Here is a 274240-nt window from a genome sequence, read left to right as displayed (position 1 = left end):
ACCTCTTTCTGCCGGTGATGGGATGGGCAGCTTCCAACAGAACCAGAGCATTACTAGTACATCTTCCCAATGCATCTCAAGCCAGAGGGCACTGGGCAATAAGGTACTATTATTTTAATGTCTCTTTTTTTAAATTACTTCAGAGGCTGTAATATTAGTTACACAAACTATTTCAAGGTTATGACTAATTTAAGTCATAACTTTCAATTTGTGCTCTCATTTGTGGTGTCCTCATCCTAATTTACGTTCTATGTGAGCAGTTCCTTAAAATTTTTCGTTTTTGTAAACTTCAGAGCCCACATTATTGGTTAGTTTCAAGGTTGCAGCATATTGGTTTTAATTATCTACAGCTTCCAATTTTGTTGCAATTCATAATATCCTCATCAGAATTCTATGACTCTGTCCCTCTTTTCTTCCTCCTTCTTTCCTTCCTTCCTTCCTTCCTTCCTTCCTTCCTTCCTTCCTTCCTTCCTTCCTCCCTCCCTCCCTCCCTCTTTCTTTCTCTCTCTCTCTCTCTCTTTTTTTTTTTTTTTTGTAAAAATGTCTGGTGCTCAAGCAAAGATTGATTAAACTAGCTATACTGGCATTAAAAGTTAATGCCTTTTTGTTTCATTTTTGCCCACACATCAGGAGTTACCATGGTTACTGAGAAGGGTCCAGGTAGTGCCAACTTGCAAATGTGCTGATACATATTCCCTAGCTCAATGTCTTGCAGGAGGACAGAGGAAGGGGTGAGTCCAGCTGGCACCAGGCGTGAAAGCTTCAGAGCTTTGTCTACTCCTGTTTCCTGTGGTTCTTTTGTTCCTGGGGTCGGGGTAAATGTGCGTGACATCAAATTTACCATTTTAACCATTTTTAAGTACACAGTTGTGTGGCTTTAAGGACATTTGCAGTGCTGTGTAACTATCACCACCATCCACTTCCAGAACTTTTTCAGCTTCCCAAACTGAAATTTTGTGTCCATTAAACAATAGCTCCCTATTTCCTCCTCCCCCAGCCCCTGAGAACCACTCTTCCCCTTTCAGTCTCTATAAATTTGACTACTCTAAGTACCTCATATAAATGGAATCATACAATATTTGAACTTTTGTGACTGGTTTATTTATCTATATATATAAAAGCCAAGCGACGGGAATGACCGGTAGCTATGACACGCACTGCAGTAACCAACCAGCCGGATCAGGGCCCCGATTGGCCCCCCGAAACCACCCATGGCCCCTCCCCCTGGCTGGCCCTGCCCCCGATTGGCCCCCCTTTCCCTGATCCAGAAAGGGACTGGCCAGCCAACTGCCCACGGCCCCTTTCCCCGGCTGGTACCGCCCCCAATCAGCCCCCCTATAGGAGGCGGGGCCGGCCGACCTCCTGCAGCCCTTTCCCCCCCATCAGCCCAGCCCCTATCGGGCCCCTCCCACAGCCCCCACAGCCGGCCCATCCCTGATCAGCCCCCCCCACCCTGATTGGGGTAGGTGCTGGCTGGCCAACCTTCATCATCCCCTCCCCACACCAGCCTGGCCCGATCGGCCCCCATCGGGACCGGATGGCCAGACCCCACCCATGCACGAATTTGTGCACCAGGCCTCTAGTCTTAACATAATGTCCTCAAGGGTCATCCATGTTGTTAGCATGCCAGAATTTCCTTCATTTTTAAGGCTGAATAATATTCCACCGGATGGATTATATCATGTTTCATTGATTCACTTCTCCCAATAATGGACACCTGGGTACTTCCATCTTTTGGCTATTGTGCATAATTCTGCTGTGCACCTGGGTATACAACTGTCTGTTTGAGTCTCTGCTTTCAGTTATTTTGGGTAGATACCCAGGAGTGCAATTGCTGGGTCATAGGGTAATTCTGTTTAATTTTCTGAGAAAACACCATGCTATTTCCCACAGCACCTGCACCATTTTACATTCTCCCAGTAGTGCACAAGAGTTCTGTTTTTCCCCACATTATTGCTAAACTTTGTTATTCTTTGTTTTGTTTTATAATAGCTATCCTAATGGGTGTGTAAAGTGGTATCATGGTTTTGATTTGCATTCTTCTAATGACTAGTGATTTGAGCATCTTTTCTTGTGCTTATTGGCTATTTGTATATCTTTGGAGATGTCTAGTCAAATCTTTTGCCCATTTTTCAATTGAGTTGTTAGGGTTTTTTTTGTTGAATTGTGGGAATTCTCTCTATAGTCTAGATATGAATCCCTTATCAGATATATCATTTGCAAATATGTTCTCCCATTCTATGGGTTGCCTTTTCACTCTGTTAATTGTGTCTTTGGATGAACAAAAGTTTTTAATTTTGATGAAGTTCAATTTGTCTGTTTTTTCCTTTTGTTGCCTGTGTTTTCGGAGTCAAATCCAAGAAACATAGCCAAATCCAATGTCATAAAACTTTTACTCTGCCGAAACCGGTTTGGCTCAGTGGATAAAGCGTCGGCCTGCGGACTCAAGGGTCCCAGGTTCGATTCCGGTCAGGGGCATGTGCCTTGGTTGCGGGCACATCCCCGGTGGGGGGTGGGCAGGAGGCAGCTGATCGATGTTTCTCTCTCATCAATGTTTCTGACTCTCTGTCCCTCTCTCTTCCTCTCTGTAAAAAATCAATAAAATATATTAAAAAAACCCCAAAAAACTTTTACTCTTTGTTTTCTTCTAAGCGTTTTATAGTTTTAACTTACTTTTTTATCAGAATTTTATTTTATTTTATTTCTTTTTTATTTTATTTCTTTAGACAATAAAAATACATACTAAATATGTATTTTTATTGTCTAAAGTTTTACATAAGTTTCCTTTTCCCCCAATTTACCGCCCCCCTCCCAGCCATTCCCACCCCAGGCAAGACCCCACCTCTCCAGTGTCCATTGGTTATGTAAATATGCATGCTTTGGTTGCTTTCTAATCCCCCCTCCCCTACCATTTGTCTCTGGATCTATTCTTGTTCATCAAATTATGTTGATCATTATATCCCACATATTAGTGAGATCATGTGATATTTATCTTTTCCAATGGGCTTATTTTGCTTAGCATAATGCTCTCCAGTTCCATCTATGCTGTTGCAAATAGTAAAAGTTCCTTCTTTTTTACTGCAGCGTAGTATTCCATTGTGTAGATGTACCACAGTTTTTTAATCCACTCATCTGCTGATGGGCACTTAGGCTGTTTCCAAATCTTAGCTATTGTAAATTGTGCTACTATGAACATACGGGTGCATATATCCTTTCTGATTGGTGTTTCTGGTTTCTTGGGATATAGTCCTAGAAGTGGTATTACTGGATCAAATGAGAGTTCCATTTTTAACTTTTTGAGGAAACGCCATACTGTCTTCCACAGTGGCTGCACCAGTCTGCATTCCCACCAGCAGTGCACGAGGGTTCCCTTTTCTCCACATCCTTGCCAGCACTTGTCGTTTGTTGATTTGTTGATGATGGCCATTCTGACAGGTGTGAGATGGTACCTCACTGTCATTTTGATTTGCGTCTCTCGGATGATTAATGACTTTGGACATGTTTTCATATGTCTCTGGGCCTTCTGTATGTCCTCTTTTGAAAAGTGTCTATTTAGACCCGTTGCCCATTTTTTTTATTGGATCGTTTATCTTCCTTTTGTTAAGTTGTATGAGTTTAACTTACATTTAAGTCTGATCAATCTTGAGTTAATTTTTGTGTGAGGTGTAAGGTGGGGGTCCAACTTCATTTTTTCCCCATGTGAGTAGTCAGTTTTCCCAACAACATTTGTTGAAAAGACTGTCCTTTCCCTGTGATTCTGTCTTCTTTGAATATAAGCTTCCTTGGCATGTTGAGTCCACACACATGCAAGAGAGATCCCTAGGATGCATATCATGGGTCTAGTCAACCGGACAGAGATGAGCATTCTTTCTTGTTCCAGATCCAAATATTAATACCTTAACGGCCTCCTTCTTGACTACTAGGGATTCACTGCTGAAATCATTAACTCATATTTATGAAGCACTTCCCAAGGACCTAATACTGTTCTAGGCAGAGAGGCAGCAGTGATCAAAGTGACATTCCTGGCCTGGGGAGCTTTCATTCCAATAGTCACGAGACTGGAGAAGGAAGGGTAGCTCCCGAAATTGTCATTTGTGAAATAAACATTAGAATCAGTCTCCTAAATTTCCAAGGAGGCGTGTCCCTTAAAAATAACCATCATGTTTTGCTCCCAAATAAGGACTTGGGCAGGACTTGGCCGTCTGGGCCCCATGTGGTGTGAGCTGGCGCAGTGACGGTGCACTCGCGTGGTGGGCGCTGTGCTGGGGCTTCGGTTCCTCCCTGTGGGCTGCATGTGCTGCTGGTTTCCCTACATCATGGTGGCTGATTCCAAGAGCTAGGGAGCCACCAAGGGGAAGCTTGTCTCCCCCCTGACTCCCCCACCCCAGGCCATCCTCCTTCTGTGGTTCCCTCCCACAAACCTGAGCACAGTCACTATGATTGTTTCAGGGTTGCTAGTCACTAGTCTTTATGAACACATTCCTCCCCCTTGAAGGCCTAACCTGGTGTTTTCTTATTCTTAGCTTTTTGCTTTAGTTGTCATCTTTCTTGACTCTGCCCATCCAGATTCTTGGTGTTGATCTTTGATTGGTCCCCAGTGTCAGCTTACGCATGACAGGTATTAGTTTGATCCCCTCACCCATGATTATTTGGAATTGATCTAGTATAATCTCTGGCTTGATTCAATATGATTTTCTCTTCAGTTAACGCTGTTTCTGCTGGGTCTTTGCTTCAGTCTCTCATCATTTAGATAAGTGTAGGATTTGCAACAGAAATAACAGTAACAACAGCAGCGGGAACACCACCACACTCGGGGGTTGTAGGTAACTCAGTGGCAGGATAAATAAAGGTTTGGAATCCCAGTCCTGGCATTTACTCAGCAAGTGTTGGCAGGCCATTTGTCTTCTCTGAGCCTCAGTTTCTCCATTTTAAAATGGGGATGATAACACCGACCTTGCTGTGTGATTGTGAAGATTAAATGAAATGATTTATATTAGAAACATAGTAAGGCAATAAATGTTCGTTTTGTTCCTCATTTGCTTCCTTCCCCTGGCACTCAGATGACCCAAGTACAATTGCTGGTTGTGTTCCTGCGTACTCTAGCAGGAAGCTGCTGGGGCCTGGTGGGGCAAAGGCGTGGCGGTGGGAAGTCTTGGTTGGAACTGAGAGCAGGGATGCAGCTGAGCCACCCAGTAAAGCAGGCAGGGCTTGGGCTTGGGTCCTGTAGTCATCTAGGACGTGGCTAGGTTGAAAGTGGGATGTGGGGAAAGCCCCTTGGTCTGTGGGGGATGAGGAGCTAGGGCTTTTTCTAGGAGAGCTGGGAGTCCTGGAGGATCAAGACTCATGATTCTCCACATTGCTCACTAGGATGAGAAGTGCAGGATTGGGTCTTCCTTCAGATCAATCAAGACATCAAGTTTGTTGGTGCAGACTGTGAGAGAGATGTGGGAAGTTCCAAATTCTCCAGTGTGAGGACCTTGAAATAGTTTGTAGAAATGAACACATAGACATGGTTCTCAGGGTTTGCTACATCCTTACTTTAAACATTAGACCATCTATAGCAGTGGTTCTCAACCTTTCTAATGCCGCGACCCTTTAATACAGTTCCTCATGTTGTGGTGACCCCCAACCATAAGATTATTTTTGTTGCTACTTCATAACTGTAATTTTGCTACTGTTATGAATCATAATGTAAATATCTGTGTTTTCCGATGGTCTTAGGCAAAATTACAGTTATGAAGTAGCAACGAAAATAATCTTATGGTTGGGGGTCACCACAACATGAGGAACTGTATTAAAGGGTCGCGGCATTAGAAAGGTTGAGAACCACTGATCTATAGTAATAAAAGCGTAATATGCTAATTAGACCAGACAACCAAACAACCTTCTGGACGTTATTCCGGAGGAAGCTGCAGCGGTGGGGGCCTAGGCAGAGGCAGTTAAGGGTGATCAGGCAGGCAGGCGAGCAGTTAGGGGTGATTAAGCAGGCAGGCAGAGTGGTTAGGGGCGATCAGGCAGGTATGCGAGTAGTTAGGGGTGATCAGACAGGCAGGCAAGCAGTTAGGGGCATGAGGCAGGCAGGCAGGGTGGTTAGGGGCAATGAGGCAGGCAGGTGAGTGGTTAGGAGCCAGTGGTCCTGGATTGCGAGAGGGATGTCCCGGATTGTGAGAGGGTGCAGGCTGGGCTGAGGGACTCCCCACCCCCCGTGCAAGAATTTTGTGCACTAGGCCTCTAGTTTTATTATAAGACATAGAAAGTAAAAGTAAGCAAAAATAGAAAATAAACATTACCTGTATTTAAGTGTTGGTTTACATTTGTCTAACCACACATATACATATACACACACACATACCACTTATATCAAGCCTACTATTTTGTAATCTGTGTGTTTACACTTAAAAACTTTCAGGAGGTTAAATATTCTTCTGTAGTATCATTTTTAATGGATACAAAGAATTTCAGTAATATGAATGAACCACAATTTATTTAACCAACCCTCCATTTTTCAACATTACTCTTTCTCATTATCATTATCATCATTTGCGGGGGGGAGTCTCTGAATATTCTTAAATTTAATTTTTAAGCACATCCCTGATTCTTTCTTAGAATAAACTACTTTCTGTCTGTGGATTTGCCTATCCTGAACCCTTCACATAAATTAAATCATAAAATATGTGGCCTGCTTCTTTCACTCAGCATATTTTTAAGGTTCATCCATATAGCAGCATGTCAGCACTTCATTCCTTTTTATGGCGGAGGTAATCCTTTGTGGAGATATGCCACTTGTATGTATCCATTCATCAGTTGATTGATATTTGGTTTGTTCCCACTTTCTGGTTATTTTTTTCAATGGTGTTTTGTAGTTTAAGTGTACAAGTCTTATATTCTTTTGTTCAACTTATTTCTAAGTATTTATTCTTTTTACGCTATCATTATATAACAAATTTCTTTTCCTTTTTTTTTTTTTTTAATCCTCACCTGAGGGAATTTTTCCATTGATTTTTAGAGAGAGTGGAAGAGAGAGGGAAAGACAGAAATATTGATGTGAGAGAAACATCAATTGGTTGCCTCCTGCACTTGCCCTGGAGCCTGCAACTGAGGTACATGCCCTTGACTGGAATCGAACCTGGGACCCTTCAGTCCGCAGGCCGACGCTCTATCCATTGAGCCAAACTGGCTAGGGCTGTAACAGGTTTCTTTATTTTATTTTTGGCCTTTTCATTTCTAGTGTATAGAATATAGCCGAGTAGTTATATTGATCTTGTATCCTGCAACCTTGCTGAACTTTAATGCTTTTTGTGTGGATTCCTTAGTATTTTCCATTTAGAAGGTCATGTCATCTGGAAATAGACATAGTTTTGCTTCTTTCTTTCCAGTGGGTTGCCTTCTTTATTTATTGATGCCCTACTGTTCGTGCTCAGACCTGCGGTACTGTTAAATAGAAATAGCAAGAGCTTATGTCCTCATCTTGTTAATCTTATCCCTCCTCCTCCTTAATTTTTATCACTTCCTATTTTGCAATAAACCATGTAGCACAGAGGGAAGGGAAAATTAGGTGTGGGGTCTTGGGAAGGGCTTCCAGAAATATGGCTGAACCCAAATGACCTACCATCTCTGAGGTAAAAGACACCATTTTATAGGCAGAATTTTGAATTCTGTGCGGGACGATGATGTGATTTGTAGGACTGGGTGCAAGAAGTGCACATTGAACTGGCTCAAACTAGAGCCTTCTGTGGAGGCAGTATAGCTTCTGCTGCAGGACTGGGGAGTGTTTTAAATGACGTGTATTTATATATTTTTGACCAGGCCACTCATCTACAAGGATGTGAAAGCAGATGTTCGGCAAGACACCTAGACACACTAGATGACAGACCCCTGTGTTTAGAATTGACAAAGCACATGGATGTGAGAACTACCTCTTGGACCCCTCAGCCAAACCAAAGATATGCAGGTGGAGGAGGAGCAGGACAGGGAAGTTTGTGAAGACAACCCTTTGTTGAGTGCTCATGTGAAGTTGAGTCAGCCCCTCCACTCCCACCATCCAGGGTGGGAAGGACATCTCAGCTTCCTGAGGTTGGGGGACATGGGGACTGGGGCTTACCCCCAGCCTGGACCTCTCAAGAGGCCCTGGGAGCAGGATAGAGAGGCTGGTGGACGGGTCCTCGCTCTCTAGGTTCATCAGAGCCAGAAGGGTCCTGCAGACGACAGCCAGTGTGAGGTTAGCTTGGGCTTTACCCCCTGGAGGGGGAGGGGAGGTTCTACTAGAAGCGGTTTTCTCGGGCCCCGGTAAGAGGTCAAAGGAATTGCAGGATTGGAGGTGTATTGCCCTGGTCATTGGAACTTAGGAGAGAGGACCCCAACGATGGGCTCAGCCAAGAGCCGTCCAAGGTCCATGAGAAAGGTGGTGTGTGGAGGGACTTGGGTGATTCAGTCTTGTGTGCCACACTCCTGCCTGCCACCAGCAGGCTCTCAGTCATTTCCCTCCGTCACTTGGCTCAGGGGATGAGACCTCTTTTTAGTGCCTATTCTTGGAAAAAATAACTAGGACGTTCAGCTGGCTTCTGAGGTTAGGACAGTGAGAGCCCTGTGGCGGACGCTGGCCCCGTGCTGTGTTTCCTGTGGCTGCTGTGACAAGTCACCTAAGCTCTGTGGCTTAACAAATACAAACCTATCTTATCACGCATGTCAGAATTCTGCCTGGGTCCCACGGGCTAAATGGGGTGTGAGCAGGGCTGCAGTCCCTGCTGGAGCTCTCTCGGAGAACCCGTTCCCTCGCCTCCTCGGCTTCCAGAAGCCGCCTGCCTTCTTTGACTCTCACCTTCTTCCTCCCTCTGCAAAGCCAGCGATGCAGGCTCTTCCCAGCCCCCCTCATCCCTTCTTCCGTCCTGGAGTGCCCCTCAGTGGGGAATGCTCTCTTTTAAGGACTCACATGCTAGAATGGCCTCACCTCAGTAATACAGGGTACTCTCCCTCTCAAGGTCCATACCCTGATCACACTTGCCGTGTAAGGTCAGTCACAGGTTCAGGGGACCAGGAATTGGACATCTTCGGGGGGTCGGGGGAACACAGTCCAGCCCCACACAAGGTGGGCCCCAGGCCCAGGCAGTGAAGCCACGCCCTCTCCGCCGTCCTAAGGTGACAGTCAGCATCATGATGCTCTCAGTGACACTAGGAGAATGAAAACCCCGAGTCTGAGGCGGCTCCAGGCCCGTGCATGGCCCGGGCCACGCGCTCCACAGACACGCCTCGGGGTGCCTGGAGTAACACACGCAAGCGCCCTCAGAACCGGGAGCGCCATTCAGGTCTGACCTGATCTGATGAACGGGAACAGGCCCCGCTTGCAGGGAAGAACCTTGACTTAGGATTTTTAAAAGGATATTTGTTTTAAATGCAATTTGGTTTAGCTGAAATTCAGTGGGTCCAAATAGAAAACTCATTAAAACCCTGTAAGGAATCCATTTCAGTTTTGCATCTGGACGTTAGCTCCATGGCGGGGGCGGTGGAGGGGAAGCGGGGGCAGAGCGCCTGCAGGTGGGCCTCTGGGGGCTTGGCGCTGTGCCACCTCCTAACGGGACGTGTTGGTGAACCGCCATTGAGAAGCAGTGCACCCCTGCTGGGTGCCCCCACGGCTCCTCTAGGAAGTGACAGCGTCTGTCTGGCAGAGGGCTGGGTTTCAGGCGATGCCTCACCGTGTGGCCGCCTCTCCCCTCTTCCCGCAGGAGCCGCTGCTCCATCTAGACCGCTGTGGGGGGGGGGGGGGGGGGAGAGGCTGAGGGGGGCGCCTTAAGCACCTGGCGCTGGGGCTGCCAGGGCCTCCCGTCCTCTGTCCCCGTCCTCTGTCCCCGTCGTCCTTCGGGTGACCTCTGATGACAATTTGGTGCCACTGAACACTTCCAGAAATCGCAGAATTTTTTCTTTGAGATTTATAAAAGAACACACACACAAATTAAAAAAAAAGAAAATGAACACACACACACGCAAACATATACACACAACCCACTCACATGCACCAATACCAGGCCTCAGCCCAGTGATTCCGATTTCATATAAAGTGGGGCCCCACTATTATTATTATTTTTTTAATTAAACACATGCACACAACCCTTCCAAACCATGGACACAGATTTGTGGCAGACACCCCATCAAACCCAGATGTCAAACAACATTTTACATAGTTTACAAATGTTTTTCAGAATCAAACTGACAGTGAATTCTCCCGGCTGCGGAACTGTCCATGCCCGATGCTGACCCTACAACATATAAATCTTCGTTTGGGGGGCCGCAGCCTCCCGGTGCCCACTGGCCGTGTGCCTCTGGTCCTTTGGCGAACTGAACTAGAGTGACAGGATCTGTTACAGCTTGGAGCTCACTGTGCCCCTACCTCTCACTGGCTCCCCAGTGGGGACCCACCCTCTATGTGTGGGGCTACACAGCTGCATCAGGGGACCCTGCCCTCTGGTGGGTTCCCCAATGGGGAGCACTGCGGGGTGGGAGGCAGGGGCGGTGGATCAGGCCGCTTGTCTCTGCTGGTGGCCAGGCTCCTGTCAAGGTGGCCCTCCCTCCACAGGACGCCCTCCCCTGGAACCATGGGCCCCGGGGTGGCCACAGCGCCACCGCAGCGTGTGTGGTCCTGCTGCATATTTCCACAGTCTGTTCCCAATGACCTTAGTGGAAAACTTTGTCTGCTTCCTGCTGGGACTCTGATGGATGGCACCGGGAGGAAGGATGTGGTTGGCTTTGTCCCTGAGACCCACTTCAGATGTGTGCCCCGGGACTCCCCTGGGGCTGACAGGGAACTTAATTCCTCAGTCCTCGTTATGATGGGCTGGGGCAGGGAGCAGGCACAGCCAACATGCTGATCTTGGGGAAGATGATCATTAAAATGGGTGGGTGCATGCTCAGAAATACACAGATAGGGCTAAAAACATGGTGGGGAAAAACAGGGAGAAAGTGAGAGCAGGGAAGGGCATGTAATGAGAACAGAGCCACAGTTGCTTAATGATGCCTCACCTCACTAACTATGGAGGTTTCCTTGCAGACCCTGGGACCCTGAGGAGGAACAAGGCTGTAGAAAGATAAGATGCCTCGGTGGGTCCATGACTCAGAAAAGAAATACATTCTGAGAGCAGACCAAGGACAGGACACGCTTTGATTTGGTGGCTGGGCCGGGACCCTGACCTCCGCCTGGAGTTTGCCTCAGGAACGCTGACCATTCTCCGCTCCCGGGAACGGGCTGAGCTGTGTGTGACATCCTAGATTAGCCACCTTGTTATTGGGCTTGAGCTCCTGAAGGCTGGACGGCAGACCCTCCCCTCCCCGTTCCCTGTTACACTTGCAGCTCACAGCTGCACGGAGCTGTCTTCTCCCTCATGTGCTTATATCCAGCCACCTGGCGAGGGGGTCAGAGCAGAGTTTCCAGGGTCACCGACTGCTCTCCCACACTGCCGGGTTACTGGAATAAATGCTCATGTATGATTCAACCCTGCCTCTGCTTAATTTGGCTCAAGTAGTGACAGACAGCCTCAGACCACTGTGTCCGGTTTCAAAAGTACAGAACAACTAATGTGACCTAAAATACACACACCTAGAAACCAGCACCGCGACAGGGCAAGTTCACTGAGGCCCAAGACACGCTCCTCAAAGAGGGCACCAATTTGGGGAAGGCAGTAGGAAATGAAGAGGCAAGGGATTCTGAAGAGGTGAGGAGAATAAGATGAACAATTTCTCGCACAGACTGATGCTAATTACATATCAAATAAAAGTATGATTAACTTAATTCACTTTACTCGAGTTAAAAAACGCGTTTTATAAAGGTAGCTACCTTGTTACTGTTTTTCTGTGGTAATCCACCAATCAGAAAATGTCTGAATGGGGCTCTGAGAAATATCTCTCCCAATAATTACATTGCCTTTGTGTTTTACAGAAGGCTTGATTTTGCCCAACGAATCTGGACTTAATTCCTCCATTCTGTGTTATGGTAAAACCTGTGTTACTATGGTTTCTTAAAACAAAATTTCAATTAGCAGATGGAGCTACTGAGAGGAAAGCATCTTATTGGTGTAGAAATTTGGAGCAGAATTAAGGCTAAAATAAACACATTTCAAAAAGCCTACCATTTAGAATTATCATGAATTACTGCCAACAGTATGATGCTGTATTAAGTATTGTATTAAACATTCTTAATTGATATGTATATATCTTGAAAATTAGTAAATTCAGCAACAGCATTTAGTTTATAATATTATTTATTTTATCAATAATATTTTTAATCTTGGAGAATGTTAGAGATAAATGAAATACAGGAACTTATTTAGAATTCACTGTGGATGATATAAAGTATAGAAACATTTTGAAAATGTTGAAATGAATCAAGAAAGATCATCTAAATCATCACCAGTATTTAAAATCTGTTATCTTTGTATTTTAAACACTGGGAAATTACAAGGTGGAATATAAAGGCTGGGTTTGTTATTACTCACAATCTGTTCTCCCCTGATAGTATAAGTTTAGGTAGACTTATGCAGCTCAAAAGAAAAACTACATTTCCCAGTGTCCTTTGCAGCTACATGTAATCACATGACTGTATCACTACACAGTTAAGACTATTTCACCATCTTCCTCAGATACAGAAAAACATAGGAGCACCTAAAAGTATAAAGAAAATCTTGGTGAACATTAAGGGAGAGATTGACAGCAATAAGGTCATAGTAGGGGATTTTAATATCTTAGAGTCATCAATGGATGGATCTTCCAGACAAAAAATCAATAAGGAAACAGTGACCTTAAATGACACAGTATTTCAGATGGATTTAATTGATATTTATAGAACATTTCATCCCAAAACAGCAGAATGTACATTCATCTCAAATTCTTTATTATGTTTATATATGATTTCTCTAATCCCACTCTGCTGAGAGTTTTTCTCATAAATGGATGCTAGATTTTGTTGAATACTTTTTCTGCATCTATTGATGAGATCTTGTGATTTTTACCCTTCATTTTTTTTATATGATGTATCACATTTATTGATTTGTACCAGCCTTGCATCCCCAGAATAAATCCCACTTGGTCATGGTGTATGGTCTTTTTAATGTATTGCATATGGAAAATTCTCAAAGATAGACCACATGTTAGGACACAAAATAAGTCTTAAAAATTCAAAAAGACTGAAATCATATCAGACATCTTCTCTGAGCACAATGGTATGAAACTAGAAATCAACTACAATAAAAACAAACTAGAAAACATTCAAATACATGGAGGCTAGATAGCATGTTATTAAACAATGAATGGATTAACAATAAGATCAAGGAAGAAATAAAAAATTACCTGGAAACAAATGAAAATGAACACAGAACTACCCACAATCAATGGTACACAGCAAAAGCATTCCTGAGAGGAAGTTTATAGTACTACAGGCCTATCTCAAGAAGCAAGAAAAATCTCAAGTAAATAATCTAGCCCTACATCTAAAGAACTAGAAAAAGAACAATAAGCAAAGCCCAGAGTAAACAGAAGGAAGGAAATAACAAAGATCATAGCAGAAAGAAATGACATAAGAGACTAAAAAAAAAAATAAAACACAAAAGATCAATTAACCCAAGAGCTGGTTCTTTGAAAGGAAAAACAAGATTCATAAACCTTTAGCTAAACAAAGAAAGAAGACTCATAAATAAAATTAGTAATGAAAGAGGCAAAGTAGTAACTAACATCACAGAAATATAAAGGATTGTAAGAAAATACTATGAACTACTATATGCCAACAAATTGAACAACTTGGGTGAAATGGACAAATTCCTAGAAACATATAATCTTCCAGTATTCTACCAGGAAGAATCAGAAAACCTGAATAGTCTAATAACAACTGATGAAACTGAAGCAGTAGTCAAAAAACTCCCTGGACTGGATAGCTTCACTGGCAAGTTTTACCAAACATTCAAAGAAGAACTAGCACCTTTCCTCCTTAAACTATTCCAAAAAATTCAAGAGGAAGGAACACTTCCAAGCTCTTTTTATGGGAGCAGCATTATCCTAATTCCAAAAACCAGGTAAAGACACTACAAAGAAAGAAAATTACAGGACATCATCCCTAATGAACATAGATGCTAAAATCCTCAACAAAACATTAGCAAAACAGATCCAGCAACACATTAAAAAGATTATACACCATAACCAACTAGGATTTATTCTGGGGATGCAAGGCTGGTACAATATTTGCAAATCAGTAACTATGATACATCACATAAACAAAATGAAGGGTAAAAACCACAAGATCATATCAATAGACACAGAAAAAGCATTCAACAAAATCTAGCACCCATTTATGAGAAAAATTCCCAGGAAAGTGGGAATAGAGGGATCATACCTCAACATAATAAAGGCCATCTATGACACACTTACAGCCAACATCATACTCAATAGACAAAAACTAAAACCATTTCCCCTAAGAACAGGAACAAGACAGGGATGTCTGCTTTCACCACTCTTATTCAACATAGTACTTGAAGTCCTAGCCACAGCAATAAGACAAAAAGAAATAAAAGGCATCCAAATCTGAAAGGAGGAAGTAAAACTGTCATTTTTCGCAGATGACATGATACTGTATATAGAAAACCCTAAAGAAGCCACAAAAAACTACTAGATTTAATAAATGAATTTGGCAAAGTACCAGGGTACAAAATTAATATTCAGAAACTCGTGGCATTTTTATATATCAGTAATGAACTATCAAAAAGAGAAATTTACTACTGCAACAAAATTAAGGTACCTAGGAATAAATTTAACAAAGGAGGTAAAATACTTGTGCTCAGAAAATTATAGGACATTGAAGAAAGAAATAGAGGAAGATACAAATAAGTGGAAGCATATATCATGTTCATGGATTGGACTAATTAACATCATTAAAATGTCCACACCACCCAAAGCAATCTATAGATTCAACACTCCCATTAAAATCACAGATCTAGAACAAACATTCCAAAACTTTATATAGAACCAAAAAAGACCCCAAATAGCCTCAGCAAACTTGAGGAAGAAGAACAAAGTTGGAGGGATCACAATACCTGGTACTGCAAGGCCATTGTAATCAAAACAGCCAGGCACTGGTGTAAGAACAGGCATATAGATCAATAGATATTACAGAGCGCCCAAAAATAAACCCACGCCTTTATGGCCAATTAATATTTGACAAAAGAGGCAAGAGCATACAATGGACTAAAGGCAGTCTCTTCAATAAATGATGTTTGGAAAATTAGACTGGTACATGCAAAAATTGAAACTAGACCATCAACTTACACCATACACAAGAATAAACTCAAAATGGATAAAAGACTTAATTGTAAGTTGCAAAACCATAAAAATACTAGAATAAAATATCGGGAGTAAAATCTCAGACATTTCTTGTAGCGATATTTTTTATCTTGTCAGAAAACTTTTTAAGAAATTAAAATTAAGAATACTAAAATTCTAAGTATCAAATAATAAGAAACTAAATACTAAAATTATCTCCACGGATCAATAGTCTTACTATGCTAACCAGTTAAAGGAACAGATAATCTTGTCACTGGAACCTCGAGTGGTTAGGCATGAAACACCCACAAAAATAACTCTCTACCAGAAGAAAGACATTTCCTTAGCTTTAAATGTCAGTCTTAGGTTTTTAAGGTAAAGGATTTTAACTTCTCTTATTTTATACTATTGTCAATATAAGAATGTCCAAATCTGTAGAGAATTTTTATGAGAGTTTGAGTTAATTTGAGCCAAACTGATGACATACCAGAAAACAAGATCTCAAATGCTCCAGAAAATGACAGTTTTGTGGTTTCTTCTTACATATTTGCTGTCAATGAGGGAACATAAGAAAGATTACATGACTTGGCCGGTGTGGGACTGTGGTTGATTGTTGACCCATGAGCCAGTACGTCACAGTTTCATTCCTGGTCAGGGCACATGCCTGGGTTTGGGGCTTGATCCCCAGTAGGGGGCGTGCAGGAGGCAGCCAATCAATGATTCTCTCTCATCATTGATGTTTCTATCTCTCTCTCTTTCTCCTTGCCGCTCTCTAAAATCAATAAACAAACAAAACCCAAAATCAAACAAACAAAAAAAGAAAGAGTACATGAAGGTGGGAGAATGTACAGGATCATTAATTATATTATGTACTCCCTTGAGGGTGGTTAGCCTCTGAGGGGTCTGGAAAAGAGGATTACTTCTGGCATTTCAAAGGTGTGTTAACCTAGATGCACAATAACAAAGGACAGGGCTTGCTTAAGATGGCCTGGGGTGTATATCCATGTGACCTTCCTACTTAAGAATTTATGATCAGATTAGAGGCCCAGTGCATGAAATTTGTGCATGGGGGGTCCCCTCAGCCCAGCCTGTACCCTCTCCAATCCAGGACCCCTTGGGGGATGTCTGACTGCTGGTTTAGGCCCGATCCTGAGGATCGGGCAGGATCGGGCCTAAACCGGCAGTCGGACATCCCTCTCACAATCCAGGACCACTGGCTCCTAACTTCTTGCCTGCCTGCCTGCCTGATCGCCCCTTACTGCCCCCCACTGCCAGCCTGATCAACCCTAACTGCCCCCCCTGCCAGCCTGGTCACCCCTTACTGCACCCCCTGCCAGCCTGGTCACCCCCAACTGCCCCCCTCTGTCGGCCTGGTTGCCCCCAACTGCCACCCCCGCTGGCCTGGTTGCCCCCACCTGCCCCCCTCTGTCAGCCTGGTCACCCCTTACTGCCCCCTGCCAGCCTGATTGCCCACAACTGCCCCCCTGCCGACCTGTTTGCCCTCAACTGCCCCCCTGCCAGCCTGGTCGCCCCAACTGCTCCCCCCCCCGCCCCCACACACACACACACACTGGCCTGTTTGCCCCCAACTGCCTGCCTGCCGGCCTGGTCGCTCCACACAACCTGCTGTTCAGTCGTCTATCTAGTTGTTTCGGTTGTGACGGCCCCTGGCTTTTAATATATTAAGATTACCCTGTGAGGTTACTTTTGTCCCTGAACTTGTCAGATTTATTACAGAGCCCCTTTTTCATTCACACCATTTGGCTCACCATTTACCTTTAATAACACATACACATATTCACAGACTCACATACTTCATCAAGCATTGGTAATTCATAGCTGAAGAAACCATTTCATAATGTAAACATCACTTGCATTAGAGAAGGGACCCACCATCTCCCCCAGCCAGTGACTGGAAGCAAGTAGGAGGCCAGTGTTCTTGCAGAGTAGCCTCCGCTAAGTCAGGGCAGCTTCTCTCTTCTGCCCCCACTGGCTTGGTGTGCCAGGGCTCAGGAGAAGATAGTCAGGTGATTGAATCCACCTAAGTGTACATGTAGCCAAGTGAAATATTTCAGAATCAGGGTGTATCCTATCCCCAGTGTTAATTCCTGACTTGCTTAGTGCTGAGTAAACTGACAACTCACCAGCCTCCTTCCTCTGAAATTAGCATGGCCTCCCCTGGTTGCACCGCATTGGTCTCCACTAGCAGACTGGATCTTAGGATAAGCAGATGAAGGGGAACAGAGTTTACCACCCTAAAATATGCTTCCTTGGAATATTGATTATTTAAGGCTGATTAATTTAAAGAAACAGCACACCTGGGAGAGGCTGTGAAATCTAAGTGAGTGGAGATAGCTTGACATGCAGGCAGACAGGGCAGGGGTCCGGTGGGAAACAAAGGCAGGTGGGACATAGGCAGGGGCGGACATGGCAGTTTGAGCAGACTAATCACAGGAACCAACCATGCAGAAATAATACCATGTTTTTGGATTCAGAGTGGGAGGCACGTGAAACTAGGGAGGGTCTGCAACAATAAGGTGAACTGACACATAGGAACAGGGAAAGTTCAGGTCCCCTTGTTGGGCAAGAACAATTGAGGGAATCAATGAGGTGGCGACACAGGGAGACACAGAGCAGGCATGTAGCACATAAATACCTCTAGACTGATTAGCTTCACTGGCAACCCATTATTGGGCCCCCTCCCCATGCGGGGAGTCTGAACCTGCTTGTAATAAATTTTCCACACTTCTGTTTAAATCTTCTGGTCTGTGATTTTATTCTTTGGCTTCGCAAGACATGACCCAGGAATAAACCTCGGTTCCCTCACTGTTCCTGCTATCACAAGTAGAAGTTCCCTTAGTAAAAGGCATTTACACTTACTTGTAAGGGAAATCTCCATCTGTAAGGGTGTCTCCCTCACTGTACCAGGCCTGCCTTCACTATCAATGGAGAAGTCATGGACTTAAATCTGCACAATGTTCTTACCCTGTTACTGTGCTTTTCCTGGTCACCTCCCATAACTGACACCCCCCCTCCAAAATCTTTTGTATTTAGCTGAAGGTAGTATTAAAGGTGGTGGGTGTCTTCTACCATTTCGATCAATTACTCAGTATTCCTGAATCTTTCCTATATATCCAGGAAGCATATATGTTATTAAATATTAATTTGCTTTTCTCCTGATAATCTGTCTCATGTCACTTTTATTATTAGTCCAACCAGAAGAACCCAGAGGTAGAGAAAAGCTTTTCTTCCCTGATACAGCATGACTGCAAAACACTGCCTCCTGTCCACCCCCAAACCCGACCCCCACAGCGAGCTTCAAATGTTGGCCCACTTTTGAAACTAATTTTCTCCCGGTGTAACCATGATTTTACATTACCCATCAAGTAATCAAAGTTATGTATTCTATAACAAATCAAAGTACATAATCAACCTTGTGTTTTTTACCTCTGGCAAAGTTCTTGTTACAGTTGAACAGCCTGTTCCAGAGGTAAAGAATGTTGATGTTGGCAATAAAACTGCAGATGTCCAGTTGATGCACACTGAAAGATAACAGAGAATGGAAAGAATGAGACTGAGCAAGAACTGTACATCACCAGAAATTAAGGAGTTCCCTTTGTCCCATGATTCCCCTATATAATCTGCCCAAACCATCTGAGATGTTAAGATGGGCTTTGGTACAAGAGTCCCCCATCTTCCCAGGTGGCTGGCACTTGCATAAACCTCTTACCTTCTCACCAGCACCTGTCTCATGAGTTTGGCTTTTGTTTCAGCAGGCAGCCAAACCTGGGTCCCCATGTCTTAACTCCTAGTCTGAGGGCTTCAGTAACTGCATGCCGAGTGTCTGAGGAAAGGCTGCATGAAGGCAATTGCACCCCAGTGTAAGCTCTAAATATACCAAAATGTCTACATTTTAACATACCCCAAACACTCAGAATGTAGTTTAAAATACATCTACTCACATCTTTATGATATAGTGACAAAAAGCTCGAAAAACAATTCAGCTGTGACAGATTTCATCAGAAAAACAAGCTTGCTTTAATTTTCTTTTCTTTTTTTAAAATTTCTTTATTGATTAAGGTATTACATATGTGTCCTTATTCCCCTATTACCCCCCTAATTTTCACTTTCTGTGACTAGTTACCTCTCTTTAAAATGTTGTAAATTTTCCTCATTTGGAAACTACTTTACACCATTCATGCCACTTAATTATGTTCCCTATTCTTCTAGATTAGACCTCTTCTAAATTTGCTTCCTATCTTTAGAAGAAAGAAGAAAGGTATCTGCAAAACAATACAGCAATGTTCCTAATGAGAATCTGAGTCGCATGGCACACTTCATCAGCTGCTGATTTTGAGAGCCTGGCCAGCCCTTTCACACCTCCATACTTCCTACCAGTTTCTATGAGGTCTCCACTTTCCATCCTTGGTTATCAGGATTCTCTCCAGCTAGTCTTCAGTTGATTATCAAAACTACATTTTATTTTAATAATTTTTGTGATTTGTCAAAAATTTTTAGAATTAGCTAATTTCTTCTTCTTCCCTCCCTTTCTTCATTTCTCTCTCCTCTCTTCTTCCCTCCCTCACTTATTGAACACATATCAGGTATTGGACAAAAGGTTTATCAATTGTGGTTAATGTTATGTGTCACTTTAGCTAGGCTAATGTACCCAGAGTTTGGTTAAACACTAGTCCAGATGTCACTGAAGTATTTGGAAGATAAGATTAACATTTATATCAGTAGATTTTGAGTAAAGTGTATTACCTTATATAAGGTGGACAGGCCTTAGCCAATCAGTTGAAGGCTTTAAGAGCAAAGATTGACTTCCCTAGAGGCAGAATTATTCCTCCCAATCATCAGACTTAACACTGCAGCATCAGCTCTTCCCTGGGTCTCTAGCCTGCCCTGTGAACTTCAGACATCACAAGTCCCCACAAGCATGTGCTCCAGTTCCTTAAACTAATTCTATATATGTGTATACATATTCAATTGGTTCTGTTCCTCTGGAAAACCCCAATACAATAAATAAATTCAATTCTATTGAAAAGTAACTGTTGACAACTTACCTTCTGGAATGATCCCTGATCTCTGTGATTCCCTTCAGCCAGAAAGGACAGGTTTTGATAAGGCCATTACAGATCAATGTGATTTATTCATTGCAGACATGTGTGCAAGGCGCTCAATGGTGACAATGTTGGCTTGATAGTAAGAGAAGGTTTTTAGAAAACATGATAATATAAGGGCTGGATCCTCAGATGATGCTCAGGCCATAGAATACCCAGTCATGGCCCATACCCACAGGTGATAAAGTGGATGAAGACTGAGAGAGTCTGAAGGCTAAGAGGTGATCTTGGACGTAACGGGATCCCAGTCCTTAAGGACCGATTGAGGGTAGCATCATAGATATGCTGGTCAGCAAAGGACAAACCCTGGGAATAAGCCTATGCCCCGCGGCGAAGTACAGGATAAAAAGGAAGTGGGAAGAAATAAGATGCTCCAGCAAGTCGGGCAGCTGTGGAAGAAGGAGGTTCTGCAGGGGGTTTGGGAGTGGAGCTGACAGTGGACCCATCCTAAGGCGTGGGTCCCAGAGTGACGGAAATGGGGATCACCCTGGGACCCATGCCTTCGGTTAGGGGTGGGTTACAGGCCCTGTAAAGTGAAGTGTGCTTTCAGGAGCCAAGTTAGGGGTCTCTCATTCCAGTGTAGCTTTTATTTATTATTTATTATTTTTTCAGTAGGCTATTCTCTCTCTCTAGTTCTTGAGAAATCTGGCCATTCTAGCATTTACTATTATTTATAGTGGGCAGAGAATATACTCAAGTGCGCTTTAGCAGAAATAGATTTATTATTAAGCAAAAAGTATTAGTTGGCTTCAAGAAATTCCTGGAAGAACCAAGGGGAAGCATTGGATGTTTAGGACTTTCCTGGTGGAATCCGCATACCAGCATCATCATGGGCCCTCTCTGCTTCCAGAACCTCCTCCACCAGTTGTCCCAGGAGATACATTCTCCCTGCACCACTTGTCGCCACTCCCGTCTCCCACCTGCTTGGCTGGACTCGGCGTCTTGGTGACCTGGATGTCTGGGAAATGTAGGCTTAGCTCTCCAGTCGCTGCAATGCAGGAAACCCGCTGGAAAGAGGCTGGCATTGCGTGAGCCAACCTGCACGGTCACCCGATCTCACCCACACCTTTCCTGGACCTACGCCAACTCCGTGACAACAGCGCTGCTGCTCAGCCTGGAAAATAAGCTCATGAAATAGACAAATAGACAACCCTCTCGCCCAGTGGACACATCCCTGATACCCCATCTTCCTTTTCCAGTCAGGGGATGACTTGGGAACATCAGTAACTGGTATGGCAACAGCACTAACCAATCAGAAAAGCCAGGCCTGGAGCCGCAGCAAAGCTTTTCTTCATTTGCTGGGTTACAGGGGCTCTGAGGCCTGCGTGGGTGACTCTGGTGGCAGGGAGGGAACTGGGGACACTGGAGAGTGGTTTAGAAGTGTTTCCATGTCTCAGCCCACTGGCTAAGAGCCCTGCTCTGTCCTTTAGAATGTCCCGTGCATGCTCAGCCTGCCAAAGCCTGCTAAGGGGACATCACTTTGGGTGGTCAACGATGATAACAACTTTTAAAATTTGTGGTGATCATGGGGCTTTCAAACATACACAAGTGTAGAGACAATAGTATAGTCAGTGCCATAGATCCCTCACAAGCATCCATAATTACCAAAGGGGATCCCAGAAAACATGCCATTCTCCATGTAGTGGCCTCAGTCTCTGTCTATAAGGGATGTAGGCATGTTTTGCCCCTGGAGCTGCCCTGCCGCTGCCATCCTCGACCATGCACGAACGCTGACCCTCACAGACAAGGGAGCCGGCCCACTGGCAATGGGTCAGGGCATCAGGCAGAGTTCTGGAGGGAGAACCACCCCCCGGGACCAGGGAGCAGACCCTGAAGTGCCCAGTCCCACCTTCCTGGACAAGCGCTCTTCCCTGCTCACATCCACACTGTGGGCCGGAAGGCACGATGCACAGGGCTGGGCGGCTGCTGTGGAGCGGCCCCTGGACACGCTGTGTGAGCTCCTTCCAACTGTCCTAGAGTCCGCCAAGACTACAGCCCTTACCCCTGAATCTGTTTATTATTATTATTATTATTATTATTATTACTTATTGTTGACAGTATCAGATATGCCCATTCCCCGCCCTTCGTCCCTTCCTCCAGCCCCCGCCCAACTCCAGGCCTTCGCCACACTATTGTCTGTATCCATAGATTGTGCATATATGTTCTTTGGTTAATCTTTTCCCGTCACCACCACACCCCTCCCCTCTGAGATCTGTCAGTCTGTTCCAGGCACCATGCCTCTGGACATACTTTTGTTCATCAGTTTATTTGGTTCATTAGATTCCACATGTGAATGAGATCATGTGGTACTTGTCTTTCGCTGACTGGCTTATTTTGCTTAGCATAATACTCTCCAGGTCCCTCCATGCTGTCTCAGAGGGTAAGAGTCCTTTCTTTTTTTACAGCTGCATAGTATTCCGTGGTATAGATGTACCACAGCTTTTACCCACTCATCTACTGATGGGCACTTGGGCTGTTTCCAAATCTTAGCTATTGTAAATAACGCTGCTATGAACATAGGGGTGCATACATCCTTTCTGATGGGTGCTTCAGGTTTCTTCGGATATATGGTATTCCTAGAAGTGAGATTACTAGGTCAAATGGCAGTTCGATATTTAATTTTTTGAGGAAACTCCATACTGTTCTCCACAATGGCTGCACCAGTCTGCATTCCCACCAGCAGTGCACTAGGGTTCCCTTTCCTCCACATCCTCGCCAGCACTTGTCGTTTGTTGATTTGTTGATGGTAGCCATTCTGACATTTTAATCTCTGATGATTTAGTGACTTGGAGCATGTTTTCACATGTCTCTTGGCCTTCCTTATGTTCTCTTTGAAGAAATGTCTATTTAAGTCCTTTGCCCATTTTTAAATTGGATTGTTTGACTTCCTTTTATTAAGTTGTGTGAGTTCCTTATATGTTTTGGAGATTAACCTTTTATCGGATGTATCCTTGACAAATATGTTCTCCCGTGCAGTGGGCTTTCTTGTTGTTTTGTTGATGGTTTCTTTTGCTGTGCAGAAGCTTTTTATTTTGATGTAGTCCCACTTGTTTATTTTCTCCTTAGTTTCCACTGTCTGAGGAGCTGCATCGGTAAAGGTATTGCTACGAGAGATGTCTGCGACTTTGCTCTTACGTCGACTGAAGCTGTTTTGTATGCAGTTTCTGGGCTTCATGGGACAGACGTTGGTGCTAGTCACTGAGAAACTGCGCGCTGGGCTCTGCAACTGTTCAAAGCTCCAAGTGCACAGCTGTGGCTGCCTCCACAGGGCGTGGCCACATGCAGGAGGGGCCTTGCTGGACTCCCGGGCCAGCTTGTTAGCAGCACAGTGCCCAGGGGCGAGCCAGCAAACATGCCAAGGCACCTCTGGATCTGTCTCCACCTGCCTCCACCGCTGGCCAGCTGCCAGGGGTCAAGCTGCGGGGGGAGGCAAGCGGGATCCTGGGGGCACACGGTCCCTGAGGGCAGGGTGCTTGCCTTTCCCAGGCTGTGGCAGCCGGGAGGGACATGCCTCCTCTGGAAACGGCTGCTGCCGTATGGGGGTGATGACCAGTGCAGGCTTCCCTGGGCTGCTGTCCCGGGCCCCACCCCGCCTCCCCCTCCACCCTGTCGTCAGGGGACTGCGGTCTGCACTGCCCTCCCTCCACCGAAGCCTCGGGTGAGTGGCTGCAAAGGAAAACCTCTGGGCCCCGGTTTACAGAACAAAACAATGGGCTTTCTCTCTGACTCGTTCCTTCTCTCCCAGGTAGATAGCAGCCCCCGCCTTTCGGGTGGGTAGTAAGTGAGCTGCTCTTCTTGCCGCTGGTGCTCTGGGCTGGGGAGCCCAGCGTTGGGTCTAGGCCTGTTCCTCTGAGGGCAAACCTCCCCCGCAGCCAATTCATCCCTCCTCCCCCTGGGCCTGCCAGTCCTGGGAGCTGGCCCAGCCTCTGGCCCGGCCCCACCTTCCCTGCAGTCTCAAGGTGGTCTCTGCCCTTCCTTGTTAGTCTCCTCTTCAGCTAGTCTTCAGTTGGTAATTCAGGGTGCATGTTCCCCAATAATTTTTATTTCCAGGTTGGTTCTGGAGGAAGTGTAAGAATGATCCACCTACTCGCTGCCATCTTGAAAAGCCTTCTGACTCTGCTTTTTGTGTTGTTTTTTCCCCCTGACTCTGTTTTTAATCTCTAGTGTCAGCTCAGCAGGAGCCCATGTTTTGCAAAAGAGGTCCCTTAAATGGCACTTGTAAAGTAGATTTAAAATGGTGTCACATTGTCCCTGCCCAGGGATCCCTGCAGACTGTTTCAAGGAGATCTTTAAGAAAAACGAAAAGAATCTTAATTGAAACGAAGCTTCCTGCCAAATACGATTAAAGCACAAAAAACTTTTGTTCCTAATTTTAAACCACTTTTTAAATTTCCACTGATTATAAGTTCTCATTTTCTTCATAATATAAAATCTTAATACTATATAATTATAGTGATTTAGTTATCATCAGAGAACAGTTCCTATAAATGTGTACAATTTCACTGGTTTTTGTATATAGATGTTCCAGGATTTATTTTCTCAGGGAAATTCACTGTGACTAAGAGGCGTCATACTGAAGTACAATTTCAAGGTTATGAACTTTGTTCTCACTGTGGTGGACATGTCTGCAGACCTTCCTTCTAGAAAGGGAGCCCAATCTGTTCCCGGTGATACTGGGCAGGGGTGTCAATCATGTGCCCCACCTCCACCTGCCCGGAGTGTGATGCGAGGCGTGGGCTGGCCAAACTTCACACCAGCTCGGCATCGATGGGGCGCTGGGAGAGACAGGGTCCCACTTCACACCAGCTCAGCATTGATGGGGCGCTGGGAGAGACAGGGTCCCACTTCACACCAGCTCAGCATTGATGGGGCGCTGGGAGAGACAGGGTCCCACTTCACACCAGCTCAGCATTGATGGGGCGCTGGGAGAGACAGGGTCCCACTTCACACCAGCTCAGCATTGATGGGCGCTGTGAGAGACAGGGTCCCACTTCACACCAGCTCAGCACTGATGGGGCGCTGTGAGAGACAGGGTCCCACTTCACACCAGCTCAGCACTGATGGGGCGCTGTGAGAGACAGGGTCCCACTTCACACCAGCTCAGCACTGATGGGGCGCTGTGAGAGACAGGGTCCCACTTCACACCAGCTCAGCACTGATGGGGCGCTGTGAGAGACAGGGTCCCGCCCTCCTCTCCAGCTGTCACTAACTGTGAGCCATGTCACCTCATCTCCCACAGGCCCCTTCGCTCTCCCGTGGAGCGCTGCCTGAGCCGGACTGGCAGAGAGGATGGCAGGCCCGGCCACAGAGCTCACAGGCCCTGCGGCTCCCAGGTGCAGCCACTCCTGGACCAGCCTCAGGTCTTGAGTTCTCCGCTGTGTGAGCTAATGAATCACTTCCAGTTTGCCTCTCTTTAAGCGAGTCACCATTTTTTTCTTTTGGTTAAACTTTAACATTTTTTTCTTGTGTTAATGTACACATAACATAAATCTGCCTTCTGAATCATTTTTAAGTGTACATTCTGGGATATTAAATACATTCATATTGTTGTGCAACCATCACTGCCATTGATCTCCAGACTTTTTTTTTTATCATCCCGAACAGAAACTCCATGCCCATTAAACAGCTCCCCACTCTCCCCTCCCCAGCCACTAGAAACCACCATTCTACTTTCTGTCTTTAGGAGTTTGACTGTTCTAGGAGCCTCATATAAGTGAAATAATACAGTATATATCCCTTGTGACTGGCTTATTTTACTTTGTGTAACGTCCTCAAGATTTATCCACATGTAACATGTGTCAGAATGTTCTTCTGTTTAAAGGCTGACTAACAGACCATTGTATGTGGATTCCACATTTTGCTCATCCGTTCATCTGTTGACGGACCCCTGGGCTGCTTCCACTGTCACTACCAACATGGGTGTGTTACTAACTTTTTCACTGTAAGATCATCATAGATTCACAGCAGTTGTGAAATAATACAGAGAGATCACACATACCCTTCGCCCAGTTTTTCCCAGGGGTAACATCTTGCAAAATTATATTATAACTAGTGGCCCGGTACACGAAATTCGTGCATGGGGGGAGGGGGAAGGGTGTCCCTCAGCCCGGCCTGCACCTTCTCCAATCTGGGACCCCTCAGGGGATAACCGGCAGTCGGACATCCCTCTCACAATCCAGAACTGCTGGCTCCTAACCGCTCGCCTGCCTGCCTGATTGCCCTTAACTGCTTCTGCCTGCCAGCCTGATTGTCCCTAACTGCTCCCCTGCTGGCTTGATTGGCCCTAACCACCCCTGCCTCGGCCCGGCATCCAGGACCCAGGATTCCCTCCTCCAGCCGACCACAGGCACCTGGGATCTGGGCTTCCCTCCCTCTGGTCAGCCATACGCGCCCAGGCCGACTGCAGCTGCAGGGGATGGTGGGCAGGTGGCTTCGCCTGGGCTGCAGCCGTAAGTGCTGGTGCCCAGGACTGCCAGTGGGTGGCTTCTCCATCTACCAGGCTGTAGCCAGCCGCAGGTGCTGGCACCTGGACCGCAGGCGGGCGGCTTCTCCGTCTTCCTTGGGATGCAGTGTGGGCGACTTCTCCGGCTGGCTGCAGCCTAGAATCATGGGGCAGACGGCTTCTTCGTCTCCCGAGCTGCAGCCAGCCTCAGGCGCTGGGGCCCGGTTTCTCCATCTCCCCCAGGACGTGGGGCAGGCAGACGTAAGGTGGGCAGCTTCTCCAGCTGGCTGTAGCCTGGGATCACAGGGCAGGTGGTTTCTTCATCTGCAGCCAGCCTTAGGCACTGGGGCCCAGTTTCTCTGTCTCCCCCAGGACGTGGGGCAGGCAGACATGAGGCTTCTGCTGCTGTCTGCAGCCTGGGATCAGGGGGCAGGTGGCTTCTTGGTCTCCCTGGCTGCAGCCAGCCTCAGGTGCTGGCCCCCAACTTCCCCAACTCCCACAGGCCCGGAGTAGCTGGGGGGCAGGGCTGCCACCATCTTTTCAGGTTAATTTGCATACTCACTCTGATTGGCTGTTGGGTGTAGCGGAGTGATGGTAATTTGCATGTTTCTCTTTTATTAGTGTAGATACCACAGCCAAGATATTAACTATTCTAATCCATTGATTTTATTCAAATTTTCTGTTTTATATGCACTCATGTTTGTGTGGGTAGTTCTATGTAATGTTACCTCATGTGTAGGTTTCTGTGTCCCCCACCACAGTCAAATTACAGAACAATTTCATCACCACTGGGATCCCTCATGCTGTCACGTCAGCCCACATCCCTCTCCTTTCCTCTATCCACCCACTGTCCTTAATGACTAGTAACCACTAATCTGTTCTTCATTTCTATAATTTTTAAAAATATATTTTTATTGATTTTAGAGTAGAAAGGAAAGGGAGAGAGAGACAGAAACATCAATGATGAGAGAGAATCATTGATTGGCTGCTTCCTGCATGCCCCTACTGGGGATTGTGCCCTTGATCAGAATCGAACCTGCAGGCCAGCATGCTATCCACTCAGCCAAACCAGTTAGGGCCATTTCTATAATTTTGTCAGTTCCAGAATGTTATAAAAGTGGAACCATGCAATTATACTCTTTAGGAGTTGCTTTTTTTATTTATCATAATTCTCTGAAGATTCATCCAAGTTGTTGCTTGTATCAATAGTTCATTTAAAAAATACCATGATAAACTACAAGTGGCACAGTATAAGAACACTTGGGCTTCTTCCAGATTTTGGCCATTACTAATAAAGCTGTGATAAATGTTTCTATGCATGTTTTCATTTCTCTGGGATAAATACCTGAGAGTGTAAGTTAAGGGTCATGTGGCGATTTAAAATTTAGTTTTATAAGAAACTGCTGAAGGATTTTCTAAGAAAGGCTAAAGGAGTTTATCAACACCAAACCAGCACTGCAAGAAATACTAAAGGGACTGCTGTAATAATAATAATAAATATATATAGAGAAACATAGGCATAAAGAATTAAAATGGCAATAAATAAGTACCTATCAATAAAAACCTTAAATGTAAATGGATTAAGTTATTCAATCAAAAGACATAGGGTAGCTGAATGTGAAACAGGAATTTTAGGGGTACAATAGGACAGGTTTAGGAAATTTTGGAAATTAAGGGGACCATGGAGGAAGCACAGGGCTGCAGAGCAGCAGAAGGTATATTTCCATACAATAGGGGAGCTGGAAAGCTGAAACAGGTACATTTCCATAGAATGAGGGAGCTGGGAACAGCAAAAGGCCTATGTTTACAAAATAAAGGGAAGGAAGCCCTTCATCCAGCAGGAGAAGAAGAAAGTCCAAAGGGAATAGGGAAACAATAAGGAAGGAGGGGGGAGAACCTCACATGTCCCAGGTGAGGTTGACCTTTGAGCCCAGGAGTTACTATAGTAACCAGTCTAGGGGAACAGTGACCAATCAGAGGGGATATCAAGGCACCAGGATCTGCAGCCTTTATAAGCCATAGGGAAAAGGAACTCAGGGGGACCCTTTCCCCCTCCCCACCTGGGAGTCCATTCTGTGGGACTCTTCCCTCTCCGCACATGGGAGTCTGTACTTGTTCAATAAATCTCCGCCTTTGCTATCCCACTTTCTGTCCGTGGATTCCTTCTTTGATTCTGGTGGACAAAGAATCTGGTTCCAGTCCAAAAATTCTGTTTCAAATGGATAAGAATACATGACCCAAATATATGCTGTCTACAAGAGACCCACCTCAGAACAAGAGACTCACACAGGATGAGAATGAAGGGATGGGAAAAAATTTTCCATGCAAATAGAAATGGAAAAAAAAAAGTGGGGTCACTATACTAATATCTGAAAAAAAATGGACTTCAAAATGAAGGCCATCACAAGAGACAATAAAGGTCACTACATAATACTAAAGGGATTGATCCAACAAGAGGATATAACCCTGGTAAACATATATGCACCCAATATAGGAGCACCTAAATGTATAAAAAAACTTCTAGAGGACTTTAACAGAGAGATTGACAACACTACAGTCATAGTAGGGGACTTTAACACCCCTCTGACTTCACTGGACAGATCTTCCAGACAAAAACTCAACAAGGCAACAGTGATTCTAAAAGACACACTGGATCAGATGGATTTAATTGACATTCATAGAACATTTCACCCCAAAGCTGCAGAACATATATTCTTCTCAAAGACAGACCGCATGTTAGGACACAAAACAAGTCTTAAAAATTTAAGATTGAAATCATATCAAGAATCTCTTTGGCCGAAACTGGTTTGGCTCAGTGGATAGAGCGTCGGCCTGCGGACTGAAGGGTCCCAGGTTCGATTCCGGTCAAGGGCATGTACCTTGGTTGCGGGCACATCCCCAGTGGGGGGTGTGCAAGAGGCAGCTGATCGATGTTTCTAACTCTCTATCCCTCTCTCTTCCTCTCTGTAAAAAATCAATAAAATATATTTTTTAAAAAAAGAATCATTTTGAATCACAATGACATGAAATTAGAAATCACATACAATAAAAACACAAAAATATTCAAACATATGGAGGCTTAAGAGCATGTTATTAAACAATGAATGGGTCCCCAAAAGATTGTGGACGAAAGGAGCCACATGCTAACCTGACAAGCTCAGGGGAGGCCTGCGTGGCAGTCTTGCAAACTCAGAGACCTAAAATAACCACAAAAGATGGTCTGAAAATTAAATATTTAACTACAAACAGGTTATAGTGGGTAGTCATGTCCTAGGCCCATATTTTCCCTGACAAAGATCAACTTACTAGATCTTTACTGAGCCCATTTGCCTTTTTGCCTCTAAGATAACATAACATATCTGTGAGATGTCTGGGTAACTTGTAACTTCCTTGTTACCCCAGACCCCTCAGGGCACAACAAATGGCACCTGGACATTCCCTCATTGTTATTGTTTGTTATCAAGTTAATGTCAACTGTTAATTACGTTAAAGTATCCTGTATCCATCTCTGTAAAAGAAGCACATGTCCATCATTTCATTTTTTACCCTATCCCAGAGGTTTCCCCGCTTTGCTTTTCCCACCTCCTTAATCTATCACCAATGAATTCCATGTAACTCCAATATGTTCCTTTCCTTTGATTGCAATGTATAAATACAGATGTAACCCTCCATTCTCCAGAGCATTATCTCAATTCGTTGAGGTTCTGCTTCCTAGCATATGTCGACAGTTTGGCTCAAATAAATTCACAAAAATTCTTTACAGGTCTGAATTATTTTTTTACATTAACAAGTTCAAGAAAGAAATAAGAAACTTCCTGGAAACAAATGGAAATGAAAACACAACAACCCCAAATTCTGGGACATAGTAAAAGCAATCCTGAGAGAGAAGTTCATTGCACTATAGGCCTACCTCAAAAAAGAAGAAAAATTAGTAATAAACCACTTAACCCTAAAACTTAAAGAATTAGAACAAGAAAAGCCCAGAGTAACTAAAAGGAAGGAAATAAATGACATGGAGACTAAAATAAACAGTACAAAAGATCAATTAAACCAAGAGCTGATGCTTTTGAAACAGGAATTTTAGGGGTATAATAGGACAGGTTTAGGAAATTTTGGAAATTAAGGGGACCATGGAGGAAGCACAGGGCTGCAGAGCAGCAGAAGGTATATTTCCATACAATAGGGGAGCTGAAAAGCTGCAACAGGTACATTTCCATAGAATGAGGGAGCTGGGAACAGCAAAAGGTCTGTATTTACAAAATAAAGAGAAGGAAGCCCTTCATCCAGAAGGAGAAGAAGAAAGCCCAGGGGAATAGGAAAACAATAAGGAAGTGGGGGGGAGAGAACCTCACATGTCCCATGTGAGGATCAACCTTTGAGCCCAGGAGTTACTATAGTAACCAGTCTAGGGGAATAGTGACCAATCAGAGGGGATATCAAGGCACCAGGATCTGCAGCCTTTATAAGCCATAGGGAAAAGGAACTCAGGGGACCTTATCCCCCTCCCTACGTGGGAGTCCATTCTGTGGGACTCTTCCCTCTCCGCACGTGGGAGTCTGTACTTGTTCAATAAATCTCCACCTTTGCTATACCACTTTCTGTCCGTGGATTCATTCTTTGATTCTGGTGGACAAAGAATCTGGTTCCAGTCCAAAAATTCTGTTTTACTTTGAAAAGATAAACAAGATTGATGAACCGTTAGCTAGACTCATCAAGAAACAAAGAGGATCCAAATAAATGGAATCAGAAACAAAAGTAGAGAAGTACCACTCACACCACAGAAATACAAAGGATTATAAGAAAACTAGAGGCCCAGTGCATGAAATTCGTGCACAGGGTCGGGGTGGGGGTGTCCCTCAGCCCAGCCTGCACACTCTCCAATCTGGGACCCCTCCAGCCTGCACCCTCTCCAATCTGGGACTCCTCGAGGGATGTCTGACTGCCCATTTAGGCCCGATCCCACCTGGATGGGGCCTAAACAGGCAGTCTGACATCCCTCTCACAATTCAGGACTGCTGGCTCCCAACTGCTCGCCTGCCTGCCTTCCTGATTGCCCCTAACCGCTTCTGCCTGCCAGCCTGATCACCTATGGGACTCTTTCCCTCTCCCCACGTGGGAACCTGTACTTGTTCAATAAATCTCCATCCTGTACTTGTTCAACAAATCTCTAACCACTCCCCTGCCAGCTTGATTGATGCCTAACTGCTCCCCTGCCAGCCTGTTTGCCACTAACTGCCCTCCCCTTCAGGCCTGGTCACCCCTAACTGCCCTCCCCTGCAGGCCTGGTCACCCCCAACTTCCCTCCCCTGCAGGCTTGATTGCCCCCAACTGCCCTCCCTTGCAGGCCTGGTCCCTCCCAACTGCCCTCCCCTGCTGGCCATCTTGTGGTGGCCATCTTGTGTCCACATGGGGGCAGGATCTTTGACCACATGGGGGCAGCCATCTTGTGTGTTGAAGTGATGGTCAATCTGCATATTACTCTTTTATTAGATGGAATAGAGGCCTGGTGCACGGATGGGGGCTGGCTGGTTTTCCCTGAAGGATGTCCTGGATCAGGGTGGGGGTTCCCTTGGGGCGTGGGGCAGCCTGGGCGAGGGGCCTGTGGTGGTTTGCAGGCCGGCCACGCCCCCTGGCAACCCAAGCGGAAGCCCTGGTACCTGGGGTTTATTTATCTTCTACAATTGAAACTTTGTAGCTTGGAGCCGAGCCAAGCCTTCTGCTCCCTCATAGCGGCAGCCATTTCTGTTGGGATTTATGTATCTTCTATAATTGAAACTTTGTAGCCTTAAGCTGAGGCCTGGGCCGGCCAGGGTGTGCAGAAAGCTTGACTTCCTCTATCTCTGGGGGCAATCCAAGCCTCCCTCCTGCTCTCTCCAGCTCCGTGGCTGCCACCATTTCTGTTTGGATTTATGTATCTTCTATCATTGAAACTTTGTAGCCTTGAGTGGAGGCCTAGGCCGGCAAGGGCAGGCGGAAAGCTTGGCTTCCTCCATCACCGGGGAAACCCAAGCCTCCCTCATGCTCTCTGTGGCCGTAGCCATCTTGGTTGGGTTTATTTGCATATTTGCTCCTGATTGGCTTGTGGGTGTGGCTTGTGGGCGTGGCTTGTGGGTGTAGCAGAGTGATGGTTAATTTGCATATTACTCTTTTATTAGATAGGATACTATGAACAACTATATGCCAACAAGCTGGACAAATGTGGATGAAATAGACAAATTCCTAGAAAAATAAAATCTCCCAAAACTGAATCAGGAATAATTAGAAAACCTGAATAGGCCAATAACAACTGATGAAATAGAAGCAGTAATCAAAAAACCCTCAGCAAACAAAAGCCCTGGTCCGGACAGCTTCACAGGGGATTTTTATCAAGCATTCATAGAAGGACACCTATTCTCCTCAACTATTCCAAAATATCCAAGAGGAATACTTCCAAGCTCTTTTTTATGAGGCCAGCATTATCATAATTTCAGAACCAGATAAAGACACTACAAAGAAGAGAATTACAGGCCAATATCCAAAATGCTGGCGAAGATACAGTGAAACTGGATCACTCATACATTTTTGGTGGAAATTTAAGATAGTACAGCAACCCTGAAAAACTTTTTGGCAGTTTCTTTTTTTTTTTTTTAATGCCTAATTCATGGATTTATAAGTTATAAAGTTCTATACAAAATATTTTATCACAAGGAGTATTCATAGCATTACAACAAAGAACAAAAGACTAATCTGGATCTAAGTAAGTAATTTTAGGGTTACAAATATAATTCCAGGCATATGAGTTAGCAGTTATGTTAGGGGCAAAAATAGAATATTGGGGACTAGCTCTGGTTATGGGAACTACTAATCATGCTCTGTTAACCATGATTGCCTTGTGTTGGTTAAAGAAAGGGGATGCCCCCAGGCCCAGGGAGTCAACCTTGGAACCATTCTCATTCAAGAACTGCCTATCATCCTGGAAAGATTAACAGACTTGTTGCCCAAACAATGGAGTCCCACCCCAGCCTCCTACTTCCCAGGCCTGTAATCCCTACTTCCCCATGTAATCCTTGTCCTACCCTATATAAGCAGCTGGCTTATGGGGGGGAGGGGAGGCTGCAGAGCAGATTTTTGTGGAGGACCTGCTGCTCTCTCATACTGTCGGCATCGTTGGAATAAACGCTCTTATAGGATTCAATCCTGTCTCTGCTTAATTGGCTCAAGTAGTGACAGGCAGCACAGGCCCATTGATTGTCTGGTTATACCTTAACTACATAGAAGAACTTGAGTTAGGGGCCTTTCCCACATAGAGGTTATCAAAGATAACCTTTTTTTGGCCTCCTTATATGGAAGGACTAACAACTAACGTATTTTCCGGCGTATAAGACGACTGGGTGTATAAGACGACCCCCAACTTTTCCAGTTAAAATATAGAGTTTGGGATACACCCGCCCTATAAGATGACACCCGGCGTATAAGACGACCCACGACTTTTGAGAAGATTTTCCTGGGTTAAAAAGACATCTTATACGCCGGAAAATATGGTAATTACTGAATATGTGCTCTCCCTGCAAAGGCCTTCTGAAGCCCCCAGGTGCATTACCTCATCCCTAGCTCAGGATGTCTTATGTACCCACTAGAGGCCCAGTGCATGAAATTCATGCACGGGGGTGGGGGTGGGGGGCGTCCCTCAGCCCGGCCTGCACCCTTTCCAATCCAGGACCACTCAGGGAATATCCAACTGCAGGTTTAGTCCCAATCCCTGGGACCTTGGGCGGGCTACTTCTCGCTCTCCTGGGCCCTGGCTGCAGCCGCTAGTACCCAGGACCATGGGCAGGCGGCTTCGCCCAGGTCCAGCTTTGTCAGGAAAGATGTCTGGAAGATCATCCAGAAGACATCCGGTCTAATTAGCATATTACCCTTTCATTATACAGATTTTACCTGAACCTTTCATGCATATGGAGTCTCTGATTCTCTCATGTATGTGGGATTTCCACACATGTATTAAATTTGGTTAATTTCTCTTGCCAATCTGTCTCACGTCAATTTGATTAGGCCAGCTGAAAGAGCCTTGAGAGTAAAGTATTTCCCTCCCCCACAAAGAGTCTTCCAACCCATTAACATGGCATGGTCCCCATTTATTGGGATCTTTGATTTTTAACTAGTTTTGAATTCTTTCCTGTCACTTGCAACAGAAAAATATACTCTCTTTGCTTGTAAGTAGTTGTGTAATCTGAGTAGCTTAAGAATATGTATATGTCTATGACTGTATGCATGTTATATTTTTTCTGTTTTTATGCGTTTATTAATGGAAAACCTATCTTATTTAACAGATAAATTTACATAACTGAAAGATATTCATTTTTACAGTCTTCTTATAACTAAGTCAATCAAAGTTTAGATGATCTGATTTTAAAATCCTAGTAAAAGATCTTTCTCAGAAGGAAAACCTCACCAACAAATAGGAGAGACCCTGCACATCACTAGTGTCTGTGCTACACAAAGGCTCCTGTACCATCAGGTGCTTGTGAAGAAGTGGACAGCGTTGGTCACACATGCTGGTTGTGTGGTAGGCAGTTAGACTTGAGCAGAGCGAGGATGTTGGGCCAGTTACAGAAGGTCACCAGGGTGGGAAGCCCCAGTGCCTAGCAAGGGACAGTTGTAGGGTGGCCTTTCCTCCCCTGGCATATCGCTGGTCATGCGGTTTGGACCCCAGAAAAGCAGCAAAACCCGACCAGTGATCCAATGGCTGACCTCAGGACCAGCTGCATTGCATAATGACCCCTGCCCTGGCATCAACCAATCAACCAGTGGAGACCACAACCCTGAAAGGACACACCTGGGAAGCTGCTGACTATTCCACTGAGATCTTCCCCCGGGACCTCCCCTAAAATCACCCTTCAAACCCTTAGGACTGAGGACCCAGCCTGCACTCCCCCCCAGGAGCATACCCCGGCCTTTCCCTTCCCTCTCCACGTCCTTGCCCCAGGCAAGTTATCATTAACTTCCTCCCACGCTCCAAGGGCCCTGCCTTTACCTCTATAACCTGTTTCCTAAGCCCACTTCCTCTAGGAATTACTTTTTCTACCTCTGTGATTTTTCAAATAAATGTTCCCTTATAGTTTGGATCTTGCTCTGAATTATTTCCTAGCCAGAACCCAAGTACCGAAGTTGCTGATACTTGGGGTCTAACACCTGTTGCGTTCCTTCCACCTACAACAAGGGGCTGCTCTTGTTGTGGGGTCGAACCCTGGAGTCAAAATAATGACCACCGGAGGCTGCTAATTGATTTAAAAAGCAGGCAAGGACTTATTGAGCTGGCCAGCGACGGCCGCGAGAGCACCACACACAGGTGGAGTCCACACTCACGATCGCCCCGTTCCAGGTGTAGGCAGTCCTTTTAAAGGTCTAAACCACAAGGATTTTCCTTTGTTCTCAATTCTAAATGCTGGAATTAACCCGAAGTGGGGTTCCCAGCCACATCCTGCTGGACATTGGAATGTGGCCCTATCTTGCGAAAGCAGGTTTTACAGAAGCAGAATCAAGCAGAGTTAATAATCTCTAAAGGTTATCTACAGTTTCTACTCCTGGAGCTACTGAGTCAATGGGAATCAATCTCCTATGGTTCTGGTCCACAGGCACAGGAACTACCCTATTGTTTAAGCAAGTAAGTGCGTGCAGAAGCCAGACTAGCAAGGTTAAAATTCGAACAGCAGTTTTTACCTAAGTATGGCTGCTACCATACTTCACTCTGAAGTGCTCAGCTCTCTGCGCTGGCCTCGCCTCGCCTTGGGGTGGCTCAGGCAGCCCGGTCCTCTGGTCCTCCGAGGTGTGGTGAAGCAACACAGTGCAGTTCTGCAGGTCTGTCACTCCCATTTTCCTCTCCGGAAGCTATGATTTTTTTTTTCTGACACCAAATATGGAATTTTTGGACACTAACCAGTTCTCCAACTCTAACACCAGCTGGGTGTCCTACAATTTAATTCAATTGTGACACTGACTTGGAGATAACATAGACCCCACAGGTTAAGGGCTCAGTCCCACTAGACCAGCGGTTGCCAACCTTTCGGACCTCACAGACCACCAGTTGGTGACCGCGGCACTAGGCTATCCCTACTTCAGATACTGATAGGGAGTACTTATAACCTAATAGAGAGAGCACCTGAATTAATCAGAAAAGTAATCATATTATTTTAAATCTTAGAACACACATACTTATATGAATAGGGGGTTAAGTTTCATATGTATGAATAGGGGGGTAAGTTTTTCTTAGTTTCCTTTTCAAAGGCCTGTGCGCAGTGATTGGGGAGGTGACTCAGCTGTGAATCCAGCAAGCAAAACCGACAAGCAGGGTCAGGCTGACCCACCAGGAGTCAAAACATCATCTCATTTCCTGATGACTAATTACAATAGCTGACATCTGCAGACCCCAGGCCTGCACGTAGCTGCATTCCTCACCCCAACCCCTTCCCCTTTATAATCCTGTCCCCTGAATCTTGCTGGAAGGCAGGATTTGAATGCTTGTAAGTGCCCTGTCTTCTTGGTTGGCTGGCCTTCTCAATAAACACCCAATATGATTCAACCCCGCCTTCGTTAATGGACAGAGACAGGCAGCCCAAGCCCAACCGGGGGTTTCCCAGTAACAATATCTGTTCCAAGTCCCAGGTTGTCACCTATGATCTTGTTAGGGGCAAAAATAGAATACTGGGGACTAGCTATAGTTATAACAAACTAGTGGCCCGGTGCACGGATTCGTGCACATTGAAAGGAAATTAATTAGAACAAAGATTCATGTTGTAATTACATTACTGCAAAAAATTACATGTTAAAATAGTATATATAATATAGTATTATAAAATTAAAATACAAAATATTTTAATATCACGGTTTGCCCTTTCTCTGTAATAGAAGTGTCAGAGATGAAAGAAAAATAGTAAAATATATATGAAATGATATATAAATTGATTAATAAGTAAATAATATTCTGTTGACGACATTGCTTTCTTTTGGCTTCAGAGGTACGTTGTGCCAATAGTTGGTCTTCAGATACATTCTGGTGTTGCGTGTGATTCATGCCAGTGAGAGCTTTATATGTATCACACATGCGAGCATCAACATTTATTTTTAAACTAGAGGCCCAGCGCACGATTCAATCGTGCGGGTAGGGTCCCTAGGCCTAGCCTCCTGCGATCAGGGCCATCTTCTGCCTGTTCGCCAGTCCCCAGGCCCAATGCTGCCTCCGCCGCCGCCACTGAGCTGCCAGGCTGTTGGGATCCCCAGCTCATCCCCAGCCGCTGCTGCTGGGGCTTGAGGCGCTGACGAAGGGGAGCACGGCAGGGGATCCGGGTGCGGACAACCGGCTCCCCGCCTCCGATGGCAGCGGAGCTGGGTGTCCAGGGTGTCCGAGGCAGCCCCCCTCAGCGGCCGCCAATCCAGCCGTTGAGAGGCAGGGGGGGCGGGGCGGGAGTCCCGCGCCTCTCAATGGCCGGATATGCCACCCCGAGTCCCGCCCCCCAGCCTCCCACCGCCCAATCGTGGGCGTAGCGGAGTGATGGTTATCTGCATATTGCCTTTTTATTATGAAGGATTGCCAGTGTGTGTCATATGTACTGGCCAGTCGGCCGGTTGGCCAGTTGGATGGAGTATGGTTGGTCACTTAGCCTTTTATATATATATATATATATATATATATATATATATATATATATATATATATATAAAATGAAAGATGAAACAGAGGGCCGAAGACCAGGACACAGGCTTTATTAGAGGAGAAGACCCCTGCTGTGCTGCCTCCCAAAGGAAGAGAGCACATGTGCAGGGGTGAACACGCCTTTTGAGGGGAGGAAAGGGAAGGGAGGGGCTTAGGGTACTCGGCACACGCTGATTGGTGGTTTCATATAAGGCACATGATTAGGCACTTAGGTATTTAGGAATCGGGGGCTTAGGGTATTTGGCAGGTGCTGATTGGTGGTTCCATGTACAGTCCATATAAGGTGCCTGGTTAGTTGCTCAGGAATGTCCAGGCCACTGGTGCAGTTTACGTCATACTCACTCCATCAGCTTGGGGAAGGGAGGATCTATCAATAGATAGATAGATAGATATAGATAGATAGATATTAATCATGCTCTACTGTGATTGCCTTGTTCTGATTAAAGAAAGAACATTCTGACTTGGCTGGGAGTTGTACACCCCCGGGACCTGGCGGCCTGTCTTGGAATGTGGTTCATTCTCATTCAAGAACTGCCAAATATGGAAAGATTAACAACCTTGTTGCCCAATCAGTGGAGTCCCTCCCAGCATGCATTGCCTGCTTCCCATGCCAGTGATCCCTATTCCCATGTAATCCTTGTCCTACCTGATTTAAGCAGCTGGCTTATGGGGGCTGCAGAGCAGATTTTTGTGGATGACCTGCTGCTCTCCCAAACTGCCGGCGTTATTGGAATAAACCCTCACACACGAGTATGATTCAACCCTGTCTCTGCTTAATTGGCTCAAGTGGTGCCAGGCAGCACAGACCCCTTGGTTGTCCAGTTACACTCTGACCAACCAGCTATAATCAAAGACTCCCATATCCTCTCCTCAGGTTTGGTAATTCACTAGATGACTCACAGACCTCAGGAAAACACTTTAATTACATATCTTGATTTACTGTAAAGCATACAACTCGGAACAGGCAAATGGAAGAGCCACTCAGGGCCAGGCTGGGGTGGGGTGTGTGGAGCTTCTGTGTCCTCTTCTGCGACACCACCCTCCTGTTACACCGATGTGTTCACTACCCCAGAAGCTCGGCAATCTTCAAGAGTTTTTACAACCCAATCTCCAGCTTCCCCCCACCCCCCACCACACCCCCATCTCAGGAGGTCTGGGAAAGTTCCCACTTTCTAATCATATGGTTAGTTTTTTGGTCACCAGCTCTACTTTGAACCTGGCCTGAGACCCCACCCTGTCACCTTATTAACATAAACTCAGGAATGCTCAAAAGGAGCTCCTTATGAATAACAAAGGGTACTCCTCTGCCTCAGGAAATTCCAAATGTTTTAGGAGTTCTGCCAGGAACCAGAAACAATGGCCAAATACATAGTTTCATTACACCACAAGAACTCTGCTTGGAATAGTCATTTTAAAGTTTCTTTCTAAGCCTTAAGTTTCTCTGATAACTTTTCTGTTCTTATTCCCTCCACTTCCAATTCTGTTCTCTGCTATTGTCTCTCTCTGCTTGTTTTCTCCAGCTAAGACTGTGGAAGAATGGAAGAATGATGCATAAAGAATGTTAGGGTTTTGGCCAGTGACACAGGCTATGAAAGAATTCACAACTAAAAGAAGAGATGCAGAGAGGGAGTTTATTTCATTTTCCCCAAAGGGAAAGGGCTAGTGCATTGCTAATCAATGCTAGGTTAAGAAACAAAAATAGCTCCCCCTTTTAAAGCCTTGGCTGCTGTTGCTAGGTGACAAGGAAGGGAGGAGCATTTGGGGCTAGAAATTGAGCAGACATCAGAGGGGTTGTCTTTGTCAGTTCTTTAGGACAGCGGTCGCCAACCTTTTGGACCTCATGGACCACCAGTGGTCCGAGGACCACCAGTTGGCGACCGCTGCTCCAAAGGTTTCCTTAGGAGACAGTCCAGCAAATGTCCTAGGGAGGAGTCTTGTCAGTGTTTTTCCAAAGCCAGTAAAACATTCTTAGAGCAAAAGTTACGAAGAGTTCAAAAGGGCGGCAGCTTGGGTTTGAAAGGGAGGGAGTAGAGCCCTTCTACTAACTGGAAACTTTCCTGCCCTGATTTCCCCAGTCATTAAATCCTCAGGGAGGAGAGGTATGCAGGAATGTAGCCTTGAAAGTAGCTTATCTTGTCTGGCAGTTTGAACAGGGGCTGTTTGAATCAAAGGGGCTAACAATCTTAGGGTTTAATTACCAGGTGCTTCTCATAAATTGTGGAAGGAAAAATAGGTCTTTCTTGTCCTCACACTCACAAAGAGGAATATAATAAGGAGGAGGAACAGAAGAGTAGCCCCCTGAGAGTTTGAAGGTCAGAGCAAAATGGCAGGACCTAAGAAGGTGGCAAGCTCCTTTCTTTGACAGAAAAGATCACTGGTTCACTCTCACAATAACCAAATAGATCGGTAATCACAATAAATGGGAAAACATTAAATACAACTAATAAAAGACAAATTTTCATTGAGAATAAGAAAAACAATAAAGTTTTAAGATAGGAGAGACACCTACAACATGATAACTAAGACATGTTGACAGAGGTGTGATACACAGCTTTTCTAATAGTAACCAAAATTAAGATGGTATAGCAGTATATATTTCTGATATATTAGATTCTGAAAAAAATTTAAGATTCCAAAAGGTCATCCTATATAATAAAAGGCTAATATGCAAATTGACTGTATGGCAGAACGACCTGTCGCTATGAAGCGCACTGACCACCAGAGGGCAGATGCTCAACACAGGAGCTGCCCCCTGGTAGTCAGTGCGCTCCCACAGGGGGAGCCTGCTCAGCCAGAAGCCAGGCTCATGGCTGGAGAGTGCAGCTGCCACAGCATCAGGAGCCCCTCCCGACTCCGCAGCAGCATTAAGGATGTCCAACTGCCGGCTTAGGCCCGCTCCCCCCAGGCCTAAGCCGTCAGTCAAACATCCCCCGAGGGCTCCCGTACTGCGAGAGGGTGCAGGCCGGGCTGAGGGCTGCCCCCACCAAGTGCACAAATTTAGTGCACTGGGCCTCTAGTTACTTAATAAAGATATAGCAATCTTAAAACTGTGTGACCTAAGAACTCTTCTTCAATGTATGTAAAACAGAAACCTACACATCTCTTCCAGAAATGAATAGATTGGTCAGAAAAATATCTAGTAAAGATGTGAAATATTTGAAGAACAAAATTAAAAGCAGGAAATAAAGTACATTCTTAGGATCCTGTGCCAAACTAATAATAATAACTACTGTTAGAAAAGAAACAACAGGTTCAAAATGGATGGAGTCACTTGGGTTAAGCCCCACATCAAACTAAGACTTCATACCTAACCTAGTTGCAGCTTCAGCCTCTCCCAGGGATGTAACCCTTGACCAGTCGATCTAGAATTACCAGGGCAGCACTAGTGAGGCAATGCACCTGATACACCCACTGCATCCCCCATAAGAAGGGGTTTTGCCTGGGACAATCCACTCTTTGCTAATAACTCGCTAGTTCCACCTTCTTCTGCTTATAAAAGTTTTCCATATTGTGCAGATCTTTGGAGCTCTATTCTATTTGCTAAGTGACATAGTGCCAATTAGATATTTAAATTTATCCAGTTGAGTTTTTGTTTTTTAACACTCCTGACATGTGTGGAATGCTTACTGTGTACTAAGCAGCATTCTAAATGCTTTACATGACAGACTCCTGCTAATTCAGAACATGAAACTGAGGCTGAGAGGAATTGAATACTCGGCCTAGGACTACTCAGCTTGCAGGAGGCAGAGCTGGATCTGAGCTCTTCGCATGTCAGAGCCCATGCTGTTTTCTGCTTAACCAAGGAGTTTGAAAACTTCTATAGAGGGTGTGGGATCTAGAATGAGTCACCCCAAGATGTGCCTGTGTGGTATGCAGATTGTTTTGAGCTAACCACCCCCCTGCCCCACTTAACTATCTAGAAGAATTTGAATGAGAGGCCTTGCATTTAAGAGATTATCAGATAACTTCTTTTGATCAAAATTTCTTTTTATGAAACATTTGCTCTTTTTATCATCCTGCAAGGAACCTTTGAAACCCCCAAGGCCCCTCACCTCATCTGTGGCTCAGGACGTCTTATACACCCATGTCCCCTCCCTATCTCTGAACCTCTCCCGCATGTGGGGTCTGACTCCCTCATGTATGCAGGGTTCCCATACACATGTACCCATTAAATCTGGTATTTTTTCCTTGCTAAACGGTCTCATGCCTGTTTGATTACTAGGCCATCCAGAGGAACCTTGAGGGCAGAGGAAAGTTTGTTCCTCCCCAACAAGGGCCAGACAGTAAGTATTTCGGGTTCTGTGGGCCATACAATCTCAGTACTGACTACACAACTCTGCACTTGTAGCACGAAATAGACAACACAGAAATGAGAGACAGGGCTGTTTTCCAATAGAACTTTACTTACAAAAAACAGGCAGGTGCCTGCCCTGGGCCTACGGCTGTCGTTCACCAACTTCTGTGCTAAGTTCTATTGTAGCTGTGCCATTTTTAGCACATGGAGAAGAGTTATGAAAACTGAGCACATGCCAGGCCCAGGGATGGCCTTACAACACCTGCTCCCTGACCACGGCATGGCAGCGTGCCGTGTGTGGCCGTGCGCACACCCCTGTGCAAGCTGGGACACACATCTGCTCTCGTTCCTCTCACGTGAGTGCCTGCGGTGGAATGTCTGCGTCCTGTGTGCCGAGCTCATGGCAGAGGCGGCTGCCGTCCTCACCCCGGCAACGCGTGTGAGTGCTCCGCTCCACCCCTCACCGCACTGTGTGTCACTCCTCTAAAGTGTGGGACCTCGAATAGGTGTGTACACACACCTCACTGTAGTCTTTTTGTTGTTGTTGTTAATCCTCACCTGAAGACATTTTTTTTCATTGATTTTTAGAGAGTGGAAGGGAGGGAGGAGAGAGAGAGAGAGAGGTGAGAGGGACACATCGATTGGCTGCCTCAACTGGAGCTGGGATGGAGCTGGGACCAGGTGTGTGCCCTAATGGTAAACAATGCTGAACATCTCATTACGTGCTTATTTGCCAGGCTTCTTCTTTTCCCTTTGGGCCTCCATCAGAGGGACGTGGGCCCCTCCACTGTTATATTTTTTGGAGAAGTATCAGTTTTAATATTTTGCTCATTTTATATTGGGATTTTTGTTTCTAACCTACAAAATCATAATAAGAATAAGATGGTTGCCAAAACCGGTTTGGCTCAGTGGATAGAGCGTCGGCCTGTGGACTGAAGGGTCCCAGGTTCGATTCTGGTCAAGGGCATGTGCCTTGGTTGCGGGCACATCCCCGGTAGCGGGTGTTCAGGAAGCAGCTGGTCGATGTTTCTCTCTCATCGATGTTTCTAGCTCTCTATCCCTCTTCCTTCCTCTCTGTAAAAATCAATAAAATATATTTTAAAAAAAGAAGAAGATGGCTGTTACGTTATGCCACTAAGTTTTGTTATGCAGCAGTAGTAACCGGAGCAGCCTGCCCAGGGGAAGGGGCAGCTGAGGCAGGAGGCTGCTGTGGGCGGCGCGGTGGGACCTGCAGCAGAAGGAACGGCGAAGGCGCTGGTGAGAGAAGAGCTGCATCTGTCCGCCCGTCCCAGAAAGGGCAGCGCGTTCTGCTAGTTTTTGTCAGGTGAGGACGCTGGGTATTCCTTTCCTTCCTGCCACTGAGCCCAGGGCAGTGTGGGTAGCGGGTGAGCAAGAAAGAGGAGGCTGGGTGGGGTTTCCCCAGCCAGCTCTGGAGACCATGGAGCTACCACATGAGAATCATCACTTTGAATGATGTAGATTTCTTTCTTTTCTTTTTTTAAAATATTTTTATTGACTTGAGAGAGGAAGGGAGAGGGAGAGAGAGATAGAAACATCAATGATGAGAGAGAATTATTGATCGGCTGCCTCCTGCACACCCCCTATTGGGGATCGAGCCCGCAACCCAGGCATGTGCCCTTGACCCGAATCAAACCTGGGACCCTTTAGTCTGCAGGCCGACGCTCTATCCACTGAGCCAAATCAGCCAGGGCTTTTTTAAAAAAACTGGGCAAGTTTCAGGCCTACATGAGTAACTTCCCCACTGAGCACATTTTAGAAGAGGCAACAGGAAAGCAAAGTAAAGTTGCATTTGTTTTATATCAAACCTGTTGTGGCTGCCAGGTGTCTTTTATAAACATGGGCAGGACGTGCATTTGAAAAGGGTCCTCAGTATTGCACACACAAAGGAACATTGACGGGAGCGGCCGTCTGTCGGGCTGGGCTGGGGGGGTGATGCCCAGCAGTGCGTGGTCAGACATACTTCTCCTGTGACGATTCTCCAGGCCCTTTACACAGAGCGCTCCTATTTTCACAGGACAGCGCGCACCTGTGGCGATGGGAGGCAGGGAGCCATTTCCTGTCATGGGGGGGGGGGGGGGGAGGGTGTGGTCATTAGAGGCCTGGGAAGATGTCCTCAGGGGTGGACAGGCACTCGGAGAGGCCTGAGGAAGACAGGAAGAAGTGACTCAGGGGAGCTCCAGGGGGCTGGACCGCAGGATGGGGGCGGGTGTAATACAGTTAGGCAGGCGGTTCCAGGGGCCGCAGCCAGGCCAGGCGCCCTTCTGGAGCGAAGCTTCCAGAGCTGCTCGCTCCAAACTCACCTGCTGTGCTCCCTGTTTCCTGAGACATTCCTTCTGAGAAAGCCCCAGGTGAACAAGCCAGCACAGGCCACTGGGCCGAGGTGTGGTGGGGACCAGAAGTCCAAGGGGGTATCCAGACCGAGGCCCAGTGTGGCAGGGCGGCCCCCTTCTTTCTCTCTGGGCCGCATTCAGCTTGCTCCTCTCCTCTCCCACCAACTTCCCCACTTTGCAGTTCAAAATCCCAAGGGAAAAGATGACGCTTCTTAGTATATCCGCATGAGATGAGCTCAGCACAAAGGCAGTCTCACCATGTCTTTACGCATTGATTATTCACATGCCAAGGACCCACGCTGTGTACAACGAATGGAATGTATGGTGCCAGCGTTTCCTAGGACAGCAGTCAGAGCAATCCCTGCAGCCACATGCACCCACCCTCTGAGCACCTGGGCACAGATCTGCCCTGGGGACTATTTCACAGGTTGTCTGTCCCCTTCACATGTTAACCTATCTGGGTGGCTCCATTTCCATAACAACCCCAATCAAAGCGCATCTGGAGAGCTGGACATGTGGGCAAGTGGCATAGATTCGTCATTAGAGACCCAGCCGAATCGGATTGAGAAAATGCTCCAGAGAATTGCAGTTTTGCACCTTATTTTATACTAGAGGCCCAGTGCACGAAATTCGTGCACGGGGTGGGGGGTGTCCCTCAGCCCAGCCTGTACCCTCTCCAATCTGGGACCAGTCAAGGGATGTCCGGCTGCCCATTTAGGCAATCGGACATCCCTCTCCCAATCCAGGACTGCTGGTTCCCAACTGCTTGCCTGCCTGCCTGCCTGATTGTCCCTAACTGCTTCTGCCTGCCAGCCTGATCACCCCCTAACCACTCCCCTGCCAGCCTGATCGACGCCTAACTGCCCTCCCCTGCCGGCCTGGTTGCCCCTAACTGCCCTCCCCTGCTCGCCTAGTTCCCCCCAACTGCCCTTCCCTGCAGGCCTGGTCCTTCCAAACTGCCCTCCCCTGCCGGCCTGGTCACCCCTAACTGCCCTCCTCTGCCGGCCTGGACTCCCCTAACTGCTCTCCCCTGCTGGCCTGGTTCCCCCAACTTCCCTCCCCTGCAGACCTGGTTTCCCCCAACTGCCCTCCCCTGCAGGCCTGGTCCCTCCCAACTGCCCTCCCCTGCTGGCCTTATTGCTCGCAACTGCCCTCTGCTGCTGGCTATCTTGTGGCGGCCATCTTGTGTCCACATGGGGGCGGCCATCTTGTGTGTTGGAGTGGTGGTCAATTTGCATATTATTCTTATTAGATAGGATGTTACACTCAGAGGAGGAGGCATAAGGAGGGTTACTAAAATTCATTGGTGGTAGATTAGGGAGGCGGGAGAAAGCAAAGCAAGGAAATTTCTGAGATTGGATAAAGAGTAAAATTAAGAGACAAACAATTCTTTTACATTGGGGTAGTTAACAGTTAACATTTATAGCACTTAGAGATGGTATGCTGGGAACAAGAGAACAATGAGGAGCACTCTGATGGGAGCTTGTGCCCTGAGGGGTCTGGAAAAAGGGTGTTGCTCTGACATTCCAAAGGTATGTTATCTTAGATGCAAAAGACAGGCTCAGTTAAAGGTTAACTTTTTAATACATACATATATATATATATATATATATATATATATATATATATATATATATTAGAGGCCCGGTGCATGAATTCATGCACCAGTGGGGTCCCTCGACTTTGCCTGTGGGATCGGGCCAAAACCCATTCTCCGACATACCCTGAGAGGTCCTGGATTGCCAGAGGGCGCAGGACAGGTCGAGGGACCCCACCGGTGCATGATCGGGGCCGGGGAGGGACACAGGAGGTTGGCCAGCCAGGGAGGGACTGCAGGAGGGCTCCAGGGTGTGTCCGGCCCATCTCACTCAGTCCTGATCTGCTGGACCCCAGAAGCAAGCTAACCTACCATCTGCCCCCTGGTGGTCAGTGAACATCATAGCGAGTGGTTGAGCAACCTTAGCATATCATTAGCATATTATGCTTTGGTTGGTTGAACGAATGACTGGACACTTATCATATTAGGCTTTTATTATATAGGATATATATACACACATATATATTGATTTCAGAGAGGAAGGGAGAGGGAGAGAGATATAGAACATCAATGATGAGAGAGAATCATTAATGGACTGCCTCCTGCACTCCCATTACTGGGGATGGAGCCCTTAACCTGGGCATATGCCCTGACCAGGATTCGAACTGTGACTGCCTGGTCTATAGGTTGATGCTCAATCACTGAGCCACACTGGCAGGCAAGGGTTAACTCTTTAAAGAGACTTTCATCCTCAATCAGAAAGGACAAAGTAGATGATCCCATTATTCATGCCTGAAACAGTTTCTTCCATTAAATGGTCTTTCTTGGGGTAAATAAAAAAAAGGTCTATTTTCTTTGCTGAAAATATGATGAATCAATGAACGTATGTATAGAAGTAAGCTCCCGGAAATAAACCTAGTAAGAGCATCCAGTGAATGTGAGAATAGGGATCTACTCATCAGGAAGACTGTCCTAGAGAGGGTTGGAGCAGTAACATGCTCAGTGGCACATTTGGTGAGTGCCTCTTGGCCAGTGTATAATCACCCCACTGTAGCTATGGGGTTTGTGTGCACTGGTCCAGCCCCAGGTAATCAGACTGTCCGCCCTGTGGCCACAGTGATTGGCTTGGGGTCTGGCTGTCACCCACACCAGACCAATCACCATCTTCTTTCAGTGTGTAGCTGGGAAAGCCCCTCACTATTTCTGGAGGAGTCAGAGCCAAAGTGGGGGGCATCTTGCTTCCATACCACATGGCTTATGTGTGGTATGAGTGTGTTTCTGTGTGGTATATATATGTGTTGTGTGTTGTATGTATGTGTGGTGTGTGTATCTGTATGTATGTGGTGTATTTGGTTGTGGTGTGTGGTATGTGTGGGGTGTATGTGTGGTGTGGTGTGTGCATGTGTGTGGTATGTGGTGTGTGTTGTGGGGTGTATGGTTGGTATGTATATGTGTGTCTATATGTGTATGGTGTGTGCTGGGTGTATGTGTGTGTGGTGCAAGGCCATGTAAGTGGCCTTGTGACATGGTCTCTGGATACAGGAGGTGCTGTGACCCCAGCCATCTGTGGGGCGGCAGCTGAGTTGTTGAACATGGACAGCTGGGAGCGTGCACACTGCTCCGCGTTAGCCGCACAGAACGGAGTGGAGCTGGCACCTGTGTGGTGGGGCCAGACTTGGACCTTCCAGCCCGTTATGAGCTCCTGCCTCTCTGTGAGATGGAGTGCTAGGAGGTGTCCCTGGGGGGTCATCAGTCAGCCGAGAGAGGCCTGAGTTCACAGCGTGACCCCACTCACCAGCTGCCCCTCATTCACCCAGCTCCTTGGCCTCATTAAGCTAAGTTTGCTCGGGGTCTTGGGTCATGGCAGCCTTTGGGTTTGTGAGGATTCTGTGAGGTGGCATAGCACATAGTGGCTAATTCCAGTCTTCTTTTCAAGGTGGGTGACATAGAGGCTGAGAGGGCCCCCTCAACACAGCCATCCTTCCCCTCAGGACTCAGCTCCTCTGTCCTCTGTCCCCCTAAAGTCTGTCCCCTGGTCTTTGACTGCTCTGCTTTCAAACCACCCGACAAGGTTAACTGGGAGACTTCAACTGTCCTCACAAAGGACCACCCAGGACAGGCAGCCAGTCCAGCTCACGGCGCTGCAGGACTCCCACTGCCTCCCTGCAAGTCAGCTGTCGCCCTGGCAACATGCTCCCCCGCAGCCCGTGAGCACTAAGGGACAGACGCGCTCAGTGCAGACAGGAAATCCACACCAGGCCTGCTCCCTCACCCCCGAGGCTGCAGAAATTTGAAAAATACAGCTGGGCCGATGGAAGCCAACGGTCTCCAACAAGAGCCAGCAGCATGACAAACTGGTGGGCAGCCCTCGGGGAGAAGCACCCTCCAGGAGAGGAACCAGTTCTGACCTTGGAGTTAAAGTGGGAGTCAGCATCCAAAGGCCGCAGACAGCAGTCCGGCGCACTGTGTTTAACGCAGCGTTTCCCGCGTCCTGCACGCTCTGCCCGTTGCTCATCAGGGGCCAGTCCTTACTTCTAACTTTCCCCGGCAGTGAGGAGGCATTCAGGCTAAAGAGAGGGACCCGGGTTGTCCGCTGCTACCAGCTCACAAGAGCCAAGTGTCAAATTGCCAGGGAGTTTGTGAGCCTCCTGTGAAACCATAACTAGCTTGAAATCGGCCCTGGCAGAGCATTGACAACACGGAGACCACACACACTGTCGACCAGGGTTGGTTTGTTTTCCTGGAAGCTGATTGTTAAACATTATCTGCCTCCGAGGGCCCACCCGCCACTCCCAGGGGGACTCCGCACAGTCCCCTCCCCATCCCAAACGGTAGTTCTCTCCAGTCATAAAACAGGAATTATAATTCCTATCTTTTTATAAATGAGAGCAATGAATAGGAAAGTGCCTTGTAAACTACAAAGCAATGGCAAACACACAAACCGGCATCTGTCTTCACGCTCACGCCCTCGCCCTTAACATAGGCAGGACGGCCTGCTTCCCTGGGTCTCCTGGAGACCAGGCATTTCATCCCAACCTTTCTTTCTTTTTAAATGTTCCTAGCCCAGGTTTTAAATGTAAACTGAGGATGTAGGACTTCTGCTCTTTTCTTCATGAAGAGTGTGGGGTAAGGAGAGAGAAGCCCTCTTCCATTTCCTGGGTTCTTTGCCAACACGGGAGTCACTGAGCAGAACTAGTGGAGGCTGGCCATCCAGGGCCGCGGCCAGCGCAGCGGGGCACTCTGGGAAGGGGACCCCCAGTCTTCCCCACGTGGCCTCCCTCCTCTTGCTCTGGGGAGGTTTGACCTCCATTTGTTCACAAGTCCCAAGTTACTTCCATGAGATGATTTCTTTTTCTTGAAAAATATATATATTTTTTAATTTAATAAATCTTTATTGTTCAGATTATTACAATTGTTCCTCTTTTTTTCTCCCATAGCTCCCCTCCACCAGGTTCCTACCCCACCCTCTGCCCTTACCCCCCACCCCCCACCGGCTGTCCTCCTCAATAGGTGTACGATTTTTGTTCAGTCTCTTCCTGCACCCCCCACTCCCTTTTTCCCCCGAGAATTGTGATTCCACTCCCTTCCTATGCCCCTGATTCTATTATATTCACCAGTTAATACTGTTCATCAGATTTTTTATTCCCTTGGTTTTTAGATTCACTTGTTGATAGTTACGTATTTGTTGTTCATAATTTTTATCTTTTTCTTCTTCTTCCTCTTCTTAAAGAATACCTTTCAGCATTTCATATAATTCTGGTTTGGCGGTGATGAACTCCTTTAGCTTTTTCTTATCTGTTAAGCTCTTTATCTGGCCTTCAATTCTGAATAATAGCTTTGCTGGGTAGAGTAATCTTGGTTGTAGGTTGTTGCTATTCATCACTTTGAATATTTCTTGCCACTCCCGTCTGGCCTGCATAGTTTCTCTTGAGAAATCAGCTGATAATCGTATGGGTGCTCCCTTGTAGGTAACTAACTGTTTTTCTCTTGCTGCTTTTAATATTTTCTCTTTGTCTTTTGCTCTTGGCATTTTAATTATGATGTGTCTTGGTGTGGTCCTCTTTGGGTTCCCTTTGTTTGGGGTTCTGTGTGCTTCCTGGACTTGTAAGTCTATTTCTTTCACTAGGTGGGGGAAGTTTTCTGTCACCATTTCTTCAAATAGGTTTTCAGTATCTTGCTCTCTCTCTTCTTCTGGGACTCCCATAATTCTTATGTTGGTACGCTTGAAGTTGTCCCAGAGGCTTCTTACACTATCTTCAACTTTTTGGATTCTTTTTTCTTTTTGCTTTTCCGGAGGAGTGTTTTTTGCTTCTTGGTATTCCAAATCTTTGACTTGATTCTTGTGATCCTCTAGTTTGCTTTTAGGTCTCTGTATAATATTTTTTATTTCAGTCAGTGTATGTTTAATTTCTAGTTGATCCCTTTTCATATCCTCGAAGGTCTCATTTAATTTATCGGCCTTTTCTAGGAAATTCTTGAAAAGCCTTATAACTGTGGTTTTGAACTCTATATCCAGTCTTTTGCTTTCCTCCATTTCTTTCAATTGTGGCCTGCCTCTTTGTCTCTGCATTTTAGCTGCTTCCCTGAGTTGATGGGAGTTGCTTTGTGTGTTAGGTGTCCTAGCAGGGCCCAGTAGCTCAGCCTCTCCAGTTACCTGTGGTGGACCCTCTTGGTGTACCCCTTTGTGCAGTCTTGTTGTAGTTAAGCCTTGCTTGTTGTTGGTATCACTGGGGGGAGTTGATCTCCAAGCCAGTTGGCTGTGAGGATCAGCAGTGTCTCCGCTGGGAGGGCTTCTGTGCTCAACTTGGGTGGGGCAGAGTCTCAGGGTGGTGCAGACAAGCTTTGGTTTCCCGTCAGCCCCGCCCTAAGAGGGCCCTGTTCTCTGTGTCCCTCAACAATGGCTGCGCGCATCTCTGAGAGAAGGCTGCCCTCGAGCTTCACCCGCTGCCAGACAGTTTAGCCTCTCCCCAACCGGAGCTGGATATCAGTGCAGTCGGGAGGTTTTGTTTTCCTCCCTAACGAGAAAGCCAGCCACGCGCCTGCTGCCCACCCTCCCCGTGCGCCACGAGCAAGCCAGCCACGTATTCAGCCACTCGCCCTTTCCGCACTCAAGGATCTCCGCACCTCCATAGCTCCTGAGGCTCAGCGTCCTTTTCTCCTTTTTTCTAGTTGTAGAACTTCTGCTCAGCCAGCTTTCCGGTGGTTCTGGACGATGTCCGCTCTGTTTTCCAGTTGTAGTTCCAAAATTGTTGTGGTAGGCAACAATTAGGTGTTCACCTTATGCCACCTTCTTGGTTTCTCCATCTGATTTCTGTTCTTAACATGTTTCGTTGAGTTGATTTAGTAATAATTTTGCATTTGTTGTTTAATAATTTTCTTTTGAAATTTTATCTTCCCTCTTCTGTGGTTTGCTTTCATGACAAGGTGTTAGATGTGTGGCTACAAGAGGAGGCTCACAAAACAGCCAGCTTCTTCTCTCACAGGAAAGGCTCTCTTTCACTTAGAGCACCCTTGCAACTCTTCTAGAAACATTTCTCATTCCCTTTAGTGTTGGTCCTCATGGTCGCCGCCCCTTCTCAGCGGTGCTGCTGTGCGGCTGCCAGTAGGGCTGCTGTGCTTGCTCCTCAACTGCCTTCCTCTTCTCTTAAAATATATTTTTATTGATTTCAGAGAGGAAGGGAGAGAGAGAGAGAGAGAGAGAGAGAGAGAGAGAGAGAGAGAGAGAAACATCAATGATGAGAGAGAATCATTGATCAGCTGCCTCCTGCACGCCCGCTACTAGGGATCAAGCCCACAACCTGGGCATGTGCCTTTGACTAGAATTGAACCTGGGACCCTTCAGTTTACAGGCCGATGCTCTATCCTCTGAGCTACACTGGCTAGGGCTTCCGTGAGATGATTTCCACCCAAGAGAGTAGTCCCTTAAAAACGTTTCACTCTTGCTCTCCTTTCTGAAATGTGGACTACCTGTCACTTTCCAGAACATGGAGGCTGTGTGCCTAGAGGATGTGCTGGGGCCGATGACCCTGACCGTGGCCATCTCTGCAAGTGCTGGCAGCCGTGGCCTCACTCCTCCTTCCCCATGGCAGGCACAGCTGTGCGAACCCCAGTCTCCGCAGGCTTGCCCAGTTCCCCGAGTTCCTCCTGCGTCAGCACAGGGCTGAGACAGACACTAATGGTTGAGATCCCAAGCCACACTGGCTTCCCCATACACACATGATTCAGCCTCTAAAAAGGAGGAGAGCCTACCATTATGACAGCATGGAGGAGCCAGGAGGACATTATGCTAAGTGAAATAAGCCAGGCACAGAAGGACAAATGCTGTGCGATCTCACGTCTACTTGGAATCTGAAATAGAAACAGAAGAACTGATGGTTGCTGGAGGCTGGGGGTGATGTTGGTGAAGGCACAGCGTTTCAGTTTTGCAGAACGAACAACTGTGGAGATCTACTGCATGCCGATGTGATAGTAGCTAACAATTTTGTATTGTATACTTGAAGTTTGCTAAGAGGATCAATTTTAAGTGTTCTTTCCACACAAAAAAAATGGCTAAAAAGTAAATAAATTTAAAAAATAAGAACACACAAGAAAAAGAAAAAAGAAAAAAAATACCGTAAGAACACAGCCCTGGCCAGGTGGCTCAGTTGGTTGGAGTGTCGCATCCCATACACTGAAAGGCTGCGGGATTCTTGGTCAGGATTGAGGGTTTGATCCCTGGTCAGGGTGCTTACAGGAAGCAACCAATCGATGTTTCTCTCTCTCATCGCTGTTTCTTTCTTTTTCCCTTACAACCTCTCTCTGAAAAAAAAAATCAATAAAAACATATCCTCAGGTGAGGATTCAAAAAAAGGAACACATACACACAAAAATATGACTGGAAAGTTCACATAGCAAGAAGGATTGAATCACACAGCAAGAAGTTGGAATCACATAGCAAGAAGGATTCTAGCATCACCTAGCACACACTGTTTCATTTGTCACGGTCCTCGGCTCGGCCGTACAGTGCTGGGGTTCCTGCAGTGAACAAAGCTCCACGCCCAGGCACGGTGGGAAAACAATGCTATAATTTGAGTCACAGTTCTAGATATTTTACTCATTACTGTCTTAACATAATGTATTGATTCTAAAGTCCTGTGCCTGAGAGGATCTGGACATTTTTACATCAAAACAGATGAAAAAGATGACAGTAAACTAGAATGGCGATGTGTGGGGCTCTCCACTCAGAGCCGGCCCAGGGCGAGGTCCCTGGGAAATCGCCTGCAGAACGTGACAGTCAGCGTGGACTTCAACGCGGTGGTTCCTGGTGAGCACCTCAATTTCCTTCCCACGAGCACTATCCTTCACGAGTGAGGAGGGACCTCTCCACATGTCAGAGGGCCTGCTGGTCGGGCTTTGGTTCTTCGCTCAGAACCGCCGCTTTTGCTTTGTATGTTAAATGCATGTCTGCAGATACTGTCCTGACCATGATCACTAAACACAAGACGCGCGGCTTAGAATAAAGACCGAGGAAGGTGCCGAGCCCGCGGATGACGGCTCTCAGAGGGAGAGTTCTGGGAACCTTGTATTTGTCTTTGTGCTTTTATATAATTTCTGAGGAGCACACATTCCAGAATGAAGGCTGCTTCTTATGAGAAGGAGGTCCTCCCCACCAAGAACCTTCAGGAGCACCTGCTCACTCCCCTGTCAGTATTCTCTCAGCTCTGAGTCAGAGCCGCACTGATGCTTCCTAACTGGAAACCGAGTCTCTCCTCGCAGCTCCAGAACTGCCCACATGGCCAGACATTCGGGAGGCTCAGGACTAGCGACAGGACTGATATAGCCCCGAAAGTGATGATTTATCTACCTAATAAAAGAGTAACATGCTAATTGACCATACCTTTGCGACACCCACCAGCCAATCAGGAGTGGGTATGCAAATTAACCCAACAAAGATGGCAGGTTAATTTGCATACACAGGTGCTGAGTGGCCGGGGGCAGGCGTTCAGCACCACTCCAGCTGCTCTGTGCCTCTGGGCAGCATGGGAAGGCAGAAAGGCGGCTCCGGCCAGAGTGAAGGCGGTGCTGGCAGCCAGGGGAAGGAAGGCCCATTCTTGCACGAATCTTCGTGCATCGGGCCTCTAGTAATTAATAATTTTGAACAAAAGTATGAATGGTGCATAGTCATTGAATTAACAAGAAATCATGTCAAATCTTTAATGCGCACACATCCCACCTGCCCCTCCCGCACAGTACCAGGCCCTTAGGAACTTTCCTATCTGGACAAATATTTAAATGCATGTGACACTCTGAGTCCCAGAAGGAATAATGGATCACCAAGTGTTTCCCAAAAATGGCTTTGAAAAACGGCAATAGTGTCTAGATTTAAAATAGTAAGCATTTGAGCTACACTCTTTGGATGCAAGACTGTCACAAACATGCTTTGAAAAGGGAAATTAAGAAAAAACAGTCATGGAGCATTCATTTCTTAAGCATACTGAGAACTACTGTAATTATTTCAATGAGAAATTCCTGCAAACTCCTGCTCTTGCTTGCTTCCTCTCAACCAGTTACAATGTGTTCCCATGACAACCCTGTTGCTAAGGGGGACCCAGGAGCATCGGCATGTTATCTGCACTTTGAGATGCTGTTAGCCTGAGCGGCCGGGCTGGCTGGAATATTGAGATTTAATTTAGGGCCGTTTTTCTCCATATCCTCACAGGGGCTTCAGCAGAAACTGTCAGAGGCCGGTCCGGTAGGAGGGAGAAGTGTGGCTACTTCCTGGGATCGCCTCTGAGATTTTATGCCCTTTGGATTACAGCAGCCTTCCTTTTAGGGCCTCCTCACCACCCTCCTGTGACTTAAATGCTAGAAATACTAGAAAAAAACAATACTAGCAAGTACCAACATTATGAATGGCATGTGGGGCTGGTTCTGTGAATGTTTATAAATGGCAAATACAACCAAACATAAGTTGTTGGAAATAAACATCATTTTGAATCAATAATGTGAAAGGCTTCAAACATTAAATATTTAGAAAACCCCAAATGAAGCAAATCAAAATATTTTTGAGGTTTCCCTTTGAATGTCTCCAAAATCATATTCTGGCAAACAGATTGTAACATTTCATCAGAATCCTGATTGGAATCCAGAATCTTCCATCAACCCAATTGTTATTGAATGTTCCATTTGTTGGAGATAAGTTTTATTATTGTAAGTAGCAATTCCTCGAGGTGGCCCACGTTTCCTGATTCGTTTTTCAGCTCCTGGTCTGTGCTCGATGGAGGACCTCCCCACTGACACCGTGGTGACTGTCCTAGGCCAAATGAGGATCGAATCCCTAGGCACCACCATGGCCTGTCGCTCAGTGGTTAGAACTTTGGTTAGAACTCAGTGGTTAGAGCGCCGGCCCTCAGACCAGAGGCTCCCAGGTTCGATTCTTGGTTGCGGTTTCAAGGCCTGGCCCCAGCCGGGGTGTGTGCGGGAAGCAACCAATCGATGTGTCTCTCTCATGTTGATTTTTTTTCTCTCTTTTCACTCTGAAAATCAATGGAAAAAATATCCTCAGGCGAGGATTAAAAAAACAAGAAAAAAAGAAAACCTATGCTCTGCTGGCCCAGCCCACGGGGGAGCTGGAGCCATTCTGGGGAGTCCCGGCCTCCAAATTGCCCCGCTTGCTTGGGCAGGAGGGACCAGGTGGCAGCCAGCTGCTCTAACCCCCTCCACACGCAACACTCACCGTCCTGGCAAAGCCCGCCCAGGAGGCCGGTGCTGAGGCATATGGTACAAGCCAAGAGGCTGGGCGGGTGAGGACATGGGCAGCCACGCTGCCGGGCCAGCCTGCGTGGCTGAGGGCACCAGCCTCCTGTAGGCCCCGGGGAACTCCAACCCCCCACCTCCTGTGGGTCTGCTCCTTCCCAGGACTGTCTCAGCTCTGACACCAGCCTGTGCATCAGACATTCCTTCCCCATTCCCATTCCGGAGGCCAGCATGGGGGGAGCTGGCCGGGGCTCTCCCAGCTTGCGGAGGCCGAGGCCAGGCCCGGTCCTCACAGGGAGAGAGAGGAATTGCTCCAGGGCACTAACCCTGTGAAGGGAGCAGTCCTGACCTTGTCTAACCCTAACTACCTCCCCACCTGCCAATGCAATCCCGCTGGGGAGGCTTACACTCAGCCCACAGCGGGACCCACACCTGCACCCACAGCACTGGCCAGGATAAGAAAGGCTCGCCTGGGGTGAGCGACCTCCAGGCTGCCTGAGCCGCTCCTGGCGGAGGCGACAGCTCTGTCACACCCACCTCCCTCCCTCCCTCCCTCCGCAATGCATTCCTCTACATGCTCTATGCATTTTAAAACTGGATGTTTCTAGCTCTCTATCCCTCTCCCTTCCTCTCTGTAAAAAATCAATAAAATATATTAAAAAAAAGAAGAAGAAGACAAAGACGCGCTGGGGATGTAGGGTGCAGCTTGCTGACTGTAGTGGACAATACTGGATTGTATATTTAAAAGTTGCCAAGAGAGTAGATCTTAAAAGTTCTCATCACAGGAAACAAATTGTAACTGTGTGGTGATGGATGCTCACCTGACTTATTGTGGGGCTCACTTTGCAATGATATGTATACCAAGTCATGATGTTGTATACGTAATATAACTAAAATAATGTTATATGTCTGTTACATCTCAATAAAAGCTTTTTTAAAAAGGAAGTGATTTAATTTGACTTGAGAATGGAGGATTCCTAGCGTCCCTGGAGACGCTCTGGGCGCTCTGGGCGGTGCAGATATCATCGGCATCAGTGCACCTGGGGAGACGGCTACTTTGGACAAAACATCGACTGGGCACACGGGAGGGAATGAGTCACGCTGGCCAAAGCCGAGCCACGCTGCCTCCTGAGGAATCAGCTCACCGCGGCTCCCGAACACGAGGGGCCTCATGTTGGTCCTGGGCTTCTCTTGGAAGACGGGATGCGAGCAGCGCACACGCAGGGCTGCTGCTTCCGTAGCACACGTGCAGAGCTCGAACCCCAGGCCCAGAGGACCAAGGCGGCTGTCACTTGGGAGTGAGGGTGTTCCTAGCACAACGCTTTCTCTACTCGGCAGTGTTCTGCATGTTTGTCCAACAATCAGAACTTCTAAGAAGTAACAAAAGGTTTCTAGTAAGTCCCCACTCCTGGCCCGGGGCACGGGGAAGGCTCAGGTCCCGGTGCGTGCTGAGTGGGCTGTCGGAGTCCCTGCTGGCCTGGGCGGTGGGAGGCCTGCCTCCGTTCTCTGTGTGTTCATAACGTGGGCCTGCATGGGGACCAGGACAGCGGGCGGCAGCCCTCACGGCACAGACTCAGGGCGGGTCTGAGGAGTCACAGTAGGTTTTGTGAAATCCCACCCCATGCTTTTCATCAACCTGCTCATCTCCCAGCGCTCTCAGCCACACTCTCCTGCCTTCACTATTTGAGGGACCATCGATGGCCACGGGGTATGGGGCAGTCAGTGAATGGGTTCCTTCTGGTCCAGTCAGCTGCCAGGTGTGGGGATGGCATCCTGAGGGGCTCGCTGGCGACACCTTAACTGCTCCTTCGCCGTTGAGATGGGGTCAGGCTCCTTCCCACGGTCTGCAAGGTCTGTCTGGACTCAGTGGCTTCGTCACACACGCTCTTCACCAGGCCTGGCTGCCCACGAGCAGCTGAGCACAGTGACGGTGTGGCCGCGGAGTAGGTGAAAGCTGTTCTCTGTCTCCCGAGCTCTCTCTATTTCTAATAGTGTTCTTCATTTTCTATTCAGTATTCTATGGGAAAATTATAAAATAAATTGTCCTAAGTTCTATGGCTCATCTGTATACTGTGCAATGCCCGTTTAGATGCAAACACCAGAGCGTTTGCCTTGTCTGTGAAGCACTGAAGGAGAGCCTGCACTCCTGCTGTCCTGAGGGTGCCCTGGCCCAGCTGAGAGAGGGACACTGAGGCTCAGGGAGGGCAGGAGGAGGAGAGGACCCCAGGCACATAGCCGGCTCAGGGGAAGCTCCCAGCTGGGGACTGCCCACCGTGACACGGGATGTCCCCACACTGGCTCAGCCACAGGGCTGCTGGGTGTCCCCGCACCCAGCTATGGGACAGATGTACTGTGCTCCGGCCAGGGACAGACTTGGGGGCGTGAGCTTCTCCCATTCTCATGGGAACACAGCCAACTGACGTGGGTGAGTGACCCACCCAGGGGTCTATGGCCAGGAGTAGGTGAGAGACTCACCCAGCTGAGATGTGACCTGTCGACCTGGTCTAACGTGGTGCAGCCAGCCGGAGGTGGGGGTCGCCCACTTTGCCCGACCTGAGATGCTGTAGGCATGCCCACCTGTGCCTGGGCCCCTGCTGGGCTTGGAGGGTGGCAGAGGTCAGGGTGGGAACAGGAGGCTGGGAAGACCTGGCCCAGGGGCAGGGGAAGCAAGCAGCGGAGAACCCGGGGTGGGGCAAGCAGGAGGCGGGATACATGAGCCCCCTCCCGGGCATGCTCCACTTCACTTACAAACTCAAGGTCAAAGGTAACATTGCTAATTGCAGCATCGTGCCAGGCCTGGAGCAGCACAGCCAGGCGCTGCTAGAGCTCTGGTCACTGCGGGCAGGCCTCCCTCTCGATCCTGCGCCAGGGCCATGGCGCAGCCACTTAGAGACCGGCTGTCCTCAAAGCCATCAGCCTCCCCCCACGCCTCGCTCTCACTGAGCGGCCCCTTGCCGACACTCTGCCAGTCTTGTGTCTCGTATCCCCCCAGCTTTTCTCCTGGAGTGTTTTAAGGTAAATCTCATATACGGGGTCAGTTCATTCATAAATACCTCAACGTGAATCTCTACCTTATACGAGAACTTGTGAAAACACGACCACCAGCCTATCACCACACCTAGCAGCTAACCCCAAGTCCTCGGCAGCCTGTCCGAGCAGAGTCCCCGTCGTCTCAGAGGTGCTTCGGGTGCTCCAGTCAGGGTCCCCGCGGCAGCTCGGTGGAGGATGAGCAGACTTCCCCTGCAGAGGCGGGCGGGCGGGCGGCGGGAGCGGGACTGTGGCAACGCAGCCTGGCACTGGGCCTTCCCGGGGCCTGAGCCTCTCTACTTGCCTGAGGGCTCAACTCTACCCCACACCGCGGCCCTCACTTCCCTCTCCCTCTCTGGCTGGGGACTGATTAAACCCCCATTTGCTGAACAGGCTCTGCAAGATGATGCAAAACAGCACCCCAGGCAGGAGGCGGTGCCCCTCAGCTCACACTGCTGGCATTTCTGGATCGTATTCAGGACTAAAGAAACCTCAGGATGTTCCCATTTTTCCATTTCAATGTGAGAAGGAGGCATCAGAATTGCCTGGCCGGTGTGGCTTAGTGGTCGAGCGTCCACCTATGAACCAGGAGGTCACAGTTCGATTCCTGTTCAGGGCACTTGCTGGCAACCTGCGGACTCGATCCCCAGAGTGGGGTGTGCAGGAGGCAGCCGATCAATATCCTCTCTCATCATTGATGTTTCTATCTCTCTCTCCCTCTCCCTTCCTCTCCGAAATCAATTTAAAAAAAAAAGAATTGAGTGTAGAGTCTGAATAAAATTCTTCAATCCCGATTAAATTAGCTCAGTGGTCAGCAAACTCATTAGTCAACAGAGCCAAATATCAACAGTACAACGATTGAAATTTCTTTTGAGAGCCAAATTTTTTAAACTTAAACTTCTTCTAACACCACTTCTTCAAAATAGACTCGCCCAGGCCGTGGTATTTTGTGGAAGAGCCACATTCAAGGGGCCAAAGAGCCGCATGTGGCTCGCGAGCCGCGGTTTGCTGACCACTGAATTAGCCATATAACCTGCTCCGCTGTTTTTCAGGGAGTTGATGGAATTTCCCCGTCTTTTTAAATTATAAAAGTAATACAAAGTACAACTGAGAAACAAACTCAGACGCCAGTTTTGCAGCTGATTCTACTGTCCCTTCTCCCCATCATTCTATGATGAATGAATATCATTACGTTCGGAGATTCCAACATGGGCTCTCAGTAACACCACCCTTGACTAACTTTTAATGTTGAAAAGCACCCTTAGAGAAGTTCTTTTACTGCAAAATTTAATGTCATAGGTAGAAGTCCTTTAGAGAGAACTCAATGCATACACTCCATTTTTAGAGTTGGCAGTAATTCTCTCTTTGCTAAAATGGAAGATCCTTTATTTTACTAGATATTTCCCTCCCATCTTACCCCCTCGCACCCCAAACAGCCTGCTGTAAGTGCGGTGCAGTGCCGCTGACTTCCTAACATCTTGTCTGAGGAACAAATGAGTTTCGGGCCTCACCTGTGGTATCACCAGCAGAATTGGAACGGAAGTGGTTCTACACAAGATGATGCCTTAGTTCTAGTTTTTATAAAAGACTATTTCCAAATATTTTTCTTAAAACACATTTTTCTGGCATAATTTACATAGCATAAAATTCTCCCACTTAATAATTAATAGTTCTAGTATATAATTTTTACAATTTAATAATTTTTAGTAAATGTACAGGATTATATAATCATCACCACAATCTAGTTCTGAAATATTCCCATCACTGCAGAAAGTTCCCTTGTCCCCATCTACAGTCAATCCTGATCCCCCCCACCGCTGCCCAGCCCAGCCCCAGCCCCAGGTATCTGCTGTTATGCTTTCTGTCTCAGTAGATTCACCTAAGGAAATTATATTTTCTCGACTTCATGGAATATTACTCAGCCATGAAACATATTTGTGGAGATTATATTATAAAATTAAATGTCTAAAAATAGGTCCTTTAGAGGAAAATGAAGAAAATAAAATTGTTCCTACATAACACTAGACACATGTATGGTCAAGGAATTGACAGGAATGCAGAATTCACTAACGTTTTCTAAATGAGTTAGTTCTTCAGGAAAAACAGTAATGTATTTTACAAAGGAAATAAGGTTCTTACACACTTTAACTGAGTAACTATTTCAGTGTGCATAGCTTCCCATGTAAGTTCTTAGAATGTAAATCCTTGTGGTTCCCCACCCTTTTCCGAGGTTTGTCCTTGGGAAGTCTCCTTTTGAAAGGGGAACTGTTTTCCTAGTACTCTGCTTTCCAGGGTGTCTGTTGTCAGAGTGGACTGAAGTCCACCCCCGCACCCTTTTCCCACTAAGGCCAACAAGCCAATGGCTGCCCCCGCGGTCACTTTGTCCCCTTTACGTGTGTGCAACAGCTGATGCGCTGCGAGTCTTCCCTGTGCTGAGCCTGCCTCTGGCAGTCATGGCAACGGTGTGAAGCGGTGGCGGTATTTGTGTTCCGAGAGGCAGGGCTGGAATCCGGTTCCCCTTTGTGTGGCTGTTTTTGGTGGGGTTCTGGGGTCAGGTTGGCTGTGGTGTGTCCTTGCTCTGCCACCTGCTAGTTGGGTCACCTTGGAAAGGCACGAAGCCTCTCACAGCCCAGTGTGCTGATCTGTAAAGTGCCATGAATATAGGACCTGCAGGGTAGGGTCCTGAGGATTGGCTTGGCCCACAGGAAGGGCGCAGCACAGGCCTGGCCTGCCAAGGAACTACCAAGAATGAGTGGGCCCCCCCATTGCCCACGTGGGCATGGGAAGCTGAGTTGCCTGGATGGAGTGACAACATTTGAGTCTTAGAAATACAGCCCTGTGGAGAGGCGCTTTTCTTGACGCTGGCCTCTGAGGACTGGAACCTGGGCCAGCCATCAGGAGCTGTCCTTGGTGCTGAAGCAGTGGGCCATGCAGGTTTCAGTCCCCAGGTTTCCCACCACTGGGTGTCCTGTTACAGTCTTCTTATACCACAGACTTTCTACACCCGGGGATGGAGGGTGGGCGATAAACATCTGGGGGTCTCTGCAGAAGAAAATCTGCCACCCTGGTCTTGGGACCCTCCATAGGTCTGGCCCCAACTCCTCCCTCCCCATCAGATGTTCTATGAGCGGCTCATGTTTCTTCCTTCCAAACCTCCTGTGCTCTCATTCTCTCTTCCCCCAGTGCTCAGCCATCCTACCACTTCCCACAATGTCTTGCAAAATGAGCTCCCTTTCATTCACAACCTCCTCCCAGGATGACCCCAAACTTTCCCAGCCTTCTGTGCGTCTGTGGCACCACCAGGGACCAGCTGCTCTCTCCACTTCCCTCAGATGTGCATCCCTGAGGATTCCGGCTGCCACCTCCCTAGGACCTCAAGACCACAGTGTCTCTTTTGATCTTTCTTCAGGGGCCACTTCCATCTCTGTCCTTCCTCTACCCACTCCTGTTAGCCTACCTTCTCTTCTCCCTCTCTCTCCTGTTCGCATCCTTGAATGAGCCTTCCACCTAACAATTTGCTTCCTTCAAGCAAATACATAGGCAGATGGGCACTTTTAGAGGGAATCACAGAGTGCCTTCACAAAACTCTGCAGCTATGCTTTCACTCTTCCTTGTCAGCAGTATTCTCTGTTCCCCTTGGCAGTCATTCTAAAAGTACACCTTCAACTGAGTTCCTTCCTTTCATACACACCTCTCACTTTTTAAGTACAGCCTTTGCTCTTATTTTACAGAGAAAATCAGGCACACTCACTATCGCAGCCTTGGTCTAACATCGTTTCCCCCTCCCCTCCCTCCCCCCGCCCCCACCCCGGGCCTGCCTAGCCTGAGGTGTGCCTGGGAGGCTGCTCCCTTGCTCCTCATCATAGAATCCTGGACCTCTGGCTTCCAGTGGGGTTGGATAATGGGAGGCACCAACAGAGGACTGGGAGTGGGGACAGAGAGAGACTGAGTATTTCTTCCTTGTTCCCTCTTCATCATTGCCTCCACCTCAGTCTAACTTTATTTCTCCAAAACTACAGCTCCCCGGGGTAGGCCCTCTCCCCTAAAATTCCAGCTGGAATTCCACAGCTTCAGAGATTCAACTGCCTGCCTGTTCTTTCAGCCCTAAGTGTGGAACGGTCAATGGTTCTTAGGAATGCATGGTGTGTTCCTGTCCTTCAGACTTCCTTAACTCCATCTCATTAAGGTCTCTTCCTTAGAACTACCTGTTTCCTACTCAACCACAAATGATCTGCTCCTCAATTCTTCTCTCTCCCCAACATCGCTCTAGGGCAGAGCTCCACCAGTACTTGACCCTCACTCCCTCCTTCCTGCGTCCCCATTTCTCCCACGTTGTTCTACTCCCTTGCTCTAAACACACTCCTAACTTCCAACACCTGCTCTATATTCTGCTGCACTTCCAGCTATTGCCCTCTGTCTTCACTTTTGTTTCATTCAGTCTTCTAAAAAGTATGATTTTTTTTATTCATTTACTTGTTTTTTGTTCAGTTGGCACCATCTTGTGACCTCTTTATTATCCGTGCGAAGTGCCCAATGATGGGTCATCACCACATCCAGCAGTGATTCTCAGCATGCACTTCCTCAAGCTCTCTGAATGGGTGAGGGTGTGAGTCACGTGGCCTGGCCAGCACCTGATGTTGGATGGTCCTGGCATGTTTTGTCAACCTTCTGATCCTCAGTTTCCCCCTGTGCAGAGTGGGATGTAAACTGTATCTCATAAGTCATGGGATCTAAAGGAGATGACCTTGCGTGGCACCTGAGAGTGCTCAAACAGAGAGTTACAATGGCCCCTGCTGCTCTTGCTAACCATCCCTGATTTTCTCTTGAAACCCGTGTTTGTGTCCCTGAGAAATTCATATGCTGAAACCCAACCCCATTTGGAGGTGGGCCTTTGGGAGGTGAGTAGTCATGAGGGTGGAATCAGAGCCTTAGCAAAGAGAACCCAGAGATCTTCCTCAGCCTCTGCAATGTGAGAACAAGGTTGAGGACAGCGTCTGAGGACCAGCAAGTGGGTTCACAGCAGCCTAACCTTGATCATGACCTTCTAGCCTCCTGAGCTGTGAGAAATAAATGCTGCTAAAGCTGCCCCAGCCTGTGGTGTTTTTGTGATGGCGGCACGAGCTGATTGAAAACATGCCATCCACCAAACCAGTTTCCATATGTATTCTCCCAATCCTAACCATGTTTCCTGAGCTCCCATCTGGGAAGTTTGGTGTTTCCTCAAATTCCTTCTTGCTGATCTTCCTTCCTAAGTTTACACTAGTCACCGAAGAGCTCAACTTCACCTGCACACCAACGGCCTTCAAATTTCAACCCCTGGCCCTGACTGCTCCTCAGCACACACATCATCATGACAGCGCCCCGCTCTCAGAGGCATTCAGACTCACCCCTCACCTTCCCTCTGGCTGCCTGTGTTTCCCCTCCTCTGCCGGGGAGACCCTAGCAATTCCTCAAAACTCTGCTGCAGTCACCCCGACATCCTTAGGCCAAGCTCAGCACACTCCCAGCTGGGCAGTGTTTGTGTCTCACACACTAAAACGTCCCCATAGCATTGTACTATGTTATGATGCTAATTTGAGACTTTCTGCCTGTCTTGCTAGAATGAAACCCTCTGGGGGCAAAGCACCTTCCCCAGGGCCCAGCTCATGATCATCATCAGGCAAGCATGGGCGGCCTCGGGAAAAGGCAGGCTCGGGATTCTCCCCAGGGCCTCCAGAAGGAAAGCAGCCCCACCTACCCTTGAACTATCCTGGGGGACCCATGTTGGACCTCTGACCTAAAGCACTGAGAGGTAATACAGTTGTGTCATTTTAAACACTAACTGTGTGGTTAAAATAGAAATAAAAAACCAATATACTTTTTCAATGTTTTTGAAAAAAAATTTTATTATTGATTTCAGAGAGGAAAAGGGAGAGAAACATTAATGATGAGAATTATTGATGGGCTGCCTCCTGCACGCCCCACACTGGGGATCAACCCCAAAACCTGGGCATGTGCCCTGACTGGGAATCAAACCGTGACACTCAACCACTGAACAACACCGGGCAGGCATTGATACGCTTTTAAATTAATAGATTTAAAAAGAGAAACTGCAACAGTCTGGAAAGGCTATGTAAATGCCTGGCTTTCTTGAGCCTCAAGGCTGCCTTAGTAATGGTTTCCTTTTCCTGTTTTCTTTGTGTTGCCAGCCTATGACATTTCCACCTATCCTGCATCTCTGCACTGTCTCAGGCTGATAAAGCAGCTAGCCAGGCTTTGGGGATGGTGTCTGAAACTAGCAGGCACACCCCAGGGAGGCCCACAGGGCTGTCCCGGGAGGGAGGGGGCGGGCTCCTGGCTGGGCTTGGCTGGAGGCTACTATTTTGGTGCTGAGCTAGCTGCCTTTGGGGTTTCTTCCTGAGAAGTGAGGTTTCACTGCGCTATTGTGCTGTTGGACTATTAATCACCCTTTTTTGATGATAGACCTTTTTACATTTAGTACATTTATATTGCTATTTATATTTAAAAAATGGCCAACTCCTTCCGTTTGCCTCACCACAATAAAAGCAAGGTCTCCGGTTGGCTGAAGGGTTAATGTCTAGCTTTGGATTTCTTTCTTCTTGGAGTCTTGACGTGCAGGCGTGTTCTATATTCCTTTCACAAAAAGGATCCAGGCGAGGCGCCGAGGTTCTGAATGTGCCCGCACTGTGCATTCATAATAAATGCTGAACTGGATGGCACATTCATGGCTGCTCCGCGATGTAAATGAATGGCTGAATGGAAGTCTGGGGGCACAGCTCACCTCCAAGAGGGCAGTCCTGGTCACAGCGACCGACCCCCGTGGTGTTTTATTTTCCTTGAAAAACCAGTTTTTCCTCTCTGTGTAACGGAGGCGGTGGGCACTTCCTCCCTGCATCTTTGTGACCAGGCTAGCTTTCTTTTTCTTTTTTCCCTCCCCACATTGCCTTTGGATGAAAGATCCCGCCTTTGATTGAAATGGAACCTTCCACTATTGAGCAAGCCTTTGTTGAATGAGTCATCGCGGCGGCTGCTCATTGGCTGAGGCCCCTGGAGCCAGGGATTGCCTGGCACTGGCTGCAAGGCCCGGCTTCATTCACAGAAATGCTGGCTCCTTCGCTAGCCCTTTCATTCACACAAACAGCATTTCATTCACATTTTGCTGTTTTTGTCTAAAGATCAGGGTTTGGGAAGGATAGGGCATTTCCGCTTTAGATTTTGGGGGGACTTTGATAACCTTCCCAGTCATCTATGGGGTGTGCATTTGCTGTTGCTATGCAAGCCAGGGGAAGGGAAAAGATGAGAGCTGCGCCATCCTCCTGGGCCTGCGCCTGGGTTGGTAGCCGCTGCTCCCCTGTGCTCCTGCGCCCAGCGGCGGCCCACCCTGGGTGGCACCAGGTATAGCTGCTCCACAGAGCTCTTCAAGCCTTGGTGCGTCCTGTGTCCCATGTCTAGTCGTGGGTGTGAGAAGACGCAGGGTGACCTGATAGTGTGTGAGAGGTAAATTCCTGTGCTTGCACAGAGGCAGCTGGGAACCTGGGCAGGGGTGGGTCATGGTGCTGGGCAGCATGTGCTGGGCGGGCTTCATGCATGGGGAGGAGGGCGGAGCCGTGGGGACAGCAGTGGAGGGTGTGAGCCCCGCAGCTCTTCCGGGCTGCCCATCCCCTGCTCTCCTGAGAGGAAGGAGGCCTGTGCAGTTTTCCTGCAGCCCGGGTCTGGCTCCCAAAAGGAGGGCATTTTCCGGTGGATTTGATGTGTAGTGGGTGGGAGCAGCTGCATGCATCCCCCCCCCCCCCCCCCCTTACTGTAGGGCTGCGAGCCCAGCTGAGGGACACTGAGATGTATTTGAGCACACGCAGCTGGAATAAAGCCTCGAGAACAGCCCTTTGGAGTGGGTTTCTGGAGCCTGTTGCCTTCACAGGGGGGCACCGTCTTTTCTCGGGCAGTAGGTTTTGGACTTAGCCGGGCAGAAGACTGCCGCACACCAGCAGGGGAGGGTCCTCACCGCTCTGCGCACAAGTTCACACGCAGACTCTCTTTTTGGAGGAATTGCATTGCCACAAAGACACTTGTCATGGCTGCATTGTTGATTTGAAAAGAAAAACCCAGAAAATTGGTATTTTATGTTCACTTGGGAGTGAGTATTTCTCTCTTTTATTTTTTATTTTGCTATTTAACAATTCCTGCTTGCTTTCCAAATCAGAATTCATGAGGATCAGCTGGAGAGCTTATTCTTAAAAAGCCTTCGTCACATTTTAACGCATCCCTGTCAGAATCTTGCAGGCTCACACAGAAGGGTTGAGGGGAGAGAGCCCTGGCCTAGAGGCCTGGGCTTCAGAAAGTTCCTCTGCTCATCTGAGGAGACTGGGTTACCTCTGGTGCGAAAGCTGCGTGGGGAGGATGGGGAGGTGAAAAACCAAAGGTTGGAAAGAAAGATCTGGGAAGGTAGAGAAAGGAGATGTGAGAACTGATTGGCTCTGGCGTGCTGTGGGTGTACGTGGTTTTCTTGTTCTTCTCTCTCTTTCCCCGCAGGAAGTGATTTGCAGCGCTCACCGAGCCTTTGTTGAGCAGGGTCTCCGCTCACAGTGAGTCACGCTTTTGCTGGGAGCAGCCCGAGCAGCAGCTGGGCGCTCAGCAGAGGAAACTATGACTTTTGCAAAGCGAGCGCGCCGCCCTCGGCAGCCGGGTCCCGGGTCCGGGCTGCGCGGCCGCGGCGGCTCGGGGCGTTAGCGGTGGGAGGCCGGCGCCCCCGCCCGCACCCCGGACCCCGCCGCCGTCTGGGCCGCCGAGTCTGCTCTGGGGACCGCGGCACGCCTGCTATGCGCGGCACCCCGCGCCCGCGCCCGCACCTGCAGCGCCCGGGCGAATGCGGCGAGCCCACGGAGGGGCATGCTTCCACGCACCAAATACAACCGCTTCAGGAATGACTCGGTGACATCGGTCGATGACCTTCTGCACAACCTGTCGGTGAGCGGCGGCAGCAAGGTCTCGGCGGCGCGCGCGGCCCCCGCGGCGGCGGCCCCCTACCTGGTGTCCGGAGACGCGCTGCGCAGGGCGCCGGACGATGGCTCCGGCAGCCTGGGTCACCTGCTCCACAAGGTGTCCCACCTGAAACTCGCCAGCTCGGGCCTCCGCGGCCTGTCGGCGGCCAGGGAGCGGGCGGGCGCCCGGCTCTCGGGCAGCTGCAGCGCGCCCAGCCTGGCCGCCCCGGACGGCAGCGCGCCCCCCGGCCCCCGCGCCCCGGCCATGCGCGCCGCCAGGAAGGGTCGGCCCGGGGATGAGCCGCCGCCCCGCGCGCCCCCCGCCAGCGACCAGGTGCTAGGGGCCGGAGTCACATACGTCGTCAAGGTGGGTGCGGGCGCGGGCCGCCGGGTGGGGAAGCTCGGGTGCGGGCGCGTCCGCTCCGGGTGGGTCGCCTTGCAGGCCGGGAGGTGCGCACTCCTTCGCGGCCAGCTCTCCTGGCAGCGGGCGCGGGCACCACAAACGCGCCCGCTGCGAATCGGTTGGGAGAAGGTTTAGAAACGGTGACTTCACTCTGCCCTGGTTTCCCTTGGCCGCACTTCTCTGGCATAGCTTCACCACCTCGCTTTGCCAAGTGTCCGGCCAGTGCCCCTCTGGCATGGGCCCTGTGCCTGGGAACTGTGCGCCAGGCCTACAGGGAAGAACGGGGCAGCCCGCGATGAGCCTGTCGGTGGCACGGCCTCTGCTGTGCTTGCCCAGGCAGCAGGGGGCTGGTTTCGTTCCCGCGGCCAGCATTTCCAGCCCCTCGTGGCGCAGGCGAATGCTGTCTCGCTTTATATAAGACAGGCTGCACTTTCTCACCCAGCAAGGTTTTCTTTGGTGTCGGCCTTCCATTATACCTAAAGGTTTTGGTTTACAGCAGCAGAAGGGAAATTTGGGACTGCCACCCCTCACCCCCATCCTCACCCCCACCCCCCACCAGCCTTCCAGTTAAACAAATGAGGGGGCTGAGCTGCAGCATCTGGAAAGGAGATTTTCCCTCCAACACAAAGAATTATAAAACTGTGTCCTATGTGGTCTATAAAATCCCTCCCTTATGCAAGTATTTTGTGATGTTTAAGTAACAAGTACCCTGCACAGACCACCTGGCCTGCCCCCACTCTTGCAAAGGGCTGGCCCACATCCCGGCAGATCTCCAGGCCTCGGGGTGGGGCAGGGGTGCATTATTTCAGTCTGGTCACCCCAAGGCACGACTTTTTATTTAAAAAGAAACGAGACACAGATCTTTCCCCACGGTGCTGCCCACTGAGAAACGCGCAGGCTGCCTCCTCCTGTGGGTACTGGCAGCAGGTCTAGTTTAAAAATTCAACAAATCACAACTGCAAGTAAAATGTTGTATCTTGGTAATTTTGGAACCAAAATATTAAAAGAAACAGTTACTTTTGTGGATTATCTTTAACTACCTAAAAAGCACTGAAAAGGAATGTGATCATCAGTGTTAAAAATGGGCCTCAAAAGCTGCTTTTTAATTTATCTTCATCTGACTAGTAGCTCTGCAAATTGGTTAATATATTTTACAAAAGGCACGGAGATCAGCATAAAATATGCACATCTGGTTGAATTTGTTATAGGAGAAAAGATTTTTCTTGTAGTTCTTCTTTAAAATATATAACCAAACCAAACAAAAAACAAAACCAAACAAAGTACCCCGACAACTTTGAGTTGAAGCAGTGATACCTGGAATATTTTACTTCCAGTGTATTAGTATAATTGCTATCTCAAAAAAAAAAAAAAAGGCTACAGTTAAAATAGACAAATCAACCAGGCGAAGCTTTCTATACCTGTCATGTTGAATGGAGAGGGTAGTTTTCAAGTGGAGGAAAAATTCTCAAACTTTTGCCTCTAAAAAGAAACCATTAAAAAAAATCATTCATCTTGGCCAAGTGCTTTGCTCTTGCTGTATGAAGAGTGAAGGCAAACAAACAAACAGACGGAGGCAGACATCCGGTTGTAAAGGTCAGTTGTGGCTGAGGAGTGACGAGTGCCTGCCGGTCCATTCTGTGGCTGTAGGGTGTGACACCCCAGCAGCTGGCACTGAAATAGGTGGGGAGCTGGGTCTGCCTTGTCCTGCCTCAGCGAAAGGGTTGAGCGACCTGGCTGCACTGCGTGGCTGGACGGTGCGTGTCGCCTGGTCCGTCCTCAGCGGTGAACAGTGGCGTCATGGGGAGGTAGGCTCAGGTTGCCCTGGAGAGCTTTGAAATCCCACAGCAAAGGCCCAACACGCACATGCCTGATGCATGTGATCCTGTGGCCCTCTGTCGGCGCACATTTCCACATCGCCCATGTTGAGTCTGTTAGGAAAACCAGGAACATATTTTCTTGAAAAAAATTACAAAACTGAAAAAGAAAGCGCCTTCATTTAGTCCTCTTGCTGATTTGTGAATAGTTTTATTGGCATCCTTGCTTGTAAAGATCTCTGGTAGATAGAAAGGGGCCATCTTTCAACATCACTGCACATCAGTTGTAAAATCTAAAGGCTTAGGGTTTGGGAAAGAAATTATTATTATTCTTTTTTAAAAATATATTTTCATTGATTTCAGAGAGGAAGGGAGAGGGAGAGAGATAGAAACATCAATGATGATAGAGAATCATTGATTGGTGCCTCCTGCACTGCATGCCCCTTACTGGGGATCAAGCCCGCAACCCAGGCATGTGCCTTTGACCAGAATGGAACCGGGACCCTTAAGTCAGAAGGACGACGGCTCTATCCACTGAGCCAAACCAGCCAGGGCTATTATTCTTGATTTAACTTTATTTCTCAATTGAGCAAAACCCCCAAATGATTTTCAGTTTCCTGGAAAATTCATGTGCTGTATAAGCATACTTCTCACTCATAGAAATACCTGCCTAAAATTTTAGGATATTTAAACACAGATTTAGTATTCCAAAATATTTCAACTTAATTCAGTTACATGAAAGTAGGAACTGTAAAACACGGAGGGCTGGAAGGCTTGGATCATCTGTTTGAAGAGCAGGGTGTATTTCAGGTAGGGAGGCTGTACAGGTTTAGTGGACGAGGCTCCTGAGCAGCAGTAGGATTCAAAGCTCAGAGCGCGTTGCTGCCCTTCATGCCATCACTTGAGCCTGTGGCTGATTGTCACGCAAACGAGGAAGGTTGGACACACACAACCTCCAGGTTTGTACCTTTGTACCCCCACCCCCAGCCACCCACCGCACCTGCCACTGGCTTTTTCTTTTGGTGACATGAAAGGGAAAGAACAAGAAAATGCGGCCTTGACAGACAGGAAAGGAAAATCCAGCCACAAAGAAGAATGAATGTTTTCATTACAATTCCATTTGGGAACTACTTTAAATTTGTACCAGAAAGCTGATAGAAATACAAAGCATTGATCATGCTGCTGCTCACCTTCAAATTCTATTGCCCAAGAATCCAAGCTGGCTAGGACCCCAAGTGCCCATGGGGCTGCGGCTGGTCTTTAGCAGGTTTCAAGGCAATATTCAGGGGCGCCACACGCACACCACATGCACACCACGCATGCACACCCACAGGCCCAGAGAGCAAGCGGTTCAGGAAGGCGAGAGACGTGAGCAGCTGGGGGTCAGTTCTTAAGGATGGCCACTGGCAGAGGTAAAAGCTGTCTGAAGACGGGCATGGCCTTGAGGTGCAGCCTTGACCCTGCCTGATGGGAGGCAACACTGCCGGCTGCACAGGGTGAGCCCTCAGTTCCGGGGGTCCCCAAAAGAAGGGCTCCTTATATCACATCACACCACAGACGCAAAACAGGGTAAGAAGTGACCAGACTTAGGACCGACGGGAGTGCTCACGGCAGGAATCGGAGGCGGTGGAAAGGTGCCGCTGGTGCTCACCGAGCGCATCAGCGGGTGAGAGTGGGAGTGCGCCGGGCCACGGCCTGCAGCGTGCCGTCCCCTGACAGCCCAGCCACGGCTGTTGCCAGGGAGTTCACCAATCAGAGAGCCACTGCACTCGTTCCTGGTGTGCCGATTGCTCTTCTTTCGGAAAGATGGCCTTGCTCTTACAAGAACTCTTTAAAAATTATTTTGTTTTTTTTCATTTGAGAATCTGATGATATTAGGGTGGTATAAATTACTCACCTATTTATAAATGTTCTATTGCTCTCTGTAGATGGTCTTTATCAGCTGCACTTACTCTAAAATGTATTTATTCTTAGTTTGTATTTTTATAGACACTTGCCTCAGTGTCTAGAAAAGTATCTTAAATCTCCTTTTTCTTAGCACCACATTCCTTCCGTAACCGTGAGCAGAGGCCACACTATTAACAGTCATCAGCAAATTATTCCAAGACAGCCTGGATAGAGTGTTATGGTGGGATTGATTAAAATTTATTTTAATTCTAGATTTAAAAAGTATTCCTTGATGTAAAGTAGAATTTTAAGAGTTGATTTTTTCCTTAAAATTATTGAAAACTCTCATAATATAGATGGCTTACATGTAAATATTGTCCAAATGGTTTGAAAAACAGTTTAAAATATTCCTTTGAGATTAATAGACAGAATTATTAATTTGATCTGGAAATATCACACACACCACACTATATAAACACAGCACATACATACCACACAATACAAACATACACACATCACATGCCCACAACACACACATACACCACACATACCATACATGTCACACACTATAACATACACACACCACCCCTTACACATAGCACACATATCACACAAATATACACACATACATATATCACATACCCATAACACACACATACACCATACACACCCCATATATGCCACAGACCATACACATACACACACACCATGCTCCCTACAACCCTTCACTCCCGCCACATACACTCCTTCCACACCACACACATGAACAACTTGTGATGATTGCACTGTTACTATTTTCTTTCTTTTTAAAAAAATTTTTTTTTATTGATTTCAGAGAGGAAGGGAGAGGGAGAGGGAGATAGAAACATCAATGATGAGAATCATTGATCAGCTGCCTCCTGCATGGCCCACACTAAGGATGGAGCCCTTAACCTGGGCATCTGCCCTGACTGGGAATCGAACCATGATCTCCTGGTTCATAGGTCGACTCTCAACCACTGAGCCACACCGGCTGGGTACTATTTTCTTTCTTGTTAGAAAATCACAAATGCCATATTAAAATACCTGATTATATCATCCATTTCTTTTATATTCAAGCTTAAGAGAAAATAATTCTGAAAGATAAGCTGCTGATGAAACGCTAATCCTCCGAAAGTAACCTCCTGCTCCTCTCCCCCGTCTGTGTCGTCTTTGAGCATGTGCCATGTGTTGGGGAAGGTCTGATAAATATCACGTAAGCAGCGCCTGGGAATGGAAAAGCTGGTAGCAGGACCTGGCAGGCGAGGACCAGTGGCTGCCTTTCTTGTCTGCTCCAACACCCCTGCACCGACCTCCGCGGCCCCAGCAGTGCTGCGAGGAGGCGGGCCAGCTCTGCGATTTCTCCTTCAGAGATGAGGACCCAGGGGACGGGTGGGAGCTTCCCTTCTGGCATTTTCTGTCAGCTCACTTGCCCGGGCGGCTGGAGGTAGCTAGTGCATCTGTGGAGTCTTGGCCCTGGGATCTGGCTCAGCCTGGCCTGCGGCTGCACAGCTAGTCTGCCAGCCCACACCGTGCAGCGGTGTCCTGGGACTCTGGCCGTGATTCCAGGCTCCTGCAGGAAACTAGGGAACCTGGGGGCCGGAAGAAGGGAGAGCTGAGGGGTGGAGCTGGGCCTCACCTTGTCATTGGGTCCCCGGTGCGTTGGCAGGATTGGAATAACTGAAACCCTCCAAGCCAAGGCTTTCTGAGAAAAATGTCAGAGCTTGCTGTTTGCATGCTGCCCACCTCAGATCTGGAGCCTTCCTTTCCTCACTTCCGGCTCCGACAACAGTTTCATTCAAACCCCGCTGCATCAAATCCCATTCACGCTCATTGTTTGGCCGTCTGGACTATGGATGATGTGTTGAATATGATTGCTTTTTGTTTTGCAAATATGAAACAAAACCTGTGAGAATCATGGCCCGGTTCTTGTCTGTTGAAGAACTGGCCCTTAACCTGGTGCCCAGCGGAAATAGCACGAAACCCAGGCCCCGCCCTCCCCTGCAGAGCGATGGCCGTGCTCACCTGCCGGGCTAAAGCAGCGAAAGCAGGGCAGCTCTCCGCGCTTTGTGTGAGGAGCCGGCCCTCAGGGACAGGTCCCCTCCGGCAGGAGGACGGTGTGTGCACCTTGGTCCGCTGGCCGTGCCATGTTGGGTCCTGAAGAGCCTTTACCCTGTAGAGCTCGGCACTTCCCCTCTCATCTCCCTGCCCTGGGGCTCAGCGTGGACCCTCTGAGCTTCCCCAGCAGAAAGCTGCTGCTCAGTCTGTCCCCACAGCCTGTCAGCGGGAGAGGAGCCTGCCCCCGGCTCCTGGGGGAGGTGTGGGGTTGAGCAGGCATCGCCCCCAGCACTGAATCCTCCCTGTGAGGCGGGAATGGCGAGAGGAACAGCCTTGGGAGGCTGGGACCCATGCCAGGATGGACCCAGTCCCCTGACTCTAACCCCAGACACTGCCTGTCCACCTTCTCTTGCTTTGCAGTCCGGCATGCTTGCGATGTCACCCGCTGGTTCTTTAGTAAACCTTCCTTTATAAAATGTAAACATTTGCTGTGGAGATTTTTCAAACATACATGCAACATACAAAACATATCAACATCAAAGAGCCTGCAGGCACCCTGCACCCAGCTTCAACAGGGGTTGGTTTATGGCCATCAGCACCCCTTCTGCACCCCTGCCTCCCCAAATTGTGCAGGGCTCATGGGGCCTCCTGACTCAGTGCCCGGACAGAACTCAAGTTTTTGATGAATACGTTGCAGATTGGGCTTATTAGCCGTTCCAAATACGGCAGCGCACGCTGCTCCCAGGCCCCTGCAGCTCGGAGTGCCGGGCGTGCTGGGAGGAGGCGGAGCCCCTGCCTCAGAGGTGATGACACTGGGCAGCCGGAGGTGACAGGGTGGGAGCCTCACCTGCTCAGTCTCCACTGGGCCCCCCTCCCTCTCGGCCCAGGCGCCCCTCTAGCAACCAGGCCATCCTTTCGGAAGTGGCTGTCCTCCCACATTACTTTACCAGCAGCGTACTATCCGGGTTCTCCAGAGGAAGAGAGCCATAGCGGGTGTGTCTGTGTAGAAGAGGTTTGCTCTGAAGGATTGCTCCCAAGGTTATGGAGGCGGCCAAGCCTCAGGGTCTGCAGGCTCCAGACCCAGGAGGAGCCCCTGTTTCCGGTTGAGTCTGGAGGCCGGGAAAGGCCTTATCTCAGCTGGAAGACCGTTAGGTGGGGAGAACTCTTGTCCTTGGGGGAAGGCCAGCCTCATTGTTCTATTCAGGCCTTCGGCGCAGTGGGCCGGCTCCCCGGCACTGGGGAGGGTAGTCTGCTGTGCTCCGTCTGTTGGTTTATCATCCTCACAGAAGCCCGGCCCAGCCACGCTGACACGTGACATGAACCATCACAAGTGCATGCACATCTTTTGAAGTCATATCCAGAGTGACCACCAGTTGACCCCAAAATCTCTGGAGATTCAGAGTCCCTGGAATAATGGAGACGAGGGATAGCAGCTAGGAAACAGCTGGCCTGGAGGAATCTCAGACTGTGGGCACCCGATGGAGAAACATTTAAAAATTCCTCAAACATTCGTTTAGGTTTACTTTGGGTGGACATTGAACGAGGGGCCCAGATGAACTATGACCCCTGCTCACAAGGAGACACGTGGCGAGGGTGGCGAGGGTTTGAGGGGTTCGGAGTGGCAGCCCCCGCGCCTCCCTGAATGCGGCCCCACACCTGACGTTGTCACCCAGTAGGAGCGGCCCCTGGGGGGACATTTGGCTCCTGTCTGTGCCCGTGATCCGGAGCTCAGCCAGGGACAGAGGCCCAGGACGGAGACAGGTGTTCTAGATTCGGGTGTGTCACCGCTGAAAGGAACAGCCATGAGCTGTTTTCCTAATTTGTAAGTAATAACAATAATTTATAGATCAGCTCCTCGGTTTAAGGTTTGCTCTCATGGGTTTTAAAGGGGGATTTTGATGTGTGCTTCTATTTGTTAACCTAGAGCAGCGGTCGGCAAACCGCGACTCGCGAGCCACATGCGGCTCTTTGGCCCCTTGAGTGTTCTAACACCACTTCTTCAAAATAGACTCGCCCAGGCCGGAACCAACTTCTGTGCATGGGCCATGAAGTTTCAATCGCACTGTACGTGCTCGCCGCACGTGGTATTTTGTGGAAGAGCTACACTCAAGGGGCCAAAGAGCCGCATGTGGCTCGCGAGCCACGGTTTGCCGACCACTGAGCTAGAGTGACTCAGAGAGGCTAGAACAAGTGCAGCTTCCTAGAGATGGAAGCAGCCGGGCCGGGCCCTCAGGAGGCCAGGCTTCGGGTGGCTGTGTGCAGCCCTCTCTTCTGCTCACTCCGGTTCCACATTGTTTGTGACAGTCTTACCCCTCCAGGCCGTTACTCATTAACTTATTTTTTTTTTTTTTTTTTTTTTTTACTCATTAACTTATTCCTGTTAATATGCTGGTCAGTTACTTCAACTAGTGTTGGTTGGGTTTATCGAGGAGGCCTGCGCCAGGAGATGGGGACAAAGGTGAATTACCTAGGCCTGCTTCCTGCTCTTCCCGTGTCAGTGGAGGAGGCAGAGGAGAGAAAAACTGGGACCACATTGGTGGTGGGATGCGGAAGTCAGGGATGGCTTCTCCAGAGATGCCGAAAGGGAACCCCAAATCATGCATGGGAATTATCCAGGAGGATGGTTGGAACAGGTGTGCAGGTGTGTTAGTGCGTGAGTATGTGTGTTTGGGATGGGAACTGAGTGTCCAGTGTGGCTGGCTGGAGTGTATTGCGTTAGGGGAAGCTTAATTGCGTTAGCGGTCCTAAGAGGGAGGCCAGTGCCAAGCAAACGCAGTGGGAAGCCACTGGAGACTTTTGGAAAGATTAGTCTATCTTCTGTGTGGAGAACAGATTGGAAAGGCAGGAGAGAAAATAGAGGCAATTAGGAGACAATTAGGAGGGGTGATGGTGGCTTGGACCAGTGTCATGGGCCAAAGGCCAGCGGCTTTCATTGAGCCCAGATCTGTATCCCTTACTGTCTGTGCAACACACCCACCTACTGTTTCACGTGCCCTGAAGTGAAGCACGTCTCAAAGTGAACTCACCACCTTCCCCCTGCACCGTCTCTTAGTTCCCGGTGTCACCGTTCATCCGCTTCCCACAGTCAGGACTCAGAGCCATTGTACCTCCTTCCCCTACCAGTGGTCGGCAAACTCATTAGTCAACAGAGCCAAATATCAACAGTACAACGATTGAAATTTCTTTTGAGAGCCAAATTTTTTAAACTTAAACTTCTTCTAACGCCACTTCTTCAAAATAGACTCGCCCAGGCCGTGGTATTTTGTGGAAGAGCCACACTCAAGGGGCCAAAGAGCCACATGTGGCTCGAGAGCCTCGGTTTGCCGACCACTGTCCTAAACCCATCACATCTGCTCAACCACTTAACTTGTTTTTAATCAACAGGGTTTCAAATCTTTCTTCTTTTCCTTTTCTTTTGTCCTGATTCATACTTTCATCATTTATGGCTGTGATTGTTACAGTTAACTAACTGGTCTTCAGATGGGAAGGAATCTTTGTTTTAAATTTGGAAAAGTATTATATGGTTTTACTGAAATGTCACAAACAGTTTCCCCTCAGCTCTGCTCCCAATATGTCTAATTTCCTTCCTTTCAGAAATAATCTTCCTCGACCGTTTGCTATTTATATTTTCTTTTTCTTCCTTCCTTTTATCGTTTTTCTTCTTTCTGTTACACAAAGCAAAACGTTCTACATGGATTGCTCTGTGCCTTGCTCTTTTCACTTGGAAATCTTTCAAATTAGCACCTACAGTTCTGCTACATTCCTTTCTGGCAGTTGCTTAATATTCAAATATATGGATGTGCTAACAGTTTTTCAAACCGTTTCCTGTTGTTAGACGTGTAGGTAGTTTCCAGTTTCTCACAGTTAATAAAATAATGAATATTCTTCTCCATGCATCTTTCCTCTTGGGCACATGTTTTTGCCTGTGTGTACAATAAGCTTAGCTGATACTAATCCTGTTCTTATGGCTTTGGCAGGACCTAGAGCACACAGATAATTTTATTGGTGAAGGTCACTTTTCCACTCCCGGCGACAGAGTGAGGCCTCCCGTACTCACCCTTTGAGGAGGGTATTTACTATGATGCACACTCACACAAGTTAGAAAAATTCCTGCAACCCTAATTTTCCAAATTAAAAAAGAAAAGAAAAGAAAAAAAGTCCAGAATGGTTGTTGAATTTTTTTCAAGTTTTTTTTTGTTGTTGTTTGTTTGTTTTTTGTTTGTTTGTTTTTTAGCATCTAGTAAGATAAATATGTATTTTTTCATCTTTTTCCTGTTAATGTGGTGAATCATTTGTAGATGTAAAATACATATCTCATCTTTCTAATTAAAAGCTCTTTGTTGTTTGCTTCACTTTGGGGATGCAATCCAAACTCCTCATCATGAGGTACAGACTTTCCTGGTTTGTACTTCATTCCTGACCCCTCAATCCCCAATACTCCACTGCCTGAAACAACTTGTTTTCCCCCAACCAGTTGCTCTTCCGGCCCTCGCTCAAATCTCCCCTTCTGGGACCCTCTCTCTGTCCCACCTTAGAAATCTGTCAGCTCTCAAGACCAGGATCTGTTCCCTTCTGTCTCTCCCATGAGGGCAGAGTTAGTAGTCACTCCTCAAGGTCTCCATGGCTCTGTGGACTCGTCTTTCTTTTCATCAATTCAATTCACACTAAGTGGGAACCTACAAGATGCCCAGCACTGGGGCCCCCGAGAACCCAAGATGAATTCCGTTGGCCATCTTTTCAAGGCAATCATCCTGTGTGTGATAGAAGGCCATGCACTGTGGGCAAGGTGGGTAGCCATCCTTCCCGAGACTTCCCTGGGGAAAGAGCCTGTGACAAACACTTAAGATGCAAAGCTACAGGGACACAGGGGGCTGTAGGACACTGGTCAGCAGGGACCTGTGGGCCTGTTTGTCCAGTATTGGTAATTAAGAACCTAACTCCAAAGAGGCACATTTCGAGCTCTCTTAAGAGCTGCTTGGTAATTGTTGTTTCTGTGACTGGTGTGCACGACATAGCCCACTCAAAGTCTACAGGCTGTGCCATAAGTCAGTAGCATCATTAGCAGACCCATGAATTCTGGTTTTTCTGCCTTTTCTCATTAAAACTAATTACAGGAGGATTTCAGTAAGAAAATCAACTTTAACAGGAGCCATGAGTGAACATTATTAAGTTAAAATATCGTGTAGCCAGATTTCACTAGGATCTTTCCAAACAGAAAGCCAAGCTCCTGAACACGCCCCCCCCCCCCGCCCCGCCCATCTCTAATTAAGCCCATGGACATGTGAAATAGGACGGGAAGGTGAATGTAGCAGCAAGTATGTTCTGAGGGCTCCATTGCATGCCTGTCCTCTGGAAGGAACCGTAGATTGTGAAGGAGGTACAGGGCAATTTTCCAAAAGGAACTTGCAATCCAGTTGAGCAGGCCAAGTTGCTCCTTTGGAAAAAAAAATTATGTTCAATAAGGAGGTATGACTGGGTGAGAGATTCGCGAGGGGCTGGAGTGATCAGGAAAGGCTTCACAGAGGGGCGGGATATTTTCTGGGTCCTGAAAGACTGTCCAGATCTGGGCGGGTGGAGAGAAAATGTTCAAGGCAGGAGAACTAAAGTGAGAATGGCTTTGGAGGTGGGTGTGGGCATAGCGCTAGCCCAGGGGATGGGAAAGACATGCTACTGCAGACCAGCCACAGTCAGAGGGAAGCGCCGGCAGCTGCTGTTGGTCAGAATGTGAGCTGTAGCCCCTGAGAGTAGGACTGCTCCTCTGTAATGCAGGAGCCAGTCCAGTGCTGGCCCTGGTTGTATTGTACTTGATGACCGTGTGCCATCTGGCTGATGCTTGCAGGGCTGACCTCTTCCTCACCAGGTGGCAGCCCTTGAGGGAGCTGAGATGTGTTTCCCTTAGACTTCTCCTCTCCAAGCTAAACACTTGTCACTCTGTCAACTGTCTTGACTTCACTGTCTCCTGCATTCTCTTATCTGTTTGCATCCTAGTTTGTAAATTGCAATGAAGAGACTGCCCATGTAAAGAATGTGGTGATGCCCTACCCGGTTCAGCTCAGTGGATAGTCGGCCTACGGACTGAAGGGTCCCTGGTTTGATTCCAGTCAAGGGCATGTACCTCAGCTGCAGCCTCCTCCCCAGCCAGGGCCCTAGTCGGGGCACATGTAGGAGGCAAGCAATCGATGTGTTTCTCTCACATTGATATTTATCTCTGTCTTTCCCTCTCTCTTCCACTCTCTCTAAAAATCAATGGAAAAATATCCTCGGGTGAGGATTTAAAAAAAGAAAAAGAAGAAGAATGTGGTGAAATTGGAGTTCTGGCTTGGGTTGGTGTATATTCCATTTTTAGAGTTTTGTCCTGTCCTAAAAATAACTTGGGCCATAGTTCATATGCCTAAACTACTGAGAGATGCATTCATCTTTGTCTAAAATACAGTGCTCTTTTTTTCCAAGAAGGGATGACAGGGCTTTCTTTATGGCTTGTTTGTTATGATCTACAAAGCAGTGTTATTGATGATTTTTAGAATCACACTTCTTTATATCAAAAGGCTCAGTGTAGACTCACCTCCACCACCCATGGCCTCATGGCCTACGGTAGGCCACTCAGCTGCTGTGAGTTCCCAATCATCAGCCTCTGTCAAGCTCAGAGTTGCAATTGAGAAGGCCAGTGGAATTGTAACTGGGAATAATGCTATTAAACATAGTTAACGTCCCAAAATAGAATTGCGGAATGAGTTCTGGTGCATTCACACCATTACCATGCAGTAATATGCAGCCATTAAAACAGTGAATTAGAGTTTTATTGTGATTGACTGGGATAGATTTTCACAGGGCATTGTTGGGTGAGAAGAGCATGAAGCAATGTGTGTGTCATATGAACCCATTCTTGTAACCAAAACAGGTGCAGAAATGCTTGTAGATAGCCATACTAATAGCTGAAGCCAGCAACAGCCCACTCTAGGCAATTAATAGGCTATCATGCAGAAAATCAGCAAGGCTATACAAAACTGAGAACATAACCAACCAACAGGATCTGGTAGACATACATAGAATGCTCCATGAAACCACAGCAGAATACACATTCTTAGAAAGTGCCCATGGAACTTCCACCACGATAGACCATATCTTGAGCCATAAAAAAAATCTAACCAAATTTATAATATAATTGACTTTTGAACAACACAAGTTGGAGCTGAGTGGGTCCAATTAATGTGGATTTTTTCAATAAATACTGTAAATGTATTCCTTCTTCCTTATGATTTTCTTAACATTCTCTTTTTCTCTAGCTTACTTTGTTGTAAGAATAGAGTAAATAATACATGTAGCATGCAAAATATGTCTAATCAACTGTTTATGTTATGGGTAAGGCTTTCTGTTCAACAGTAGGCTATTAAAATTTGGGGGAGTCAAAAGGTATATACAGATTTTCAAATGCTTGGGGGTTGGTCCCTAATGCCTGTGTTGTTCAAGGGTCAACTATAACTGAAATTATACAGAGTGTGTTCTTTGACCACAATGTATTCAGATTAGAAATCAACAAGGAAGGACAACAGGAAAAGCTCCAAACAGTTGGAAATTAAACAACATACCTATAAATATTGCATGGGACAAAGGAGACATTTCAAATGAATTTAAAGATACATAGAATTGAATGAAAATGAGGCTACAGCATATCCAAATATAGGGTGGGGCAAAAGTTGGTTTACAGTTGTGAGTATGTGAAACACAGAGTTTACTCTTATATTATTCTTTATTAATTATTGTATTATTTTAATATGAACAACTGTAAACCTACTTTTGCCCCACCCTGTATGTGGGATGCAGCTAGAACCATGCTGAGAGGGAAATTTATAGCCCCAAATGCTTATACTGGGAAAGAGAAAAGTTCTCCAACCAATAATCTGTTTATCTCAAGATACTAAAAAAAGAACAAAATAAAACCAAAGCACTCAGCAGGAGAGAAATAACAAAAATAAAAGCAGAAATCAATGACATGAAACACAGAAAATTACTAGGAAAAAAAATCCATGAAACAAAAATCAAATTTTCTGAAAAAAAATCAATAAGATGGAGAAACCCAGCAAGATTGACAAAAATAAAAAGAGAGACGATGGAAATCACCAAGCGCAGGAGTGAAACAGATGCCCTCTCAACAGATCCTGTAGCCATGGCAAGGCTGTGAGGCAGTCTGGCCCTGTTCTCAGTTGTTCCAAACTAGACCATGGCTGAGGGCTGCTTCGTTTGATTGAAATGCAAAGCGAAGCATCCAGATACAGTCTGGACCAATCAATGGAGGCCTGGCACTGAGACTGGGGCCCAGAACCCGGTGAGTCTTCAGGGGAAAAGGCGGCTGGACTGGGGACTTTGCTGTTGGCACTAAGCCTGCGAGAGGTTCGGCTGCACAGAGGTTGGCTTAGCTCCATTTTGCCCAATAATTTACTAATTCTTTCAGAGGGTGAAGAAAACCAGTGCTTGAGGGGAGAGAACGCATTTCCTAAGACCAACAAGCTAGCCTTGTGTCAGAGTGAGGATGAGAGTGTGCATGGTGACACATTAGAATAATAAGGTCAGCTTGGCCTTATTCACATGTTAGCTGGAGCATGGCTTCAGCTGTAATACCAATATGTATTTTTGGAATATTTCTCCCCTCTTTTCCTTTGACTGTGAATAGCAGATGTGGCCTATTACATTACTGTGATTTTCAGATGAAACGAAGCACAGTGGTTTGCTTTTAACCAAACCCCATTCATACTTCCTCTCTCTGACTCAGCTTCCTCGTGGTAAATGAGGCAGATGACACATGCCACTGGCAAACACTTCTAAAGGCATCCTCGCTCTTTTGATCAAAGCCTATATGGCATTTGTATCAACACAGTTTCATTGCTGTGAGATGGAAGGTTAAGAGAGAACTGTCGCAGTGAGGAACTTGCACAGAGGGTTCAGATGTGACCAAATGGCTAATTTCTTCCTGTATGTCAGTTGAAAAAATCTGACAAAGGAAGTAAGAAACTGCAAGTGGGTGGCCATCTCTTTCAGTACACAACCCGTTTATTCCCACAAGGCCCATGGCACCCCCTGCTTGCATCCCTTTGTGCCCACTGCATGGGAAACACACTTCTGGCTGCACTCTTCATAGCAGGTACCCCAGATTCTCTGGACATGTGGACAACTTGATTTAATTCTTAATCTTCCACTTCCCCCGGGTGTGCCTGTTGTGTGGAGGTGCACCTGAACGCCTAGTCCCCTGTCTAAAACGGGGGTGACTACAGCACCGTCCTTATGGAGTCATCAGAAGGGGTGAAGGGAATGAACATTTTTATAGGGCAATTGGCGCAGCGGCTGGCTGGTGGCAGACCCGTCCTGAAGGGCCACTCTTTGCACCATCACAGCCCTATTGTTAAATCCAGAGCTCACCTCTCCAAAGTTCCATGAGTCAGGGCCACCCTCCACCTTCAGGCAAAGAGGTTGATTATTCATTTGCTTTATTCAAAAGTGAGTGCTCTCACATCAAAGATTGTGACTCTAACTCTGTGTCATAACTCATGTGAGTCTGCTCCAGGAGACGTGATGGGGCAGTGCCATTCTTGGTGCCACTGAGGTGGGCATGAGTTTTGGGGCTGTAGCAGGAACAGGATGGGCCTGCCATGGAGGGTGAATGACAAGGTAATTACCAGCAACGGGGTTTGAAGCCTTTTGGGAGGGAGAAGCATGGACACTGGAAACAGACCTGGTTGGGGTGCAAGGTGTCTGTGTGACCACCGCCTCCAGTGTCGGTATCCAAGTGCACCGGTATCAATAGCGTTTTCCAGAGATGCCCTATAAGCCAGTGAAGGGGAGCTGAGATGTTACAGGACTTCAAACAACATTTATCACAATGCAGGTTATTCTGGCAGGTTGATTATAAATGGTTTTAATTTTTTTTTAAATATATTTTATTGAATTTTTACAGAGAGGAAAGGAGAGGGACAGAGAGCTAGAAACATCGATGAGAGAGAAACATCGATCAGCTGCCTCTTGCACACCCCCTACCGGGGATGTGCCCGCAACCAATGTACATGCCCTTGACCGGAATCGAACCTGGGACCTTTCAGTCCGCAGACCGACGCTCTATCCACTGAGCCAAACCGGTTTCGGCTGGTTTTAATTTTTTGATGTTTTTATTTTCTAAATTTTTGTGTATATATTTTTTATTGGAAAAAAAGTGAGCATTAAAAACAAAGCAATGATCTTTTATTCTTTTTATTGACTACATGGTAGACCATGCAACCTTAAGCATTCAGTGCAATGAGCACATACACACACATCACACCCAAGTAAGCACTTGACCGAGATCCAAAGCATATTCCCAGGCCCCGCTAGGGTCCTCATGCTCCAACCAGTCAACTCCCTCCCAAAGGGATCCACTATTCTGACCTCTGCAACCACTGATGAGTTTATATCCTTGACCTTTGCAATGAAAATACCAACAACATTGGCCAAGTTAATGCAAATGAGTATGGCCTATTCTGTTAGTGTGGATGGTAACTTTTCAATAAATTCCAGGCTACTTTTAGAGGAAATTTAATAAATATATGACTTTAATGATACAAAATCCTGTTTAGGTTAGGCAAATCAATGGATGAAATCTAGTTTTCCCCCCTCAAATATATATAAATACTCATCCTATATTATAATAGATGAATATGCAAATTATCCCAGATGCTGTAATGTCACGACCTGTCAGCAGGAGGCATGCACAGCAGGAGCTGGGGGCGGCGACTGCCATCACCAGGAGGGCCTCTGTGCGGCCCTGGGCAGCCCCCAGCAGAGGCCGCCCCCTGTGGCCCAGCCTGGAGGCAGCCACTGGTGGAGGCTTGCATAAGCCCGCGGCACTGCCCGGCCTGGAGGCCGCCCGGTCCAGGGGCGGAACCTGGCGGAGGCTGCCCCCGGCAGAGGCGCATGTAGGCCCACTGTGCTGTCCGGCCTGGAGACCTCCCGGCCTGGGGGGTGGCCCCTGGCTCTGCTATCTTGAGTTTGTGGTTTCCAAGGAAACAGCCAGAAGGGATGATAAACCCTCCGCAAACGGCTCAGCCGGTGCCTATCGGCTCAGCCGGTGCCTATCGGCTCAGCCGGTGCCTATCTAAGTGGTGGCTTCGTTTAAATTGAGCCTTTCCCGCAGTGAATGACCCCACCCCTCCTTGGACCAAGCAGGTTCCTGTGGAGTGCAATCTCCACGCAATACAACGGGGGCCCCAGTTTCATCCCTGGCGATCTCATGCATGTTAGCTCAGGGCAGCGGGGAAGGAAGGGAAAAGGCATCACGTGGGGCAGCTCTGGCCAGCAAGCAGACACTCCCCTGCCACCCCTTCAACGTGTAAGAAGAATCAGATAAACCAATACAAACTCCCCTCCCCTGCCTCGGGAGAGATCCGGGACTGAGGGGCGTCCAGCCCAGGCATTGCATACCTGCTTCCCACCCCCTTCATCCAAGTGGACAGGTTAGGGGGTTAAGGGGAGGAGGAGGAGCCTCGCAGGAAGGGGATCCCCAGAACCGCACCCCTGCCCTCCCTCCAGACCTGACCTCTCAGAGCTCAGGGCCTGACCCTGCCCCAGCACATTTGCATATCCCAGACCCTCCATTGCTTCCAGGCACTGGGCATTCCCGCTTCTTCCCTGCCTCCCAGCCGCTGACCCTCACTGTCTCCTACCCCAGAAGCACTCTGTCCTCCCCAACTTTCGGTCTTTATAGCCTAAATGCTTGGTGGGTGTAGTTGCTTCTCCATGGATTTTATTTGATAAGAACCCAGCGAAGTCGCTTAGCAACTGAGCTGCTCAGACTTCATCAGGGACAACGAATAACACACCTTACTTGGCTTTGACAGCAAAGCAATCTTATTCTTTTATTTTTAAAAATAGATTTTTATTGATTTCAGAGAGGAAAGGAGAGGGAGAGAGAGATAGAAACATCAATGATGAGAGAGAATCATTGATCGGCTGCCTCCTGCATGCCCCACACTGGGGATTGAGCCCGAAACCCAGGCATGTGCCCTTGACCAGAATTGAACCTGGGACCCTTCAGTCCTCAGGGTGAAACTCTAGCTACTGAGCCAAACCAGCTAGGGCAAGCAATCCTATTCTTAAAGACTTGATTTTTGTCATAAACTAGTGCAGTGGTCGACAAACTAATGAGTTTGCTGACCACTGACCTAGACTCTCGATTCCAATAATTACAGGCTGTTGTTGTTCCTTGTGATTAAGCCCCTATCCCAGTGGTCGGCAAACTCATTAGTCAACAGAGCGGCAAACCGTGGCTCACGAGCTGCATGTGGCTCACAAGCCGCAGTTTGCCGACCACTGAACTAGTGGATTCGAATCATATCAAACCAATATACATTTTTTAATGAAATGTCTCTTCATTTCTACTAATGCAATTCTACCTTAAAGCTTATGTTGTATAATCTATACCTGTGGTCAGCAAACTGTGGCTCGTGAGCCACATGTGGCTCTTTGGCCCTTTGAGTGTGGCTCTTCCACAAAATACCACGGCCTGGGCGAGTCTATTTTGAAGAAGTGGAGTTTGAAGAAGTTTAAGTTTAAAAAATTTGGCTCTCGAAAGAAATTTCAATCGTTGTACTGTTGATATTTGGCTCTGTTGACAAATGAGTTTGCCAACCACTGATCTATACTAATAAAATGGTAATATTCTAATTAGACCAGACGTCTTCCGAACACCCATCTGGACATCCTTCCACACAAAGCCATGGTGGTGGGGGCCGAGGCAAAGGTGGTTAGGGGCAACCAGACTGGCAGGGGAGGGCAGTTGGGGGCGATCAGGCCGGCAGGCAAGTGAACAGTTAGGAAGGAGCCAGCGGTCCCAGATTGTGAGAGGGATGTCTGACTGCTGGTCTAGGCCCAATCCCTGTAGTATCGGGCCTAAACTGGCAGTCAAACATCCCCCGAGGGGGTCTCAGATTGGAGAGGGTGCAGGTTGGGCTGAGGGACACCCCCCCATGCACGAATTTCGTGCACTGGGCCTCTAGTGACAAATAGTGTTAACTTTAGCATCACTAAATCAAGTCCTTTTGGAGCCTCAAATCATTGAATAGCAGCAGCAGATAGAATTACACACACCATGTTGTATATCCTGGAGACTGATCATGGCTGACTTGAAACTTGTGAGAAGGTGCTCTTGAACAAAAGCCTTTGTGGTGGACTTGCTAAGATGGTTGGGCCACAGCTAACTTTAGCAATACTAAATGATTTTTCAGACCTAAAAATTATAGTTGCCACACATTTTATAAGTCGATGACATTCTCACTCATTTGATAGCTGGTAGAAGCATTTACATGTGCTCAGGGGTACTAGTCACCACCGGGGATGTGGATGAAAGAGGTGAAGTTCAGAGCCTACCCTTAGCCTTGGGTTCTCATAGGTTGAGTGACGATTCACCAAGGTAGAGATGAGACTCCAACAGGAGCTTGTTAATAGTGTACTTCATACCCCACATCTTGACCCCCAATTTCCCCAAGAACAATTCATCACATGTGGCCACCTCCCATGGTAGAATCTGAAGCTATTCAGGTCACTAGGGATGGTGTCCACTAACAAAATCATAGAAAGGGAATCATCAACTCTTATTGCCAACCCAGAATTCTATACACACTTAATATGGATCCTTTCAGTTCATAATGATCAATTTTCTTTTATGAAAGCAACACATACTACTGCAGAAAATGTAGAATATAGAGAAAAGCATAAAGAAGGTAATTAAAATCACTTGTAATCACAATCTTCCATGATAACTCTAATTTAAATTTCCACAATATTTCTTATTCCTTATTTTCATTTATGCAAAATTGAGATCAGGCTCAATGATTCTCCAAATTATTAACTATTTTTGGGAGATGTGGTTTCTAATGATTATGTAACATTCTGTCCCATTAATGTATTATACTTGCATATTTTGAATATTTAGGCTGTTTCTAATATTTTTCATTATAAAGATTAAGTTTTCAGTTATTCACTTATTGCTGAGGATTCATTTGGGGATTAAAGAACAGAGGTGGTCTCTGCCTTCTGGAGCTTACATTCTAGTGAGGAAGTCAGAACTGAATAATCAAATAAACTAGTCAAATAATTTAAAAATGCCACCATGACCAGAGTAGCCGAAACAATCTTGATAAAGAAGAACAACGTTAGAGGACTCACACATTCCAATTTCAAGACACCTGGCTTAAGTACAGATATTGTGAGTGAAGGGGCTACCTGGCAGACTTGGCTAGTTCATTAACAAAGTAACCATATGAGATGTTCTGATAATAAGAATTCCTAACTGAGTGGGTCAGAGTGCAAAGTCATATCCTAGATTTATGTGATAGATCAATATTGACCTTAAGAAGTCCTGTCCATTGCTTTTGTGAGTCTAGGATAACATACTGAAGATGTCAGAATGCACTCTTCTGCAGGCCTTCAGAGATACACACCCTGCTACTGGGGTGAAGCGACCTCAACATTCTTTCTTCATTGCTATTTTTTTATCCACAGACCTCTCTAAATGTTGTATGTTAATGTTAACTATCCTGCACCCACCAATGTAAAAGAAGTATGGCTTTCTCCATTCTACTTTTTATTCAATCCTGAAGATGTCCCCATTTTACTTTTTCCTGCCTCCTTACTCTACTACCAGTGGATTTCATGTAACCCTCCTTACGTCTCCTCCTTTGATTCTAATGTATAAAATGAGCTGAAAAACTGCCATTCTCCAGAGCATTTTCTCAATCCTTTGAGATTTTGAGTATGGGTTTGACTCTCAAGTCTTGGCTCAAATAAACTCTTTAAACCTTTAAGTTTAAAATTTCTTTCTTTGACAGCATAGATCAACGTACTAGATTGGAGAGACCATACATTTATGGTCAATTTATTTTTGACAAGAGCCCCAATACCATTCAATGGAGAAATGCCTCCTCAACAGATGGTGCTGGGACAACTAAACATCCTCATGCAAAAGAATGAAGTTGGACTGCTTCTCATATCACATATCAAAAATGAAGTAAAAATGGATTAAAGATCTAAATATAAGACTAAAACATAAAACTCACAGAGTCACATAGGGGTAAATCTTTGTGACCTCAGATTAGGCAATGGTTTCTTAGATATGATACCAAAAGCACAAGCAACGAAAAAATATAGATAAATTGAACTTCATCAAAATGAAAAACTTTGTGCTTCAAAGGACACTATCAAGCAAGTTAAAAGACAACCACATAATTGGAGAAAATATTTGCAAATCATATATCTGATAAGGGATTGCATCTAGAGTATATAAAAACTATCCTATATAATAAAGAGGCAATATGCAAATTAACCCTTATACCCTCACAAGATGGCTGCCTATGACCAGGCCGGCAGAGGGGTTAGTGAGGGACAACCAAATGACTGAACAAACAGACTGCATGGGGCAACCAGGCCGGCAGGGGGTTAGCGAGGGATGACCAAACAACTGAACAGCAGGCTGCATGGGGCAAACAGGGGGGGGGTGGGGCTGTGAGAGGCAACCAGACTGGCGGGGGGGGGGGCAGTTGAGGGTGACCAGGCTGGCAGGGGGGGCAGTTGGGGGCGATTAGGCTGGCAGGGGGTACAGTGAGGGGCAACTAGGCCAGCAGGGGGGGCAGTTAGGGGCGACCAGTCCAGCAGAGAGGCACAGTTGGTGGCAACCAGGTTGGCAAGGGGGGCAGTAAGGGGTGACCAGGCCGGCAGGGTGGGGGCAGTTAGGAGTGACCAGGCCGGCAGGGGGGGCAGTTAGGGGTGATCAGGCTGGCACGCAGAGGCAGTGAGGGGTGATCAGGCTGGTGGGGGGGCAGTTAGGTGACCAGGCAGGCAAGCAGGTGAGCAATTAGGAGCCAGTGGTCCAGAATTGTGAGAGGGATGTCTGACTGCCGGTTTAGGCCCGATCCCTGGGAAGGGGCCTAAACCGACAGTCGGACATCCCTCAAGGGGTCCTGGATTGGAGAGGGTGTAGGCTGGGCTGAAGGGACCGCACCCTCCCCCCCCCCCCACACACACACACACGAATTTTGTGCATCAAGCCTCAAGTTACAATTTAATAATAAAGAGAAAATAAATTAAAAATGAGCAAAGAATTAGAAGGGGCATTTCTCCAAAAAAGACATACAAATTGCTAGTAATAACATGAATAGATGCTCACATCTTTAGTCACTAGGGAAATGAAAACCAAAAGCACAATGAGATATTGCCTCACACCCACTAGGATAGATAAAACAAAAAAGACAATAACAGGTGTTGTTCAAGAGGATGTAAAGGAACTGGATCTTATATGTTGCTGATGGGAATGTAAAATGCTGTTAAGCACTTGGAAATTGTCTGGAAGGAAGTTCCTCAAAATGTTAAACAGGGAGTTACCACATGACACAACAATTCCACTCCTAGGTGTATACTCACAAGAACTGAAAGCATATGTCCACACAAAAACTTGTGCATGAATGGTCATTGCCGCAGTCTTTTGCAGCAAGGGTTCAGGAATCTGGAGAAGGGCTGCAACATAGATGAATTGAGAGACTAGACAAGAAATATAAATTTGGGAGGCATGGGGGAGCCAGGGGAGGCTCCACTTTCTAGTGAAGTGGGCTCCCCAAATGTCTGCACCCAGGGCTTTTTATTCACACATTTTGCCCTTTAGCAAAGCAGATATACATACCAAATGTAAGGCCTGGTAAACAATAAAGGACCATCAGGTTAGGGGAATTGCCCTCAGCTGTTTGGCAGCAGGTAATAATATGCAGATCTTCAGCCCTGCTGAAGACTTCCATCAGCCTTCTGAGGAACTTCTCGCATCTGTTATGCTAACTACTGTACTTAGCCTCCAGCAGGTCATGGCAGCATTCTTCATAAAAACTCCAAAGGGGAAACAACTCAAATGTCCATCAACTGCTAACTGGATAAACAGCATGTAGCAGATCTGCACAATGGAATAGTATTCAGCTATAAAAAAAGAGTGAAATAGTGCCCCAGGCTGCAGCATGGATGGCCCTGGAAAACATTATGCCGGGTGAAAGAAGCCAGCCACAGAAGGCCACATAGTGTGTGATTCCATTTCCATTCAATGTCCAGAATCGGCAGTTCTGTAGAGTCAGAATGTAGGTTGCCCGGAGCTGGAGGTGGGGAGAAAATGGAGAGTGACTGTTAATGGGTTCTTTTCCCGGTTTATTTTTGGGATGATGCAAATGTTCTGGAATTAAATGGTGGTGATGGTTGTCTAATGTTGTGAATGTACTAAAAATGACTGACATACACTTTATTTATTTATTTACTTATTTATTTATTTTTTAATATATTTTATTGATTTTTTACAGAGAGGAAGAGAGAGGGATAGAGAGTTAGAAACATCGATGAGAGAGAAACATCGATCAGCTGCCTCCTGCACACCCCCTACTGGGGATGTGCCCACAACCAAGGTACATGCCCTTGACCGGAATCGAACCTGGGACCCTTGAGTCCGCAGGCCGACGCTCTATCCACTGAGCCAAACTGGTTTCGGCCTGACATACACTTTAAAAGGGTGAATTTTTATGGCATGTGAATCATATCTCAATAAAAAATAATTACAAAAATGTAGTATGTTACATAAAATGAACTGGAGGTAAGTGGAGACTTGACTTCAGCGAGAACCTGAGGTCTGAATGTAAGCAGCACCTGCACAGGTGAGCAGGGAGGGAAGTGTTCTGGTATCAGAAGCAGGTGTTAGGGTGGGGAGTGGAGGGACCATGTATTGTCTTATCCTATATAATAATAGGGTAATATGCAAATTGACCGAATGGCAGAATGACTGGTTGCTATGACACGCACTGACCACCAGGGGGCAGATGCTCAACACAGGAGCTGCCCCCAACCCGCAGGCCCCAATCGCCTGATCAGGGCTTGCCGGCCGACCTCTTGGTCCCTTCCCCCAGCCGGCAGATCAGATCGCTGGATGAGGAATGGGGAACCGGGGGTGGGTGGCGGTGAACACAGGCCAAGGCCCCCATCCCGCCGGTTGCCCCACACACAGAGGGCGACCAGCATCAGGGGGATGGGGCCAGCGAGTGGGCAGGAACCATCAACCTCTCGGTCTCTCCCCCTGGCCGGCAGGCTCTGATCACCTGATGGCCAGGGGTGGGTGGTGGCGGGGGGCGGGGCTGACTTCCAGCAGCCAGGGAAGATGGCCCTGATTGCAGGCCAAACCTAGGGACTGCACGTGTGCACAAATTTCGTGCGCCGGGCCTCTAGTAACAAAATAAATGGAAATTGTATCCTGCAGAGTTGGCAAAGAGCAAAATACAAGTTTTGTTAAAAGCCAGTTGGAGCTACGGTATGTAGCCCAGGAATGTGTTGTGGATGGACAGTGCATATTAACTGCACTAATTATACAGTGTGATGCCACTTGTGTAAACTCCACGCTGTCTCCCATTCTGCAGGGGGTGTGGGGACAGAGACTCAAAAAGAGCCCTCAACTGGCTGACATGCACACAGATGGCCAGCCAGGACGTGGGTCTGTAACCTGGGCTGTAGGAGTGCAGAGCCTGCTTTTGTCCAGCTATCAAGCAGAATGCAGAAACAAATGCAAGTTCTACAGGGCTTTGCCATTTGCCAGCCAGGGAAAGTGACACATGTCTTTCATGATTTTAAAAGAACAGGAGACAAAGGAGTGAAATTTGAAGTTAGTGGTTTTCCTTATTCACTTTTATATGTGAGTGCTTGGCATAGAATCACTAAATAGATGTTGATTGTGTAAGTATGGTTTACTCTGCTTAACAGTCATGGGCCGGGTAACATTGAGATTTAGAGTCAGGTCGTTCACTCATAGAATGAATAGCCATCTTAAAATTATAATTAATCATTGGGAAACTCAAAGTATGTGATTCAATTTGGAGAATGACAACATACTGATCTTTTGTACCTGTAGCTCCCATTGAAAGTTACCTGTATCCATTTCTGGGTTACTATAGGTGGGGGAAAATTGGCTCCTAGGTAAACTGAGAGAAATGTTGAAATTTACAGTCTACTTTTCTCTTTCTTGAATTTAAAAAACTTATTTTGAAATAATTGCAGACATATTTGCTGTAAAAATAATGCACTTTGTATAACTCTTTTCCATCACTGGGGTTAAGCCTTTTTTCTTTTTTCACTGTCCTTTCCCTGCAAATCCATGCTCTTTACTCACTTGGATTAACCTTTTGCTCTCGGATGTCGAGATTAAAATTACTCTTTGAATGTATCAATAATTTGAAATATAAAAAATCCAAATAAATAAGTTTGTGTGAAAAGAAACTCCAGTTTTTTATTCTACTGCTGCGCTTTGTAAAATCTGGGGTATTTAAAAAATTAAATCCCGAGTAGAATAAAGGAATCGAGTGCAAAGGGTTAATATAGCTAAGCAGAAAGACCTGTTTAACAGTGAAATATCTAAGTTCTAGAATAATTTCAGGGAAACAGTCAGAGAATATTCAAGCACATTATACATACATATCACAAACCAGTGCAAACTGGTGTTAATAAATGAAATAAAAGTTAATGAAAAATTAACTTAGAGAAAGTTTCTGTCATTATTTCTTCCAACAGGTTCTCTATCCCTTGCTCACTTTCTTCTTCCTCTGGTTTCTCTATGATGCGGACATTGTTTCATTTCATGTTGTCCCAAAGTTCTCTTAAACCGTCCTCATGCTTTTTAAGTATTTTTCCTTTTTGCTGCTTCGAGTGTTTTTTCTACATTCTGATTCACTTATTTGATCTTCTGCTTCATTGAGCCTGCTATTAATTCTTTCCAGCATATTCTTGATGTCAGATATAGTATTCTTCATTTCTTTCTATTTTTTATTCATTGTATATATATCTTTTTTTTCATACTGATGTAGCTTTCACCAAGTTCCTTGTAGTTCCCTCTATGTTCCTGGAAGTTATTTTTAAGTTTCTTTATCATACTTAATGATATAGCTATCATTAAGTTTCACAAACATCTTTATAACCATTACTCTGAACTCTGATAACTTGCTTTCCTCCATCTCATCTAGTACTTTTTCTGGTGATTCCTTCTTTCTTTTAATTTGGGGGTGGTTTCTTTTAGTAAATGTACTGGGGCACAGAAGTGTGATGTCATTGTACTACTGAGCTGTATGCTCTAGACATGTCCCTTTTGTGGGTTGTGATTGGGGCATGTGTATATTTTAAATTGTGTTTAAATGTACATAACATAAAATGTACCATTTAAACTATTTTAAGTGTATAGTTCAGTAGCATTAAGTGCGTTCACATTGTTGTGTCTAGTTCTTTCTTAAGTAATTGAATACTCCTGTCCTAACTCCAAAACTTCTAGAATTTTCCTCCTTATTATTATTGTTCTGGCATTACACTATGACAGTGGTCGGCAAACTGCGGCTCGCAAGCCACATGCGGCTCTTTGGCCCCTTGAGTGTGGCTTTTCCATAAAATAACACGTGCGGTCGCGCATGTACAGTGTGATTGAAACTTCATGGCCCATGCGCAGAAGTAGGTTTTCGGCTCTCAAAAGAAATTTCAATCATTGTACTGTTGATATTTGGCTCTGTTGACTAATGAGTTTGCCGACCACTACACTAAGACATGGGAGTTTTCATGTTCATTTGTTTCTTTTTTGTCTTTTTGTTGAATTTATTGGGGTGGCATTGGTTGACAAAACCTACAAGTTTCAGGTGCACAGTTCTACAATACACCATCTGTACACTGTACTGTGTGTTCACCACCCCCAGTCAATGTTCATTCATTCTTTTGATCTTGTTTAGTTTAGCACTTGGTGGGACATCTCAAAGGAGGACTTGGGTCTTCAGTTCTGGGTAAGTTTTCTCTGTTATCTCTTTTCTGTATTCTTACATTTGCATTATATGCAATAGGTGTTGAAATGTCTGGATCTGCCCTAGCTGGTTTGGCTCAGTGGATAGAGTATCGAACTGCAGACTCAAGGGTCCCAGGTTCGATTCTGGTGAAGGGCATGTGGCCAGGTTGCGGGCTCTATTCCCAGTGAGGAGTGTGCAGGAGGCAGCCAATCAATGATTCTCTCTCATCATTGATGTTTCTATCTCTCTCCCTCTTCCTTCCTCCCTGAAATTAATAAAAATATATTTTAAAAAAGAAATGTCTGGATCCATCTTCCATGTCTCTTATATTTTCTTTCATTCTCCCCAGCTCTTTGAACTTTTGTGCTGCTGGTATTTGGTTTGGTCAGTTTCCCAGTGTCCACTTGCTCCTTCCACACATATTTCAGGAAGTGTGTCTAACTCTTCTGTGTAATCACTTTTCCTGTAAAGGATTGGTTCAGGAACCACGACAAAGCCAAAACAAGGCATCTTCTCGGCAATATCCTCTTGGAGCTTGGTGCTTCCCAGGGCTCCATATCCTCCCTTCGCTGTGCGCATTGTGCATGGTGTGTGGGACTTCCTTCTTCCGTCCTATTCTGATCGGCATTCCTCTTACAGGGATCCTTAATGAGGCCGGTTCACTGACATGCCCCTTCTTCTGTTTCCCACTGCATTTAGGGATTTATTCTTCTGCCACCTCTAGGGAGCTGAGTGGAAGGGGGGGGGGGGTGCTCTGTGCATGTAGGCCTTTATTAGTTATTAAGCAAAAAATATTTTTTCCTTAATCATAATAGACATGTATTTCTTCTTACTTTTCTTGGCTTAGTGAACCCTACTTGCATTTTGGGTGGATGCCCACTGCTAGGGAAAGGATATGTCCTCACCAGCCTTTGTGTCCAATAAATGGAGTGAGAACTTCCCCAACCTAGGAAGTTGAATGATATTCAGAGCTCAGCTCAGGTTCACACCAGGAAGTCCCTGACTCACACACACACTTAATTGAGACAGAGGGAGATTGTTATATAATCCTAAAAACATTTCCAAAGCAGGGAATTCTCATAAACTTTGGAAAATACACAAAGTATAGTTTTAGGCTTTACAGGATGAATTGATGTTATATTTAAAAATCCAATAAGGATATATATATATAAACTGGCAACAAACAAACCCACCTTAATTCTACCACACAAAGATAGCCCTGGAAGCAGTTGATCACGGTCAAGAGTTAGGGTCTTATCTGACATGGTCTGGATTCAAATCCTGGCTCCTCCCGTGACACTGTAAGCTTAGCATTCCACCTCTCGAAGGCACTGGTTCTCCGAGTGTGGCCTCTGACCAGACCACAGCATCAGTCATCCCCCCACCTCCACCTACTGAATCAGAAACTCTAGAGCAGGAGTCAGGGCATGGGGTTTAACAAGCATTCTGGGTTTAACAAGCTCTCCAGGTGCTTCTAGTTTGAGAACCATTGCTTTAAGCAAGGTTTGTTTTGTTTGTCCTTGTTTAGCTATATAATTATTTGTAATTTCATAAGTAATACATGGATACATCCTTATTTTAAAAAATTAACACCTGAAGACATATGTTTATAGAGTGTCAGATTCCCTCCCAGGGTCCCATGCAGTTACCAGGTGGTGCCTGTTCTTACAGACCTTTTTTCTGAACATATACATGGACATATGTGCCACTAGAAAGATGTCGGTTTGTGTGTTTCTCTTTTTTGGTTTTGACATAAATGGTATCATAGTATGCATATTTCTTTTTTTTAATTTAATAAATCTTTATTGTTCAGATTATTACAATTGTTTCTCCTTTTTTCCCCCCATAGCTCCCCTCCACCCGGTTCCCACCCCACCCTCTGCCCTTAACTCCCCTCACACTGTCCTCATTCATAGGTGTACAATTTTTGTCCAGTCTCTTCCCGTACCCCCCACACAGACACCCCTTTCCCCCTAAGAATTATCAGTCCACTCCCATTTTATGCCCCTGATTCTATTATATTCACCAGTTTATTCTGTTCCTCAGATTTTTAATTCACTTGACTTTTAGATTCACTTGTTGATAGATATGTATTTGTTGTTCATAATTTTTATCTTTACTTTTTTCTTCTTCTTCCTCTTCTTAAAGAATACCTTTCAGCATTTCATATAATACTGGTTTGGTGGTGATGAACTCCTTTAGCTTTTTCTTATCTGTGAAGCTCTTTATCTGGCCTTCAATTCAAAATTATAACTTTTCTGGGTAGAGTAATCTTGGTTGTAGGTTCTTGCTATTCATCACTTTGAATATTTTTTTGCCATTCCCGTCTGGCCTGCATAGTTTCTGTTGAGAAACCAGCTGATAATCGTATGGGTGCTCCCTTGTAGGTAACTAACTGTTTTTCTCTTGCTGCTTGTAAGATTCTCTCTTTGTCTTTTGCCCTTGGCATTTTAATTATAATGTGTCTTGGTGTGGTCCTCTTTGGATTCCTTTTGTTTGGGGTTCTGTGCGCTTCCTGGACTTGTAAGTCTATTTCTTTCACCAGTGGGGGAAGTTTTCTGTCATTATTTCTTCAAATAGGTTTTCAGTATCTTGCTCTCTCTCTTCTTCTGGCACCCCCATAATTCTGATGTTGGTATGCTTGAAGTTGTCCCAGAGGCTCCTTACACTATCTTCAACTTTCTGGATTCTCTTCTCTTCTTGCTTCTCTGGAGGAGTGTCCTTTGCCTCTTTGTATTCCAAATCTTTGACTTGATTCTTGCGTTCCTCTAGTCTGCTGTTGGGTCTCTGTATAATATTTTTTATTTCAGTCAGTGTATGCTTAATTTCTAGTTGGTCTTTTTTCATATCCTCGAGGGTCTCGTTAAATTTATCGGCCTTTTCTAGGAAATTCTTGAAAAACCTTATAACTGTGGTTTTGAACTCTATATCCAGTCATTTGTTCTCCTCTGTTTCTTTCGTTTGTGATCTGTTTCCTTGTCTCCTCATTTTTGCTGCTTCCCTGAGTTGGTAGGGTGGCTTTGTGTGCTTAGGTGTCCTATATGGTTCAATGGGTCAGCCTCCCAGTTACCTGAGGTGTACACTCTTGGTTCACCCCTTTGTGGACTGTGTGTACAGCCTTGTTGTAGTTAAGTCTTGATTGTTGTTGGTGTCACTGGGAGTAATTGACCTCCAGGCCAATTGACTGTGAGGATCCGCTGTGTCAATAACAGAAGAATTGCTGTGGTGGAGACATGTTTATGGGACAGGACTTGTTTCAGCGGGGCTTTGGTGATCACTGAGTCTGCCTCTTGAATGTGTCCCTTTTGAGAGTGGTTGAAATCTGGTGTCGTCTCACAAAGACCACTAGACACACTAGTGTCTGGATCTCCAATGGGGTGCAGGTAAGCTACTGTCTGAGGCCACGCAGCAGGAGCAACAGCAAGAACTACAGTTTTCTCCTCTTTGCTTGGGATTTGGAGGTTTTGGAGCTGTCTGACTGGAGCTGCAGTTTATTTGGTTAAGCTTCGACAGGGCAGGCCATTTATATGCAAAAGCCGCTGTGCAGAGCTTGGGTGTGTTTGTAGATTGTGTGGGGCGGGGTCTCAGGGTGTCACTAGGCTAGGGTGTGGCAAACAGCAATGGCTGCTATTCTGCCTTCTCTGCCTTTCCGTGTTTCCAAGTCCCTGCGTCCCATGCTCCAGCACAGTAAACAATGATCGCTGGGCGCACCTCTGCAAGAAAGTCACCCTCACTTTCCGACCCGATGGCAGACAGTCCAGCTTCTCCCCATAGGCATCTGGGTCCCCAGCATCTCCCCAGAAACTGGATTTCAGAGTGATCAGGAGCTTGTTTCCCTTCGGGTTGTAAAAAAGCAGTGCTCCCAGTGGCCCGCCACCAGCCCGATTCGAGTGCCTCCGTACCTCAGCTTTTCAGCGTTTGTGCTCTTTTCTCTTTCCTTCTAGTTGTAGAACTTCCACTCAGCCAGCTTTCCCGTGGTTCTGGGTGATAGACGTTTTGTCTTTTAGTTGTAGTTTTGAAATTGTTGTGCGAGGCGGCAATTTAGGAGTTTACCTTTGCCGCCATCTTGGTTTCTCCTCATAGTATGCATATTTCTTTAAGTTAGATTTATTATTATTATTTTACTTGCTTTGGAGGTTTTTTGAAAAAGAGATCCATCTTTTTCTTTTTAATTGTTGCTTGGATCAACCATGATTTATTTAACTTCTTTTTAATACAAACAACCACACAGTGAGAATCTTTATGTATGTCCTTTCATAAGATGTGTGAGAATCTCCCTGGAGTAATTTCCCAAAGAGAAGTGTTTGGGTCGGAAGAGAAGAGTGCACATTTAAATTTGGAACCATTCTCTGAGATGGTTGTATCAATTATGGTTCCAACAATCTATATACATAAAAATGTAAATGTTAGTTTGTTCAAAATATTAAATCTCTGAAATTTCTTCACCAATTGCTTTGAAATTTTGACACAACATTGCATTCGAATACGCGCGTGTTTTTATATACCTTATACCTACTATTATATAGATGTCACACCTGTGACAGGTAAAAACATGCTTTTTTGAAAAACAGTGCCATCTATTGGACGTAAAAGCAACACACGCTATACTAAATATTTTACGATTCCATTTAAATGTTTCTGATTTATGATTCATTTATGATTTCCAGATTTTCAATTTTACGATTCCATTTCAATGTTGATAATGATTGAAGATTTGTGCTTAGAAATCGCTAACAAAGTTCTCAATCAATTGGGAATGCCATCACCGAATCGATCTGCTGCTGCTTCATTCGATGTAGAATTGAGTCGTGAACAAAATTACAACACGGGTGATCTTTTGTCATATGTGTAATCAAATATTCCTAAGCTAACGCTTGAGCAAAAAGGCATTTACGATCAATTAATGCAAACTGTCAATAACGGGGTTGGAGAAATCTTCTTCTTAGATGCACCAGGAAGAACTGGTAAAACGTTCCTAATTTGATTGATTCTGGCAGCAATTTGATCCCAAAATGACTTAGCTCTTGCGTCGTCCAGAATAGCTGCAACATTGCTACCAGGTGGAAGAACTGCTCATTCCACTTTGAAATTGCCATTGAACATGCAATTCATTGACATTCCCACGTGCAACATTTCCAAAGCATCCAGCATGGCAAAAGTATTGCAGAAATGCAAACTTATTGTTTGGGATGAATGCACAATGGCGCACAAAAAATCACTCGAGGCTCTTGATCAATCATTGCAAGATTTGCGTGGAAACATCAGACCATTTGGGAATGCATTAATATTGCTTGCAGGAGATTTCAGGCAAACATTACCTGTAATTCCACGATCGACACCAGCGGACAAAATAAATGCTTGCCTGAAATACTCTACTTTGTGGAGACTCGTAAAGACATTAAAATTAACTACAAATATGCGTGTCCAGCTGCAAAATGATCGATCAGCTGAGATATTCTCACATCAATTGCTGGAAATTGGGAACAGAAAGGTGCCGGTTGATCTGACCTCAGGACGAATTTCATTGCCTCATAACTTCTGCAATTTAGTGACATCAAAAGAAGAATTGGTTGAAAAAGTATTTACCAATATTCAAACCAATTATAAGAATCACGATTGGCTGAGTGAACGAGCTATTCTTGCAGCCAAGAACAAAGACGTCTACGAACTTAACAATATTATTCAGTCTAACATTCAAAGCGAGGCAGTCACATACAAGTCCGTCGACACTGTTGTGGAAGCAGATGAAGTGGTTAATTATCCAACAGAATTTTTGAATTCACTCAATCTGCCAGGGATGCCACTGCACGTACTGCAATTGAAAATCGGCGTGCCAATTATCATGTTGCGAAATATCAACCAGCCAAAGCTTTGCAACGGCACGCTGCTTGCAGTAAAAAAATTAATGAGCAAAGTCGTAGAAGCAACAATCTTTTTTTTTTTTTTAAACAGGATTTGGGGAACTTTTGTAAGTGTGCATCTTTTATTTTATTTTTTAAATATATTTTATTGATTTTTTACAGAGAGGAAGAGAGAGGGATAGAGAGTTAGAAACATCGATGAGAGAGAAACATCAATCAGCTGCCTCTTGCACATCCCCTACTGGGGATGTGCACGCAACCAAGGTACATGCCCTTGACCGGAATCGAACCTGGGACCCTTGAGTCTGCAGGCCGATGCTCTATCCACTGAGCCAAACCGGTTTCGGCAGAAGCAACAATCTTGACAGGACCTTTCAAAGGTGAAGATGTCCTCATTTCTCGAATTCCTATGATTCCAACGGATATGCCATTTCAATTTAAGAGATTGCAATTCCCAATTCGATTGGCGTTTGCAATCACCATTAACAAAGCTCAGGGCCAATCTTTAGAATTGTGCGGTTTAGATCTAGACACGGATTGCTTCTCACATGGACAATTATATGTTGCGTATTCTAGAGTCGGCAAACCAGACAATCTCTCTATCTGCACAGACAATGGAACAACAAAAAATATTGTATACCCACAAGCATTGTGAAATTAAACATATTAGAAACGTGTGCTTTCTCTTTTCTTTCTTTTCCATTTAACCAGACTGAGCCACAGCAACGCGTGGCCGGGTACAGCTAGTAGTAAATAAGAAAGTAGTTTCATCTCACTTCCACCAACACTGATGTCATTAAACTGTTCAATTTATGCCAATTCTGTTTCTTATGGTGGTTTTTAATTGTGTAGCTTTGAATGCTAATGAAGTTGAGCACATCTTCACATGTTTGGTAGCACCTGAGTATCTTTGGGGGAGTTCCTCCTCATACTCAGCCTCGGTTTCCACGTGCAGAATGGAGCTGGTCACAGAACTGCTCTGGGGGGCCAGTGTAAGGACTCCCACCCAGCGTGGTCATCCCAGTGCCAGCACAGTGAGTGCTGAACAAGTGTTTGCTTTTACTACCATTTGAAGACTTGGTTATAATGGATGATCTTACATCCTTTCCTCCAATAGTTATATAGTCTTCATAAGTAAGTAATGATGACATGGTCTGCCCGGACTGACCAGCAGACCCTGAGCAACAGATGAACAGATTACTCTGACACATGTTTCTGTGAAAGAGAAGGCTAAGGGACTGTTTTGCTTTAAGAACAAAGTAGCCTCGATTGCCTGCCTCCTTAGGCTTTTATTATAACAACAGCTTGAACTAAAATTAACCTGTAGACACAATCAGCAGGGCAAGTATCCTTGAGAAAGCACATGCTTCTACAAGGTCAGGTCTTTAAAGACTAAACAGAGAGATTTTAGCAAAACACCCTGGGGATCAGATTTGTTTGGAAAAGTCAAGGTAGGGGCTGCCACCTTCGGCAAGGTCCCCCCCGAGGCCCCTGATCTTTTGAGGCATCCTCCTTACAGAGGAATCAACCAAGTCCAGTGCTTCCCCACAATAGTCCATTTGGTGGCTTGACCACACTGAGCACTGTTCCTTGAGGTGTGTATGGTTTGTGTCTATCCTATATAATAAAGAGGTAATATGCAAATTAACCTCACGCCCTCACAAGATGACTGCCTACCACCAGGCCTGCAGGGGGTTAGTGAGGGATGACCAAACGACTGAATAGCAGACTGCGTGGGGCGACCAGGCCAGCAGGGGGGGCAGTTGGGGGCGATTAGGTTGGCAGGGGGTCAGTGAGGGATGACTAGGCCAGCAGCGGGTGGGGGGGGGCAGTTAGGGGCAATCAGGCTGGCAGAAGGGGTCAGTTGGGAGTGACCAGGCAGGCAGGGAGGGGGCAGTAGGGGGCGATCAGACCAGCACGCAGAAGCAGTGAGGGCAATCAGGCCAGTGTGGGGGGGGGGGGCAGTTAGGGGCAACCAGGCAGGCAGGCAGGTAAGCGATTAGGAGTCAGTGATCCAGGAATGTGAGACGGATGTCCGACTGCCGGTTTAGGCCCGATCCCAGTGATCGGGCCTAAACCGGCAGTCAGACATCCTCCGAGGGGTCCCGGATTGGAGAGGTTGCAGGCTGGGCTGAGGGGGGAACCCCCACCCCCTTCCGTGCACAAATTTCATGCACTGGGCCTCTAGTGTGGTTATAAATAGCAGCTGATGAGCACCTTTGTCATGAAACTGTTTATTAGTGGTAATTAGGGTCCATGCCTGTTATAATTTCAGAAGTGAAGTTTCTGGAGTAAAGGAACTATTTTGAGACTTTCTATGTATAGCTAAGTTATTTTCTGTGTTGTTATACATGTTTTTAAAATAATACTTTTATTATAATAGTAATGCACTTACTCTTACTGTACTTGTCCTTTATCACACACACAACCACAAATGTGTGTTGAATCAGGCAGAGGAAATGTAAAGAAAAAGTAGGAGAGAGAGAGAGAAAGAAACATCGATGGGTTGTCTCCCGAACTCACCCTGACTAGGGATTGAACCTGCAACCTGGGTTTGTACTCTGACTGGGAATCAAACCCGACACCTTTTGGTGTACAGGAGGAGAGTCCAACCAACCAAGCCACACCAGTCAGGATTAGAGCTTCTTTAAAAAAATAACACAGAGACTTAGGGGAGGAGCCAAGATGGCAGCGGAGGTGAACGGCTGATCTGTTGCCTCGCATGGCATTTTCGGAAATACAACTAAAAGATGGACTGGTGAGCGCGGCGACCCCTGCTCGCGTCTCCCCAGGCTGGGCGGCTGCTCCTCTCAGTCAGCACCTCAGCCGGGGCCATGAGCTCGTGGGCGGCCACAGCAGCTGCTGTGGCGGCGGCCGCGGACTCGGCGCAGTGGCTCTCGGTGAAGGAAGAGACCATCTTTCTGCAGGATGGGCCTATCCGCGTCACCGACCTGGCCGAGCTGCCCAGTGAGATCCTCGGGGCCCCCGGTGGCTGCCGACACCGACTTGGAGGATTTCTAGGATTTCCCGTCTTACATTCAAGTCCTTTAGCCATTTTGAGAGAGGAGAACCAAGAAGGCAGCAAAGTTAAACAAATGAACTTCGCCGCGCACAGCAATTTCAAAAATACAACTGGAGGACAGAGTGTCTGCCACCCAGAACCACAGGAGAGCTGGCTGAATGGTGGATTTACAGCTAAGAGGGAAGAGGAAAGAGCGAACTCGGAGGGGATAAGGTGCGGAGGCGCGTGGGTCGGGCTGGTGGCAGGGGAGGGGTCGTGCGGCTTTTTTTCCAACCCTAGGGGACATTAGCTTCCCATCACCCTGAAATCCAGCTTCTGGGGACTCGCGGGAGACCCAGACACCTGCGGGGAGAGGCTGGACTCTCGGCCTTAGTGTCGGAGAGTGGGAGTAACTTCCTTGCGGAGGTGCGCCCAGCAATCAGTGTTTGCTGCGCTGGAGTGTGGAACGAGGGGGCTTAGAAATGTGAAAGCAGAAAAAGCAGACTTGCAGCCATTGCGGTTCTCCACGCCATGGCCTGGTGGCGCCCTGAGACCCCACCCCGCCCTGAGACCCGCCCCGCCCTGGGACCCACCCCGCACATTTTGCAGACCCGCCCCGCACGTTTTGCAGGCCCACCTGGGCTCCAAGCAGCGGCTTTTGCATGTGGGTGGCCTGCCCTGTGGCAGCTTGACCAGATAAACTGCGGTTCTAGTTGGACTGCTCCAGGGCCGCTCAGACAGGAGGAGGAAGCAGCAGTTTTTGCTGTAATTCCTGCTGAGTGGCCTCAGGCAGTAGCTGACCTACACTCCATTGGAGACCCAGAAACGAGGGCATCTAGTGGTCGGTGTGAGATGACACCAGATTTCAACCACTCGCATAAGGGACACATTCGGGGGGGCAGACTCAGTGAGCGCCAAAGCCTTGCTGCACCAAGACCCTGCCCATAAACGTGTCTCCTGCACAGCAACTCTTCCTTTATAGACACAGAGGGTCCTCACGGCCAATTGGTCTGGAGGACAATTCCTCCCAGTGACACCAATAACAATCAAGACTTAACTATACAAAGGAGGACCAAGATGGAGGCATAGGGCGGAAGCCTGATTGTTGCCTACCACAACAATTTTGAGACTACGACGGGAGAGCAGAGCAGACACCATACAGAACCACCGGAGGGCTGGCTGAGCAGATGCTCTACAACTAGAATAAAAGAGAGGGGTACGCGGGATGAAGCTGATGCTGGTGACCCAAAGATCACACTTTAAGAACTATGGCTCAGGCGACACAATGGTGGCCTGGAACGTGCTCGGCGCAGTTCCTCCGGCGGTCTCCAGCTGAGGGGACGGCTCCACTTGCTGCCGAGCACGGACAGACGAGCCCCTGGGAGACATGGGGTGGGAGACTCCGCGCTTGCTGACCTCCGAGTCCTTCAAGAATCTCAATGCCCCGGAAGCGGCCAGGTGCGCACGCTCGGCGACCGGCCACCGCTGCAGACCCAAGGGCCGACGCAGCCACCCCGGACCAGCCCGCCGCCGCGCACCGGGCACACCGGAGCTTCGCCAAGCCCGTCGCCCAACGAGTTCTGAGGCAGCCGCCCTGGAGCTCTGAGAAAATGGCTGAAGGAATTGCTGATAGGGAATTGACCAACAGGAATTGGGATCAAGAAGACGAAACCCCGCTGGGTCCCGGGTCCGGGTGAGGCCGCGCGCCCCTGGGTCCGGGTGAGGCTGGGAACTGGGTCAGGGTGAGGCTGGGTCCCGGGTCCGGGCGAGCCCCTGGGTCCGGGTGGGGCCGCCCCCCTGGGTCCGGGTGAGGCTATGCACCCCTAGGTCCGGGTGAGGCTGGTACCTGGGTCCGGGTGAGGCCACGCGACCCTGGGTCTGGGAGAGGCCACGCGCCCCTGGGTCCGGGTGAGGCCACGCGCCCCTGGGTCCGGGTGAGGCCACGCGCCCCTGGGTCCGGGTGAAGCTGTATCCCGGGTCCGGGTGAGGCCGTATGCCCCTGGATCTGGGAAAGGCTGGGTCCCGGGTCCGGGTGAGGCCATGAGCCCCTGGGTCCAGGTGAGGCCACGAGCCCCTGGGTCCGGGTGAAGCTGGATCCTGGGTCCAGGTGAGGCCATACGCCCCTGGGTCCGGGAGAGGCTGGGTCCCGGGTCCGGGCGAGGCTGGGTGCCCCTGGGCTCGGGTGTGGTCATACGCCCCTGGGTTTAGGTGAGGACTCACACCCCTGGGTCTGGGTAAGGCTGGATCCCGGGTCTGGGTGAGGCCGTGCCCCTGGGTCCGGGGGAGGCTGGTTCCCGGGTCCGGGAGAGGCCGCGCGCCCCTGGGTCCGGGTAAGGCCACGCGCCCCTGGGTCCGGGTGAGGCTGGGTCCCGGGTCCGGGTGAGGCCGTGCGCCCCTGGATCCGGGTGAGGCCATGCGACCCTGGGTCTGGGAGAGGCCATGCGCCCCTGGGTCTGGGTAAGACCATGCGCTCCTGGATCCGGGTGAAGCTGCATCCCGGGTCCGAGTGAGGCCATGTGCCCCTGGATCCGGGTGAGGCCGTGCGCCCCTGGGTCCAGGTGAGGCCGTGCGCCCCTGGATCCGGGTGAGGCCACGCGCCCCTGGGTCCGGGTGAGGCCACGAGCCCCTGGGTCCGGGTGAAGCTGGATCCCGGGTCCGGGTGAGGCCATATGCCCCTGGGTCCGGGAGAGGCTGGGTCCCGGGTCCGGGCGAGGCCGTGTGCCCCTGGATCCGGGTGAGGCTGGGTCCCGGGTCCGGGTGAAGCCGCGTGCACCTGGGTCCAGGTGAGGCCACGCACCCCCTGGGTCCGGGTGAAGCCGTGCCCCTGGGTCCGGCTGAGACCAAACCAGAGGGAGTCGGACCTGCATTACCACCATTTGTCCACCATCCAGAGCTGAGGGGTCAGTGCCGACATGTACACATAAGGAACTGGTGGACATTGATATTGGGTCTCAAAAGAACTGTTTGTCCAGAAAGAAACTCACTACAGACTGATTCATTTGCCTGTCAGGATAACTATTATTGCTCGTCTCACATTCAGTTCTTATAAGTATATCTCTAGTGACACATGATCTCGCTCATCTAGGGGAAATGATGAACAACATGGACTGATGAACAAGAACAGACCCAGAAACAAGGAGGCATCGATCGGACTATCGGGCTTCAGAAGGAGGATAGGGAAGGGTGGGGGGAGGGAGGAGAGATCAACCAAAGGACTTGTGTGCATGCATATGAGCCTAACCAATGGTTAAGTTCAACAGGGGGTTGGGGCCGAAACCGGTTTGGCTCAGTGGATAGAGCGTCGGCCTGTGGACTGAGGGGTCCCAGGTTCGATTCTGGTCAAGGGCATGTACATTGGTTGCGGCCACATCCACGGTGGGGAGTGTGCAGGAGGCAGCTGATCGATGTTTCTCTCTCATCGATGTTTCTAGCTCTCTATCCCTCTCCCTTCCTCTCTGTGGAAAGTCAATAAAATATATTTTAAAAAAAAACAAAAAACAAAAAAACAAAACAAAACAAAAAAACAGGGGGTTGGGGCATCCGTGGGGAGGGGTGTGGGATGGGAATGGGGGGATGAGGACAAATATGTGACACCTTAATCAATAAGAAATTTAAAAAAATAAATAAATAAATAACACAAAAAACTAAAAAAAAGAAAAAGAAAAGAAAAAGTAGGAATTTATTCAGGTGATTATTATTTTAAATGAAAGTTAATATTGCCCTGCCCTCCCCCACCCCCCACCCCCATGAACCTTATTATTTCTGAGGTTCATGGAATTACAAGCTGTACCTTGTCTTTCTTTAAATAAGACCCTTTGGGATGGAGTCTCATTGTGAAAACTCAGATCTGGCCATGGTCCTGAAGAGCAAATGCTAGGGTTCAAAACACCTCCAGCATCTGCAAGGCCCCAGGAAGGGCCTGGCGCTGCTCAGACAGTCCCCAGGTGGTCAATGGCCCGAGGGCTCAGTGCTGCCTCTCTTCCCCTGAAGAGCGAGGATGGATTTGAGCATTGTTTTGCAGTTTACAAAGCACACCGGCACACTAAATAACCTGCAAAGGCTCTGTCCTCCGTCCCAGAGGTCCAGGCAGAGTGGGTTCATTTTGAGACCTGGGGTCAGCTCAGGTCTCAGTGAGTGCTCCAGACTTCTCTGGCTTCCTCGCTGTCCTGCCTGTGAGTCCTAAATACCAGACAATTTTCTGTGGTTCTTGGACCCGGGCCTCTCTGTCCCTAACCTGCTGGACCCCCTGTGGATCTTCTGCAGTTCTGGCTCCAACAGGATGTCTCCCTTCTCAACCTCCTCCTCCACAGAGACTCCTGGTGGAAGGCCAGGCCCGCTGCCAGAGCCATAGGACAGACAGTTCTGGTGTCACCTGCAGGCCACTCTCAGCCATGCTGCCCCGTGGCTCCCGGTCTCCCCGACCTCTGAGATGGCAGCTCAAGGCTCTGCGGGGCGGGGAAGGGGGGAGAGTCTGGGGAGGGTGCCCACATGTGACTAATCCTCCCCGCTTGTGTTTGGGCTTATTGCCCTGTCCTTTAATCTGCTGCTGCTCAGGCCCACAGCTGCAGAGAGTCTTTATCAAGACTCCCTTTCCAGAATAATGGCTTTTGTCTTCGCTCTGTGGGAGTTAGCACTCTTTCTTGCGCATTGAAGGAGCAACATTTCTTCTTTATTTTCCTCATGCTCTGGATAAACCAAGTTTTTTTCAGAGTCTTTGTAAGTTGCAGCTCTTTTTTTGATGGCCCTGATTTCTTGCCTACACACCCCACAATTTCTTTGAATCCTAGAACAAGCCAGCTCAGCTTATGCTCTCAGGGACATGCTCACTGCTGTTACAGGAACTCTGTCTCCACCCCTAGAGGTTTTGCATTTAACACTTGTCATTCAGAAAGCTAGTTTTATTCTGTGTTCTTGAGTTATCATTTGTATGAAAAGTGCTGTTTGCCTACGTTCCTGTGCTTCTCAAAGAAAACCTTCAGAAATTTGATTGGAATGGTTTTATTTTAATATCACGAACTTGGGTTTCACAAAGTACATTTACCAATGTTATGCCATCAGTTTCCTAAGATTTGGGGTGTGTGTGTTTTTTAAAATATATATTTTTTGTTGATTTCAGAGAAGAAGGAAGAGTGAGAGAGAGATAGACACATCTATGATGAGAGAGAATCATTGATCGGCTACCTCCTGCATGCCCCTCCCCCCTCCCCCCGGGGGGATTGAGCCCGCAACCCGGGCATGTGCCCTGACCTCCTGGTTCATAGGTTGACGCTCAACCCCTGAGTCATGCCAGCCGGGCAGATTTGGGATGTTTGATGCCCTAAATGGGAGCTGTGTGCCCAGGGATTATCATGGGAAACAGGAGGAGCCAAAAGCCATAAAGTTCTGGGACCCTCGAGGCCATCTAGAGTTTGAAGAAATAAAACCTGGTGAAATGTATGTCATTTTTAGCTGAGTGTGAACCGTAGCTGAGCCCTTAGCCATGTGTGTGAAGGTGCCCCTAGGAGCCTGGACTGGAGTGTTCAAATAAGAATGTTTCTAGTTTCTCAAGCCACACGAAGGCCAGGAGCTGTGCGAGATACTTTACAGGTGGGTCTTATTATCACAACAAACCCAGGAAGTGTATGTTGTCATCCCATTCAAGGAAAGCAAGGCTCTGGGAGATTTGAGTTAAAAAATATTGAAAATCAAGGTTACTACTATTAGATGGGATAACTGTTATTGAACTAAAGGGGTCTGTTAAGCTGCCTATGTCAAAGCCCAATCAGACACAACAGGAGTTTGAGGCAAGGAAAGTAAAGGTTTATTTAAGGAAATGGTGCCAAACCTGGAGGCTCCAATACCTGGCTCCCCTGTGGCTTCTTGGGGCTGAGTTACAGGGAAAATCGTCAATCAGGGCGACTAAGGGAGCCAGGGTGTGGTTAGGGTCATGTCTCTACTGCCTGGTCCCCACTAGGGAGGGGAGGTGGATCAGCACATCTGGTCCTGACGCCAGCCATGGCATCACTCAGGTTTCACAAGGGTGTGTCACGGGGGTGGTTCCGCTTTTCTGGGTCTGGAGCCAATAAAACTGAGGCCTAGATATTATCTTTAGTTTGACTCCAGACTTTGTTCCTAAGATTATTGGATGTGGCCTGAGGGCTTTTTCCTGAGGGCTTAATGATTAAGGGAGGAAGAGGGGTGAGTCAGAGTGCTCCTAAGCTGGACAAGGCCAGTTTGAATCAAAAGGAAAGAAAGAAAAGGTTGTATTAAGGAAATGAAGTTTTTATGCTGTTACAGAACCAGGGTTTGAACTGATGTAGCCTGCATACAATAGTGATCAGATACAGAAAGTTTGGAAAGTTAAACCAGCCTCTATATAGCCGATCTGGCTGGGCCCTGGTCGGGGCACGTGCAGGAAGCAACCAATCGATGTGTTTCTCTCACATGGATGTTTCTCTCTGTCTTTCCCTCTCTCTTCCACTCTCTCTAAAAATCAATGGCAAAATATCCTTGGGTGAGGGTTAACAGAAAAAAAAAGTGGCTGCTGTCGGAATCATAGTTTGGATGTGCATCCTACCTAATAATATGCAAATATGCAAATTGACCACACCTTCACTACGCTCAAGCCACGCCCACCAGCCAAGCCATGCCCACCAACCAATCAGGATGAGTATGCAAATCACCCCAACAAAGGTGGCGGCTAATTTGCATATCAAGACAGCGTAGAAAGAAGCCAAGAGCTGCAGAAGGGAGCAAAGCTGCGGAGAAGCAAGCAAGCTGGGGGGGAGGAGAAGGGAGGAGCAGAGGCGGGGCCGGGGGAGAAGGGAGAAAAGCAGGCAGGCTGGCGGAGAAGGCGGGGCGGGGGAGAAGGGAGGAGGGCAGGCAGGCTGGCGGAGAAGGCAGGGTGGGGGAGAAGGGAGGAGCGGAGGCGGGGCCAGGGGAGAAGGAAGAAGAGCGGGCGGGCTGGCGGAGAAGGGAGAAAAGCAGGGGGGCTGGCGGAGAAGGCGGGGCGGGGGGACAAGGGAGGAGAGCAGGCAGGCGGGGTAGAGTGCAGCAGGAAACCCTATTGCAGGATTTTTCCTGCAACGGGAACGCTAGTTTACTGATAAACGTCTGAGGAGGGGGTTCAGGTTTCCCCTCTACATAGGCAACTAAGTAGTGAATATTTTACACATACAATTTCATGTGCTTATGCATGGATAAAGTCCTACAGACACCATTCCTGAGCCAAAGGGCAATTATCCATAGATAATTCCAATAACCTTACGGGAGGTTTCACCAAGTTACACTCACTATGAGATGAAGCAGGGCCCAGTTTTCCTGCTTCCCCACCCAGGTTACCGTTCTGCTGGGCGAAAAGCTGCGTCTCTTCCTGGCATTTGCCGTAATTTCTCTGATCACTGCTCTTCGAGGATGCATGCTGCCAGCGACCTCTCTTCTCTGTGAATCCCCCGTTGGTGTTCTTTGCCTTTTTTCCCTATTGAGTTGATGACTTGCTTGCTTGATTGCATTTTCCCAGTCTTTCCCTTGCCTTTCCGTGTTCTTTATGGCATGTTATTTAGCGCACATGTTTTAACCAGTGTGGAAGCTCTATGTGATGTTTCCTACACATGTTCATTTTCATGAGCCTTTGAGTTGTAGGTCTTGTCACAGAAATGTTATTCTCTATTTTCTTGTAATGCTTCTAATTTTGCTCTTAGCTTTAGCTCTTTAATCATTTTGGGATTTATTTTTGTGCACAGTGTATGATGCGCGTGCTGGTGAGGACACGCCACTTACACAGCACACTGTGCGACACACCCACGGCCGTGTGCAGCGGGGTGGCAGGGCTGTGGCCGGCATCCGTTTCCTAGGGGACAGCGCTCCGCCCCTTACATGTGCCGACCGGCTTGTCTGTCCTTCAGTGATTCCCACAGATGGTTCGCCCTTTTCTTCTGGGTCCATTCCAGTCCCTCACAGGGTTAGTCTAGTCCAGTGGTCGGCAAACCGCGGCTCGCGAGCCACATGCGGCTCTTTGGCCCCTTGAGTGTGGCTCTTCCACAAAATACCACGGCCTGGGCGAGTCTATTTTGAAGAAGTGGCGTTAGAAGAAGTTTAAGTTTAAAAAATGTGGCTCTCAAAAGAAATTTCAACCGTTGTACTGTTGATATTTGGCTCTGTTGACTAATGAGTTTGCCGACCACTGGTCTAGTCCCATGTGAATATCACATAACTTTCACCAGTTCCTTTTCATTTTTATCTTCTTCGTGATTTTATTCATGTTCTCAAGATCTTCTTTTATGACATAAACTTTGGAGTTAAATGAATAAGATCTGACGTGAAAAATCCCATTGGCACTTTCATTGGCATCATAATAAAATTACAGATTAAGCCCTAGCCGGTTTGCCTCAGTGGATAGAGCGTCGGATTGTGGACCAAAGGGTCCTGGGTTCGATTCTGGTCAAGGGCATGTACCTTGGTTGCAGGCTCCTCTCCAGCCAGGGCCCTGGTCAGGGCTCGTGCAGGAGGCAACCAATTGCTGTGTTTCTCTGTCTTTTCCCCTCTCTCACTCTCTCTAAAAGTCAATGGAAAAATATCCTCGGGTGAGGATTAACAAAAAAACAAAAACAAAAATTGTAGATTAATTTGGGGAGAATTGGTATGTTTTTAATATTAAATCATTGAACACAGAAACTACAGTATGTCTTGCCATATATGCAGGTTTTCTCTTATTATTTCACTTCATTAAAGTTTTTCTTCAGTTTGATCATGCACATTTTTAAAATTTATTTAATATTTTTTCTTTCCTGTGATTTTACCTGAGATTACCCCCTCCCCCCCCCCCCCCCCCCCCCCCCGTACCCGTTTTCCTTGGCCAGCACTCTGAGCACGTTCCCGGCTTTATCCTGCCGTGTCGTTTAGCACATCCTCTAACCGTGAGGAAGCTTTGACCTCTATGCCGGCCGGACTCATTCATGTGATGACTGAGGTGTTGGCACCTATTACTGATGTTTCACTTTATATTTTTCCTTTGTCTTTCCTTTGTGCATTTTCTGTTTTCCCCTTCTTGCTGCCTGGGCTATTTAGTTTGGAAGTCAGTCATTCTATTCTTATTTTTACAGTGGTTTATAATTTTTACACACATATGTAAACTTACATTGTTTTACTACCAATTCTGGACCTACCTCCACAAAACACAATAGCTTTGCCCTAGTCGGTTTAGCTCCGTGGATAGAGTGTCGGCCTGTAGACAGAAGGGCCCGGGGTTTGATTCCTGTCAAGGGCACGTGCCTGGGTTTTGAGCTCGATCCCCAGTGTGGGGCATGTAGGAGGCAGCCAATCAATGTTTCTCTCTCATCATTGATGTTTCTAACTCTCTCCCTCTCCCTTCCTCTCTGAAGTCAATAAAAATACATTAAAAAACAACAACAAACAACCCCCCCCCCCACAATAGCCTTTAATATGCTCCCCTCTCCTCTCCGGTCTGTCGTTTATATCTGACCCCTGCTAGCCACTCTGAGGTCTTCTGAGGCTGAATCCCCATCATTGTAAAAAACATACTTAGAGTTCTGCTTCAATAATTCTTAAGGCATAAGGCACACCTGTAATGTTTGCTGATTCTTCCCTTATCATTGTTTCTCTGCGCCCACATTCTCCTTTTTTTTCTGTATTCACCCCTCCCCCCACCGCCCACCACCTCACCGCCAACGGTTCTTTCTGAGGGCCTCTGTGGGTGGTTAACTTTCCAAGGCCTCCCTTTGCCCTCCCACCGGAACGCTAGCTAGTTCGGGTGGAAATAAGCTTTTTGGCTCCACACTTGCCTTCTTGGTGAAAGATGAGACAGAGGGCCGAAAACCAGGACTACAGGCTTTATTAGAGGAGAAGGCCCCTGCCGGGCTGCCTCCCAAAGGAAGAGAGCATATGTGCAGGGGTGAACACGCCTTTTGAGGGGAGGAAAGGGAAGGGATGGGGCTTAGGGCACTCGGCACGCGCTGATTGGTGGTTTCATATAAGGCACATGATTAGGCACTTAGGTACTTAGGAATCGGGGGCTTAGGGTATTTGGCAGGTGCTGATTGGTGGTTCCATGTACAGTCCATATAAGGTGCCTGGTTAGGTGCTCAGGAATGTCCAGGCCACTGGTGCAATTTACGTCATACTCCGTCCATCAGTTGGGGGAAGGGAGGATCTATCATTTGAGACTTCCAATAAAGTCGTCTTCCTGTGCTTGGAGCTGAAGGGAACTTTTGTGTTGTTTCCATCATGTCCAAAAGTACACCTTTTTTCTGATTACTTCCGGTCGCCTTAAAAATATAAACACTAAACATTTTATTTTTTTCATTCTTGAATATTCCTTTCCTTGTATTTTTTCTCTCCCCCCCCCCCCCCCCCCGGAATTCCTATGAGGCAGATGCAGGAATTTTATTGATTTCAGAGAGGAAGGGAGAGGGAGAGAGAGAGAGATACAAACATCAGTGATGAGAGAGAATCATTGATCAGCTGCCTCCTGCGAGCCCCTTACTGGAGATTGAGCCTGTAACCCGGGCATGTGCCCTTGACCAGAAACGAACCCAAGACCCTTTAGTCCGCAGGTCAATGCTCTAGCCACTGAGCCAACCCGGCTAGGGCTGCATTTTCTTTTATATTTCAGTCCCAGTGGTGCTGGAGCTCCGTTGTCCACGCTTTTATAATTCTTCTGTTTTGAACATGTCTGAAGCGCATTGATTGAGTTTTCTATTTATATCTTAAGTCAATTCCTTTGCTCTCTGCTAGGAAAAACCAGGTAAACACAGGACAGAAAAATCAAACTGTCATTTCTAGTGGCGACCAAAACTTTAAAAAAAATGCTTGGAATGCATTGAAGAAGAAAAATATACACTATTTAAAATAAAGACCACAAGTCTTGTTAAAGGCAATGGGTAATCTTTGAAATGGAAACAACGCCCCTGTTCATGGTTAAAAACTAAACAGCAAACCTGAGTTCTTCGCAAGGCAGCATGGGGTTTCATTGGGAATCCAGTGTCTGAGGGGTGGGCACTTCACAAAATGATTTCAAAGTTCTTAAATCAAAACACATACAGAAGACACAGGAGTTGACAAATGAAGTTGACAGAACAGAGTTCAGGTGCAGAAGTGGGAATGCGTCAGTCAGTCCAGGAGGACGTGGATGGGTTACGAAACCAGTGGTGCTGACAGCAGTCGTACCCATTTGGAGACTGACAAGCTAACTTACGCCATATTCTATAGACAAACTCCAAACAGATTAAAAAGCGAAATGAAAAATATTAAATATTGTTAAAAATATAAACACTAAACATTTTATTGTTTTCATTCTTGAATATTCCTTTCCTATCCCCAAATTATTACAAAAAGATATTGTAATAATTTGGGGATAGGAAGACCTTCTTAAGCAAGACAGGGCATGCCAAAGCCATACAGAAAGTGGCAGACATGTGGTTGCAGTAATTACTACAGTATTACTGTGGAACAATCTGTGTTAGGGGAAATGTAGAAGCTATAAAAGAAAACTAATTCAATGGAAGATTAACATGCTATTAATCTATAAGAAAGAGATGAATAATCTAATAGAAAACTAGGCCAAAAATATGAGCAGTCACTTAATAGAAAAGGAAGTGCAAATGTCAATACACAAGTGAGAAAATTTACGTAACTTTATTAGATATCTGGAAAGTGCCAATTAAAACAAAAAGAGAAATACTTTAGCCTCTGACAGCCAAAGGTTCAAAATATTGATGCTGTACAGTGTTATGAAGGATTGAGAAATAAACGTTTAGATGTTGGTGGTGAGAGTACAAGTTGCTGCAGACCCTTGAGAGCGTAGTTTAACTACACCCTCGGTGGTGGTGATCGTGTACCTCCTTGAAGTTGGTCATGGTCTTCATATACCTCTGTGACAGCCATGGCGGTTGTATCCCCACAACTCAGCGACAGTAGTGGAGGTATTGGCTTGGCTGTGACAGTAGTGGTGGTGGTATTTATATAACTCGGAGAAGTGAGTCTACACAGAGCTCTGCTACATTAGTCATGGGATTCACCCAGCGTTGTGTTGGTGTTGGTGGAGGTGGTCACATATCAGATAATTCTGTAATGTTGTCTGGGGTGGGACTCACAATTATCTGTGACTTTGGGTATGGTCATAACCAGATAACTCTGCAAGGTTGGCTGTGCTAGCCAAATATGTCTGCAAAGTTGGTGATGATGGCATTCACAAGACTGCAATGATTGAGGTGGTAAGGTTCATCCAACTCTGCAGTGTTGGGATGGCATTTGTTATTCTGTGAAGTGGGCGCAGGGTTATGAAGTGGCCTTCACATAACCCTGTCGTGGTTGTGATGGTCTTCACATCACTGCGATGGTGTGGTGGTGATGGTCTTCACACAACTGCGATGGTGTGGTGGTGATGGTCTTCACATCACTGCGATGGTGTGGTGGTGATGGTCTTCAAACAACTGCGATGGTGTGGTGGTGATGGTCTTCACACAACTGCGATGGTGTGGTGGTGATGGTCTTCACACAACTGCGATGGTGTGGTGGTGATGGTCTTCACCCAACTGCGATGGTGTGGTGGTGATGGTCTTCACATCACTGCGATGGTGTGGTGGTGATGGTCTTCACACAACTGCGAAGGTGTGGTGGTGATGGTCTTTACCCAACTGCGAAGGTGTGGTGGTGATGGTCTTCACACAACTGTGAAGGTGTGGTGGTGATGGTCTTCACACAACTGCGATGGTGTGGTGGTGATGGTCTTCACACAACTGTGATGGTGTGGTGGTGATGTTCTTCACATCACTGCGATGGTGTGGTGGTGATGGTCTTCACACAACTGCGAAGGTGTGGTGGTGATGGTCTTCACACAACTGCGATGGTGTGGTGGTGATGGTCTTCACACAACTGCGATGGTGTGGTGGTGATGGTCTTCACACAACTGTGATGGTGTGGTGGTGATGTTCTTCACATCACTGCGATGGTGTGGTGGTGATGGTCTTCACACAACTGCGAAGGTGTGGTGGTGATGGTCTTCACACAACTGCGATGGTGTGGTGGTGATGGTCTTCACCCAACTGCGAAGGTGTGGTGGTGATGGTCTTCACACAACTGTGATGGTGTGGTGGTGATGGTCTTCACCCAACTGCGAAGGTGTGGTGGTGATGGTCTTCACACAACTGCGATGGTGTGGTGGTGATGGTCTTCACATCACTGCGAAGGTGTGGTGGTGATGGTCTTCACACAACTGCGATGGTGTGGTGGTGATGGTCTTCACACAACTGTGATGGTGTGGTGGTGATGGTTTTCACATCACTGCAGTGTTGTGGTGGTGATGTTTTTCAGATAATGCGATAGTGTGGTGGTGATGTTATTGAAACAGTGCTATGATATTGGTTGTAGTATTTGCATAACCACGTGGTGTTGATTGTAGTAGTTATATAACTCAGTGGTCATTCTGGTGGGAGTGTTTTCATAACCAGGTCTTTGGCTCTCTATCCACTTATAGCTAGTGATGTAGCTATGACACAACTATGCTACTTTGGTCATTAATTCACTTTGTAATATGGCTGGTGGTGGTATTCACATAACTCTGGGTGTTGTGACAGTATTGGATGTGGCAATCTCATAACTGCATAATGGTCACAGTGTCTCATAGCCCTGTCACATAGGTACTATAAGCATATAAGCATACAAATCATCTGCAGCTGAGGTAGTTGCATTCACTTACCTTTATGACATTGTTTTTGGTGTTATTACCATGATTCTGTGAGGTTGGTCATGACATTCACATACCACCATGATGGTGGTAGAGTTGGTGTAACTGTGTGATAGATATTGTGTATTCACATGACATTGCAATATTGGAGGTTGTGCTTACAGATGCTATGAAATTTACCTTGGTATTCCTATAACCCTGTGACATTAGTTTGTCATGGTGTTGGCATAATTGTATAACATTGGTGGTGCTATTCACATATTTTTTGACAGTAGTGATGGTCAACTCAGATAATGCTGTGACTTGGTCATGGTACCATCAGTCTTCAGAGATATGACAAGTTCTGTCCAGACCACCACAATCAAGCAAATACTGCAGTAAAGCGACTCACATGAATTTTTTGATTTCCCAGTGTATATAAAAGTTATGTTTACACTATACTGTAGTCTATTAAGTGAGCAATAGCATTATGTCTAAAAGCACAAGGTATATACCTTAATTTTAAAAAAAATTTTATTGCTAAAAATGCTAGCCATCATCCAAGACTTCAGCGAATTTTAATCTTTTTGCTGGTGGATGGTCTTGACTCAGTGTTGATGAAAATACAATTAAGGCATAGCACAATAAAATGAGGTATGCTTGCATTTACGCAGTTCTATGATGGTGGTGGCATTGGTGTTAACATGTCACTGCAAGGTAGTGGTGGTGGTGTTCACCTAAATCTGTAACTTTGGTCAGGATAGTCACATAAGTCTGCCTTGTTGGGAGTTATGGTATTCACAAAACTCTGCAATGGAGGTGGAAGTATTTGCATGACTATGATGGCAATCATAGTGCTAACGTATCTTTGTGACATTGGTGGTGGTATTCTCCTAGATCTGCCGGGACGGTTGTGGTATTCAACTGCTGGTCTTCACATAATTGATGGTGTTGGGTGTACTAATCCTATAACTCTGCAGTTTGTCACGATCTTCACATAACTCAGTGATGGTGGCAGTGTATTCACATAACTCAGCAACTGGTGTGGTCTCCACACAGCTGTGCAAGGGAGAGCGTGGTGTTTACAACTGTGAGGTTATTGGTTTTGGTCACATAACTCTGTAATGTTGTTGGTGGTATTCATGTGCCTCTTCAATTTGCACTGATCATACTCTCATACATGTGATATGATATAGGTGGTGTATTCAAATGACTCTGAGATGGTGGGTGTGGTGGCATTCACATAATTCTCTGCAATGGTGACGTTGAGACACATAAAACAAGGCAATGCTATTCATGTTATTCATGTAACTGTGGTTTCATGTGATCATTGTGGTTTCCATGGAACTCTGTGATGTTGGTAGATTTGGTGTTACATAGCTCTGCAATTTTGGTCATGGTAGTCACAAAACAATGAAGCTATAGGTAGCATTTAGATAATTTTGTGATGAACATGGTGGTATTAATAAACTCTGTGGTGTTGGTGATCATGGTACTCAAATATCACTGTTGCTAGTAGTAATTGCATAATTGTGATATTGTTCACGGCATTCACATCACTCTGTGGTAGTGGTATTTGATAATTCTGCAACCTGGGTCATAGTTTTCAATATTTCTTTGATGGTGGTCACAGTATTCTGATAATCTGAAGTGGTTGTTGTCACATTCAAACACTTGCGATGGTGATCAGGGAGTATTCCCTTAGGTTTGCAACTGTGGGTGTAAAATTTGCATAACTCTCCAAAGGTGGTGATGATAGTATTTGCATATCTTTGAGAGGTAGTGATGTAGCTATGACACAACTATGCTCATTTGGTCATTAATTACTTCACTTTGTAACAGTGCTGGTGGTGGTATTCACATAACTCTGGGGTGCTGTGACAGTGTTGGGTGTGGCAATCTCATAACTGCAAAGTGGGTCATGACCTTCATATATCTTAGTGATAGTGGTATCCACATAACTCTGTAACAGCACCTGTGGTGCTCACGTAACCTACACTATTGCTCATAGTTTTCATATGACTTGTGATAGCATCACGCTACTTATGCAACTCTGCCATGTATTCATGTAGTTCTGCATGTGGAAGTGGTATTTACATGTCTGTGACTTCGGTGGTAGTGGTAGTCACATAGCCCTGTGACAATGGTCCTGGTGTTCATGAGTCTGTGATGTTGGCCACGGTTATCACACAACTCTGCAGTGTTGGCGGTCATCTAATTCAGATATCTCTGCGACGTTGGTCATGGTATCTGCATAACTGTGACGGTGGTGCTGGTCCGTAAATAACCGTGATGTGATGGTGGAAGTTTCATGTGCCTATGCAATGGTTGGAGTAAAAACCACATTTTATGGGCAGAGAGACTTAGGTTTAGAGAATTCTTGCTTAAAGGTACATAATAAAATATCACACACCCAGGCTCAAATTCAGGTTTTCTGAATAATTCAAATGCAGCCTTTTCTGTATTACACCTTGAATTCTCTTCCTGCTAAGTCTAAATTTAAAAGTATTGATACAAGACATCTGTACCTTAAAACTCTCCATGGACTTTGGAACCTAAATATTATATCTCTACCATTCTAGTTGTTTATCTATAGCCTTAGTTGTGTTCATATATTCATACACACACACATGCGCGCGTGCGCGCACACACACATTTTCATGTGTGAAACATAAAAATATTAACTAGAAATGTAGATGTGAAAATTGACCTTCTGAAAATTTATGTCAAATAATGCAGAAAAGAGCTTTCTGGTAAATCAAAATAAAGCATCTTTGAGGATAATCTAATTTATTCATAGAATCCAAATTGTATTTTTAAAATAATGAAATTTAATATTGGCAAAAATGTTAGTATTTTAGTTTTTTTGTTCTTTCTTTAGAAATTATAACCTTCTACAAGCCTTGTAAAGGACTAGAAATATGATATTGAGATGTTGGCGTCTGGGTGGTGATTACAGGACAGATATGTGTTTAAACAATCAGTGAATTATCTGTTTAAGATTTCCGCATTTTATGGCATATAAATTGCACCTGAACGAGAGTTTAAAAAATGCATTTCCAAATACTAGTAAAGTGAAAATATTACAGGTTTCAGAAAAGTTGAGTGTAGTACCAATCTAAGCACTCAGGATATTTTCTTCTGAGTTGTTACAATTATAGAAACAGGATGAAGTATCACCACGAATATAAAGTTCAATGTGATTAAGAAATGTATGTGGCTCCCAGAAATGCCCTTGATGTGATTAGGGGGTGTCTCTTCCTCTCAGCTCCCAGGGCTCATGATTTACATTTTTTCCCCTTGCAGTACTTGGGGTGCATTGAAGTTCTACGCTCAATGAGGTCTCTTGACTTCAGTACCAGAACACAAATTACCAGGTAAGCCCTTTTGAAAACGAACCCCTGTGATTTTACTTAGGAAAGGAATGTTTTCAGAGGGTAGCAGCCTAGAAATGTCCGAAGGGAAATGTTGCCCCTTGAGTGCTGGTGACAGGGAGGAGTCAGGACCCCCGTGTTTCATGACTTCTACATATTTATCCATGTTTGTGGCATGTGTCTCTTAACCTGGCTCCCTGAAAGTCGTGCCCCACTTCCAAGCGCTTTTTATAATTAAGCTGCAGACAAATGGAGTGTTTATGTTTGTTTCTTTAATAACTAAAACTCTAATACCAGATTGATATTTTATTTGCTGAACTGGGTTCTTTTTAAAAAGAAAATCAAGATGTCAGGAGAGAATTTCCAACAGTATACACAGAAAACAAAATGCACAGAATTGGAAATAGTAATATGAATGGGAGTAGTAATTTAAAGAGCAGTTCTTTCAAGGAGTCAGTGACTTTGGACAGGTTTATATACTCTTCTCCATCATCAACTAGATTGTAAACTTCCTGAGGGCCTGTTCTGTATTTAAGCATTGTTTTTATAAAATCTGTAGCCTAATACAATTTACACATTTAGAAAAATGCCAATTCAAGTAATCTTGAACAGGAGAACTGGAAAGCTGGAAATAAGGCTGTTAAAAAGCTGTTTGGTTTGCTTTGGCAGTTGTGAAATTATTTAATCTAAATTGTGATCTCAGAAAATGACTCAAATTTATTCCACTTAAATCACTGTGTGTATATCTTTGGGTTAGCAAAGTCTAAAGATTGAGATTCAGAAAGCAATTATTTGTAGTAATTAGCTGCTAAATGTGGACACCTCAATTCTGTGTTTTAAGCACCACAAGATACCTCTTCTTCCTCAATGAGTAAATTCATGTTCAAAAGATTTGTCTTTTCTCTAAAGCTACTCAGGACACACGTACATAGTGGGAACACACCAACATTCATAATTTACACTGAAGGAAGAATCCATCTCCACATATTTGTAGAAAATAGTTTATGAAAATTGCCAAGGCCAAAGAGTGGTATTTTAAAGTGACAGCATTTAAAATAAAAGTTTGAACGTTTACTTAGTCAATCATCCTTCCCATGACAAGGCATGTGCTGTGCAGCATCTGTGGGCAGAGCACTTGGCCACATGCCTGGGGTAATACTGGAATCCATGACACTGTTCACCTTCTCCTGTGTGGTGGCAGTTGTTTTAAAAGAGAATTTTCAATGAATTCCCTTTATAGATACTAGAACTTCTGAGATGATTCATGTCATTTCAATTTTCCTTGAGCATTTACTGCTGACTGCATATGTGCAGTGTGGTGGACAATGTGGGCTGTCCTGCTTTACTGTGCCTTCCAGTTTTGGGGGGAAAGATACATATGCAAATGGCTGAGGGGCCTGTGAGGGGCACAACCACAGCCTGCTCCTTGGGAGGGGTGGTGGGTGGAGGTCACGTGAACAATCCCAGTGCTCTCCTGGATGAGGGTCATAGCACTGTTTGAGGTAGAACCCAAATGGGTCAAAGTGAAAACAGTATTGTAGAAGAAAGCCATGGAACAGACCTATAGTCCCATTCTGTTTAGACTTTAACAAAGATACAGCTGTGTAATAGGCTGAGTAGAGTGCCATTCTTGGACACATGAAAGTTGGTGTTGAATTCTGGTTGTACAAGAATTGCTTTGTGTTTCTTAGACTTTGTGAAGAGTATTTTTTTTTTAAATTGTAACCAAAGGATATTTTTTCCGTTGATTGTTTTAGAGAGTGGAGGGAAGGGAAGTGGGGGGCGGGAGAGAGAGAAACATTGATGTGAGAGAGACACATTGATTGGTTGCCTCCTGCTCACACCTCAACTGGGGGCAGGGATTGAGCCTGCAATGGAGGCATGTGCCCTTTACTGCAAAACCTTTTGGGCCACAAGATGACACTTAGCAAAACTGGCCAGGGCTCTTACCTCATTTTTATCACATGACCTCAGTTAATAGCTGGAGACCATTCATAGGAAACAATATGACAGATCAATATCAGAAAGAAGCCTTTGCATCCAGGAGAAGAATACCCAGCAATATTTTCTAGATGTGGTACATGGTGGAGCTTTTAAGGCCTCTGTGGTAACAGAGTGTTAAACATGCCTAGGATTAAACTCTATCACCGTAGTTTACCCTATATAATAAAGGCATTCTTGAAAGGTTGTAGGGAAATATAATGTTGTAATTAAGTTATATTGTATAGATTCTAGGAAAACCTGTTTCCAAAATTTTTAGCCATACCTTTCATAAAAAAAATCCTATATAATAAAAGGCTAATATGCAAATTGACTGAATGGTGGAACAACTGGTCACTCTGATGTGCATTGACCACCAGGGGGCAGTTGCTGAAAGCAGGAGCTGCCCCCTGGTGGTCAGTGAACTCCCACAGGGGGAGCGCTGCTCAGCCAGAAGCTCTGAGCCAGGCTCATGGCTGGTGAGTGCAGTGGCGGTGGTGGGAGCCTCTCCTGCCCCTGCAGCAGCACAAAGGATGTCTGACTGATGGCTTAGGCCCACCAGGGAGCGGGCCTAAGCCATCAGTCGGACATCCCCTGAGGTCTCCTGGATTGTGAGAGGGTGCAAGCCAGGTTGAGGGACGCCCCCCTGCCTCCCTCCCAAGTACATGAATTTCATGATTTTGTGCACCAGGCCTCTAGTACTTTTATAAACAAATAACCAATCTCTATTCATCTGTTCCATTATTTCAAGTTTTGAATATGTGTATTTTGAAGGTTCTTATAGCTGAACCAAGTGTCCTTTTGTCAGTTTAGTGAAGTTTTATGCTCTGTCTGAGTTCAGATTGACTGCAGTGCTTGCAACGGCACCACTCACGGATTACTGATCTCTAACGAGTAGATAACTTTAAAAACTACCTTGGAGCTGCCATTGTTGTATGCTTAGTCTTGGCTGTGGCTATTAAATGCCTTGCACACTAACACTTTGGGTAGAGGAACTTGATGACTGGTTCACACTAATGGTGCCTGTTGTGAGGAGTCAGCCTATATGTGGAGTCCAGCTCTACCAGTTTCTACCCCAATGGCTGTTGCGAGAAACAGGAGTTTCTATGCCTGATGCACACAGGGCAGGGCCTGGCATAGAGGCAGCCTTGTTCAAGTGTTTGCTGTCTCATTGCCTGAGCTTGTATTCAGCACAGTGGGTGCAAGACCCCAGTGTTCAAAGAAGGGAGTGTTTGTGAGCATGAGAGCAACTGGGGTGGTATAGATGGTAGCCTCAGCAGCTGCTGCTTTCTGGGTCAGCCTGTTGGTGGGGTACAGAGAGGAGCTGAGAGATGTATTTGTGAAAGTCTGCCCAGGGGACAGAGATGCAATCCTAAAGAAGAAATAGCTTCCCAACATGCCCTTGGTTGTGAAACCCAGTATGGCCTTACCCACTAATGTGTCCCCTGTCCAGTGTGGCTTTGGAATGTGGCACAGAGTACTTCTCCACACCCTGTAGAGTTGCAATGACATTGCTCTATTGGAAGCTATCATAAATCCCACTGCCAAGATCCGTGAATCTTGGCTATTCTAGTGCTTCTCAAACTTACTCCTCTCGCTGATGGAAACTGCTCTCCCCTCTCCTCACCACCAGCACCACTTCATAGTCTGTGAAAACCCCTTAGAAATCACCATTCTTGCCCTAGCTGGTTTGGCTCACTGGATAGAGCGTCGGCCTGCAAACTGAAAGGTCCCAGGTTTGATTCCGGTCAAGGGCACATGCCCGGGTTGTGGGCTTGATCCCCAGTGGGGGACTAGCAGGAGGCAGCTGATTCATGATTCTCTCTCTTCATGGATGTTTCTATCTCTCTCTCCCTCTCCCTTCCTCTCTGAAATCAATTAAAAAAAAGAGAGAGAGAGAGAAGAAACCGCCATTCTCCTGCCTGGACTTCACACCATGCTGGGCGGTCCCTGAGAGGAGGGGAGGGAGGGTCTCAGTTGGCGTTGCTGAGGGTGGTGGCCCCAAGGAGAGAGGAAACAGCCCCCAGTGGGGGAACAGTCAGACACCTCTGCTTTCATCTGAATAGGCCATGGATTTCACCATGATGCCATATGGCCAACAGCATTGGAAAACCACTGCTCCAGTGTCTGGCCTGTTCTGGCCTGAGCCTGACCATCAGCCGAGCACACCACGCATCTCTGTGAGAAGTCCTGCCACGTGACTACTCTCAATTCCAATTGGGGGATGAGTTGAACGGTATTTCCAGGAAGAGGACTCAGGGGAGACCATGCTGTCTGACCCGTTGGGCCGCCCTGTGCAGTGATACAAAGCCCCCAATGTGCCCTTGGCCCCTGGCACAGCCTCACCTTCTTTGTCCTTTCCTTTGGTTTCCTCATCTGCACATTTTAGTTTTATTTATTGTGTTACATTTTACCTATTATTGGAAGTCATCTTAAGCCATTTTTAGGACCCGGAAGGCTATAGGTACATACACGATTACGTCCAGAGCACTCAGCGAGGTGGCCTTTCTCCCACAGTCAGTGCAAACCGCTGGCTTGTATTTCTGGTTCTGCAGGCCGCCCGCTGGCCTCCCGCACTGCTCCCGCAGCCAGATGCTGGCCACGCCTGCTTTCCACGCAGGGCTGTGCGGAATGTGGACTTGCCACGTGTGGCTTTGCTGCCGGGCCAGGGTGAGCCCGGCTAGCTGCCCGGGGCCCACCATAAACCCACTTTTCCCAAATGGTAGAGAGTGAACAATTGACTCTAGTTTAGGTACTTTTGTTTTTCTTATTTTAAAAGTTGTCCTAGTTCCAATGGGCCCTGAAGACCCTGGCTGGGCGGGGACCTTCGCCAGCACTGCCCGGGTGCGGTCCACTCCCCAGCAGGACGCTTGGCCTCCCACCGAGGATTCCGCTGCAGGAGCCGGTGTTTTGAAAATTCTCCAGGAACACGCATAAAATCCCTTTAGTTTGAAAACTGAAATCAAAACCTGGGCAAGGAAAACCTCTTTCTTTTGGGAAGGTGTTTCCCTTTCCCCTTCTTCAGCGCATGGGTGGGGCCTCCGGAGGCGGTTTCAGGTGTCGCTGCGTCTTGAGGTTCAGAGGGGCCGTCCACGCCTCTCGGGACTCAGCACAGGGCGGTGTGCGGGCACAGGACCCGCCAGCAGCGGAGGCAGTTCTGGCTGGTGTCGCTCCCAGGGGGCGGTTAAAGGTGGGTGTGTAGCCCCGCGGTGCGGTCTGACACTGCCGGGCAGCGGATAGCTACAGGCACACCCGCGGGGAAGAGAAGGAAAAGGAGCGGAGGCTGAAGACCCGGCGGCTGCTGGTGATGCGTGAGCCTGGCGCCAGGCCCGCGGGGTGGCCTCCAGCTTCCTGCGCACGGACGGACGGACCCTTCCAGCCCTAAGGAGGCCGCCAGCCGCCGCAGCGGCTTCCCGGCGACCTGGAAGCTTGGCCCCGCTGCGCCAGCCTCTTCTGGCCTCCAACATCGCACGTGCTCTGGAAAGGTCCAAGGTAGAGACGTCCACTGCCCATCTCCCGCTCCATCGCGCCCGGCCCCCCTCCCGCGAGCATCCCTCAGCCGCGTGTCCCTCGCGCAGGGAGGCCTCCCGGGACAGAGGGCCCGGCTGGACCTCCTGTGCCCCCCCCCTCCCGGCCCCCGCCCGCTCCACCATCCGCCCAGCATGCCCGTGTCTCATGCCATGTCATCACCAGCTCACGGGGACTGCGCAGTGCGCGGTGCTGCGCGGGAAAGGCCGCGCACTAACGAGCTGTCTGTGTTGTTTATAGAGGCTGCCCCACCCCCAGGGCAGCCGGGCCTGCGGAGCGGAGGCGGCGGGACGGCCAGGAGGGCAGGTAAGGCGCTGGCTCCGGGGAGAGCCCGAGGGTCCGGGAACACCACCTGCCTGGCGGGATGACGCAACGCGGGCAAGGTGGGGGGTCATCTGTTCGGGTGCGGGCTCATGGTTTCGTCTGGGAGAACATGAACTCAGGCGCGCACCCGGGGCCGGACTTGGTTCTGTGGCTTCCTCACTCCGCAAGCCCAGAGGAGGGCTGCGCAGGGGCCCACGTTGGACAACCTTCACTTCGGTGGTGGGGTGTGGCAGCTCCCTCTTTCCACGGCTCCACCTGACCTCCCAGAATTCCTTTCTCACTGCAAACACTTCTAATGCCGACTTCAGTTCAGCTGCCAGAAAAAGAGCAAATCTGTGAAACCCTTCCCGGAGGCTGCTGACTCAGAATCGGGAGGCGTGAGCAGCCTGCCCACCAGCCGTGCTCGGGCAGGGCAGGCTGGCTAACCCGTGAGTTTAGGCCGCGGCTCCTTCTGAATCCACCTGTTCTGGGCACAGTCGCAGCCTGAGCCTCTGCAGCCTTGCAGCCAGAGGGGGGAGGCCTGGTGGAGAGGGGCTGTGTTTTCTCAGGTTAGAATTTCTTTTGAAAACACCAGGTTGCCTACCTGCACACGCATCCGAGCTTTGGATAAAGCAGGCTCAGTCCTTCAGCTTCATTGATACGTTGTTACTTAGGTTTTAACACCAACCAGAATAGTTCTGTATCTCCTCCATCGGTGTTTGCGTGCAAGAATGTGCCAGACAGAGGGGTGCATGCGTCACAGGTACCCAGGGGCCACGCCCCTGGAGAGAGGCCCAGAGTCAGTTCAGTGCTGGTGAAAAGCACCACAGAAACTCGGGAGAGGGTCCCTGGGGCGGGCGAGCCTGGGAGGACTTCCTGGGAGAAGGAGCATTTAAGCCCAGGGCAGAGGCCTCCCCAGCCGCATGGAAGACCAGAGGAAACATAAGACTGAGGCAGTGACCTTCACTTGGGCTACTCAGGGCGTCCGGAATGTGGGCAGACACTCCTGAAAAGCCTTTAGTTGTCCCCACGCGGGCTCTGCCTCTCCCACTGTGCAGTATTTCTGATGCGGCTGAGGGTGGCGCCCGAGCCCGGCATGGCGAGGGACACAGGCGCAGGCTGCACCACCCGCGGTCTGGCCCCAGCGGCGCCTTCAGGACATGGCGGGGCTTGGGCGTGCAGTCTGCTTCCCCAGGGCCTCACTGGTGCTCACACTGCATCGGAGCACAGGGCGGGACAGGGAGAGGGAAGGGGCTCCCCAGCAGGACTCCCACCCTGCGGGCTCAGTCCTTGTAGGATGTGCCGCTGAGTTCTCCCATGGAGGGTGGGGATGCTGGCACCTCTGTCCATGGACCACCTCCCACGAAGTTAAATTCAGTGACGGAGCCCCACACTTTGGGGTCCCCTGAGGAGGGTGGCTGAGGATGCTGGAGAAGCCTGCTTCACAGACATGGAGGCCAGACTCGGGCCCTGGAGGCAGCACGACCACTGTTACAGGCACCACCGTGCAGCTCAGAGTAGGCTCGGGGCTGCGAGATGACAGAGGGCTGAAGGCACGCGGCACCAGGCCCTGGGCACTGGGCCAGTGTAGCTGCCTGGGAGTTTTCAGTTGAGGCCCCTGCCAGCTGTCCTAGTCCAGACTTTGGGCAGCAGACTCCTGACCCCTCATAGCAGAGCTTGTGTACACGACAGGGTGGGGCTCCTAACATAACAGGCCAGTGGAGGGGTCCCGGGGTGCCAGCCCAGCACCTCCTCTTACCACACATCCCACCCACGCCTGCCCTCCCTGGGGTGGGGTCCTCACCCACCGAAGAGGGATGGAGCCCCCACTTGAAGCCTGTTGAGAGTTTTGAGAATGAGACCTGCCAAGTGCTGGAGCACCACCTGGCACACAGTAGGTGTTCAGCAAATCTGCATAAGGTTATTACCATGAATTGAATTGTGCAGTTTGCTTTTCCCAAATATTTGTATAGGATAATGGTAATCACGGACCGACATTATGACAATGTCAATCAATTTGATCCAGGGTGTTTTTTTCTAGCTGAAAAGAAAATTGGTTTGGTTACGTGTATATAATGGAATATTACTTGGCCACAAAAGAGAACGAAATCTTCCCATTAGCGGCAGCATGGATGGACCTAGAGGGTATTATGCTAAGTGAAATAAATGAGTCAGAGAAAGACAAATACCACATGATTTGACTTCTATGTGAAGTCTGAAGAACAATATAAATGAACAAACAAAACAGAAACAGACTCGTAGATATGGAGAACAGACTGATGGTTGCCAGAGGGGAAACTGGGTGACGGGGTGAATGGTGAAGGAATTGAGTACAGATCAGTAATTACAAAATAGTAATGGGGATGTAAAACACAGCCTAGGAAGTATAGTCAATAATACTGTAACGACTAGGTAGGGTGCTAGTGGGTACTGGAAATATCAGGGGGAATACTTCATAAAGTATATGATTAACCACTATGCTGGATGCTTGAAACTAATATAAAAGAATATTAAAAGTAATCTGTAATTGAAGAATAAAATAAAATAAATTAGCACCAAATAAAAAAAGAAAGATTGGTTTGATGCAATAAACAGAAGTTACTGAAGAGTATAAAATATTTGGTAATGTGGCATTAATTTTCACTTGAGCCAATATTGTCCAGTATTCTATGTTCCTGCTTTGCCAATTGCTAATATATAATAATAACATTCATATTTAACACTTACTATGTTCTAGGCATTCATTAAACATGTCATTCATTCATTCATTCATTCATTCAAATATTTATTGATTGCATACCATGTCTAGTCACTGTTTAGATCTTAGGAACAAGATACTAAACAACAGCTTGCCTTCTGTTGTGAGGAGGGAGAGAGAAAATGAATACGAACATATACAAAAGAAGGATGTTAAGGTGAACCATATGAGCTTGTCATTTCTGTAGTTGAAAATGGTCAGCTGTTGGTAATTGCATAATAACTTGAGACAGTGATGAGAGTGTGTGGGGTCTCTCCTAGGAAGCCCGGGAGGCAGGCTGTGTGCATTTTGGAGATGAGGAAACTGAGGATTGAAATGTTTATGCAAACTGAGACCACGTGGCCAGGAAGTGGCAGGGCTGAGAACCGACTGCCTGGAGAGTCTGCGAGCTCAAACAGCGCTGCACTGCTGCCCGCGGAAGGGCTGTGTCCTTCAGGAAGCCCCATGTACACTGGGAGCGGGAACCCGCTGAATCCCCCAATGCCCTTCCTGACCACAGTGGAGTGTTGGCCTTGGGCAGTGTGCAGAGGGAATGAAAGCAAACGCAGGGTCTGCTGAGATGCTTGCCCTCTGGTGGGGATAAGTGGGGAGACACACTCACTCGGAAGGGTCAGTTACAGGCGGGTGGCCCGGCAGACTGTGCTGCTCCCATCCTGTCCATCCTGGGAATGCTCATCTGCGTTTCAGCAACTCATCATTAAATTTCACCAAATAAAAGATGAAATGTAATAAAAATGCTCTTAACAAGACATTTCATATGAATAGTTTATAGAAAGGATGAGGCCTTATCACTTCAACTAGCTGGAAGTGAGAGGGTGAGCTAGAATCGGGAGAGGTGGGGTGGGGAGGGGAGAGAGGGGTGCTATTGCAGGGTGAGAGGACAGATGTGCTAAGGAAGGACGGGCTGAGTGGAAGTGGGGTGAAGTGGGGTGGGCTGGGAGGAAGGATGAGGTGCCATCTTTCTCGCCATGAGGTCTGGAACAGATCTGCCTTCCTTTCCTCGCCTCGAACATAGTCCGATTCTCCTTTCTCTCCCCACCTGGTAAAGGCAGACAAATTAATGCCACATTACCAAATATTTTATACTACTTCTTTGATTTCCCTTTCGTCTCAAGCACTGGTTAGCATTATGTCAGGGTGGCCCATCATCATACCTTTCTGACCAGCTGGTTACGGAGACCAGGTGCAAGTTATGTAGCTGTCTCCACTGGTGAGGCATTTAATGCCCAAGGGCATGACAGCTTCCAACTATGCGACCTGCTCCCGGGAATCTGGGTGAGGAGGTCTTTCTAGTGACGGTCTCCTCGGCAGGACTGTCAGGGACAAGTGGGCATGCGTGGCTGGACAGCAGGCCCAGGGCCTGGCATGGGATCTGGTAGGATGTGTGGCAAGAAAGGGCGAGGGGGTGGGGTGAGTTCAAATGGCATTGAAATGCAGAGGAAGGGGTTCACAGTGTCTAAGTGGTAGCAGAGCGAGTCAAGGACTTTGTAGAGTCTTTCTTACATGCAAACCCTCAAGACTGGCTTGTTTGTTACTTGGTTGCTTATTTGCTTCTTTGGCAGCCTGTTAAGCTGGCTCTGTCTCCTGGTAGAACTTTCTGGTTGGTAAAGAGATCTCACTCTGAAGGCTGAGGGGACTGGAAACATGCTAATTGCCATGACGTTGTCCTGTGGGGATTCTGCCGCAGGGAGTTGGGCAAAGACCCTGCTAGTACCTTTGCACGATGGCAGCAGGAACAGAAGGTCTTTGCCGCCTCTCTTTCATATCACAGCAGAAGAAAGGACTTCTCACCCTGAGCTCCACCCTAGCATGCATTCCGTTAAGAACCCATCAGGCTGGCAGGAGGGGCCACGGGCTGTGTTCCTTCAGTGCTCTGACCTGGGACAGGGTCCCCAAAGATTTAATATGCACACAGACCATCTCATTTTCTAGAGCTGTGGCTCTTCTACTTGGGCATACTGCTTCTACTTGAGTTTCTGATTCAGTGGGTCTGGGGTGAGGGTGAGACTTTGCATTTCTAACAAGTTTTCAAGAGCCACTGATGCTGCCTGTCTGTGTGCCCCTCTTTGAGAAGCAGCATTCCAGAAGTTGTACTTTAACCTTCTGAACCATTTGCAGCTACAGCTATGTTACAGCCTTGAAAAGTAGCCCATTAATTTCTTCGAGTTATCCTACTCATCCAAAAATTTGAAAATGGAGAGTGTAGATGACTTAGTGGCTTTAAGTGGTTTAAATAGAATCCATGAGATGAACACGTGGCACTCGCTCCCTACTTTCCTGAAGGACCATCTGGCATGGCGTGCATTTATAATCCTCCTGCCAGAAGCACATTTGTGTAAGAATGTACCTCTCGGATTGCTCCTTTTCTGTCTCATGTTCCCCCCACCCCCCAGACACATCATTTCATAAGGGTCTCTCTGTCCTTGCAGAGGGCAGCCTAGGGTTCACGTCGGGCTTCTGCTAGGCTGAACAACTTTCTAGCTGTGTGACCTTGTATAAGTAACTTAAGTTCTCATTGTCTCAGTTTCCCCACCTTTAAAATGGGAATTATAGTGGTACCTCTTTCCCTCCTTCGTAGGGCTGAGAAGTAATTGAGTTAATATTGGAAAAGCACTTTAAGGTGCTGTCTACTACATGGGAGGGCTCCAGACATAGTAGCTAATATTGTTATTTCTATTTTTATTATTCCTGCACTAGAGATTAGGAACTATAAGACCACATTGTCAGAATTGCTCTGCAGGCTTTTACCACATTATACATTGTACTAGAGGCCTGGTGCATGAAATTTGTGTACAGGAGGGGGGTTATCCCTCAGCCCAGCCTGCACCCTCTCCAATCTGGGATCCCTCTCACAATCCAGGGCTTCTGGCTCCCAACCACTCACCTGCCTGCCTGCCTGATTGCCCCTAACCACTTCTGCCTGCCAGCCAGATCTATGCCTAAATGCTCCCCTGCTGGCATGGTCGCCTCTAACTGTCCTCCCCTGAAGGCCTGGTCGCCCCCAATTGCCCTCCCCTGCTGGCCCGATCACCCACAACTGCCCTCCCCTGCCTGCCTGACTGCTCCCAACTGCCCTCCCCTGCCAGCCTGATTGCCCACAACTGCCTTCCCCTGCCACGACCTGCCCAGCCTGGCCTGCACCCACTCCAATCTGGGACCCCTGCAGGATCAGGCCTAAACCGGCACTCAGACATCCTGTTGGAAAACCTCTCCCTCCACCATAAAAAACCCAAGACTACTCACCACTGAATACAGTCAGTCCACAGGCAGAGACAGGTCTTTGGAGAATTTGAGTCTTTGCTTGATCTAACTACTTAGAAACAGCGTTTGACACTGTCCTGAACTAGAGACTGGGAGGTGTAGCAGATCTACCTAACACATAGTCACAACCCAACTGGCAGCCAAAATGGGGAGACAAAAAAACAACCCCTAAATGAAAGAACAAGATAATTCTCCAGAAGAAGAGCTAAATGAAATGGAGATAAGAAATTTATCAGATTGAGTTCAGAATAATGATGACAAAGATGCTGAAGAGCATGAGAAAAGATATGGTAACTATGAAGAATGTGTTGGTACTAATAAAGAACACAGTGGAAGGAATACACGCAGATTAGGGGATGCCAAGGATCGGATCAGTGAATTAGAAGACAGGGTAGAAAATAATCACTCAGAGAACCAAAAAGAAGGAAAAAGTAACACAAGTCCAGGAGGCACAGAGAGTCTCAAGCAAGAAAAGCCCAAATAGGCCCATGCCCAGACACATCATAATTAAAATGCCAAAAATTAAAGACAATCTTAAAGACAGCAAGAGAAAAGCAATTTCTTACCTACAACGGAGCTCCCATAAGGCTGTCAACCAATTTCTTATCAGAAACTCTACAGGCCAGAAGGGAATGGCATGAAGTACTCAAGGTAATGAAAAGCAAGGATCTGAAACCAAGATTACTATATCAAACAAGGCTATCATTCAAAAATAAATGGTGAAATAAAGAGCTTCCCAGACAAAAAAGGCTAAAGGAGTTTATCACCATCAAACCAGCACTATAAGAAATGCTAAAGGGACTGGTGTAATGAGAAGTAGAGAGTGAAATATAGGCATACAGAATTAAAATGACAATAAATAAATACCTATCAATAATAACCTTAAATGTAAATAGATTAAATGCTCCAATCAAAAGACATAGGGTAGCTGAATGGACAAAAAAAAATGACCCAATTATATGCTGTTTACAAGAGTCTCACCTTAGAACAAAAGAAACACACAGGATGAGAGTGAAGTAATGGGAAAAAATTTTTCATGTAAATGGAAACGGAAAAAAAGCTGGTGTGGCAATACTCATATCTGACAAAATAGACTTCAAAATGAAGGCCATAAAAAGAGACAACAAAGCTCACTACATAATAATAAAGGGATGGATCCAACAAGAGGAGATAACCCTGGTAAACATATATGCACCCAATATAGGAGCACCTAAACATTAAAAAAATTATAGAGAACTTTAAGGGAGAGATTGACAACAATACAGTCATAGCAGGGGGCTTTAACCCACCACTAACTTCACTGGATAGATTGTCCAGACAAAATTTTAGCAAGGAAACAGTGACTCCAAAGGAAACACTGGGTCAGATGGATTTACTTAACATTTATAGAACATTTCACCCCAAAGCTGCAGAACATACATTCTTCTCAGTGCACATGGGTCATTCTCAAAGATAAACCACATGTTAGGACACAAAACAAGTCTCTACAAGGGCAAGAAGATTGAAATCATATCAAGCATCTTCTCATATCATAGTGGAATGAAATTAGAAATCAACTACAGTAAAAACACCCCAAAGCATTCAAACGCAGGGAGGCTAAATTGCATGTTATTAAACAATGAATGGGTTACCAATGAGATCAAGAAGAAATAAAAAACTTCCTGAAAACAAATGAAAAAGAACCCACAACAACCCAAAATCTCTGAGACACAGCAAAAGCATTCCTGAGAGGGAAGTTCATAGCACTACAGGCCTACCTAAGAAAAACAAAAACAAAAACAAAAAGAATTAATAAACTATTTAACCCTACAACTTAAGGAATTAGAAAGAGAACAACCAGAAAAGCCCAGAGCAAGTAGAAGGGAGGAAATAATAAAGATTACAGCAGAAATAAATGACATAGAGACTCAAAATGAATAAATACAAAAAAAAAATCAATGAAATCAAGAGCTGGTTCTTTGAAAAGATAAACAAGATTGATGACCGTTAGCCAGACTCATCAAGAAACAAAGAGAGAGGACCCAGAAACAAAAGAAGAGAAGTAACCACTGACACTATAGAAATACAAAGGATTGTAAGAAAATACTACGAACAACTATATGCCAACAAGCTGGACAATGTCTATAAAATGGGAAAATTTCTAGAAAAACACTATCTCCCAAAACTGAATCAGGAAGAATTCAAAAACCTGAATAGGCCAATAACAACTGATGAAATAGACGCAGTAATCAAAAAACTCCCAGCAAACAAAATTCTTGGTACAGATGGCTTCACAGGTGAGTTTTACCAAACATTCAAGGAAGAACTAACACCTATATAGCTCAAACTATTCCAAAAAATCCAAGAGGAGGGAACACTTTCAAGCTCTTTTTATGAGGCCAGCATTATCCTAATTCCAAAACCAGATAAAGACACTACAAAGAAAGAGAATTACAGGCCACTATCCCTGATGAACATAGATGCTAATATCCTCAACAAAATGTTAATAAATCAGATACAGCAATATAATAAAACTAGAGGCCCGGTGCACGAAATTCGTGCACGGAGGGGGTTGTCCCTCAGCCCAGCCTGTACCCTCTCCAATCTGGGACCCCTCAAGGGATGTCCAACTGCCCGTTTAGGCCCCATCCCACCGGGATCGGCAGTCAGACATCCCTCTCACAATCCAGGACTGCTGGCTCCCAACTGCTTGCCTGCCTGCCAGCCTGATCACCCCCTAACCACTCTGCTGCCAGCCTGTTTGCCCCCAACTTCCCTCCTCTGCCGGCCTGGTCACCCCTAACTGCCCTCTCCTGCAGGGTTGATCACCTCCAACTGCCCTCCCTTTCAGGCCTGGTCCTTCTCAACTGCCCTCCCTTGCAGGCCGGGTGCCTCCCAACTGCCCTCTCCTGCTGGCCATCTTGTGGTGGCCATCTTGTGTCCACATGGGGGCAGGATCTTTGACCACATGGGGGCAGCTATATTGTGTGTTGCAGTGATGGTCAATCTGCATATTACTCTTTTATTAGATAGGATAGAGGCCTGGTACAGGGGTGGGGGCCAGCTGGTTTGCCCTGAAGGGTGTCCCGGATCAGGTGGGGGTTCCCTTGGGGTGTGGGGCGGCCTGAGCGAAGGGCCTGTGGTGGTTTGCAGGCGGGCCACGCCCCCTGGCAACCCAAGGGGAGGCCCTGGTATCTGGAATTTATTTTCCTTCTACAATTGAAACTTTGTAGCCTGGAGCGGAGCCAAGCCTGGGGCTCCCTCCGCGTCGGCAGCCATTTGTGTTGGGGTTATAATTGAAACTTTGTTGCCTTAAGCGGGTGGGCCCGGCCAGGGTGTGCGGAAAGCTTTGCTTCCCCTGTTGCCGGCGGCAACCCTGGCCTGCTCTCTCAAGCTCCATTCTGCCGCCATTTGTTTGAATTTGTTTACCTTCTATAATTGAAACTTTGTAGCTTGAGTGAAGGCTTAGGCCTGGCAAGGGCAGGCAGAAAGCTTAGCTTCCTCTGTTACCTAGGAAACCTTGCTCTCTGTGTCTGTAGCCATCTTGGTTTGGGTTAATTTGCATGCTCGCTCTGATTGGATGGTGGGCGTGGCTTGTTGGTGTGGCTTGTGGGTGTGTCGGAGGTGTGGTCAATTTGCATATTTGTCTATTATTAGATAGGAAGATCATACACCACAACCAAGCGGAATTTATTCCAGGAATGCAAGGCTGGTACAATATTTGCAAATCAATATATGTGGTATATTATATAAACACATTGAAAGACAAAAAAAATCACATGATCATATCAATACAGAAAAAGCATTTGACAACATTCGACACCCATTTTTTATGAAAAGTCTCAGCAAAGTGGGAATATAGGGAGCATATCTCAACATGGTAAAGGCCATATTTAACAAACCTATAGTGAACATCATCATCAATGGGCAAAAACTAAAACCATTTGCCCTAAGAATAGGAACAAGACAGGGATGCCTGGTTTTACTACTCTTATTTAATATGGAAAATAATATGAAATTTCCTCAAAAAATGAAATATGGAACTTCATTTGACCCAGTGATCCCACTTCTAGGAATATATCCTAAGAAATCCGAAACACCAATCAGAAAGAATGTGTGGACACCTATGTTCATAGCAGCACAATTTACAATAGCTAAGACCTGTCTGATCTCCTAGCCACAGAGATCAGACAAGAAGAAGAAATGAAAGGCATCCAAATTGGAAAGGAGGAAGTAAAACTCTCATTATTCGCAAATGACATGATATTGTACATAGAAAACCCTAAAACTCCACCAAAAACTACTAGAGTTAATAAATGAATTTGGCAATGTAGCAGGATACAAAATTAACACCCAGAAATCGATGGCTTTTTTATACACCAATAATGAATTCTCAGAAAGAGAAACTAAACATTTATTATTGCAACAAAAACAAATTAAGATACTTAGGAATAAACTAAATAAAGGAGGTAAAAGACTTGTACTTGGAAAACTACAGGACGTTGAAAAATTAGATAGAGGAAGATATAAATAAGTGAAAGACTATACTGTGTTCATGGATTGGTAGAATTAACATCCTTAAAATGTCCATACTGCCCAAAGCAATCAACAGATTCAATGCAATCCCTATTAAAATGCCAACATCACAGAGCTAGAACAAATTACTCAAAAATGTATATGGAACCACAAAAGACCCCGAATAGCCATAACAATCTTGAGAAAGAAGAACAGTTGGAAGAATCACAATACCAGATATCAAGTTATACTCCAAAGCCACTGTACTCAAAACAGCTTGGTACTGGCACAAGAACAGGCATATAGATCAATGAAATAGAACAAAGACCCTAGAAATTGACCCAAGCCATTAAACTCAATTAATATTTGACAAAGGAGGCTAGAACATACAATGAGTCAAGAGAGTCTCTTTGAAACAAATCCTTTAAATGGTGTTGGGAAAATTGGACAAGTACACGCAAAAAATGAAACTAGATCACCAACATACCATACACAAGAATAAACTCAAAATTGATAAAAGACTTAAATGTAAGTTGGGAAACCATAAAAATCTTATAATGTCAGACATGTCTTGTAGCAATATGTTTACAGATTCATCTAGGGCAAAGGAAACTAAGGAGAAATAAACAAATGAGACCACAAAATAAAAAATGAGACTGCAAAATAAAAAAGTGTCTGCACAGCAAAAAAACCATCAAAAAACAAAAAGGGAGCCCACTGTATGGGAGAACATATTTGGCAATGATATGCATAATAAAGGGTTAATATCCAAAATATATAACTCATACAGCTTAACAAAAGGAAGACAATCCAATTAAAAAATGGGCAAAGGACCTAAATAGACACTTCTCCGAAGTGGACATACAGATGCCAAGAGACATGAAAAAATGGTCCAAATCACTGATCATCAGAGAGATGCAAATTGCAATGACAATGAAGCCTAGAGTGTCTAGATGCAGGAGGTGCTGAGCCAAGTTGTCTGGTAAACTTGGGTTTGCATTTCCTTGAGCGCTCTCCGTGAGGCATCTCAGGCCCATGAGGGTGACAGGCAGCCCTTGGATGAGCCCTGCGTGGAGCTTGTGGCCTGGCACACAGTAGGTGCTCAATCAATGTTTGTTGAAATCTTAAATTTTCAAGAATCCAGGGAAATGACTAAAAATGAAGCATCAGAAAAAGCAAATTGCTAATAGTGACAGCCTGGAAGTGATAATTCAGGAGACAAACTCCACGTGGAGAAGTGATATTTAATAACTTGCACTTCTTTCCACCTGAGAGCCTTTTCTAAGGAAACCGGTGCAGCTGCACCTGCTGAGCGGCATGGAAGCCACTCATTTTAGAAAACTCGCATCCTCTGTGTGAGTATCATGTCAGAATGTAATGACCTTTCTCTTCACATTTTTATTTACTACGTACAGCCTGGAAAAAAGAAACACGCGTTGGGTAAATTCAGGATTAGCAGCTTGTAACCCCTCTGAAGCAGAGCCTTTAAGCCCTGGGAAGCAAACCTAGTCAGCCTTTCTGGGAGTCCCTGTGATTTGGTTCCAGGCGCTTTACTACCTGAGATACCAGATAAGAGCGAGGCATATCACAGAGCAGTGCGCCCGGCCCTGCCTCCTCCTCTGTGGTCTGTGGCTAGTGTTCTTTTAGCAGAATGAACCGTCTTCCCGTGTTGCCTGCTGGCCCCCAGGGCCTGCTGGGGTCCTTTCTCTGTGGCATTGCCTCAAGACCCAGGGTCCCTGCAGCGCCCCCTCTGGTGAACTTTAGCCTCACCTGTGCCACTGAGCGGGGAGCACCTGGGCCCTCCTGAGGCCCTGCTCACTCCTCTCTGCTCTCTTCTGTTTGAGCAAGCAATCACTTCCTCAGGCCCGAGCCTAGCAGGACCAGCCTTGCATAGGTGGCTGCCAGACCCCTTGTCCCACCTCCATTTTCCCCCAGGAAGGCGGCAGGCGGTGGCTCCCGGGGGTTTGGTTTTCAGACCCTACCAGGGGCATCTGCAGTGCCAGCAAGCCCCCCTGCCTCTGTGCTCACCCACGCTCCTGGACCCCGCAGGATCTGCAGGACGGCCAGGCGCAGTGGCGGTGGGGTGGCGTGTTGTCACTGCAGCCTGTATGCTGGGGCTCCCTGAGTGTGTACTGGGGGGCGGGCAGGACTTCAACAATTTCAAACCGAGCCCACCTTCTCCAGACACCCTTCCTGGTGTAAGTGGCGCACCCACAGCTGCTCCTGGAGCGGGTCCTCCGGAACCTAGTGCACGGGGCAGAGCGGAGCGGGTTCTCCGGAATGCATGCGCCTAAATATGTTCCTTTTTATTTCTTAGCTGTGGCTTGTTTACCTCTGAGGCGGGCTTCCTGGCATGTGGCTAGCCGCCCACAAAGCCTTTTAATAACTGCGGAGCACAGGTTGTGCTGGGGGAGGTCCCATGAGAATCATATTGTCATCTAGGTTTGAAAGGGCCCTGGCTCAATTATTTATAGCCTCAGGCAGGAATTCTGTCATTAAGCATAATAATGCATCGGAAAAATGATTCACTTGACAGGGAATACTGTAGGTTTAATTGTTCTCAGAATAAAGGAAGAGATGAAAGGCTGTGTGAGTTGGGCGGTGGTCCGGTGGTTCAGCTGTGGGGAGACACCCGCAGGCTGCTGCGGGGCCTGGATGCACAGCGTGGGTGTGGGGGTGCAGGCTGCTGCGGGGCCTGACTGGGCAGTGTGGGTGTGGGGGTGCAGGCTGCTGCGGGGCCTGACTGGGCAGTGTGGGTGTGGGGGTGCAGGGTGCTGCGGGGCCTGGCTGCACAGCGTGGGTGTGGGGGTGCAGGCTGCTGCGGGGCCTGACTGCACAGCGTGGGTGTGGGGGTGCAGGCTGCTGCGGGGCCTGACTGCACAGCGTGGGTGTGGGGGTGCAGGGTGCTGCGGGGCCTGGCTGCACAGCGTGGGTGTGGGGGTGCAGGCTGCTGCGGGGCCTGACTGGACAGCATGGATGTGGGGGTGCAGGGTGCTGCGGGGCCTGGCTGCACAGCGTGGGTGTGGGGTGCAGGCAGCGATGGATGGTTTTTCTTGAATTATGATTTGGCTTCTACTTCATTGCTACTTTTTTTATTGTGGTAAAATATACATAACATTTACCATTTTAGCTATTTTTAAGTATACAGTTCAGTGGTAGTACCTTGTTGTGCAGCCATCGCCACCCTCTGTCCCCAGAATTGTTTATCTTCCAGCTGAAACTCTGTCTCCTTAAACACGGACTCCTCCCCCCGCCTCCCGGCGCCGATATGCTCTGCGGCCTGTGAAGTGGGTTGCTCCGGGGAGAGGAATCGAACATGTTGGGACTTTTGTGACTGATTGTCATTTAGCTGGTGTCCTCCAGGCGCACCCTGGGCCTGCCAGGACCCCCGTTCTGCAGGCTGCCACGTTCTGTGTGCGCAGCGCATTTCATTTGTCCGTCCAGCTGGGCTAGGACACCGGTGGTTCCACCTCCTCTCTTCCAGATCCTGGGCATTGCTGGGTCAGAGGGGGTTCTCATGTTCCTTTTCCAGGGACCGCGCACCGTTTCCCAGCATCTGCACATTGTACGTTCCCGCCAGGTGTGCGCAGGGCTTCTAGTTTTCCTCAGCCTGGCCTCGACCGCCTTTAAAATATCCTGGCCGCCCTCTAACAGCCCTGGGCGTGAGCAGATGGTGTCTTGTTGCAGCTTAACAGGAAGGACCACTTGCACTTGCATTGTGCTTTGCTTTTTTATCCCAAAGTCCCTTTGAATGTGAGTTCACACATGACTGCCTTGGGGGGTGGGGGAGGGTGTTCCCCTGTGGCTCTAACGCTGGGTTCCAGTCTGAGCTTGACTTTCTCTCAGTCCACAGGACTGTATGCTGCAAACTGGACCCACCCCCCACCCCCACCTCCGAGCTCCGTGGCCTCCGACAGGCCTCTGAACCTCTGGTTTGAACACTGAAATGGAATCATAATGACTCCTCCCCTAGAAAAGATGAACTCCCGCAAAGTCATGGAACAGGGCCAGGAACTCAGCAAGCACTCCCCAAACATCAGCTGTGGCTCTTACCACCTTCAGTCTCCCCGCCTCGGTCTCCCTGCCTCGGCAGCGACACGCCAGCTCACCAGGCAGAGCCATGGTCTTCCAATGCTGTGCACTGTCCTGGGAGATGCCTTGTGGGGCCGGCCTTCCTCCCATCCCAGCTCGGTCCTTCCCGGCTCCGCACCGCAGGGCTCACTCTCACCTCAGGCCCCTAAGGGTTTGCCCAGCAACCTTCCCCCACTAGTCTCCCCTTAAACACCACATCCCTGTCCCCAGGTCACGCTCATCCGCTTTTGTCCAGCTTCACAAGTCACAATGGCTCGTAATGACATACCAATCCCACCTGCCGCCTGCTGGCTGGCTTTCGGGCTTAGCTGTCACTCTTGTTTCTGTGTGTTCAGGGGAGTTTGTTGAGGTATGACATCCCTGGGGAGCGACAGGTCTCCAGCGCGTAGCTCGCTGGCATCGCACACATGCACCCCGAGAGGCTGCCACCAGCGGGGCAGCTCCGTGCCCCAGGTCGCCCCCTGTGCCCTCCCAAGCCAGCAGCCACCTGACAGGCCTCACAGCGGAGGACAGGACGCAGCCTGTGTCTCCCTGTCTCTCCCTCAGCGGCGTGCCTGCGCAGGCCCTCTGCTGCTCCCCGTCCAGGAGCCTGTCCTGCACTGCTGAGCGGCGCCCAGGGTGCAGACACCACAGAGCTCCGCACGGTGTGGTGTGCGGCTCTCTCACGTGGGCGTGGATGGGTCAGAGGGAGGCTGTTTCCTGTTGATTACAAATATTTTGTGTGTGTAAACGATACACTTCCCCTAGCTCAGCCAGGTCTCAGTTGCCTGCACAGAACCCGCGCATTTTAGGTGTACAGTGTGACGACTGGTGGCGGTTGTATGCCGTCATTTAATTGCCACCACAAAGAAGACGGAGAATATTTCTATACGCCTCCCAGCCCCCAAATTCCCTGTGTCTTTCACAGGACACAGCGGTCCTCAGCTCTGTCCCGGGCAGCCACGGTCCTTTCTGGCACTATAATTTTGCCTTTTCTAGGATTTCATGTAAACGGACTCCTACGGAATGAGACCTTCATGTCAGCACGTGCTTGAAGGTCACCATGGCGTGTGGGTCTTCGCCAGGAGGGCTGCAAAGTGGCACAGAACTTTGGAAAGCAGCTGGACGGCTTTGTAAAACAAAGCTAAATATAAGTTTACCATGTAGTCCAGCAATAAAAACATGCCCACAGTATGTCAGAGTCCATAGCAGCATTATTCACAATAGATCCAAGAAACAACCCAAGCGTCACCCAGCCAGTGAGCGGAGAAACGAGTTCCGGTGTGTGTCTGCTGGAAGTGCCACTCAGCAATAAAACAGGGATGACTTAGTGGCACGTGTGACAACTTGGACTAATTTTTTGTTCTATTTTTTCTTTGTAGAAATTTAATTAAAACAACAGATGCTTACTGTGACAAGTAAAACAACATAGAAATATAGAAAGAAAAGATAAAGCTTCTCCTTGGTTCAATCACAACTATTTGAAGTGAGGTAACAGGTAGCCACATCTTTTTTTAGCATTTGTATACACACACACACACACACTACATGCACACACACCACCCATACACACACCACACATACCACACACACACAACACTACATACGAAACACTCTGCACACCACACACCACACACATATACCCCACACACACCACACATACCACATACATACACACACACTATATACCAAACACTGCACACCACACGCACCACACATGCACCACACACACCACATACATACACACACACTATATACCAAACACTGCATACCACACGCACCACACATGCCCCCCACACACACACCATATACCAAACACCATACACAGCGCACACACAGAACTCCCTCTCGTTTTGTTAAGCCAGGAATGCCACAACACCCACTCCCTCCCAAAGTGACTTCTTTGTGAACAGATCAGTAGGTTGGGGCCTAGCTTTTTAATTTTTGTAGCTGCAAGTCATTACGGCTATATGATAATTTAGCCCCTGTCCCCGTTTTTGTTTTGTTTGGCTGGGCTCCCGTGTGGAGCGATGGGGAGGACGAAGGACAGGCAGCCCTGGGTGCGGGATGCGCACAGGTGGCTCTGGAGCCCTGGGTGGGAAGGACTCGCACAGCACCAGCGCGCCTGGGAGCGTTGGCGGCTCTGCCCGGCGGGCTGCTGCGGGCGGCCTCCTCCGAGGCTCGCCTGTTCGAGTGCCTGGCGACGCTGCCCTTCCTCACAGCCTTGCGGCACTGGGCCTCATGCCGTTAATTTATGGTCAGAACAACGTTGCTGTGGTTTTCCTCCGAGGATTTTGTGCACCGGGAAGGTGGCACCTGGTAACACAGGTTTGTGGCTGATGCCATTTCTTTTAATGAGTTACCTGTTTACACCACCTGCCCATTTTTCTGTCGGGCTTCCCTTATTTTCTTATCAATCTGTGGGAGTTTTTGCATAGCTGAAATGTGCTAAAACATTTTACGATACAGTTAAAATTTTTTATTAGAGCACATCTGTCAGTGGTTCCTTTACGACTTGTCCTGAATTTCTCCCTCACTGTGAGATTAAACTAATGATTTTCTAATATTTTTATTTACTTTACTTTTGGCTTTTGGGTTCTTTACACGTGTAACTAGAGAGCCACCTTACCCACCATGAGGTCCCTGTGTGCTTGGCCCTCGCGGCCTGCGCAGCCGGCGGGCCTGCTCTGCGGCCGTTAGCTGCGGCTTCCGGTCCGGGCCATGCTGCAGTCAGGTGCTCTCTCTTGTTGTTTAAAAAATTTCTTCACAATTTTTGAACTTGCTTTGTTCTCTAATAACATATTGCTCAGTGCAAAGAGATCTCATTAGGATTACAATTATCAAATCAATTTAATGCTTTGGGAGAACTGACATCTAATAGTGTTAGGGCTTTATATCCGGCACGTGGCAGAGTTTCCGTGCATTCGGCTCTTGCTCAGGTCCTTCCATGTCATGCTAGTCTGTCTTCACGCAGGCCCTGCCCCTCGTCACGCTGCATCCAGGTGTTGCCCCGTTTTGGCCTTGATGCACATGGGGCTCCCACCTTACCCCACCATCTTCCTTCTACGTGCTCGCTGCTGTCAGAGGGAAAAGATCCTTGTTTCTCTCTCCATCACCAAACCCTCATGTTAGTTCCCCGTCTTTTTTTTCCTTATGTCACTTCAACAGCGTAATCTCTCCCAGGGTTCAGGGTCCCGCCCATGTGGGGTTGCTCTTGCCTGTTTCTTTGGTTCCCTGTTACGGGTCCTGCTCTGGGTCACCCTTCTGTCCTCAGTAGCTGCCCCTTTCCCCCCAGGTACCTGCTGGTCCTCTCAGGGGGGGAGCCCGAGTGGAGTCGCCCAAACCACCAGGGCTCAGGTGTGTTCAGGGGCGCTGACTGCTCCCTCCGACCCTGCACCTTGAGGGCCCAAGGTCCTGCCTCCCTCTTCTTACTGGATGGAGTCTGGACCCGAGCAGGTCTGCCTCGGCCGGCCGGTAATGTGTGGGTACTTGACTTTGTGCAGGGAAGATTCCACAGCTGGAGTCCAAGTGATTCTGAGAGGACGTCTGCTAAAGCTGGGACAGTGAAACAGGAGGGCTTAAGGGGAAGAAGCAGCAGGAGAGGGGCTGGGCAGGGCTGCCCTGGCTTTTTAGAAAAGTTGTAGGAAAGAAGTGAGCCACGCTGGGCTGCATGGACTCACTGGGAAGTGAGGGTCACAGTGACAGCGTGAGCCTGGGCAGGCTGCTTTAGCTCATTGGGAAGTCAGAGAAAAGGGGGGCCTTGGAGACAGGATCAGGGGGAGAGCCTGGGATGAGCTGGCGCTGCCTGCTGTTCCTGTTCCCCTGGTTGCAAGTCTTGTGGAGACGCTTCGAGTTTAGGAGAGAGTAGAGAGACATGTCTAAGAGAGAAAGGCGTGGGCTTGCTGAGAGAGTGCCCCGTGGGCGGGTCCTTTGTCTTGAGGCTTTTTATCTTGAGGCCCAGCCGTCAGTGTGTTTATAGGACTGTGTGTGGACTCGATGATGGGCTGGGCAGATTTTGAAGGCAGGCAGGGGTGTTCATCGTTCTCGTGAGAGGTGATGGCAGCTCTGGGACTGTGCCCAGCATCACCCAGCAATGCCAGGCGTTCGGCCCACAGGACATGCTGCCCCTGACCGTATGGGCCTTGGTGATGGGGCCAGATCTCACCCCGCAGCTGGGCGCCCTCCTTCCGGGGTGACTGTCTCCTTGCTCACGGGGGCAATGGCAGAGCTGGCCCCCTTGTCACCTGGATGGCTTTGGGCCTGGGCGTCTAATTCTAATTTGACTCCACTAATGTGGTGTGACTCTGGGAAGAGTTCAGAACCTTCTCTGAGTTTAATTTCTTTGATCTTAGTTTATTTTCCCAAACAGGTAGGCATGGCAACTGCAACTCAGGGATGGGATGCTGGCACAGGGAGAGGAGGGTCCCGGGTGGAGAAGACTCACAGTGGGGGTCAGCTGTGCCTCAGTGTGTGTGTGTGTGTGTGTGTGTGTGTGTGTGTGTGTGTGAGAGAGAGAGAGAGAGAGAGAGAGAGAGATCTCCTCCTTCAGCGCAGAGTCTGTTTTCAAGAGCCCAGAGACCTCCCCAGCCCTCTGGCGCTGCCCTTAACTCCAGGGCTACCTTTCCTCACAGCACCCGCCCGAGCGAGCTCTTGGCAGGCGCCTCAGTGACTTCCAGTGCTTCCCTCGCTCCCTCTTGCCCTTTCTCCGCCCCAAACTCAGTCGGAGCGACTCTGCTTTCACATCCCACAGAAACCCATACACAGGGGCAGTGAGTCAGGCGGGAGGGCAGTGAGTCAGGCAGTGAGAAGGGCCTCCCGCAAGTGCTGCAGACAGAGCAGCTCAGTAACTGTGCGGGGTGGGGTGGGGTGGGGGTGGGGGGCACTCTGTCCTGGCTCAGTAACCACGCCCCCGCCCCCAGAAAGGCTCGGGAGCAGCATGGCCACCAGCGGGAATCACCCTTTCTCTCTTGCCTTGCAGGTGTGCGTGCAGAAGGCACTTGATGCAGGACCTGCGCCTCCGCCCCCACCTCTGCTCTGCCTGCCTCAGGCCGCTGTCCCCGTCGGACTGTCCAGCCTGCGCCCGCCACGGCCCAGCCTCCGGGCCGCTGCCTGCTCTGCTCCCTCCTCGCGGGGCGACTTGTGTTTATTCCAGAGCCTGTCCGCTCTTTGCCTGACAGTAAACATATTTTTGAAGAAACAACCCCTGTGTCCACGGAGCATTTATTTCTAGGAGTGTGCACTTTGGGTCCTGTATTCGACGCTGCTCGTCTTACAGGTTAGTGTATACAGTAATCTGCAGTGTCTTATTGCCAATGGCGTGGTGACAGGGAGGACGTCTCTGGACCGGTCAAGTGGACCCCGGGCTCTCCCGCCCCCCCTGACTGCTGGGCTCCTGGGCGCCTCCTGGTGACCCCCAGCGCCCCGGCAGCTGCCCTGAAGGGGGAGCTCCTGAGGTGCCCCCAGAACCTGGGCTCCATGCAGTTTCCCCAGGGCGCTCGGCATGTTTTGGCCTGCGTTTTGCACTAAGTCGGGGCGAGTGCGGGAGCAACTCCTGCTGCGGGCGCTCTTCTTCCTCGGCGTCTGCTGGGCACACGGACAGCCTTCCCTGTGCTCGCCTCCCCCCAGGCCTCCTTGACTGGAGACAGGACAGTTAGCTTTAACTCTGGCTTCACCTCTGACTTGCTGAGGTCTGTGCTAGCAGCGAGCATGCCTGGAACCATGTGTCCGTGTGTGTGGCCGGGTGCGTGGCAGGAACCCGATGGCTGTGAGGGCCAAGGTCAAACTGGCAGCCTCTGAGCAGTCTCTTGCACATAAGAATACAAAAAAGCTGTTAATACAAATCCAAAAGTGGGCTTCTCAACGGCTTATGTTCACACATGAATCTGCTTATTTTCCTATAATTTTCTAGAGACCATATGTTTCTTGGGACCATATGTCTGTAAATGAATGAGATGACGGTCAATGTGAACATGTATCGTGTCTAGAGCCAGAATTAGCTCCCAAGACTTCACATTCTCTTTCTCCTCCTGCCTCTGACTTGCTCTCTCTCTCTCTGTTTATATGTACACACATGTAAACGTAGAGAGAGTCTCTCACATCCATATGCATGTAATTGTATGTAATCTATCCAGTTCATATGCCTCCATTAATTAAAGCCCTTTTTTCAGTTCTGAGGGCAGATGTGTGCTTGTGGCTTTGAATACTGAGGATGAAAACATGGCTGGTGATCCTGTGTTTCCCACGCCAAGCACTATGAATGCTGGGAGCTCTGTGGAGACAAGAGGATCTCGTTTCAGTTTCTCACAGAGACCCCATAACACAGGTGTGCTTGTGAACCCACAGGCTGGGCTCAGCGTGGATAGGGAATCTCTTTTCCAGTTTCTTACTGTTTTTTCTTTTAGTGAACTTATATGATACTATATAATAATCAACCAGTATTCACTGACAGTGTCTGTGTGTTTGGGGGCACCTTGCGGACACAGACTGCGTGTGACGGTGGCCTGGGTGACTGTGACACTGAGGCTGCGTGTGACGGTGGTCTGGGTGACTGTGACACTGAGACTGCGTGTGACGGTGGTCTGGGTGACTGTGACACTGAGGCTGTGTGTGACGGTGACTGTGACACTGAGGCTGTGTATGATGGTGACCTGGGTGACTGTGACACTGAGACTGCGTGTGACGGTGGTCTGGGTGACTGTGACACTGAGGCTGCGTGTGACGGTGACTATGACACTGAGACTGCGTGTGATGGTGACTGTGACACTGAGACTGCGTGTGATGGTGACTGTGACACTGAGACTGTGTGTGATGGTGACCTGGGTGACTGTGACACTGAGACTGCGTGTGATGGTGACTGTGACACTGAGGCTGTGTGTGATGGTGGCTGGGTGACTGTGACACTGAGACTGTGTGTGATGGTGACTGTGACACTGAGGCTGCGTGTGATGGTGACTGTGACACTGAGACTGTGTGTGATGGTGACTGTGACACTGAGACTGCGTGTGATGGTGACTGTGACATGAGGCTGTGTGTGATGGTGACTGTGACACTGAGGCTGTGTGTGATGGTGGCTGGGTGACTGTGACACTGAGGCTGTGTGTGATGGTGGCTGGGTGACTGTGACACTGAGGCTGTGTGTGATGGTGACTGTGACATGAGGCTGTGTGTGATGGTGACTGTGACACTGAGGCTGTGTGTGATGGTGGCTGGGTGACTGTGACACTGAGGCTGTGTGTGATGGTGGCTGGGTGACTGTGACACTGAGGCTGTGTGTGATGGTGACTGTGACACTGAGACTGCGTGTGACGGTGACTGTGACACTGAGACTGTGTGTGACGGTGACTGTGACACTGAGGCTGTGTGTGATGGTGACTGTGACACTGAGACTGCGTGTGACGGTGACTGTGACACTGAGACTGTGTGTGACGGTGACTGTGACACTGAGACTGTGTGTGACGGTGACTGTGACACTGAGACTGCGTGTGACGGTGACTGTGACACTGAGGCTGTGTGTGACGGTGACTGTGACACTGAGGCTGCGTGTGACGGTGCCTGTGACACTGAGGCTGCGTGTGACGGTGACTGTGACACTGAGGCTGTGTGTGACGGTGCCTGTGACACTGAGGCTGTGTGTGACGGTGACTGTGACACTGAGGCTGTGTGTGACGGTGCCTGTGACACTGAGGCTGTGTGTGACGGTGCCTGTGACACTGAGGCTGTGTGTGACGGTGACTGTGACACTGAGGCTGTGTGTGACGGTGCCTGTGACACTGAGGCTGTGTGTGACGGTGACTGTGACACTGAGGCTGTGTGTGACGGTGACTGTGACACTGAGGCTGTGTGTGACGGTGACTGTGACACTGAGGCTGTGTGTGACGGTGCCTGTGACACTGAGGCTGTGTGTGACGGTGACTGTGACACTGAGGCTGTGTGTGACGGTGACTGTGACACTGAGGCTGTGTGTGACGGTGACTGTGACACTGAGGCTGTGTGTGACGGTGACTGTGACACTGAGGCTGTGTGTGACGGTGACTGTGACACTGAGGCTGTGTGTGACGGTGACTGTGACACTGAGGCTGTGTGTGACGGTGACTGTGACACTGAGGCTGTGTGTGATGGTGCCTGTGACACTGAGGCTGTGTGTGACGGTGACTGTGACACTGAGGCTGTGTGTGACGGTGCCTGTGACACTGAGGCTGTGTGTGACGGTGACTGTGACACTGAGGCTGTGTGTGACGGTGACTGTGACACTGAGGCTGTGTGTGACGGTGCCTGTGACACTGAGGCTGTGTGTGACGGTGACTGTGACACTGAGGCTGTGTGTGACGGTGACTGTGACACTGAGGCTGTGTGTGACGGTGACTGTGACACTGAGGCTGTGTGTGACGGTGACTGTGACACTGAGGCTGTGTGTGACGGTGACTGTGACACTGAGGCTGTGTGTGACGGTGACTGTGACACTGAGGCTGTGTGTGACGGTGGCTGTGACACTGAGGCTGTGTGTGACGGTGGCTGTGACACTGAGGCTGTGTGTGACGGTGACTGTGACACTGAGACTGTGTGTGACGGTGCCTGTGACACTGAGGCTGTGTGTGACGGTGACTGTGACACTGAGGCTGTGTGTGACGGTGACTGTGACACTGAGGCTGTGTGTGACGGTGACTGTGACACTGAGACTGTGTGTGACGGTGACTGTGACACTGAGGCTGTGTGTGACGGTGACTGTGACACTGAGGCTGTGTGTGACGGTGGCTGGGTGACCACGAAGTGACTGCTTGGGAAGCTGCTCCTCAAGTGACACAGATTTCAAAGTTCACGGCTCCGTTTATGCTTGTGGCACAGCTGTTGCTAGAGGATTTAAGCGGTTCCAACCCATGTTGGTATATTACTTTTCTGAAATCAATTTTAAAGTATTTCCAGCACCTGAAATTAACGTTGAAGTCTGTTTTGCCAAATGGTTGGTTGTACCTGGAGGCTTCAGATCGCGGGCCCAGAGAGTGTGCCTGCTTGCCGCCGAGGACACTGGGAAGAAGCCGCTCGCTAATGTCACTCTGGACACGCTGGGACCCCGGGTGCCCTCTTCCTGACGGGCAGCTTCTGCCTCTGCCTGCGGGGGTCAGTCAGGGCCCGCCGTGTCTCGTGCTTCAGGAGGGAGATAAGGACCCGCTCTCCTGTCTCCTTGGTGATCACTCTCTGACGCCCCTCGGTAGGCCTTAGGTCTCCAAATTGGCCTTTCCTGTGGTCCCTTACATCACTGCGTCTGGGCTCATCTCACCCTGCGGTATCTCAGCCTCGCCGCGTTCAGCGCACAGCTGCCGGAGTGATGTCCCATTCCATCCCATCAGCCTTGCTTACAAGGCCTCTGCGCGATGCCCTCCTCAGCACATCCCTGAATGCTTTTCGGACCGAGGCCTGCATTCCTAACTCCGCCACCTGTTTTTTAGGTCTCTGCCAATCTGGCCCCAGTTTGCCAGATCCTGGCACACCCAGTGTCCCCGCGGCCACTCCTCTCACTCCACCGCTGTGTCACGCCGTCAGGTCCCAGTTCCACTTGGCGTTTTCTCACGAGATCTTCCACCCCAGGTCTTCAGCTCCTTTAGCACGGACTGGGCTTCCTGCTCCCTGGATTCTTGCAGCACAGAATTGCTCTCTAGTAATGAGCAGGAACGAGGCTCTCTGCCCATGGCCACCTCTGCACTCTCCACGTGCTGCCAGGCTCCGCCGCTGCCCTGCAGATTTCTGAAGAACAGACTGTCTTGTCTCCTTCGCGGTGGCCAGGGCTGTGATGGATTTGGGGTGGGGACGGCACGGGAGGGTTTAAGGACAGTGCCTGGGTGGGGGGCAGGGGAGACCCGTGGACCTTGGTCCTGTTTTCTGCCACGGGAAGATGGGGAGGAATGTTTTTGGTGGGGACAGTCCAGGCTAGTTTGGAAATAGTTTGAGAGGACTGTCAGACAATGAAGTGGGGGTGTCAATGGGGTGTGGTCATTGTCTGTAAAATCCTGGTATTCTGGGCGATAAAGACAAGTGGGCATTTGGAGGTCAGACACCTCCCTCCGGCTGGAAGGGGATGGAGGTCACCGCAGACTAAAATGGGACTAAGGTCCCATGGGGCCTGGATCCCCAGCCCTGAGCGCTATCAGGGCACCCCAGGGCTGGGGGGCACTCAGACAGAGTGGGGTGCTCAGGAGATCACTCACACTTTGGCATGTCACCCAGGGCCTGGGGCCCCGCGGACCGGTACACTCACACCAGTGAAGCCTGAAGCAGAAGTGGGCGCGTTTGTGGAGAAATTGCCTCCTGCCCACAGCCAGGCACAGACGCAGGGGGCTGGGGAGGCCTGTGTGGGCCAGGAGCCCATTGGACCCCAGGAGGGCTTTCTGCTGGAGATTGGGGCTGTGTCAGCAGCTACAGGCTGGGGCTACCCCCCAGGTGGGCCCTGGGAGAGAGAAGATGTGTGGCACAGGCCCCCAAATCTTCCCCGGGGGCGGGGTCTTCAAAGAAGCAAGGAGAATGCCTGTGAGAAAGTCCCTGCCAACCTCAGCCCTGGCCAGAGGGCCCGCCCCAGGCTGGCGGTGTCCTGCCTGTGCCCCGACTTCTTCCTGGGCACCCCCCCCCCCCCGGCAAAGTGTCAGCAGCTGCGGCCAGAGGGGGGAGGCCCTTCCTTCGTGGGCCACCGGCAGGTTCCCGCCCAGCTGCTCTGAAGGGGGGACGGGGCATCTACACTGAAAACAGGAAATCTAAGAAGGTTGTCAGTGGTTGAGGACATTTCCTTGTCTGAAAGTGAATGAGCTGGTAAGCTGGGACTCTCCACAGGTTAGAAGCCGAGCCACAGAGAAGGCCAGGCTCTGGCCGAGAGCGGCCGGAGGGCAGAGGACGGCAGAGGAGCCTGGGGCCAGGAAGCCATGACGGGAGCGGGGACAGGGGACAGAGATTGCCCATTTATTTGGTGCCATGGAGGCTGTTGGTGAGTTTGCAGGGGCAGCTAGTGGGAATTAGAGCTGGTGTGGAAGGGAGCAGAGCGGGCGGAGGGCATCATCAACATCACGGATTTGGTGGTCCATTTTATGGAGGTGCTGTCATTTTTAGAAGTGGCCTGTGATATGATAGACACTGATTGCTCCCCGTCAGGTCAGCTGGACACTTGCTGCAGTCAGTGGAGGTGCGCATGCGTTGCAGGCCCGTTTGCGGGTGCACTTAGAGGGTGCGCAGGAGGCAGAGCTGTGGGGCCCCAGGGGCTGTGCATTTTCCATTTTGCTGGGATTTGACCAATCTGCCCCCATGGAGACTGTGCCGAATTACCTCCTCACCAGTGCAAGTCCTAATACTTGGCTGTGAAATAGGAATTTAAGTGTAGGCTTTTTTCACTCAAAGATTTAACAAATGTCCTCCTAGTTTTCATTTAGTACTTTTACAGTTTCATTACAAAGAAGTTAAATTCGTGATCTAGGTATAATTTATTTGCATATAAGGCACAAGATGGGAACCCACTTATTTCCCTTGCATAGCTGCCCAGCCACTCAAATGTCCCTCCCTGGGTAACTCTTCCCCCTCCCGACAGGCGTCACCACATTTATTACTGTAGGGGAGGAAAAACATTTTTGCTTTGCCCTCCTAGGTGTTCTGGCTTAGGCTCTACAAATCAGACAAAAGACAGATGAGCAAGAGAAAGACAAATGATTGATTAATGCATAATGCATGCCGTACACATGCAGGCAGGAAAAGTCCGTGATGAGCAGCTACAAAAGTGTTTATTTTATTTTATTTTTTAAAATTTAATAAATCCTTATCGTTCAGATTATTACAATTGTTCCTCTTTTTTCTCCCCATAGCTCCCCTCCACCAGGTTCTTACCCCACCCTCTGCCCTTACCCCCCGCCCCCTCCCCCACTGTCCTCATCCATAGGTGTGCAATTTTTGTTCAGTCTCTTCCCGCACCCCCCACTCCCCTTTTCCCCCGAGAATTGTCAGTCCACTCCCTTTCTATGCCCCTGATTCTATTATATTCACCAGTCCATTCTGTTCTTCAGATTTTTTATTCCCTTGGTTTTAGATTCACTTGTTGACAGATACGTATTTGTTGTTCATAACTTTATCTTTTTCTTCTTCTTCCTCTTCTTAAAGAATACCTTTCAGCATTTCATATAATTCTGGTTTGGTGGTGATGAACTCCTTTAGCTTTTTCTTACCTGTGAAGCTCTTTATCTGACCTTCAATTCTGAATGATAACTTTGCTGGGTAGAGTAATCTTGGTTGTAGTTTCTTGCTGTTCATCACTTTGAATATTTCTTGCCATTCCCATCTGGCCTGCATAGTTTCTGTTGAGAAGTCAGCTGACAATCGTATGGGTGCTCCCTTGTAGGTAATTAACTGTTTTTCTCTTGCTGCTTTTAATATTCTCTCTTTGTCTTTTGCTCTTGGCATTTTAATTATGATGTGTCTTGGTGTGGTCCTCTTTGGATTCCTTTTGTTTGGTGTTCTGTGCGCTTCCTGGACTTGTAAGTCTATTTCTTGCACCAGGTGGGGGAAGTTTTCTGTCACTATTTCTTCAAATAGGTTTTTAGTATCTTGCTCTCTCTCTTCGCTGGGACCCCCATAATTCTGATGTTGGTATGCTTGAAGTTGTCCCAGAGGCTTCTTACACTATCTTCAACTTTTTGGATTCTTTTTTCTTTTTGCTTTTCCGGAGGAGTGTTTTTCTTGGTATTCCAAATCTTTGACTTGATTCTTGCAATCCTCTAGTCTGCTTTTAGGTCTCTGTATAATATTTTTTATTTCAGTCAGTGTATGCTTAATTTCTAGTTGATCCTTTTTCATATCCTTGAGGGTCTCGTTAAATTTATTGGCCTTTTCTAGGAAATTCTTGAAAAACCTTATAACCGTGGTTTTGAACTCTATATCCAATCTTTTGCTTTCCTCCATTTCCTTCATTTCTGGCCTGCCTCTTTGTCTCTGCATTTTAGCTGCTTCCCTGAGTTGATGGAGTTGCTTTGTGTGCTAGGTGTCCTAGCAGGGCCCAGTAGCTCAGCCTCCCCAGTTACCTGAGGTGGACATCTTGGTGCAGCCCTTTGTGGGCTGTGTGTGCAGTCTTGTTGTAGTTAAGCCTTGATTGTTGTTGGTATCACTGGGGGGAATTGACCTCCAGGCCAATTCGCTGTGAGGATCAGCAGTGTCTTCCCTGGGAAGGCTTCTGTGCTCAGCTTGGATGGAGCGGAGTCTCAGGGTGGAGCAGACAGCCGTGGTTTCCCATCAGCCCCGCCCTACGAGTGCCCTGTGTCTCAGTGTCCCGCAGCAATGGCTGCACGCACCTCTGAGAGAAGGCTGCTCTCAAGATTCGCCCATTGCCAGACAGTCCAGTTTCTCCCCGAATGAGTCTGGGTGTCCAAAGTCTCACCCGGAGCTGGATTTCAGTGCAGTTGGGAGGTTTTGTTTTCCTCCCGAACGAGAAAGCTAACCGCACATTTGCTTCCCGCCCTCTCTGCGCGCTGTCAGTAAGCCAGCTGCATATTCAGCCACCCGCCCTTTCCGCACGCACAGGTCTCCGCACCTCCACAGCTCCTCTGAGTCTGTGTCCTTTTATCTTTCCTTCTGGTTGTGGAATTTCCACTCAGCCAGCTTTCCGGTGGTTCTGGACGATGACCACTCTGTCTTCCAGTTGCAGTTTTAAAATTGTGCGAGGCAGCAGTATAGGTGTTTACCTAATGCCGCCATCTTGGTTTCTCTCTACAAAAGTGTTTAGAATGTAGGCTTTTATACCATCTTAACCAAAGAGCAGTCAATCTGTACCAAAGGGACAGGACAGAGGAAGGGAGTTTGGGAGCCTGGGGCAGCAGCTGTGGGAAGGTAAGCTTGTGCCATGCAGGAACTAATGGAAGCTGAGGGCTAGTAGGTTTCTCAGGCAGATCCCTCTGCTGGTCTCAGGGATACTCAGGGCCGGAGCTGTCTCCAGTGACTAACTTCTGTCCTTCCTGGGAGTGAGGGGAGGGGCCCGTTTTTATAAATGTATGTCCTGCTTTTAGGCAAATAGGGTAGGACAGAGGGCTTTTCTTGAGTCTGCTTCTTCTCAGTTGCCTTCAGCTTAAAATAATCTTTATGCCAAAGAGGCCTATTTGAGGGTGACTCTTACGATCCTCTTCACTACGTGTATCTCTCTTTGTTTGTTCATCAAGTTGATAGCAATTTGCTGTTATGTGTTTGTTTGCTGCCCATCCCCTACTCAATCTAATCCCATGAGTGCAGAAATCACCCGATGTTCTTTATTAATAGCTGAGTCTGTAAAGAGTGTGTGTGTGTGTGTGTGTGTGTGTGTGTGTGTGTGTGTAGCTCAGGTTGGTAGGGAGAAAGAAGATGTTACATGACTTGAAAGGTTCCAGTTCAAAAATCCTACATTCCAATGAAAAGGTTATGAAAGGTGAATGGTACTGGCTCTCCTGATGAGAATTTTAGCTGAATAGAGGAAGATGGTGATGTCATGAGAAAGTGGGCTCAGCATTTGGGGTTACTTTCAGATACCCGTAAAGGTGCCAAATATTTCATTTCCCTTTTACCTTGCTCTGAGCTCATGGTTTGGCTTACTGAAATGGGATTGCACTGAACAGAATGTTAAGAAGCAATCTCTATTATTAAAAACAGGGCAAAACTGCTACCCGAGAATCACATTGGGATTAAATGGAAAGACACAAAGTTAAATAATTATTGCTAAATGAACAAACTGAAGTAGTACCGCTCGCCAAAATGCAGAGTACTAAACAGTAAGGAGAGACGATGAGAATTGTGACATTTAAAATTAGACTTTGGAGTTAAGTTACTAATTTCATTCTTCTAACTATTGCAATTACTTTAAAAAGATATTTTTATTGATTTCAGAGAGGAAGGGAGAGAGGGAAAGAGAGAGAAACCTATCTCTATTGACCTTCCTCAATAGGCATGTGCCCTGACTGGGACTCAAACTGTGACCTCCTGGTTCATAGGTCAATGCTCAACCACTGAGCCACACCAGCTAGGATAACTATTGCAATTATGAATAGTCATGTTGCATTTCTATTTCACATAGAAATAGATACCATCAGCCTGATTAAGATGAGAATTACACACACATACTATCATATGAACATTAGCAACAAATTTATGCCAATGAGAAAGGAGGACATTTTTCTGAAAAGCAGCTTGTTTGCAAATCTCTTTGGGGCTTCTGAAGGCTGGCTCTCAAGGGGATCCTTAGGACTTTCCTGAGTCCATGAGCTCTGAGAACTTCCTGGAATTTCTCATGCTTGCACATTTTAAGGACAAAAGATTGAGTCTCTGACTCTGCCCTGAAGGGCTTGCCTGCCTCTGTGGGAGACTTGTTTCTAGACTGTGCTTATTGCTGGCAGTGTCTTCTCCACAATCCTATTCTTAATGTTCACCGTTTCCACCTCCCTCTCCCAGACACATGAGCAGCTCAGCCCCGTGTGGCCTCACTAGATTAGACCTATTATAGCACAGGTCAGCTGTGACTTCCCCTCTCATCTCCAGGTCTGTGATGGAAAAGGAAATCAGTGCCTACAGGGGCATTTAAGAAATGACTTATGGAAGACTTTCTACCATAACATGTGTTTCCAGCTGCTGGGACCAGCAGAGAATCAGCTGCTTTGTTTAGCTACATATGCCACTTCATGTTCAAGTACAGTGCGGGGACGCGTCAAGCTTTTAAAAAAAATGAAACAGGTACAATGTAGGTGCTGGGGGTCATGTAGTTGTTTAAGAGAGACTGCTTGGCCTTCTCCAGTAGGAATGTGCTTTTAGAGAGTACTTAGGATGATCATCTTGATGGAACCACAGCAAGAATATTATTATAAAATAAATGACCACATATAAACATCCCAGTCATCTATTGCTTTTAAAGGAACATTGTGTGAGTCATGGTGATTCCTAGTCTGCAGTTTTCATGGTTCTGGACTTTTAGAATAGCACTTCTTCCTCCGCTCTCTGCAATAAATTTAACGGCAAACGTGAAGCTTGTCTTCGTCGTCTCTTACCCAATTTGACAAGGCTGTATTTCCCTTAAACGCAGTGTATTATGATGGCGATTATGTTTCCAGGTGAGAGAAATAATTCCAAGAAGCACCCAGCTGAGGAAGCTTGCGGACTATTTCTGAGGACCCGTTGTCTTCTCCATCATTCAGTGCGTCTCGGTCCCCTGTCGTTTACCTTGTCCAGGGTTCTCTTACTATTTTGTCCTTCCCCACGTGGGAGCTGGGAGGCTCACCCGGCCTCTTTCTGGCTCCTGACGTCAGCAGAGCTCCCATCATCATCTCTGAGGCTGAGTCACAACGCTGACTGACGCAGCCACATCCTCCTGGCCCGAGGCCCCGCCTCCAGCCTGCGGGCTGTAGCTGCTCCTTCTGGTCTCACTCGTGCACTTCCCCTCTGCTTCTGTGCTCTGCTGCCCCATGCAGCCTGGGGGTCAGACCCTCTGCAGCCTGTCCTGCCAGGCCCCTGCCCCCAGGACCTAGGACACTCATGGACTCCTCAGGACAGTGCCTGGCACATAGGAGCTGCTCCATAAATGCCTGGTCCATGGAACCGACCTGCATGGAACCTCATTTCTGACTCATGTGGATAGCCCTGGAGTTCCTCTCCTTCAAACCCCTTCAGATTATATGATGTTTACTAACTACAGAGCTGTTGCTAAATAAAAACCTCGGAGGATAAAAGTTTTTCTGAAATAAAGGGTTTGCTGAACTGTATTCTAGCCAGAAAAAGGACCAGGTCCTGGAGCAAGCAGCATGTGTGTCCTGGGATTCGTGGGCTTTTATACAATGAGTGTGGAGAGGACGATGTAACTTATTTGGAAAGAACTTACTTTGGCTCCGGATAAAGGGGGTGGGAAAAGTGAGGTGGGGCCGCTCTGGACAGGCACAGAGTCCTCTGGGTTGGTTGTGGGCAGGGTGCGTGGAGTCTGGTCGTCGGCTGTTCTCTCTAGATAAGAGCCGAACTAGTCACCAAGGTTGACCCAAAGTTTCAGCACATTCCGGAATGGGAGCAGCTTTAGCTGGGTTTGGCTCGAGGCTGTTCACTGATTAACGTCTTACCTTTCTCCCACCCTACGCTGCTGCGACTTAATCAGGACCTCTCCGGTCTTTCTCTTGTCTCGGGGAGGAGCAGTCCTACGAGCGTGTGTCCTTGAATCCCTTCTGACTCAGCGGAGGCTCTTGCTCAGTGGCAGCGCTTGGTTAGCAGTGGGCCCTGTGTCATCCCATGAACACAGCCTCTGGAAGAGTCCGTTTCAGGAACCGCGTCTCTAACATGGAATCTTAACCAAACATAAAACAAACAAACTAAAGCAACCAGGGCATCGACACGCACATCGCACACGTTAGGATGAAGGCCCGCAGTCAGCACGGGGCCTGTGCTGGCGGGGCTGTCCTCTGCGGGACGCAGGCAGGCCTCCCCACGCGCACCTGCGGGGGCCGGGCTGGGCGGGCCTGGCTGCCACCTGAACGCTCTCTCCCTGTCCTCGCAGGGAAGCCATCAGCCGCGTTTGCGAAGCCGTCCCCGGCGCCAAGGGAGCCTTCAGGAAGAGAAAGGTACTGTCCGCTCTGCGCTGTCTGTCTGCCTGCTTCCCCGCCCTCTGTCCCCGGCAGCTTCCTTACACACGGCTCAGCCTCTCTTCCCAGGGCCTGGAGCTCAGCACTTCTTTTTTTTTTGCCCAGGGAGAACCAAAAGGCACCCCTTGTTGAAAGGGGGTACCTTGCAATGGCTCCTGTCACTTTAAAAACAGAAAGAGCTTAGGTCCCCTCTCTGCCACGTGGTTGACAGCTCAGTTAGCTGTTGCTGCCACCCAGACCCCACACCCTGGTTCCTCCTGTGGCCTCAGCGCAGACAGGGATGGCAACAGCCGCGTGGGACAGGCCCGCCTTCTCCCAGCTTCGGCCACTCCCTCCCTCCATGGGAGCAGCTCTGTGGTAGACCCCTCGGTGCTGGGCTGGTGCAAGTTTAACAACGTCTCTCAGGCCTGGGGGAGCGAGAAACACCAAGTTGGTGGCGTTGCCAGTTTTTGTGGCCATTTTCAAGCTCTAACATGACACCCCAAAATGGAGCTGGGAAGAGGGGTGCAGACACCATTACACAGGGTCTCCCGCAGTTAACACAGGCACACGGGATGCAAACAACCCGAACTGCAGGGGTAACAGCTAATCCGGCAAAAAGTAGGAAGTGATGAGTTTTGAGTATTTATTGTTTTTTAAATGTATTTATTTGCAAGTTTACATAATTAATTTTTAATAGCAGCTGTTTTTCATGGCCAGCTCATAATATTCCTAAACATTTGATAATTGTCTCTCATTAGCTAGCACGAGCAGCTCTAGGACGCCGCTGCGTATCCCCATTATACAGAGATGAAAACTGAGGCACAGAGAGGACAGCCCATGAGGCCAGCAGGTGGTGGAGCCAAGCTCCAGCCCGACGACTTGGCCCCTGGGGCTGTGTGTTCAACCCCTGTGCTCGACCTTTTCATCTTGAGGTGTTTGGACCAAGAGAAAAAAAAAAAAAACTGGATTAAGAGAAAGCTCAGCAAAACTCTGTACTTAAGTGCCTAGTAAACACATAAGTAAATACCCAATCAGGACCTTTCTGCGCCTGGTCTGAATGTGGGGGCGTTCCTCTGTGTATCTCTGAGTCTGTCGGGGCAGGGGGTGGGGGCAGGCTGGTGCTTGCCTCTGCTGCTCCCCGGGCTGTGAGCTGTTTCTGTCTTCATAGCTCGGGGACATTCGTGACCAAAAGGGCAACGGAGTTTCTGGGAGAGGACTTTGGATGAAGGCTCAGATGTGCGGGCCTGTGTTCTGTCATCCCACAGGGGACATGGGGAAGCAAGATGCCTCCAGAATCTTGAATATGGGAACTAGGAGGGTGTCTGGGAACAGAGCCAGGTGGCGCCTGACCGGCGGGTCTTGGGGTACCCTCCTGGTTCTCTGGGTGCCGGTGACGGAAACAAGGCCGGCTTGTAGGCTCCGCCCAGGCCTACTGAATCAGGGCCAGGCAGCTCTGCCTTGCACTAGCTCAGGCGGGAGATGCACGCTGAGCCAGCCTGGTTAAGAAGTAGGGTTGGTTGGGATATCAAAGGGGGTGAGCTCTAATCTGAAGAGGAAGGTTGGGGGGTTAGCAATGGACAAGTGTGGCAGTGCCCACGCAGGGACCCAGGGAGAGGTGCCTGGCTGAAGCATCAGCCGCGGTCCCTGTGCCAAGAGCACTGACGGGCTGACGGATGCACCTGTTAGAGCCGAGCGGAGTCTGTCACTCTGCGGTGCCCAGACCCGTGTGTTCTAACTGGACCAGAGGATGTGCCGCCAAAGCGTTCATGTCCCAGTCCTCCAGCAACGAGCGCTCTCGCGGCTCAGTGCGATTGCTCATGACCTCTGAGCTGGACCGACTTAGTCTGGCCCTGCCTAATGTGGCTCCTGGTGGGATGAAGCTGGTTTCTGAGTGCAAAGCTGCAGGCCCTGGCCTGGGGCCCTGTCCCCAGGCTTACAAGTCACTCTCTCAGATGCATCCCAGCATGAGCTGCCCGGGACACTGACCCCTGCCTCTCCCTCATCTCAGTGTGTGCACAGATGTTTGTAATTCCCACACTGCGCATTCTAGAATCTTTGTGTTAGTGTCGGACGCCCCCCCACCCCCAGCTTATTCAAAGCACAATTTTCTTCATGTGCCTAATGAGGGTGGGAAGATGGAGGTTTGGGGGTGTGGCAAATGGGAACAACAGAGAGGCCCCAACAATGTGGCCTCCAGTGACTCAAAAGCGAAAATAACGCTGCTTGATTTCACAGCCTCCAAGCAAAATGCTGTCCAGCATCTTGGGCAAGAGCAACCTCCAGTTCGCCGGGATGAGCATCTCCCTCACCATATCCACCGCCAGCCTGAACCTGCGGACGGCGGACTCAAAACAGGTCTGTAGGGGGTGCTCAGGGCCCCCCAGCCCCACAATGGGTGTTTCGCGGGCTCCCCACTCCCAGCTTTACCAGGTCTGTGTGGTGCACATTGTGTAAAACCTTCACAAGCCTTCCAACTTCGATTGGCTACATGAAGGGTCACCAACAGGGTGATCGATGGCATTGGCTCTTTAATTCTTTCATACTTCACCTTTGCTGGAGTGTGGTGCATGAAGCCACTGATTTACTTACAGTGTAAACAAGGGGTGTGGGTGTGTGCAAACGTCTCCTCCTAATGCCCTGGCCCCTATTTTGTTTTCTCTGACACCATATTCCACTGGTTCTACAGCCCACATTTTATTGTCTGAAATGAATGGCATGTTGAGGTTTGACGTTATTTTTTTCTTAGCCAGTCATTACTTTGGAGCCTCTCACATTGATAGTGTCTAAGGGTTCACGTGATGTGGCGTCTCCATGTCTTCCCCGTGTGCAAGGCGTGTGCTGCTGATGGAGGCAGCACAGCAGTGATGTTCATGGGGGCGAACTCCATTCAGGATGGTTGCGTTTCTCTGCAGGGTTTCTTTAGGTTCCTCGGGTTCAGCTAGAAAAGTGATTATATGATATCATTACACGACCTGCTTGGTCACTCCCTGAAGATCTTACTTTAATGTTGCTGGTGGAAATGGGGTGCTTGTAGTGTCTCGAGAAAAATGGTTCAGAGATCAAGCATTGGGAGGATGAGGTACAGGGGTAAGATGAGGTACAGGGGTAAGGTGAGGCACAGGGGTAAGGTGAGGCACAGGGGTAAGGTGAGGCACAGGGGAAAGATGAGGCACAGGGGTAAGGTGAGGCACAGGGGTAAGGTGAGGTACAGGGGTAAGGTGAGGCATTGGGGTAAGGTGAGGCACAGGGATAAGGTGAGGCACAGGGGTAAGGTGAGGCACAGGGGTAAGGTGAGGTACAGGGGTAAGGTGAGGCATTGGGGTAAGGTGAGGCGCTGGGGTAAGGTGAGGCGCTGGGGTAAGGTGAGGCACAGGGGTAAGGTGAGGCACAGGGGTAAGGTGAGGCACAGGGGTAAGGTGAGGTACAGGGGTAAGGCGAGGCACTGGGGTAAGGCGAGGCACAGGGGTAAGGAGAGGCGCGGGGGTAAGGCGAGGCACAGGGGTAAGGTGAGGTACAGGGGTAAGGCGAGGCACTGGGGTAAGGCGAGGCACAGGGGTAAGGAGAGGCGCGGGGGTAAGGCGAGGCACAGGGGTAAGGTGAGGTACAGGGGTAAGGCGAGGCACTGGGGTAAGGCGAGGCACAGGGGTAAGGAGAGGCGCGGGGGTAAGGCGAGGCACAGGGGTAAGGTGAGGTACAGGGGTAAGGTGAGGCACAGGGGTAAGGTGAGGCACAGGGGTAAGGCGAGGCACAGGGGTAAGGCGAGGCGCGGGGGTAAGGTGAGGTGCTGGGGTAGAAATAAGCCTGCCCCAGGTTCCCGGTGCCCCTCTCCACGGGGCCCACTGGAAGGCGTCCAGCCTGGTCTTCCTCAAGCCCAGAAGCAAGGCCAGGCCCAGGAACTGTGCCATTGGTCCCATCCATGCAAAGCTTAGGCCAACTGAGGCTCTGTCCCCCTTCGACGGGCCGAGTCTCCGCAGCTGGTCGCACCGCAGCTGGTCGCACCACAGCTGGCGCTGTGCTGTCACACGCAGGCTTGCGGTTGAGGGTTGAGGCCGTCCCTGGAGCCCTGATGCTGCTGGCCCGCATGGCTGCTGCTCGCTAACGGACTGACGAGTGAAAGCACGTCACTGAGCACGAGGCCTTGGTTAAGACTGATTTTATCACCTGGGCTTGGGCAGGGGCCAGTCCTTTTATTTTTATTATTTTTATTATTTGTTTAATTTCTTTATTGATTAAGGTGTCACATATTTGTCCTCATTCCCCCATTCCCATCCCACACCCCTCCCCACGGATGCCCCAACCCCCTGTTGAACTTAACCATTGGTTAGGTTCATATGCATGCACACAAGTCCTTTGGTTGATCTCTCCCCCCTCCCCCCACCCTCTCCTATCCTCCCTCTGAGGCCCGATAGTCCGATCGATGCCTCCTTGTTTCTGGTTCTGTTCTTGTTCATCAGTCTATGTTGTTCATCATTTCCCCTAGATGAGCGAAATCATGTGTCACTAGAGATATAAGAACTGAATGTGAGACGAGCAATAATAGTTATGCTGACAGGCAAATGAATCAGTCTGTAGTGAGTTTCTTTCTGGACCAACAGTTCTTTTGAGACCCAATATCAATGTCCACCAGTTCCTTATGTGTACATGTCGGCACTGACCCCTCAGCTCTGGATGGTGGACAAATGGTGGTAATGCAGGTCCGATTCCCTCTGGTTTGGTCTCGGCCGGACCCAGGGGCACGGCTTCACTCGGACCCAGGGGCACGTGGCCTCACCCGGACCCAGGGGGTGCGTGGCCTCACCTGGACCCAGGTGCGCGCGGCTTCACCCAGACCCGGGACCCAGCCTCACCTGGATCCAGGGGCACACGGCCTCACCCAGGCCCGGGATCCAGCTTCACCCAGACCCAGGGGCGCGTGGCCTCACCCGGACCCAGGGGCGTGTGGGGCCAAGTCCTTTTAAACTAACCAGTCAATTTCCCAATCCTTCCCTGGCTTGTGCTGGGCCCTCCTCCCAGCCCATCCCTTCCTAAATCTTCCAGTTCTGGTCCCTTATCCAATCCGATGCTTTTCCCAGGCTTGGCTCCGCCCCCCATGGCTGCCATCTTAGTTCCTACTGCGCATGCCTCAGAGTACACGCTCCTCCTCCTGTGCCCTCCTGGCTCTGCTGGGCATGTGCTGAGCAAAGTGCTTTCTCCTTTTCTGTTTTCTCTCTTTAATCATGGACAACGGCCTTCTGTGGGGAAGCCTGCTTCAGGGGGTTCAGTCCCCTGGGGAGCTGGGACTGTTACATTGTCCTAGTAAGTGAGGCTTAATGTCCCACTCAGCTCCCTGTTGATGAGGCTTAATACCTTATTTCCTTTGCTCCCTTCCTTTATTAATACTAGTGACCCGGTGCACGGATTCATGCACATTGAAAGGAAATTAATTAGAAGGTGGCTGGCAGGGTGAGACTCGGCAAGATGGGCCGGACATGCCCTGGAGCCAAACTCCTGCGGTGGTCCCTCCCCGGCGTCTGCAGAGTGAGCGGGGTCCCTTTGGCAGGTGTGGTCCCTCAGCCTGGCCTGCGGCCATTGAGCCTAAACCAGCTCTCTGACATCCCCCGAGGGGTCCCAGATTGCAAGAGGGCGCAGGCCAGGCCGAGGGACCCCACCGGTGCACGATCAGGGCTGGGGAGGGACTGCGAGAGGGCTCCAGGGCATGTCTGGCCTGTCTTGCCAACTCCCCGATCAGCCAGATCCCAGCAGCAAACTAACCTACCCATCAGAGCACCTGCCCCCTGGTGGTCAGTGCACGTCATAGAGACTGGTTGAATGGTCAGACACTTAGCATATTAGGCTTTTATTATATAGGACTAGCCACCTATACTAGCATCAAGGCTGTCTGTATCTGACCTGATTTAGAGCTTGCCAAGGGAAAAAATGCCTCTTCCCCAGGGATGTCTAAAAAAAAAAAGAAAAATTTAGAAGGAACTGTTTAACATCATGGCTCAAATGTGTATACGAGTAGCTGCCCTGGATACCAGCAGGTGGAAATGCTGCTAACTATGAGTCCCCTCACCTGCTGTGCTCAGCCTGGACCCCTGCTGTCAGTGTGAGCTGGAAACCAGGTGTCTCCACACTGCAGAAGATAGGCCGTCCCCAGACTATGGGGACCATGGCAACGTGGCACCAGGGATGCCTAGGGCACCTTTAGGTTGCTACACATATTCTTATTGATGAATTTTCAAATTCCCAGGTAAGCAAGCACATTTCCAGCTCCATTTTTTCTCCACCCTACATACCCCACCTGAGATGTTGAAATAAATTCTAGATCCAGGATAGAAGCAAGAGGCAATGTCTGGGCATTGTTTTGACATAGTGGATGCCGCTCTCACTCTATTCCTTTGTCTTCACTCGAGTGATGGATGAGCCTTTTCTTTTCTCATTGGTACTTCCAAGGGATGGGTGAACCTGTCATTTAAGGGGATTGGTAGCTTGAACAGGCGCAGACTCTCTCTGGAGCTGCCTCCAGGCTGAGCAGCCATTGTGGCTAACAAGGGTTGGTCCCCTCAGCTCTGCTCTCAGATGCCCACATCCACTCTTATCCTATGTGGCTGTTGCACCTTTCATTTCTAGGAACCTTGGTCCTCAATTCTGCGGGATCTTACCTCCTAATTTTCCTTTTACTCACTTCCCCACCTCACAATACAGAGAAGCAAACTCAGAGCAGAAAGCATGAGCCACCATGGTTGGCCCTCTCCATCCTGGCAGAGGGGCTGGCTGGGTGTGCCAGCTCTCGTTGTCCTGCCCTTGGTGTAGGTGGGTGGGAGTGAGTCCTGAGGGATGCCGGCACGGACATCAAGAGCATGGTCTGAGGAAGGTCTGATGGGAGCCGAAGCTTGCATCCCTCTGGCTCTCCCTCCGGCCAAGTTCAGGGCCCAGCTGTAGCAAACTGAGAGCCAGCCGAGAGGGCACGCCCTGCCGGTGCGGAGAGAGCAGAAGGCAGTGCCCGCTCCCCTCTGCAGAGCTCTCAAGGAGAAGAAAAAGATGCAACAGCCTTAGAGCAAAAATACATGCTTTCAGTTAGTTAGCTCTCCTCTTAGCCAAAGGGACAGCATACACTCACACAGTGACGGTTATGCATCGTGTTGACCAAATATGATTTCCATTTTCCCCCTAAATCTTAGTGTTCACTTTGATTTCCAAACCCCGGTGTTAGCACTGCTTTGTTAAGAAAATTAAGTTAGCAAAAGTGAAATAAGTAAAATGTAATTTTAGAAGTCATAGTTTCGCCATCATTTGGGGGCTACTGTGTCCTCATTGCTCCCCGGAGCCCTCCACCCCTGGACTCGAGCAGGGTTCCGGAGAGCTGCAAAAGCCAGCCAGGAGTTTGATCGCCCTGGGCTTGGGCACAGGCGACAGAGCTGGACTCATATTTTTATTCATTTACAGTTTACCTTTGAACAATGCCTGGGTTCGGGGTGCCGACCCCTGTGCAGTCAAAAATCCGTGGTTAACTTTTGACTCTCCCCCAAACATAGCCACTATATGCTCCGGTTCTTCTGGGTCCTGAGTAGTATTGCATGTCCTCAAAACTGAAGTAGGCATTTAAAAACATTTTATCTTACAATTCATTTATAGTTTTGCTCCGGTTTTATAGGAGCATGTCTGGAAAAATCCCTCGGATGGTAGGATTACAGCTCTGTAAATTCTGACTGCCCACCCGCCAGGGCCTGAGGGGGCCGAGCAAAAACAAACCTGATTATGGTGGGAGGGAGGACTGCTCCCACCCCCAGAAATTTACTTCAATGTCATTACATTGTCTTTAAAAAGACAAAAGTAGCGTGGAAGACTTATATAGCTTTTTAAATTTAGTGCAGCTTCTAATTTACTCAGTGCCTGCTAAATTCCACTGTGCCCTGCAGTTTATAATGCTAATGGAAATTTCCCATTTGAAGGTGAACTTGGAATGTCTTTGCTAGATTTTAAGTTGATAAATTACAAGAGTGGCTGAAAGGGTACCCATTTTGATCTTGGATGAGGACTTTCCAATGTATGCGCACATGACGTAAATGGGCTGAAGTGGGGCAGACACCCTTCCCTCCACTCCAGCTCCGAGTCCATATGGAAGACCCCACGTGTCCTTGGAGACAGACACTGCGCAGTTGAATATTGTGGTGTGCGGGTGAGGCATTTTCCTTCTCAAAGAGGCATGGTCGTTAAGACCCTCTGTGTTTGGTCACAGCCCTGACAATGACTGGCTGTGGCACTTTGAGCAAACCACTTGGCCCCTCTGGGCCTCAGGCTCCCCATCTGTGAAATGGGATATAATAGCTCCTACATTACAGGACTACTGTGGAGCTTATAAGAGCTCATTTTGGCAAAGCTGCTAGATGAGCAGCTGACATGCTGTGTTATTACTTTTATAGTTGTTCTTTTCATTGGGTACCAATTTTACCGAGTTTGGGGAAACCTGGTTGATTCGTACTGCCTGTTAACGGTTGGTTTTCCAAGGCATGGGAAGAGCACTAACGGCACGTCTCGTTTCTTGTCTCGGGCCTGACAGATTATAGCGAATCACCACATGCAGTCCATCTCCTTCGCCTCGGGGGGCGACCCGGTAAGTGCCCTTGGCATTGTCTTCTCTTCATCTTGTTGGGAGTGGCTGGGTAGGGGCCCTACTTCCAAGGTGCGCTTCTTAGGGTGCCATCAAGAAAGTTTGAACTGTCACTTGTTAGCCAAGCACTGTTGACAACCCTTGAGGCCCTGGTTTTCTCAGGAGGTACTGAGAGCTGCCAGGTGCTGCCAGGTGTCTGCCTCCCGACTCTGTCTGCCCTGCTTGGTTCCTGTTTCTCCACGGGGCCTCCACCGGTCCTCTGTTTTTAAGTATAAGTGACTTGAAGGCTGTGAATTTACTTAGTCTAGTTTATTCATAAATATTTGAAATTGGCATTTTTCTCTCCAAATTTAACTGGTTTGGTTAGCCAACAGGGAAGGAGTTGCAGAGACAAAGAGGGAGACAGGATAAAATGGGAATGTTCTGTTTGTGCGAATGTTCTGTTTATTTTATGAAGAAGGTGCAATAACAAGGGGTTTGCTCCCCACGTGTGGTCAGGAATGTGACGCTCCCGTGTTAGCGGTCACTCTCAGTGTCAGGAGAGGCAGGACGCAGGGCCACACCTGCACACTCACTGCCGTCACCGTTCACTGCAGACAGTCCAGCCCTTTGAAGAAGCCCAGGCAGGAATGGGCCACGAGGGGGGCGGGGTGCAGAGGGAGCCGGTAGAAAACACGGCCCCTGTCAGCCGTGGACGGAGAAAGGCTCCCCAATGTCCTCACGTCACTTTTCATTGGTCTGGTTAAAGTGATCACCCAGGGAAACATCTAAATGTTCGGACAAAAGAGTGAGTTTTTCTTGGAGCTAAGTTTAATCAATTAAATTGTTCAATGTCCTGGGAAGATGTCCTTTTGCTGTTAAATTTTTTTTATAATAAAAGAATGGTGGCTTATAGTGGTATTTTCGTTATCCTGTTGTTTTGTGTTATTTAGTCAAAGTATCAGTAGGCAGTGCTCAGATTTTAAATAAAATGTACGGGTCCAGGGTCGCCTGAGTAATTGGCGGGTATATTACTCCTGGCCCCAGGCAGGGAGTTCTTCCCATGTCCATGTTTATCCTGCAGACCGTGCCTCCCAGGCCCTTCCCCCTGGGCGGCCTGACTGTAAACTGCTGTTGGCACAGGGAAGGCGGAGTCGAGGGGCGCTTTCCACTGCTGGCTGCTGTCTCTGCGTTTCCAAAGGGCGTGTGATCATGGGAGTGTCTTCCTACAGGGGAACCAGCACACCTCCCCCCCTCCTCCAGCTGCTGCAGCCCCCAGGGGGGCATCACACATGCTCAGCCCAGCAGTGCTGCCCAGAGAGCTCAGCTGCAGGGAGAGGCCGGGCGTCTCCCCATCTCAGACCCTTGAGCCAAGGGCCCTGTCAGGAGGAGGGATGTGTCCACCTTGCGGACGGCTCTTTGCCTTTAAACCTCCGCTTACTCGCCAAAGGGTGACCGCCAACATCTGACCTCTCACTCAGTGGGCTTTGGCCCTTTTCACACGTAGGGTCTTGTTTTCAGGTCTCTTAGGTGGTTTCTTCTTCTTCCTCCCGTCCCTCCCCTCGCCTCTTCTCCCCTTCCCTTCTTTTACTTGCCTTCTAATCCTTCATCTCTTACGTTTCATTGTAAAGTGTATTGAGAAGGTGGAAGTCCTCCATAGTTGAACCCATCATTGGTGCACTCGAGGGTTATGCCCAGAGGTGCATGCGCACCTGTTCTCCGCCGGCCCGACCCCACCCCACATCCGCACTGACGCCTGCACCTGTGCTGGGCTGGAACCATAGCTTCCTACATTTGGAAGTGACCCAGTTGGAAAAACAAAAGGCAGAAACACTGCCACCTGCATCGACAGTCCTCTCCGGAGCCTGGGTCAGTCCTCATCCCGCGATGACGGAGATGCAGAGATCTAGCAAACGGGAAGCCAAACACATTGTCCTGTGCGGAAACCAGTTCATTCTCCAGGGTGCACACAGGTCTGCGAGCCTTTCTCCGCTCCCCCATCACTTCTTCATCAGGAAAGGGAAGCGTTCAGGGACCCTTAAAGTAATTCATGCGCTTTTATGCTCTTGCTGATTTTTTCTGTCAGACAGAGAGAGAGACATCTGTCAGAAAAAATGAGCAAGAACATAAAAGCTTATGAATTACTTCCCGCTTCCCCTGTAACCAGTCCAAGTATACATCACATTGTCCATTAATTCTATACCAACTTGGTTGATAGTTATTACAGTTGGTGGGTGTTTTAAATAAAACCAAAAGTTCTAGGTTCTAGTCCTTGTTCTGTTGCCACGTGTATATCTACTAATTGCTCTGTGCCTCAGTTTACCAGGTCAGAAAGTAATATTTTGAAATGTCAAATAAGACAGGTTGGAAAACACTGTTAATCGCTCCAAGAAAAAAGGGCACAGATGAATTATAATCTACATGATTAGCAGTGTTAAAAGACCACGAAAGAATGAATACCGGCCAGGCTCAGAAAGTCTTGGCGAGTGAGAGCAGAGATGGTAAACACTGAACACGTGTGGCCCCACCTCGGGGACTCCATGCGCTCACTGTGTGATGTCAGGAACACTGTCTGAACAGCCATGCACCCCTCGCTGTGCTACAAAAATAATATTGGCATCAGGAAAGCTCTGTCCTGGCTGGACCACTGGCCATCGGAGTGACAGGGACACCTCACATCTGAGCAGACTTTCTCAGGTTGGAATAAGAATTTAAAAAGAAGAATTTTCTTGTGTATGCCACTAGGGTTGACTCAAATTAAGTTTGTTACCCAAATATGTACAAAAATAAAGTATAGACTCCCATGATATACTTTTTTTTCTGGTTAATCCTCACCTGAGGGTATTTTTCCATTGATTTTAGAGAGAGTGCAAGGGAAGGGGACAGACAGAGAGAGAAACATCGATATGAGAGAGACATATCGATTGGTTGCCTCCCGCACACGCCCCAACCAGGGCTGGGATCTAGCCTGCAACTGAGGTACGTGCCCTTGACCGGGAATCAAATCCAGGTCCCTCAGTCCACAGGCTGATGCTCTATCCACTGAGCCAAACTGGCAAGGGCAATGTTATACTTTTTACTGAACTGCAAACCCCAATCAAACTGGGAAGATTACTAATAAACACAGTAACAGCCAATAGGTTCAAAGCAGCGTTAATTTCCTGTGATGGGTAACGTTCTGCTGACACGAAGCCTCTGCTCTCGGTGTGAAGCCAGACTGGCCACCGGGCTCCCTCAGAGTCTTCTGCGGGCGGCATCTCTCCTCTGTGCCAGAGACTCCGCTCCGCCACTGATTTCTTCTCCTCAAGCAGACCCTTACTTGTCCATCCTCGTGTATAAATGTGACAGAAATTTGCTTCAGGGAGGGGGGGGCTAAGGCATTGAGTCTTCTATGATTAGATGATGTCCTTTCTACCTAACTTTCTAAGGATGTGGGACCCATAACGTGGGAAACCCAACTAAAAATCTCGGCACTAAAACTGCATGCAGAACATGGTGCCCGGTGGTCACCCACATGATCCCGAATATTCTTATCTTAATCTTTAAGGTTATCATGGAATGAAAACACAAAACTAAGAGGAAATCCTGGTGACATCTCACATGCAGGGGGAGATCCCTGCCCAACCCTAGGTTTCGGGGATCTCAGTTTGAGAAACACGAGTGTTCCATGAGGAGCCCCCTGATCGCGACAGCTCCCGGGCCCAGGGACAGGGTCTCTGATTGCGAGCGACAAGCCTTATTTTTGCCAACAGCTTCAGAGTCTTACCAGGTCTTCCTAATGGAAATGACGGGGGCAGGTGGACTGGTGTGACTGTCTCTTGCTCCTTCCCCAGGCCAGTCTGTGACTATGCCAATGGCCAGAGCTCTGAGCGGGAAGAGCAAACGGCCTTCCTGCACGGGAAGAGGGCCCTGTGTCACAGCCCATTGCTGGGGGGCTCTCCTCCCCGGCGTGGTTGCACTGTGTCATCGTGAGCTCCGGGGGCAAGGATGTGTGGCAATGACTTCACCACCCACCACCCTGAGGGGTGCTCCACAGCCTTGTACGCCCACCTGCAGGCACGCTCCCCTGCCCCTCCCTCACGGGGGGATTCTGGGAGCCCCTTGGAAAGTGAAGGTGCTCACTACAGACTCTCCCAGCTGCTAACAGCCATGTCGCCCAGCCCTGCGAAGCAGGAGCCCTCGGGGGCTGTCTGCACCAGTGGTGGGAGCTGTCTGTCTGCACCAATGGTGGGAGCTGTCTGTCTGCACCAGTGGTGGGAGCTGTCTGTCTGCACCAGTGGTGGGAGCTGTCTGTCTGCACCAGTGGTGGGAGCTGTCTGTCTGCACCAGTGGTGGGAGCTGTCTGTCTGCACCAGTGGTGGGAGCTGTCTGTCTGCACCAATGGTGGGAGCTGTCTGTCTGCACCAGTGGTGGGAGCTGTCTGTCTGCACCAGTGGTGGGAGCTGTCTGTCTGCACCAGTGGTGGGAGCTGTCTGTCTGCACAAATGGTGGGAGCTGTCTGTCTGCACCAATGGTGGGAGCTGTCTGTCTGCACCAGTGGTGGGAGCTGTCTGTCTGTCTGCACCAATGGTGGGAGCTGTCTGTCTGCACCAATGGGACAAACCTTTACAGGCCCCCGACCCCCCACCCCCGCAGAGAAGTCTCTTCTGCTTTCATGAAACGAGAGAATTATTGGTTCCTGTGACTGTTTGTTTCCACGTGGCCACCTGGGCGCACTGCCGAGGCTGTGGGGTCTGTGTCCTGCTTAGATGGGAGGCAGGCATGGAGGCACAGGTTTCACGCGGAGGGATCCAGCTCATATATTCGAAACACCTTAAAAGAATTAAAATGACTACTGATGTCCAAAACAACAACAAGAAAGAACCCTGGCCTTTGAGCACCCCCTGCTGAGTGTCCCCTGCCAGCGGCTCTCAGGGAGGCCCAGGCCAGCGGCAGCAGCAGCACCTGCGGCCTCGCCGAAAGCACACCTTGTGGCCGCCCTCAGGCCCAGCGCGGGGAAGCCCTGGGCACTGCGCAGCCTGTGCTGGAGCTGCGAGGGGTGTGGCACCCGCTCCAGTGAGAGCCGCCGAGCAGACAGAGCTGCCAGTGCTCTCAGCCTCGGTTCCCATGGGGTCATCGGGCAGCTTTCCAACACCCCGTCCCCAGGCCTCACGCCCAAGTCATAAACCAGGTCTCCTGGGCCTGAGACTGTTCTTAACGCTCCTCAGTGACCCTCCCCCCCCCCCCCCCGCAGGAATCTGCAATTCACAAGGTCCCGCGATCCGCCCCCCCCCCCCACCCGCGGTGCCGTGTGAGAACGGCCGCCTCAGGGGCTGTTTGGACAGCATGTCCTTCCTGAGCTGGTCTGTGACTGTTAGTGACGTGGGCGTCTGATTTTTTTTGACAGGACACAACGGACTACGTGGCGTACGTAGCTAAGGACCCTGTTAACCGCAGAGGTAAGCAATGCTTGACCCTTGGCATCTCTCCTCAAACACAGACAGGCTCGACCCTGAGGTTAACACAGACATGCCTCTCAGCTCAGCCCTTTCGCCGTGAGCCAGCACCTCACACTGCTCACGGCCATTGAGGCTCACAGGCAGTGATGCGCGGCACCCCGGGCTGGGCTGTGAGCTCCAAACGCACACCTGTACGGCCAGCGTGCTCGCAGCACCTGCCCCGCTCCGGGCAGCTGCCCTCAGACCTTGAAAGTGGCCCCGCTGCACAAGAAGACGCCCAGCCAGGCTGAGCTCCGGTGCCCACTGCTGAGTCTCCCGGAGCCTGGCGCTGCCCGCACAGCCTGGAGGCCCTGTCCAAGCCTAGGTGCTGTCACCTCCTGCCCCTCAGAGCTACCCAGGTGCGGTGTGGGGCCCGAGGCATTCCAGGGCTTTCCATCCTCATGGGCTCTTACTCCTAGACTCTCCTTGCACACCACCACCCCGATTTATCACTTAAAAACCAAGCCCCACTCACCTGGGCATGGCCCGACGAAGGGTGCTGCCCTTAAATACCCGGCAGCCACTGGTTCGCCAGCAACTCCAATTCAGATCTCACCCCACCGTCACCAGAGGCGTGGAAACAGCACAAAACGATGCTTGCCTTGACCACCCACTGGCTGCCTACCTTCCCACCCATCACCCGGTACCGACGTTTTTCTAGTGTGCAGCACTTGTTTATTCTGATACTTACACACAGATTTTCTTCTTTTTAAATTTCTATACAAATGAGGTCTTAGCATTCTATTTTCAAGCCAGCCTAGAGAGATCTGGTTACCTGGTCCAGGACATGGCTTTCCCGCGATCTGCCCTCAGGTCTCTGGAGCCCCGGGGCCCCGTTTCCACCCCGCCACGTTCCGTGGCCCCTCATGAGGCATGTGCAGGGAAAGGCTGGATGATGGACGCATCAATGCACCTTGCAAATGGCGCGCAGACTGGCTGGGACATTCGCGTTGCCTTGTGAGTGAGTGAGGGCGACTTTCCATTGAGACTGCCCAGCCCTGGGCTAAAAAGCAGTGGTTTGATGGGCTGCCTTTTCTTTCTTGAGAATGAAGGTGAGCTCTTACAGAGTGTTGGCTGTTATTCTTCTCTAGGTATGTTGGGCCCCCCTAGAAGCTGGCATTGGGGTGTCTGGGGGATGGGGGGTTCATAGATGAGGTATTCTAATGCAGATAACATACTCTGATTGTCACATTGTCACTCCTGGATGAGGACAAAGGTTTTAGGGGAGATGGAAAAGGGACCAGATGGTCTCGATGCGTTGAGGACTGTCCCCACCCCTTGCTGACATGCTCTGTGACCACTGCTGACCCCGCAGCAGCCCTTACATAACGTGTTTGAGGAGAGATGCCAAGGGCCTTACATAACAGGCACGTGGCTGTCTGAGAGGGCAGACTCGGGCAGCTCAGCACCAGCGATCCTCCAGGTGGAGACTGTGTCCTTAGTTGCTGGGCTGCTGTGCAAATGCTACAAGCCAGGGGCCTCACAGCAACAGGACCCCTGCTCCCAGCTCTGGGGGCGGAACAAAGGTCAGCTGCCGACCCTGGAGGCTGCAGGGGAGAGTCCTTCCTGCCTCGTCCAGCTTCCAGGCGTGTGCCTGCCCCTGGGCGCGCGGGTGCCTCGCCGCGCCCTCAGCCCTCGCCTGCCCAGAGCCTGAGTGTGCCGCTGGCTTCCCGGGGACGCCTTGTAACACACCAGATGTGCTGGGTCAGACCCACCGCCCAGCTGACCTCCCCTGGCTAGTTAGTCTGCAGCGGCCTTGTTTCCGACTAAGGGCACCTCTCACTGAGGACACTAACCCATTGCAGAGGCCACCCTTTAACCACCCCAGAGTCCCACGAGTTTGGGAGGGGGCGGGCAGTCTGCCCCTCGCCCGGCACAGAATGCTGTTTCCGCCCAGGGCTGAGGGTTGTTGAAGTAAACTTCGAGCAGTCCTACCGTTTCTGACGTCTTCAGTGGCTCCGGGGGCAGTGGTTCTCACGGAGCTACACGTTCGAGTCACGTAGGGAGCTTGGAAACTCGGGTCTCAGGCCTCAGAGGGCAGGGCCCAGCCCGAGGCCTGTTCAGAGCTCTCCAGGTGGCCCCAGGCAGCCGGGCAGGAGCGGGCTCGGAGGGAGGGGCTGGGCCCAGTGCCGTCTGACGTGGGGCATGGAAGTGTGCAGGCTGCTGTCTCGTTTCAGGGCCACGACCAGGAGTGCCTTTGCCCACAGGGCCTTTTCAAAGCCATGGAAGTCAGATACACCCCGCATCCCGTGGGTGCTGGGCCTGGCTCCCCCAGGGGCATCGTGCGGTGCCAGTGGGGCAGATACTGGCCTGCGTGCTGCAGCGCTGGGGCACCCTGGCACGGGGCCCTCTGAGACACTTGGTGGGGGACACACACTCCTTCCTTCCAATCACCTATCGCCTGTCACTTATGATTAAGTGTCAGGATCCCGGCAGGGCTCAGCCGGCCGACTCTCCTGCTCCATGTGGCGTCAGTGGGGACACAGGGTGGACTTTGGCTGGTGGCTGGCCTGGTCTAGAGGGTCCAAGGTTACTTCGCTTCCACGCCTGACACCTTGGTAGGGATGACCAGACGGCCAGGCCATCAGAGCCTTTCCCTCCCCGGGGAGCCCGAGGGGCCATCAGGGCGGCAGGCCTTCTCGCCTGGCAGCTCTCGGCTCTGAGACACCAAAGGGGAAGCTTGCAGGGCTCTGAAAGGCCAGGCGCCGCTCCAGTCCAGCACGGGTACTGTCCGAGCAGCCACAGCCCCGGCCCAGGGAGCGGCCAGACCCACCCTCTGGGGAGTTTGCAGCCTTCCCTGCACCAGGGCTCTGTCCCCACAGCAGGCCCAGCCTCGTGGGAGGCCGTGGTGCAGGGAGGGGCTCACGGTTTCGCCGCGAACATGATCTCAGAACATCCTTTGTCTCAGCTCATATGTGTCCATCCCACAGCTATCTCCTTCTAGTGAGGAGCTGCTGTTCCCCCCCGCCCCCCCCTCCCCCCCGTCCGCCTCCCCAGTCAGGCAGCGAGGTTAATGCAGTAAGAATGGCCTCTGCCTTCGGAGTCAGATCGCGAAGACATTCTGGGAGTAAATGGTAAATGTTCTTGTCTGGGCTCTACATGTCTGACTCCCCCTGCAGAGGCCCAGCGCCGTGCCAGCGTGGTCCCCTGGCCGCAGGCACAGCGCCTCAAGACGGGCAGGTGTCAGGACACATCTGGCTCCCAGAAATCTTCTGTCCAAATCCTTCAGCGTTGGGTCAGAGTTTCTCACTGCCATCGCTGTCTTTTCCATGGTGATTCCTGCCTATGAATTTTTGCATGTCTTTTGGTTTAGCTAGAAGTTATGTGCAGTGAGAATCTGGTGTCAAGAACCCATGCTCCTAGAGTTAATCTGGTGGAAGGCGAAAGATTCTGACCCATGCCATGGAGCTGTATGGGAACCTTGGTGAATGGCCTGAGCAGGAATCCCGCGTGGGAATGCCGCCTCCAGTGGCCACACCTGCCCACTCCCAGCTTCTCCAACAGCTCGGATGATTTCAACAGAACTGGGGTTGCTCTAGCCTCGGGCAGTGGTAGGGCCCAGGAGGTGACTTCCCGGGAAAGGCCTAAACGCTCTGTCACTGGGGGCAAACAACACAGCACCTCATCTGCACCAGGTGGCGGGGAGGGAGCGAGGGTGTGTTTGTTGTTTTTTAAGCTGGGAGGAGGTGGTTTCCTGTGAGTGGACATTTAGGCTGCTCCACACTTGGCTGTTGTCAACAGTGATGGTACAAACATGCCAGGCCCTGGGCTTCCGACATCCTGTGCCAGACACTGAATGCGCCGTCCCTCCAGGCTCTGGCTGGGAGCCGGCGCCGGCGCACTCTGCACTCAGAAGTCTCAGCCCCGCACACCGACAAGCCACAGGTCTGCCTTTCCTCCTCCACACGGTGCTAGTCTCCTCGCCGTGCACAGGGCCCGAGCGAGCGCAGTCCTGCTCTCACCTGTCTCATTCCCCCTCTCCCGCCCGCCTCCAGCCCCTCAGACAGCTGGCTCTTCCTTGAACGGCAAGGCAGCGCCTGCCTCAGGGCCTTTGCACCTGCTGGGCCCTTGACCTCGACCTTCTTACACCAGAGGGTCACTGGCTCCCTCCCTGACTGCTCCCAGGTCACCTCTGCCACTGCCACAGGCCAGGGCTGTGTGTGTGTTTGGGCCACGTTTTGGGTTTTACAGCCTCGTTTTGAGTCTTGACTCTACGTGTCTCTCATCTAGTCTCCCTCTTGCTCAGGAATGATGTCTCCGCAATGTCCTTTCCCCTCAGGGGTGAGGAGGCAACCCCGACGGCTGCTCCCCTTGGGGAGGCCTCCTCCTTCCTCCCGCAGCCCGGTGAGGAGTGGCTTTGGCTGAGGACCATTGCAGTCCTCTGAGGCAGGAGCAGGCGCAGCGAGGCCGGCAGCCCAGGGTTAGTTTGGGGTTTGGAGTGAGTTTCTGGAACAACGGAGGGCATTTTACTGCGGGAGCCTCACACCCAGCCAACAGATGCTGTTTCCTCAGTCCACTGAGGGCGTGCCGGGCAGGAGGCCGGCCACTCTGCCAGCCTGGGGCATCTCCCAGCAGGACTGGGCCGCCCAGCGAGGCGCTGCCCGGAGCCTCTGCAGTGATGTCCTGAGGGCGGCCGGCAGGGGGCAGTGTGCGCCTGCTGCCCTCTGGTGTGTGAGGGCGGACGGGGTGGGGGCTGCGGGCGCCTCTGCCCACACCTGGCTCTCCGCTCCCTGCGCTGGCGGCAAGGGCACGGCCTTCTCCTTGAGAGAACGATGAGCTGCACTCTTGACCCTCCCGGGTCTGTATTCTGGTTTTCCAGAGGACGGCCAGCCACCCCGTGGCTGCTGCCGATGCTGGGGTGGCGCGTGGGGCTGGAAACCCGGGGTGTGGGGGCCCAGCTGTCTTTCCCTCGCCGGCCTCGGCTCCTCCTTCCCTTCAGCGGGAGACACGGACGTTCCTGCCAGCCTGCCCGCCAGGAGCGGCCCTCCAGCCGCTGCTTCACGGGCGCTGCTTGTGCCCGCCTGGGCTCACACTTGGAGCTCCGCTCAGCGGGCAATGACAAACATCGCTGGGGCGTCGTCTCCCGGGGCCCAGCCCTTGTCATGCCTGGTGTGTCTGAGGACTGCATGGCGCCACAGCGCGGGGCAGCCCCTCCTCCTGGCAGAGCTCCCCGTGTCCTCAGGCTGCGCCCCTCCAGCCCGGGGGCGCCCCTGGCTCTGCAGAGAAGGCCGCATCGCGCTGCAGTCACCCGGCTTCAAAGGCCGTGCGGCCTCTGCCCCTCCCCGCCAGTCTCCATGCCCAGGAGCCTCCTTCCCAGGGTGCCGGCTTCTCCTGCGGCCGGAGCGCGTGCGGGTCTCTGAGCCTGAGGACACTCCCTGTGGGAGTGCCTCCTCCTCCTGGGCCCCTGCGTGCCCCGGACGAGCCGCCCTAAATCACTTACATCTGAGCTGCTGCCCGGAGAAAGGTGAAGGGGACACGGGTCTGTCCCATCAGCCACAGGTCTGTCCCATCAGCCACGGGACCCCATCAGCCACGGGACCCCATCAGCCACGGGACCCCATCAGCCACAGGTCTGTCCCATCAGCCACGGGACCCCATCAGCCACGGGACCCCATCAGCCACGGGGACCCATCAGCCACGGGACCCCATCAGCCACGGGACCCCATCAGCCACGGGACCCCATCAGCCACGGGACCGCAGCACGCGCCCGGGGACGGGAGGGGCTGGCGCCTCCGTGGGATGCCACGGACAGTCACTACCTCGTAGAGCAGAGGTGGGGCCTTCTCGTGCCTTTCCCCACGCGACCCCCCTTTCTCTGAGGGTTCCCCCTTTCTCTGATGTGCCGCAGCCTGGTCACAGGACAGCGTGTCCCTGAGGGATGGCGGGCACCTGCCCCAAAGGGACTGGCTTTTAATTTTAGAGAGAATAGGCTATGGAGGAACGCATCCGATGGTGGCGCTGGGTGGAGCTGCGGGTGAGGCCCCCGGACATATTAAGAAGGACACACGCCCCCCTGGGCCCCTTTCCTCCCCGGGCTGACGGGTTCCACCCCCGGAGGCTCTGCGCAGGGGCAGGCGCTCCTGTGCCTCAGGCCGCCGCTGCTCCCACAGCTTGCCACATCCTGGAGTGCTGCGACGGGCTGGCCCAGGACGTCATCGGCGCCATCGGACAGGCCTTTGAGCTGCGGTTCAAGCAGTACCTGCGGTGTCCCGCCAAGGTCCCTGCTCTGCACGACCGGTGAGTAGCTCCTCTTGGCAGTGGCCTTCTGCGACGTATCACCTTTCCTCCTTAAAAAAATCAAACAAACAGAAACACTCACTAGGAGGAAGCCGCGGCTGCCTCCCGGGGCGCGCTCTGGGCAGGGCTTCCTGGGCTCCGACGGCCGGGTGCGCTGGGGCGCTGAGGAAGTTGGCAGATGGAAGCCGACACGCGGGCGATTCTCTGAAGGCTCAGAAAAACATTTTTCCTGGAAACTATAGTGATAGTAGCCAAGGTTACAGAAAAGCATCGGAATACGTTTTTGCTCTGCTTCCTGAGGAGCCATGTGATGTTTCCACAGGCCACCTCCTCGGGCGCACCCTCAGGTTCCGCACGTCCGCTGTCGGGCACCGCGGTCCAGCAGCCCCTGCCCAGAGGCTCCTGTGAGGCCGGGCCTGGAGTGACCAGTGTCCGTCTGCTGGTGGCCTTTGCAGCTCGGAAACCCACCGTGGCCCTGGTCAAGTTCTCTCCCCAGCCTGGGTCTCTCCTGTGGAAATGTGTTCCCTGTGAAATAAGAAGAATGGGGCCTTGGCAGTGCTATGATTTTTTTTTTCTTTTAAATATATTTTATTGATTTTTTTACAGAGAGGAAGAGAGAGGGATAGAGAGTTAGAAACATCGATGAGAGAGAAACATCGATCAGCTGCCTCCTGCAACACCCCCCACTGGGGATGTGCCCGCAGCGAAGGTACATGCCCTTGACCGGAATCGAACCTGGGACCCCTCAGTCCACAGGCTGACGCTCTATCTATTGAGCCAAACCGGTCTTGGCAGTACTATGATTTTAAGTGTTAAATAAAATAGTAAATGTGAACAGGAGTGGTGAGGTATTTAATTTATTATAAAAATGTTCAGGACTGACCACTGGATGCCTTTAGGACATAAGGATATTCCATGCAGCATAAAACAGTCACTCAGGGCACAGTGGTCACTCAGCAGGCTGTCCGGGACCGACCGTTCATGTGGAAGGCCTGGCTGTCACCGTGGTGTGTTCACTGCCAGGAACACCTGGTTTTGTTTCTCCCAAATTGACTTCGCATGCTTTTCCCACCGTCTGCAGCCACATCTGGGACTCAGTCATGCGGCAGTGTCCCTTTGCTTCCATTATTTTGCAGATTTTTGTCATCTCTATGAAGTTTTCACCTTTCTTGAAAGAGACTTTTAATTTTTCTCCCTCATCCACTGGAACATTTCTCTACGACGTTCCTTTTGGAGGTGCCTGTGACGGCCCCACTTTTCCCGTTGCCAGAAGCTCTCACAGGCTCAGGCGGGCTGCATGGGTGAGAAGAGTTGGAGTGAAAGTGACAGTGCCCCAGATGGCCTTGCAGGGGATGAATGAACAAACTTTCAAATTCCATATCAATGCGATATAGTCATTACAAAGAATACATCGGCATATGTGTATTATCAGAAAAAAATGGCAGAGTTTTTTAATGGAGTGAAAAACATATGAACCATTTATGAACCATTTAAAAACACAAACAATTCTATACATAGTTTATGTATAAATGCATGTATATAAAAACATGCAGAAATATTATACCAAAACGAGGATATGCAAGGATGAAGTGGGCGTGGAGTGGGCTTTAACTTTGTCAAGTGCATTTCCTCCCTAACATTTTTTAAAGTAAAGGTACCAATATACAAAAAAAAATTTGCAGCGAACACCTTTATACCCATCATCTAGCTTCTACATTAACATTTTACTGTTAATTTCACATAACTATTCATCCAAAGTAAGTTTGACAAATTTTTTTTCCTCTGGAAAAAAGGAAGCAAATACAGCAAACTGTTCACACTGTTTAGTCTCGGTGGTGGATGTGTAAGTATCTTTTTTTATTAATTATAGTTTTCTGTACTTTGGAAATGTTATGTAAAAGTCAAATAAGCACTATTTAAACAATGTGTATAAAAATGGGTGGTTGGAGTTGATTGAACTACCATCCTTCCCTGGGAATAAACATAAGGCATGAAGTCCTATATATGTTTCTATATAATAAATTTTAAAGAAATTTAATTTTGTACCACTGTTCTCTGTTTCCTCATGTGGATATGTATTATCATCTGGTGTTCTTTCATTTCAGCCTGAAGTACTTCCTATTAATTGCAGGGCAGATCTAGTAGTGATGAATTTTTTCAGTTTTTATTTATCTGGAAATGTATTATTTTTTGTTTCATTTTGGAAGGATAGTTTTACTGGGTATAGAGTAGTTGGTAGACAGTCTTTTTCTTTCAGTACTTGAATATGCCCTCCCATTGCTTTCTGGCCTTCATTGTTTCTGAGAATAAAGTCAGCTGTGAATATTATTGAAGATTCTTTGTCCAAAATCTGAGTTTCCACAGGGGCAATTTCTATCGATTGCTTTTAATCCTTGTGTTTCTTCGCATGTATCATAAAATGTTTGTTGTTGAAGCTAGAGATTTTAAATAATATAATGTGCTAATTCTGAAAATCAGATTTCACCCCTCCTCAGGATTTGTTGCTGCTTTTTTAGTGGTTATTTTTTTCTAAACTTTTTTAAACTAAATCCATAACTCTATATTCTTTGTTAGATATGGCCACTGACAACTCTGTTCAGTTCAATTATTAGAAAACTAACGATTAGAGATTTCCTTAAATCCCTAGAACTCTGTGTGTGTGTGGGCACCTCTTCAACACTCAGCTAGGCAGGTGGCTATTCCGCCTTAACTTTCACTTCCTGTCTGTGCATAGCTTCAAGGTAAGCCAGAGGTGAGACTAGGCCTTTTTGAATCTTTCCTGAGCAGGCATACATCCTTGGACATGAACAGAGTCCTAAGAATACATGTGGCCTTCTAGATTCCTAGAAATATGTTGAAATTTATCAAAGTTCTTACTGACATTCTATTTTCTAGCTTTTTTTTTAAGCTTTCGATTAGCCTATTTTTTGCCCCAAATGTTATACTGCCTCAGGGTGCCATGTTGTTAAACAATTGCCTCTAATTGTTTTTGACAAATGTCCCAGGGTAAGAGGCATTTTTTTCTCCTGGGCAAGCTCTGAATCTGTCAAATAGAGACAGCCTTAGGAGTGACCTCTTCTAAGGAGTGACTAGGCAGTTTACATAATGATTGCTAGCTGGGAATGGGGCTTTGAAAGAGACTCAGTGCTGTTTTGCCCCCTCCTAATGTTATCAGGCTACTGGTTTTCTCTGTGATTGTAAGCTGCTTATTTTCAAGACTACTATGGTGATGGGAAGAAGGCAAGTTAAAATGCCCCAAAGCTGCTGTTCTTACAGCTTTTTGTATTTGCTTAAAAAATGAAATAAACACTCCCTAGGTTGTTGCAAGCCTCTGGCTAATTTCTAGGGTTTTAAATAGTTAATCCTGATATATATATATATATATATATATATATATATATATATATAATCAGTTATGTTGTTGCTTTCATGGAAGAGAAAAATTTCAGAGGTCTTATCTTGCCATTTTCTAAAATGTTTAATTTTTAGTTGATTTTGCTTTGGGTAAATTTTATAATTTACTAAAATGTGTGTCTGTGCCTTGAGGAACTGGTTGTCTTTACATGTAAACTTTTTCTTTCCTGATTAAAATGTACTTTTAAAAATGATTTTTTTTTTTTGTTTCAAATGTGATTGGAACTTTCCAAAGGATAGAACTGTGAATAGGCAGAGATATTTGACTAAACCGCTAACATGCTTTCCATATATGCCTGAGACCTACATGGTTGAAGGGGCAGTGACTAAACTCACTAGATGTGATGGTTTTGACTAAAAGCTCAACTTTTGGCTAATGCTCCTGAAAATTCTCTTTTAACAGAATGCAGAGTCTGGATGAGCCCTGGACCGAAGAGGAGGGCGACGGCTCAGACCACCCATACTACAACAGCGTCCCGAACAAGACGCCTCCTGCAGGGGGGTTCGTGGATGCACGACTGAAGGCCAGACTCCCTGGCCCTGACACAGCCCCGGTTAGTTTTGTACCTCTTTCTTGGGATGCTGGCTAATTGAACTTTACAGTAAACCCGCGATTTTGCAGACCTCGATTTAACGGACTTTGATTTAATGGACAAAACTTCCAGTCCATATTTCATATGTGAAAATTAACACCCTATTAATTTTAAAATGCTGTAAACCAATATTTGCTTATAATTAAATTAACAGGTTATTTTTTGTTATCAATTCACTGTTATTTTAAACAAATTTTAGTGAATAGGACATACGTTGGAAAAAACGCTGTAATAATTTCACCAACATAGATAAATATTACATATCTACAACTACAGTCTACACATTTAAATCCAAGAGTCATCCCTGGTAAACAGTGTTTGGCGAATTATTACCACGTAATCGCACCATAGCACATGGTAATTGGTTCTGTTGTCGCCCGGCATGACTTTCTGCAGCAGTTTTAAAGCGTGTAGGCCCGCTGAAACCAGTTTGGCTCAGTGGATAGAGCGTCGGCCTGCAGACTCAAGGGTCCCAGGTTCGATTCCGGTCAAGGGGATGTACCTTGGCAGCTGATCGATGTTTCTAACTCTCTATCCATCTCTCTTCCTCTCTGTAAAAAATCAATAAAATATATTTTAAAAAAATAAAATAAAATAAAGTGTGTAGGCCCATGTGCCCATGTGTGCTAAGCCACACCCCAGTCATGTGCATTTGTTTACTCTCAGTGACTGGTGAATGCATGCATTTTCTATAATACATATAGAAATCTTTTCTGTGAAATTAAACTTTTCATACATACTTAGTTTTAATTACAAATGTGTCTACATAAGTAAAAACAGGTAAACTAACTAATTTGTCAACTTTTAATATATATATATATATATATATATATATATATATATATATATATATATTGATTTCAGAGAGAAATGGAGAGGGAGAGATAGTAACATCAATGATGAGAGAGAATCATTGATCGGCTGCCTCCTGCATGCCCCCTACTGGGGATCGAGCTTGCAACCCGGACATGTGCCCTGACCCCCAGAAATCGAACCGTGACCTCTTAGTTCATAGGTCGACGCTCAACCACTGAGTCACACTGGCTGGGCTAATTTATCAATTTTTTAACATACACATTCAGAAAACCTACTTTATTATATGACAGATTTTTGTCTTTAACGCACATCCTCTCACCCAAATTAGTCCGTTATATCAAGGTTTTACTGTATTTCCTTTTATATTTCTCAACTTTATTTTCAGGTTGCTGTTCTGTGCAGTCTTTGACAGAATAACTCACGTGCTTCCCCCGCTTGGATTTCACAAAGCAGACAAATAGGGGAGGCTTTTGTTTTAACATCGCAAGGTCTTAGTCACATACCTTGAAACTATACTGTGATTCCTGAGCTGGCAGGCTGGGTCCTTTCTCCAGCCCAGGACGCAGTTCATACACTGAGTCTTCATGAGGAGGGGCGCGAAGTCAAGGCTTTTCAGAAGCCTGGGTGCTTTGGTTTCTCTGAAAAGACAGTGGACATAGGCCTTTAAAATGGTGAGAATTTTATGATTTTTTTTCTATTTTAGTCATTTCCCTGATTTTACCTCCAAATAAGCATTCTAGGAGGGCACTTGTTTTGTAGAGTTACTGTATCTCTGTAGAGAATTTTTGATGTCACCCACCTTAGTGAATAATAATGACACGAATAACAGTGTCGAACATTGAAATGCAGGGTCCGTGGTTCTGCCACCGAGCGGGAATGGCCGGGTGGCTTGCCCCGGTGTGTCAGCGCGCAGTGTGTCCTCATACACAGACACTGGAACTGAAACTTATTCGAGGGCATGCTGAGTGATGCAGCTGTGTGCAGGAGAGCTCCATTTATGCTCACATTTGGGTGGAAGGGGGCTTAGGGAATGCAAATAGGGGGGGATGTGTAGTTTTTTGAGATGCAGTCTCTTCCTCACACCCACACACATTTATTTACTAATTCTCAGCGCCAACTGTGAGGCATGGAGGGAAAATGGTGTGCCATCGGGGATGCAGCCGCCTGGCCACTGATGTCCCTTCTACCGGCCGTGGCTTTTGGAGATGGGGAAAGAAGAGCATAATTTTTTTCTCTTTGTGTTTATAGTTTTCAGGAAAAGAGCAAACTTATTACCAAGGAAGACACTTAGGAGAGCCATTTGGCGAAGAGTGGCAGCAAACACCTGCCAGGCAAGGTGAGAGGCGAGGGAATGAGGGCAAGCAACATAACAACATGCCAAAGTCACGTGCTGCTGTCTGGTCCTCCTTGCCCCTCCTCCATCCTCCCAAACCACCGATCTGCTTTATATGTTTATACAGATTAGCTTGCATTTTCTAGAATTTTATGTACATATCATTTATACATTATGCATTCTTTTTCATCTGACTTCTTTTCACTCAACAAAACTATTTATAGACTCACTCCTGTCGCTGCATGCATCCAAATTTTTTTTCTTTTTCTGGATGACTAGTATTCCCTTGTGTGAATGTCCTACACTGTGTTTCCTTGTTGACTGATATTTGTTTCCAATTGGTGAGCATTACATATAAAGTTGGTTAAAAAACCCAAGACAAAAGTAACATCTCCCGGTGGCTCTCCATCTCCTGTGGAGGGGGAGGGGCAGGAAAACGTGCTGCAAACGTCTGCTGAGGGTGGGGCTGCAGACTGCTGCCCAGATCATAGGAAGATATAAAGTAAGGGCTGTGGGGGTGCCACCCAGCCATGACAGCTCCCCTGGCACAGGACCGGTTCCTGTCCTTCAGCACTTCCTCCCGGGGCACCTCCACCGTTTCAAAAGGGGGTTGGCTGGGAGACTCAAGTGTGTTTCATGCTGTTCCCCAGCTCCCCAGCAGGGCTGAGCCCGGTGGTTCCTCACAGGAGCTAGTAGCAGCGTTCTCCTCCTGTCCCCCCCCCCGCCCCCCCGCCCCCCCACCCCCACCCCGCCCCGCTCCAGGGTCACCTTCAGGAGGAGAGTGACAGCACCGGAGGCAGAGCAGGCCCCAGGTGCAGCCCTCCGGGCCGGGTACATTAGAGGACACTGCGCCTCCTATCAAAGCAGTGAGCACAGCTCCTGCACCCACATTAGAACAATTCACACACGACTGATAACTAACTGCTACCGTAAGTCTCCATTCTATAGACAGCTCTGTGCACACACACACTTACATATACAGATGTGTGTGTGTGTGTGTGTGTGTGTGTGTGTGTGTGTGTGTGTGTATTTTGTGTGTTTTAAAGGTTTCTTTTCACTTTGAACGTTTCCCCCCCTCAGGCACTTCTAAAACTCCTTCACCAGCTCCAGGCCACTGGCTACTCACTCTGCAGGATCTAAAGGAGGTGGAGAGACAAATTAATTAAGATCCAATTTATGCTTCTATGTATATAAATTTAACCATTTCTTGGTTTAATGTTAAGGCTTTTCCCTTATTGTAACCATTTCTTCTGGGAGTAAATTACAATACACTTTTTAAAATTATATTTTTTAATTACGGTTCACATTCAGGGTTATTTTAAGCGTACAGCATAGTGGTTAGACACTTACATAGTTTACAAAGTGTTTCCTTCGATAAGTCTAGTACCCGTCTGGCGCCACATGCTAGTTGTTATAATATTATTGACTATATTCTCTCTGCTGTGCTTAATATCCCCTTGGCTATTGTGTCATTACCGATTTGTACTTAATGCCTTCCCCTCTTTCACCCAGCTCTCCAACTCCCATCTCCTCTGGCAACCATCAGTCTGTTCTCTGTACCTGAGTCTGTTTCTGTTTTGTTCTTTAGATTCCAATATAAATGAAACCATTTGGTATTTGTCTTTCTCTGTCTGACTTATTTCACTCAGTATAATACTCTCTAGATCTGGTCATGCGATTGCAAATGGTAGGATTTCATTCTTCTTTATGGCTGAGTAAGCTTTAATCAGTGATAACTGTCTTATCCACTCATGTATTGATGATTACTCGGGTGGTTTCCAATTCTTGGCTATTGTGAATTGTGCTGAATATATATTTTTGAATGAGTGTTTTGGATTTCTTCAGATAACTACCCAGAAGTAGAATTGCTGGGTCATAAGGTAGTTCTATTTTTGATTTTTTAGGAACATTCATACTGCTGTCCATAGTGACTGTACCAATTTTCTCCTCCTCCTTGCCAACACTTGTTTCTTGATTTATTGATGATAGCCATTCTGACAGGTGTGAGGTGATAACTCATTGTGGTTTTAATTTGCATTTCTATTATTGATGTTGAGCATCTTTTCATTTGTCTGTTGGCCATCTGTATGTCCTCTTTGGAGAGGTGTCTATTTAGGTCCTCTGTCCACTTTTTAATTGAATTGCTTATTTTTTGGTATTGAGTTGTATGAGTTCTTTATAAATTTTGGCTATTAACTCCTTATCAGATGTATCATTAGCAAATATCTTCTCCCATTCAGTAGGTTGTTTTTGTTTTGTTCGTGATTCCTTTCTGTGCAAAAACTTGTCCCATTTGTTTATTTTTTCTTTTGTTTTCTTTGCCTGAGGAGATACATCAGAAAAAAATGCTACTAGAGCAATGTCAGAGAGTTTACTGCCTATGTTTTCTTTAGGAGTTTTATGGTTTTGAGTCTTACATTTAAATCCCCAATTCATTTTGAGTTTATTCTTGTATACGGTATAAAAAGGTAGTCTCGTTTCATTTTTTGCATGTATCTGTCCAACTTTCCCAACATCCTTTATTGAATAGATTGTCTTTACCCCTTTGTATGTTCTTGCCTTCTTTGTCACATATTTGTTGACTTATAGGCGTGGGTTTATTTTTGGGCTCTCTATTCTGTTCCATCAATTTGTATGGCTGATTTTAGGCCGGTATCATGCTCTTTTGGTTACTACAGCCTTGCAGTATAGTTGGATACCAGGTAACATGATACCTCCAACTTTGTTCTTCTTTCTCAGATTGCTGTGGCTATTCAGAGTCCTTTGTGATTCCATATAAATTTTAGGATTTTTTTGTTCTAGTTCTGTGAAAACTGTCATTGGAATTTTGATAGGGATTGCATTGAATCTATAGATTGCTTTGAGTAGTATGGACATTTTAACAATGTTAATTCTTTCTATTCATGAGTATGGTACATGCTTCTATATATTTGTATCTAATTCAAAAATCTTTCTTCAATGCCTTATAATTTTCTGAGTATAGGTTTTTTACCTCCTTGGTTAAATTTATTCCTAGTTATTTTAAAAAGCAACTGTAAATGTGATTGTTTTCTTGGTTTCTTTTTCTGATAGTTCATTATTGGTATATAAAATACAACTTATTCCTGAATATTAATTTTGTATCCTGCTACTTTACTGAATTTATTTATCAGCTCTAATAGTTTTTTTTGGTAGGATCTTTAGGGTTCTCTATATGTAGTAACATGTCATCAGCAAATAGTGACAGTTTTATTTCTTCCTTTCCAATTTGGATGCCTTTTATTTCTTCTTCTTATCCGATTGTTGTGGCTAGGACTTCTGATACTGTGTCGAATGAAAGTGCTGAAAGTGGACAACCCAGTCTTCTTCCTGCTCTTAAGGAAGACACTTTTAGCTTTTTTCCCATTGAGGATGATGTCAGCTGTGGGTTTGTCATATATGGCTTTTATTATATTGAGGTTTACTCCCTTGATTTCCAATTTGCTGAGAGTTTTTGTCATAAATGGATGCCAGATTTTGTCAAATGCTTTTTCTGCATGTACTGATACGGTCTTATGAATTTTATCCTTCATTTTGTTTATGTGGTGTATTACATTAATTGATTTTCAGATATTGAGCCAAACATTGTATCCCGGAAAAAAATCCCACTTGATCTTTTTATTGTATTGCTGAATTTGGTTTGCTAATATTTTATTGAGAAATTTTGCATCTATGTTCATCAGGGATATGGGTCTATAATTTTCTTATTTTGTAACATTTTTGTCTGGTTTTAGAATCAGGATAATGGTGGCCTCATAAAATGAGCTTGGAAACCTTCCCTCCTTTTGAATTTTTTTGGGATAGTTTGAGAAGATCCCTTGTTAATTCTTCTTTGAATATTTGGTAACATTCATCATTGAAGCCATAGGTCTAGTACTTTTGTTTGTTGGGAGTTTTTTTTATTACTGTTTTGATTTTGTTGGTAGTAATTGGTCTGTTCCAATTTTCTGTTTCCTTTTTATCCAGTCTTTGAAAATTGTATGTTTTTAGGAATTTATCCATTTCTTCCAGGTTGTCCAACTTGTTGGCATATAATTGTTTATAATATTTTCTTATAATCCTTTGTATTTCTATGATGTCTACTGTCACTTTTTCTCTTTTATTTCTGATTTCATGTATATGGGTCCTCTCTCTTTTTTCTTTATGAGTCTGGCTTAAGGTTTATAAATCTTGTTCATCTTTGCAAAGAGCCAGCTCTTGGTTTCATTGATCTTTAGTATTGTTTATTTTAGACCCTATTTTGTTTATTTCTGATATGATTTTTATTATTTCCTTCCTTCTACTCATTTTGGGCTTTGTTTGATATTGTTCTAGTTCCTTTGGGTATAAGATTAGATTGTTTATTTGAGATTGTTTGCTTCTTGAGTTAGGCCTGTATTCCTATGAATTTCCATCTTACTGGTTGGACTGCTTTTGCTGCATCCCATAGATTTTGGGTTGCTGTGTTTTCATTTTTATTTGTCGCCAGGCGTCTTTTGATTTCCTCCTTGATTTCATTGTTAACCCATTTATTGTTTAGCAACATGTTATTTGCCTCCATGTGTTTGTGTGTTTTTCAGTTTTCTTCTTTTAATTGATTTCTGATTTCTTACCATTGTGGTCAGAGAAGGTACTTGATAGGATTACAGTTTCCTTAAATTTATTGTGACTTATTTAGTTGCCTATCATGTGGCCTATCCTGGAAATTGTTTTATGTGCACTTGAAAGGAATGTATATTCTGCTGCTTTGGAGTGAAATGCTCTAGAAAACATAATTTAAGTCAATTTGGTCTAATGTGTCATTTAAGGCCACTGTTTCTTTGTTGATTTTCCACATGGAAGACCTGTCAGTGGGGTGTTAAATTCCCCTACTATGACTGTATTGCTGTCAATCTCTCCCTTTATGTCTGCACCTTTGAGCCTCTTTGCCATCAGCCTAGATGTCCTCATAATTCTCTCCCATATCGCTCCTGTTATTTAGCTACCAGCGCAATCACCTTCATTGTACATTTTTAAAATGTTGAGGAGGAGTTGTCCAGTGATCTCAAGGCATATGTTTTTGATTCTGATAAGATTATGGATACCAAAGGAATAAAAATGGAAATCACTACTGCCAAGATATGAAAGAAAGCTTGCATTGTAAAATAATTTAAACCTAACATTTGGACCCAATAAGGCAAATGGAACATTTTTCCATAATTTTGGAAAATGTGCATTTTCTTCACATTAAGTGGTACTAATAAGAAATAATGATTAAAAAATATTTGCTTTATATTTTTAGGTGCTCATATGTTAGGTGCATAATTGTTTACAAGGGTTATATCCTCTTGATGGGTTGATCCATTTATCATTGTGTAAAGACAGTAATGTTTTAAAATTCCCTTCTTGTGAGAGAATTTCACATGTTGCGTGCCCCAGCTGAAAGATGACCCATCGTGCTGGCCTGGTCAGTTGAACATGACACCTGTCAGAAGCCACCACATGGCTCTGTGTCAGAAGAGGACGGGTATAGCAAATTAAAGTCATAATTTTGTCAGAGGCAGTTTTCTACTATGTTTTCATCTTTGTTCCACAGACATTTAAAATAAATAAGCCAGCCAGAGAAAGACAAGTATCACATGATCTCACTCATATGTGGAATCTAATGAACTAAACTAAACTGATGAGTAAAATAGATCCAGAGACATGGAGGCATGGAACAGACTGTAGAATCTCAGAGGGAAGGGGGGCAGCAGGAGATTAACCAAAGAACTGATATGCACATATGCATAGCCCACGGACACAGACTACAGTGCAGTAGGCCCGAGGGGCGGGGTGGCAAGGACGGCTGGAGGTGGTTGCTGGGGGAAAAAGGGGCATCTGTAATACTTACAACAATAAAGACACACTTTTTTGAAAAGGCTTCTCTTACAAAAAAAAGTAAAACAATACTTAGCTTGATAGTTTAAAAAAAAGTATTTATATAACATGTATACACCTAGACATGCAAGGAGACACATTCTTTATATTAGACATTTACTTTATTGAAAATGTTAGGTTTATTTAAAAAATGAGGTCTCTTCCTGTGTATTCCTCTGGCCAGATCAGAACAGACCATGCCAGAGGTTCATCAGGGCAAATCAGCCTCACTTAAGTTCCTGGCCTAGAACGCAAGACTCATTATTCTTAATAAATGTCGAGTTCTCGTTTGAAAGCAATAATACCTTTTCTCACCAAACAATTAAGAGTGTTTCTTGTTAATTTGCTAGCAGCTATTCCCCTAAAATGGACTTTCGGAGCCGCCACTGCGTGCGTGTCCACGGTCCGGCTCCGCACCGGCCCCGTGTGAGGAGCAAAGGGTCGTGGTCAGGAAGGCTGTTCGCTGGGCTTTTCATCTTCTCCTTGTAAAAATCAGTTTGTAAAATTCTTTGTACAGGCTGGTCTGTTTGCAATGCCCACACACATGTGAGCTGCAGAGAGCCACGGCTACACCAGGCCATGCACCGCAGGGTCAGCCTGGGGGACGCGGGAGCCTGTGCAGAACAGGAGCGGACGAGGGACAGTTCACGACTTTGCTGGAGGCGCTCACCCTGAAGGAAGCGGAGGGACACTTGCATTCTCAACACGCAGGCAGACAGGCTCTGGGGGCGCTTCTTCCAGCCCCGAGCTCACTTGCTGGCTGGGCTGGCTGCCCAGCGGGGGTGGAGGTGACCTCTCTCAAGAGATGTGAGCGCCCAGAAGGCCATCTTAAGAACATAAGTGTAAATGTGCTAGAGACAGGGATCCCGTAGGAAGAATTAGGCAGTGACCCAAGCGGGTGTGATTGGGTGACAACTTTCCTCCAGTGCCAACAGCAGGGACGCTGGCCCAGCGTGGGCACAGTCGCGGGCACAGTGGTGGGCCACGTAGGAAGTACCACCCAGGCACTGCCTGTGGCCAGGGCTCAGTCACGCGCCTGAGCTGGGCCTCTGATGGAGCAGGGGCTGCAGGCGGCTCTGTCTCCTAAGAACGCGTCTCCGTTCCTTAGGTGGTAACTTTCTCAAACAGGATCGCAGCGCCGCATGGCGTTCCTGGGATGGAGTTCATTTACAAAGCATTCACTCACACTTAAAAGGGGGAAAAGGACAATTAAAATGAAGCTTGTCGCGCTTCTGCTCAGGTGTTGGAGCGTGGGCCCTCCCTCTGTGAAGGGGAGGAGCAGACCCGCCTGGCTGCTCCACTCGCCCAGGCACGGGCCAGAGTTGGGCAGGCGGGGCCCCTGGGTGCGCGGCATGGGCTGACAGCTCGCATCCTGACGGACAGGTGTGGATGTGTCCTGGCCAGAACACAGCAGTGCCTGTGACGGGGCCAGAGAGGGATTTAAACCATGGGGAGCTGCCGGGAGAATTTCCTGTGGTTAACCGCGAGGGCCTTCTGTGTGAGACCGGGTGGCTTGGCTATAAACGCACGGGCAGCATTAACCTCAAAAGAAGAAAGAGGCTCGTTTTCTGTTGCAGGGCCCGTGGACACGTCCAGCACGCCGGGAGGGACGGCGCCGGCGGCCCCGACGGGAGAAGCCCCCACCTACGTGAACACCCAGCGCTTCCCGCCGCAGGCCAGCAGCAGCGCGGAGAGCAGCCCGAGGAAGGACCTCTTTGACATGAGTGCGTTTCCATTCGCCTCGGTTTTCTTTCCTTTTGAGGTTGCTTTCCATCTTTATTGGAAATCAGTGCAGCTACTGAACTTCCTGCGAGCCGGGTTTGCTGCACTTTTCCGGCTGTGACTGGGCTTTTCAGGCTTTGAACTTCGGCCAACCTCTGCTTTGGGATTCCATCCCTTTCTTTGGTGCAGAGACAAAGCAATCTCCCCCTCCTTTTGGCATTGACTTAGCACTCGAAGAACTGCCCGTGTATTGAGACAAACAATATACATAAATAAATGCACTCATTTATGTATTCACTTAGATATTAATTGGCTATGTGTACCAAGTATTGTCTCAGTTGCTAAGGATGCCGAAGTGTAATGGCCTGGCCATGTCCTCACGGAGTTCTCAATCTGTTGAGCAAGAAATTGCAACAGACCCTTCTCGGATGCAGGCCCATGCTTCCCTCTCATTGTTCTCTTATTCTCTCTTCCTCTACCACCACAAGTCTCCCCCTACTCGATTGAACACTTAAATGTGTCAAATGAGAGCTAACTCACTTTGCCTATATACACAAAATCCAAATAGGCCAAGTCTCTATTCTTTGGAGCTGACAGCACTACTATGTATTAGCAGTTAGTAACAAGTGCACAGATAAAAACTAAGACAAAGAGAGGCAGGGAACTACTTAGACAGCAGTGCATGGGGGGTGTGCCAAGGACTTTCTGTTTGTCCTAAACATTGCAAAAATTTAATCATCCATGGACTGATTAATGGAAGTGGAAACTGTTTTTAAGGAATTTTGAAAGAACTTCCTAAGCTAACAAGAGTTTTATATCCGCCCTAGCCATTAGACTCAGTGGATAGAGCGTCAGCCTGTGAACTGAAAGGTCCCAGGTTTGATTCTGGTCAAGGGCACATACCTGGGTTGTGGGCTTGATCCCCAGTGGGGGACTTGCAGGAGGCAGCTGATCAACTATTCTCTCTCATCATGGATGTTTCTATTTCTCTCTCCCTCTTCCTTCCTCTCTGAAATCAATAAAAAATATATTTTAAAAAAAGAGTTTAATATCCCAAAATTTCTTTTTCAAATTCCTTGAGAATTGAAAGGCTAAAGAGGGGAAGAGATTAACATTTAAAAACTTCCTACCACTGGCTATGCACTTAATATTTAATTTAATTTTGCAATGATACTACAGGTAGATATTATTACTACAGTCATGTGCCACAGAATGACATTTGGATCAACTACAGACTGCATTTGTGATGGTGGCCCCATAAGACTACAATGCAGTTGAAAAATTCCCATCACCTAGTGAAGTTATTGGTGTCCAATAGTGCAACACATTACTTACGTGTTTGTGGTGATGCCGTAGGTTGTAAACAAACCCACTGCGCTGCCAATTGTATAAAAGTACCAGCTGCATTTGGGTAAGTGCACTCTATGATATTCGTACAATGACAAAACAGCCTAGTGACACATTTCGCAGAAAGTATCTCCATCATGCAGTGACACAGGACTGTATTATTATCACTATTGCTATTATTATCCTTATTTTACAGAGGAGAGAACAGAGAACCCTAGAGGTTAAGTAACTTTACCGCTGGTAAAGGCAACCTTGCTGGCTTGACCCCTGCTGTCCGTGACATTGCATGTGAGTGAGGACAGGATTGAGTGCTTTTATGATTAGGCGGCACCATGATAACAAGAGTCTAACTCTCCCCAGCCACTTTGGGTTCACAGATACTGGACTCCCATCCCGACTTTCAAAGATGGCAGAACCAGAAGAACTGTGGAATCTCAGTGCCTGAGGGCACCTTACCAGTCACCTAGTCCGATCCCTTCACTTCAGTAATCTGGGAACAGCCTGGAGGGGTGAAGTGGCTCTCCCAAGACGCAGAGCCATGTGGAGCCTCTGAGCTCCGCTCAGTGTTAACAGTGCTCACACTGGCAGTTTAGTGGCTGTCCTTGTTTAATTTAGTCAGTTCACCAGTGATTCCTGGCCCCAGGTCTTGGTAGTTAGATTGGCCTGGGGTTTGAGATCAGAACTATGAGAACCAGAGCCAACATTTTCTCATCCATCTATTTCTACTCCTGATCCCGACAAACAGAAGAAAGGGCCCTGGAGGGCTAGTATCTACTGAAAAGTATGAAAAAATAAAGGCAGCACTCTGTTTATTTTTAACCACTAGAGCTAAATAACAATGGTGATGATGGTGATGATGGTGGTGATGGTGGTGATGATGATGATAAATGGTGATAACAGTAGGATAATGGTGATGGTGGTGGTGGTGGCAGTGATGATGATGGTATAGAAAGAGTATAATACAAATTTTCAACACTCCAGGTAATCAGGAAAAAGATAGGGTAAAAACCAAAAATTAATCAATAGTTTTAACTTCTTTTCCGCTCCAAAAATATAAATGATTTAATGAGTGCCAACATGACCTAATTTTGGTGTCATTTATTCACCCACTCCTGCCCATCCTGTATGTTAGTCTTATTTTACAGCATTTGTTGAGTGTTCATGGAGCAGGAACCATGTCCCAGGAGTAATGCGGGGCTTTGGGGTGCAGTTGTGCCCAGGGGGATGCTGTTCTTGTTCTTGCGGTGCTTGCATTGCCTGGGTTGGCAGTGTGGTCCCAAAGAGTCATTATAACACCACACTGGTGTGGCACGCCCCTCGTTTTTTCAGAGTGCTTTTGTATCAAATTACTTATTTGAAAATCAAACCCTGAGATTGGCTTAGGGCGCCTGCTGACTCGCTTGCTGCTGCTCTTTGTTGATGTTAGAGCAGAAGCCTGCCATTGGCGGGTGCCCTGCAGTGAGAGGCTGGTTCTGAAGGGCCTGAAGCCAGGCTCACTCTCAGACCCTCACCCCAGAGCCTTTTCCCACAGGGACAAGTGAAGGTCAAGGCAAGGGAGGGCTCCTGGCCTGGGGCAAGTCACACAAAAGGCACCCAATTAAACGGCAGTTTTGTTTTCTTTTAAGAATTCACCCGGAAATCTTGCAAATTGTCTTCTTTGTGTACTTCCTTTGGTTTGGTAGGTTTCTATTCAGAAGAGAACATATTTGTTAGAGGCTAGCCAACGTTCCAGAGAGAGTAGATGGCACGTAATATGCGTGGCCTCTTGCGGCGTGCAAAACTGAAGGCATTCGAACCAGCCAGACCTTGGCACAAGGCACAGTGCCCAGCTGCCTTGGGAAAGCAGGCTTATCAGGAGTCATGCCAAGATTTGGGCTGTACTTTCAAATGCTTGTTGTGACTCGCCTCATTATATTATCAGCTGTCATTTGTCTCTAGTTCTTCCTTCTGGCAGCGTTGCCTTTGCATTCTCATCCCTCACGTTGTATTGTTTATCATTTGCTCTTCCTGGGTGCACCTGTTGCTGGCAAATGCTGTTGGCAGAACCTTTTGAAGATGCTCTCAAGAACCAGTCCGTGGGGCCTGTGCTGAGCAAGGCGGCCTCCGTGGAGTGCATCAGCCCCATCTCACCCAGAGCCCCGGATGCCAAGATGCTGGAAGAGCTGAAAGCCGAGCTTTGGTACCAAGGCCAGATGAGCAGGAAGGAGGCTGAGGGGCTGCTGAAGCGAGATGGAGACTTCCTGGTCAGGAAGAGCACCACCAACCCGGGTTCCTTCGTTCTCACTGGCATGCACGACGGCCAGGCCAAGCACCTGCTGCTCGTGGACCCGGAAGGCACGGTGAGCACAGGGCGGCTGCTTCCCCTCCTCCACCCACAGGCGCCTGCGGAAGCCCCGATGGCCGCCCCTGCAGGACCCTGAGCCAGGCCCAGGGCCAGTGCTCTCCCACCCCAGAGGTAGAGCTCAACAGCACGGCAGTGCCAGCCCTCTGTGGTTTCACTACTGTCCCATCGTCCAGTCAGCACATTCGACTGCACCCTGCACAGTGCAGGGCCTGCTAAGTTAATAAATGGAATTACATGAACTAACCATGGACTAAATTCCAGGATGGTTGGGAGAAAGCAGAGAAGCAGGTGGAGTTAGCTGAGCAGTGTTTAAGCATGTTGCATTTTTCACTGGGAGGCAGGGGTGCAGGCTTAGTCTTCAGCTGCATGTGGTGACCTCCTGGTTCATAGGTCAGTGCTCAACCACTGGGTCCCATTTGCCAAATAATTCACCTTTTCTCTGCGGTGCTGATGCTCTGCCTATTAACACTGAGTCCCTGTGTCCTGGCTGTTTCTGCACCACCAGCCCTGTCCTGTTGACCTCACTGTTTGTGTGTGCTCATCTGGTTTGGGTGTTTCTTGTATAAGTGCCAGCTGTGCTAGTCTTACGGATTTGAAACTGTCCTAACCTCTGGTGGGGTGAGTCCTTCCTCTTGATTCTCCTGTTGGTAAGTTGCTCATTCTTCTTTGTTCAGATTTTAGATTCACTTTATCAAGGAGAGAGAGAGAGAGAGAGAGAGAGAGAGAGAGAGAGAGAGAGAGAGAGAGAGATGTGGAGGGAGAATATGCTGTGGTGGGGTTTTGGTAAGATTTGCATTGAATTTATAGATTAATTTGGGGAGAGCTGACATTTTTCAATATTAAGTCATCACATCCATGAGCATGGCATAAGGCTCCACTTATTTAGTTTTTAAGATGTCCTTGGTTAGAATTTTAAAATTCTCTTCAGAAAGCTCTTCTGTTTCCTGTGTTAGGTTACTTCCTAGTGTCTAGTTTTAGTTCCTGTTGTAAGTGGTATGTGATTTTTGGTTACCTTTTCTCAACAGTTATTGCTGCAGGGAAGGGAATATGGTTGTAATAGGAACGGCCATTGCAAACATTGACAGTTTTGTTGCCTGCCTTCCAATGCCTGTCAGTGTTCTAACCCCACCGTGCTGGCCAGGGCATCTTTGAGCATTGGCCAGGAGAGGGCGCCCTTGTCTTGTTCCCAACCTGAAAGGCAGTGTTTGAGGTTTTGATCCATTAAGGATGATGTAAGCTTTGGGTAGACTGCCCTTCTCAGCCTAAAGAACTTCCCTCTCTCCCTCTCTCCCTCCCTCCCTTCGTTTCTTCCTTCCTTCCATTGTTCATTCACTAACAAATGTGTACCTAATGGCTATTAAATCCAAGCATTGTTTTTATCATCTGGAATATGTTCATGAACCAGTTAAAAGAACAAGCCTCTGCTCTATTGGAATTGATGCATATTAATTACCTAATTACTTTTATCATGTGTAGGTATTGAACTTTATCAAATGCTTCGTCAGTGTCTTTTGAGATAATTCTGTGATTTTTTTCCTTAAGTCCATTAATGTGGGGTAGTACATAGGTAGATGTTTCTGATGTTATTTATGTCTTGGCATGAACCCTCTTCGATCTTGACATAGGAATTGTGAAATGCATTGTTGGATTTGGGCACCTAATTTTTTTTAGGATTCTTCAGTCACTGTTCCTAAGTGAAGTGTCTTAATTGTGTTTGCTGCTGTCATTTGTGTGTGCTCATCTGGTTTGGGTGTCAAGATTATAGGGTTATATTCATCCATTCCAATGAGCTAGATTTACTCACCATTTCATCTCAAATAGAATCCCCTGGATATTCCCTATTTCTTTACCCTGGTTTATTTTTACTCTCAAGCACTTATCACACACAAGCACTCGTTTATTTGCTAGTTTGTTTATTATTTACCCCCACCCCCAACCTGGACTATAATTGCCATGAAGGTAGCAGTTTTGCTCAGTGCACTATCCCTGAGCACCTGGATTTAGCTCATTTTTGGTACTTCACAATTTTTGACAAGATTTTTTAGTTTTTCTAGAGTTTGTTTTGTGCCTGGCACATAGTAGGTATTCAACAATCATTAGACAAGTGAATTCATAAATTAACCTCGAGCTTTTTTAGGAATTGAGAGCCCAAGAAGGTGACGTGGGGTGCCAAGGATCACCAGCTACTGGCAGACATAGAATCACAAGTAAGGCTTTTCTAAACAGAATCAGTCAACTTCTTTCCATTTGCATAGGCTGTCTGTTAATACACTTATTTTTATCCAAAGAAAACAAGAGAGAAAATACCTAAGCAATTCAATGAGAATATAATATTTCAGTTGAAAATTTTAGGTATTTTAAAAAAATAAAAAGTTAGCCTGACCCGTGTGGCTCAGTGGTTGAGTGTTAACCCATGAACCAAGAAGTCACAGTTCGATTCTGGTCAGGTCACATGCCCAGGTTGTGGGCTCAATCCCCAGTAGGGGATGTGTAGGAGGCAGCTGATTAATGATGTTTCTCAGAAATGTTTCTCTCTCTCTATCCTTCTCCCTTTCTCTCTCTCTCTCTCTCTCTCTCTCTCTCTCTCTCTCTCTCAAAAAAAATAAATCAATAAAAACATTTTAAAAAAATCTAACGTTAAAATTTAGCTAAATTATAACATAGTCCAAAAGTTAATTTTTTTGTTCACTCAGTTATTAGACAAAAGTATGATATAAAGAGATATCTACTATCAGTAACATATGATACATTTACAAACCAGTGTCAGGGTAATGTAGAAGGTAAAGAAAAAATGATTTGTGGTGATGTGTTTAAATGAGGTGCCCAAGCCAGCCAAACCCCAGGCTGTGCCATCTTCACAACTTTAATTTTGGAAGAGAAATTTGTAAATCACACCTACTAGTAACTGTTTGTTTTTTTGGCGTGGGGGAGACTTTTGCTGGATCTAACCATTTAGTTAATTGATCCTCTGGGGGACAGCTCTAGCTGAAAAAGGGAATGGAAATGAAAGACTTAATTAAAAATGCAATGTTGCTACCTTGCTGTAAGGACACCAAAACAGACTGTGAACGCATTCTCTTCAACATTCACTCACCTGGTTTCCATGGGAACTGCTTGGTGTCTGACTGTACGGGGTCACCTGGGCAGAGCGGATCACTCAGAGGAGGAAGGCTGTAAGAACAGTCTCCATTCATCCCGAGTAGAACCTGTGTGCCCGCCCCGCTCGGTGTCCGAGGGGTCTGGCAGCTGGAGCTGTGGGTGAGGTCACCGGCAGGGCTTCTGAGCTGCTGACCCCGAGGCAGCGCTGGAGGGAGGCCGATGGTGCTGGCAGAGCGGCAGAGCGAGGCGGGCACTCTGCTGCATCTGGATGAGCTGCTGCCACGCCGGGCTTGGGTGTCGCGTGGCCTCATGACTGTGGTCTCCGGCTGTGGTGCAGTGGGAAGCACACACTGGGCTCTGCATTCATAAAATCCCGACCGTCCAACACCCATTTCTCAGGTTTTCATTTTACTCTGAGAGTAATTAAGAAAAGGAAAAGTCACCTGTGTGGGCTCTGACAACGGGAATTCTCCTGGTTTAACCCCAGAGCTCCAGTCCCCACGCACCCCAGACCACGTGTGTTGGGCCCCTCTGGTCCTTGGCTGACCCAGGTGCCAGGCGGTGTCATCTCCTGGGATGGCCTTGTCAGCGCAGGAACTTAAAGAGGGGGGAGGCGGGAGGAAGCACGTGGGCGCTCAGTGGCCTGGCGAGAGGGGCTGAGGTGTGGACGGGAGCACGTGGTGGGCCTGACGGACAAGGCTGTCTCAGCAACATGCCTTCTAACTTTTTATCAATGTAACGCCCCCAAAACACAGACGCATAAGGTATTACAAAGAGGCTTCTAATGAAAAGCAATAGCCCGCAATTTCTCTTCCACGTTCTCTCCAGAGTGCGTGACTGGCTGTTCAATTTTACATCATTTCTTGATGTTCCTTCTGAAACCTAAAGATTTAGCTCATTTTTGCTACTTCACAATTTTTGACAAGATTTTTTTTAGTTTTTCTAGAGTTTGTTTTGTGCCTTTAAATCCAACAAACCGCTCTTTCTTGTTCCATTGGTGTCAAGAATGCCGCTCTGCCCTTGACTGGAATGGAACACAGAATGTGTCAAAAATGACTGGTTGCTATGACGCCCACTGCGGCCAGGAAACCGGCCCGATTGGGGGGTGGTACTGCCTGCCAACCTCCCACAGCCCCTCCCCCTGGCCAGCCCCACCCCTGATGGGCCCCCACCACCCCAATCGGCCTGCAGCCCCTCTCCCTGGCTGGCCCTGCCCCTGATTGTCCCCCTACCCCAATAGGGTGTGGGGCCAGTCAGTCCACCACCCACAGCCCCTCCCCACAGCCGGCCCCACTCCCAATTGGCCCCCCCACTCTAATCGGGTGCGGGGCCCGCTGGCCAAGTGCCTGCAGCCCCTCCCTCCAGCTGGCCTGGCCCTGATCTGCCTATTGGGGCCGGGCTGGCTGGACCCTACCCGTGCACAAATTCTGCACTGGGCCTCTATTTACTAAATAACTATGTTTTTCACTTCAATTCTGTCAATTTTTCCTTTATATTTTGATGGTCTGTTATTATATGTGTAAACTAGAGGCCCAGTGCACAAATTCGTGCATGGGTAGGGTCCCTTGGCCTGGCTGACGATCAAGGCCTATTGGGGGGGCCAGCCGGTGGCGGGGGAGGAACCCCGGGAGGTTGGCCAGCCTGGGGGAGAGGCCGCGGGATGTTGGCTGTGGAAGTGCACTGACCACCAGGGGGTAGCTCCTGCATTGAGTGTCTGCTCCCTGGTGGTCAGTGCGTGTCATAGTGACTGGTTGACCAGTCATTTGGGTCATTCTGGTCATTTGGTCTTAATGGTCGCTTAGGCTTTTATATATATATATACTAGAGGTCCGGTGCACGAAATTCGTACACTGGGGGTGGGGGGTGTCTCTCAGCCCAGCCTGTATCTTCTCGCAGTCCAGGACCCCTCGCTCCTACCATCTGCCTGCTTGCTGCTCCCTACTACTCGGCTCACTGCTCCTTAGGGCTGCTGCAGAGGCTCCTGCCACCGCCGCTGCACTTGCCAGCCATGAGCCCGGCTTCTGGCTGAGTGGCGTCCCCCCTCCCCCCCGTGGGAGTGCACTGACCACCAGGGGGCAGCTCCTACGTTGAGCATCTGCCCCCTGGTGGTCAGTTCATAGCGACCAGTCATTCCACTGTTCGGTTGATTTGCATATTAGGGTTTTATTATATAGGATAGATGTTTATAATTGTTACATCTTCTTGCTGTATTGGGACTTTTATTACTATACTAGAAGCCCAATGCATGAAGATTGGTACTAGAATGGGCTTTCCTTTCCCTGGCTGCCGGCACCGCCTTTCCACTCCGGCCCAGTCCCTTTCCGCTCAGGCCCCAGAGCCGCCTCTTTCTGATCTGGCCCCGCCTTCCCACGCTGCCCAGAGGCCCTGAGAGACTGGGGGTGGGGCAAAACACCTGCATTGTTGCCATGGCGATGACACAAGTGTCCTGCCCCCGTCACTCGGTGCCTGTGTATGCAAATTAGCCTCCATCTTTGTTGGGTTAATTTGCATATCACTCCTGATTGGCTGATAGCGTAGCAGAGGTATGGTCAATTTACATGTTTGTCTATTATTAGGTAAGATAATGTTCTTTGTCTCTTGAAACTTATTTTGACTGAAAAAACTATTTTGTCTAATATTGGTAGAGCTACCTCACTATTTTGGTTATTATTTGCATGAAATATATTTTTCCATCACTTTACTTTCAATCTGTTTGTGTCTTTGGATGTAAAATGAATCTCTTAGAGACAGCATATGCTTGTATCATTTATTATTTTTAATCTATTCTTCAAATCTCTGTCATTTGCCCATTTACATTTAAAGTATTTACTTATGAGAAGTGACCTACTTGTCATTTTGCTATTTGTTTTCTGTATACCCTACAGCTTTTTTTTGTCACTCGTTTATTGTATTACTGTATTCTTTTGTGTTTAGTTAATTTTTTTTTTTTTTGGTAGTGAAACAATTTAATTCCCTTTCTTTCTGATTACCATGGGGATTATATTTAACATCCTAAAATTATAGCATTCTAATTTGAATTTATATGATCTTAACTTTAGTAATACCCCAAATATCTGCTACTTTACAGCACTGCCCCATTCCTTTCAGTCATTAAAGTCACCAAATTATATCTTTATACATTTGTGTCCAAAAACATAAACTAATACTTTTAATGGATTAGTCTCGTAAGTATGTAGAAAACAACATTTGGAATTACAAACCAAATATATAATAATAGTAGTTTTCACAATTGCCCGTGTATTTAACTTCACTGTGATATTCATTTCTTCATACGGCTTCTAGTTACTTTCTAATCTCCTTTCCTGTCAACCTGAAGAACCCCCTTTAGCAATTCTTATTGGGCAAGTCTAGTGGAATGAACTCTCTCAGCTTTTGTTTACCTGGGATGTCTTGATTTCTTCTTCACCTTTGAAGGACAGTTTTGTCAGATATAGGATTATTAGTTGGCACGTTTTTTCTCTCTTAGCTTTTTAAATGTATAAATCCACTGCCATCTAGCCTCTAAAGTTTCTGACGAGAAATCTGCTGATAATCTTATTAAGGATCTCTTGAATATGATAAGTCACTTCTTTTTTACTGCTTTCAAACTTCTTTCTTTGTCGTTGTCTTTTGACGGTTTGATTATAATGTGTCTTGGTGTGGGTGTCTTTGTATTCATCCTGCTTGACATTCATTGAGCTTCTTGTATGTTTATATTCATTCATATCCTTCATAAAATTTGGAAAATTTCTGTCGTTTTTTTCTTCAAACATTCTGTCTTCCCCTTTCTCTCTGTCTTCTCCCTCTAGGACTCTCACAATGTGTATGTTGGTCTGCTTAATGGTATCCCATAGATCCTTTAGGCTATGTCCCCTTTTCTTCAATCTTTTTTCTTTGTTTCTCAGAACTTGATAACCAAGTTCCCCAATTTTGTCTGCTTAAATATGCCTTTGAATTATTCTAGTGAATTTTTCACTTCAGTTCTTGTCATTTTCAGCTTCAGGATTTCTCTTCAGTTTCTATTTAGTAGGCTTTATTGATTTTCCATTTTGTTCATACATCTTTTTTATTGATTTACTTTTTTGCTTCACATCTTCAGTTCTTTGAGAATCTGTAAGACAGTGTTTTAAGCCTTTATCTATTAGATGTGCTACCAGGTCCTTTTCAGAGACAGTTTCTGCTTAATTTTTTCCTTTGAATGGTACATACATTCTTGCTTTGTATGCCTTGTGATGTTTCTTGTTGAAAACTGAACAGTGAATCTAATATCTAATTTGACTTTGGGAATCAGATTTCCCTCCTCCCGCCATTCCTGAGGGTTTTCTTTTTCTTTTGTTTTTCTTAGTTGATGTAGGCTATGTCTGTGCTGAGAATTAGCCTGGGGTTAAATTTAAGGTCTTTCAGGTATTTTCTGACTCTGCAGAGTTCCTTGGGCCTGTACAATGATTTTCTAATTTTTCTCATATATGAATTACTTTTGGATGTCCTAATCTTTACTGTTTGTCTACTGAAGGAGGGAAAAGAAATTAATGAAATGGAGGAAAAGAAAACACACTAACCCCTTTAATCCCTTCTTTTTCAAATATATTTTTATTGATTTCAGAGAGAGAGAGAGAGAGAGAGAGAGAGAGAGAGAGAGAAATATCAATGATGAGAGAGAATCACTGATGGGCTGCCTCCTGCACACCCCACACTGGGGATCAATCCCACAACCCAGGCATGTGCCCTGGCTGAGAATGGAACTGTGACCATAGGTTGATGCTCAACCACTGAGTTATGCCAGCTGGGCCTTTTTAATCCCTTTGAAGTCACTTCAATCAGAGGAATGGGGTTACAACAACTGGGGAAGGTGCAGCAATAGCCACCACCTCTTTTCACCTCTGTGATCAGAACATAAATTCCAATTCTTTGGAAGACATGGTCCTTTATGTCCCACTCTGGCTCCTGCGAGCTGTGTGCCAGCTGTCTAGGAGCATGTGTACAGCTGCCTGCCACAGAGCTAGGCAGTGAGGGAGGAGTAGCCACTGCCAAGTTAACAGCTGAAATTCACCAAAGTTAACCACAATTTATCATCTAAACCTGGAAGTTACAAGCCTTCAGTGGACTCTGAATTTCAAGATAGTGACACCAGAAAGATTCTGCCAGGGTAATTGTTGTCTGGGGAGCGTGATTCCTGGTTCTTCTTACTCCGCTATCATCACATCTCCTTTGTGCATTCTTAAATCAGGTTATTTGTCTTTTGTTATTAAGTTCTTTATATATTCTAGATGCAAGTTCCTTATCAGACATAGGATTTGAAAATATTTTCTCCCATTCTGTGGGTTGTCTTTTTATTTTCTTAATTAGAGGCCTGGTGCACAAATTCGTGCACAGGTGGGGTCCCTCAGCCTGGCCAGTGATTGGGGCCAATCTGGGCTGTCTTGCCCAGTCCTGATTGGGGACGATCGGGCCCAGCCAGCTGTGGGGAGGGACCATGGGAGGTTGGCTGTGGGAGCACACTGACCACCAAAGGGCAGCTTCTGCATTGAGCGTCTGCCTTCTGGTGGTTAGTGTGCATCATAGCGTGTTGGTGTCCCTTGTTAGGGCACCATAATGCCGGGGTTCTTTTCCCAGCCTTACAAAGGGTTCAGCATTCTGGAGAAAGGGGCTGTGTGTAGATTATTAAGAAGGAGTCCAAGGATGAAAGATATTTTTGAAAGGCATTGGGCATCAGAGGAGCTTCAGCTGAAGGAGCTAGAAGACTCTCCTTGTCTCAGGACCCTGTGATTTTATTAAACCCAATTTGTCCCAAGGCAAGGTGGAAATATACACTTCAAAGGGTACAGTATCAAAGGATATACAGAACATTGTCAGTTTGGGGAATAGCCTACAGCTGTTCAGGTGTTTGGCCAACAGGAGGCAATAAAATGCCCTGAGCTGTCTGGCAGCAGACAATCATTCTATTCAGGTTTGGGGGAAGTGCTGTTTAGCCATTTCCAACAGGTAAACTACATGTGTGGCTCACCCTTTTTGAGCCCCCAAGTCCCATCAACCTTTTGACGGAACTCTTGTAATTATTACATGCTGGAATTGGTTCTTGGCAATAGCGATCAGTCGACCAGTTGTCCAGTTGACCAGTCGTAACAGTCGCTTAGGCTTTTATATATATAGATGGTGTTCTTTAAAGCACAAAAGTTTTTAATTGAGATAATGTTCAATTTGTTTGTGTGTTTTTTTCTTTTGTTGCTCAGGCTTTTGGTATTTTATCTTGGAATTCTTTTTAAAATCCATTAAGATTTAGCTGCATGCTTTTTCTGGCAGGTTTGTAGTTTTAGTGTTACATTTAAGTCTTTGATCCACTTAGTATATATAGAGTAAGGAAATGGTTCATTTATATTTTTTTGCATGTGTTTGTTCAGTTTTCACAGCATCATTTGTTGAAAACACAATTGTTTTCCTCATGAGTGAGTTAGGCATCATTGTTGTTGTTTTTTTATTGTCTAAAGTTTTACATATGTCTTCTTTTCCCCCAATTGACCCCCCCCCCCTCAAGCCATTCCCACCCCGGGCAAGCCCCCACCACCCCAGTGTCTGTGTCCATTGGTTATGCTAATATGCATGCATACAAGTCCTTTAGTTGCTCTCTAACCCCTTCTTCCCTACCATTTGCCTCTAGATCGATCTAATCTTGTTCATCAAATTATGTTGATCATTATATTCCACATATGAGTGAGATCATGTGATATTTATCTTTTTCCGTCTGGCTTATTTTGCTTAGCATAATACTCTCCAGTTCCATCCATGTTGTTGCAAATGGTAAAAGTTCCTTCTTTTTTATAGTGGCATAGTATTCCATTGTGTAGATGCACCACAGTTTTTTAATCCACTCATCTGCTGATGGGCACTTAGGCTGTTTCCAAATCTTAGCTATTGTAAATTGTGCTGCTATGAACATACGGGTGCATATATCCTTTCTGATTGGTGTTTCTGGTTTCTTGGGATATAGTTCTAGAAGTGGGATTACTGGGTCAAATGGGAGTTCCATTTTTAACTTTTTTGAGGAAACTCCATACTGTCTTCCACAGTGGCTGTACCAGTCTGCATTCCCACCAGCAGTGCAGGAGGGTTCCTTTTTCTCCACATTCTCGCCAGCACTTGTCATTTGTTGATTTGTTGATGATAGCCATTCTGACAGATGTGAGATGGCATCTCTTTGTTGTTTTGATTTGCATCTCAGATGATTAGTGACTTTGAGCATGTTTTCATATGTCTCTGGGCCTTCTGTATGTCCTCTTTCAAAAAGTGTCTATTTAGATCCTTTGACCATTTTTTGATTGGATCGTTTATCTTCCTTTTGTTAAGTTGTATGAGTTCTCTGTAAATTTTGGAGATTAAACCCTTATCTGAAATATCATTGGCAAATATGTTCTCCCATGCAGTGGGCTTTCTTGTTGTTTTGTTGATGGTTTCTTTTGCTGTGCAGAAGCTTTTTATTTTGATGTAGTCCCATTTGTTTATTTTCTCCTTAGTCTCCATTGTCCTAGGAGCTGTGTCTGTAAAGATATTGCTACGACATGCGTCTGCTATTTTGCTGCCTATGGAGTTTTGTAGGATTTTTATGGTTTCCCGTCTTACATTCAAGTCCTTTAACCATTTTGAGTTTGTTTTTGTGTATGGTGTAAGTTGGTGATCTAGTTTCATTTTTTTTGCATGTATCTGTCCAAATTTCCCAGAACCATTTATTAAAGGGACTGTTTTGACTCCATTGTATGTTCTTGCCTCCTTTGTCAAATATTAATTGAGCATAATGGCTTGGGTCGATTTCTGGGTTCTCTGTTCTGTTCTATTAGTCTATATGTCTGTTCTTGTGCCAGTACCAGACAGTTTTGAGAACCGTGGCTTGGTAAAATAGCTTGCTATATGGTAATGTGATCCCTCCAACTTTGTTCTTTCTCAGGATTGCTGTGGCTCTTTGGGGTCTTTTTTTATTCCAGATGAATTTTTGGAGAGTTTGTTCTAGATCTTCGAAATATGCTGTAGGTATTTTAATGGGGATTGCATTGAATCTGTAGATTGCTTTGCATAGTATGGACATTTTAATGATGTTGATTCTACCAATCCATGAACATGGCATATTTTTCCATTTGGTTATGTCTTCCTCTATCTATTTTTTCAATGCCCTGTAATTTTCCGAGTACAGGTCTTTTACGTCCTTAGTTAAGTTTATTCCTAGGTATCTTAATCTTTTTGGTGCAATGGTAAATGGGATTGTTTTTTTCGTTTCTCTTTCTGTGAGTTCATTATTGGTGTATAAAAAGGCCATAGATTTCTGGGTGTTAATTTTGTATCCTGCTACATTGCCAAATTCATTTATTAGGTCTAGTAGTTTTTTGATGGAGTCTTTGGGGTTTTCTATGTATAGTATCTTGTCATCTGTGAATAAGGACAGTTTTACTTCTTCTTTTCCAATTTGGATGCCTTTTATTTCTTCTTCTTGTCTGATCGCTATGGCTAGCACTTCTAGTACTATATCGAACAGGAGTGGTGAAAGTGGACATCCCTGTCTTGTTCCTGTTCTTAGGGGAAATGAGTTTAGTTTTTGCCCATTGAGTATGATGTTGGCTGTAGGCTTATCATATAAGGCTTTTATTATGTTGAGGTATGATCCCTCTATTCCCACTTTGCTGAGAGTTTTTATCAAGAAACGGTGTTGGATTTTGTCAAATGCTTTTTCTGCATCGATTGATATGATTATATGATTTTTGTCTCTCAGTTTGTTTATGTGATGTATCACATTTATTGATTGGTGGATATTGTACCATCCTTGCATCCCCGGAATAAATCCCACTTGATCATGGTGTATGATCTTTCTAATGTAATGCTGAATCCAATTTGCTAGAATTTTGTTTAGGATTTTAGCATCTATGTTCATCAAGGATATTGGCCTGTAGTTCTCTTTTTTTGTGGTGTCTTTATCTGGTTTGGGGATTAGGGTAATGCAGGCTTCATAGAAAGAGCTTGGAAGTGTGCCTTCTTCTTGAATTTTTTGGAATAGTCTGAGGAGGATAGGTTTTAGTTCTTTGAATGTTTGGTAGAACTTCCCTGTAAAGCCATCCGGAGCAGGGCTTTGTTTGCTGGAAGATTTTTGATCGCTGCTTCAATTTCTTCAGTAGTTATCGGCCTATATAGGCTTTTTGATTCTTCCTGATTGAGTTTTGGGAGCTCGTATTTTTCTAAGAATATGTCCATTTCGTCTAGGTTGTCCATTTTGTTGGAATAGAGTTGTTTATAGTATTTTTCCATAATCGTTTGTATTTCTGTGGGATCAGTTGTTACTTCACCTCTTTCATTTCTGATTTTGTTTATTTGGGTCCTCTCTCTTTGCTTCTTGGTGAACCTGGCTAGAGGTTCATCAATCTTGTTTATCCTTTCAAAGAACCAGCTCTTGGTTTCATTGATTGTTTTGTATTGTTTTTTTAGTTGCTATGTCTTTTATTTCTGCTCTCATCTTTATTATTTCCTTCCTCCACTTACTCTGAGCTTTTCTGGTTGTTCTCTTTCTAATCCCTTAAGTTGTAGGGTTAAATAGTTTATTGTTAATTTTTAAGGTAGGTTTGTAGTACTATGAACTTCCTTCTCAGGACTGCTTTTGCTGTGTCTCAGAGATTTTGAGTTGTTGTGTATTCATTTGTTTCCAGGATGTTTTTTATTTCTTTCTTAATCTTGTTGGTAAGCCATTCATTGTTTAATAACTTGTTTTTGAATATTTTGGGATATTTTTACTATAGTTGATTTCTAATTTCATTCAACTGTGATCAGAGAAGATGCTTGATATAATTTCAATCTTCTTGAACTTGTAGAGACTTGTTTTGTGTCCTAACAAGTGGTCTATCTTTGTGAATGATCCATGTACACTTGAGAAGAATGTATATCCTGCAGATTTGGGGTGAAATGTTCTATAAATGTCAATTAAATCCATCTGATCCAGTGTGGCTTTTATAGTCTCTGTTTCCTTGTTGAGTTTTTGTTTGGAAGATCTATCCAGTGAAGTCAGAGGGGTTTTAAAGTCCCCTACTATGACTGCATTGTTGTTGATCTCTCTGTTAAAGTCCTCTAGAAGATTTTTTATATATTTAGGTACTGCTATATTGGGTGCATATATGCTTACTGGGGTTATATCCTCTTATTGGATTGATCCTTTTAGTATTATGTAGTGAGCTTTGTTGTCTCTTGTGATGGCCTTCATTTTGAAGTCTATTTTGTCAGATATGAGTATTGCTACTCAAGCTTTTTTTTTTTTTTTTCATTTTCATTTGTCTGGAAATTTTTTTCCCATCCATTCACTCTCATCCTGTGTGTGTCTTTTGTTCTGAGGTTGGTGGCTTGTACGAAGCATATAGTTGGGTCATGTTTTTATATCCATTCAGCTACCCTATGTCTTTTGACTGGAGAATTTAATCCATTTACATTTAAGCTTATTATTGATAGGTCCATATTTATTGCCATTTTAATTCTGTATGCCTAGTTTTCTCTCTTTATTTCTTCTCATTACAGCAGTCCCTTTAGCATTTCTTATAATGCTGACTTGGTGGTGATGTACTCCTGTATCTTTTTTTTTGTTTGGGAATTTCTTTATTTTACCGCCTATTTAGAATGACAGCCTTGATAGATACTAGTAATCTTGGTTGCAGATCCTTGTTTTCCATTATCTTGAGTGCTTCATGCCATTTTCTTCTGATCTGTAGAGTTTCTGATGAGAAATCAGGTGTCAGCCTTATGGGAGCTCCTTTGTAGGTAACAGTTTGCTTTTCTCTTTGTCTTTGATTTTTGGCATTTTAATTATGACGTGTCTGGGCCTATTTGGGGTCTTCTTCTTGGGGTTCTCTGTGCCTCCTAAACTTGTGTGACTTTTTCCTTTACCAGGTTAGGGAAGTTTTCTGCCATTATTTCTTCAAACACGTTCTCTATCCCTTTCAACCTTTCTGCCTCTCCTAGCACACCTGCTATTTGAATATTGTTATGTTTCATGCTGCCCACAGCTCCCTTAAGCTGTCCTCCTGTTTTTTAATTGTTTTTTTTCTTTTTGGTTCTCTGGTTGAGTGATTTTTTTAACTCTGTCTTCTAATTCACTGATTCGATCCTCAGCTCCCCCTAATCTGCTGTGTATTTCTTCTAATGTGTTCTTTATTTGTGCTATGTCATTTTTTATTTCTGATTTCATAGTTACTATATTTTTTCTCATGCTGTTGAACATCTTTACCATCATTATTCTGAACTCTATGTCTGATACATTTCTTATTTCCATTTCACTTATCACTTTTTCTGGAGAATTCTCTAGTTCTTTCATTTGGGGGTTGTTTCTTTGTCTCCTCATTTTTGCTTTCTGTTTGGATTTGTGACTATGTATTAGGTGGATCTGCTACACCTCTCAATCTCTAGTGCAGGACAGCATCAAATGCTGTTTCTGACTAATTAGCTCAGGTAAAGACTCATAGCCTCCAGAGACCACCTCTGACTATAAAATGATAGAATTCTGTCTTGAATTTTCCTCAGGCAATCATCCACAGGTGTGGTGACAGTTTTTTCAACAAGGTGGTACAATTGCTTCTGCCTGGAGGATAATTGTTATTCTCAGTCTCTTAATGGGCCTTGGAGACTCTGCACCATGGGGCAAGGTGTTTTCCAATAGGGTGGGCCAGCTATCTTCCTCCCAGGTGAAGCCACCTGTATTATAAATGTCTGCATGAGAAAGATGACCTCAATGGTGTGAGGGAATGACTCGGCATAGGAAACTGATGTGTCTGCCTTCTGATCTCTAACCCCCAGTTCCCCAATCCTGGCTTCTGCTCACACAACTCTAGTCCACTCTGCCCTCCCTCTGCCAGAGCACATGGTGAGTGACTACACAGGGAATTTTGTGCATTGGCCCTTTAAGAGGGTACCCAAGTTTCCAGCTCTCTCCCTGGCAGGCAGCAAACCCCACTGCTTTTCACAGCCAGATGTTATGTAGGCATCCTTCTCAGTTCTGGTGCTCTCTGCTGGGGGCCCCAGCTTGGGGATTAGACCTCAGAGTTCTCAGTGGCAACCCCCCATAGCTGAGATATCCTTCCAGAACTTTAGTTACTGTCAGTGGGCGCCCAACCAGTCCCTTTTCGCCTCTGCCCCTCCTACTAGTCTCTATGCGGTCTCCATTTTCTGTTCTTGGAAGCTTTTCTGTATTTTAGTTGTAATTCCAGTTTGGTCCTGGGAGTGTGTCCATGCAGTATCCACTTACTCCGCCATCATTTTACTTTATCTTATTATCCTTTTAATGTCCATGAGATCTACAGTGATGATCCTTTTTTTTTCATTTCTGATATTAATAATTTGTGTCCTCTCTTTTCCTTAGGCAAGTTGCCTGAAGACTTATTGATTTTATTTATCTCTTCCAAAAACTGACTTTATGGATCATTAGTTTTCTCTATTAGTTTCTCATTTCAATTTCATTGATTTCTGCTCTAACCTTTATTATTTATTTTTTCTATTTACTTTGGACTTAATTTGCTTTTCTTTTTCTAGTTTCCCAGGGTGGAAGTTTAGATTATTGACTTCAGATCTTTCTTCTTCCAACATATGCATATTTATTCTGGTCTCCTATGGCCTTTATGTTTGCATCCTAGTTGCTATGCAGAGCCTCACATAGCTTTCTGGGGTAACATTCCATATGCCATAGCTGCAGCAGAATCCTTCTAGGTACCTGGGGAAGTTTGCCTGGGTTTTTCTGGGTGGCTAAGTGCTCTTAACCAGCTCTTGCACTTCGGGCTCATGGCAGCTGGGATAGCTCTGTGGGCTCCAAGTTCTCTGGGCAGGAGCCAGACCCAGGTTTCAGTAAATATTCATGGGAATGAAGTGAACTGGCCTTTTTTTTTTTTTTAATGCAGTGAATTTATGACTTAACTCTTTTGTGTGCCTTTGTTTAAATGTGCCTTTATATTAGCCAGGCCATATACTCCAAAGCACTGATCAGTGGTCCTCAGTTTGGGTAGCAAGTTAGAATCATGGATGTAGCATAAAACACATCAGTGCCTGGGTCCCACCTCCAGTTCCTGATGCAGTCGGTCTGGGTATGGAGTTAGCAAAGCTCCTCGGGTGCTTTTGACATGAGCCCAGGTTGAGACCACTATCTCAGACACTTCCTGTCATAAATCCCCCGTAATCTACCCTTATTGCCCAGACGGACATGAGTGTTAATCATTAAGAAGTGGGAATAAGAAGTCAATGTCAAGGCAACACGCTGACAACACTAGTTTCAAGCTGAGCTCCTGAGCACTCCTGGCTTCCAAGGAAGGGTCTGCCCACGTCACTCAGGTGGTCCCTCTGGGTGGGGAATTCTAAGGAGCTCCAGGAGACTACACAACCTCAATGGAAAGATGCCAGAAAGTCCTACAGAAAGGTTCCTTTCTGAATGTGTCCATGAGATTACATCTCTAGTGAGGCTAATGCCCAAGAGTCAGGTGACCCTGTGGCCTGGGAGGTCTCTTCCCTCTGGTGCTTACAGAGATGGGTGTGGAGGGGCCCACCTCAGAATTGGATCCCAGGAGATGAAAGCATCCTAATTTAAAGTTTCTGCTATTGCCTTTGGCAGCTAATTGGTAGAGCGCGGAGCAGGCGGCCTGGACAGGGGTGTCTGATGTGCACACCTAGAGCATAGATTTGGGGTGGAAGTGAGATGGGGGCTGAAAGCCAGAGAGCAATGTCCCATTGGTGAGATGATGGAGGGGGAGACAGAGTGGCTACCTAGGGAAGGGGAGAGATTAAGAACTTGGAGAAAGGAGAATAGTAGGACAAGTAGGTCAATGGGAGAGTAGACATGCCCTTGGAGTCCCCGAGGGAGGGGTGAGAGACAGCAGGTTGCCATCAGGAAGGGGTGGGCTCCTAGCAATAAGGTGGAGAGACAGGTTGGGCACCCAGGCATCCCAGCCCCACCATGAGGGCCCTCTAAGGGCCTGGAGGGCGAATGGTGTGGCCAGGTACCCGCTCCCTGCCCTGCCTCTCCCTCTCCGAGAAGCAGGCCCCAGGGGGCTGTGTCCAGAGCATATATTGAGAGATTGCCCTTTGCCAGGCCTCATACTGCCTTCTTCAGGTGTGGTCTGTACCTGGAAGTGCCAGCTCAGTGTGTGTGTGTGTGTGTGTGTGTGTGTGTGGTGGGTGGTGGTGGTGGTGGTGGTAGTGGTGAGGGGCTGGGCCCAGGGACTGCCATGCAAAGGCCTGCAGGTGGGAGGGGCATGGAAGCCTGTAAACCTCAGTGAGCAGAGCAGACAGACAGAGGTTTCTGTGGTGGATCCTATGAGGGCAGGAGGGAGCAGGGAAGAGAAGGCTGGCAGGGGCCCGGGGAGCTCACCATGGCACTTGGTTGCCGAAGGTGGGGGAGGCCGTGGCTCATCCCGGAGGGGTGGACACATGAGCAGACTGAATTGACGGGCCAGCGACAGGGTCCAGGGGCCTTGCAGACCGTCTCTGAGAGGGAGGAAGTGGCCCTCCGGTTCAGATGGTCTGGCTGACACCAAGCAGGGCGTGCTCTTTCATTTCTGCCTGTGGGTGACCTGACTTCCCTCCGTGCCCTTCACAGATCCGGACGAGGGACAGGGTCTTTGACAGCATCAGCCACCTCATCAACCACCACCTGGCGAACAGGCTGCCCATCGTCTCCGCCGGGAGTGAGCTCTGCCTCCAGCAGCCGGTGGAGAGGAACCCGTGACCCACCGGCCGCCTTTCTGACACGGCACCGTGGTCAGGGGGCTCGGTCCCTCCCGGGAGATGGGGGCCGGCTACAGGAACTCAGGCGCTGCCTTGGTCCAGAGCCCCGGGAGGAAAGCGTTTGTAAAGCGCAGGTTTTGTAAACTTGTCTGCTCTCTCACATGCATAGGAAAGGTGTACAGACCTATACATCCTGTACAGATGACCCCTCTAAATTTCTATTTTTTAAGACTAAGAAAGGTAAGACTAATGTTCTGTGCTGTATGTTTTTAATGAAAAAAGTTTGACTGTAGTTGTCTGGGCAAAATTTAATTCAACTGACCCATTCCCCTGGGCAAGTCCACCAGGAAGTGCTACCTGCAGGCTGCCCAGTGAGCACACCTGGGGAGTAGACGCTTGCGGGAGAGCGGGTGATGAACAGCGCTGTGATAGCCACCCCAGGAGGTCTGGCCTGCACAGAGCCGTGTGAGCCGCTGGTTCCGGTGGCTTCCCCGCCAGGCTCCGCTGGACTGTCTGCTCACACCTGTGTGCCGGGCCGGCACCTGGGGCTCCGCTGGGCTGTCTGCTCACACCCGTGTGCCGGGCCGGCACCTGGGGCTCCACTGGGCTGTCTGCTCACACCTGTGTGCCGGGCCGGCACCTGGGGCTCCGCTGGGCTGTCTGCTCACACCTGTGTGCCGGGCCGGCACCTGGGGCTCCGGTGGTTGCCCTGAGCAGGTGTCACTTGCGTTGCGTCGGCCGCGCTGAGCTCAGGAATGCTGTCCCCCACGACCTCTGCTGTTCAGGAGTTCTTGGGGATGCATTCTGCCTCACTAATGACTATCTTCACTGGCAACTGCTTCCCTTGTTCCTATCTGAGTGATGACAGAGTGAGTGTGGAGGGGTGGTGGACAAAGCCTTGGCTGGATGTCCTTCCGGCAGACCGGTTGATTCCAGGCTGCTCCGGTAGCTGCCGGTGGACTTGCCCCACCCCTCTGTTCAGTGGAGAAGCCCCGTGGACGAGCTGTGCCAATCCAGTGGGACACGTGCCCCCAGTTCTGTCCCGTGTTCCCCTGGCTCCACGCTGGCCTGACCCGGGGGCTTCCAAGAATCTATCTGAGTTTCTGCTCCTGGAGGACTGGGGGGTAAAGCGACTGGTTGTCTCTAGAGCAGTTTCCCAGTCGCTGCCTGAAAAGGCGCGTGCCCCACGCAGAGCTGAGCGTGGCGCCTTCTGTCGAGGTAAAACACGCACTTCCGGCTGGATTGTCTGGTGTTGGAAGCTGACAGTGTGTGTGCCCGTCAGAATACAGCTGGGATGAGGCCACGCGATTGGGTGGATGTGTTTCAGAGACAGGATTCCCTGTGCACTGGCAGCTCCTCCCGGTGCTGGGGCGGGGCGAGGGGTTTGGGGGGAGGGGGAGAGAGGAAGGGGAGGAGGGGCCTTCTGGAGCGCTCCCACCTCCGCATCGGTGCACCCAAGACCCTCCCCAGGCACTTAGACTTGAATCGTGATAACTTCGGGGCTTCAGGACTGAGGAGCTAAGGAGAGATTTTTTAAAATTCCGATAAACACTAATTTGGCAAAATTCCTAAGTGTGTGAACCCCATTTCAACTTTTGGGGGTTTGTAGCCAGGATGGGAGAGCGGGATATATCTGATGGGCTAAGGTTGGGTCGGAGCAGGTCCAAGGGTTCATGTGTAGCCTTCGTTGGAGTTTTTGCTCTTTGAGGGTCCAGTGAATCCAAGCTGACAGTGGCTTCAATCTTGTAGAATGTTCTGCAGTGGATTGGAACTAATGTAGGCCACGCTGCGCTCCCTGGCTTCAGGCGCAGTGTGGGTGCCCGCTCCAAGTCAGCCGGCAGCAGTGGGGGCTGAGCGGGGCTGCAGGCAGCAGCTGGCCCTGCCCCTGCCCTGCACAGTGGACTGGGGCGGGTGAGACTTCCCTGGCCGCCTCCTGGAGGCCTGCAGCGGGGCACACAGGCACGCCTGCGCTCTGTGAGAAGCGTGCTCCTCCTCCGTGTGTGTGACACGCTACACACAGACAGAATGGCTTTTCTTTCTGCGGCCTCCCGGCCGCCTGCTCTCTTTCCCTCTTGGGGACCTGCAGTCAGAGTGGCTCTGCTCTGAGGTCAGTGCTTATCTCAGTGATAAGCAATATACATATGGTGTTTTTTGCATGAGAATCAATTTAGAAAATTAAAAGTATTTGGGGATCAAATTTTGTTTCAATATGAATTCAGTTTCCCTGACCACGTACAGTGGCACAGCCGCGGCTGGTGGGTGCCGAGGTTTTCGGCCGCGCTCCCTCCGCTTGTGAAGCAGCAGAGCTCACAGGAGTCGGGTCGCCTCCTCCTTCGGCACCGGATGGGCAAGGCTGAGCCTCCCCAGGGCGGGCGCCTGAGCTCCACTTGCTGGAAGCCCCGGGCTGTGGCGGCAGGGCTGGTCTGCGCATCCCGCCTGCTCCCCCAGCTCCGCTGTGGAGCTCAGGGCTGGAGGCAGATGCGATGGGGCGGCCTCCCTGCCCAGGTCGAGGCCCTCCCCCAGCAGTTTCTCCCGCAGTGTCGTCCCCCCCCCCCCACCCTCCCCGGGGCGGAGGCAGGCAGAGCAGCCCTCGGTGTGGCTCCAGGGCCCCTGACGCCTGGGGCACATACGCTGTGGCCACGCAGAGCCACTCTGGGCCCACGGAACACTCCAGGCCTGCTGCCCTCTCCTCGGCCCCTGGCCACCCGCCCAGCCTCTGTGAGTGCTGGGAGCACTGGGCAGGCCGGGCAGGTGCGGGGTGGCCTGGCGCCCGCCCCTCGGCCTGCACCACCCGTAGGAGCTCTCGTGGCCTCAGAGGGCATCCTGGTCCCGCAGGGAGCCCGCAGCCTCCGGTTTGTCAGCGTTGATGCTTGACTCCCAGGGAGCCCCGGGCGGCTGCGTGGACCGTCCGATAAACAGGCGTCGAGACAGCGGCCCGTCCACATCCTGGGCTAAAGCTGCCGCTTCTGCCTTTTTACAAATTGTCGTTTGAGCGGCCAAAGGGCTGTTCACACCCGGCCGTGAGCCGTGTTTCATGTCAGCACAGTTCCGTTTCGGGGTGCCTCGGGCTGGGGTCGATGGGCAAAGACCCTACGGGGACGCATGTGGTGCCCTGAGAGCTTCCTGTGGCGAAGGCCGCCGCCCCTCACTTCCAATGAGGAGAGAGAGAGACAGGCAGGTGTGAGGGAAGGCAGTGGCGGAGGCAGGCCTGGGGAGGAGGACGGAGCCGCACTCTGGCCCCCGCTCGGGACCCTGTTGACATGTCTTCTGACTCCATGCCTGTCCGGGGTCCTAAGGACGCCCCCCCCGCCCGCCCCCGCTCCTAATGGGAGCTTTCCCTGCAGGTGGGGTCAGTGCGCCATGGCCCTGCCTGGTTTCCCTCATCAGGCACCACCCGCAGGCCACCGGGTGCCCCCCCACCGCAGCTCCGGCCTCGGGCTAGTTGCGGCTTCTGAGCTGCGGCCGCCTGCACCGCGGGCTGTGCGGTCCCCGGAGGCCCGTGGGCGTGGGGACTCCGCGTGGCGTGCAGGACAGTCGTGTCCTCAGATGCCCCACACGGAGTGGGCGTCGCTCCTCTCACACGCCGCCCCACGGGCACGCAGAGGAGAAGTGTGGGAGACGGCAGGCAGGGCGCTGCGGGACACACGGATCTTGGCCTTGGGTTTCAGAATTACGCTTGGTTCCGTAGTGAAACTTACAACATTGGCCCCAGGAAGAGCAGCGGGAAAACTGCCGAGCTGTCCTGCGCCCCATGCGCAGGGGGCTCCCGGGGAGTGTGGCTGGAGGAGCCCGGGACTGCGGGAGGTGGCCCCCGGCTGGATCTAGGACCGCGCGCAGGACCCACCGGGCCCTTCAGGGCGGCTGAGGAAAGCTGGCCCCAGGGAAGTGGGCGTGGTTCCTCCCTCCTCGGGTTCACATTTATCCATCTTTTTCCCAAAATGCGGAACGGCAAGCGTGAGTCATTCCCACGGACAGCCCGGAAAGGCTGCCATGCCTCCGCGTGGCTGGGGGGAGCTGGTGGCAGTGTGGACTCTGAGAGCCACCTTCAGGTGTGAGTGGCCAGCCCTTAGATGGCCCTTTCTGCTGGCTGCCCTCCTCTGTGATTGTACAGGGTGGGCCAAAGGCAGGGTTACAGTTGTTCGTATGGAAATTAATACGATCATCAATACATAATGACACAAGAACAAACTGGTTTGCTTACTCACAACAGTAAACCTATTTTCATGCTCCTTCATGTCATGGGTCCCAGGGTGCATGCTGTGAGCTTAAAAGTGGAGGTTAATGACATCTAGAACTCCGTGCAACCATTGCTGGGAGATAAAATGCCAGCGACCAGCCGAATTTATTTAAATGGGGTTTATACGTTTGCAAGCAACAGAAGGCACGGTTTTAAAACTGGCACATTTTATAGCAGCGAGAAAAACTGAACACCATCTGAGAACTTCCGATGCCAGTGGTGTATGTGTCTGCACGCACGTGCACCTGCGCTGGTTACGATGCGTGTGCTCTGCCCGTGTGCCCGTGAGGCTGGCTGTACAGATCGCACCTTGGGACTCCTTCCAGGGTGTTATATTTTGACTAATGAGGACAACCAGACAAAAAGTTAAACAAATGCTGAGAGTCTGGGGACGGACGCGTCCTGGCCTCTGGAGGAGGGTGCTGGATGCTGCAGACACAGGCGGGAGGGTCGCAGGGTCCACGGTGGGGAATGGCAGAGGGACACAAGGGAGGGCAGGCCAGCCGGGGCCGATGGGGGGAAGAGAAGAAGGACAGAAGGGGGCGTCTGTCCTGTGGTCATCAGCAGTGCGCAGTGTCTGGCAGAGGCCCACCCATCCGCTGCCGGGGGGCGAGGCGCGGTGCACTCCTTCAGCAGCTGCGTCCCTGGCGCTTCTCAGTGTCTAACCAGCCTTCTCGTGCTCTGGTCTGTGCCCCAGTTCCCACGCGGCAGGCGCGGTCTGGGCTCCCGGGGTAGAGACGTGCAGGATGGGGGAGCTGCCTGCCTGTGAGTGCAACCCAGGAGGACCACAGGGTGTTGGTGTGATAAGCTGGATAGTGCTGTGGCCAAGGTCAATAGGACTGTGGCGGCCGGAGCTCCTGGGTGGGTCCGAAGGCTTTGGCAACTGAAGGGCAGGAGACACGCAGGGAGACGAGGCAGGAAGGCCCAGGAGGAGGCAGGACCCTGTGCAGCCAGGAGCTGCTGCTAGCAGGGGTGCAGGGTGCAGGTGAGGCAGCTTCCCGCCCTTCTCTCTTCCTACCCGTGTTCACAGGGGCCCCAAATAAGTGAGTCCCCGGGGCTCCTAGACACAGGGCTCCCTCACGTGGGAATTGAAATCTCCAAGTTTCCGTTCGGCTGAGTCACCTCAAGATGCTGTAGACAGAAGAGTGTGCATGTGGGAGGGCACGCTGTGGTCCTGAGGTTTGGTGGTTCAGTTACTAGTAAGTGACAATTAACAAAGCAAAAAATAATGGGAAAACCCATCCTTAAAACAGAATTGCCTCTGACAACTATGTGTTGATTGCATATGGAATGTTCTCTGTTCCTTTGACTTTTGAATATGACTTGTTCTAGCATAAATATTGTAAATTACCTGAATGTTCTTTGTATTCAGATTTAAGCAAGAATTAAACAGTTCATCTTTAAAGCCAAGAACTCCACATAAATTTAATGTGTAATAAGATTTCCTTTTTAAAAAGCATTTGGATGACAAATTATACATACTGACAAATATTATTTTAAAATGTTGTGTTTGGTTTTCCATTAACTTTTGTGAAGCAGAAAAGCTTTCCTGTGAAGTTCTGTGTCTGGGTTTACTGCCCGCTCACCACTTCCTGCGGCGGCACTGGCAGGCAGACCTCGGGCCGCCGAGTGGGAATACACGCCTGGCTGCAGGTTCTCTCATCTCCGCTCTAGGAAAGGGGTAACGCCAAAGTCATTTGGCTGGAAGCTGGGAGCTTTGGCGATGCAACAGGGAAGGAAACTGGCTTCAATTCCCTCCTCACCCTCCAGATTACTCCTTCAGGAGATGACGTGGTCCCAGCTGCAAGCCCTTGACGCGCACCTGGCACGTCCCTGTGCCTCTGGGGTGGCCACTGGAGGGGCTGCTTGGCCCCCAAGTGTCACCACTGCACCCAGGAGGGAGGTCGTCACCGTGTAGGCAATGCTGCACTTCCCACCGGTTATCAGAAAATGTGCCTTCATTTTCAGAACAGCGGTGTGTGCACTTCTGAGGAGAGGGCAAACCCTTTGATACTTGACTTAGCCACTCAAACACTGGGTTGAGGTTTGCCCTCCTAGCGACCATTTAAAAGCATGGACTTGATAACTTAGTTTTCTATAAAATGTACCTTGTTACACTTCTGTGGAAAGCTCTTTGCCAGCTCAGAATAACCATGGGTCCAGGGTTGAGATAACAGCTGTTTTCTATTTTGTCCATTGTTTAAATGACTGTCATTGTAACTCCGTGGGCAATAAAGAACATCATGAAAAGTCTCTCATTTGGATGGTGGATCATGTGTTGCCTGAAAAGAGGGGAAGGGAGTTTGAATCCCTTCCACCGGAAGCAGGTTCTCCCGGTCACTCTCCAGACTCCACAGCACGAGCGCAGCCACGCCCGCCACGGCCCAGGTGTGGGTGAGCACAGCATGGGCAGGTGCGTTCTCAGGGGCCTGTGTCACTCACTGGCCTGCGCAGAAGCAAAGGTGGCGGAAGGCTGTGTCTGTTGCCACCATCCTAGTCATGCCAAATGCTGGCCTCGTTCTCTGTAGAACACAACACACACACACACACACACACACACACACACACACACACACACACACACAGGAGCTTACCGCTTGTAAAGGAGAAAGCCAGGAAAGGGCCAGTTCTGACTCTCCTCTCCTTTTGCAAATGGAGAAGCAAACATCCCGTCTCGTGGCCCCACCTGACTGCCACGGCTCTCCCCGCCTTCTCCATCGAAGGGCAGTCTACTGACCTTCAAAACAGCCTGGCCTGCCAAAACGGCGATAGCCCGCTGCACCTGGCTGCACGGAACCCAAGATACACCGGAGGGAAGCATCGGCGGAAAGGTTATGGGGTTCTGCGCGCTCTCATTCCTGAAGAAACGCTGGGACCCGGTGAGAGGTCAGGCTGCCATCTTGCACACCTCTAGGCGTCGCCCCGCGTGCACCCCCCACATGGACTCCCAACAATGGTTTACACAAAGGCTTGTGGTTTTATTTTTTAACACACATACATGGGACATCATGCAGGTTGCTAGCTGAACGAGACCTTCCGGGCAGGCTCTGTGGCGGAGCACTCAGCTTCTAAGTGATCCGCTGGCTGGTCAGGAATGCGCCTGGCATGTTACAGTTGGTTATCTTTTGCACATATCAAATGAACACAATTACTTTTTTGAGTACTTTTCATTCAGATTGCTTGAACGTTTTGTGTTATTTCAAAGGGAAGTTGTGGCTATGGTGCAAAGTGTTACTATTATTAGCACCCGAGATCTGGGGCCCCCAAAGCAACTCGAACTATGACAGGCACGCCGTGACCTCCGTGAAAGGTAATGCCCAACATTTTGGCTCTCTGATGCGTTTTTTTTCTGAACCCAGTACCTTAACGCTTAACTTTGCAAGAAATGCCCTGGGTTTTCTCACGTTACAGGGTAAAAGAGTAAGTTCTTTTTCAGTGATGTGAAAAGGTAACAAAAAATGCCACCGACGAACCTCTCCTTACGAACAGGATGTACGTCATCAGTAATAAAATGAGGACCGTCTCTGGTCAGTACACAGAGATGCCCCAGGACCACAGAAACGTCCCTTAAAGAGAGGAACTTGCGTCAGAAAAAACAGGAGTCAATTTCTCTGCAGAGACGTTGGCGTGTTGATGCTACTCTTTCCGTGTCTACTCAGGTTACATTCGTGCTTACATTCACGCCGAACCTAAAACTTCATGGAAGGTTTCCCCAAGTAAGAATCCTTTTGAAGGTTGTTTGCTTTAATTTTTCAAGAACTCAACACGTCAACCGTGTGCTTATGAGAGCTCTACAGACGTGGCTCTGGCCATGGGTCTGTGCTCACGAACCCTTGGGGACGAGCGCACATGAGAGCGCCTGCGCGAACCCCTCGGAAGGCGACAGAGTGACACAGAGCCAGCCTGCGCGGAAGGGACGATTGTGGCCGTCCACTTCCTGGAGGAGGGCTCAGTCCCCAGCTCCCGTCTGCTCCCTGACAATGCAGGTGCTGGACAGTGACTGTCAGGGCAGCTTTCCGGAAGTGGGGACACTGCGGCTGGCCCAGCTCCTCAGCTGTGACAGCACGTGGTGCTTTCCTGATACAGAATCGAACTTCACACAGGATCAAAGCGATGCCTCCTATACCGGTCCTAATTCAGTAGAAATTTTCCATTCAACAGGCTGCTTCTGGCACCTTGATGGGACGGCCCAGGGGCCTGTCCTGGCTTCCCCATTAGGTGCATTTCTTAGTTGGCCTGGGGCTCAAGCTCCTGACGGACCTTGGCTGACTTTTTTGTGATTTGGGGAAACTCAAGAATAATCATGTGCCCTGACCGGTTTGGCTCAGTGGATAGAGCATCGGCCTTCGGACTGAAGGGTCCCGAGTTTGATTCTGGTCAGGGGCATGTACCTTGGTTGTGGGCACATCCCCAGTGGGAGGTGTGCAGGAGGCAGCTGATCACTGTTTCTCTCCCATAGATGTTTCTAACTCTCTATCCCTCTCCCTTCCTCTCTGTAAAAAATCAATAAAATATATTAAAAAAAAAGAATAATCATGTAATTTGGCTAATTTGGCTCCGGTGTCCTTAACACTGTGCAGGGACACGTGGCAGGTACTCGGGGAACTTGGCTGTTCTTGCCAGGATCCTCCAGACACTGACCTGCTCCCGGGCACGTGTCAGGACTGTGTGAGGTCAGATCCACACTTCTGGGACCGCCTTGGACAAGGGCTTTTTGAGAATTTTGGCATTCAACACCTGCTCAACTCCAGACTTCACGTCTGTCTGAGACTGGGACTGGTGTCACCTGCTCCCAGTCATGTCCTAACAGCACGGTCAGAACATGTCCGTGTTGCCTGTGAGCTGCACTGAGTGCGGCAGCCTCTGCACATGCCACAGTGGCCATGTGAACCCCCTGCAGCTTGGTACCCTGGGAAGGCTTTGGACCCGGAAATGGACAAAGAGCGCCGTCTACACTGAAATGGGATGGCGAGTCCTTGAGTCCCAGCCTGACGAGACAGCCTCACCCAGCAGGCTGTTGGCAAAACAGATTTCCCGAGTCTCAGCTCTGGTAAAGCCCTGGCGAGGCTGCTATAAATAAGTGGTTGAGTGTCAACCTATGACCCAGGAGATCATGGTCCATCCCCGGTCAGGGCACATGCCTGGGTTGCAGGCTCGATCCCCAGTGGGGGTTGTGCGGGAGGAAGCTGATCAATGACTCTCTCTCATCATTGGTGTTTCTGTCTCCCTCCCTCCCCCCTTCCTCTCTGAAATCAATACAAACATATTTAAGAAACAATAAGCAGGTGCCGCAGGGCTGGGTGCTGCTCCTCCCGTGGAGATGCGAGGACCTGCCCCGCTCTCACTTGCAGAGGAGCCCATTCTGCAGGGTTTTGTTTCTGTCTGTTATGCAGGGTGAGGGGGCCGTTTGGGTAATGTCTTCCTTGCTCTTCGGGGAGGGGCTGCTGTTGCTGCCACTGGACTTGCTCTTGCTCGGGTCGAGAGCGAGCTGGATGGGCAGGGAGCGGGTGCCCTGGGCCCTGACCAGGCAGTTGCAGACCAGCCGGAAAAAGGCCCGCCGCATCTCCTTGCTGGCCAGCGTGTAGATGACGGGGTTCATGGCGGAGTTGAGCACTGCCAGCACAATGAACCACTTGTCCTTGAACAGGACGGCGCACTCCTTCACTTTGCAGGCCACGTCGGCGAGGAAGAGGATGAAGAGTGGGGACCAACAGGCGATGAACACACTCACCACGATCACCACGGTGCGGAGCAGGGCCATGGACCGCTCCGAGTGCTGGGGGCTGGCCACCCTGCGGCTGCTGGACTTCACCAGGCAGTAGATGCGCGCGTACAGGATCACGATGGCCACCAGGATGGCGGTGAAGATGCTGATGCAGAAGGCGATGTACTTCTTGGAGTAGAGGGGCAGGATGGTGGAGCAGTCGGGGAGGTTTTGCAGGCAGTTCCAGCCCAGGATGGGCAGGGCTCCCAGCGAGAAGGCGATGAGCCAGCACATCCCGATGAGGAGGAAGACCCGGTGCTTCTTGTTGGCATTGTACGGCCTCATTTTGATCATGGTCAGGTGCCGCTCGATGGCGATGGCCAGTAAGCTGCAGGTGGATGCCCCGAGGGCCACGAACATGCTGCCTTCTCGCAGGAACCAGACCGTGGGAGACAGGCTCAGCGTCCTCTTGCCTGACATCAGGATGTTGACCTTGTAGGCGATGCCAGCCAGCAGGTCGCAGAGAGCCAGGTTGCTGATGAAAAAGTACATGCGGTTGTGAAGCTTCTTGTTTTTCCAGATGGCAATCAGAACCATCAGGTTCTCCAGGACGATGAAGCTGCAGATGACCAAGAACAGCACGGTGGTGAGGGCGCTGCCCTCGGGGGCGTCCGTCAGCCGGCCGGCCAGCTTGCCCACGTAGCTGTAATGTTCGTACAGAGTCCCATTTCCAGGGGAGGGCCTGGGCGGCGGTGTGAGGACCCTGGACATCACTTGGAATTTACAGACCGTCAGCTCCAGATCCACCAGAGGGCGCCTCAGGAACGTCCATTTCTAGCAAAGACCAGCTCAGGCTTCGGTAGTGATCCTGGCCAGACCCCTGCTGGGGTGTTGGGAATGGGCTCCTGCAAACAGAAAAAGGGGGGACCCAGTGCAAGGGTGGCAGCAAGGCTGGAGAAAGGCACCCAAAATGCCAACGCGCTTGGACGGCTGGGCCTAGGGGCTCAGAGGGGGCCTCTCAGGGCAGGCCGAGTTCCCGGGGACGGAGGAGGGCTGGGAGCGCTGGTGTCTGGCTGCCAGGAGGGGAGTTCAGTGGGGAGCCCTGGTCATTCACAGACCCAGAGAGCACTTCCCTCTGGAAATGCCATCGGCTAACCCTCACCTACGCACGGGAGCTGGCAGCCCATCCTTCTCAGCAGGAGAAACTGAGGAGCATCTGAGGCGGGAAAAATAGCATGGACTAGGGAAGGTGCCCACCTGGTTTCTGAGAGCTCTCTGGTGAGTCTCAGAGTGACATCACAGGACACGCCCACACTGCCCCGACAGAGGGCCCAGGACAGAAGCCAGATCCTGATGGCCCTTAGGTCTGCAGGGCCCAGAGCCCTGACCTCAGACCACGCTGCCCCTAAGGAAGGACGGCGTGAGAACTCGAAGCCGCTTCGCTGGTGCACAGCTGAGCGTGGAGCTGGGAGGGAGGAACACACGCCTGTACAAGTGGAGTCGACTTCCACTGAGCTTAAAGGGAGAAAGAGAAAGCAAGGCCAAGCATGTGGACTTGGAGTTTGGCTTAAAATTCAAAGGCCTGAATAGCAGCATAACTACCTACTCCCCCTGCTCCCTCCCACTCCCCCCCCCCCCCCAAACTAAATCAAATCAGTGCACATGAGCCGAAAGACACAACCAACTTGGGAGACTAGTGAGACAGTGAAGGTGCTAAGCCCACGAGCCAGGCCCTGGGTGGCCCTGGATTTTAATGCCTCCCCTACTTGACCTGGACACTCCCCACCCTGCCTGCGGCCTCCTGGGCTGTCCAGGGGGACCCAGCTACCAAGGAGGAAAGGGCTTTCAGTGGACTCACTGACTTTACCTTTAAGTTATTTGAATACATAAATGCGTAGCTAAGATCAAATGGCGTTCATCTACAACAGCCCACCGTGTGTATCGGTGAAGCTTTTTGTACTTTTTAACATTTAATTCACAAGCTTAGATATGGGTTGAGGGCAAATGGACACCCTCCAATGACCTGGGGCTCTGCACTTCGGGGTGTGATGGGCTCTGAAGGCCGCCCCTACCCACTGAGCTCACTGCAGGCCCAGACAGGCCTCAGCGCCTGGAAGGACGCAGGGATCAGCATGGGCAGCTGCTGAGCAGGGGGAAGCAGAGGAGACCCCAGCCAGGGCCCCCTGCCCACGGGACCCTCCAGGTAACTGCTTTCCTGCCCTCGGGTGCTGGTCCAGGGGCCTGCAAATACTGTCAGGCCCTCCCTCCCTCCCTTCGCTGGCCTGGGGGACCTTGTCCTCTGAGCCTGGGCAGAGGGCCCCCTGTGTGTGCCTGAGTTTCTCCCAGTGTCCAGGAGCCTCACCGTGCTGCTTGTTCTGGAAACCCGCAGGTCCTGGCACCTGAGCCGCTGCCTCCACTCTGCCCGGAACTGCCCCTGGCCCTTCCCTGGCCCCTCATGTCAGCTAAGGCCACGGAGGACCTGGAGGTCAGCGTGAAGGCCAAGTGTGGCGGAAACCTCTCCTAACTTCAAAAGGGAACCGTGGGCAGGCTCTGCGGCTGGACTAGCAGTGAGGCCTGCAGCCCCCCCCCCCCCCCCCGGGTGAGTCTCCTCCTGGACTAGCAGTGAGGCCTGCAGCCCCCGCCCCCCCCCCCGGGTGAGTCTCCTCCTGGACTAGCAGTGAGGCCTGCAGGGCCCCGGACCAGTCTCCTCTCTTGCTCAGCAGCCCAGGCTGCCTCCCTGGACGGGGCCCACTCAGGCCAGGGGCCCCGTGCTGCCTTGGGCAGAAGGCAAGGCTGCCCGGTGCCCCAAGCCCTGGAACCCCGCCCCCCATCCAGGAAAACAGACCCCTATTGCTTCTTCCAGAGTTAACAGGGCAAGCCACCTGGTGTCACCTCCTTTCCTGTCCCTCCCCCATTGTCACTTAGATCTTGTCAGTCCTTCAAGCCTGAGTCAAATGCTACCTGCTCTGTGGCATTTTCTGGAATCTTTTCTGAGGCTGTGCACCACTCTGTAAAACAAATCCCAAGCTGTGCTTTTAAAAGTAGAAATGGTAGCAGCTGGCAGGCTCCGAGGCCTGTGCCTGCAGTGCCTGGCCTGACCCTCACACTGACATCCCAAAGTTCACAGCGTCTCCCACGGCACCTGGGGCGTTCCCGGGCGCCCAGCAAATGTGTGCGCCCTCTGCACGGCTTCTCCCTGCAGTCTCCATCTGTGGGCGCTGAGCGCGGCGTCCCAGGCCCCCTCGCTGGGCCCCAGGCCCAGGAGAACTCAGCCCAAGGGCACCCCCGAGTGCGCGCTCACACAGCCCGCACGGAGGAAGGGGCCGCCAAGGACACCACGCGTGTCCGTGTCCATGGGAAAGGCCCAGCACCAGGGCAGGGAGAGAAGCTGCTTATTGATTTTCAGAGAGAGAGGAAGGGGCAAGGAGAGAGAGAAACACCGATGTGAGAGCCTAAAATCCACCGGCTGCCTCCTACATGCCCCATACTGGGCACTGAGCCCGCACCGGCATGTGCCCTGACCAGGAATCCACTGGCAACCCCGGTGCATGGGACAACCAACGGAGCCAACAGGCCAGGGTGAGGAGCATATTTTTTCAAGAACACGTTTCGTTAAATGTGAGTCTCCACATGTGGAGACATCCAGTTGTCTTTGGAATTTAAAAGCGCATTTTCTTTGGATTATCAGCAGTAGAAAGTAGACCCATCCTGAGAGTTGAGTGCTGGCTACAGGCCAGCCTGATATGCGTCTCAACATTGCTGCGCCTCCTCAAAGGCATCTTGTGGGAGGCCCGCAGCTCACCCCACAGAAACGGGTCCCAACCCAGCCCCCGTGAGGCTGGCCCCTCGGTGCCCCAAGCCCCTTCCCAAATGGGGCCACTGTCTGGGCTTCTCATCCCTAGTGCAGCCTGTTGCTGACCTTCACATGAAGGAGCCCCGCCGGAAGCAGCTGTGCTTGGGGGTGGGGTGCTCCTGCCAGGCATGGGGGTGGATGCTGATTGGACAGATGCGCCGTGCGTTGTTTGTGGACCTGGGTGCCCTCTCTGTGCTCTGAATGCCCACGTCCTATGTGAGCACGTGCCTGTATGTCCGCGCTACCACTGATCTGTGAGCACGCTGTGCTGGTGCCGAGCGTGGCTCTGACGCAGAGGGTCCCTGGACAGGCTTCCTGGGCTCGGCCAGCGCCCGGCAGCTGAGTGTGTGTGTGGAGCGGGAGAGAGCCTCCAGAAGGTGAGATTGACACATTTCACATTTTGTTTTATTTTAAAAATTAGTGTCTGGGGCTGGCAGACAAGTACAAGTTTGATCGCTGCTTAAATTCCACCTGAACACGCAAAGCCCAATGCTGAGAAATGTGTGCTGGCTAGTCCCGTCCCTCCTTAGAAAGCTGGGCACATTACAATAGATACGCGGCTCGTTGGCAGAGGTCTTCCAAGGAAGCTATATTGCCATGTGCTGCGGCCTGGAGCAGGCCTGGCTTACGCCCAGGACGGAGGCACTGCCCAGGCCCGAGTCCCTCATCTACTCACAGAGGCGGTTCCTGAGGGCTCTCCCTTCGCCTCATAGGCTGGGATCTTCCAGGCCACCTCCAGGCATTCCAACACCAACACCTCTCACAGAGGAAGAATAAAATGCCTTCTGGAAGGTGGTGCTCAGCTGAGTCACCCCAGTTTAGACCTGTCAAGCCAGGGGTGCTCCCTTTCCCTGCATTCCCAAGAGGCACATCCACGGGGAGCGGAGGAGAGAGCACGGGCGGCCGATGGGTTCCAGATGTGCTTTCTATGCTAAGGAGTCACTCTCTACGGGTCAATTTGAAAAGTAAACAAACTATAAAAAGAAGAAAGAGGAAAAAAGCACAGGCAAATATGCCCACAATGCCGGGGGTCTCCTCCTCTCTCAGGCGGGAAAGGAAAGCACAATAGGATAGTGAGGGGTTTCTCCTGCCAGACGCAGGACCGGTGCTCCAACAGGCATGTCTCCCAGGGAACCAACTAGCTCTCCTCCAAACGGAATGAGAACACCACGCGTTTGCCAACAAGCAAAATTCCTTGGAAAGCAAGATTTTTTTCTTCCAAAAGGAAAGAATGAGTTGGCCGCTCATGGCCCCAGGACACCCCTTTCCTGGCGAGCACCCCCTCGCTCTGGGTTTCTCAGGTGGCCCTCTGCTTTCAGAAGTAGCTCACAGCAGAGGCTTTGCGCACCCCGCCTGGCACGCTGCACTGTGCTCCAGGCCACCGGGGAGCTTCCGGTGAGAAAACCACTGCTGTCCACGATCCAGGTGAGGGTGAGGGTTTCACGGTGGAGTGCTCATTCCCCTGGGCACCCAGGTCTGTCCGTAGGGGGACAATTGTTTTTGATGCAAGAGGTCTTACTCTCTTTGTTTCTCAACTAAGCTTTTCAAACTCTCTCTCCCCTGCCTGCTCTAAGTAAAGCACAGGATTGATTCCTACCCAGATTGTCACAGGACCAATAGGGTGTGTGGAATTGAGCTCCTCAAGGCAGCTAAAGGTATATGCAAATAAGAGGTGTTCTGCCTAAGAAGTCCTAAGGGCGGGGTCCCAGCGCTCTCGGCAACAAGGCCTGTGCTATGCACACTGCACCTCGAAGAGACCACGTCTGCTCTCCCATCTGCCTTCTGAATGTACACAGGAGGAAACTGAGGCTGGGCGGGGTAGGGGTGGGGCGGGGAGGCGGAGACTTGGAAGAGGCCCAACTGGGCTGGATGTCTGTGCCCAGATCACCACATTACTCATAAGCTTTTCCGGAGGTGACCACCTTCCACGTGTCCTTCACCTTGATGGTGATAAGAGCATCCCTAGCGTGCTTTCGTGCTTTCGAGCCAAATCGCCTCTAGCTACTGTGCTAGCAAATCCTGGAATGCCGGCCTTACTGAAGTAGATGGAAAACTCTGCCTCCAGGGAAATGGAGCAGCAGCGTCAAGGCCAAAGAGCCTCATCAGCTGACCAGGACTCCCCCTCCAGCTCACCGTGCCAATGGGACGCGGATGCACCACCAGGTGCCATATTCTCCACCGAGCAACCTTGTCACTGATTTGACCCCACTGGCCTGATGTCTGGTCTCTTACAGACAAAGCTTCAATTCCTCAAAATTGGAATAATACAAAAACAAACAAAAGAGGCAACTTCATGTCCAGTAACTGTAACAATATTAACTGAAATGTACTATTAATTGACACTAGATAGGATTCCACACCGTGTGTCATATTATCTCCAAGAGCTTATGGAAAATCTCTTAAGGCAATTAATTACTTGAACAGAAAGTATATGGCAAAGAAATAATAGGAAATAACTCCAAAACGGGTGAAAGCATTAGGAAGCCAAGTGCGAGGCAATGGGCTCGAAGGTGAGGTCCTGGCTCACGGCGCCCGGGCCGAGGGTGCCTCGTCAGCGGTGTCAGCACCCAAGTCATGGTCCTAAGTCCTGGCAGACAAAATGGGGTTCTACAAGACGGCACCCCTAACTTTTCAAGATTATGACATGCTCAAATTCTCAAATTTTTTGTAATAAGAATATATGCATACACTGTAGATACTGAATCATCTTTAGGGGATGGAAGAAATACAATGGAATCAAAAGTGTGTCATAATTCCCAGAAAAAGGAAAATCAATTCCGCATTTTGAGAAAGAAAGCCATTAGTCAACATGTAAGGCTCCTTCCACAGCAGGCGTGGGAACGTCCTGCCCACAGGCTGTGTAAGGCCCGCGGAGTCATTTGGCCTGGCCCTGCCAAGGCAGTCGGAGTGGGTTAATTAAATGTTTGACCAAATACAGCAGGCTAATGTTTAAGTTGATAATTTTGTATGGCCCACGAATGATCTTATAAATATCCAAAAGGCCCTGGGCAGAAAAAAGGTTCCCCACCCCCGATCTACAGGAAAACGGGAGTTTCTACTATCCACTGCGTACAGAATTAGGAGAGTCATGCACCTAAGGAAATTCACAAACATAAAGAAGAACGGCCTTTTCAAAAATGAAAATTGGATGAGGAATCCTTGGGCCTCTATCTTAGAGGAGGCTCTTAAGGGCTGACTCTGCATTTTAGATCTTGTCCCCGTGCCCAGTGACAAGAGCGGCTGGACTAGCAGGCCCCGTGTGAACATCTGCTGACGGGAAAACACAATGTGTGGCTCCCCTATGACAACAAAAGTTATTCCCACTGGCATCGAGCTCTGCGCCAATTAAGTGAGAAATTGTACAGATCCAGGCACTTGCACAACTTGAGCATCACACACACCACCACCACCTCCTGCACCACCCCAGCCTGGCCACCTTGTCAGTCGCAGCCCCGCAGAACCGAATCCTGCCCTTGCACTTTCTAGGAGTTGCGTTTTTCTTCATCACGCCTGCACGATGTTCATCAGTGAAGTAAAGAATGCTGGAAAGGTGAAGTATGAACATGTGACCGTAGGAAATGTCTCAGCCTCTGATGTCCAGAAATTCCTGATTCTGGAAGTGCTTAGGGCTCCAGCTGGGAGGGCACTGCCTGCAGGGTGGACTTCGCATTTTTTAAATAGTCTCCCAAAGGAGCCTCTGTTCATGCTGCTGTCCTTCCTTTATCTCCAAAACAAACTGTGTCCTTCTGAAAACAATTCTAGCAAGAATTCCCTCTTTTACATCTAAATATAAAAACACCACTAAGAATATGTCATTGGTAGTGTCCGATGTCAGAAAGGGAGAGGAGAGTCAGAGGGAGGGAGAGCGACCGTTCAGAGACTGGTGGAGAGAAGTGGAAAGCCAGCCAGGCTCCCCGCACGCAGGGGCTCCGGCCCCTTCCCCGGCTTCATCTGCTAGGTGTGCAGCGCACCGGTTTCTGTGGGCGCCCCCGACTGCACCCGGACTTGACCTTCTGGCCCGAATCTGACAGCCCTGGTTGCCTTGTTTGAGAACTAAAAAGAAAAAAGGAACTCTGGGGCGAGTATAACTTTGGAAAACGATTTTACCCGGAGGTAAAATGATTTTTACCACAGCCACACATTCCAGAGGCCCCGGGTCCCCTTTCTGGGAGGGCACCGAACTTTCTAATTGTCCAAGTTAAAGGACGGGTGGACTTTCTCCGAGAAAAGCCACTGCTCTTTCATTCAGGTTACTGAGAAGCAGCTGAGTTTAAAGGCTCCCAATGTCGTTCACAGGGAAGCGCCCCCTCCCCCTACCGCGGCTCGGTCGCCGGAATGGATGGTTTGGGGGAGGGGGTGCTGTTGTGGTGTGCACGTCCGCCCAGGTCACTGTTGCGCCGGAATCGGCGGGGATTTCATGCGAAAAGTGGACGCAGCTGCCCCCACCCACCCCGGAGTCCGCGACCCCGGCCCTGCCGGCTCACCTCCGTCAGGGTAGGGCACCTGGGCCACCGGCATCCCGGAGCCCGCTCCTCCGCTCAGGCGCCAGCTGGCTTGGACCACCCGGGTAGTCTTGGGGCTCAGGGGTTCCCACCAGGCCTGGAGGTTTCGCCTGGGCTCGTCCTGCCACCACGTTCAGCTCCGGGTCCCAGTCGCGCGTCCCCGGGACCGGCTCCCTCAGCCTCTGCGCGCCCCAGCCGAGCGCAAACTTCTCCGGCGTCCCCGGGGGCGGGGCCCGGCCCAACCCGCCTCCAGCCCCGCCTCCAGCCCCCGCGCCGCGCCCCCGGCTCCTCCGGCCCTTCTCCACACCCTCCCCGCCCCGCCGCCCCGGCGCCCGCCCTCCGCCGACAGCCTCCCGCCGCCTCTCGGCCACTCTGGCCCCAGCGCCCCTCGCAGTGCTCCGGGGGCCGCTCACCTTCCGCCCCTGCCCCAGGTCCACCTCCAGACCTTGCGCCTGGCAGGCTAGCTCCCGGACCGACCCGGGGCCCAGACCCCGCGGGGACGGGTCCGAACGGGACCCGGGGCTGGGAATGGGCGGGTCGCGCCGACGGCGAGTCGGGGCCAATTATTACTATTAACGATCATTATTGCGATCACGGTCACATCCGTTTGAAACGGACGAACCCTAGCTGGTAGGGTAGCGCCTGGCAGACTGCGCCTGGGGCCGTCGTGCGCCTCCCCTTCGGAGCCCGGGTGCAAGGCGGGCGCGTGCCCACGGGTCCCGCGTCTCCATCCCGCCCGGGACACGCAGGCCGCCCGGCCGCGAACCGCCGCGGGGACCTCAGCGACCCCTCGCCCACGCCGCACGGATCTTCTTTTGTGACTAAATGAGATGCTCCCTGCGAAGCACCTCGGAAAGGAGAAGGCCGGGAGGCGACTACCGAATCTTCTCTCGGAAACGGAAAGCGAAGGCCCCGGAGAGCGAGCACAGCACCGACCCCAGACCTTCTGGCGGCGGAGGGGAGGAGGGAGGCGTAAGGGACCCGGGACCCGGGACCCGAGAGGCTGTGCCTTCCTGAGCGGAAAGACTGGAGCCGCACGCGGCCCGGAGCGAGGGGGGGACCTCGGGGAGGGGCCTCCCTCGGATACCGGCCCCTCGCGCGCCCTCTGGCTCCGGAGGAGGCGCCCAGAGCAGCCTTCCCCGGCGCTGGCGGGTTTGCGCGCCGAGGGCACGCGCCGCGTCGGGGCAGCAGTGCCGCTGCGGGCTGGGCTCCCGGAGGAACCCGCGCCGGGGAATGCTGGCGGGAGGGCGGGGTGGCGCCGGCCCGGGCTGCCCCCAGGGCTCCGGGGAAGGCCGGCCGCCTGCCCTGCCTTGTCCGCCCTGCCTGCCCGCCCTCAGCACCGGGCCTTCTGGACTCGCTCATGGTGTCTGGTACAAGCCCTGAGAAGCCATATCTGTGCCCAATTGCAGGTGAGACCGAATGTGTCTCCATTTCCCACTCCTACAGCATCAAGTCAGGAAAAGGCGAGGAGGGACTGTCTTGGGCCACTGCCATCACCAGGGCAACAAGATACTGCACTCGCCCCGGTGTCGGCAGACTCCCAAAGCCCTAAAAACTAACGGGGCTCCTTATCGCAGGTGGCCGGGCAGCCGGCAGTGGGCACACAGGGGCTCTGCTGAAACTCCTCTTTGACAAGGCTCCGTTCCCCCAGGTTCCCAGCCCCGGGAGGCTCTCCCCTCACCAGCCCCACCCCCACTCACTCCCTGCCCCCTGGCCTAAAGCTCAGTCCCTGGAGCCTGACAGGGGCCCCTCGGAGCTCCCACACAGCCCTGCGACCAGGCTGTCACTGCTCTTCAGGAGGCCAGCCCGCACCAGTCTGTGAAGGCAAGTCTCGGCTCGGCACCCCTGCTCAGCAGGCAGGCTCTGCCCAGAACAAGGCCAGCCTGTGCATGCAGACATGGGGGTTAGCAAGTTCCCAGCCTGCAGCCCTCGAGGACAGAGTCAGACCAAGTGACTTCGCGCCGGGTGGAGAACTGGCTAACCACGCCATGCCAACTGGTGAAAGAAAACATTTTTCCAGTTGCAACGGCCAGCCACGCCTGGCTTCCAGCATTTTAATGGGATCCAGTATGTAATGGGATCCAGTATGTAACGGGATCCAGTATGTAACAGGATCCAGTATGTGAGTGTGTAACAAGAGCCGGGCATGCTGGATCAAGCTGGCAGCACGGGGTGCAGAGTCCAGCGCACAGTAGCACCCAGGCTCTGTTCTTGTTAAAATGCTTAGCTTGAATCCGAGGTCAAGTGTGGAGCCTGCACGTCCACTTCACGGGATGGAGAAGGGAGGGCAACAAGGTGAGTGACACCGGGCAGACGCGGTCAGAGAGGGGCCATCCTATAGCCAGTCACCGGCCTGGTCTCCTCAGAAAGGCCAACGTCACAAAAGGGGTGACAATGGTCCCAGTACAAGCACAGCTAAAAGGACGCATCATTCGTAACAACAAGTGTGCAGCCTGATGGCACCTGGTCAACTGACCGTCACGGAAGACAAGGGGAGGGCGTTTCAGTGTGATGGGTATTGAATGCTATCACGGGGTTATTGTTAATGTTATTGGGTGTGATAAGCGCACACTGCTTCTCTAGGAGAATAGCCTTATTTGGGGGATGTTTCACCCTATTAAAGGGTGACATGTGTTGATGTCTGAAACTTGTTTATAAATTATCCTGCAAAAACAATACATCCACATAAAGCTGATATGACAAAATGTTAGCAATCTTATTGGTGGGCATGGAGAGGGAGTTGTACAATGTGTTCCCTTTCTTTATATGTTTAAAACTTTTTTCATGGTAAAAGTTGGAGAAAACTAAAATGTCAGGGACTAAATAACTCAAATATTTCTCCACCTCTGAACTCAGGCTATCACATCAAATCTAGGCTTATGGGATAAAATAAAAAGATAGTATGATTTATATCTGTATACTTTGGAAAGCCACATGGCCCCAAAGCTGAATAACATTTGAACAAATATATTACTTATTTATTTGTAATTTTTAAAAAGGAAATGCATTCTCTTTCCCAGCACGAGCGCCTGAGTCTGGCAAGCAGGTGCAGTGTGATGAAGACCCTCAGCACCAGGGCGCTTCCCGGAGAGGCCGGCGTTGAGAAGTGGACCGCAGGGCTGAGGGCTGGGAAGGCAGACCCTTCCTCCTGTGAATGTCCTTCTTTTCCCCATCCCCCTCCCCCCGGGCCTCTGCCCCCTGCTCCCAGGATGCCTTTCGCAGTCCCTCTTAAGAACTAATCTGCATGTGCCTGTTCTTAGCTCTGTTTTGGCTCTTATCTTGAGTAAATGTGCGTGCTGTCTTTTGATTTTCAGAGGCAGCGCTTCAAGGGTGCACTCAGGATAATGTGGTGTGACCCACAGCCGTGGAGGCAGCTCTGGCGCTGGGGCGGGCGGGGGCGGGGAGGGTACCCGGGCAGGGTTGGGACCCCGGTGTGGTTCTCTGACATCACCGTGAGTGACGTCATTCACACAGGGCCGGGGAGAAATGACCTGATATGGATTTGCGAAGGGAAACTTGGCCCTGTGTACAGTGACCCCGTCTGGACTCGGAGCCAGAACTCTTTCACAGGAAATACTCATTCATTCACAGACACCCAACGCTGAACTTCGCAGCTTTAATCGTGAGTTCATTACCACAGCGCCTGTCCCGTCTTTATGCCTCATGCACCCCTTTCTCCACCCTTAATGGCAGCCAGGAACCAACAGAGATTCCGAGAATTGTTCTATTTACATTTCATATTTTGTAAGGATGTTTATGATATTCAGACACCTAACTAGTGTGTGTGTGTGTTCATGTAAGGATGTAACTGTGTGCATGTATGTGTATGTACTGTACATACACAGTGCACATGTGTGTTTGTGTATATGAGTCTATGTACATGTGTGTAGATATGGACATGTGTGTGCATGTGTGCTTATGAGTATGTGTGTGGGTGTATGTGGGTGTTTGGTGCGCGTGTGTGCTGCCCGGGAACTGTACTTTTGTGAGGGTGGTAATGTGCCCGCCCCTTCATGGACCATGAGCACCTGGACCCTGTGGTAGAAGACAAAATAAATGTTTGGTCTCCTGGTCCTAGTCCTTGGCCTGGATCTCCTAAACCCGGTCAGGATTGGGGCTGGAGTGGGAGGGGCTGGAGATGGAGTTAATCACCAATGGCCAATGATTTCATCAATGCTGCCTGCATCACGAAACCTCCACAGAACTCCTACACAGCAGCGTTTGGGGCGACTCCAGGTTGGGGCACACATCCGTGTGCTGGAGGGCGGCACACCCAGAGAGGGCACGGGGCTCCATGGCCCTCTTCCCAATACCTCGCCCGATGCACGTCTTCCATTTGTTCCAAATGGTACCCTTTACAATAAACCAGTCACATAAGCGAAGTGTTCCCTGCGTCCTGTGAGCTGTTAGCACACGACCAAACCCGGGGACGGCAGGAGCCTCCGAGTGTGCAGTCGGCCCGGCAGAAGATCCAGTGGGAGCAGACAGCGGGAAAATGTGAACTCAGCCCGGGGTGTGTGTGCACAGGGGGTGTTCTCTGGAGACACCGCATACTCTGAAGGCTGGAGGAGAAAGGAGGACTGGCACTCTCGATTCTCTCCATTATGTTGACAGAGGCGAGTTGTCTGAGGGCTTATGGTGATGCCTGCACCTGACTCCCACAAACTGGGTGGGTAGCTCAGTCTTCAGCAGCCCTGAGGCTTTGAGTTAAGTTAGCCCCCAAATGTGCCTGCCTTGCCGGCTGCCACGGCTGGGAGACTGGGTGTGGGTGTGGGTGTGGGTGGGGGTGGAGGTTGGCGGGCCGGCCAGTGCTCCCTGTCTCCAGAAGGTGTTGATACACACTGTCTGCGGTGAGATTCGGTGCTGCCGGGGCAGGCGGTGTGCAGGCCTGCTGCACTCTGCTGGGACCTGTTCTGTGTACCCGGCCGCCGCGGGCTTTTGGAGCGAGTGTCTGCAGCATTGTTGGATAACTGCTTTTTCTTGGCCGCAGAAGGGTTTCCTGGGCGTGGGGTGGAGTTAAACATAATAGTACTGTGGATGTTCCACTCCGCCAGCGTCAAAGGCCTGTGGGTTTTAAGCAGAATAGACTGAAGGTGTCCTGCTGGGAAAGAAAGCCAATCTCAGCCTGACCTGGTGCATGTTCAAGAGCTTCACACAGCACCACTCCTTAAGCCTCACGACAACCCCAAGACCAACAGCAACAACATCCCACTTTTCAGATGAGAAATCTGAGGCCCAGCGATGACTGTACATTCGCCCAGTGTCACCCAGTGGCAGGGTGGAGAGCTCAGTCCACTTGGAGTTTGTTGATTTCAGCTCTTTGGAAATTGCAGCCCCCCTGAAAGACATTGGACTGAACTTTATGTGTGGACCCCTGGACCCCACGTGGCTGGCACCCGAGGGCAGGAAGGGGAGGAGGATGACCATCTGCAGACCTCACTCCTGCCAGTCCCCACATCTGCTCTTGGTTCTGGACTGTGTGGCTGGTTTGGGGGGCTGGATGGAAGCTGCCCAGATCCTGCCGAACAGCCCCTGTCAAACCCAGTAGGACCACCAGCCAGGCTGGAACGCTGTGGTGAGCAGTACGGGAGTCTGAGTCCACCAGCACGCCTATTTCATAAAGAAACTGTGGAACTGCTGATCGTCAGTGTCTATGGTATATTGTACCATGCTCACTGGTAAAATGTTCACCATCCTGGCATTTGAGTGGGTCACAGAAATTCTGCAACGTTATACAATATGCACACATGTGAAGCTTTCCTTCCACACTAATTGAATGGAACCATCCACAAGCCTTTCTTCTTCTTCCTTTTTTTACAGTGAAAATATTTTTTGTTTCATTATTTTTTAGTGGCTCTGGGATTTTAAAAAAAATCTTTTTTGTTGAAAGTATTACATAGATCCTCCTTTTTCTCCCCATTAACCTCTTCTAGCCCACTCCCATCCTCCCCTCCCACCAGGCCCTCACCACCCACTGTCTGTGTCCACGGGTTATGCATAAATGCATACAAGTTCATTGATTGATCTCTTCCCACTCACCCTCCCCTGCCTTCCCTCTGAGGTTCAACAGTCTGTTCATGCTTCTATAACTCTGGGTCTATTTTTGATCATCAGTTCATTTTGTTCATTAGATTCCACATATGAGTGAGACCATGTGATACTTACCTTTCTGACTGGCTTATTTCACTTAGCATAATACTCTACAGGTCCCTACAGGCCGTTGCAAATGGTGAGAGTTCTTTCTTTTTTATTGCTATGGAGTATTCCACTGTGTAAATGTATCATAGTGTTTTTTTTTAAATCTTTATTGTTGAGATTATTACAGATATCCCTCTTTTTCCCCCATTACTCCCCTCCACCTGGTTCCTGCCCTGCCCCTGGCCTTTGACACCCTATTGTCTGTGTCCACAGGTTTTGCATATATGCATACAAAATCTTTGTTTAATCTCTTCCTGCCCTGCCCACTCCCCTTCTCTCAGAGAATTGTCATTCTGTTCCATTTCCATGCCTTTGATTCTATTTGATTCACCAGTTTATTCTGTTCATTAGATTTCTTATTCATTTATTTTGATGTTTAGATTCAATTGTTGATAGGTATGTATTTGTGGCCATTTTGTTGTTTATATTTTTTTATCTTTTTCTTCTTCTTCCTCTTCTTAAAGAATACCCTTCAACATTTCATATAATACTGGTTTGGTGGTGATGAACTCCTTTAGCTTTTTCTTGTCTGTGAAGCTCTTTATCTGACCTTCAATTCTAAATGAGAGCTTTGCTGGGTAGAGTAATCTTGATCCTTGCTATTCATCACTTTGAATATTTCTTGCCACTCCCTTTTGGCCTTCATAGTTTCTGTTGAGAAATCAGCTGACAGTTGTATAGGTACTCCCTTGTAGGTAACCAACTGCTCTTCTCTTGCTGCTTTTAAGATTCTCTCTTTGTCTTTAGCCCTTGGCATTTTATTTTATTATTTTATTTTTTAAAATATATTTTATTAATTTTTTACAGAGAGGAAGGGAGAGGTATAAAGAGTTAGAAACATCGATGAGAGAGAAACATTGATCAGCGGCCTCCTGCACACTCCCTACTGGGTATATGCCTGCAATCAAGGTACATGCCCTTGACCGGAATCGAACCTGGGACCCTTGAGTCCGCAGGCCGATGCACTGAGCCAAACCGGTCAGGGTAGCCCTTGGCATTTTAATTGTGACATGTCTTGGTGTGGTCCTCTTTGGGTTCCTCTTATTTGGGACTCTCTGAGCTTCCTGGATTGTAAGTCTATTTCTTTCACCAGGTAGGGGAAGTTTTCTGTCATTATTTCTTCAAGTAGGTTCTCAATATCTTGCTCTCTCTCTTCTTCTGGCACCCCCATAATGAAAATGTTGGTACGCTTGAAGTTGTCCCAGGGGCTCCTTACACTATCTTCATATTTTTGGATTCTTTTTGCTTTTTGCTTTTCTGGTTGGGTGTTTTTTGCTTCTTTGTATTTCAATTCTTTGACTTGATTCTCAGAATCCTCTACTCTACTGTTGAATCCCTGTAAATTATTCTTTATTTAGTTAGTGTATGCTTAATTTCTGACTGGTCCTTTTCCATGTGTTTGGCATGCATTCAGAGATTATAATAATCTGGCCACTCAGTGTTTATGTAGGTTTAACACAATTTCTAACAAAATCCCAGCAAATTTTTGGTAGAAACAGACAAAATTATTCTAAATTTATATGAAAAAACCAAAGTAAATAGCATTACTAGAACAATTATAAAAACAAAGAATAAAATAGGAAGAATCACTTTACCAAATGTCAAGATTTATAATATAACTCCCTTCATCAATGGTGTTATTGGCAGAAACAGAGACACATAGATCAATGGAACAGAAGAATAGAGGACCCAGAAATAGCCGCACATGGGTATCAACAGGTATTTGATGTAAGTGCAAAGCAATGCAGTGAAGGGATGATGGTCTTTTCAAAAAATGGTGCTGGAGCAATCGATATCCAAAAGCAAAAAAAAAAAAAAATAAGGTCTTGACCTTATACAAACACTAATTCAAAGTGGATCACATATTTAAATGTAAAGTGTAAAACTATAAACTATTTAAAAGATACCATAGGAGCACTCCTTTGGGACCTGGGGCTTGGTGAAGAGTTCTTAGACACGACAGTAGGGCATGATCTATAAAAGCAAAAGGTCAATAAATAGACCTCATCAAAATTAAAACTTTTGCTCTGCAAAACCCAGTTAATAGGGTGAAAAGACACACTATACACTGGAAGAAAATATTTGCAAACTATTCATCTGGTAAAGGACTCATATCTAGAGTACACAAAGAACTCTGAAAACTCAACATTTTAAAAAATCAAACAGAAAATGGGCAGAAGGCATGCAGAAGAATGTGGATGGAAAACAGGCACATGGCTAGCCATTAGGAGCAAGAAAATCAAGGCTACAATGAATTTTCCCTACGTACCTATGGGAACAACTAAAAGAAAACGCTGGTGAGGGTGGAGGAGAACCGGATCGCCGCAGTGGGAATGTAAAATGGCATAACCACTGTGGGAAACAGTTTGACAGTTTCCTAAAAAGTTACACACGCAATACCATGTGACCTGGCAACCACTCCTAGGCATTCCTCCCACTGGGATGAAAGCTTTGTCCACAGAAAACTTGGTTATGGTTGTTCACGACAACTTTACTTATAATTGACAAAAACTGGAAACAACCCAAACACTCCTGGATGAATTGTGAATTGTTCAACTACAGCACATCTATACTAAGAGTTATACTCAGCAATCGATAGGAACCACTGTTCATGCTGCTGGATGAAATAAGCTAGTCTCTAAAGGCCACACACTGTATGGCTCCATTTATATGCCATAAATGGAGATGGAGAACACGTTAGGGAGGCCAGGGGTTAGGTGTTGGGAGGGGGCTGCTGCGTGAGGGGCGGGTGTGGGTGAGAGATCTTCATGGAGAGGAAACAGATCTTTGTGGTAATAAAAATATCAAAACAAATTTTACAGCTACACAGAAAATATTTTATCAATAAAACAAGAACAATCTATGAAAAAGGAACAATCAGAGGGAGAGCCTGGGTGGGAGTGGGAGAGAAGATGGCTCTATAACACTTTTAAAAATGCTTTGGATGGGCTTGGAAGATAAAGTAAAAAAAATCATTAAAAAATTAGAGTAAAAAGACAGAGAGTAGAGAGTATATAGGGAATAAAAGAGAATACAATTATAGAATAAATCTGAGGAATTCGCCATTCAGAATGAGGACAGAGAAACGAAGGAATGAGCCCACCTGGCCTCCCTCCCTGACTCTTGCTCCCTTCTCTGTGGCGAACGGCAGGGAAGTGAAAGGACTCGTCCCGTCCCCAGCCCTGGACTGTGTGAGCACTCGCTTCAGGGCTGCCGGCCTCTGAGTAGTAATAGCAACCAGAGGTCCCGGACCCCGAGCTCCCTGGGCTGTGCAGCCTTAGGATCGTGCAAAGTCAGCTGAAAGCAGAGGTAACCACACAGCAGGAGATAAACCTGCCTGTGAGGAGCCCACCGGTAGTCGGGAGTCCTCGCTAACGGATTCATGAGGAGCACAGCTAATTCCGTTCAGTAAAAGCCATGGGAGATGTTCCAGGGCTTCGTGGGTCATCATGTCACTCAGGTACTTGAAGATAGACAAAGGGGACAGAAAGAGGGGAAATGTTTGGACTTGGAGCATCATGATTTTCAGTTTGGAGGCTCAGGCTCAGCCAGAGGAGAGTCGTAGGTCAGCAGGAAAACACACTCAGCTGTGAGTGATGGGTGGTCCGAGAAGCTGAGTCCAGGCGGTGAGTAAGGAGAACCCGCAGGAAGGCAGGGGCTGGCTTTGGGCACTTCCCCTGAGCACCTCGGCCTGCAGCCCCGGCCCTCCTCCAGCCCCCCGCTAGCATGGCATCCCGGACTTGCTGGCTAAGGGTGTTCAGTGCTATGACGCTACGGCGTTGTCCGGAAAGACGTACCTCAGAAGAAACCCGCTCCCCATTCGGACCACAGCGCGAGGAGCAGCACGGCCATGGCGCTCCCGGGTGGGGTCTTTTTTCATGACAGACAGTAGCCTGGCTCTTCCTCGCAGGGGTCCGCTGCCCCGTTCCTGTCACGGTCATTGGAACACACTTACCCTTCACCTTTCCCACTGCAGCATGGCATCACGTGGTAAATCTTTTACCAGAAAATAAAAATGGACATGCTGATTTTCAGTGATTTAAAATGTTAACTTTCTGTTTTGATATAATTATAGATTCGTGGGGATCTGCAACGTTGGTGCAGAGAGACCCGCGGAGCCTCCATGCACTTGTCCTGATGGTTACGTCTTACCCAGCTGTGGTGCAGCGCTCAGCCCAGGAGACTGGCAGGCACAGTGCATGTGCAGTTCTGTGCCATTCTATGACATGTGTAGATTCTGTAACCACCCAGGCTGTGCTCCGAGAGCAGGTGGGAGGGGGAACGGGGCCCTAGCTCCCTGGGGTTCCCCTGTTTCAGCCCAGCCCGCAGACTCAAGGGCTCCCTGGGCTTCCCACGGTCCGCACCATCTCTGCAAGTCCAAGGTGCAGCTCCTTCCACATTGCTAAGGCGGCGTCCACCTCTCAACCAGGTTTCCTCCCCAAAAAGTTTCCTGAAGGCCTTTCCCGGAGTCTCCGGTCCATTCCTGTGTCCCTTGGCCTCCAAACCTTGTGCATGTATTGCCACTCTAGTGGGCTTTCAGGAAGGAGAGAAGAATGTGGTCCATGCAGTGTCTTCAGCTGGAGAGCCACGGGCATTTAAACACGGAAAGCATTCTCCTTTTAAACAGTAACAGCAGCAAAGCCACCCCTTCCTCGCCACTTCCTCCTCCCAACCTGCCGTCTTTCTCTTTCCTAAAGTTCCTGTTTCTCCTCTCCCCAGCTCACTCCCATTTGGCTTGAATCCACTGCGCTAACCAAAACATCTCTTGCTACTGTCACCAGGGGCCTCCGAGTTGCTAAAGCCTCCGCCCTTTGCCCTCACTGTGGCCCCTCTGCCGACGGGGCGTGCCGACCACACTTTCTGGAAGTCCTTTCCTGGCCGGCCCCCCCCTCTCGGAGGCCCCCTCGCTCCTCTTTGCAGGCGCCCCTGGCTTTCAAGAGATTCACCTCCCCGTGGACACAGACAACAGTGTGGTGATGGTCAGAGGGAAGGGGGCGGGGGCGGGGTGGAAGTGGGCGAAGGGAGGGGAAATGGGGATTCTGTAATAGTGTCAACAATAAGACCAAAGTTAAAAAAAAGAGAGGCTGGCCCTTGGCTTTCCTGGTGGCTGGATCCGGGCCTTCTCAATTTTAAGTTCCATGACGACAGCACACAAACACAATTGAACGGCCCCCTCCTGCTCCCTTCACACTGCAGCCTAGAGGATCTTTTCAAAGTACAAAGGTGATTACATCTCTTCACCCCTTCCTGGCTCCCCGGCTCCTGGCAGAGCCGCACTCGTTCATGGCCTCGTGCCTGCGTATTCTGGCTCCAGCTCGCACCCATATCACACGCACGCATGGTCGCTCGGCTCTCTCCTCTTCACACGGCAACCGCCTCCTGCCACGCTGCTGCCTCCCCAGGGCCTGTGCACATGCACGGCCCCCAGTGTCTGCCATCCCCCTCGGCTCCTGAGACCCTACATGCACCTTGGCTTCCACACAAGAAGCCCTCCTTGATGCACCTCATTCGCTCCTCCTGGCAATTGGAGGGATCAGGGCTCCTCTAACTCCTCCCCTCCCACCGGGACTCCGCTCCTGCTCCTGCCCCTGAGCCCGTGCTGAGAAGCTGGGACCTGGGCAGCCTGCAGCGGGGAGGGTGGAGCACAAACACAGTCCCGTTCGCTCTGCAGCCTGCCAGGAGAGGAGGCATGTCTGACTCCCTTTTGGGGATTTCTATCTTTTCCAAGAAGTGATATTTTTATTTTTCATTTCGCGTAAGTCAATGCACATGTCATGGCAGTGCAGCTCAGGATGTAGAGTGTTGTGGATCTCACCCTGGCTGCCACGGCGCCCCCACGCTGGCCCTGACACCCCACGGCTGGGCCTGGCACCCGCCTGGGGGAAGCCGCAGTGGCCCAGAGGAGTGTGCACGTCTGCATGTGAATATCTGTGTGTACCTGTGTGTTCATGTGCATGTGTCTGCGTGTGTACCTGTGTGTGTGTGTGTTTGCATATGTGTCAAGCATGCACAGAGTGGAGGTCCCAGGTGCAGACAGCTCTGCCCTCCATGGGCTGAGTTTGCACAGCTGCCCCGCTGTCCTCTTTGGTTAGCGGTTGGCTCAGGTGCCTGGGAGGCCTGACCCTGATTCTGAATGGCTTATGCCAATTACCACTTTGGTCTCTAATACGATCACCCCATTTTCTATTAACTGTGTTGTAAGACCATTTGAGATGAAACCTGTCGTATCTTCCTCACTTTCGATCGCATTTGGTTTGGATTTCAATGAAGCACAGCGTTCTCTGTGTTGACCTAGAGCTTTAAATACCTACTCCCGCCGGCATGTACAGCGCACAGCCCGAGCTTGCGGGCAGGGACGCGCTCACCAGGCTGCAGACTGGGCCCACTGGGCCCTGAGGAGCATCGGTTTACACTCCAGCCCCTGCGCCAGTCCCTGCGAGCTGACTCCCTCAACCACACACCGCCCCATCCTCCGGTCAGCGAGAGTCAACGCCAGGGCCTTCAAAAAACCAGAAGAGGTCGCGCCGGAGGGAGGCCCTCGGGCGGCAGCTTGGACGGCCTGCGGACGGACGGACTGACCGCCGGGTGGGCCGAGCCGCAGGCCCCGCGCCCTCCGTCTCCCGTCCGCCTGCGCCGGGCCGCGCTGTGGCCTCTTCGCCGGCTCGGGCAGCGTGAGAAGATCGCGCTGCACACGCAGCGCCAGGCCGAGGAGACGCGGGCCTTGGAGCAGCTCCTGACCGACCTCACCCTGTCGCGGGTTCCGTTTCAGAAGCTTCAGCAGCTGCTCCGGACACAGCACCACGGCGGGTCCTTCCCCACCGTGAGCCAGCTGCGGGCCAGCTGCGGACGGTCCTTTCATCAGGCCCACAGCGCGGGGCACCCGCCACCACGGGGACCCGCTTCCACCCGCTTCACCGACGCCTGGAGACAAGCCTGGGCGCAATTTGATGGTAGCACGTTGGAGCCAATTGCTCCTCACAGCCCCTGGGCGAGAGTTGGCCAAGGCGGCAGCGTCCTTGGAAGGAAGAAAAGCATCCTGGGTCAGGCTGACATCTGCGCTTAACAGGACCCGTTCTGATTCTGCTCTTCACACGAGTGCTCCAAGCACCAAGCCCAGGACCCCTATGGAGGAGGGGGCGGTCGGCCTGGCCGGCTGCATACATGGGTTTCTGAGATGGTGTGAACAATGGACTTGGGGAAGCGATGTCTTTCCCTGGTTCATTGAAAGAAGAGAATCTGTCAAACGTTCCCAAGCCACTGCCAAAGCAACTGCGGAGACCAAGGAGATCCGGTCGCTGTCAGGGCGCCCTCGATCCTGTGACGTTGGCGGCCGCGGTGCTTTTCCACACAACAGTCCAAACATGGGCCTCTCCCCCTTTCAGGGGACCCCGAACACCGGAGGGCCCCTGCCAGACCTAACCAACCTCCACTACTCGGCGCCGCTGCCGGCCTCCCTGGACACCGGCAACCCCCTCTTCGGTGGCATGAGTATGGGGAACAGTGTGGGCAACCTTCCAGCTGCTATGACTCTCCTGGGCATAGAAGCTCTTCTGGTCTCCAGAGCTCCCGGAATAACCCCTCCATCCAGGCCACACTCAATAAGACAGCGCTTTCCTCTTCCCTGAACAGCCACGCGCAGACATCTCCCAGCCTCTGCTCTTCACCCTTCCCGGGCCTCTTTTCCCTCAGCCACCCCTTTCTCTCCACCACAAACCTGAGCGGCCCCTCTCGGCGCAGGCAGCCTCCCGTCAGCCCTCTTACGCTCTCTCCTGGCCCCGAAGCACATCAAGGTTTCAGCAGCAGCTCTCTTCCATCAGCCCAATGAACCCCTACCCTGCCTCGCAGATGGTGTCCTCTGATGGGAGCCCGCTTTCCTTCCTGCCCACAGAGGCTCAAGCTCAAGTGTCCCCACCTCCCCCGTACCCCAGGCCCCAGGAGTTCCCCAGCCTCCCCTGCAGCAGCCCCACGCCCAGGAGCCCCCTGCTCAGCAGCCTCAGGCAGCCCCGTCCCTGCCACAGTCAGACTTCCAGCTCCTCACGGCACAGGGCTCATCTTTGACCAGCTTCTTCCCAGATGTGAGCTTTGACCAGCAGTCCATGAGGCCGGGCCCAGCTTTTACTCAGCAGGTGCCCCTGGTGCAGCACGGCCCCCAGGAGCCACAGGACTTATTTCATTTGAGGCCAAACCTGTATTCCAACTGTGGGAATTTCCCAAACACCCTCCTGACAGAAGACTCAAGTTCCGGCCTGTTCAGAGACCTGGGCAGTGAGCTGGAGGGCATACCCGAGGTCAGTCTGAACATGGATACTTCATTCCCATTGGAAGAAGAGCTCCAAAAGACTTAACTACAACAGGCTGTGCACACAGTCCACAGAGGGGTGCACCAAGAGTGTCCACCTCAGGTAACTGGGGAGGCCAAGCCACTGGGCCCTAAAGGACACCTAGCACACAAAGCTACTCTACCAACTCAGGGAAGCAGCAAAAATGTGGAGACAAAGAAACAGATAAAAAAACAAAGAAATGGAGGAAAACAAACGACTGGAGATAGAGTTCAAAACCACGGTTATAAGGTTTTTCAAGAATTTCCTAGAAAAGGCTGATAAATTTAGCGAGACCCTCGAGGATATGAGAGAGACCCTCGAGGATATGGAAAAGGACCAACTAGAAATTAAACATACACTGACTGAAATAAAAAATATTATACAGACACCCAACAGCAAACTAGAGGAACGCAAGAATCAAGTCAAAGATTTGAAATACAAAGAAGCAAAAATCACTCAACTGGAAAAGCTAAAAGAAAAAAGAATCCAAAAATTTGAAGATAGTGTAAGAAGCCTCTGGGACAACTTCAAGCGAACCAACATCAGAATTATGGGGGTGCCAGAAGAAGAGAGAGAGCAAGATACTGAAAACCTATTTGAAGAAATAATGACCAAAAACTTCCCCCACCTGGTGAAAGAAATAGACTTACAAGTCCAGGAAGCACACAGAACCCCAAACAAAAGGAATCCAAAGAGGACCACACCAAGACACATCATAATTAAAATGCCAAGAGCAAAAGACAAAGAGAGAATATTAAAAGCAGCAAGAGAAAAACAATTAATTACCTACAAGGGAGCACCCATATGATTGTCAGCTGATTTCTCAACAGAAACTATGCAGGCCAGACGGGAGTGGCAAGAAATAGTCAAAGTGATGAATAGCAAGAACCTACAACCAAGGGTACTCTACCCAGCCAAGCTGACATTCAGAATTGAAGGCCAGCTAAAGAGCTTCACAGATAAGAAAAAGCTAAAGGAGTTCATCACAGCCAAACCAGTATTATATGAAATGCTGAAAGGTATTCTCTAAGAAGAGGAAGAAGAAGAAAAAGGTAAAGATAAAAATTATGAACAACAAATACATATCTATCAACAAGTGAATCTAAAAATCAAGTGAATAAACAATCTGATGAACAGAATAAACTGGTGAATATAATAGAATCAGGGGCATAGAAAGGGAGTGGACTGACAATTCTCGGGGGCGGGGGGAGAAGGGGTGTGAGGGTTGCGGGAAGAGACTGGACAAAAATCGTACACCTATGGATGAGGACAGTGGCGGGGAGGTAAGGGAAGAGGGTGGGATGGGAACGAGGTGGAGGGGAGCTATGAGGGGAAAAAAAGAGGAACAACTGTAATAATCTGAACAATAAAGATTTATTAAATTTAAAAAATATAAATAAATAAATAAATAAATAAATAAATAAATAAATAAATAAAAGAAGAGCTCCAAATCGAGCCCCTGAGCCTGGATGGACTCAACATGTTAAGTGACTCCAGTATGGGCCTGCTTGACCCCTCTGTTGAAGAGACGTTTCGAGACAACCGACTGTGAACAGAAGGGAACGGGGTGGAATAATTTATATTTGAACAGCTAAAGTGAAAGGGAACAGAATGGAGCCCGCAGCACCCCTGGGCTTTTGTTATCCCGGGCTTCTGACATGGAAAGAACCAATTCCACGGCTCCCAGCTTTCTGATGAGGTCCCACCTCATACACAGTGACTCATCCTGGACCACAGAGCGAAGCCTCGCCTCTTGGGCCTGCGGTGCAGATGCTGCCGCTGCAGGCAGGCTCATTTGGAACTTCCAGTGAGCTGGTCATCACCGTGACCATCACCCAGCTTGTAAAAGGTCATGGGCGGAGGCCCCAGGAGCACCATGCAGTGCTCAGACCACTGACCCACGTCAACACTGAGGAAGGACCTGCTGGGGTGGAGGCAGGTAGGGGCCCCAGGCCTCCGAGAGTTGGCTCAGCCTCGAGCGACGGTACCACAGCCCCAGACGCCTTCTCTGACCCGGCTGTGATGGCTGGGCCCCTGCCCGCTGGCGGCAGGGCTATTCAGGGCAGAATCGAGAGCCGCAGCTCTCAGATGCCTTAATTCTAATATGAAGAAGAATTTGCACCATGAGTCCAAGAACAGACTCGAGTTGAGCAAGCTGAATATTTATAATCTCCTTTCTGCTGCTTCAGTTTGCCTTTTCCTCTGGACAAGAGGAAAAGGAAGACGATTGTGTTCAGTCACTGAAGGAAACGTCCCTGAATGAAGGAGCAGTGCTTCTTGGGGACTAGAAGAAAGAAGGGGGCCTGCAGTGTCTCGCAGCCACGTGACCTCCTTCAGTCAAGCTCTGGACCAGCTCCAGGGGTGCAGGCCTCTGCGCACACAACACCTGGAGGGGACGGCGAGGTCTGGCGCAGACGCAGCCGGCAGCTGAGCAGCAGCAGAGCGAAGCTCTTATCTGTGGACTGGGAGCGTTCATGTAACTCCACTGGACCCTCCGCTCCTTGGGCAGCAGGGACTGTGCCTTACTCACCATTGAACCCTCAGTGCCAACAAGTGCCTGGCACTGAGCAGGTGCTGTGTAACTGTGTGCTGAATGTGTGAATGAGTGAATGAATGAATGAATGCAGGAATGAATGCTTCTGCCTGCTGTAAGGCAGTCTAATCTCTACTGTCCCTATTCCTCACCAAATCTTCTCAGAGCTTTAGTTTTTCGGACACTTGGGCCTGTGGTTAGGTCACACGTGCACTTTAATATGCTTTTAACACTAGGTGAGCAGACCCCCCGTTAGACTGGGCCTGTCCTCGAGGTTGAGCTCCAAGCAGGTAGGTGCAGACCGTCTTCTGAGCGCGTCCACATGGCCAAGCGAGCTGAGGCTGCCCAATGCTGGGCTCCAGGGGTCCGGCAGGCCTCCCCTCAAAAGTTCTTCCCTCTCAGATCCATGGTTTGCTCTAAATTGCTTTAAAATTGAGCTTCAGCCTTTGGAGTTGAAGGACTTCTGTAGTAAAATGAAGGCCTACTTCATCAAACCATCATTAGTCATTGGTACCATAGCATAAAAGAGTATTACCAGGTTCCCAGTGTCCTCTCACTTAAGCTGGGCCAGCCCGACCAGAAACCTGACGGTTGGGTTTGAAGGGAGCAGAGGGGACAGGGCCTACTGAGCACCCCTTGGGAGGGGTCTGGGCAGAATCCAGGCAGGGAGACCAGGCAGAGAGGACAGGCACTAAAGGAGAGGTGAGAGATGCTGGAACTTTTGCCTAAACAGCCACTGCCCGTCCAGAGATGCCAGGCGTGCCCTCCCTGATGGTCACGAGGCTGCTCCAGCCCCAAGCAGCGCGGCTGTGTCTGCGGGCTGTCACACTCTGTGCCTCACTGCAGGAGGAGCCTGTCCCAGGGTCCCGGGCACTGACCTCTGCAGACCTCGCCCGTCCTTGTCCTTCCGCAGGGGCGTTGCCTGCCCTCTGGCCTTTCCAGCAGCCCTGGGGGTGAGCAGCTCCTCTCTCCCTATCAACCCAAGTCAGCCCGCTTCACAGCAGCCCTCAGTTCCTCCTGTTGAATTAGGAACTCAAACCAGAGTCCTCCTTGCCGAGAGCTGGCTCAGGAAGGAACAGTTGGCCTCCCCTTCCCAGCTTTATTCCCAGTTGAACGTCCAGATCCCTGAAAAGATCTGAGAGGGGCCCAAGGAGTGACTGGTAAAGCAAAGGGCCTTTCCTTGTGAGGGCACACAGCACCCCAGGTGCCGAAAGAAGCCAGCTCCTGGCTGCCTTCCCTGTATCCAAGGCCCCCAACATCTGGTCTGGCCTTTCAGACAGAACGGTTCTGATGTTATAAGAGGTTTTTATTAAGAGTGGGGATCCCAGATTAAAAGCATCTAGTGCTGATGCGGAGACCATGCCATCTTGAGAAACAGAGCTGCCTGAGACTAGGATCCTGGCTTTAGACACAAACCAGGACCCTGCAGCCACTGGGGACAGAGAACTGCTATCACAGCTTCAGATCAACACACAACAAGAATCCAGACTTCCCGGCAGCAGATTTCCGTGAGTCAAAGAGCCTATCCCCCTCCCTGCAGGCTCGCGGATAGCACCATAGTAACTGATAGACCCGCCCCTCGCCCAAGCTGCAGAGCGCCCAGGCACGGACGTGCTCCCCTTTAGGGAATTTGGCACGCGGGACAGACGCAGCTCCCCTTCGGGGAAATCTGACAGCGCACACAGAAAGCTCCTCTTCGGGGAATTTGGGGGAATTTGGCTTGCGGGACACAGCTCCCCTTCGGGGAATCTTAGAGCACGCACAGAGGGGCTCCCCTTTGGGGAATTTGGTGCTCAGGACGGACTCCGCTCCCCTTCGGGGAATCTGGGAGAGTGCACAGAGGCAGCTCCCCTTCAGGAATTTGAGAGTGTGCGAAGCCCTAGCCGGTTTGGCTCAGTAGAGAGAGCACACACAGGACGCAGCTCCACTTCAGGGAATTTGGCATGCCGGACACAGCTGCCTGGGATCCCTGACTCACAGCGCATTCACACTAAGAGCCCGTGACCCCAATTGTTGGTGCATGCACACACAGGGACCCTTATTCTCAATGAGAAACCACATGAGGCAACAGAGACTCTGACACTCGATTCTTGGTGCAGACACAGGGAAACTCTGACTCCTGGCACATGCTAAGGATCTCATTTTCAGCACATACCAACAGTGTGGTGCAGACAGGGCCCCTGATTCTAAGTGTGCACACGAGACCACACACAACACCGGGGACACTGACCCTGGGCAAGCCTGGTTCCCACCAACCTACGACAGCCACACGTCCTAGTGTCAGTGCACTTCAGTGAAACTCGGGTGGAGCGAAGTCCCCACAGCACACGGCCCAGGTCCACGCAAACTGAAGCTTGAGCTTTCTGATGATAGTCAGAATGGGGAGACGAAACAATTCACAGAGAAAAGAAAATGAGGAGTCACCAAGAAAGGAAATTAGTGAAACTGAAGCTTGCAACATGACCGAAAAAGAGTTCAGAGTAATGGTCGTGGAATTTATACATCGGATGGATGAGAAAATCAACAACTTATGCAAGAATCAGGAAGAAATGAAAAGTGATATAGCTACAATCAAAAACAGCATGGAAAGTTTCAACAGTAGACTACAAGAAGCAGAGGACCGAATTAGTGAGTTAGAAGATCAGGTACAGAAACAAGCTCAATCTGAACAGCAATTGGAGAAAAAAATTAAAAAGCAGGAGGAAAGCCTAAGGGAGCTTCGGGACAACATGAAACGAAGTAACATGCGTATAATAGGGCTGCCAGAAGGACAAGAAGAGCAGCAGGGATTAGAAAATCTATTTGAAGAAATAATGCCAGAAAACTTCCCGGATATGGGAAAGATAAAAGTTACACAAGTACAGAGAGTCCCAAGCAGGATCAACCCCAAAAGACCCACACCAAGACATGTCATAATTTCAATGACAAATATAAATGATAAAGAGAGAATCTTAAAGGCGGCAAGAGAGAGACAGAGAGTTACCTAAAAGGAACACCCATCAGATTGTCAAATGATTACTCAACAGAAACACAACAAGCTAGAAGAGAATGGAAGGAGGTATACAAAGTGTTGCAAAGCAAAGGACTGAATCCAAGAATACTATATCCAGCAAGGCTATCAATCAAAATTGAAGGGGAAATCAGGTGCTTTGAAGACAAAAAAAGGCTCAGGGAGTTTATCACCACCAAACCAGCAATGCAAGAAATGCTAAAGGGAATACTGTAAAAAGAAGAAATAAACAGGTAAGAAGGAACACAGACACAAAAATAGATATGACTACAAACAAATACCTTTCAGTAATAACTTTAAATGTAAACAGACTAAATGCTCCAATCAAAAGACACTGTGTGGCTGAATGGATAAAAAAACATGACCCATATATATGCTGTCTACAAGAGACCCACCTCAGAACAAGAGACTCACACAGATTGAAAGTGAAGGGATGGAAAAATATCTTTCAGGCAAATGGAAATAAAAAAAAGCTGGGGTAGCAATACTTATATCTGACAAAATAGACCTCAAAGTAAATGCCATAACAAGAGATAAGGAAGGCCACTTCATAATACTAAAGGGAGAAATCCAACAAGAAGAAATAATTCCTGTAAACATATACGCACCCAATATAGGAGCACCCAAATACATAAAAAAACTCCTGGAGGATATCAAGGGAGAGATTAATAGCAATACAATCATAGTAGGAGACTTTAATACCCCACTATCACCATTGGACAAATCCTCTAAACAAAAAATCAGCAAAGAAACATCAATCCTAAATGACTCACTAGACCAGATGGAATTAATTGACATCTTCAGAACATTTCACCCCAAAGCCACAGAATATACATTCTTCTCAAGTGCACATGGGTCATTTTCAAAGATAGACCATATGCTGGGTCACAGGCAAAGTCTCTTCAAATTCAAGAAGATAGAAATTATATCAAGCATCTTCTCAGATCACAGTGGCATAAAACTGGAAATCAACTACAATAAATACAACCCAAAGAAATCAAACACATGGAGACTAAACAGCATGCTACTAAACAAGGACTGGGTCACCAGAGAGATCAAGGAAGAAATAAAAAACATCATGGCAACAAATGACAATGAAAACACAACAATCCAAAATCTATGGGACACAGCGAAAGCAGTATTGAGAGGGAAGTTCATAGCTCTACAAGCCCACTGCAAAAAACAAGAAACAATGGTAATAAATTACCTAACCCTACAACTCAAAGAGTTAGAAAAAGAGCAGCAAGAAAAGCCCAGTGTAACCAGAAGGAAGGAAATAACAAAGATCAGAGCGGAGATAAACGACATAGAGACCAAAGAAACAATACAAAAGATTAACAAAACCAAGAGCTGGTTCTTTGAAAGGATAAACAAGATTGATGAACCTCTAGCCAGGCTCACCAAGAAGCAAAGAGAGAGGACCCAAATAAACAAAATCAGAAATGAAAGAGGTGAAATAACAACAGACCCCACTGAGATACAAAGGATTGTTACAAAATATTATGAACAACTCTATTCCAACAAACTGGACAACCTGGAGGAAATGGACATATTCCTAGAAAAATATAACCTTCCAAAAATCAATCAGGAAGAATCTAAACAGCTCAATAGGCCAGTAACTATGGACGAAATTGAAGCAGTCATCAAAAAGCTTCCGGCAAACAAAAGCCCGGGGCCTGACGGCTTCACAGGAGAGTTTTACCAAACATTCAAGGAAGAACTAAAACCTATCCTCCTCAGACTATTCCAAAAAATTCAAGAGGAAGGAACACTTCCAAGCTCTTTCTATGAAGCCAGCATCGCCCTAATACCAAAACCAGATAAAGACAACACAATGAAAGAGAATTACAGACCAATATCCCTCATGAACATAGATGCCCAAATCCTCAACAAAATTCTAGCAAATTGGCTCCAGCAGTACATCAGAAAGATCATACACCGTGACTAAGTAGGATTTATCCCAGGAATGCAAGGATGGTACAATATCCGCAAATCAATAAACGTGATACATCACATAAACAAATTGAGAGATAAAAATCACATAGTCATATCAATTGATGCAGAAAAAGCATCTGACAAAATCCATCACCCTTTTTTGATAAAAACTCTCAACAAGGTGGGAATAGAAGGCTCATACCTCAACATAATAAAAGCGATATATGATAAACCCACAGCAAACATCATACTCAATGGACAAAAACTAAAAACATTTCCCCTAAGAACAGGAACAAGACAGGGATGCCCACTCTCACCACTCCTGTTTGACATAGTACTGGAAGTATTAGCCATTGCAATTCGACAAGAAGAAGAAATAAAAGGCATCCAAATTGGAAAAGAACAAGTAAAGCTGTCTTTATTTGCAGACAACATGATATTGTACATAAAAAAATCCGAAAGACTCCGTCAAAAAACTAATAGACTTAATAAATGAATTTGGCAATGTAGCAGGATGCAAAATTAATGCCAAGAAATCTATGGCCTTTCTATACACCAATAGTGAACTTACAGAAAGAGAGACTAAAAAAAAAAAAATCCCATTTACCATCACACCAAAAAAAATTAAGATACTTAGGAATAAACTTAACTAAGGAGGTGAAAGACCTATACGTGGAAAACTACAGGACACTGAAAAAAGAGATAGAGGAAGACGTAAACAGATGGAAGAACATACCATGTTCATGGATTGGTAGAATCAACATCATTAAAATGTCCATACTACCCAAAGCAACCTATAGATTTAATGCACTCCCCATTAAAATACCAATGGCATATTTCACAGACCTTGAAAGAACTCTCCAAAAATTCATCTGGAATAAAAAAAGAACCCGAATAGCTACAGCAATCCTGAGAAAGAAGAATAAAGTAGGAGGGATCTCAATACCAGATTTCAAGCTGTATTGCAAAGCCACTATTTTCAAAACAGCCTGGTACTGGCACAAGAACAGACATATAGATCAATGGAATAGAATAGAGAATCCAGATATTGACCCAAACCACTATGCTCAATTAATATTTGACAAAGGAGGCATGAACATACAATGGAATCAAGACAGTCTCTTCGCCGAAACCGGTTTGGCTCAGTGGATAGAGCGTTGGCCTGCGGACTCAAGGGTCCCGGGTTCGATTCCGGTCAGGGGCATGTACCTTGGTTGCAGGCACATCCCCAGTAGGGGGTGTGCAAGAGGCAGCTGATCGATGTTTCTCTCTCATCAATGTTTCTAACTCTCTATCCCTCTCTCTTCCTCTCTGTAAAAAATCAATAAAATATATTTAAAAAAAAAAGACAGTCTCTTCAATGAATGGTGTTAGGAAAATTGGACAGATACATGCAAAAAAATGAAGCTAGATCACCAACTTACACCATACACAAAAATAAACTCAAAATGGATACAGGACTTAAACATAAGCGGGAAACCATAAAAATACTAGAGGAATCCACAGGCAGCAAAATCTCAGACATATGCCAAAAGAACTTCTTCACTGATACTGCCCCTAGGGCAATGGAAGCTAAAGAGAAAATTAACAAATGGGACTACATCAAAATAAAAAGCTTTTTACAGCAAAAGAAACTATCAACAAAACAACAAGAAAGCCCATTGTATGGGAGAACATATTTGCAAATGGTATCACTGATAAAGGTTTAATCTCCAACATCTACAGGCAGCTTATACAACTTAATAAAAGGAAGATAAATGATCCAATAAAAAAATGGGCAACGGACCTAAATAGAATCTTTTCAAAAGAAGACAGAAGGAAGGCCAAGAGACACATGAAAACATGCTCAACGTCACTAATTATCCGAGAGATGCAAATCAAAACAACAATGTGGTACCATCTCACACCTGTCAAAATGGCTATCATCAACAAATCAACAAACGACAAGTGTTGGCGAGGATGCAGAGAAAAAGGAACCCTCATGCACTGCTGGTGGGAATGCAGACTGGTGCAGCCACTGTGGAGAACAGTATGGAGTTTCCTCAAAAAACTGAAAATGGAACTCCCATTTGACCCAGTAATCCCACTACTAGGAATATATCCTACGAAACTGGGAACACCAATAAGAAAGGATATATGCACCCCTATGTTCATGGCAGCACAATTTACAATAGCTAAGATCTGGAAACAGCCTAAGTGCCCATCAGCAGATGACTGGATCAGAAAACTATGGTACATCTACACAATGGAATACTATGCTGCCATAAAAAAGAAGGAATTCTTACCATTTGCAGCAACCTGGATGGAATTGGAGAACATTATGCTGAGTGAAATAAGCCAGTCAATGAAAGAAAAATACCACATGATCTCACTCATTTATGGATAATAAAGAACATTATAAACTGTTGAACAAAAAGATAGACACAGAGGCAGTAAAGCATCAAACAGTCTGTCAAATTACAGCAGGAAGGTTAAGGAGAGGTGGGGAAGATAAGAGATCAACCAAAGGACTTATATGCATGCATATAAGCATAACCAATGGACACAAAACTCTGGGGGGTAAGGGCATATATGAGAGTGGGGTGGGGAGGCAATGGTAAGATATGTACACATATAATACCTTAATTTAAAAAAAGTGATTTGTTAAAAAAAATAAAAAAAAAATAAAAAATATATATCTATACTAATAAAAGGGTAATATGCTAATTAGTCCAGGTCGACCAGAGATCTTCTGGATGTCCAACTTCCTTCCAGACAAAGCCATGGTGGTGGGGGCCGAGGCAGAGGCAGTTAGGGGCAATCAGGCCAGCAGGGGAGAGCAGTTAGGGGCAAGATCAGGCTGACAGGGGAGGGCAGTTGGGGGCAAGATCAGGCCGGCAGAGGCGGGTAGTTGGGGGCATAAGTCAGGAAGGCAGGTGAGTGGTTAGGAGCCAGTGGTCCTGGATTGTGAGAGGAATGTCCAACTGCTGGATTGGGCCTAAACCGGCAGTTGGACATTCCCCGAGGGGTCCCGGATTGCAGAGGGTGCAGGCCAGGCTGAAGGACACACCCCCTCCCCCATGCACAATTTTTGTGCACCAGGCCTCTAGTATATATATAAAAAAAAAGAGTGGGGATCCCAGCATAATTCACTCTTTGCACAGTGCCTTACCCATGGGGATCATCAGTGTCGGGGTCCCAGCTCTCTTTGTCTGCGAAGCAGCCCCACCTTACAGTTGGGGACCCCGAGACCTACATGATGATGTGCGCTGCCCCAGGGGCTTCTGGCAAAAGTGGCTGTTTGGGGAGTATAATAATGACAGTAAGGCTTAGCACTGAATTGAATTTGTCCTTAGGTCCATCAGCCCGATCTTTTCCTGTGGAAAGGTTTTGGGCATTGTACAACCCCCTTTGCTTAGTTGGTGGCAAGGACAGCCAGGGGCAGGTGGTCGCTCTGACCTTCAGCGGGTAAGTGCACTCACTAGTGCCTTTAAAGCAAGCCAGGCGCGATCCGCGGCCTCCGACGTGGCTGCATTCTAAATATTTTTCAATATTTAGTTTTGTTACAAGAAATCGATCCCTGTACTATTACTAGGAGTTAAACAGCATAGAACTAAAACCTTCTCTTTCCATTTTTTCTCTCTGTACGGTTGTGGTTTTTAGGACATAAAGTGTTCGGAGAACATTTTCTTGATCATGTCAAGATGAACATGAATTCTCCTCTGTCCTGTTTCCTTTCTCCCAAGTCTACTGTATATTCCCTGAGCTGAACTGTTTGTTGTGTATTCCCGTCCATTTGCATATCTGAAGACATTTCCAGTTCTGACTCTCGTCAGCTCTTCTGATTTATGCTCAGATGGTTCTGAGCATGTTTTCATTGCTCATGACGGAACCATCCCAGCAGCGAATCAGACTCCCCACCAGTGTCCTAACTCCCAGGTCCCTTGTCAAACAATATTTAAAGATTGGACTTTGTATAAAGTAGCTTCCAAGTTTTATAATGCATCATTTTACACCTTTCATAATTAAAAGCACAATGAGGTTGTACCTGCAAAAAAAAAAAAAAAAAAGAACCGGAAGAGAGGTCTCGCTCACTCCTTTTCTCCCTCCCACTCATCTGTATGGTGCCAAGCCCAGAATGGCATTGGGGACCCAGAGAACAGAACCCAATAGTGTCCTCTCACCTAGTGGGGGTGGGGTGGGGGGGCTCATAGAGGAGGCCCCGGGAGAGCTGCCTCGCGCGGGGTGGCGGGGGGGGGGGGGGGGGGGGGGTGGTGGAGCTCAGCAGGCCCAGGGGTGAGGCTGCCAGCAGCCTGGGACTTGGGGCTCCAAGGGGTCCTCGCAGGTGAGAAGGGCAGACATTTAGTAAACAGAAATTTCCCTGCCCTTCAGATGGTAGTTCAAGGGAGGGCCCACGTTTCTCTTCAGCCTAAAGCTGAAATTGCTTTTAGCTCAGAGTAACCTGCACACCACCGAGGCACAGCTTGGGGTGCTCATTCTGAACCCCCACAGTTCCCTCCTTGGAAACCTCCCGGCAGCCTCACATTCCCAAAGCTGGGCTGATGGAGCTGTCTATCATCGCCCAGGCTCCGTCTTGAGGGAAGGGCGGTGCCAGGAAACGGCTGTCTCACTGCGGGAGGAGGGACGCCGCCGCCGCCCAAAGTGTTTCCCAGGGGCGCAGAGACCGAAGCTTTGCCCTGGGCTGCCTGTCGGGGATTGATTTTAAGCTGTTTTTTAGAAACAGGGCTCAGGACTAAATGTTGGCCCTCCTCCTTTCCTGCCCAAGAGACTCAGAAAGAGCAGCCTGTTGCAGGAAGGAGGTCTTAGGATGGGCGCTCCTTGCCGAATTTGCATTGAGTTTGGTAAAAAGAGAAGGTTTCAGGCAGGCCCGGTAGCTCCAGACCCACCGTGTCCCATTGCTTCTAAGTCTCCTACAGGGTCGTCCTGCCACGTGTGTCTGCTTTCCTCCACTCCCTGTACATCAGCCCTTCTCCCTTCCGAAGTCTAACACCCTGTCCTCCCTGTCTTTGTCTGAAAATGTCCTATATACCCAAGTTTGCCTTGTCTTTGGAATTTTCATGGATGTATCATGGCTTTGTGAATTCTCGTGTACAGGTGTTAAACTTTGATTTTTCTCCTGCTAATCTATCTCTGTTAATTTGATAATTAGCCCAGCAAGAAGACTTAGAAGGTAGGAGAGAAAGTACTAATGTGTTTAGCCTCCACGTAGAGGCATCTCTAGGGACAAAAGAGAAACAGAGGTGACCATTATCCCAGTGTGTGAGTCCCGAAGGCAGGCAGGCAGGAGATGGCTGCTGTCTGTCTCCATCGCCTTCTGGGGGGTGCGGCAGGCAGTGGCGGCCTCTAGTCCTCCTGACCTGCAGTGTGATGGTCTCTGGTGACGTTTCTGCAGCTGCATGAGGAGTGGCCACCATGAGCGGCCGGGGCGACTTCTGAGGAGTAAATACAACACTCACTAGGCAGCTCAGGAGCCACGTTAGCTTGCCCGGCCTGGGAAATGGTCATTGTAGTTCCCAATGATTCCAAGTCCCTGGATGGTAAAATAAAAGTGTTAGTTTGGAGGGTTGCAGTCAAATATTTAAGAAAACTGGAAACATTCAGGATACAGTCCAGCTTATAGGTGGAAAATTTAAAAGCACACACAAAACTTAAAGATGATGAACCTAATATGCCCAAAGGTATTGTGGGGAATAAAAAATGTAGTCATTTTCCTCCCACGTTCTAAGTTCTTCTAGCTGAGCCAATCATCAAATGAACAGAGACCGATTAACAGGAGAAAATCTAAGTTTTAATACGTGTGCATGGGGAAATCACACAAGCATGAAAATTCCAAAGACAATGAGGCAACGTTGGGCACATAAAATATTTTTGGACAAAGGAGAAAAGGAAGGGACGAGGTATTAGATTCAAGAAGCGAGAACGGGAATTTGCAGGTAGTTGAGAAAGAGCAGGGCATGCATGGCAGGAATATTTTTGCCAGGCAACTCAGAAGCTGTAGACACAGGTTATCCAGCTACAGACTGGAGTCTTCCTGCTGGGGGAAGGTGCTTAAGCCAAAGCCCCCTTGTTAAAGCAGGTTTCTCCTCTGAATCTCTGCGGCAGGAAAGGAGAGAGGGTCAAAGGTTCTTTCTGAGCCGTGTTTCTTAAAAAACAGCTTGAAATCAATATCGCAAAGGGCAGCTTCAGGGCGGCAAACCTTTGGTTCCCTTCAGTCCTACCTTTGAAACTGTAAGCAGGTTTTATATTCCAGAAGCTACATTGGTGGTCTGCTCCATATTTCACTGATTCAGTCATTCAGTGCTGAGAGTAAGTCGTTCAGTTCCTCTGTAGAGTCTCATTTCAGGAGGCAGTGAATGAGGCCTGTAATGTGTAGGCAAGCAGTCAGGTGTTTCATAAGGGGTCTGACTGTGAAAACAGAAATGACCAAAGGTTAATGGTCAGAGCAAATTAGAAACCCGTTTCTGAGTCCGTCAGGCTGTCCGTGGAGAGGATTTCTGGGTGTACAGCTGAGCTTCCTTTGCTGGAATGAAGGAGGCCGCGGTGACAATCACATTCTCCTGGCCTGTAGCTTTCACCTCTCTGGCGACATCCTCAGGTGCGCAGGTAAATTCTCTGTGTGGCTACACAGCATCACCCTGAGATTGTTCAAGCCTAAGTTATGTGACTTCTTTGAAGTTTATATTATGTTGTTTCAGAAAAAAATAAAAAGTGCTATTTCTCAATAATTCCAACATTCGTTTGAAGGGTTATAGCCAAATATGTAAGAAAACTAGAAATATTCAAGATCCAGTCCAGTTTCTAGGTTAAAAAAAATAAAGCTTTAAAAACAATTGATAACTAGAATCTAATATCCACAACCGCACATTACAATTTCTCTCTAAAATCACCCTCAGTTTTAGCAACGATAGCTAAATTAACACTAATTTACTTAATTTACTGTCTAAGTCTAGTTCCAATAGATTCAGCCTGATTACTTGCATAAATACAAGAACAGCAGTAAATCATATAGGCTTTTTCAAATCTGCTTTGCTGGAATTTTGTAAGGAACCTCCAGACTGAGCTTTAATGAGCTTCATGAGGCTAAGAAGCCAAGCCACATAGTTACCATCAGCCTTTGTCTGTGAGACCTATTGATTTGGGTGAGTTCTTCAGGTTCTCAAGCTCCCCAAAATGTCCTGAGGTTCTTTCTTTGCTGTCTCCCGGAAAGCAACTTGGGTTCCTCACTTGTAAAGACTGCTCGAAGGACTTGTATGCATGCATATAAGCATAAACAATGGATGCAAAACTCTGGGGGGTGAGGGCATGTATGGGTGTGGGGTGGGGGGGGGTAATGGTAAGATATGTACACATATAATACCTCAATAAAAAAAAAATGTAAAAAAAAAAGACTGCTCTGAACCATGTAAGCAATGTATCAGCCTGTATTTCCAAGGGCTTTTATTGGCTTCCAAAACCAATATATTTTTTATTTTTTTAAATGGATTTCAGAGAGGATGGGAGAGGGAGAGAAAGACAGAAACATTAATAATGAGAGAAAATAATTGATTGGCTGCCTCCTGCATGCCTTCTACTGGGGATTGAGCCTGCAACCAGGGCATGTACTCTTGACCGGAGTCAAACCTGGGACCCTTCAGTCCACAGGCCAATGCTCTCTATCCACTTAGCCAAACGGTCTAGGGTCAAAGTCAATCTTAATTCCTTCAAGCTTTTTGGTGACATCAAAGTCTATGCATGTCCCTTTCAACATTATATTTAATCGAACCTTTTAAAATAATATCAGTTTCCAATTCTGTCCTGTTATAAAGAGAACAGATTTGTATTGAATTTATGCAATCAACCATATTGACATGAAAATAATAATACTCATTAAGAATTTCCAAATTCTATAGAGATCAGGTACAGAGAATAATATAAATGCTTCAATATTGCCCACAAAGATATAATTTACCAAATTTCTCTACGATAAACAAGTTTTCTTATATTTGGAAACAAAACAAAAAATTTCAATTCAGCAATAGTTCAAATAAAAGTTATAAAGACTAAATTAATCCTCAGTTCATTCAGTCCCATGCAATTCTTGTTTATCTTGATCATTGGCCAGCATTTCCATGAATCCAGTTATTCCTGAGAGTTCTATAAATCTTCATATAGTTTAAAGTTATGATCTGAAAGTTTATTCTCAGAAAACTCTATTTTAGAATTAGACAGTCCTTTCCATGAATCTTTCTGAAGATAAAACATTTTCAAAGCATCAGAGGAAAACAGTAACTGTCTGTAAATGACAAAACTTAAAATGACACAGTTATAGATACGATTATAATACAATTAACAGAGAACTGTGCTTTCTTATAACATTTTAAGATAACAATCAGCATTACAAATGAAAACATATCATGACTTTGTAGACTTTTAAAGATCTTTATATAATCTCTAGATCATTTTAGTATTAATATATGCATACAAATACAACATAAGCATTATTTTTTTAGTTGACAAAGCTTTCCATGTAATTTGAGCATGTCAAATAGGCCTCATTAGTTTAAATTTTCTCTTCTATAAGGAGAGAGAACAAACCTTTGAGATATTCCATAAGCTCATTGGAATAGCTCAAAGACATTTATAGGTTATGAAAATGTCTCCTTTTAAAGTCTGAACCCTGAGAAGGCTATCAAATATATTTGACCAAAAAGATCTGATGTCATCATGGAACAATATTTAATTATCTCACACGAAGTAAAACAAATGGTCTCAAACATAAACCCTGGTTTCCTATTGTTAGCCCAGCTTTAGCTCTCAGGATTGAGAAGATAGTTTCCTTAAGAAATGAAGGAACTGATTAGAACAATGAGACACAGAACTATTTTAATAAAACATAAAGTTTTTGCTTTCTGAATAGAAAACTTTTCATAATGTCTTTTTTTATAGAATTTTAAAAATATATTTTTTATTTATTTTAGAGAGGAAGGGAGAGGGAAAGATAGAAACATCAATGATACGTGCCATTCATTGATCAGCCACCTCCTGCTTGCCCCCTACTGGGGATCGAGCCTGCAACCGGGGCATGTGCCCTTGACTGAGATCAAACACGGGACCCTTCAGTCCAAAGGTGGATGCTCCATCCACTGAGCCAAACCAGCTAGGGCTCATAATATCTTATCTGGAGTAGGACAATACATATGGGAAAAACTCTCCTCTTAACAGAGTGGAAAAGAACCAAACTCTGGTTTTGCATTAGCTTACTTTTGATATTTAAATTCATTTATTTAGCCTTGGCCAGTCTTACTCAGTGGCTAGAGCATCAGACTGAGCACCCAAAGGTCACAGGTTCAATTCCTGGTCAAGGGCACCCACCTCGGTTGCAGGCTTGATTTGGGGCCCCCATCTGGGTGCATGCAGGAGGCAACCAATCACTGTGTCTCTCTCAGATGTTTCCTTCTCTCTCCTCTTTCTCTCTCTCCCTTCACCCCTCCTTTCCAATTTCTCTGAAAAGCAAGCAATGGAAAAAATATCCTCAACTGAGGATTAACAAAATAAATAAATAAATAAATAAAATTCATTAATTTAATTATAATTATTCCCACCTTATTCTGCATAACCATATATAAAATTTTCTTTTTTAACATGGCTGTTCACAAACTTTCTACAAATTTCCTTGTCCCTTTTAGTTTGCTCCTTCTTAACTCATTCAGAAGTAACCAACTTCAGGACAAATTATTTTCCTTTAATTGCCTTCAAATAGTATCTTCATACCTTATACCTTTTATTACCAAAAACATAGTTTTTTTCTAATTTAATTAAAATTCTTAACTCCTTGAACTCTAATTTCTAGTGACAATTAAAAGTAAGCATTCTTTCATTGTCAAATACATTTATAATTTTTAAGAAACATATATTAATAAATTACAAGACATTTATTAGCAGATCCAAATTTATCTTTTTTAATCTTTCTGTAATAAGAAGCCAAAAGTACGTAAACTTAAAATAATCTAATAATGTTTCAGAATTTTATTTTATTTTGAAATATCTAGATATTCAATAATTTATTTCATTTAACTTAATTTAGTAAAACTCTAAATTTTAAGTTTGGGAAACTATGGTTAAGTATATATTTGCTTAGATATGTTATATATATATAATATAATATGTACTAGAGGCCAGGTACACAGGATTTGTGCACTGGTGGGGGGCGTGGCCTGCGGGGATCGGCCCGCTGCGGGAGCAGCGCTCCCACTGTGGGAGTGCACTGACCACCAAGGGGCAGCTCCTGCGTTGAGTGTCTGCCCCCTGGTGATCAGTGCATGTTACAGCGGCTGGTCGACCAGTTGTTCTGGTTGTTCCACCGTTCGGTCACTGGGCTTTTATTATATAGGATTATATAATATGTATTGTTATATATCATATAACAATTATTATTGAAAACTTGTATCTGAATCCTTTTATTTTAGTTACTAGTGGCCCAGTGCATGAAATTCGTGCATGGGGGTGGGGGCGGGTTCCCTCAGCCCAGTCTGCACCCTCTCCAATCGGGGACCCCTTGGGGGATGTCTGACTGCCAATTTAGGCCTGATCCCTGTAAACCAGCAGTCAGACATCCCTCTCACAATTTGGGACCACTGGCTCCTAACTGCTCACCTGCCTGCCTGCCTGATCACCCCTAACTGCCTCTGCCTGCCTGCCTGATTGCCCCTAACCCCTCTGCCTGCCTGCCTGATCTCACCCCTAACTGCCTCTGCCTGCCTGATTGCCCCTAACTGCCCTCCCCTGCCAGCTTGATCTTGCCCCCAACTGCCCTCCCCTGCTGACCTGATTACCCCTAACTGCCTCTGCCTCAGCCCCCACCACCATGGCTTTGTCCGGAAGATGGCCGGTTGACCAGGTCTAATTAGCATATTACCTTTTTATTAATTAGTATAGATAGATTATATAGGATAGAATTGCTTAAATGGGGGGGGGGAGAGCCTTTTTCAGCAGGAGGAGATGCTCTTGGCATAAATATACATAATCCCTATATCTGGACTTATAGCCAGCCATATACACTATACTGCCAAACTGGTCATTAAAAAATTGAACCGCTTTCTTACACCTTACACAAAACAGCTGTTGCCCTTAAAACCCCTCCTCAGTCCCCACCTTAGGTTCTGCCTTCACAGTTCACCCAGATTAGGTTCTGATTGGTGGGTTTCTATGCCAGTCAGTGTCAGAAGCTCCGCCTCCTAGGCAGCCATTGGCTTCTCACAGTTCACCCAGATTTGGTTTGATTGGTTGGTTTCTATGCCAGTCAGTGTCTCTGGGCCTATCTCCGGGCCTGATCAGAGAGGTGGGGCTGATCAATAGCCACCCCAGGCTGCTGGCCAGTGGGCTGAACTGCTGATCTCTCGGAGAGAGAGAGAGGCATGGCTGCTGGCAAGGCCTGGAGAGAGAGAGAAGTAGGGTCTAATCCACAGCCTCCAGGATCAGACTTTTCTCTCTCTCTCCGGGGCTCACCAGCAGCCACAGTAGCCGCTGATCAGCCTGGCCTCTCTTTCTCCCCGAGAGGTCAGCAGTTCAGCCCACTCTCCAGTCCCCGCCCACCAGAGCCTGCTGCGCGCACAGACTGGTATTTGGTTGAGCCTTTGGTTGTTACGGACCCTGGGTTTTTATATATTAGGATAACTATTTATTAGTTCTTATTAACTCTATGATATTTCAAAGTTTATTATTAACCAAGCTATTTTCTTGACACGTAACAAATATCACAGGAACTTATTTTTGTAAATCCAGCTTGCATTCAAGGGAGGGGAAGGAAGCTCCACCTTCTGGAGACTGACGTGGATGTGTGTTAAAACCAGCATGGGAACGAATAAACATGTGGTGGTAGATCCGATGTGGCACGTCAGTATCCTGCACCTGTTTAGTCTTTTCACTAATTAATTACAGGATCACCCCTGCACCTTCCCTGCGGCAATTATTATCATGGTGCTCTCATGACACTGTGCCTGCCCCCCCGGACCTCCTGCACTTGCTGTTTGGGATTCTTGAAGGAAGACTTGTCCTGATTCCCCATTTATTTATTTCTCAACCACTTATTTATACCAGGACTCACAGATAATTTATTTCTTTCTCTGGGCCGCAACCTGATATTTTCCTTATTTACTTTCTTGCTCAATTTGTTCCAGTTTTGGTATTGGGAGTGTTTCCAGGTTGGATTTTGATGCTCTTTCAAAACGTCCCCAACTTGTTATCTTTTCCTTCCTTTTGTGAGTACTTTTTTTTTATTCCTGGCACAATAAGCTGTTCCTGGCTCATCTTGTATTTTCCTTGCCCCTGTCCCAGAACCAGCCATTTCTCCGGGGAGCTGTGGTTCCCTTGTTTTTGGAAATTGCATTTAGAAACTAAGATATGGAGCTGGATCTGCCTGTTGATCCCTGGCTGTCACTGCTGAGACCTCATGGTGGGTGGAGCTGGTGACCGTGTGTGCGACACTAACCCTTGTATGCACACAATCTACATGTAAGGGGAGTCTACATTAAAACACGGGCTCATACCGATGTGTTCAGTTTTATTCCATCATCAGTCTATTGGTTTTGTACTTAAGATTAGGATAGAGAATTAAAAAATACAATTTTAATGTATTTTTACTGTTCCTCACAAACCCTCTTGTTTCAGCCTCGGTTTTCTAAAGTCTAACAAACACCAAACCACCACAGTAATGCAAACTTCACTGGCCAGTGCACACAGACACGACATTCAGTTCCTCCCTGTCCGACGTCTGACTCTGTCTGCGAGGCTGATGGAGACGTGGTTGCAGACAACCATGGGCCCTCCTGTCCTGCCGGGTGGCACCTGCCGGGGCAGCACACCTGATGGCAGGGCCTCTGAGCCGACATCCGTCCTGTGGCTGCGGTGTCCCCATTGTCTCAGTGGCCACGGCCCGTCGAGCCGGGAGCTCTCTGCTCCGGCGGGAAACAGCTGCGGAGCGTGGAGGCCATCTCTCTGTCTTCCCTCCTCTGGGTCCCTTCTTTCCACTCCCAATCCTCCTACCTCAGTGGTCGGCAAACTGCGGCTCGCGAGCCACATGCGGCTCTTTGGCCCCTTGAGTCTGGCTCTTCCACAAAATACCATGGCCTGGGCGAGTCTATTTTGAAGAAGTGGCATTAGAAGAAGTTTAAGTTTAAAAAATGTGGCTCTCAAAAGAAATTTCAATTGTTGTACTGTTGATATTTGGCTCTGTTGACTAATGAGTTTGCCGACCACTGTGCTACCTGGTTTCCCACAAAGGCTCTTAGGACAGTCTCTTTAACACACTCGGCCTTAGACAAACATGGAGTCCTGCTGGTCCCTCTGCCCTGACAGCCCGGCTGCCTCCCAGATGGGACAGTGAGAAGCAGGCAGGGAAGAAAGAGGCAAATGGTGTCAACACTCTGTATGTCCGAAATGGCTCCGTCCCAGACGGTGCTGGTGTATCCAGGCTGGTCCCCGTCCACTCTTCGGCAGTATCTCCTACGTCACGGGGGACGGACCGGGAATGTCTGTGTCTGGTTTTTGTCCCCTGCATGGCTGAGCTTCCAGATGTTCTGGTGACCTGTCCCTTGGTCTCCAAAATCAAGCACCATTTTTTGTGATTGTTCTTTTAGTATTCATGTTCTGGCCTGCCACACACTGAAATTTTGTGCAGATTTTTAAAGTTTATGTTCTTGGTTTTTCATATTACCCTAACATACCCTTTTCATAAAAAAATTGCTATTGCTTCATTAGTTTAAAACTCAGCTGATTGCATGCAAAACTTTTGCAGCTTTTGCATACAAAAGTTTTAAGGAGAAATCAACTGTTAATTTTCGCTAGAAGAATTAATCTAGCCGAGGTAGTGTAGGGGAGGAAAAGGAGAGTTGGAAACAAAGAAATTATTCCTGTGTAATAGCTACTGTATCTGTTGGGATGCTTTGAGCTGCAAATCACAGAGAATACAAATCACCTGCCTGAACCAATAGGGATGGGGTTCAGGTAGAGGATGATCCAGAAGCTCTGTGATGGCATCAAGAATGCAGATAATAGGGTGTGGAGTTTCTCTTACCTGTTATTCTTGATAATACTTTCTGAAGGCATGGGTCCTAAGGAATAATATTATAAGAGAAACAGCTTGATGATATTCATCTTGCTTTATTTGTAGCTCTTTGGATTTTGAATAAATTCCACATTAAACATAATTCTCCCACCAGTCCGGGACACTCCTGCCAGCATCGTGGATCACTCAAGTGTGTGTGAACAGCCAGTACCCAAAGAAAATTGGTTGTTCTCCAACAACCTTCACCCCACGTGGCACCTATGCGACATGGTCATCTTGTCCTTGTCTGAGCATCCCCACTTCCGACTCTGAGCATAACCAATCCCTATGTACCCCCGGCTGTGAAGGGTTCTGGGACTGCAGGGCTTTCCCGGGCCATTGACCCCCTGCCCAAGGTCTCACTGCCTCCTTCACAGCCCAGCTCCCCTCGGACACTGTTTTACCTCCTTCTACACCTCTAAACTCCCTGCCCTCTGTCCCCGCCACCGCTGTCCCCCGGGATCCGTCCAGCCACCGGCCTTCTCTCTGCAGGGCTGCATCCTGCTGACTGGCACTCCCACAGCCGGGCCCCGAGCTGGGAGCTGGTGCTCTCCCCTCTTCCAGCATCCCTTCCCTTCACCCTACATCCCCCCTGTGCCTCTCGGGGAGCTGCCGGCCCTTGCACTACCTGACACTCGCCCCGCCCCGCTCTGACGCTCTCACTCAGGGATGCTTCATCCCGCATTTCCACGCCTTGTCTGGCCGGCCTCCTCCCTCCCATCCTCTCTACTGGCTCCTTCTCACCTCATCCGCCATCAGGCAGGAAAGCGTCCTGCTAAATCCATCGCGCTCTGCTCCCTGCCCTCACTGCCCAGAGCCCACCAGAGTCTCCCGCTCACCCCACTCCTCGGACCCTGGGCCAGGCTCCCGCACCCACGCCTCTGCCAAGACATCGCGATGCCCTCTTGCTTCTCCTCCTTCCCCGTGAGGTCTCCTTCGCACAGAGAGGCAGGGAGGGGGCCTGCTGCCCCGCCCTGTGCCCGCTTCCAAGGGCGTTGGCGGTGGGCTCGGCCTTCGGAAGGGCCCTCGGGCCGGTTCCGCGGTCGGGGCCGGAATTCCTGCTCACGCTCAGCTGCTCGGGTGCGGGCGGTGCGCTCCGCCGGCCGCCCTCCCCGTGGCTGGTGACACAGGACACGCGTGGGAGCCGCTGTCCTTCCAGGACACGGTTCCATCGCAGCAGCTGCGGGGAGAGCCCGCGCTTTGCAGTTGGGGCGCAGGGACTGTCCGACAGAAGGGGTGGCCGGCGGAGCCTTCCTTCCCGCCGGCATTGAGAGCCAGGTCACCGCAATGGAGGAACCCCGCACACTGTGAGCACTGAGCACCAGGACCCCTCCCGGGCGTGGCCTGCCAGGCCCCTTCTCCTGTCCCGTCCGCGCCTCTCCCCGCTGGGCCCGCGGAGGGAGCCCCCAGGGGCACGGGCCCTGCTCGCCTGGGCGTTGTGGCCAGAGAGACAACTACCCGTGCCTGGCCTGTGGCAGCACCCACTGCTTTGTGCAGGGCGCGCCCACTCCTCCTCCGCCAAGGCCCGGACCTTCCGCCCCAGCAGGGTGCTCTCCGGCGCCCACGGCCCCCGCGCCAGCCCCCGGGGAAAGCGGGGAGGCCGCCTCTGGGCGGGGGAGGGCTCCGGGCACAGCGCCGCCCACGCGGCCTTGGCTGCGGGCCTCCCGGGGGCGCCGAGGCGGGGGCGCCGAGGCGGGGGCGCCCAGCGATGGCCTCTTCCCCGGCTGCCTCCCCGCGGGACCCGGTGCTGAGCAGCCTGCTTCCCGCCGGCGCCCGCGCTGGGGGTACGGCCTCTGTGACCACGGCGGCCTCTGCGGTGCGGGTCACGGTGCCACTCTGCAGACGGCGGACCGAGGCCCAGAAAGACCAAGGGAGAGGCCGCCCGGCCGCACCTATGCTGGGCTCCCCGGACCCCTCCGGGCCGCGCAGCTGCGGCTTCCAGCTCTGCCCTCGCGCTGGCCGGTCCGCCTGGCGCTGCCTGGCCTGGGCGGCGGCCTGGGTGCGGCTGCTGCTGCGGGGCCTGGACGGTGCAGGGCTCAGTCTGCGCCCGTGAGCTCCTCGGAGAGGCCGCTCCTCCCTCCCCCTGCCTCCTCTCCACGCTCCTCCCTCCTCTCCCCTCTCCCTCCTCTTGCGGTCCTCTCCAAGGCTCATCCCGAGCCTGCAGCGGCACCCGCCCCCCCCCCCCTGCCCGCGGGCTGTGATCATCACGGGCTGCCCAGGACCTGGCTCTGTCGCCCTCCTCGCACCCTGAGCCCAGGGCCTGAAGAGAGCGAGCTGGGGTGTGCCGCACAGCCGCCCGCGGGGCGGGAGAGCTGCGGGAACGCGCGTTTCTCCCAGCTGCCACTCCCACTCCACAGAGCAGGTGCCCACTCCCAGGGCGAGGCCACGGTGCAGTGCCACCCATAACACTCCAGGGCGGGCCTCACAGCCCAGACACTCTCCAGCGCTCCCTCCTCTCACGACCTCGCCCTCCCCCCTCCAGGTGCTCTCAGTCCTTCCTTCCTGGACATGTCCCTCCTCAGCGGGACCTCAGGTGGTAATCCCAGGTGAACCTTCTCCAATGTAGTCCCATTCCCTCTGGCCCTGGGAGGAGGCACACGCACGACCGGTCTGCCTCTTCAGGCGCCCTTTCTCTCTCCCTCACGAATTATGTATGTGCCTGAGCTGCTCCTGTTTGAACTTTACAGAACTCCACACTGCATGCATCCCACCCTCCGGGACGTGCTGGCCGCATTTTGTGCAGAGCTGTGGCCCAGGTGTCCAGAGGCCGTATGACTTCCCATGTCCAACAGGCAGCGCATTCCGCTCTTCTTCTAGCGATGGGCCTCCGAGTGGGAGCTGGCACCGCTTAGGGGCTTCTCCTGGATGCGCACTTGGGAGCAGAGCTGTGAGTCATATGTACATGGTTTAAGCGACAGTGGTCAGTTCACTTCCAAAGTGGTCACTCTGATCTGCACCCCCAGGACTGTGTCCAAGAACTGGTCCATCCACAGCCTTCTCCACTGTTGGGGTTCCCAGGACCCTTATCTTTCTGCCAATCAAATGTGAGTACATTGGTATCATATTGTGCTCTCAATTTCCATTTTCTAAGTGACAACCTGTAATTTTCTGGTACTATCTGGGTCTCCGACCATTCAGTTCAGTTCAATCCTGACATTATCCACCCGAATTAGTGCAGCCCTCACAGGTTGAGGGCTCAATCCCCCAAGATTGTCCCCACTTCTGACACCAGCTGTAAGGGGGGGCCAGGCCATCCATACTTTTGCCCAGCCAACTGCCAATCTGGGGGCTCCCACAACCCTTTAAGTTTGGTAATTTGTTAGAATGACTCACAGAACTCAGGAAAGCAGTTTACTTACTGGCTTACTGTAAAGGATATACTAGTAAACGAAAAGCCGAATGGAAGAGGCTGAGGGCAAGGTATGCGGGGGGAGGGAGCGTGCACGCCACCTCCAGGCACCCCATCCTTCCAGACCTCCGTGTCGTCACCAGCCCTAAGGTGCCCACACCCCGTTGCTTTGGGGTTTTTATCAGAGTTTCATTATGTAGACATAATTGATTAAATCATGGTCTTTGCTGACTGACATCAATCTCCAATCTCCACCCCTCCTGTCCCCCAGGAGTTGGGGAGTGGGACTGACAGTCCCAGCCGTCTGATCAGGTCTTGGTCTCTCTGGACAGCAGCCCCATCCTGACACGCCCATCGGCATACAAGAGGCACTCATCCCCTGGGGCCCAGGGCTCCAGCTGCTGTGTGCCAGGAGCTGGGAACGAACCCAAGCCTATTTTCTGCCTATACCTCAGACAGCAAGTTTCACATGCTTGCTTATTCACTGTATCTTTGAACTGTCTCTTCCTTTATTTTGCCCATTTTCCTATCAGATTGTCATTTGGTCACAGTTTCTTCATTCCTGTTGGTACACTTTCATGTTGGAATTTTTATAAAATACTTTTCAATTCCACTTCCTGATTTCAACATTTATAATTGAATCTCTGTGTATTAGGAACCATAAAAGCATTAAAAAATTGTTTCCCCAAAATGTTTCAGGCACCAATTTTCTCTTCCCACGTATCAGTATGAAACTGTCAAAACATTATCCTCTCCTTCATTTATCCCTACTACCCCCAAGTCCCAGTTTGCCAAGAGTTTAAAACTTGTAACTCTAGCCATCACTAGATTTTAAAATACAGTATGTCTCTTCCTTTTCAACCAGTCTCAGTGCCTGCACACCCAAGCTCAGCCACAGTATCGCCACCACTGGCCTCGACTTAGCAGATTCACGGTGCGCTGTCCGTACAGACCCTCTCTGTGCCTGGGTCTGAGACACATCCTCCAGTCGGACCACTTCCTCAGCAGGGCCACATGCACAGACACAGAGGGCCACATGTGAGATACAGAGGACCACATGCACGGACACAGAGGGCCACATGCGAGATACAGAGGACCACATGCACGGACACAGAGGACTATGTGCACGGACACAGAGGGCCACATGCGAGATACAGAGGACCACATGCACGGACACAGAGGACTATGTGCACGGACACAGAGGGCCACATGTGAGACACAGAGGACCACATGCACAGAAACAGAGGACCATGTGAACAGAAACAGAGGACCACGTGCACGGACACAGAGGACCATGTGCACAGACACAGAGGACCATGTGCACAGACACAGAGGACCATGTGCATAAACATAGAGGACCATGTGCACGGACACAGAGGGCCACATGCACAGAAACAGAGGACCATGTGAACAGAAACAGAGGACTACGTGCACGGACACAGAGGACCATGTGCACAGACACAGAGGACCATGTGCACAGACACAGAGGACCATGTGCACAGACACAGAGGACCATGTGCACAGACACAGAGGACCATGTGCAACGACACAGAGGACCATGTGCACAGACACAGAGGACCATGTGCATAAACATAGAGGACCATGTGCACGG

At 48.5% G+C, this 274240-nt stretch overlaps 2 protein-coding genes across 2 annotated transcripts; one reads left to right on the top strand and one right to left on the bottom strand.

Moving 5' to 3' along the window:
- Window positions 1–68372: 68372 nt before the first annotated feature.
- SHC3 (SHC adaptor protein 3) lies at window positions 68373–214907 on the top strand (the record flags this gene model as incomplete). Its single annotated transcript, XM_079789602.1, has 12 exons — window positions 68373–68831; window positions 121310–121380; window positions 159276–159339; window positions 161578–161697; window positions 167885–167938; window positions 173301–173352; window positions 179502–179628; window positions 183446–183596; window positions 185700–185787; window positions 193257–193403; window positions 196792–197087; window positions 214779–214907. 12 exons carry the CDS (start codon window positions 68373–68375, stop codon window positions 214905–214907), a joined length of 1758 nt encoding a protein of 585 aa, XP_079645728.1.
- A 7193-nt stretch (window positions 214908–222100) lies between these two features.
- Window positions 222101–233421, bottom strand: S1PR3 (sphingosine-1-phosphate receptor 3). The gene is made up of 2 exons (XM_079791199.1): window positions 233185–233421; window positions 222101–225752 (listed from the first exon to the last, which is right to left on the bottom strand). The coding sequence occupies exon 2, from the start codon at window positions 225616–225618 to the stop codon at window positions 224485–224487; it is 1134 nt and encodes a 377-aa protein (XP_079647325.1). The 5' UTR covers window positions 225619–225752; window positions 233185–233421; the 3' UTR covers window positions 222101–224484.
- Between the last annotated feature and the right edge of the window lie 40819 nt (window positions 233422–274240).

Source organism: Cnephaeus nilssonii, assembly GCF_951640355.1.
Source record: "Cnephaeus nilssonii genome assembly, chromosome: 14".
Lineage (NCBI taxonomy): Eukaryota > Metazoa > Chordata > Mammalia > Chiroptera > Vespertilionidae > Cnephaeus > Cnephaeus nilssonii.
The sequence above is the reverse complement of the archived record's forward strand: the minus strand, read 5'-3'. Positions and strand labels throughout refer to the sequence as shown.

Bases quoted from the DNA above. Each gene is read 5' to 3' on its own strand.
- S1PR3 (XM_079791199.1), bottom strand. From the start codon at position 225,618: ATGTCCAGGGTCCTCACACCGCCGCCCAGGCCCTCCCCTGGAAATGGG.